This window comes from Lepus europaeus, chromosome 3, assembly GCF_033115175.1.
Source record: "Lepus europaeus isolate LE1 chromosome 3, mLepTim1.pri, whole genome shotgun sequence".
In the NCBI taxonomy this organism is placed as follows: Eukaryota; Metazoa; Chordata; class Mammalia; order Lagomorpha; family Leporidae; genus Lepus; species Lepus europaeus.
Genome location: NC_084829.1, coordinates 74743490 through 75031847, shown reverse-complemented (window position 1 = coordinate 75031847; position 288358 = coordinate 74743490). Strand labels below are relative to the sequence as shown.

Sequence of the window (288358 nt, the reverse complement as noted above, 5' to 3'; positions counted from 1 at the left end):
TTTCATTAGCAACAGGGGGCAATCCATTACAACACTGATGGAAATTTTATAGTAACTTTCATATCTTTAATGTTTATAACCAAAGCAATTAGTTCATTTTGGATCGGTTTGTATGATATCATTTAATTGTTTAAATTAGATGTCCATACTCAAATTCTGCCCACTCTGCACACCCAGAATATTCCTTGATTTGTGACACTCTCTCTTATTTTTCAGAAGCCTTGAGTCAAGAGTATCTTTTCTGTGTTAAGTAAAATAATACCTGCTATTTAAAAAAAAAAACTCCTAAATTTCAGTGTCCTAAGACAATGAATGCTTTGTTTGCACTAATATAAAGGGAATAAAGTCTTACATAGTTGTCCTTGCTTAGTAAGGTATAGATTTCTACTGCATACATTCAAAGACCCATGATGATGGAGGCTGTGCCATGTTGTACACGTCTTTCAAGATCACTTTGGGTTGTTATTCAGGTTACAGGGAAAGAGAACATACAAAAGTTTTTCCCCCTCAAAGCCACTTTGGCTCCAAAGTGACACACATGACTTCTACCCATACTTCATTGATTAGAGTTAATCATTAGTCATTAAGTCTCACTGAGATATAAGAAAGGCTGTCAGATACAGTCCATGACTGAGCAGTTGTTTCTTAAAAATAACTTCATATTAATGGAAGGGGTTGTGAATATTTGGTGGAAAGCTAACTGTCCCTTTCATCTTTCCCCATGCTTAGAAATGACTCTACAAATTACCTTTATAGGATTATCAATATTTTAATAACTCACTTATTTTGTTCTTATGAATATTATGGAAGAACCAGAGAAACATTCTGTAGCTTTGTGTAAACACCGACTACACTACAGGTAAAGCAATATAAATTTATGCAAACTTACACAACATATGATGGAAGTAGTCAGTATAGAGCAAATTGTACAAAATATTGTGGTATTTGATACAATTTTTGTATAAGATCTACCAGATATAAGCATGGTTGGCAGTAAATAAGTTTAATTAAACTCGTTTATATAATATATCCTTCAACCCAGAAATTAGGATGGTCATGATCATGCCATGTATGTCAGAATAAGAAATGAAACTCAAATCTCCCAGTCCTATGATTTTCTGAATCCGGCTAACATCCTAACATGGATAAAGGTTTCTGGCACTGCAAAGGTATAATGCACTAGTTTTTCTTGGTGGCTGTTTCTGTGACTCTGTTTGTAAGCTAGCATGAATTAGAGTGTCAACAGTTGTAAGTCTTAATAGTAATAATGGTTTGCTTTTTGGAAGTATTTTTATTATTTGTATCTTTCCTTGCTATTCACCAGCATCTATCAAAAGCATGAGGTGTGTCAAACTCACAAAACATTTACTTCAGGTGGCCATCAACCATATGCGAGCTAATGCAATAATAATAATACTCTCTATCATTGAAGTTATATACTAGACAGAATAAATAATGCTATCCCACTGGATCTTTAAGTAAACCTTTATGTACTACCCATTTTAGCTTAGATGATAGCTAATAGATAGTAAATAACTAAGTCTACATTCATGTTGAGGAACATTTTATCCCAGACCATTCCGTTTATCCATTTTCATATGTTATTTTGGCAAATTTTAGAAGAGGATTTAGCATATGGTTTATTTAATATGTGGTATTAGTGGCTATTTTACATATATTGGAGCAACAACTGGTTGTTATTTATGTAATTAATTTTGGTCAGAATTCATCATTATTTTATCTGAAGCTCTGAAAAGGCTGGGTCCTAGAATGTATCATTTGATAGTTTATTTATGGTAGGTAACACACATACAAAATAATTTGTATTTATTTTTTAAAGATTTATTTATTTATTTTAAGATTTATTTTATTTATCCGAAAGTCAGAATTACACAGAGGGAGGAGAGGCAAAGAGAGAGAGAGAGAGAGAGAGAGAGAGAGAGAGAGAGAGGTCTTCCATCCGGTCTTCCATCCGCTGGTTCACTCCCCAACTGGCCGCAACAGCCGGAGCTGCGCCAATCCAAAGCCAGGAGCCAGGAGCTTCTTCCGGGTCTCCCACGTGGGTGCAGTGGCCCAAGGACTAGGGCCATCTTGTGCTGCTTTCCCAGGCCATAGCAGAGAGCTGGAATGGAAGTGGAGCAGCAGGGTCTCGAACCAGCGCCCATATGGGATGCCGACACTTCAAGCCAGGATGTTAACCTGCTGCGCCACAGTGCCAGCCCCTAAAGATTTATTTTTAAAGATTGTTGAAAGGCAAAGTTACAGTGACAGAGAGAGTGAGAGTGAGAGTGTGCGTGTGAGTGTGCACGAGGAGAGACAGAGAGAGAGAGAGAGACAGAGAGAGAATCAATCTTCCATCTGCTTGCTCACTCCTAAAATGGCTGCAATGGCCAGGACTGCAATGGACCAAACCAAATCCAGGAGCCAGGAGTTTCTTCTATGCCTCCCACGTGGGTATGGAGGCACAAGCACTTGAGTCATCTTCCACTGCTTTCCCTGGTGCATTAGTAGGGAGTTAGATTGGAAATGGAGCCACAGGTACTCAAACCATCACCCATATGTGATGCTGAAATGACAGGCAACTTTTTTACCCATTATGCCACAACGCTAGCCCCACAAAGAAACTTTTAGAATAAACCTGCTTAAGTTGGGTAAATAAGCTTCGATAAATATGTTCATTGAAGATAAATAAGTTTTTCTATAAGCAAAAAAATCAAAATTGATTTTAGAAAAATATTGAGTCAAACACATAAATATGTGAGAAAATGAATGTAACATAATAGAATTTTAGAGAACAAAGAAACATCACTATGCTCTTGGAAATAACTCCCTTTGGCTAGCATTTATATTTCTAACTGTGCTAGTTGTTGAACTTGCAATTATTTGTCCATTGTCATCTTGCTCAGATAGAATATTAACTCTTTTAGGACATGGCTCAATTCAGTGTCATTTACCACCTCTGTTTCCAGCACAGTTTCTTTTTATAATGTTGTTTCTTAATATTAGCACTTAAATTAATTGGTAGACAAAGCCAGAGAGAGCTCATCAAAATTCTGAATTAATTAATATATGGTAATAGTTATATGTAAGCAACACAAGAAAATTATAGGGCCCAGTATGGCAGTGCAGCATGTTAAAGTACCACTTAGGACATCAGCATCCCAGATCAGAGTGCTGACTTGAGGTACAGCTTCTCTGCTTCAACCCAGATTCCTGCTGATGCAACTGGAAATTCAGTGAAGATGGCCAAGTACCGAGCGCCTGCCACCACCGTGGGAGACAGCATGGAGTTCCAGATTCCTGGCTTTGGTCTGACCCAGAGCAGACTGTTGTGGCCATTCGGGAGAAATCAGATAATGGAAGGACTTCCTCTCCCTCTTCCACCCTCCCGTCCACTCCCCATCTCCCTCCCCCTTTCACTCTCTCTCCTTTTCTCTGTCTACCCATGGTCCTCTCTTGCTCCCTCTGCCTCTCTTTGTCTCCTCTCCCTCTCCTCTCTCTCTTGTTCTCTCAATCCCTCTCTTTCTCCCTCTGATCTTCTCCCTGCCCCTCTCATCTTCTGCTTCTCCCTCTCATCCTCTCTCTGATGTTCTGCCTTTCAAATAAAATAAATAAGTGAATCTGTTAATGAATGGATTTAAAAATATAAACACTTCTTATCAGCCCCCTATCACCCAATTTCTTTCCCCAGAGGAATTATTTTTAATTATTTATTAAATTTGTATGACATTGTATACTTATACAATCAAGTATTCATTTCTTGATGCATTGAGTTATCAAATAAATATATTTTGGAGATATATAGTATCAAATTAATTATTAATGATCCAAATAAAATATATAGAATTGGACTTAATTGTTAGAATTTGTCTAGTCATTAAGAAGTCATATTCAATGTATTCCCTTTTTTTAGAGATTTATTTTATTTATTTGAAAGGGTTACAGCAGGTTACAGAGAGGCACTCCATCTGCTGGTTCTCTCCCCAGATGGCTGCAATGCCATAGCTGTGCTGATCCCAAGCCAGGAGCCAGGAGCTTCCTCCAGGTCCCCCACATGGGTGCAGGGGCCCAAGGACGTGGGCCATCTTCCATTGCTATCCCAGACCACAGCAGAGATCTGGATGGGAAGAGGAGCACCCAGGACTAGAACTGCCGCCCATTTGGGATGCTAGCACCTCAGGCCAGGGTTTTAACCCACTGCGCCACAGCGCCAGCCCCTCAATGTATTCCTAAAAACAAGATCCTTATTTGGATTCATTTATTTGTGACATTTCTTTCTTACAAGGTAGAAATCCAAATGTGGCCTCAATTATGTTTCAACATTAGTTTAACTTTCAGGTTGTTTGGAATCAGAGAAAGTAATAAAGACTTAAGATTTTCACACATGATTTACAACATAGATTCCTGGTTACAGTTCTTTGACAATTTTGGCAGTGACTGAGAAGTTTATTACACCTGGTTGTTTACTCATCTACCTAATGGGTTCATTTAACTAGCAAGCAACCCAGTAGATGCAAACAACCCTGTTAAAGCAACCACAGGAGGTTGTTCTCACACTGCAGAATTTTAGGATCCTTTTATTTCTAATCAAGTCAAAGTCATTTTATATGACCATTTGAATTTTATTGTGTATAAAAATACATTATAACCTATGTTTAAAATAACCAAAAAATGTTATGTCCTGAAAATTTTATTTTATTTTTTTATTCTGTAGTAAGGGACTATTTGAACAGAATTTGAAGTACAAATATAGTATCCATATTATCTAATGACATGCAAAAATACTTATATTCATCACAAGAAAACATATTGGCAGATACAGTAGAACTAATAGTGTAACATAGGATATTTCATATTCTGTACATTTTTTTAATTTAATAAATATAAATTTACAAAGTACAACTTTTGCATTGTTGCAGCTTTTTCCCCCATAACCTTCTTCCTACCCACAATCATCCCATCTCCCACTCCCTCTCCCATCCCATTCTTCATCAAAATTCATTATCAATTATATTTTTATATAGAAGATCAACTTAGTATATACTAAGTAAAGATTTCAACACACTGCACCTGCACAGCCACACAAGATATAGAGTACTGTTCGAGTAGTAATTTTACCGTTAATTCTCATAGTACAACATATTAAGGACAGAGATCCTACATGGGGAGCAGGTGCACGGTGACTCCCTTTGTTGATTTAACAATTGACACTCTTATTTATGACATCAGTAATCACCCGAGGCTCTTGTCATGAGCTGCCAAGGCTATGGAAGCCCATTGAGCTCACCTACTCTGATCTTATTTAGACAAGACCATATGAAAGCGGAAGTTCTCTCCTTCCTTCAGAGAAACGTACCTCCATCTCCACTGAGATCTCATTCACCGAGATCTTTCATTTAGGTCATTTTTTGCCACAGTGTCTTGGGTTTCCATGCCTGCAAAACTCTCATGGGACTTTTAACCAGATCCGCATGCCTTAAGGGCTGATTCTGAGGCCAGGGTACTGTTTAAGGCATTTGCCATTCTATGAGTCTGCTGTGTATACTGCTTTCCCCCATAGGATCATTCTCTCCCTTTTAATTCTATACTTCACTATTTGTAGACACTGGTCTTATTTGTGTAATTTCTTTGACACTTAACCTATCTTTTTGATCAATTATGTACTTAAGCTGAACACCTTAACAAATGAGATGGCATTGGTACATGCCTCCTTGATGGGATGGAATTGGAATCACCTGGCACATATCTAGCTCTACCATTGGAGGTAAGTCCAAGTGAGCATGTGCCAAATTGTATATCTCCTCCCTCTCTTATTCCCACTCTTATATTTAACAGAGGTCACTTCTGAGTTAATTTTAAATGACCAAGAATAATTTTGTATTAATTAAAGAGTTCAACCAATGTATTAAGTAAAACAAAAAATACACTAAAATGAATAAAATAGTAAGTTGTTCCTTGGCAGTCAAGACAAGGGCTGATCTGGTCATTATTTCTCATAGTCTCCATTTCACTTCGACAGGTTTCCTTTTAGGTGCTCAGTTAGATGACAGCAATCAGGGAGAACATATATTATTTTTCCCTTTTGGACTGGCTTATTTCACTCAGCATGATATTTTCCAGATTCTTCCATTTTGTTGCAAATGACTAGATATCATTTTTTTTACTGCTGTATAGTATTCTATAGAGTACATATCCCATAATTTTTTTTATCCAGTCTACTGTTGATGGGCATTTACGTTGATTCCAGGTCTTAGCTATTGTGAATTGAGCTGCAATAAAGATTAAGGTACAGACAGCTCTTTTATTTGCCAATTTAATTTCCTTTGGGTAAATTCCAAGGAGTGGGATGGCTGGGTTGTATGGTAGGGTTATGTTCAGGTTTCTGAGGAATCTCCAGACTGACTTCCATAGTGGCTTAACCAGTTTGCATTCCCAGCAACAGTGGGTTAGTGTCCCTATTTCCCCACATCCTCACCAGCATCTGTTGTTGGTTGGTTTCTGTATGTGAGCCATTCTAACCAGGCTGAGGTGAAACCTCATTGTGGTTTTGATTTGCATTTCCCTGATGGCTAGTGATCCTTAGCATTTTCTCATGTGTTTGTTGGCCATTTGGATTTCCTCTTTTGAAAAATGTCTGTTAAGGTCTTTGGACCATCTTTTTATTGGGTTGCTTTTGTTGTTGTGGAGTTTCTTTATCATTTTACAAATTCTAGTTGTTAATCCTTTATCAGTTGCATAGTTTGCAAATATTTTTTCCCATTCTGTCGGTTGCCTCTTCACTTTCCTGACTGTGTCTTTTGCTGTAAAGAAACTTCTCAATTTGAGGTAATCCCAACTGTTCATTTTAGCTTTGACATCCCATGCCTCTGGGATCTTCTCCAGGAATTCTTTGCCTTTTCCAGTGTTTTGAAAGGTTTCCTCTACGCTCTCAATTAATTTCATGGTGTCATGGCATATCTCTATTTCTTTGATCCATGTTGAGTGGATTTTTGTATATGGTGTAAGATAGGGGTCTTGGTTCATACTTCGACATGTGGACATCCAGTTTTCCCAGCACCATTTGTTGAATAGACTGTCCTTGCTCCAGGAATTGGTTTTAGATCCTTGATCAAATATGAGTTGGTTATAGATGTTTCGATTGATTTCTGGTGTTTCTATTCTGTTCCATTGGTCTATCCATCTGTTTTTGTACCAATACCAGGCTGTTTTGATTGTAACTGCCCTGTAGTATGTCTTGACGTCTGGAATTGTGATGCCTCCAGCTTTGTTTTTATTGTAAAGAATTGCTTTAACTATTTGTGGTCTCCTGTTTCTCCAAATGAATTTCAGCATCATTTTTTCTAGGTCTGTGGAGAATGTCTTTGGTATTTTGATTGGTATCGCATTGAACCTATAAATTGCTTTTGGGAGAATGGACATTTTGATGATATTGATTCTTCCACTCCTTGAACATTGCAGATTTTTCCATTTTTTGTGTCTTCCTCTATTTCTTTCTTTAATGTTTTTTTTTTAATTTTCATCATAGAGATTTTTGATATCCTTGGTTAAATTTATCCCAAGGTACTTGATTGTTTTTGTGGCTATTGTGAATGAGATTGGTCTGAGAAGTTCTTCCTTGGCCATGGCATTTTCAGTGTATACAAAGGCTGCTGATTTCTGAGCATTGACTTTGTATCCTGCTACTTCACCAAACTCTTCTATGAGTTCCAATAGTCTCTTAAAGGAATTTTTTGGATCCCCTATACATAGGATCATGTCATCTGCAAATAGGGATAGTTTGACTTCCTCCTTTCCCATTTGTATCCCTTTAATTCCTTTTTTTATTGCCTGATGGCTCTGGCTAAAACTTCTAGGACTATATTGAATAGCAATTGTGAGAGTGGGCATCCCTGGCTAGTGCCAGTTTTCAGTGGAAATGCCTCCAACTTTTCCCCATTCAATATGATACTGGCCATGGATTTATCATAAATTGCCTTAATTGTATTGAGGAATGTTCCTTCTAACCTCTATCAGTCTGCCTATGTTGGAAGTTTTCTGATATTATTTCATTGAAAATGCCTTCCAATCCATTCTCTCTTTCCACTCCCTTAGGAACTCCTATTATCCAGACATTACAATGTGTGATTGAATCTTGTAGGTCTCCAACCATATTTTTTAATTTTCTAATTTCTTCTTCCTGTGTTTGATCTGACTGTATTATTTTTGGAAGTTTGTTTTCAAGTTCTGATATTTGCTCTTCTATTTCATCTGTTTGATTTCTGAGGGATTCCACAGTGTTTTTTATATGATCTATTTAGTTTTTCATTTCCAGTATTTTATTCTGGCTTCTCTTTAGGATCTCTAATCCTTGGGCATGCTTTTCATTCACATCTTGAATCTGTTTCTCATTACTTCTAAGTAATCTGATTATCAATTTTCTAAATTCTTTTTCTGGCATGACTTCAGATTCTTCTTCCTCAGCCTCTATTATGGATGGTTTAGCCTGCTCCATTGGCAAGTTCAGAGGTTCTTCTATATTCTCATTCAGGATTTTTCCTTAGTTCTTCAGCATTTCTGTTTGGCTTAAATTTCAGGTTGATTTCCCTCTGCTATGGGCTGCTATGAGTCTGTACCAATAGCCAGTGTAAGCAGGCACTCTACCTTCTAGAGTTTGTTTATTTCTGGTAACTTGAGTAGGCTGGTGCCAGGGTTTTGAGGTACTAAGCTCCGCCCCTTGGGGCTGGCCTCCCTGATACTTTGTTAGCCCTAAAGCGCCTGGGCCTCTGTTGTTCAGCCCCCATCACTGTGTCCCCTGTGCAACAACGAGTGGGGAGTCTCTCCAAGCCACTGTGGTCCCCGCCACTGAAGTTCCCGCATTTGGAAGGCAAAAGCAGAGCCGCCCTCTTTCACACCCGAATGTAAACAAGCAAGATGGCTGCTCTCTGCCCACTGCAGCTCTGATGGGGGCGGGGGAGACACCGAGGGATCCTGGAGTGTTCAATCTCTCAGTTCGTCCCCCTGGATTGTGCCCTCTCACATTCTATACTTATTATGGAAATAACATATTCCCTCCATATAAACTCAGATATAAATCATGATTGTCTTTATATATCTCTTCAATATTCCTTTTATTATATGCGGAATTGTGAAAGACTTCTCTTGTTTCATTCAAAATTTTAATTTTTATCAAGGATACGTTTCTTTATAATAAAGGAATTCATCTAAACCACATATGTGGGTGGCTTCATTGCTATAACATGTTTGTCACTTTTGTCTATCCAGTAAGTTTCGCTGAGTAGCAGTGGTTTTCAAAGTATGATTCCCAAAACAACAGGGTGAAGAGCACCTGGGAGAGCGTTGAAGTTCAGAATGTCTGGTTCTATTGCTAACTTAACAAAATTAGTGTATGCATTTTAATAAGCTCCTAAGTTTGGTTCTATATATCTACATATCATTTTGAGAAACACCACTACTATGGCACCACTAGTTAACTCTGACTAGTGAGATATTTTGGGAAGAGTTGGCTCTTGCATCACCAGAGTGACAATACACCCAGGCGTGGGCAATCAGAGCATGCAACCTTAAGAACTTCCTTGACTGGTTCCGAGATAATTGAGTGCCACCAACCATGCCAACCAGCTACAAAACTCAAGCTAAAGCCATAAAAAACAGTGCCCTTTCTGTTAAAGAAGGTTAGCTTTCAAAATTAAGTTCCATATTCCTGATTTTTTTCACTATAATGAGAGCACCTGCTTAAGAAAGAATCCAACACAGAGGAAATTAGAGCCAAGAGGTGGAAGGAGCAATAGATAAAAGAGAAAACCAGGAAAGAAGACGGTTAGAGGAGGAGTGGATGAGAAGAGAGTGGGGGGGGATGATTGCTGGGGGTGGGGTGAGTGAGTGGGAGGGGAGAGGAAAATAAAGAAAACCAAAAGGAAAGAAGGAAGGGGGAAGGCAAGGAAAACGAAGGGAGGGAAGGCATGGGGGAAAAAAAAAAATCACTAAGCTCCCGAAGCCAGCTGTGCGTTAAAACTAGTATCACCTATGGGATTTCTCAGTACACAAGTCATTACATTCTATTTCTCAAATTGAAGTTGGGCTTATGACACTAGCAACTGAAAGTATCCTAATTGTACAGATGATGAAAGTGTTTCTGTGAGGAATTTATTAGTAAACTACCAGTCAGCAGTTTCTTAGTATGCCTTACATTTGGAAACATACTTTAATTATCAGCCTCAGTGTAATTTACTCTCTAATATATTCAACAAAACAAGTTCTTGTCTTACATTTCTGAACTAGAACATGTATTTCTCTTGAATAATTAAAAATGTGGTTGCTAGTGATCTTGTTATAATGGTTGTCTTTGTAAGGGTTGTCAAAAATACAGGGATTAGTATGTTTACTTGGTTACTAAATATATTTGGCTCGAACTTAGTATCTTAATGATTTAAATCTCTTGGGGCCAGTGCTGTGGCTTAGCAGGTAAAATTGTGGCCTGCAGAAGTGGCATCCCAAGTGGGCATCCTTGGAGTCCCAGCTCTTCCACTTCTGATCCAGCACTCTGCTATGGCCTGGGAAATCAGTAGGAAATGGCCCAAGTGCTTGGGCCCCTGCACCTGTGTGGGAGACCCAGAAGCTCCTGGCTCCTGGCTTTGGATTGGCACAGCTCTGGCAGCTGCAGCCAATTGGGGAGTGAACCAGTGGATGGAAGACCTTTCTCTCTCTCTCTTTCTCTCTTTCTGCCTTTCATTCTCTCTGTGTGTAACTCTTTCAAATAAATAAATCTTAAAAAAAAAAACCTCTTAACACTTTTGTGTACCACAAATAAACAGGTTCGCTGCAAATGGAGAAGAAAAAAGCTTATATTTAATTTGAAGATTTATTTATTTATTTGTAAGGCAGAGTTACAGAGAGGCAGGTGCAGAGGCAGAAAGACACACACACACATACACACACAGAGAGAGAGAGAGAGAGAGAGAGAGAGAGAGAGAGACTTTCTTCTGCTGGTCCACTCTCTAGATGGCTGCAGCAGCAAAAGCTGCACTGAACAAAAGCCAGGAGCCAGGAGCTTATCCCACCTTTTCCATGTTGGTGCAGGGGCCGAAGGACTTGGGCCATCCTTTATTGTTTTCCCAGGCCATAGCAAAGAGCTGGATCAGAAGTGGAGCAGCCGGGACTCCAACCAGTGCCCATAGTGCCATCTCATAGGGGATGCCATCATAGGGGATGCCAGCAGAGCAGGCAGTGGCTTTACCTGCTATGTCACAGCTTCCTTTCTTTCTCACCCTTCCTTTTCTAGGATTTTTTCCCCAGTCTGGTTTCCCCTTTCATATTTCTTAACTCCTTACCTCCTCTTTCTTTTGATTTTTATTTCTGAAACAACGAGTATCATCAAATACGAACACTTAGTATTTAATCAACTCTTAATTAAACAATGTCATATTTTTCCTACACTATGAAAATTCTATTACCAAATAATGCAGCAACACTAAATTTAATTTCCATGAGAATTTTCAAATCTTTAAAGCATCACATAGGAGTAATTGAGCTTAACTAAATACATCATTGGGTTAATATATTAATTTGGAATTGATTCTGTTGACTCCTAAACCATAATTTCTGGATAATATCTTCACAAAAATTAAATCTAAACTAGCAAGCTGCAATATGCAGCATTATATATATATATATATATATATATATATATATATATATAACTTTAATTATTCATTTAGAAAAGAAGAGAGAGAGAGCTCTCGTCAGTTCACTCCTCAAATGCCTGCAACAGCTGGGGCTAGGTCATGGCTGGGCCTGAGCTGAAGTCAGAAACTCATTAAGATTTCCCATGTGTGTGGCAAAAACCCAATTACTTAAGCTTTCATATGCTACCTCCTAAGTTGTATATTACCAAGAAGTTGAAACCAGGAGTTAGAACTAGGAATTGTATCTAGGAACTTCTGTAAGGGAGATGGGCTTCTTAGCCACTAAAAAATCTGTTCTGTACATCTAGATCTGTGCTATCTATAATATGTTTGTGTGTACATTTTTTTCTGTGCTGAGCCAGACTTTTGAGTGTTGGGTCAAGCTGACAGTTATGCTTATTCATAAACTTACAAAAAAGCTTCTACTACGTATCTCCTGTAAACTGTTTTCTTCGGATTGGAAAATATTTGGGAGTTTCAAGGTGGCTGAACAATGGGAACTTATGCTGATCTCAGCCACAGAAAGATATCAGAAAACCAAAGGAAGGATCATGTTCTCAAGAGATTAAGAGAAATTTTCAGTGGAGGATGGACAGAACAGAGAATCCATGGGGCAGTGAGGAAAGAGAACAGACACATCAGTACCAGCCGCTTCTACATCTACACAGCCAGCTACTGGATGGGAAGTACCATCTTCTCAGGACAAGGTGAGAGGAAGCTGCCAGGACATTCACAGCCCTCTCCATAGAGGTTCTGACAAAGGGGGAATTCTACAATCTGCACTGGGGAGGGGTTGAGGGTCTGGGTGACTACTTTATTCCAAGAAAGATGACAACTCAGCTTCATACACCTCCCTCCATCAAAGCGTGAGGCTCAATTTGTTGAAGTGTAGTTGCCGCTGAACTTTGCCCTGACTTAGGGAACAGCTTGTGCTAGGAACAGAGCTGCTCACAGGGTGGAGGGTGGACCCTTCACAGCCTGTGACAATGTAAGATGGGCACAGTCCATAGAGCTGAGTGGATTGTGGGCTGTGGCTGAGTTCCCATGCATCCATCAAGCCTGGCTAAGGAAACTCAGACCTCACTGTATATTCATGAAAACCCCTTAGAGGGCTCAGGGGACCCAGTAATGAGTGGGTATATGCAGTGCATATACCTGAGTAGGAAGAATGCTCAGGCACTGTGAACTCTCTAGGCTGTGAATCAGCTGGTTCAACCTGACAGAGAGAAGGGCAGGGACTGTGAACACACCAGCAAGATCCAACATCACATACACCTACTAATGCTAGCAAGAAGTACTCCACCAGGCCCAACTTGGTTATCACTCTGGACTCTTGCTTTACCCATAAATGGGGTCCAGAGCTCCCTGGTCCCACCCAACAGACACCCCCGAAACTCTCTAGTAAGTTTTAGGCATTCCACTGAGACACTCAGGCACGTTTCCAGTAATAAAGGCTTCAATAATAATAAAATACTCCCAGGGGCCTGCCCTGTTGCATATTAAACTGTTGCCTGCCAAATCATTGAGCACCCATTGCAGGCTTAGCAGTAGAGTTGTGTGACAGTACCCAGCAGGTCATGCTGAAAACCCGCCAGCAGCAGATCTTCAAGATCAGCATTGACTCCAAGGAGACAGTGAAAGTACTGAAAGAGAAGATTAAATCTGAAAAGGGGAAAGATGTCTTTCCTGTGCAGGTCAAAACTTAACGTATGCAGGAAAATACTCAGTGATGACATTGCGCTCAAAAATATATACAACTGATGCGAAAAGCAATGACAAGACTAGCACCAGCTGCAACCCAACAATCAAAATCCTGCCATCACTACCACAGTTAGTTCTTCTATAGCAACAGCTATAACACTGGACACAACACTGGATACTGCTTTGGCTCCCACTTCCATGACTGCATCCATTGCTCCAGCATCAACAACATATTTTCAACCTGCACCTGCTGATGGAACTAAGAAATAGAAACCTGCAGAAAACTTAGCAGAGACACCAGTAGCTACTAGTCTAATATCAACTGATAGTACCTCAGGAGGAGAGACATACAGGACAACAAAATTGGAAAGGAAGAAGCCAAAATATCTATGCTTTTAGATGGCATGATGTTGTATATGGAAAACCTATTCACTCCACCAAATAGCTTTTAGGACTTATAAACCAATAAAGTTTCAGGTTACAAAATAAACATACAGAAACATTAGTTTTTCTACACTCTTAATGATGAATTCACCAAAAGAGAATTTAAAACAGAAATTCCATCCAAAATAGCCACAAAGAATAAGCGAAACCAAAGAAGAAAAAGATTTCTGCAATAAAAATTACAAAACATCAATGGGAGAAATCACCAAGGACACAAAAAAATGTAAAGATATTCCTTATACATGGACTGGAATAATTAATATTATTAATATGTCTATACCACCTAAGCAGTCTACATCCTCAATGCAATCTCTATCAAAATAACAATGCATTCTTCAAAGAATTAGAAAAAAAATGTTTAAATTGATATCAAATAACAAAAGACCTAGAATAGCGAAAGTGTTCCCAAGCAAAAAAAGAAGAAAAAAAAAATCAAGCTGAAGGCATCAGAATACCTGACTTCAAAGCATACTACAAAACTATAAAATAGCATAGTGCTGTCATTGAAACCAACAAATAGATCAATTGAACTTAATAGAGTGCCAAGAAATTAACCCATGTACAGATAGCCAATTGGTTTTTGGAGAAAGGATAAACTCTTTAATAAATGCTAGTAGGAAAAAGGGGGGGGGGCAACCTGATGAAGTGAAATGGACACTATGAGAAAAGTGACTTGATCAGCCCTTGTCCTGACTGTTGATGTACAATTTAATACTTTATCCATTTTAGTATTTTTGTTTTGTTTTGTTCTAGTACTACTGGCTGAACTCTGTAATTAACACACATTTATTCTTAGGTGTTTAAATTTTAACTGAAAAGTGATCCCTGTTAAATATAAGAGTACGAATAAGAGAGGGAGGAGATGTACAATTTGGGATATGCTCAATCGGACTTGCCCCAAATGATGGAGTTAGAAATGTACCAGGGGATTCCAATACAATCCCATCAAGGAGGCATGTACCAATGCCATCTCACTAGTCCAAGTGATCAATTTCAGTTCACAATTGATCACTCTGATAGGTCTAAGAGTCAAAGGGATCACACAAACAAGACAAGTGTCTGCTAATACTAACTGATAGAATCAAAAAGGGGGAGAAAGATCAACATAGGAAGCGGGATACATAGCTGACTCATAGAATGGCAGATGTCCTAAACAACACTCTGGCCTCAGAATCAGCCCTTAAGGCACTCAGATCTGGCTGAAGAGCCCATGAGAGTATTTTAGGCATGGAAAGCCAAGACATTCTGGGAAAAAAAAAGCCTAAATGAAAGATCTCTGTGAGTGAGATCCCAGTGGAAAGAACAGGCCATCAAAGAAGGAGGTACCTTTCTCTGAAGGGAGGAGAGAACTTCCACTTTGACTATGACTCTGTTGGAATAAGATCGAAGTCGGTGAACTCAAAAGGCTTCCATAGCCTTGGCAACTCATGACTAGAGCCTAGGGAGATTACTGATGCTATAAACAAGAGTGTCAATTTGTTAAGTCAACAACAGAAGTCACTGTGTACTTACTCCTCATGTAGGATCTGTCCTTAATGTGTTGTCCAATGTGAAGTAATGCTATAACTAGTACTGAAACGGTATTTTACACTTTGTGTTTCTGTGTGGGTGCAAACTGATGCAATATTTACTTAATAAATACTAAATCAATCTTCTGTATATAAAGAGAATTGAAAATACTCTCATGGGCTCTTCAGCCAGATCTGAATGCTTAAGGGCTGGTTCTGAGGCCAAAGTGCTATTTAGGACATCTGCCATTCTATGAGTCTGCTATGTATCCCGCTTCCTATGTTGGATCGTTCTCTCCCTTTTTGATTCTATCAGTTAGTATTAGCAGACACTAGTCTTGTTTGTGTGATCCCTTTGACTCTTAGACCTATCAGAGTGATCAATTGTGAACTGAAATTGATCACTTGGATTAGTGAGATGGCATTGGTACATGCCACCTTGATGGGATTGTATTGGAATCCCCTGGCACGTTTCTAACTCCACCATTTGGGGCAAGTCCGATTGAGTATATCCCAAATTGTACATCTCCTCCCTCTCTTATTCGTACTCTTATATTTAACAGCGATCACTTTCAGTGAAATTTAAACACCTAAGAATAAATGTGTGTTAATTACAGAGTTCACCAATAGTATTAACTAGAACAAAAAAAATACTAAAATGGATAAAGTATTAAATTGTATATCAACAGTCAGGACAAGGGCCAATCAAGTCACTGTTTCTCATAGTGTCCATTTCACTTCAACAGGTTTCCCCTTTGGTGCTCAGTTAGTTGTCGCTAATCAGGGAGAACATATGATATTTGTCCCTTTTGGACTGGCTTAATTCACTCAGCATAATGTTTTCCAGGTTCCTCCATTTTGTTGCAAATGACCAGATTTCATTGTTTTTGACTGCAGTATAGTATAGATTTTTCCATTTTTTTGGTATCCTCTTCTATTTCTTTGTTTAAGATTTTGTAATTCTCATCGTAGAGATCTTTAAAGTCCAAGGTTAAGTTTATATAATAATTAAGGGATCAATTCAACAGGAAGATATAACGATTACCACTGTTTATGCACCTAATTACAGGGCACCGGTTTATTTAAAAGATTTGTTAAGGGACTTAAAGGGAGACTCAGACTCCAATAATTAGGACTGGGGGACTCTAATACTCCACTCTCAGAAATAGACAGATCAAGCAATCTAGGACTTTCTCCCTCATTTCTCTATTCTAAGCCCAACTTGTTCTTTCATTTCTCTATTATCCTCAAAGTAGGAAACTAATTCAATTATGAAGGAATATGTAGGATGCACAATTTAATCTTTAGACCTTATAAAAGAGATGGCTAACATTTTTTCTGTAATAGCATAGCCAAAATAAGAACTTAAATTATAATCTCATAGCTAGATTTACTTTGCCATCAGCGAAGTAAACAGTAAGAAGAAAACATCTCCCTTTCAGACCAAAGGGAAAGAAAGTTTTTAAGTGAGAATATAATTTTCCTCATGGGCATTGTCTACCTTAGAAAAACTACTACAGAACATGCCTGTGACTATAGACTTGTAGTTCAGGCCACCGAAGATTAGAGATGGGACACGGGCACTCCCTTGATTTGCATCCTCTGGTCTGCTTTAACACAAACCAGGAGGAAAAGAAAGCTAGGCATCAGAAGCAATGGGTGGCAGGCCTATTACTGGCTGATCTGTACAGTGATCTGCCCTCAAGGAGACCCAACAGGCCAGTCCACTGCAGTGGCTTTCAATGTGGTAAGCATGGGCTTCAGCAGAAGTCAGCTTGTGAAGAGCCCTGGCAGCTCTGCCAACAGTTGGATCACTGGAAATGGACCTGCCCTGGAGTCGAAGGATGTCCAGGTCAGAGCCACAGATCTTATTGGCTCTAAGCTGAAAAGCCCTTCACTCAGCCCAACTTCCAAAGTGACCACTGCAGCTGAGTGTATGGTCAAGTAGGGTCAGCAACATTGCAGGCAGAACTGTAAATTTCTTGTTAGAGATGCCACCTGCCTTTACCTGGCCAGCTCTCCTCCCAGGCCAGCTAAGTAATGAAAGTCAACAGAGTGCCTTCCCCTAGGAGGTTCACACCTCCCTTAGGATGTACCCCATGTGAAGAGATAGATAAGTCTGGGCCTCTTAACTCACAAGGCCTAAAGCACAACAGATTATTATCAAGCCCCTTCTGTCAGGTTCTATTTGCCTCTCAATCAGAAAACTTAATTGTAGCTTAGACAGCACCTTTCTTAGCTCCTCTAATAATGACTCTGTCCTTTGTTCTAGGCCCTGTCTAGTGCACTTGGGCCTCATTCCTTTGTAATCATAACCTCTACTCTACCTCCAATGGCTCTACTCCCAACCTGCGTGTACTGATGGTCCTCTTCCCCACTTAATGCTGTATAATTGTTCAAACCTGGTAAATGGCACTCTTAGGATCATTGGTTACTATCCTCACCCTGTCTTTTATGATCTTGTCTAAATAGGATCAGAGTTGGCAAACTTGGAAGGCTTCCATAGCCTTGGCAACTCATGACGAGAGCCTTGGGTGGTTACTGGCGCCAAAAACTAGAGTGTCAATTTGTTGGGTCCACAACAGGAGTCACTGTGCACTTGCTCCTCATGTGGGATCTCTGTCCTTAATGTGCTGTACATTGTGATTTAATGCTATAACTAGTACTCAAATAGTATGTTTCACTTTTTGTTTCTATGTGGGTGCAAACTGTTGAAATCTTTACTTAATATATACTAAATTGATCTTCTCTATATAAAGAGAATTGAAAATGAATCTTGATGTGAATGGAAGGGGAGAGGAAATGGGAGATGGGAGGGTTGCAGGTGGGAGGGAAGTTATGGGAGGTGGAAGCCATTGTAATCCATAAGCTGTACATTGGAAATTTATATTCATTAAATAAAAGTTAAAAAAAAATTTAAAAAAGAGTGTTAATTTGTTAAGTCAACAACAGGAGTCACTGTGCACTTACTCCTCATGTAGGATCTCTGTTCTTAATGTGCTCGACATTGTGATTTAATGCTATAACTAGTACTCCAACAGTATTTTTCACTTTGTGTTTCTATGTGGGTGCAAACTGTTGATGTCTTTACTTAATATATACTAAACTGATCTTCTGTATATAAAGAGAATTGAAAATGAATCTTGATGTGAATGGAAGGGGAGAGGGAGCGGGAAAGGGGAGGGTTGAGGGTGCGAGGGAAGTTATGGGGGGGAAGCCATTGTAATCCATAAGCTGTACTTTGGAAATTTATATTCATTAAATAAAAGTTTAAAAAAAAAGAAATAGATCAACAGGACAGAAGATCAACAAGGAGACAGTAGATTTATACGACACTATAGCCCAAATGAATCTAACAGATATCTACAGAACTTTTAATCCTACAAATAAAGCATTTACATTCTTCTCAGCAGTACATTGAACCTTCTCTAGGATTGACCACATACTAGGCCATAAATCAAGTCTCAGCAAATTCAAAAGAACTAGAATCATGCAATGCAGCTTCTCAGACCACAGCGGAATGAAGTTGGAATTAGCAACTCAGGAATCCCTAGAGCATATGCAAACACATGGAGATTGAAGAATATGTTCCTGAATGAACACAGGGTCACAGAAGAAATTAAAAGAGAAATCAAAAACTTTCTGGAAGTACATTAGGATAACAGTACAACATACCAAAACTTATGGGATACAGCAAAATCAGTGTTAAGAGGAAAGTTTTAGCAATAGGTGCCTATATCAAGAATTTGGAAAGGCAGCATATAGATGACCTTTCAATTCATCTCAAGGATCTAGAAAATCTGAAGCAAACCAGACCCAAATCTAGTAGGAGAAGAGAAATAATTAAAAATCAGAGAACAAATCAATAGGATTGAATCCAAAAAAAAATATTACAAAAAATCAGCCAAACGAGGAGCTGGTTTTTTGAAAAAATAAACAAAATTGAATCCTCATTGGCCCAGCTAACTAAAAAAAGAAGAGAAAAGACCCAAATCAATAAAATCAGAGATGAAAAATGAAACATAACAACAGACACCACAGAAATAAAAAGAATCATCAGTAATTACTACAAGGACTTGTATGCCAGCAAACAGGGAAATCTTTCAGAAATGGACAGATTCCTGGACACATGCAACCTACCTAAATTGAGCTAGGAAGACACAAAAAATCTAAACAGACCCATAACTGAGACAGAAACTGAAACAATAATAAAGGCCCTCCCAACAAAGAAAAGCCCAGGACCAGATGGATTCACTGCTGAATTCTACCAGACATTTAAAGAAGAACTAACTCCAACTCTTCTCAAACTATTCAGAACAATCGAAAAAGAGGGAGTCCTCCCAAATTCTTTCTATGAAGCCAGCATCAACTTAATTCCTAAGCCGGGAAAAAGATGCAGCATTGAAACTGAATTACTGACCAATATCCCTGATGAACATAGATGCAAAAATATTCAATAAAATTCTGACCAATAGAATGCAACAACACATCAGAAAGATCATCCACCCAGACCAAGTGGGATTTATCCCTGGTATGCAGCGATGGTTCAACGTTCGCAAAACAATCAATGTAATACACCACATTAACAAACTGCAGAAGAAAAACCATATGATTCTCTCAATAGACACAGAGAAAGCATTTGATAAAATACAACACCCTTTCATGGTGAAAACTCTAAGCAAACTGGGTATAGAAGGAACATTCCTCAATACAATCAAAGCAATTTATGAAAAACCCATGGCCAACATCCTATTGAATGGGGAAAAGTTGGAAGCATTTCCACTGAAATCTGGTACCAGACAGGGATGCCCACTCTCACCACTGCTATTCAACATAGCTCTGGAAGATTTAGCCAGAGCCCTCAGGCAAGAAAAAGAAATTAAAGGGATATAAATTGGGAAGGAAGAACTCAAACTATGCCTCTTTGCAGATGATATGATCCTTTATTTAGGGGATCCAAAGAACTCTACTAAGAGACTATTGGAACTCATAGAAGAGTTTGGCAAAGTAGCAGGATATAAAATCAATGCACAAAAATCAACAGCCTTTGTATACACAGGCAATGCCATGGATGAAAAAGAACTTCTAAGATCAATTCCATTCACAATAGCTACAAAAACAATCTTTCTGACATTTCTAACAAAATGTATGCAACTAGAGATCATCACACTTAGTGAAATAAGCCAGACCCCTGGCCAGTGCAGTTGCTCAGTGTGTTAAAACCCTGGCCTGCAGCACTGGCATCCTATATTGGTGCCAGTTCAAGACCCAGCTGCTCCCCTTCCAATCCAGCTCCCTACTATTGCTCCTGGGAAAGCAACTGAGAATGGCCCAAGTCCTTGGGCCAGTACACCCACATTGGATACCTGGAAGAAGTTCCAGCCCCTGGCTTTGAACTGGTGCAGCTACAGCCATTGTGGCCATTTGGGGAGTGAACCAGTGGATGGAAGACCTCTCTCTTTCTGTATCCACATCTCTGTAATTCTTTCAAATAAATTTAAAAAGTCTAAAGTAAAAGATAAGCCAGACCCAGAAAGAGAACTGCCACTTTTCCTTTTCTTTGGGGTAGGTAACATACAGAAAGTATTACAATTGTATGGATGGAATATCATTTGGTTTATATTTATGAATACTGCTTCATTGAATGATATCAGGTAAATGACAATATACTCTTAGCTCCTGCATTAAAAAAGAAGAAATTGGGGAAGGGAATAGAGAGGACTTTTGGGGTGGTAGTAATGACTTGTTCTTAACTTGGTTTTAGATATGAGTGTGATCAGGTGACAAAAACATTCCCATTTATCTGTACACATATTGCTTTTCTTAGTAGGTATTTTAACAAAATGTTTTTTTGAGAAAATATTTTTAGACTGTAAGAACAATGGACATTTTTCATTTACCCAATCTACAAACACCTAATGAATACCTTCGTATAATGTGTTAGACTCTGTAGTAAGAACTTAAGTATAGAGAAATGGATAAGTCATTACTCTATATTCTAAAGCATGAGATGCAGTATAGGAGCTGTAGAAAGTCTTGGAGGAGGCCTTATAACCCCTGCTGGATTTAGCAAAACACCCAATATCCATATTTTCTTCTCTGTCAAACCTAATCTGCAGTAGATTTAAATTTGAAGTGGTTCACATAAAAATATTTCAGGACTTGGTTCCTTCTAACATATGCCTCATCCTTTTTAAAATCACTTCATGGTGTTTCCAACAAGGAGGTCTGGGAGAGCACAGAGGTGTAATTAGTTCTGCTCTAAATGGAGATGGAGAACTAGAGGAAATTTCTAATAGCTATTCTGATCATTGCTTTTGTATTTGAGTTGGAACTTGAAATACTATGAGGATTAAAAATGAGTAGAAGTGTGGAAGAAACAGCATTTCAGTTTGTGGGAACAGACACATAATGAGCATTAAATGTTATAAGTTTTTATCATGTACTAATCACATTTCTTAGGTCACAGAAAGGAGATAAATGTTAGGGATGACATTTTAAAACTGGCTTCATGGGTAATGGGCGATGGAGCAGAGTGTGACTCCACAGTTTCCCTTCTGAAAAAGAATGTTCTATCTTTCCAGCTGACTTCCATAAAGGCAGGTATTTAAAGAAAAAGATCAGTTTGATTCACCATTGTCACTACTCACAGTGGTTTATATTATATTCTCTACCAATAACATAGTTTTTGTCTAACTATTTTTAATATATTTATGTTGATATTTGCTCTTTCATAGCCCGGTATCTAAATTAAAGCACTTTCTCTGAAATCCACTTTTTTCTATGTATATACATGTATGATTGCATAATATATATATATATAATATATACTGGAATATTATGTACATATACCATGTGCCCATAAATAGATACATAATACCCACAACCTGGACACCAAATTAGCTTGCTGTTTCTACCTGTTGGCAACGTATATATAGGTGCCTAACAGCTTTACTGAAGTTTGAATGAGTGATAACCAATAACATAATTGTTTAGAATAAAAGTTCTGTTCTATTTGTGTTAACAAACTTAGAAAAAAATATATCTAAAAAAGAAAATAGGTGGTTAATTTCTTACAAGAAGCAAATGGCTTGAACATTTCCAAAACACTGTTGGCATTACCATGGCTCTAGACCAGGTTGCTTCTTTTTTTAACTGAACCACTTCCACCTCTTGGGAATCATTGCTTTGGTTGTGCTTTGTCTTCAGGATCACTAGCAAAATGATGTGTCATCTCCTTTTATAATTCTTACAAGAAATGCTTCAAGACCTTAATATCACCTGTTAAAAATTTCCATGGAAAGTTTTGCTCTTGCCTGTAGCTGTCCTGCATGCAACAGTTTTGGCTCCCAATGGGGAAAACCTTTGTTCCACTTTAATTTTTTGGTCAGATTGTGTAAGTTTGACATCCATTCTGTTGGCTATTATTTTTCCTGATTATCTTGGGTCCTATTGCAGGGGTGGGAAATATTTGTCCAGCAGGCCATGAAAGGGTGGCAAAATCATCTGATTTGTCCCTGCCAGGACAACCACAGGCAAGACTCAACATTCAATAATTTATAGCAGGATAAATTTTAAACTGATAATTTGTATGACCTGCAAATGATGTTATAAATATCCAAACAGCCCTTGGCAGAAAGATGTTCTTCATGAAGAAGACTAGAATTTTCCTAGCTTATTGTTGTGAATGGTCTGTAGCTGTAGACTTAATATTGGTTCTCCCCTTACATTTGTCAACAGCTGATCTCCTTGGGGCATTATCCCTATCAACTTTCCATAAACTACCAATGATTTCACCATTACTCCACACAAATTTCACCATAAATTTCATATTTGTTCTTGCTTTAATTTAGCAGAATTCCTGTTCTTCTAATGGGGACTATTTTCAAACAGATGTCTAATCCTCCTTAGTGCATCAAATTGGATCTTTTTTTCCACATGGACACCAAGTTAGTTTAAGTTTGCTTTGTTGCAAAAAACCCCTTTGAAATAAATACATTTTTTCATAATACAGATGTTCCATGTTTCCTTTGAAGTCCCTTTTTAAAATAACTGAATTGCTCCGGCTTCCTCAACACAAACAAATTATGACATGAAGAAACTACACCAATTGTCTGCCTGCAAACTACTGAATGGAAATCAACTCTTCGAGAAATAAAATCATGAAGTTAATCATTTCTGAAAAATTTTAAAGTATAAACTATATAATTAATAAATATAATTGAATGAATATATAATTAAATTAACCTATTTTCTCCTTAGGTCATATTTCCTCCCCAATCCTGATAAAATACTTATTTCAAGGACATCCCTCTATCTTTGATTTTTATTGTCCAATTTCCTAAAATTGCCTGATTCTTCATGGATATTTCTAGACCCTCTGAAACATAAAAGTTGCAGTTTAAATGATGGCAATGAGTAATGAAAGCATTTAGTGAACCAGAAAATTGAAACAAAGTTTCCATGGAAAAAAGTAATAGATGATATGGGCATATTAATTTAAAGGGTAATATGAAGAGGCTCTTTCTCTTCAAAATACAATGAGAGCCTTATATTTATATTTTATTTGTAGAAACACAACTTATAAGAAGCTATCACATTGTTTTTCTCTTTAAACTTGCACATTCTTCAACCACTTGAGGAGCTGGTTTATCTGCTTTGTCACCAAATATTTCATTTCCAGGATTGGACGATAGAAACCGTCCAGTCTGACTTTATCACATTAAACACGGAACCAAGTTTTCAGTTTAAGTCATGCCTAATTGAAAAGGCACAGAAGTAATTACAGATACCTTAATCTTAATTTCTATTTCTAAAATCCTTTTAAGGGATCCAGATGTTTAACTTACTGAAGCACTTATTCATCCATTTCTCTTACATTCCAAATGAGTTCTTGAGTCTCTCTCCTCAACCTTCAAGAAAAGTCCTTTTTCAACCTCTAGTCATCTGGATCATTCCTTCCACACATGGGCACAGGTGACAAATGAGGAAAATGCCTTGGGTTCGCATATTCATTGCTTATTACACTAATTTTATCGTTACCTTGTTGCATTATAGTGGTTGTCTGTCACACTGCCAGCTAATAGACCATTCCAGCTGCTTTCTGTCTCAATCTGTGTAATGAAGACAATTGAGTACTTAACTCGCAGATCATTATAAAGATTAAAATTTTTAATTTTCAAAAATAACACCAGATAATAATGATTAGTCAATGAACCTTAGCTTAAATTACTATCAATATTGTATTATTACAACTGAGTTGGAGGAGACATAGGGTATTACTTAAAGACTAAGTCTTTTTTGAAAAAAAAAAAAACAAAAACAAAAACAAAAACAAAAAACACCTTGAAGAAAGATTGGCCCATAGAAAATAAGTGATGCTCAGTAATGGCAGGTGCCATCCACATGAACTTATATGGAACTGGCATGTTCTGAACTTGTGGCAACTCAGAAGAAATAACTCCTTTTTCTCACAAACAGGACAAGTGAAGGAAAGCAAAAGAAAGTGGAAAGAATATGAAATGTGGCATGGTATAGGCTGCATATGAATTTCTATCTGTTTCTTCTATCATTGCAACTTTGGGAGTTATTTCAACTTCTTGAGTGATAGCCTCATAATTTGGACAATAATATTCACAAGTCGAGGTTGTCTTGAACATTGTAATGATATTGCTTCTCGGCCTTTTGGCTAAGATCAAGTGTTGAACATCATAATAATACACAGACCTATTGTATATAAAGCAGATGACACATAGTATTGATAAAATAAATTACGTCTTCTCTTCCTCTTGTTCCTCCTCTTCCTTCTCCTCCTATTCTGTTTCTTTCTTCTTCTAAAAACTAAAGGGCAGAATTTTCTTATTTGGGGTTTAATCAGAAAGATAAAAGCAAAATAGAAAGAACCATTTGCTATGATTTGAATATGTCCTCTAAAATGTATGTTGAAATTTATTTGCAATTGCAAAGTAAGAGCAGGAATCTTTAAGAGGTGATTAAGTCACACCCTCATGAAAGAATGATGTAATTATTGTGGGAATGGATTAGTCACTAGGGAAATATGTTTCTGTCTAAAAGTATGAAATGGACCCATCTTTTTTTCTGTTTTGTCTCATGTGTGTTTGCTTGCTCTTCCATCATGTTAGGACATGGCATGGAGGCATTTGCCAGATGCCAGTGCCATATTTGTGGGCTTCCCAGACTCCAGAGTCAGGAGTCAAATAAATTTGTATTGTTTATAAATTATCTAGGATGTGGTATTCCTTTATAGCAGCAGAAAGCAGATTGGGTAAATACTCATGGCAAGACCATGCAGTTGCCACATGGAGATTAGAAGGGTGAAAACAGTGAGTTATATACTTGCAACTTGTGGTTATATTAGAGGACTAACTTATAGATGTCCAGGTAGTAGATCAATTGAAACAAGTTTGTCAGATAAGCTGACTATGACAAAAACAAAATTCTGAATTTTGTGTAGGTATTTTAAATGATCTCTTATTATCTTGTAGTTCTTTTGTGAATTCCAGCTCATGTCCAAAGGGAAAAGATACAGGCTTGACCTAACATGCTGGAGGTGGAATTAAGGTAGTGTCCTTTGGAGTAAGAGCTGGATGGTATTGGCATTGTAACAAAAGTGAGATAATGCTAAGGAACAGGACGATGGCTGAATCACAGCTAGTTAGTAACCTAGAGATTCTTCTGTTTCTCTTCATTGTAGATGGCAGTGTTTGGTTTGATAATTAGTAATCCCTTATATCAAGGAGGAAAAACTAATTCAGTTTCATGTCTAAATTCAAAATTACAGCCTTTACTCTTCTAAATCCACAAGTATGGACAAATATGAGATCTTCTCAGAGAGATAGAGACTTAAGAACAAGCATCTTTAGAGAAAGGTAGGCATCCTTTCAATATCCATAAGTTATTTACTCAATTTTTAATATGCTCCAATGAAATATGTTTTAAAGAATCCTGTTGTTTCGTACCAGTCAGTGGTTCTTAGCTTAGGCTGTTTATTAGCAATCCCTTGGGATCTTTAAAAACAATTGTTCTGAGAATTGGTAGATTTTTTGAGGTTCCACCTAAACTAATATTAACTTAGTGCTGTGATTCACTGTCTTACACATTTAAGCATGTGTTTTCATGTTTTAATTGGAATTTTTCGCCCACTGTCTCTAGGTTTGCCCTCTGTGGCAATGAAGGACACTTGGACATTGGCACAGAGAACAGTTCTCCAATTGTCTTTGAAAGTAAATCAACCCCTCGGGCTCTTCTCTGAGCTAAATTAAACTACTGCTTTTTGCTTCAGCTCTTAGAAGCCTTTCTATCCTTTTCATTAATTTTGTAATTCTCATGAAGAATGCTTACAATTTTAAATCTCTCAAAAAGTGAAAGACAAGAGTTTGAATAAAAAGAGACTATATTTTAATTTTGATGGCAAAATGTATTAACAATTTCTTCCTATTATTCCTTTTTCAAAACATTTTTGTATTTTAAATTATGTATTTAATATTTATATTTATTTATTACTATTTTTAAAGCAGTGATTGGCAACTGGTGTTTGGTGTACATTCAAGTATAATTCCATGTTTCCCCAAAACTTATTCTGGAGATTTGTCTAGTTTTTTGAAGTCTTCTATTGAGAAAAGACTACTTCAACTTTTTTATTAAATTTATTGGGATAAGAGAGGGCACTGCTGAACAATACATTTTAAGGAAAGATTTTGTAGAAAGCCCATTTCTAACTTATTACTATAACACTTAGGTATATTGAATTCCTGGTTTAAATTCTGCCTGAAGCTTGTCAAAGGGAAGTAAAGCATGGGGAAAAAGAAGGAAAAAAAAAATACCTTACATTCAAACTACTGAGTGGAGAGTAAAATTTTCCCAAAGCAATGAACCATTTAATTTCTGCTAATGTTATCTGGGGAAAAATATTAATGGGACAGACTAAGGAACTAGAATAAGCACTGTCTTTAGAGAAAAAAAAAATCTGATCCAGGGATATAAGAGTAGAAATATTCCTTTACAAATAGTCTTGAATAATTTTTGCCATTATTTACAAGTAAAACTTAATTTGGCAGAGAATTTTTAAGAATCCAGGGCTCTTTGGGATTTCACAATCTGCTCCACAGTCAACAAAGAGGTATCTAAGTTGGGCAAGATCTTTATGCAGGGATAAAGATGCTGATCCTTCAGTAAAGAGTAAATACTGTTTTGAGATGTCAAATAAATAGCAATTTCTCCTTCCCAGACTTTCCTGTTAGTTTGTAAGTGAGGAAACAAATAAGCGAGCACACATGTGAGCATGCATATATATCCACTTAGAAACAGATTTGACTAAAATCTTTTGGATACTGGACAGATGGTAAGGCAATGAGGATTGAAGAATCACAAGCATCATAATGATGTTCTTACACCTAATCTTAAATTATCTAACCCAAAGAAATACTCTTCTCACATAACAAGGACAAATATTACAATAAGACAAACATTTATTTTTATATGTCTAAGATTTTTCATTTTGATTGTTCTGATAGATTCATGGACTGGAAGAGGACTCTATGTAACATGGGGTCTATGATGTACAGGGGAATGGAGGAAGCATAAAAACTGACAATTTATAAAATTAAGTTGTGAATGTTATTGCGAACAATATTACTAAAAAAGATAACAATTTGAAGCTTATGTAACATTATCAAGTCGATAACTAACCTTCCATTTGAAATCAAGCAAGGCTATTTACCTTAATATTCATAATTAGAGTAAAAATTACATGATGTGAGTGCAATGATCTCCATTGTGTGAAGTCATAACAGGACCTAATGCTAAAATCCTGTTTTTAGACACCCTGGGACAGAGTTTCAGTATACCTTTTTGGAAAAAATCTTTCTTCACCTATAATGGTGGGTCTATGAACACCATAGCACTAGCCCAGCACCCTGGATTTCTGACAATATCTGATAGGCCTGAGGTGGAATTCCATTTCACACTTAGTCATCCATACTTTCCTTTTTGTAAAGTTTATTTATTTATTTGAAAGTCAGAGTTAGAGAGAGAGAGAGAGAGAGAGAGAGAGAGAGAGAGGGAGAATCTTCCATCCACTTTTTCACTCCCTAGATGGCTGCAATGGCTAAGGCTAAGCCAGGCCAACACCAGGAGCCAGGAGCTTCATCCAGGTCTACCACGTGGGTGACAGTGGTCCAAACACTTGAGCCATCGTCTGCTTCTTTTCCCAGGCCATTTGCAAGGAGCTGGATCAGAAGCGGTGCAGCTAGGATTCAAACTGGCGCTGACAGGGGATACTAGCATTGCAGGCAGCAGCTTAAGCTGCCATAACACAATGCCGGCCCCAGTCATAGTTTCCTCCACATGTGTGGACTGAAGGGCAGAGAATTTGGGCCTTGGATGTGAGTAATATTTAATGGCAGAATTCTGATGGAAGACTCAGAAATTGTTGATGCTGAGATTGCCTAGATTTTGTTCCATCCTTTCTCAAGCATTGTTAATTTATTATTTCAATCACTTCTCAGCCTTTTGGCTAAGATCAAGTGTAATTTATTATTTTAGCAATTCTATAAAACATCCAATATCCATGTTAAATTGCCTTTTAGTGCTGCAGGTTTCTTATGTTAGCTGTATTATTGAACAGAGAAGTCCATACTGAAAGGATCCATGACAGTATAGATTAGGAAAATATAATACTTGGTTTAACTCCTTTGTTGCAGATGAAGAAATATGCATTAGCAGAAATTGAGTCAGTCATGTAACACATAGAAAAGACATGTATAGAAGCTTAATTCTTACTTTTGCGGAGCATGCTACTCTAATTCTTGGTGTTTACCTAGGTTACAATAAAAGCTCATGAACATAGATAGGCCTGAAGGTTTAGGAATCTTCCTACTCATTATGTTTCTTCCTATTGATGCTAAATTTCTCACTTTTCTTATTAGTCAATTTATATGAATATGTTCACTTCATGGCTGGAGCAAAAGGGCCCTGGATTGATGCACACATGCTCATCCAACTGAAACCCCAAGTTGAGCTCTTGTGGATTGTTAATTATAAATAAAATGTCATTAGGTAGGAAAAATCCAAAAATTAATAAATGGACTAATGCAGCACATTTATTAAATTCTTAGTGTATGATAGGCACACTTGTAATTGCTGGGGAATGTAGCAGTGAACACAGATAGAAATCACTGCCTTCTTGTTGCTTCTCCTCTAGTGGGGAGAAAGACAATAAAGATGTGAATGTAGGGCCGGCGCCATGGCTCACTTGGCTAATCCTCCGCCTGCGGAGCTGGCACCCCAGGTTCTAGTCCCGGTTGGGGCATCGGATTCTGTCCTGGTTGCTCCTCTTCCAGTCTAGCTCTCTGCTGTGGCCCAGGAGGGCAGTGGAGGATGGCCCAGGTCCTTGGTCCCTGCACCCGCATGGGAGACCAGGAGGAAGCACCTGGCTCCTGGCTTCGGATCGGCGCAGCGCGCTGGCCGCAGCACACTGGCCAAAGCAGCCATTTAGGGGGGGAAACCAACGGAAAAGGAAGACCTTTCTCTCTCACTGTCTAACTGTGCCTATCAAAAAAAATGTGAATGTAAAATACACAGTCTATTTTGTTAGAGTACTACAAAGAAAAATATAGCATGGAAAGGAGAAAACTATGTGCAATGTTTTAGAGTTTTAGAGAGGGTACTTCATTGAGAGCATTTAATTTCAGTAAGTATCTGAAAGAAGTGGTTAGTGCATAATTCTGGAGACAAACACTCCAGAAACCATGAATAGCAAGTGTAAAGGCCCTGAGGCAATAATGTTTCTGATTTGTGCAAAAAGACCAGCATTGCTGGTGCAGAATGAGGTAAAGGAATGAGTCATGGGAAATGAGGTCAGAAAGGTAAGGGGGAGAAAAGACACAGATCTCAGGGTTTTTTTATTGTTGACTTTGTCTTTTACTTTGTGGGAAAGCAATGCAGGAATTTGGGAAGAGGGTAGATGTAGAAGGGCCTGTGATTTAATATTAGCCACTCCTGTGGTTACTTGAGGGAGTTGCAGGGGAGAAACAGGGACATGAAACATTTGCCGTCACCAAGGGAGAAATGAAGACACTGGGGGAAGGTGGGAAGATTTTGGTCTATTTTCAAGGAGGAGCTGTCAGGGATTATTGACATATGAGATATGGAGCCTGTGAAATAAATAGGAATTAAGAAGACCTCTGACGATTTTCATGTGAACGCCTCAAAAAATAGAGTTGTGATTGCCAATGAATAACCTAAGATTAAAACAGATCCTACAGGCTTTGTAAAAATAAAACTGTAATATGAGGTGACAGGAGTTAAGGATATTCCAAGCAGAATGGTCCCTGATTTCTGTCACATGCTCAGATATTTCTGAATGAGCACACTAAGGTTATTCCTGAATTTGGCTCTGGTTTTAGTCCAAACTTCTGAGCAACACTATAGCCATCTGGGATTGCTCCTCAGCATGTCTTCACCATCTTTCTAAGCAAGGTGAATTATATGCATTAATGATTTTTAAATTTTACAATATTGTCAGATGAACCACATAAACTGACACCTAAGTGCTTTTCCTGATTCTCCTATTAAGTCATTGGTTTGTGAGTGAAACTTATTGTTTAAACATTAAATTTTACTGACAGGGCTTGAATTAATGTTGTTCAATGCATTTCCCACACAATTTTGATACAATTGCTTCTTGGATGATTAATCATTTTGTTTAGGATTAAACTTTATTCTTTATTGTTATTTTGCCAAGTATAGCAGAAGAGCATTTGACTAACAGTTAACAGAAAACATAAGGAATCAGAGCAATTGATTCAAATTCAACATGTTCTCATTTCTGTGCCAACTTCAAGTACATCTGTGAAAGAGATAATTTTTCCCCAAAAAACGATTTCAGATGAGAGATTTATTTTGTTTTACTTTGCCCGAATAATAAACCATCTGCTCACTGACTCTGATTTTCTTTAAGCCCAAAAGAACACAGTGCCACCCTTATCTCCGCCTCTGAGAAGACAGAGGTAGCAAAACCCTTTCCTGTTTAAAAGCATTGCCCACTTCCCATATACATAAACCTATCTTTCATCCTGTTTGTGGTAAGCCTTAAGGTTTATTTCTTTTTTAACTTTTATTTAATGAATATAAATTTCCAAAGTACAGCTAATGGATTACAATGGCTTCCCCCCCCCCCATAACTTCCCTCCCACCCTCAACCCTCCCCTTTCCCGCTCCCTCTCCCCTTCCATTCACATCAAGATTCATTTTCAATTCTCTTTATATACAGATCAGTTTAGTATATATTAAGTAAAGATTTCAACAGTTTGCCCCCACATAGCAACACAAAGTGAAAAATATTGTTTGAGTACTAGTTATAGCATTAAATAACAGTGTACAGCACATTAAAGACAGAGATCCTACATGATATTTTTTAAAAACTGATTAATTTTCTATGCAATTTCCAATTTAACACAAGATTTTTTTTTCATTTTCAATTATCTTTATATACAGAAGATCGATTCAATATATACTAAGTAAAGATTTCATCAGTTTGCACCCACACAGAAACACAAAGTGTAAAAATACTGTTTTAGTACTAGTTATAGCATCACTTCACATTAGACAACACATTAAGGACAGAGATCCTACATGAGATGTAAGTACACAGTGACTCCTGTTTTTGACTGAACAATTTGACACTCTTGTTGATGGCATCAGTAATCTCCCTAGGCTCTAGTCATGAGTTGCCAAGGCTATGGAAGTCTTTAGGGTTTGCCGACTTTGATCTTATTCCAACAGAGTCATAGTCAAAGTGGAAGTTCTCTCCTCCCTTCAGAGAAAGGTACCTCCTTCTTTGATGGCCCCATTCTTTTGACTGGGATCTCACACGCAGAGATCTTTCATTTAGGTGTTCTTTTTTTTTTTTTTTTCCCCAGAGTGTCTTGGCTTTCCATGCCTAAAATACTCTCATGGGCTATTCAGCCAGATCCGAATGCCTTAAGGGCTGATTCTGGGGCCAGAGTGCTATTTAGGACATCTGCCATTCTATGAGTCTGCTGTGTATCCTGCTTCCCATGTTGGATCGTTCTCTCCCTTTTTGATTCTATCAGTTAGTATTAGCAGACACTAGTCTTGTTTGTGTGATCCCTTTGACTCTTAGACCTATCAGTGTGATCAATTGTGAACTGAAATTGATCACTTGGACTAGTGAGATGGCATTGGTACATGCCACCTTGATGGGATTGTATTGGAATCCCCTGGCACGTTTCTAACTCCCCCATTTGGGGTAAGTCCAACTGAGCATTTCCCAAATTGTACATCTCCTCCGTCTCTTTTTCCCACTCTTATATTTAACAGGGATCACTTTTCAGTGGTCAGTTTCTGCAGAATGAAGTTTTCTCCATGGATGCACATTTATTTAATTTTGGCACATGAGGAGGCTCTGAAATTTTCATTTTTTAAATGTGAAAACATGTTTGTGTCTTTCACTGAAAATGTAACAACCCTCCACCCTCTTGCTCTCAATATCCCTCACTCTCACTCTCTCACTCTTATTGCTATTTGGGAAGACATAGCCTCCCCATCTGGATGTCTTTTACTAGCTTCAAGAATCTTTAAACCCATTTTTGCTTATTCAAGAATCCTCTCCATTCTGCTCTCCCTTTGATTATTTTTTGTTCATTTCTTCTGTCTTTTCTCCCTTTTATATTTAGAATTTATTGAACAGTATTGAATTATCATGTTAGACATTTGCTAGATGCCAGTAATACAAATGAATAAATCAAGATCTGCTTTAAGCAATTTATAGTAAAACACCATAAATGACAACATAGAAAATAAATGTCATCACCATCTCCAAGAGGACTAATATTATAACGCTCCCAACTTTTCTCCCCATTTCCATTCTAAGCCCCTAGAGTCTATTCACATATCTGCCAGATGGATTGTAAATATAGATTAAATCACAAAATTCTTATGTACACAGACATGGATGGCTTCCTGTCACACTTAAAATAAACCTTCAACTTGAGGCAGTTACTTGCCGCAGTGTGAGTCACCATTTAGGACACCCACATCCCATACAGGGGTTTCTTGCTCAAGTCACTTCTGATATAGCTACCTGCTAATGTGCACTTTGGGAGGTGGAAGTGTTGGCTCAAGTTCATAAATCCTTGCCACCCATGTGAGAAGTCCAAATGGAGTTTCTGTCTCCTGACTTTGGCCTGTCCCAATCTGGGATGTTTTGGTAGGCATTTTGGGAGTGAAACAGCAGATGGAAGATTTTCGTCTATGTGTATGTGTCTCTCTCTCCCTCCTTCCCTCCCTCCCCCTTGCCTCCTTCCCTTTCTAGCTTTCAAATAAAAATGACAATAAACACACTAAAAATTTAAAAATAATGAGTCCTACATTCTTAAAGCCATAACACACAAGATTCCTCATGCCTGACTACTCTCATTGCCAGCACTCTGTTCCCAATGCATTGGCCTTCCAGCTGTTCTTGGCCAATCAGCCTTTTTCCTGCCTCAGTGACTTTGCAAGCGCTTTTCTGCTGCTTCAAAAGATTTTCTACCAGAGTTCTATATGATTCACTCCGCTCACAACTCTGCTCAGATGGCATCACCGCTGAGCTCTCCTCTAGCTTTTCCTTATTTCCTTCTGTACAAATAGGGTGGCTGGAGAAGGATCTGCAGCACTCCATTGCTTTATTTATGTAGAATTTACCACTACTTATTTATTGCACACATCCACTTCTCAGGTTTAATTTTCATGCAGAAAGGGATTTTTTTTTATTCTGTTTTATTTAAATTTGCATTCTTTGCCTCTTGTAGTGGGGTGCCATAGAGGAAGCACTCAACTACTCCTTGTTAAATTATTTCACAAGGTGGGGCTGGCGCTGTAGCATAGCAGCTAAAGCTGCAGCCCACAGTGCCAGCATCCCATATGGGTGCTGGTTCAAGTCCTGGCTGCTCCACTTCCCATCCAGCTCTCTGCTATGGCCTGAGAAAACTGGAGAAGATGGCCCAAGTCTTTGGGCCCCTGTAATGATGTGGGAAACCCAGAAGAAGCTCCTGGCTCCTGGCTTTGGATCAGCACAATTCCCTCCTTTGTGGCCTTCTGAGGAGTACACCAGCAGATGGAAGACTTCTCTGTTTCTCTCTGCCTCTGCCTCTCTTTAACTCTGCTTTCAAATACATTAATAAATCTAAAAAAAATATTTCAGAAGGTATGAAAGCACAGATAGAGAAGCTAGGTGATTGTCAAGCAGGGAAATGCAGGAAATAATTCAATGAAATAATGTGAATATGAAGTTAAAAGATGAGTGTTTATTTGATTAATAAGCAAAGAGAGAAAGGGAATTTCAAGAAACATGCAGGTGTACAAGGTAGATGCCCATTACTGTGATGAATTAAATTAATCTAGGGTTTGGAGAAAATTCATATTGTCTGTTTACCTAAAGAGCAATCCTTGAGGTTAGAAAAGTAAGCTGGGAGAGGGAGTTTCTTTGAGGCTGAGGAAAGAAAAAAGTCAAGAGAGATTATAAAGTAGGAAAACACAACGCTTAAACAATCTGAGGGGTTTGTTTTTCCCCTAAATCTCTTAAAGTTTGCAAGTATCTCCAAAGTATTTGCATTCAATTTTAATGAGTTTATGATAATAAAGTAGATTTAATGGATAAGACTTTTTGTCGTTCCATTGTGAATATGAGCACACAGGTGCACTGCTGACTCCTGAAAACAGATCATTCTCATCTTTCGCAACTCCGAGCACAACCTCTAATACAAGGTTAGAAGTTCAGTGAGACCGGCACCATGGTTCAATAGGCTAATCCTCCGCCTAGCAGCGCCGGCACACTAGGTTCTAGTCCTGGTTGGAGCACCAAATTCTGTCCCGGTTGCCCCTCTTCCAGGCCAGCTCTCTGCTGTGGCCCGGGAGTACAGTGGAGGATGGCCCAAGTGCTTGGGCCCTGCACCCCATGGGAGACCAGGATAAGTACCTGGCTCCTGGCTTCGGATCAGCACGGTGCGCCGGCCGCAGCGCGCCTACCGCGGCGGCCATTGGAGGGTGAACCAACAGCAAAAGGAAGACCTTTCTCTCTGTCTCTCTCTCTCACTATTCACTCTGCCTGTCAAAATAAATAAATAAATAAATAAAGTTCAGTGACTGACAACTAGAACAGGAGCTTTACATTTTAAAAATATCAAATGCAAATTTTTTTTTTTTGACAGAGTTAGACAGTGAGAGAGAGAGATAGAGAGAAAGGTCTTCCTTCCGTTGCTTCACCGTCCAAATGGCTGCTACGGCCATCGCTGTGCTGATCCGAAGCCAGGAGCCAGGTGCTTCTCCTGGTCTCCCATGCGGGTGCAGGGCCCAAGCACTTGGGCCATCCTCCACTGCCCTCCTGGGCCACAGCAGAGAGCTGGACTGGAAGAGGAGCAACCAGGACAGAATTCGGTGCCCCAATCAGGACTAGAACCCCCGGGGTGCCGGCGCCACAGGTGAGGATTAGCCTAGTGAGCCACAGTGCTGGCCAAATGCAAATATTTTAACTAAATCAGGAGAGGTATTTCAATATTCATGCAGAAGTTTTAAACAAAGAGTTATCCTCTTTTATTTTGTCTATCTGAATTTTCAATTGTGAGCGATAAAAATGGGAGGATAGTTGATTGGTCAAAATGCCTGCTCTTCAGATTTGTGGGAGCTACATATCTTTGCCATCCTTCTGTGACCCGAAAGAATACTGCGCTCTGTAGGAGACTGACATTTTTAGTCTGGACCCCTGGAAACCTAAGAGTCATCAGCACCATTATTTTCTTTTAAAATGCTTTCTTTTAAAATGTAAAAGTAACTAAGACATTTATTTAGTCCATCCACCACCTTCCCACATATTTAGAGTCAAAGACAGGTACAGCTATTCATACCTAAGTATATCTCAGGTATCTATAACATGGTCTTTCACTTATTTGATTAAGGCATAGTTCTGGGGCCTTTATAAGTCAGGCACTGCTTAGCGTGTTTAACACAAAGCATAAGATAAAGAACAAAAGGCTGGGACCCTTGCTTTAGTGTCTTATACTATAATGGAAGCAGATAAGAAATAAAACAATAAATAACATGACAAAATAAATAAATAACAAACCGATTTGCTTATTAATATTTCTGAAATTAATAAGCTGTGTGGGCTCTTGCCATGAATTCAGAGAAGAATTCTGAATACCAGCACAAATAGACCAGATGGTATGGTAATTTTTTTAAGCTTTTATTCAGTGAGAGAAATGCATAGGAGAGCGTGAGGGCCCTATCTAGAGGAGAAAGGGAAGTCCAGAAATTAAGTTGGAATCCATACCAGGCAGAGAACAGACCAGGTGCCATGTGCAGCAAGTGTTTGGTTATGAGCAGCTACTAGCAGCTTATGACGGGCAGCGAAGTGAAGGCAGAGAACATGGGCAGCCCAAAGGCCACGTGCCCTGAAGGCATGGGCAACAAAAGGCAACAAATGTCAATAATGGTGAAAGAAGGGCCAGGCCTACCGTGTTCTAGGCCTTTTGTCTACTTCCAAAGCAGAGGTTATGTAGCTTGATTGGCAGGTAGGCATACAGGTGGAATCAGATAGGGGCATGAGATCACACAGCAGGCATGTTGAAGACGTAGTCTCCCAGTTCACAAATCTAATCAATTTTATCCTATCTGCCTGCCTACATCAATGGTACTTCCAGACATCTACAGAAACATGCAATTGAACAAAATTTTGTTTTGAAGCTAAAAATCTTTGAAATCCATGCATGTTTTTTATTAATATGTATTCTTTATGACTTTCTGAAGATATCCACATATGTGATATGTGAGAAATTGACAAGTACTAAGAATAATGAAACAGGGAAGAAAGTCAGTGATATCTGTCCACAGAATTCTTGCAAACTGACATCAGCGGGTCTGAACAGGTCTGAGAGAGATCACAGTGCTTGTGGAAAGACCTGAAGAATGTGAGATTGCTGGGACTGGTGTTGTGACACAGCAAGCCATACCACTGCCTGAGATGCTGGCATCCCATTTGGATGCTGGTTAAGTCCTAGTTGCCCCTCTTCTGACCCAGCTCCCTGCTAATGCACCTGGAAAGCAACAGCACATTGCCTAAGTACTTGGGTCCCATGTGGTGGGAGACTTGATAAAGCTCCTGGCTACTGGCTTCAGCTGGGCCAGCCCTGGCCAGAGTCCATCTGGAGAGTGAATCAGCAGATGGAAGATATTCTCTTTCTCTCTCTCACTCTCTCTCTCTCTTCTTTTCCTTCTGTATGTGTAACTCTGCCTTTGAAAAAGTAATAAATAAATCTTTGGAAAAAAATAATGTGAGATTGCATGATTTTCTCCAGTTTTTTTCAGTTGCCTGGATACTTGTTTAGGACGCTCCAGGTTCAGGAGGTAACATGAGCAGAAGACCTGAGTTAAAGGTATGCCTGGCATATTCTAAAAGGGTCAGAAGTATAGAGTGGCTATAGCAGAGCAAGTGAATGAAAAGACATGGAGTCAGACAATGAAAGAATTGGAGCACTTCGTAGGCAATTTATTCACTGGGCTTTTATTCAAATGTCTGTGATTTCCTGGAGGGTTTTGAACAGAGGTATGGCCTGTCTTGATTTATGGGCTTAACCTGGCTTTTGTGTTGAATGTGGATGTGTTAAACCATTTGGCTTGCTAACAAAATACCTTGGATTAGGTAATCTGTAGACTTTATGGCTCATAGTTTTGGAGGCTGGGAAGATCAAGATCAAGGTATTAGAGAAGATTTGGAGAGCCGACGCTGTGTCTTAAAGGGTAAAGCCACTGCATGCAGTGCCCGCATCCCATATGAGTGCCGGTTTGAGTCCCAGCTGCTCCACTTCTGATCCTGCTCTCTGCTGTGGCCTGGGAAAGCAATAGAAGATGGCCCAAGTCATTGAGAGACCTGGAAGAAGCTCCTGGCTCCTGGCTTTAGATCTGTACAGCTCCAACATTTGGGGCCATCTGGGCAGTGAACCAGTTGATGGAAGATCTCTCTCCCTCTTTCTGCCTCTGTGCTTTGTAATTCTGCTTCTCAAGTAAATAAATAGATCGTTTAAAAAATATTTAGTATCTTGTGAGGGCCTTTTGCTCATAGTTACTGCTTTATAGGTGTGTTAATGCTGCAAAAAAGGCCAAACTGCACTGGGCATCTTTATTAAGTCACTAGTTCCATTTGTGAGAGCAGAGCATTTATGACCTAATCATCTCCTAAATGTCCCACCTCTGAATTGTATCATATTGGGTACTGAGTTTCAGAATGAGAATTTTGAGAGTCCCATACATTCAGAACAAGTAGTGTTTAGGTGGGACCAGAATAAGAAGTGCTGATGCAATGCTAATCAAGTCCAGAGGTAGTCACCAAAGTTTGGAAAAAATGGACACATCAGAGTGGTCTTTGTTACCAGCTGCTTGGTTCCACAGCTATCAGGTTTTGTGTTCTGGGCCCTGAGTTTCCTGTTTGTTTCACACCATCAGAGTTTTCAATTTCTCTTGGGAGCTGAATTGTAACAAGTTATACATCAGATGCAAAGTGTCTGACTGTGCTGGTTTATCCCTTTGAGTGGCGGGAAAGCACATTAGATTAGCAAATCAAAATGTACTTATTGTATGATCTTTTGTACCAGAAGCAGATGGTTGTGTTACAAAAAAAAGAATTATTTTAGAGAAATATCAAATTATGAAATAAGAAACGCTTGAACATAACCTATGCCAAGGTTGGGCCTTATTTAAAATTGGGAAGCTGTCTAATGACTATCTGTGCTCCTGAAGCCTCCCTTCACACACTCATCTCTCCCCTAATTAGTCCCCTGGCTGCTTGTGGCTCACACTAAAGATATTTCCATCTTCATCACACTTTCGTAAAGCTCTTCTCTTTGCCTTGTATTCTTTTAGGTGCTTAAGAGTTGAGATGATTTTATTATAAGATATGGCTAAGTATGAGATAACTATATTACTGTTCTCAGTGTCATCTTTTAATCTATTTAAAATGACTACTGTACAATGACTAGTGTAAATTTGAAAGAGTTGGATGCAGTTCTTTTTTATTTTGGAAGCTTGTCAGTGTCTCAAATCCTGTACCTTCCCACGAAAGGAAATGTATACTGTGATCAAAATAAGAAGCCTTGGTATCCCCAAGAATATTCTGCAACCTGAGACTTTGTGTTAAATGTAGATATTATTATTATTTAGGTATGGCAAGGCCACCAGACCAGGAGACACTTGGTGTAGCAAAGACAGCTTCTTGAACTCACAGATCCTAAGAGGAGAAGGGGCATATCACACCATGGAGCACATGGGGAAGTGCCAGAATCTTTAAGAAGGCAGAGAAAGTGAGGGGAATCATGGGCAATTGTTTTATTTGTGCAATAGGGAATGGTCAGGGAAGACTAAGAAGATAACGATAGGCTTATTAGTAATTTCAGCAGGCCCTGGGATATAGGAATAGTGCACATTACTTGGTTACAGGCCGTGGGTGATTAGGGTAGGTGCGTGGTGGTCCCTTGCAAGAGAGCTTCCTGAGAGCCCAAAAAGAGGATGGGTTTGCATATGAAAGATGTGCCTGCATGCTAGTACTTTACTATTTCTAGAAACTGGCTATTCCTGGGAAGGGAGCTGGTTAGTGGTGAATTCAGCCTGTGATTATAGAGTATATTAAAATCATCTCTGCAATAAGTAATGAAAAGGAAAGAAGGGAAGGAGGGGGTTTGGGAGAGGAAGGGGGAGGGAGGGAAGTGTGGTTATCTTCTTAAACTATACCTATGAAACATATGAACTCTGTTCTCTTTATAGTAATACAATTAAAATAACTTATCTTAAAAAACAGAGTCAAAAATGCACCAGATTTAAACATCAGAGACATAGGGTTAATATACATATTGAAGTTTATGTCCTATCTATAGAAGACTCTCTGTCTCTTGGGCATAAACATATCCAATAACTCTCACCAAAAGAAACAGGATGGATCTTCTCTGGGTGTGAACTATAATAAGCAAAGCAGATGTACTGATGAAGTTTCACATTTATTTTTCAATATAAAAGACTATAAAAGAACTTTCATATTATAATTAGAATACCCTGGGACCTACCAGACTGCAAACTTTCTTCATAGAGGAAAATTCTTAAAATAATCTTTGACCTAGGCATGATGAAAGATAAGTAGTGGTGACCACAATAAAGATCCAAATAATTTCTTACTCATATATTTTCCTCTAAATGTTAGCACCATCTAAAGTTTCTTCATATACCAAAAAAGTCCATTGCAGGTCGCATGTAATTACCACAAAATTGCTTTCTAAAAGCCTGCCAGAAGACCACACTGCAGGTCCTCCTTGCTACTAGTTATAAATGCTTGTGCTTGTTACTGCTCTGAATGAAACCCGGGCAACTTTAGAAGAAAATTTGTTAATGTCCTCCACTTTGCATTTTTATAGCAGTTTTCTGAGTTCTTCAGCACACTGTGCTAGGACACATTGTGACAATTCCCATGCATTCTTCAAACAAACACTGAGATGGAAGATATAAGAGATTTGTAGAGAATCTGGATTCACGTTAAGCACTCAAGCAGAGCAAATGCCAAATCGTCATCCATCACAGACAGGGAGCTCATTAAAAAGCCCCACTGGCTCATGACTTATTGATTAGAAACCAAATATCCTGTAAGACTCATAGATTGCTCCTTGAATGGGGTTTTAACATCCTTGCCTATATTAAGATAATGGATTATGCTTCAGATATATTTGTACCTGAATTAATACATGAATATATTCTCTTGTTTACTAATTAATTGTCTATAAGATTATATATTTAGAATTTTTACATAACTTTTTTAACAAGATATTAACAGTTTACTAAATACTAAAAACAGGTCATTGTGGCATAGCAGGTTAAGCTACCTCCTGTGTTGATGGCATCCCATATGGGTGCCAGTTCAAATCCTGCCTGCTCTACTTCTGATCCAGCTCCCTGCTAATGGCCTGGGAAAACAGAGGAAGATAGCCCAAATGTTTGGGCTCCTGTGTCTACATGGGAGGCCTGGATGGAGCTCCTGGCTCCTATCTTCAGCCTGGCTCTTTCATATGCATTGTGGCTATGTTTGGAGTGAACCAGTGGATGGATGATCTCTCTCTCTCTCTTTCTCTCTCTCTCTCTCTTTTTATCTCCTTCTTTCTTTGTAACTCTGACTTTCAAATAAATCTTAAAAAAAAATAAATACTAGCCCAGGTGCTTGGACCCCTGCAACTGCATGGGAGACCAGGAGCAAGCACCTGGCTCCTGGCTTTGGATCGGCGTAGCGTGCCGGTGGTGGTGGACATTTGGGTGGTGAACCAGCGGAAGGAAGACCTTTCTCTCTGTCTCTATCTCTCACTGTCTACCTTTGCCTGTTAAATAAAAAAAATACTAAAAACAATTTTCAAAAATGTCATTTAAAATCTGAGTAATTTACTAAAATATTTTCTACATGTCTGGGATAGAACATATACACGATTCAATCTGTAGACTTTTTTTCCAAAAATAGAATTTCTTTCAATTTGAGGGAAATCAGAGTTTCAGATTTTATCTTCTCTTTATCAATTTCCCAGATATAGAGTATACTTAGTAGTTTCGAAACTCTTTTGTTTTTGTTTTTTAAAGATATATTTATCATTCAATTAAAAGTCAGAGTTACAGAGACAGGGAGAAAGAAAGAGAGAGAGAGAGAAAGAGAGAGAGAGACTTTTCATATGCTGGTTTACCCCCCAAGTGGCCACAATGGCCAGGACCTTCATTCGAATTTCTCACATGGGTGTCAGGAGCCCAAGACTTGGTTCATTTCCCGTTGCTTTTCCCAGGACATTACCAGAGAGTTGGAGCAGAAGTGAGGCAGCCAAGAGTACAACTGGTTCCCTTGTGGGATGGCAGAATTGAAAGCAGAAGTTTTACCCACTATGCCACAATGCCAGTTCTTCTGCCAATTCTTTTGTTCAAGAAGTGTCAGTACTCTGTACCATCATGAAGTATAAAAAGTAAATGAACTTCTGACTTCCAAACAACCAAGAAAATGGAGAGTAAAATAATTCCATGCAAGCAATAAATGGGATACAAGTACAATAAATGGAACAAAATAAAGAGCAGATGGGCAAATGGCATATTAAGTAAAAACAGGATGCATTTTAAATATACCAATTAAGAAAAAAAAAGATGAACATGGACTTGAGCTGTAGAGCGACTAAAAAATAAAAAAATAAAAAACTGACAGTAGGATTTGATACTTATGGCCATACAGAGTGGAAGGTTGCTGATGACCCAGGCTAGAGGTTGATGAGTAAGGGTGTGTTTCTGGCAGCTCTGGTTCTATGCAGATTTGTTCAGAGATATTACAGGTTACAAGGCTTGAGGGCAGCTTCTGTGACTCCATTTATCCTGGCTTCCCCTCACAACACAAACTTGGCCTAAAGGGAGCTGGAAAGAGTACAGGTGGCCTCTTTTTGCATCCCAAGAATATTCCATGAAGACCTGATCGTATGACTAGTTTCTCTGCCCAGAGAGGGAAAACCATATTTATCGAAGATTTCCAGCACTGGGTCACACTGTTGTAGGTAGCCAGCTCCCCATCACTGGACAGATACCAAGAGAGGCTAACTTCACCTTACTTGAAGTATTATGTGATGTGAATTAATAATTGTCTGTATACTTTAATAAAGGCATATGGGGTGCTCTTTGGAAAACCTGAGGAGTGAATTGTGAATTCTACCTGAGAAAATTGTCCCAAAGACAGAAAGTGGCAAAAGCTGCCACCTGGAGTGCCAGCATCCCATATGGGCACCGGTTTGAGTCCCAGCTGCTCCACTTCTGACCCAGCTCTGTGTTATGGACTGCTAAAGTGGTAGAAGATGGCCCAAGTCCTTGGGACCCTGCACCCGCATGGGAGATCTGGAAGAAGCTCCTGGCTCCTGGCTTTGGACTGGGTCAGCTCCAGCCATTGCGGTCAATTGGGGCGTGAACCAGCAGATGGAAGACCGCTCTCTCTCTGCCTCTCCTTCTCTCTGTGTTAAACTGCCTTTGAAATAAATAAACAAATCTTAAAAACATAAAAGAGATCGCTTTAGGTATGAAATTACTTGTTAGGAGATAAAAGAGATAGAAGTAATTCCATATGAATTTTAGTATTATTTATCTAGGTATGAGAAGTACGTCCTTGGTATTTGATTAGAATCAGATTGTATCTGGAAATTAATTTCAGTAGTATAGATATTTTGATGCTATTGATTCTTCAAATCCATGAACATGCGAGATTTTCCTGATTTTGTGTCCTCTTCTTCTATTTCTTTCTTTCTTTTTTTTTTTTTAAAGAATGATGAGTGCTCCTTATTTATTTGACAGGTAGAGTTATGGACAGTGAGAGAGAGAGAGAGAAAAAGGTCTTCCTTCTGTTGCTTCACTCCCCAAATGGCCACTACGGCCAGCGCTGTGCTGATCCGAAGCAGGAGCCAGGTGCTTCCTCCTGGTCTCCCATGTGGGTGCAGGGCCCAAGCACTTGGGCCATCCTCCACTGCCCTCCTGGGCCACAGCAGAGAGCTGGACTGAAAGAGGAGCAACCGGGACTAGAACCCGGCGCCCTTATGGGATTCCAGCGCCACAGGCAGAGGATTAACCAAGTGAGCCATGGCGCTAGCCCCTTCTTATTCTTCTTTCTTTAATGTTTTGTAGGTTTTTTTGACAGGCAGAGCTAGACAGTGAGAGAGAGAAAGAGAGAGAGAGAGAGAGGTCTTCCTCTTCCTTCCATTGGTTCACCCCCCAAATGGCAGTGCTGATCCAAAGCCAGGAGCCAGGTGCTTCCTCCCATGCGGGTGCAGGACCCAAGCACTTGGGCCATCCTCCACTGCCTTCCTGGGCCACAGCAGAGAGCTGGACTGGAAGAGGAAAACCGGGACAGAATCCAGCACCCCAACCAGGACTAGAACCCCAGGTTCTGGCGCCGTAGGCGGAGGATTTAGCCTAGTGAGCCATGGCACCAGCCAATTAATTTTAAGTATTTTCAAAAGCATTTTCAAATCATTCTGTGATGTCACAATTTTATTTATTTATTTATTTATTGACAGGCAGAGTTAGACAATGAGAGAGAGACAGAGAGAAAAATCTTCCTTTTTCCATTGGTTCACCCCCAAAATGGCCACTATGGCCGGCGTGGTATGCCGATCCGAAGCCAGGAGCCAGGTGCTTCCTCCTGGTCTCCTATGCGGGTGTAGGGCCCAAGCACCTGGGCCATCCTCACTTCCTTCCCTGGCCACAGCAGAGAGCTGGAATGGAAGAGGAGCAACCAGGACAGAACCCGGCGCCCCAACCAGGACTAGAACCTGGGGTACTGGCACCGCAGGCGGAGGATTATCCTGGTGATTCGAGGTGCTGGCCAGTTTTGTAATTTTCATCATAGAAAATCTTTGACCTCTTTGGTTAAATTTATTCCAAGATACTTAAGGTTTTTTTTTTTTTTTTTTTGTAGCTATTGTGACTGGGATTGATCTTAGAAGTTCTTTTTCAGGCATGGCATTGCATGAGTATACAAAGGCCATTGTTCTTTTTTGTGTTAATCTTATATCCTGCCCATTTACCAAATTCTTTCATGTGTTCCAATAGTCTCTAAGTGGAGTCTTATGGATCCCCTATTTTTAGAATTCTGTCATCTGCAAATGGGGATAGTTTGACTTCTTCCTTTCCAATTTATATTTATTCGATTTCTTATTCTTGCCTTATGGTTCTGGCTAAAGCTTCCAGGACTATACTGAATAGTAGTGGTGAGAGTGGGCATTCTTGTCTGGTTCCAGATCTTAATGGGAAAGCTTCTAAGTTTTCCCCATTCAAGAAGATGCTGGCTGTGATTTCCTTGATTGTGTTGAGGAATGTTCCTTCCATATCCAATTTGCTTAAGGTTCTCATCATGAAAGGATGTTGTGTTTTATCAACTGATTTCTCTCATCTATTTAGATAATCATATGTTCTTATTATTCAGTTTGTTAATGTGATGTATCACATTGATTGATTTGCGAATGTTGAACCATGCCTGCACAACAAAGATAAATCCCACTGGGTCTGGACGAATGAACTTTCTCATGTGCATTCAATTGGCTAGTATTTTGTTGAGGGTTTTTACGTCTATGTTCATGAGAGAAATTGGTCTATAGCTGTCTTTCTCTGTTGCTTCTTTCTCTAGTTGAGGGATTAAGGTGACGATGGCTTCATAGAAGATATTTGGGAGGACTCCCTCCCTTTCAATTGTTTTGAATAGCTTGAAAAGAATTGGAATTAGTTCTTTAAATTTCTGGTAGAGTTCAGCAGTTAAGCTGTCCAGTTCAGGGCTTTTCACTAGTAGGCACTTTATTACCGATGCAATGTCTACCTACATCTTCAAGGCTCAATTATGGTAGGCTGTATGTGTCAAGGAATATATCCATTTCTTCTAGGTTTTCAGATTTGTTGGCATGCAGCTCTTTGTAATAATTCCCAATGATTCTTTTTCTTTCTGTGGTATCTTGTTACATTTCCTTTTCCTTCTCTGATTTTATTGACTTGGGTCTTCTTCTTCTTCTTCTTCTTCTTCTTCTTCTTCTTCTTCTTCTTCTTCTTCTTCTTCTTCTTCTTCTTCTTCTTTTTTTTGCTTTGTTCAGCAAATGATCAATTTCTTTTATTTAAAAAAAGCTCATTTCATTGATACTTTTTATAGTTTTTTGGGTTTCAATTTTATTTTTTTCTTCTCTAATTTTAATTAGTTTTTTTCCTACTAATTTGGAGTTTTGTTTACTGTTGTTTTTCTAGGTCACTTATTTGGTGCCTTTCCAATTTCTTTATATAGGCACCAAGTGCTATAAATATCCCTCTTAACACTGCTTTTGCTGTATCCAATAAGTTTTTATATGTTGTATTTCCATCTTCAATCATTTCCAGAAGTTTTTTATTTCACTTTTGATTTTTTTCTATGACCACCTGTTCAACTCAGGAGAATGTTGTTCAGTATCCATATGTTTGCATATATTACAGAGTTGTTCATTTCTGACTTCATTCCATTGTGGTTAGAGAAAAAGTATGGTATGATTTTGATTTTTTTTTTAATTTGCTGAGACTAGCTTTATGGCCTAGCATGAAATCTATCCTAGAGAAATTCCATGCATTGCTGAGAAGAATGTGTATTCAGTCACTGTGGGGTTAAAGTTCTGTATTTATCTGTTAGGTCCACTTGGTCTATAGTGTCAATTAACTCTGTTGTTTCCTTGCTGATTTTCTTTCTGGTTGATCTGTCCTTTGCTGAAAGTGGGGTTTTAAAGTCCCCCATTGCAATTGTATTGTAGTTTATGTTTCCCTTTAGTTCTAATAACATTTATTTAAAATGACCAGGTGCCCTGTAACTGGATGCATATACTTTTATTATAATCACAATTTCCTATTGAATTGATCCTTTAATGGTAAGTTCAACAATGGATCCTTTAATTATCAATTTTAATGGGATAAAACATTTGAAAACTATGCAACAGATAAAGGATTAATATCCAGAATCTATAAAGAGCTCAAGAAATGCAAAAACAATAAAACAGCCCAGTTAAGAAATGGTTAAAGGACTTGAACGGGCATTTTTTAAAAGAGGAAATTCAAATGGCTAACAGATACAGGAAAAATGCTCAGAACAGTAGCCATCAGGGAAATGAAAATAAAAACCACATGAGATTTCATCTTACCAGGGTTAGAATGACTTTCATATAGAAATCAACAAACAACAAATGCTCTCAAGGATGTGGGGGAAAAGGTAACCTAATCCACTGTTGGAGTAATGTAAACTGGTACAACCACTGTGGATGACAGTATGGAGATACCTCAGAAATATGAATATAGACCTACTATATGATCCAGCCACCCCACTCCTGTGAATTTACTCAAATGAAATGAAATCTGCATATGAAAGAATGATCTGTATAACTATGCTTATTGCAGCCCAATTCACACTAGCTAAGATATGGAATCAACCCAGATATCCCTCAGCAGAAGACGGAATATAGAAATCACAGTATATGTACACTACGTAATACTGCACAATGGTTAAAAAATCGAAATCCTGTTATTTGCAACAAAGTTGATGCAACTGGAAACCAATAAGGCAGTGCAAAAACAACAAATATCATATATTCTCCCTAATTTGGGTTAACTAATAGAGTGCCTAAAAGTTAATCTATCAAAGTGAAATTGACATTTTGAGATGCTGTATTTTCACCAGCCCTTGTCTCTGCTAATGAGGAACACTGATTTTTTTTTTTTGTATAAAATTTGTTGAACTCTTTACTTAGTGTAGGGTTAACTTTATCAGCATAAAGTTACCTGGAAATAGATATTTGTAAAACATAAGAATGAAGAGAGGTAGGAGGAATGAAGGGTGAGAGAGTGGGCTGGAGGGAGTGTAGGATGGGAAGAATCACTATGTTCCTAAATTTGTACATATGAAATGGATGAAGTTTGTATATCTTAAATAAAATGTTTTTAGGTAATAAAAACGAGAGAGAAAGTAAAGCTTTTGAATCAAAAATTTTAAAAAAGTAAAAAAGCTGTCTCATTTTTCGCCCTTCATCCTTGGTTAAGGAAATGGTTAACTAGTACACTATTCTCTTCAAACTGGGGCAAGCCATAATGATGCCATTTTGTCAGTTGCCAAGGATTTTTCTAGAAGGAAAATTCTGAGATGGTGTGATGGTATTCCTGGACCACCTGGCAAACGTCTAGAAATATGATGAGTGGCTGCACTTGCTGTGGTGGGATATGGTGTCAGCTGGAAGTCTGGGGACATCAGACTCTCCGAATCCACTGTTGTATCTGATTCCCTTAATTTCATATTAATCTTTGGGAATTAGAAAATGGTCAGTAGATTGTCTCTATATGCAGGTCCTATGAATGTATGGATTTTGTTTTTTTCTCTGATTCCCAGTATCTGTTTGGAAACTCTTGTAGGGTAAGGGAGCATTTTTGGTATGGAAAGTGGGGAAAAAAGAATATTCTTTGGGCACAAGGGAAAATTCATTCTCAGTATTGCATATAGTCCTGATGGGAAGTATCTGGTCAGGGGAGCCATAGCACCATTGATATTCTTGATATGGCAATGAGGAAATTGTGCAAACTGTGGACGGCCATGCTATGTTCATTTGCTCCTTGACATTTTGCAAGGAGTCTCACCTCCTCATCACTGCTTCAGATGATAGATACATCAAGATCTATGACATACAGCATTCCAAACTATCCAGCTTGTTGGGTGGCCATGCCTCCGAATAAGTGAACATAACCTCTTGCCTTGATGATACTCACTTTGTTTCCAGCTTATCTGACAAGAATGCAAAAGTGTGGGATGTTGGAACAAAGACTTGTGCCCATACATTCATTGATCACCAGGATCAGGTCTGAGAAATAAAATACAATGCAAAAATGGCTCAAAAATTGTGTCTGTGGGAGGTGTCCAGAAAAATCTGTCTATGATTGTCCAGTATAAGCCAGACTCTCCTGGTTAAGCTGTAAAGAGAATGCATCATTCCATCATTATATTCCTTTCCTTTTTCAGGCTCACTTTATGTAAATGCAGCATTTATTGCATCAAAGACTTAAGTTTTGTAGGTGCAATATAAACCTTCTTGCTGTATTGGAAATTCTGTTCAGAACTTAATATGAATTAAGCATTCTTAATGCAAAAACAAAACAAAACCTGGAAGTATGTTAAGGATATGAAAGAATCTTTTCAGACTCATAGATCAAGTCATTCATTCATTTATTCAACTTCTAATCTTTATTCAAAAAATCACTGATCACCTATTATGTACTACTATTAAGTAAATCATTCATAGCAATATGGACAAATTATAGAGGAACACAAGTGCAAGATGTTTTAAGTTTTTTTTTTTTTTTTTTTGACTGGCAGAGTGGACAGTGAGAGAGAGACAGAGAGAAAGGTCTTCCTTTTTCTATTGGTTCACCCCCAATGGCCGCTGCGGCCAGCGCACCGTGCTGATCCGTAGCCAGGTGTTTCTCCTGGTCTCCCATGCTTGTGCAGGCCCAAGCACTTGGGCCATCCTCCACTATACTCCCGGGCCATAGCAGAGGGCTAGACTGGAAAAGGAGCAACTGGGACAGAATCCAGCGCTCCGACTGGGACTAGAACCTGGGGTGCCGGCGCCACAGGCGGAGGATTAGCCTATTGAGCCACAGCACTGGCCAGATGTTTTAAGTTTTAAGTCTATAATCACTACTGCTAATAGCTAGTATTGAGTCATATGGTGACACTTAACTAAAAAGGAGGCTAGTATATCTACCTAAGTACACCCAAGACTATATCAAGTAGATGTATTCTTTCTGCGTGCCCAGGAAGAGAAAAGTTATGTTTTGATGATGAACGTGTAGTCCCTGCCACATCAATTTTTTTTTTTTTATGATAGTTTGTGTCTCTGATGAAAGAAGTAAAAACAGAGATTAAGTAAGAATTTTAGGACATATTTTTGTATTTAGCAAACTATCCAGGAGTACTTCACAGGTATATTTGCCTTGTAATATACATTGTAACATTTTCAGTTACTACTCTCAAACTCATATATGATGCTTATGTATGGAACATATCTGTATTGTGCAGAAATAGCAAGGCTTTGATAAAAAAGAAAAATTATATTATTAGGATACTTCTGTACTAAAAGCTTGAATGATTTACTGTCCATATAAATGAGAAATGTTGTAATGCTAATAAACTACAAAAAGGGTAAAGTGTAAAATTTACTATTTTTATTCCAAAAACATGTAAAAGATGCTGTATTTTCGATTAAGTATTCTACAGTTTTTTTAAAAAAGAAATCATGGGAAAGAAGTCATTTTTTTTTTCATCACAAAACTTAATGTCTATTACAGGAAGGCAACTCCTGTATGAGTTCTGACAAGAGGGCAAGAGTGAACACAAACTGTAAACTACTTTGAGAAACTATAACAGATCAGGGTCATCAAGGAATGAATCTTCAATGTGAAGACTAGATAGGTAGTAGAATGGAGAGTAGGTATATGTACCAACATAGAGGTAATGGATGTAGTGGTAAGATTGAAGAAGAGGGCCGGCGCCGTGGCTCAACAGGCTAATCCTCCGCCTTGCGGCGCCGGCACACCGGGTTCTAGTCCCGGTCGGGGCACCGATCCTGTCCCGGTTGCCCCTCTTCCAGGCCAGCTCTCTGCTGTGGCTAGGGAGTGCAGTGGAGGATGGCCCAAGTCCTTGGGCCCTGCACCCCATGGGAGACCAGGATAAGCACCTGGCTCCTGCCATCGGATCAGTGCAGTGCGCTGGCCGCAGCGCGCTACCGCGGCGGCCATTGGAGGGTGAACCAATGGCAAAAGGAAGACTTTTCTCTCTCCCACTGTCCACTCTGCCTGTCAAAAAAAAAAAAAAAAAAAAGATTGAAGAAGAGGCTCTGAGGTGGGAAACAGGATACCATGTCCTAACAACTGAATGCCAATCAACATTTCCAGATTAAAGTGAACACAAAATGCACAAAAGCCTGCATCGTGCAGAACTTGAAAAACTCAATCGGGAATCTCAACTTCCTGATGCAAAATGAAAAACTATCGATGACTTTAATGAAGAGAATTATGTAATTGAATATATATTTAAAAGCAAATGAATGGGTCATGCTGATCTTACTGTGGCTGGTTGAAAAGCAAGAATAAATATTAGGTGATTAGGTATGAAGCTATGTTATTAAATCATGCAAGATCATGGCCTAGGCTATTAGAAGTGGATATGAGGAGCAAAGAAACAGAAAGAAAAAGAATACTACACACTGAAAAAATCGACAGCATACAGGTAACAAAGAAGAGAGAAGAATCAGAAAATATCTGCTGTTTGTTTAGATTAAGTAGTACCCAGAGAGCAACTAATTGTTTGTATTCACTTGATATCGACAGAGGTACATCTTTATTATCTAGTCTCAGAAATGTCTTAATTGTAAAATTCTGTGCTGCAATTATTCCAGAGTGAGTGTGATGTTCTCAGTTTGAGAGAACATCGTTGAAATTCACTATTACTGACAATATTATGAGAAAAGGAATTGGAGAGGAAGCAGTCTAGACTTTTTTATTGTAGCTTACATATTCATGGTAAAGCTAAAACAATAGATTCTATGGAAGTACAGGTTACAGCACAATAATCTGGCTGACCTTGAACTAATCAGTACCTTTCCCCCTTTTCTTGCTAGTAGTTCTCAATAAAAACTAAAATGTGCTAGGAATATAGAATAACCTGAGAGGAAACAATGGATTAGAACAGCCTGAAACTATTCTAGTCTCTCCCCAAAACAGGCTACCTTTCCACATGTTAGCCCAGAATGTCAAAAGACCCTGGGGAATAAAACTCAAGGCAGGATACTCTTTGGGGACCCTCATATGCAGTGCAAGTGAGGCATGTGCATTGGAGATTTCATTTGCACCAGCCAGTTTTTTGAGGTTGAGGTTCAGGGACTGGTATGTGGGGATATATATATATATATATATATATATATATATATATGAAATGATTCCACTTCAGGTACCTTATTGAGTATGGGTATGATCTGGTTTATCAGACTCAGACAACTTAGTGGCAAGTTATTGTTCTTCATACAGGGTCTGCCAGCTTTGAGAGATTTTTGAATACCCTGTAGTGTAGGGCATGGTAGGATATATAATTCAAAGTAGAAAGCAAGTGCTATAATTTAAAATTTAATGAGAAAGAAATATAAAGTTGTTTGGATTTTGAAGAAAAATTTTAGCTGGATACTCTGATTTGCCAGGTGATTTCAAAGGATGAAACTTAACTTTCTAAATTTTACTTTTGTTTATTTGAGAGAGGGAGAGAGAGAGAGAGAGAGAGAGAGAGAGAGAGAGAGAGAGAGAGAAACTCCCATTCATTGGTTTACACCCCAAATAATTCACAATATTTGGAACTGGGCCAGGCTGAAATCAGGAGCTGGACATTCAATCCATGTCTCACATGGATTCAAGGACCCAACTACTTGAGCCATCACTATGGCCTCCCAGTGTGGCATTAGCAGGAAAGAAGAAATTGGAGGAGAGCTGTGACTTGAACCCAAGCACTTCAGTTTCATCTATAGGTGTCACAAGTGGCATCTTAACTTTTATGCCAATCATCCATACCAAGGATGCCATTTTATATGATGCTTTGCCAAAAGAAGGCCTTTCAGACAGAACAGATCTATGAAAACCTTGTAATGAATGGGCTTTGTGATAGTAGCCCAATAATGTCCAAAGTATCTGTGGCAAAAAGGAATGCCTTAATAGGACAATTGGACTGCAGGTGTCTAACAGTTTAGTGCAAAGCTGTCAACTATTGACAAGTCAATATTCCACTTGTAATGAACAGTTTCTGGTTCTCTCACAGAGACAAGGGCCTGATACGTGTTGGATATTTGCTAATGGGACACCAAATGATCTTGGCTTAAGCTCATGAACTTGGTGTTACCAATACTCCAAGCCACCCAAATATTTAGGTTCAGAAATGATTCATCAATTTGAAATAGTATATATAAATACTTGACCACAACTAGGTGGAAATAAATTATAATATCAAATCAGTCAAAGATAAAGCCAGATACTAAAGTATTCATTTTAATCAGTAACAAACTATTTCGATGGGGAAGAAGATCCAGCATAAACTGAATTCAACTGTCATGAAATTTACTGGTCCTGCTATTAGTCATTTCATTGGTGAAAAGTTTCCTTCATTTTTGAGGTGAAGATGTATTTGCTCATGTACAGTTGCATTAGGATAGGTTTGAGCCCATTGTTATTTGAAAAATGGATATGTATTAATGCCAGCTATTTAAGAGATAGACTGCAGTAGAACTTGGTCATTTCTTGTCACCTAATATTTTGGTGTACTCACCTGTGTTCTGTAACTTCCCACCCTATATCTAGTGAAGATAGAATTCACATTCGATAACTTTTTTTCTGTTTGCATAAGGACAGATGTGACTTAAGTATCTACAGTCAAATACAACTTTGAGAGAGTTAGAAATACAAGCAATAAATGTAAGGAACTTACTCTGTGTGAGGTAGCTGTAGTAAATAGTAGAGGGCGCCAGTTCCTATGAGGTAGCACTACCACATTTCTCAGCTTTCTGGTCTGCCTGACTGACTCTTCTCAACGTTTTATAAACTTTTTAATATGTTGTATACTTTTAAAATATTTAATATTATTTAATATTTTATACTTTTAATATTTAAATTTAATATTTTATATCTTTTGTAATATTTAATATTTATACTTTTTAATATTCTGAATAAGATCTTGCTATGTTTTTAAGTTAGCTTGTAAATAGTTGTTTGCAACTGATACTCTAACCCATATGGCAAAATTATGGTCATTGAAACCATGGGAATAAATTATTTCATATAGAGAGTGACTCACAACATGAAGTAGGTGAGTCACCAGGTGGAGTAGGTGAAGCCCACTGTAGAGGAGGAGGTGGTTAACCCTAACTGGGGACTCTTTCATAGAGATGGTATCTCTTAATTGAGTGGGTGTGAGGTCAAAGAGTATGCAGAAGAAAGGCAGAGGCCTATAGAAATATCTTGGGTCTCACAGGCCACTCTATGCTTTCTTAATAATGCTGGCAAATGGCTCATGCATATTTCACATAGACAAGATCAGGTGCATTGAGGGTGGTACGGGACACGTAGAACAATGGGACATAATAGAAACCCCAGAAATAATAACAGGTAATCTTTGACAAATGATGTAAAACCACTCCCTGGATCAAAAAACGATCTCTTCAACAAATAGTGTTGGGGAAATTGGAGTTCAACACGCAGAAGTTTGAAATGACCCCTTTCTTACACTCTATGAAAAAAAATCAACTCAAAATGGATTGAGGATCTAAACTTAAGATGAAATCCAGAACTGGATGTTGGATCCATTTGGGGAGTGGACAGGTGGATGGAAGATTTTTCTCTCATTGTGCCTCTTTGTGTCATGCTGCCTTTCAAATAAATAAAATAGTAAAAAGAACTTAAGGGACAGATATTGTGGTGCAGTGGGTTACGCTGTGTTCTGTGACTTCAGACTCAGATCCCGGAGTGCAGGGTCAAGTCCTGGTATCACCACTTTTGAACCAGCTCCTTGTTAATGTTCTTGGTAAAACAACAAATGATGGACCAACTACTTGGGCCCCTGTAACCCTTACTTGAGAACAGGATGGAGTTTCTGGCCCCTGGCTGAACCTGGCCCATCCTAGTTGTTATTGCCACATGAGGACTGAATCTGTGGATAGAGGATCTCTTTCTCTTTCTATCACTCTGCCTTTCAAATGAATCAACTAAATCTTAAAAAGAAAAGTCAAAAACCAAGCCAAATCAAGCAAACAAACAAACAAAAAAAAAAAAGAGAGAGAAAAACTAGGTTTTTCATTGAGACTTCACTTTTCAAAATGGGCTAATACTGAGCTCCTCAGTATTTAACTTTTTTATTTTTTATTTTTTTAAACTTTTATTTAGTAAATATAAATTTCCAAAGTACAGTTTATGGGTTACAATGCCTTTTTCCTCCCCATGACTTCTCTCCCACATGCAACCCTCCCATCTCCCGCTCTCTCTCCCATTCCATTCACATCAAGATTACTTTCAATTATCTTTATATACAGAAGATCAATTTAGTATATATTAAGTAAAGATTGCATCAGTTTGCACCCACACAGAACATAAAGTGTAAAATACTGTTAGAGTATTAGTCATAGCATTAATTCACATTGGACAACATATTAAGGACAGAGATCCCACATGAGGAGTAAGTACACAGTGACTCCTGTTGTTGATTTAACAATTTGACACTCTTGTTTATGGTGTCAGTAATCTCCCTAGGCTCTTGTCATGAGTTGCCAAGGCTATGGAAGCCTTTTGAGTTCGCCGACTTCGATCTTATTCAGACAAGGTTATAGTCTCCTCCCTTCAGAGAAAGGTACCTCCTTCTTTCTATATCTCTTTTATCTTGATATCTTTCCTCTCAAATATAAAGTTATTGATCATTTGGACTAGTGAGATGGTATTGGTATATACAAAGTTTATGGGATTGTATTGGAATCCCCTGGCACGTTTCTAACTCCACCATTTGGGGCAAATCCGATTGAGCATGTCCCAAATTGTTTATCTCCTCCCTCTCTTATTCCCACTCTTATATTTAACAGGGATCACTTTTCAGTTAAATTTCAACACCTAAGAATAATTGTGTGTTAATTACAGAATTCAACCAATAGTATTAACTAGAACAAAAAAATACTAAAAGGGATAAAGTATTAAATTGTACATCAACAGTCAGGACAAGGGCTGATCAACAGTGATAATATTTCACTTTTATATGATGATTCTGATTATATAAATATGCTATGATAAAGGGTCTATGAAGTCATTAAGACAATACAGGGGGCCGGCGCTCCGGCTCACTAGGCTAATCCTCCGCCTTGTGGCGCCGGCACACCGGGTTCTAATCCTGGTTGGGGCGCCGGATTCTGTCCCGGTTGCCCCTCTTCCAGGCCAGCTCTCTGCTGTGGCCAGGGAGTGCAGTGGAGGATGGCTCAAGTGCTTGGGCCCTGCAACCCATGGGAGACCAGGATAGGCACCTGGCTCCTGCCATCGGATCAGCGCGGTGCGCCGGCCACAGCGCACCAGCCGTGGCGGCCATTGGAGGGTGAACTAACGGCAAAGGAAGACCTTTCTCTCTGTCTCTCTCTCACTGTCTACTCTGCCTGTCAAAAAATAAATTAAAAAAAAAGACAATACAGGGAAAGTAAAATACTCTTCCATGGTTACTAATTTAAATTTACTAAAACAGTCACAGGCTGAGAGCTCATATCTGAGTATTTTCATCTATATTGTTTCTTATGCATCCTATATTTCACACTTTCAAGGAATAATCAGAACAGAGAATGTTTATTATTAGTATTTAAAAAAACACTTGGAGTAACTTAACATAGTTAATGAAATTTAAATATAGAGGTTAAAGGGGTTGTATAAAATATAAATGTGTAAGGTTTTGTTGACTTCCAAATAACTAATTGAATGTTGGACTTGTGTTTTGCCCTCAGGAGAAAGCCGATCTGATTTAAAACAGAAGTTGAAAAGGAATTTGAGTTTGCTTTATGAAACTGCTTCACAAAAAATTTTTCAGTTATTCAATATTAACTGAAAAGTACATGAGTTTATCTTTAATATCTCCCACTTGACATACTGATGAAAGGTACTTATATCTCCTTCTATAGTCAAAGAAACCCTGTCCTCACATGGTCAGGCTAACAGAGTCAGAATGGCAATTGTCACTACATAGTTCAGATAGTTACCCTGAACTGTGGCTCAAGTATCTAAGCTGCCTAATTCTATATCAGTGATTAAATCAGAAATAATCATGCTTAATACAAATCAAGAAAAAATAATGTGCGATTTGCAAAAGATAAAGAATTGAACTCAGTGTATTTAAAAAAAAAAGCTCTATAAATAAAGAAATTTTCTATCTTGGTTCTATAACTGTTGCTTCCATGTGTTTGTTTTTGTTTTGCAAATACAGAATTGGATTAACCATGAATTAAACTCTAATTAGTCCATTTATAGCCTTATTCCCTCCCTTCTCCCCCTCTTCCTTCTTTGCTTCCCTCCATTCTTTATTTCTTTTATGACTTATCTTCTTTATAAGATAATAACCATTCAGGAGTAGGTGTTCAGCCCAGCAATTATGAAAACTTTCAAGACAACTAAGTTACACAACATGGTTCCTAGGTTCAACTGGGCTCTGGGTCCTGCAAACATAGACCTGAGCAGCAGCAGGTAAAGGCTTACATTGTTCAGTCCCTGCTATCCATGTGGTAGACTGATTGTGTTCCTGGCTCCCACCTTTGGCTTAGTCATAGCTTTTGCAGACTTTTAGGAGTGAAGCAGCAAATTAGGTCTTTATCTCTAATCCTATTTCTAGCTCTATTTCTATATCTCTTTTATCTTGATATCTTTCCTCTCAAATATAAAGTTTTTTTTTAAAAAAATGATTCAACGACAAAATAGGAAATCCTAAACAATAACTGGCATCTAAAATTATGATTTATTTTGGCTAACCCCCTTATGCTAACTTGGGGTTAGATCCTTCTGAGTCCTTGACCTAAATATTCCATTTTATAGAATGTATCACATCTAATGCTTCACAAACGGGTATGTTTTTATTTCTGTGTTTGTAATTCTATAAAACGGGTTAAATGAAGTATGTAATCTTTTGGTATTTATTTTTCTCAATTTTTATTTATATTGCCATGTATCACTGTAATTCTTTTAACTGATGAATAGTATACCATCTGATGAAGACAGTTTATTCACTACTCTAATATGTAAGTATTGCATATTTTACTATTATAGTTATGGAAAAATTTTACATTGATAAATGTGCCAAATTTTACATATCAGGGTGTCTCTTTTGAGTAAATTCTTAGGAAGGTAACTACTGATCATAAGTCAATCATTTCTATTTGCTGTACATATTTGTGACCTTTTAGTTGTCATGATTTAAAACTAAACAAAAAGAAAAAAGATAAAAATAAAATGAAGTATTCTTTTTCAACGGAATTAAAAAAATGATCTATTTTGGGCTTGATGGAGTTCAATAGGAAATAATGAATGTCAAAATGTCTACACGGACCCACTTATACCTTAAGAAGCCCATTTTCTCATACTATCCTTTGTTTCCTATTAGCCATGAGAAGTAAACAATTTCAATTGTGAATCAGTGTCATATTGACTGTTATAGCCCAATTTGAGCATGTATATAATGCTACAAGGAGATGAATAAAGGTCAATTGTATCTGGAAATACATTTACTCCATGATAAAGTGCAACTTTTCTTGAAGAAATTCCATATTCACAATTCCATATTTTATCAGCATTTATTTTAACTTTAGATTATTCAACATTTTCTAAAATTTCTTTATTGAATAATATACTCAATGTCTTTGAATTACCTTCATCCACTTCATTGCTTAAGCAATTGCTGAGGCCAGTGATTTTTTTTCAAAATGAAGTTGGATAGTCAAATCACAGTGCTATTTTTGGCAATAGGATGAAATCTAATTCTTGTTATGCAGTTGCCTGTTCAGGAATGTATTCTATTTGGAAAATATTGCCTCTCTATATATGCTTTTTGACATTCTAATGAATTTTCCATATTCCCTCTGAGAAGCCATTTGACTTGATGATAATCCTGTAGACTAAGAATAAATTCTGACATCATTCTGCCATAAATGATCACCTTTAGCACTAAGTTTGCTGTACTCCATTTTGAGGAGAAAATACAGATAAGATATATTCACATATAATCCCTTTGAGTAAACTTTTAACTTTTCTATGAACTAACCTCTGTATGTCAGAAGTATCCATCAGCAGAAAAGGGTTTACCTGTTTTTTGAGTACAAAAATTTCAAAACAGCCATAGTAAATAGTGATCCTAGAAAGAGAAACAAAAGTAAATTAAGCCTTCATTTCTTCCTTTTCACGTTCATATGCTGATGCTTCTTCCCACTTTGGCACTCTCCTTATTCACTGTTTTGAGGTGGCAAGAAATCATGATGGGTCTTAATGTGCAAGAGTTCTGCACAAGGTTCATGGAAAATTAAATTAAGTAATGAGTTTACTTTGTTGGAAATAAAAATTAAATTCATGTGGTTTTTTAATAATAAACATTTTTCATGACCTTGTACAGATTTCTTATAAGTATGAATTTCATTTTTATCACCAATAAACATCTCCAAATTCTATTTTCCATGAACTTGTAAAACATGATTAGAAATATTTTATTTGTACCTATTATTGGAGTACAGTGCAATAATTCAATACAAATATTCAATGAATGGTGATCAAATAAGGTTAGTTAGCTTTTGCATCTATTTAAACATTGTTTTAAATTTCTTGATTAACACTCAACAATTATATCTATAGGACACAGCATGGCACTTAACTAAATATACCCAATGTGTAGCCACCAAATCAAAGCAATGAATATTTCACTGTCTTTGTTCACCCTATTCTTGGAGCCTTTGAGCTAATGTCCTCTATCAATGAATAAAATATGTTAACTTGTTGTGAAATATCACATATTATACTGTGGAAGACCAGAAAAAATTCACTCTAATTGAATTTTGGTACCTGTTATCCAACTTCCTTCTATCTCCATTCTCTATCACTTTTCCCAGTCTCTACCAGTACTATTCTGGTTTAGATTTTTTTTTTTAACCTTCCACATAGAAGAGATAATATATAGTATTTGTCATTCTGAGTCTGATTTATTTCACTTAACATGATGTCCTCCAGGTTCATGAATGTTGCGGCAAATGATAGGCTATCATTCTTTTTGGCTGACTATTATTTCGTTGTGTATATATGTATGTGTATCTCACATTTTCATTTATTTATTTATTTATTTGATAGGTAGAGTTATTGACAGTGAGAGAGAAACAGAGAGAAAGGTATTCCTTCCGTTGGTTCACCCTCCAAATAGCCGCTATGGCCGGCACTGCGCCAATCCAAAGCCAGGAGCCAGGAGCTTCTTCCTGGTCTCCCATGTGGGTGCAGAGGCCCAAGCACTTGGGCCATCCTCCACTGCCCTCCTGGACCACAGCAGAGAGCTGGACTGGAAAAGGAGCAACCGGGACTAGAACCCAGCACTCATATGGGATGCTGGCGCCACAGGTGAAGGATTAACCAAGTGAGCCATGGCACCGGCCCCATGTAGCTTACATTTTCTTCATCTATTTACTTGTTGATGGGTACCTAGGTACCCGTATCTTAGTATGGTAAATAATGCAACAAAACACAGGAGAAGAGTATGGAGATTCCTCAAAATAATCTACAAAATAGATTTACTATAGAATCTAGCCTTCACACTTCTAGAGATACACACACAAACACACACACACAAAGTGAGATTAACATATCAAGTGATAGCTACACATCCATGATTATTCTGTGAACTTTTTGAAGTATGTTTATAGCTGCAAATGGATAACATAATGGAGCAATCAGTAGGAGTCTGTACTGGCTACCAGGTCCTTCCTCTTTCTACTAAATGGGCCTTATTTGAAATATTAAATGAAAGCACACTTTTTATTATTTAATAGTAAATAAAAAATTTGCCCCATATGAAACTCTACCTCCTTCTTTACTGTGTATCTGAGCAAGACACATAACTTCAAGATATTCTTTTTCTCAAAATAGTATGTTTATAGGCACTAAAAGAGGAGACATATGTGAAATTTTGTCCATGATAATTGTCCATTCCCTGATGTAGAACCTGTTCTTTAGTATACTAATTAATAACTGCAACAAGTGATGATCAAGAGTGGGAAAGGTTTGAATTTTCTTTTGGTAGTTTATATATTGCAAATGAGTGGGGGCATGAGAGTTTTACTTGTCAGGAGGAACATTAGAAAATGGAATATATTCTACCACAAAATAATTTTATTTATAGGGATGAAAGTTTTCACCAGGACACAAATTCAGCCAATTTTTGATGACTCTAATGAATGTACCTTGGCACTGACATTCAATTTATAACTGCATAGCTGGTGACATTTCTGTTTCCTAAGGAAAAACATTTCCAAATTTCAGATCATTCTTCACATAGGCAGCAGTATCTAGAAACAAGATAGCTATGTGAGAGAATGCATGTGCCTGCATTTCTAGAAATACAGGTCTGTATTCAGTTATGAACTCTGCCAAAGAGAGAGAGAGGCCTAGACTGCAAGTGGTAGCAATTGTTTCAGACTTACATTCATCCACCTACTTGTCTGCAGATCATTCAGGATTGGGAAACTGATCACTACTGACGTGTGCCAAGCTTTCTAACTCCCAAATATGAGTGATAATGAGGCAATCAATGGTATGCTCACAAATACATTTATTTGAGAGTTTAAGGAGGTAGAGATAGAGAGGGAAAGGAAGAGGAAGAGAGAGAAGGGGGGAGAGGGACAACTTCATCAGCTGCATACCTCCCCAAATGCCTGCAGTGGCCAGGGCTGGGACAGGGCCAAAATCAGGAGACAGGAACTCAGCCCTAGTCTCCCATGTGTGTAGTATGGACCCATTTACTTGAGCCATCACCTGCTGTCTACCAGCATGTGCATTAGCAGGAAGCTGGAGTCAGGAACCAGATCTGTATATCAAATTCAGGTGTTCAGGTACTCTTATGTGAGACTCAAGCATACTAGATAGTGTCTTAACTGTTAGGCCAAATGCTTATTCCTTGCTAATAAAAAGTACAGTAATATAGTCAATGATTGTGGATCAATTACTATCTGCCAGGACTACTGAATTTATTTGTCAGTGTAAAACATCAGTGCCTAAGGTTAGAAAGACATTCTTAACTACTAAAATCATAGTGGTCAATTTCAGGTATGCAAACATTAATTTTTTTTTTAAATAGTGGTTCTATATAAGCCAGTTAACTAAGGGTATGACCTTGGATCAAACTGCTTTTCAGATATTTCATTTCATTCATTCAAAGAAAAAGCTCTGTGGTGAGAACATCCTTCTTAAAATTTTAACATTGAAGACACACAATTTTTATTTATGTGACAGGGATAGAGTGATACTCTCATCTTTTCACTCAAAGTACAATATTCTGGTGACCATGTTAGATATATAAAAAGTATGTCATTGAAAGATCTCCAATAAGATTGTGAGGAAGGTCATAAAACTCCCAGTGAGTATAATAACATTTAATAATAATCACAAGCAGTTGCATTGAATAATTTTAACTGAATCATTTATGCAAGCATTGAAAAGAAACACATTTTCCTAGTGGAAATACAGATACTCTTTGTTCCTTACACTTTAAAACTAAAACAGATGCATTCAATCATAATGAGAAAGTACAGTATTAAATCACTTGTTCTAAAACACAAGGTGACTTAGCCAACGATGGATGGCCCTCTGTCTTCTGTTTGTTCACTCCTTCCTGGACACCCTCCCTACCATCTTTGTATTTGTACTTCCTACAACATGTTCTCTTCTGTGCTTCACTGTTGTTTTAATATAGCAAAAATAGAAGGGCTCATTTCTACATGAAACTGTAACTGTTGTGTAAATTCACAAGGTGAAATGCAAGCAAAAGTCCTCATCTCTCTTTCCTCATATCTTAGGAATATAAATTAAAAGCTGCCTAAATATTTTGTGAACATTTGACTGATGTGTTTTGAAATTAATTTTTATATTTTCCTCTGTTATATAAAGAGTATAATGACATTTTCTTTATATTCTATGATTTAGAAATATCAAATACTTTGTGTTTCTATGTGGGTGCAAACTGTTGAAATCTTTATACTAAATTGATCTTCTGTATATAAAGAGAATTGAAAATGAATCTTGATGCAAATGGAAAGGGAGAGGGAGCGGGAGAGGGGAGGGTTGCGGGTGGGAGGGAAGTTATGGGAGGGGGAAGCCATTGTAATCCATAAGCTGTACACTGGAAATTTATATTCATTAAATAAAAGTTAAAAAAAAAAGAAATATCAAATATTGTCAACAAGATCATACTAATCAATTCTAATCATGAAACAGAGATATTTATTTATTCGAACAAAAAGTATGATCTTGGAGACAAATTAAATAAACTAGATTTAAATATATTATTTATTACCTTGTCTAAGACTTAGGAATTAACTCTAATCCAAGTATGGATGTCTGATCTTGATCCTTGCATTTTGAGTGATTTAACTCTCTTTATCCTCAGAAAGTGTTATTCATACTGGCTTACAAATCAGTCAGATACTAGAGTAGAATTTATATTTATTTAATTTAAGTAAATGCTACTAATTGAAAAACTCTAGTATATTAACTTCACATTTTTATTTTTCCAAATCTAAAGAAATATTTTAATCATCACGTTTTACTTAATAGAGTGTAAATTTCCCACCACTATAATTATCATAAAAACAGCCTGCATATATATAAAAAGAACACTTTAAAGGGGTGAAAACTGGAGTTTCATCTTCAGGATAACTTTATTTTCGACACTGAGTTTTTACTTGTGCAGATCAGCAACAAGGCAGCTGTTGCTAGATGATTGCAAACATCCTGTTGGCTCAGTAGCTGGCTGGCTGCTTGAATTTCGATTCTGATATTTTTTCCTACCCCCTGTGAATTTGGGCAAATCACTTAAATACTCTGTGCTTTTTTCCTCATCTAATTTTGAAAATAATATAGTCTCCACATAAGGTTGCCAGGGATAAGTGAACAAACAAATATAAAGAACTTACAGGAGTGCCTAGCACACACAAAGAACTCAAAATTGCTAGGTTTTACTATGTACCTTCATAACGTGATTTTGCAAAGGTATATGGATTATGGTATAGATATGGAAACAGATTTTATTTAAAAGAAAATCACTACATGAACCAAAAACCAAGATCAAACCAGCCTTGGAAATAAATTTAAAAAGATATTTATTTATTTATTTATTTTATTTGAAAGCCAGAGTTATAGGGAGGCAGATAGGAGGAAGGAGGGAGGAAGAGAGAGAGAGAGAGAGAGAGAGTCTTCCATGTGTTGGTTCACTCCCCGTATGTCCACCATGGTTAGAGCTATGTGGATCCAAAGCCAGGAACCAGGAGCTTCTTCCAGTTCTCCCACAAGGGTGTGGGAGCCCAAGGACGTGGGCCATTTTTTACTGCTTTCCCAGGCCACACAGACAGCTGGATCAGAAGTGGAGCCACCAGGACTTGAACCAGCGCCTATATGGGATGCCGGTACTGCAGGCTGGGGCTTTAACCCGCTGTGCCACAGCACAGGCCCTGAAATCATTAATTTTTAAAGTTTTCACTTGAGAATAGCATTGGCATATTTATTTTGGGTAGACCATATCCAAATCTTTCTATAAAGTTTCTTGTAGCTCTGCTTTTTTCCATTTTATATTTGGATTGGCTCCATTATCTCAACCCAGTTTTTTGTCTTTTCTAGATTTAATCAAGTTGAAAGACAAAATGCCTACTCAGTTGTGGCAAAATCCAATTGTTGGTCATTGACCACACTAGAAGTGGACAAGCCACATATTTTAAAAGTCCTTGGTTACCCCTCTCAAGCTTGTGGTCTGGCTCTGTCATTATCCTGGGAGCAAAACTCATATTTCATGGCAATATCAAGGCCTGTTAAAGTCCTCAGTGTAAGTTGGGGCAAATGAGGAACCAATGGTGTTTCCTTTGTAGCACTTCTTAAAAATAACAAGGTGAAATATATGAAAGGAGAATTTTGTTGAACTTCAAAATTAGTATCAAGAGTTATGGATCTCCTTTATTCAAAAAAAAAAAAAAAGAAAAAAGAATAAACATATATTTTCCCCTAATGGTTGAATGTCTAGTGTTTCTGAAATTGTTAATCCTTCCTGAAAATTTCTCAGTAGGTTAGCTGTTAAAGCTAAGAGCAGTAAGCTCTCTGTTCTCTCATCATATGTCAGGGGTGCTGTCCTTAGATAACTCTGGAGCTCACAGTAACATGGTAAAGACCAAAATGATTAGATTAAATTAAGTGCAACAGCTGAGTTAACTATGTATATCTCATCATGCTCCAGGATTTTAGGCAGTTAAAATTTAATCTTTAGGGTTAATAATCAATTATATAATTATAACTAAGTTATATTTTACATGTATTATATATAATATACATATATAACATACATATATTACATTTATACTACATATATATACAAACAGATGTCTTGGAATGAAAAGAATATTCTGATGTTATCTAGTATACTTAATATCTACACTTAAGTGTAAAGTGACATTATGTTTTCAAGTATCTACAGTTTTATCACTATAAATCAGAGAAAATGCAAAGAGCTGTAATTAATTTATATCTCTTAATCTCTTAAAACAGATTGTTATATTTGGTAATTACCTCCAAAGGACAATAATTATATATTTTGGTAAAGTAACTAAAACATAAATGGAAACATACAAATTTCCAAAGTGCTACTAAGTTGGACTAATCTATTTATAAATTTGTTATTTAATTGAAGTGGATCATGAATAATTTGTTCCCTAAGAAAACCTTCTTGTGGAATGTTAAGGCATATATAAGAAAAGTTTTTTTAAAGATTTCCTATTTCCTAAAGAGTTTGATATTTATTACACCTCCCAGTTCAGTAAAAAATAATGACTTCAGCATTACTGGATATCAGAAACACTTGGACACCTTGTAAAACACTGATTGCAGAGCTGTAACTTCACAGTGCTTTGATGCTGCTGTAGGTCTAGGTGGAGGTTTAGAATTTGTATTTCTTTCAATTTCCCAAGTGATAACTGAGAAAGGCTGACTGGGGACCACATGTGGGAACTGCTTTATATACAGGTCACGTACAACTAAAGCAATGTAATCATCTGCAAATTAGCTGTCCCACTGGACTAGCTATACAGCACTTACACCTGCAGATTGAAATATGACAGAAGTTCTCCAATCATTTAAAGAGCTACAACAAAATTTAGATTAAAATATTAGAAGTAAATATTGCAAATTCAAAAGATACACTTATGAATTTTAAAATGGAATTATTTTTCCTAAATGTTAGACTAATTTTTCACAAGACTTGCTTCCTATTAGTAATAAGTAGTAAAAACTCTTTTAATATTAAATGGAAAAAAGATTTTTGTAAAAGAAAATGAAAAAAGCAGCCAAATTTATTTCTTATGAGTCAATTATGCTCTGTAATATTTAGAAGCTTGTAGAGTAGTCCATTCATTGAGCATATAAATTTAGGATACTGAAATTCTATAAAAAATTTAAAACAATGAATTAACTTTCAATAACACTCCTATATCTTTTTAATATTAGATAAACTTTATCACCATAATTAACTACTACAGCAAATATTGATGTAGATGAGTCTCTATATTGACTGTTTTAAAGAAAAAATTATTTTGTAAACCTGACAAATTATATAAATATGTTTTCATTATTTGTGCAAATAATTATTTTACACCAAATTGGTGCTTAATATTTGCTGAATAAGTAAAATCAGATTATTATAAACTATAGTTATCAATATTTTTCCTATGATGTGACTTTTAGAAAGTCTACATACGGGCATGAAATTTTATAAGTTTTCCCTCCCTATCTAAGAATTTATTGCCCTTAGCTATTTATCTCCGATATCATTGAAAACAAAAATAGTTTGCAAAATAATTACATTTATTTATACACTTTGTAGTTTTTATTTGAAGACTATAACTTGGCTAGAATCTTGAGCAGAATGATGCTACAACCAACAAAAACTCAAAGTTGCTGTTCCTTGAATACAGTACTAAACAGAATTGTTCTGTAATGGCTCAAAAGCTAACAGCTAGTAATTTCAACTGCTATTACATTAGATCTGTAGCTCAAGGTATATTAAGGCTTGAGGACTATAACAAAGAAACTATAGTTATCATGGAGTCCCAGAACAGTTTATACTTAATAAGCAGTGTGGCACAATAGTGATGTGGTCTAGGAAGACAGAATTCCTGAGGTTGAAACCTGACTGCTACCTCCTGGTTGTGTGAACTTGGGCAAGTTGTTTCATTCTTTCGCTGGGAATTCTTGATGTCTAAAATGGAGATAATAACTCTAACTATCTCATAGCTAGATAAGATATCTATATGATTGATAGATATCTATGACAGAGTTAATAGGAGAAATGAATGAATTAACATATGTAAAATGCTTAGATTTGCATCTGGCTTTTTTTTTTTTTTTTTTTTTTTTTTGGACAGGCAGAGTGGATAGTGAGAGAGACAGAGAGAAAGGTCTTCCTTTTGCCATTGGTTCACCCTCCAATGGCCGCCGCGGTTGGCGTGCTGCAGCCGGCGCACCGTGCTGATCCGATGGCAGGAGCCAGGTGCTTATCCTGGTCTCCCATGGGTTGCAGGGCCCAAGCACTTGGGCCATCCTCCACTGCACTCCCTAGCCACAGCAGAGAGCTGGCCTGGAAGAGGGGCAACCGGGACAGAATCCGGTGCCCCGACCGGGACTAGAACCTGGTGTGCCGGCGCCGCTAGGCGGAGGATTAGTCTAGTGAGCCACGGTGCCGGCCTGCATCTGGCTATTTTATAATGAATTATATTTGTTTATATGTGACTTATGGTATGTACATACCTCATATATTTTATGTATACATAATGATATTATCTATTACCACACATATATTTATATCATATACAATAAACACCACCTAAGTGATATCAACTATGATCATTTTTATTATAGCCTCTATTTTTGGGATAATTCTATTTTATGTCCTACCCTCTCCTGTACTTAATTTCAGTGCTATCTAATTTCTACTGTCTGAATTATTCTTATACTCAAAACCTTAATTCTAGAGAAGACATTAACCAAACTGAAATTGATACAACATTTTTAAAAAATTTTGTTATACAAGTTTCATGTATTTCATATATATAGATTTAGAAACGTAGTGATACTTCCCACTCTACCATCCCTCCTGCCCACGTTCCAACTTTTCTTCCTTCTCCCTCTCCCATTCCAATTCTTAATTTTTATTAAGATCTATTTTAAGTTTACTTAATGATGATAGAGTTAATCCTACACTAAGTAAAAAATACAATGGAGTGAAATGGACATTTTGAGATTCAATGATTGTTTTTTCTGTTGAGGAACACTTTTTTTTGTATTGATATAATATTCTTAAATATTGCTATTCTGGTTTAAACATTCATAACTGCTTAACTGCCTTGTTGAAATAACATAAGCACAAATATTCTCATTTTATCTTCTTTTTCACCAGAAGATTTAGTTCTCAAAACAATGCTAAATTTACTTTACAACTAATACTAAGATAGACTGACACACAGGACCATGAATAGTTATGAATTATGTACCTGAATGAAGTGTTTACAAATAAATACAGTACCAAATTTGTATGTTAACAACAATCCCAACATCTTATATCTTCTGCTATAATAAGTTAATTTCCTAGGCCAATTTTTAGAGCTTTAAACTTTGAAAACTACTGGAATTAAAAAATTGTTCTAGTTAAAAAGCTATTTGCTGAACATTGAACTGGTAGGCTACAATGGAAAAAGGGCTGTGTCTGATGCGTATACATTTACCACCCTTTTAAACCCATATGGAAGATGGCGATGCCATGGGAAGTGGATTTCTGTAATGTCATCAACTGAAGTCACTTACAGGAACCTTCAGAGGTGTTCACAGAAATCAAACATTAGAAAAATATGTCAGATACCAAGATCTGTAATATCTTTCTTATGTTCAGTGAGTATTTGTAGTGGAAGAATTTATTGGCTCCAATTTTCTACCCACTTCTGCATCCATTCCCCTTTCCAAGTAATTTTTTTTGCAAGTTCTCTCACTCATATTATAATATACTTCCTTGTTCCTTTTCTTTGGATTGAACCATTTGATGTATTTTCATCAATCCATGTGGCCATTTCCTTTTCATCTTGCTTAACTGTCATTACTATTAAAAGAGATTCTCCTGAGTAGCTCTTACATATGGAGAAAAGACCGAAGCTTAACTTGTAGCAAGGAGACCTGTCTGTCGAAATCTGAAACTGAAACAGAGCTCTTTCCAGCAGTCTATTCCAAATCAGCTGGTCCTCAAGTGACCTGAAGATATGCGAGAAAAAATATTTACTGCTGTATGTCACTGATACTTTGTTATTTGTTACAATCAAAACTTGGTTGACATAAACTAAGTTTTAGCATTAAAAATAGACATTATGCAATAATACTGTTTCAGTACTAGTTATAGCATCACTGCACATTAGACAACACATTAAGGACAGATCCCACATGAGAAGTAAGTACACAGTGACTCCTGTTGCTGACTTAACAATTTGACACTCTTGTTCATGGCGTCAGTAATCTCCCTAGGCTCTAGTCATGAGTTGCCAAGGCTATGGAAGCCTTTAGAGTTCGCTGACTTTGATCTTATCCTGATAGGGTGATAGTCAAAGTGGAAGTTCTCTCCTTCCTTCAGAGAAAGGTACCTCCTTCTTTGATGGCCCCGTTCTTTCCACTGGGATCTCACTCACAGAGATCTTTCATTTAGGTCTTCTTTTTTTTACTTTTCCATGGTATCTTGGCTTTCCATGCCTACAATTCTCTCATGGGCTCTTGAGCCAGATCCGAATGCCTTAAGGGCTGATTCTGAGGCCAAAGTGTTGTTTAGGACATCTGCCATTCTATGAGTCTGCTGTGTATCCCGCTTCCCATGTTGGATCCTTCTCTCCCTTTTTGATTCTATTAGTTAGTATTAGCAGACACTAATCTTGTTTGTGTGATCCCTTTGACTCTTAGACCATCAATTGTGAACTGAAATTGATCATTTGGACTAGTTGTCTAATGTGCAGTGATGCTATAACTAGTACTGAAAGAGTATTATTACACTTTGTGTTTCTGTGTGGGTACAAACTAATGAGATCTTTACTAATTATATACTGAATCGATCTTCTGTATATAAAGATAATTGGAAATAAAAAAAACTGGTGTTAAATTGGAAATGGCATAGAAAATTAATTAATTTTTAAAAATATTATGTAGGATCTCTGTCTTTAATGTGCTGTACACTGTTATTTAATGCTATAACTAGTACTCCAACAGTATTTTTTTCACTTTGTGTTGCTATATGGGGGAAAACTGTTGAAATTTTTACCTAATATATACTAAACTGATCTTCTGTATATAAAGAGAATTGAAAATGAATCTTGATGTGAATGGAAGGGGAGAGGGATCGGGAAAGGGGAGGGTTGCAAGTGGGAGGGAAGTTATGGGAGGGGGGAAGCCATTGTAACCCATACGTTGTACTTTGGAAATTTATATTCATTAAATAAAAGTTTAATAAATGAAAAAAATAGACATTATGCTTTCAAGAAAGCTATAAATAACTCCAAAAAGAGTTGTGGCCAATTATTTAACTTTGTATATATTTTAGGTGGAATTCCATAGGAAATCACACAATGTTTGCTAGGATTTTTGGGGTATTTTTGATACTTTAAATAAAGTTGACGAAGTTGTATAACTGGAAAATTCAACCAATACATTTAATAACTATAAAGTATATTTCTTGGTATATGTAAGAAGTCATAAATTTTCCTAATGGAATAACTATATGTGACAAGTATGTTTTAATACTTTTAAGAATATAACATGTGATCAACAGAATCAAAACAATACTTGTTGAAAACCAAGTAGAATATTTCATACAACTAATTAGTACTTTCAAAAGGACATTACAACCACATTGGTTATATGACATTGAAAGACATGAGGTTTACAAATTTTAAAAATATTTTCCCTTCTATATGAATTATCTCTAACATGACAAACAATGATATATGTGCAATATGTAAGAAAAAAGTCTTAAAAATTGCATTTACAGCCATATATTTTGAACACTTTGTGTTGATAAAGCAACAGAATTTTAATATCTCATTCATTACCATGGTACATGCCTTACATGGAAGCCTTTTATATTTTAAACATCTTTTATGAGACAGACACATTAATGGTCCATTTTAGAGAAAAACAGATGTAGACTGTATTGAATGACATTATAAATACAGTTACATGGCAATAAGGAGGGCACTCTCAAGCTGACATTAATATAGAAATATGACTCATAATACTATGTATACATTTTAAGACAAACAATTAACTTGAATTAATGATTATGTTTAGAGATAAATTTTAAAATCTTATTTTAAATATTCTTGAAATCTTCTATGCGAATGATCTCCATACATTCAATTTTAGTATGCTTCTGTTATTTGGTGAATTTCTAAGAAAGTGCATTATTTTCAACAACTTCAACTTCTGCTGAGTTTAAGAGAATGCCTACTCTCCATAAATACAAGGTAAATAAAGGAAATGCATCAGAGAGTTGGAAAATAATTTCATCATGCTTCTGTAGAAATTTCTTGATTTCTTGTTCATTATGCCCTGTACTTGAGGTGTTCTCTTCAATTTTCTTTTGAAGAAGCTGCTCCAGAACCCAGAATAAGGAGAAAATATTTTCATAGCGTGTCACATCATAACATGCTTGTGCCTATAAATGAACAACAAACTTCTTTTTAAAAAGTTGGGTATAGAATATCTCAGAAAAATGCTTAATAAAGACACTACATTTTCAAACAGAAATAAAGCATTTAAAATATTTTATTTTTGTGTAGTATCTGTCTTTTTGTCCCTTTGATTAGTAGAGTTTGGAAGAACAAAGAACAAAATACCATTTTCAAGAACAATATTTGTAGATGACTTTATTTTCTCAATGATTCACAAACCTCCAAATCATTTATCTATAATCTTGAAATACAAGCTGAGCATTCCCTAACATAAAAATAAAAACAGAAATCCAGAATGATCCAAAATCTAAAATCTATAAGCATTGACAGGTGTGTCACAAGTGGGATATTCCACACTTGATTTCATGTGATTTCACAGTCAAAATGTAGGCACACTAAAAATACTATATAAAATGTCTTCTGATTATTCACATTAAAAGCATAAATTAATTTAGTGTATGGATTTGGGTCATCCTTGAAATATCTCATTATGTATACACAAATATCCCAAAATCTAAAAAAAAAAAAATGATATCCAAAGGACTTCGGGTCTTAAGTATTTTGGACAATGGATATTCAACTGGTAATTCATTACTCAGAGAAATCAGGGATTACTTGGCAGAGTCATACATATGTCAATGTTGAGTGCTGGTGCTGAATTTAACATTTTGCCAAAGATTTCCAATGTATGAAACTCTTGCCAATAATACAAGGATCTTTAGAATAGGATTTTAGAAGCATGCTTAGATGTAAAACAGTCTGAGAGCAAGCAGGGTTGTGATCTGTAAGCAACAAGATGTGATCTCATTCTTAAGTCTATAAGTTACAGAAGAATATTATTAGACTTTCTTGAATCAGATACATGGACATAATAATAAATGCAGACATGCTTGTAGAACTTATTATTTTGGCCTCTATGGTTAGATATGAGGCACATTATACAGTCATGAAAAAGAAAAAAATCTGACAGATGCAGCAAAATGGATGGAACTGCAGGACATAATGTTAAGTTAATGAATTCAACCACTGAAAGACAAATGTTTCATATATGGGAGGTTAAACAAACAAATAAAACCAAACTCAGTCTGAACACACTACACTGACTACTGGAGTAGAGGCTGTGAGGGTGGAAGGAAGGGAGGGGATTGAGATAAAAACTAGGAGAAGCTGGGCATGGCTCATTAATTGTGGCAAATATACTAAAATGTGGGGAGCCTGATGTGTGGCATATGGAAACTTGGTTTACTATAAAATTTGCTTTATAAATTTAAAACTATGCTGAAATAGAAAGTTTTAAAAAGTAAATGACAAACATAACATGAAAGAATACTAGAATTTGTGTAAAAATAGAAATAGGCTTTATCATTTACTGATTAAGAAATGTTTTAGAAGCCTTATGAAGTCAATAGACTACTTATTGCCATTTTATCATCATAGAAACTGAGCCTTGGGAAGCAGTTTCTAGAACATCAAGGTTCCATATTGTGGGTGATCCCATGAGGCTGCCTGCCCTGCACATACAGGAGGTTGAGAGGGCATGGCATGCCATGCCTCCCGGGAGGGACCCAACAGCCTGGCTCCTGGCAGGCACATTTCTCTCCATCCCTGCCTTCAGCCAATCAGGTAAACTGCTCCCAGGTATGGCCCAGACACTCCTGGAAAGCTATCCTAGCCAAGTGACTTTCAAGCTGATTGGAGAGGCACATTGGCATCAGTGTTGGTTCTATCCTATAGAGTTAGTGTTCCCCGGAGTTAGTTATGCCCCTTCTGCCTGCCCTTTAAAAGCGTACATTGTTGTGAATAAAGAGGGACATGTTCACCAAAGCCTGTCTCTGATGCTTCTTGTGGAAGAACATTGTTGCCTCACTCTCCCCGACCATATCCTAACCAGGCCCTTTTTTCTTACACAATTTGCTCAAGTTTATTATAAAATATTACCATTAGGGAAAAGAAAGAAATGTGTTCAAAACATTTATCAAAATCTATTTGTTGTAGTAAGACAAAAATGGAGGAATGTTCTTATATAAGCAGAGGAATTTATTCTTCAACAAGTTGGCACAGTAAACAGAGTCAAGTATATAAACAGATATCTGAAATACATAAATACTTTCCTTCAAGGCTTGTAATAAGAACTACCTCTCTGAGACATGTCTTAATGTCCCTCTACTCCTCTCCTGAGAGGCAGCCACTAACGTGCTGCTTCAGGAACTGAGTCACAACCTTTCACAACTCCATGTTTGCTCCAACCTCTCAAATTGTTGTCACTAATGAGTATTCAAACTCTGGATGTGGATTCTATGGCTGCACTATACCAATCCACAAATAGACACTGGAAATATCGCTATTCAAAGACAGTTTTCCCTGGAGACGTGGTCTTTCTAATCATGCCTGTACTCTGGAAACCAACTGGCCTGTCACAGCGAGTAAGGGTCTATCTTGGCCGGCGCCGCGGCTCAATAGGCTAATCCTCTGCCTGCAGTGCCAGCACACCAGGTTCTACTCCTGGTCGGGGCACCAAATTCTGTCCCGGTTGCCCCTCTTCCAGGCCAGCTCTCTGCTGTGGCTAGGGAGTGCAGTGGAGGATGGCCCAAGTGCTTGGGCCCTGCAACCCATGGGAGACCAGGAGAAGCACCTGGCTCCTGCCTTCGGATCAGCGTGGTGCGCCGGCCGCAGCGCGCCTACCGCAGCGGCCATTGGAGGGTGAACCAATGGCAAAAGGAAGACCTTTCTCTCTGTCTCTCGCTCTCTCACTGTCCACTCTGACTGTCAAAAAAAAAAAAAAAGTGTCTATCTTGATCCTGGAGCTACTATAACTCTAAGCACATCTGTCTCAACTTACCCACTGTTTCACAAGAACTAGAGCTCTGCAAACTATTAGTAACACAGTACTAGGTATACCCAGGCACCAGCGCCTTTACTACCATTACTACTCTGTATACCACAGCCATAGTGCCCCCATACGTTCCTGTGCTTCAGGCCTCCACGCTACGGTTGCTTCCCTTATCAGATAATGGTACCGCAGCCACCACAAAGGCCCCAAAGACCAAACTGAATGTCAAAGGTATTGCCTCTGCCATAACTTCCTTGGTGGGATAAGAAGACATTAGAACCCTAGCATTTACAAACCTAACAATTCTAAGCACAACAGCGTACTGTGGTTTCGGCTGCTGAGGATCTTTACATTTTTCATCAACATTAATATCAGCTGACAGATTCACACAGGTTCTACAGAGCTACACCTCACTGATGACAGAAATTCTGCAAGCTACCCAGCAGGCATCCTTGTACATATCTGCCACTTCAAAGAGGTAAGTCTCTGCATACCAAAAGCAGCCTATGAAGTCTGGAAGAGGCTCACTCAAATGCACAAACATCCATGTAAATAAGAGAAGACACGAAAAACCACAGAGGTATGAAATTCTAAAAAAAAAAAAAATCATGATAATATCTCAATAGCTGACTCCATAGAAATGAAGGTGTATAAACTTCTTGACAATTATTTAAAAAGCAATTTTTTAAGAGTTCAGTGGACCTAAAAAATACAGAAAAAACAATTCAACAAAATCAGTTAAATAATAATAAATTATTTTTAAAAGGCAAAGAGAATTCTGGATATGAAAATATAATGAATGAAATGATAAATGCAGCTGATATTATCAACAGAATTCTTCTAATGAGAATACAGGTTAAATGAAAACATACAGATACATTTTAAAAAGGAAAAATGAATGAAAAAGAATGAAAAAGCATATAATATTCATGGGATAGCATCAAAGGAGCAAGTATTCTAACTGGATTTAAAGAACAAAGAGAGAGCAAGCAACATGGGATCAGGAATCTTATTTAAACAAATAGTTGAAATTTTCTCTAAGCCAAGTAAAGGCAATTCAAAGGTCTCCAGTTATTTTCAATCCAGATAAGGTGGTACCAAGACATATTATAAGTGAATGGCCAAAAATCAAATAAAAAAAAAGGAATATACTGAAAGCAGCAGACAAAAGGTTATCACATACTAAGGAGTTCCAAGAACAGTGGGTTTCTCATTAGAATTCTTATAGGTTAGGAAACAGAAGGGTGATATATATATATATATATATATATATATATATATATATATATAATGAATGTTAAAAAAAACCTTCTAATTAAGAATATTTTATCTGAAAAAGCTATCTTTTAAAAATGAAAAGAGACAAGGATTTTCTTAGATAAACAGAATCTGACAGAGTTCATCATCACCAGAATTTTCTTACAGTAACTATTAAAGGGAATTTTTTGAGTTGAAAGGAAATAATGTTATTTAGGGGGCTGGCACTGTGGTGCAGCAGGTTAATGCCCTGGCCTGAAGTGCCTGCATTCCATATGGGTGCTGGTTCAAGACCCAGCTTCTCCACTTCCAATCCAGATTTCCGCTATGGCCTGGGAAAGCAGTAGAAGATGGCCCAAGTACTTGGGTCCCTGCAGCCGCATGGGAGACCTGGAAGAATCTCCTGGCTCTTGTCTTTGGATCAGCACAGCTCTAGCTGTTGCGGCCAATTTGGGAGTGAACCAGTGGATGGTTCATACCTCTCTGTCTTTCTCTGCCTCTGCCTCTCTGTAGCTCTGCTTTTCAAATAAAATAAATCTCTAAAAAAATCAGAATATTCAAATACTGTAAATATGGCCCATAAAGCACTTCTATCTTTAATATGAATATTAAAAGGTAAATAGTCAAATAATAACATTTATAATAACTTGGTAAGGGATATATCATGAAAAAAGATGTAAACTGTGACATGAAACATAAAATGTGGGGATGTCGTAAAATGTGCAATTTTTTATATGACCAAGTTTACAGTTATCTGAAAATAGGAGCATAATTATAAGAGGCTTTATGTAAACTTAATTTTGGTAGCCATAAAGCAAAAACTGTAGGAGATATACAATAGATAAGAAATCAAAGCACATCACTGGAGAAAACATCTAACCACAAAGGGAGATAGCAATAGAGAAACAAAAGAACAAAGCATCTATAAACAACAGAGACTGTGTTAAGTCCTTACCTATCAATATCACAGTGTTAAATCCTTACTTGTTAATAATACCTTAAATGTAAATTGTTTAAATTATCCATCCACAAGATACAGTATGACAGAATATATATGTATATATATATACACACATATATATATACTGTATATATAGTTATAGTCTCCAACAGACATCAACTTTAAGCACATTTATATACTGTAACTAAAGTAATGGAGAGAGATACTCCATGAAAACCATAACCAAAGGACAGAAAGACTAGCTATATTTAATTCAAACAAAATAGACTTCAAGTCAATGACTATAAGAGAGAAAAGACTATTAAATAATGAAAAAGGGTGTCAATTAACAAAAGGATATAACAATTATAAAAATATATGCATGCAACTTTGGAGGGCCTAAATATATACATAAAATATTAGTAGAACTGAAGAGATACGCTAATATGAAAGGACATCAAATAGTCTGCAGAAAATGGAATTAAAAGATAAAAATTAAAAATATAAACTTTATATCTCAACACATGTTTTACCAGGTTAGAGACACTTGTGTTAGAAATAGCCAAAATTTTTAGGCTATCCCTAAGAACTGAGGATTCTGATAATTTAATCAATTCAAAATATTTTTTTTTTGCGTTATTAACTGAAGAAAAATGTATGTCCTTTGAAGAAAATTTAAAATTAAGGAAAAATAAAAGAAGTTGGAACAAAACCAAAACTGTTAGGTGGATGCCTAACGTAATTTCCCATTGGAATTCTTACAAGAATTCCCCATGTTTGACAAGGGCAATGAGTAGGAACACAATCATGGTGGAGAAGTAGTCACTGGTGAATCTTTCCCTGGGCACTTTTTTGGTAAAGCTTTGGCTAACTTTCTCAAAGTATTCTCGTAATAAGCATGTGTGTCATTCTTTGTCCTTCCATAGAGTCAACAAGCAAAATGCCTTGATCTTTCCAAGGATTTGTTGCCATGATATTTGGTCTTTAATGGTTCACTTTTGCTTTGACAGGACCACTTCCACCTCTTGGCAGCCATGTCTTTCTGTTTTGTCTTCAGGATCATACTGGCAAAGTTATCTCCTGTTATAATTGTTCTGAGAAATGATTTAGGAATTGATCACACTTGTTGAAAATTTCCATTGAAAGCTCTACTCTTCCCTACAGCCTATGTGGAGTAGAAATTTGTTCCACTTCATTTTTCAGTCAGAATATTGTAAGTTGAACTAACTGATATGTTCATGCTATTGTCTACTGTTTCAATTATTAATCACTTTTCCTCTTCAATTAGACTCGTGAGTAGAAAAATCCTTTATAAAAATTGTATGAAACTGCAAAAGACCTTGAATGGCCAAAGTAATGTTGAACAAAAGAACAAAATGGATGCATCCTTTACTACCTGATTTCACAATCTTCTATGAAGGTATAAATAATAGACAAAACAGCAATGTATTAGTATCAAAACACACATCAACCAGTGGAAAGGGATAGAGGGCAAAGAAATAAACACAAGCATCTAGGTTTAACTGAGTGCCACAAATATGCAAACAACACGCAATGTAAATAATATATAATGTTTTCAATAAATGATCTTTGGAAAACTACATATCCACATGTAGAATGAAATTAAACCCAACATCACACACCATTTTTAAAATCAATACAAAGTGGATTAAAGACTTAAATATAAGATAGGAAAGCACAAAACTACTAGAAGAAAATATAGGGCAAAAGCTCTTCGACAGCAGTTTGTACAATGATTTTTTTAAAGCACAGACCAGAAAAGAACAACTAGTCAGACGGCTTTAAATATAACTAAAATGCTTCTGCAAAAACATGTTAAAATTCACTAGTGAAGAGATATTTTCTAGAATGAGAAAATATTTTCAAGCCACAGGCCTGATAAGGTATTAACAATTAAAATATAAAGAAACAAACATGCATCAATAGGAAGAAAATAAATACTTCAAATTGAAAATGCAAAAAGGACCTAAGTATTCATTTGTCAATAAAAGATATAAAAATGGACAATAGGTTTAAGAAAAATGTTCACCATCAACAAGCATCACAGCAATGCCATCAAAAATTGTGATGAGACATTACCTGGCATCTGACAAGCTGGTTCTTGTGGAAAAACAGGAGAGCAGTGTTGGCTAGTGTGTGGAGAAAAAGGTACCCTTGTACACACTTGTTGGGAATATACATTAGTTCTGCCACTATGAAAAACCATCTGAAGTTCTTCAAAATATTAAATATTAAGTGTAAACTAGGACATCAATCAGCAGACCCATACTACTCAATATATATCCAGAGGAAATTAAACCTGTATGTAACAGAGATACCTACGTTCATTTCAGTATTATTCACTATAGCTGAGAGAAGTAACCTGTATGTCTATCAATGGATGAAAATATTTAAATAGTGTGGTATCTATAAATAATGGGATACTTTCCAGTCTTAAACAACAAAGAAAATCTATCATTTGCAGCAACATGGATGAACCTGGAGGATATTAAATTAAGTGAAATAACTCAGGCACAGAAAGACTAATACCATAGATTTCACTTAAACAGTGAGAACACTTGTTGCTAGAGGCTATGGGCTGGGAGAATTGGAGAGATGTTGTGAGCGGACACAGAATTTCAGCTGGAAAAGAGGAGTAAGTACAGACATCTATTGTACACTCTGGTATCTATAGTTAATAACATTATGTTGTATAGTTTAAAATTCTTAACATAATAGATCATATGTTCTCAAAATAAGAAAATGACAAGTATGAAATGTGACACACATGTTAATTCGCTTCCACAATGAATACTTTCATCAAAACCTTATGTAGTACACCATAAATATACACATTTTTTTTTCAATTCAAAAAAGATAAAGGAATGATGGAAGTTGGGATAATATAGAATCAGCTCTCCTTTTGTATCTATATTAAATCTCTTTAATTATGTGATTAAGGCTCCAAATGGTAAAATAGGGAGGAAGCTCACTGATAGTCCAGGAAAATATAGTTTAATAAAAGTGGAGATACTGAAGTCTCAGGGAAGAGTTAGGGAAAAAAAACTGCAGAGGGAATTCTTCCGGAATTAGAGGGACACGGTGGATCTACGTGGAGGACATGGGTGCACACGGCACGGGAGCCCAGCTGCCAGGCATCTCCTCCTCCACACCAGCACTGGAAACAGAGGTGAGGTGAAACAGCAGTACCCCAGACAGTGGTGGAAAAGTGGCAGGAAGAGCCCAGAGGTAGCGAGGCTTGAAGCACTGTGGAGGAAAGTACACCAGCCTAACTAGAGGAGAGACAAAAACAAAAGGGATGATTTGGACACAATTCTCTCTCTCCACACACCTTACAAAGGAGTGTGAGACAATAGAGCAGACACCATTTTGGACATACATAACAGCTGCACCAGCTTGGGGTTGTGCCCGCCCTCAACCAAACAGAAAAACTTGACTCTGGTTGGGAATAATTAACAAGAGGTTAAGACCTAGTGAATGTGTGGAGCTTATGAACCATGACTGTGATTAAAAAAAAAAAATTAAGGGTGTGTGGGAGAACTCATGGTGTAGCTGAGACATGAGTAGTAGTCTCAGTGGAAGACGCCACAAACTCAGTAACCTTGGTTACCTGGTGAGAGACATCACAGGGGAATCTGAGCTTACACTGAGGACTGCATAGATCCTTTGTGTGGTCCTTGGGACAGAGAAGACTTATATTATACCCACTGGGACTAGTGCTTAGGTACTGAATGCCATCAAGTAGAAGAGCTCAGCTGAGTGGAATTACTTGCCTTCTAAATAAAAAAAAAAAAAGAGGAAGAAAAGATTTACAATGCCAAACCTGCGTGTGTCACCTTTGGCACACCCTTAACCCTGAAGAACTGAACAGAGCTCTCTGGCCACAAATACCACATGAGTCATAGTATAACGAGTAAAGCCACCACAGCAAGAAAAAAAAAAAAAGAAGAAGAACAAACCAAAGGATATCTCCACAATGCCACACAACAAACACAGAAACTGAGGAACCAAGAACAAGGAAGACACCATGATGCTCCCAAATGAACATGACACTCTAATACAAGATTATGAAATTGATCAGACAGAAGAAATGCAAGATACAGAATTCAAAAAATTTATGATAAGAACATCTAGAAGTTATCAAAAACAAATGCATGAAGTACAGAAATCCATATAGGACAGGACAGAAAATCTCTCTCGTGGAAATGAAATATTAAGGAGGAAACTAAATGAAATGAGGAACTTAGTAGAACATGAAATTGAAATACTGAAGAGAAAACAAACTGAAATGAATAATTCAATAGAACAAATGACAAATGAATTTGAGAGCCTTAGAAACAGAATCAGTGAGATAGAAGACAGAATATCAGACTTAGAAGACAGAGAACAGGAAAGCATATAGTCAAACCAAAGAAAAGAAGAGGAAATTAAAAATTAAAAAAAAATATTGTTGGGAATCTACAGGATACTATTAAAAAAACCAACATTCTGGTTTGAGGAGTTCCTCAAGGCATGGAGAGAGATAAAGGATCAGAAGGCCTTTTTAGTGAGATACTAGCAGAAAACTTCCTGGGTCTGGAGAATTACAGAGACATCCAAGTACAGGAAGCACATAGAACCCCCAATAAACATGACGAAAAGAGATCCTCACCACGACACATTGTAATGAAACTCACCACAGTGAAACATAAGGAAAAGATTCTAAAATTTGCAAAAGAGAAATGTCAAATTATTCTCAGAGGATCTCCAATTAGACTCACAGCAGACTTCTCATTAGAAAGCCTACAGGCCAGGAGGGAATGGCCCAAGTATTAAGAGAAAAAAAAAAAATACCATCCCAGAATATTATATCCTGGAAAGCTCTCATTTGTGAATGAAGGTGAAACAAAGACCTTTCATACCAAACAGAAATTGAAAGATTTGTCACCACTCGTCCAGCCCTGTAAAGATGCTTAAAGATGTGTTACACACATAAACACGGCCATCAATATGAAAGAAGGTAAAGGAAGAAAACTTCCCATAAAAGATCACAGGAAGTTCAAAGCATATATTAGAAATATCTTTGGGAAAATGGCAGGGCAAAGTCACAATTTCTCAATAGTCACATTGAATGTTAATGGCCTCAACTCTCCAGTTAAAAGGAACAGACTGGCTGAATGGATTAAAAAACAGAACCCATCTATTTTCTGCTTACGAGAAACACATCTTTCCAACAAAGATGCATGCAGACTGAAAGTGAAAGGTAGGAAAAAGATATTCCATGCCAACAGAAATGAAAAAAGAGCTGGCATAGCCATCTTAATATCAGAAAAAATAAACTTAAACACAAAAACTGTTAAGAGAAACAAAGAGGGGCACTATATAATGATTAAGGGATCAATTCAAAAGGAAGATGTAACTATTAGAAACGTATATGCACCTAATTACAAGGCACTGAGTTATTTAAAAGATATGTTAAGGAATTTAAAGGGAGACTTAGACTTCAATACGATAGTATTGGGGGACTTCAATACTCCGCTTTCAGCAATAGACAGATCAACCAGACTGAAGACCAACAAGGAAACAGCAGATTTAATCGACACTAGAGCCCAAATGGATCTAACAGATATGTACAGAACTTTCCATTCTACACTTAAAAAATTTACATTCTTCTCAGCAGTACATGGAACTTACTCTAGGACTGACCACGTACTAGGCCATAAAGCAAGTCTCAGCAAATTGAAAAGTACTGAAAACATACCATGTATCTTCTCAGACCACAGTGGAATGAAGCTGGATATTAGCAACTCTGGAATCACTAAAGCATATGCAAACACGTGGAGACTGAACAACATGCTCTTGAATGATCATTGGGTCATAGAAGAAATCAAAAGAGAAATCAAACACTTTCTTGAAGTAAATGAGGATAACAACCCAACATATCAAAACTTATGGGATACACCAAAAGCAGTGTTACGAGGAAAGATTATAGCAATAGGTGCCTATATCAAGAAATTGGAAAGGCACCAAACAAATGAGCTATCAATGCATCTCAAGGGCCTAGAAAAACTGCAGCAAACCAGGCCCAAAATAGTAGAAGAAAAATAATTAAAATTAGAGAAGAAATCACCAGAATTAGTCCAAAAACATTACAAAAGAACAGCAAAACGAAGACCTGTTTTTTTGAAAAAATAAACAAAATTGACACACCATTGGCCCAACTGACTAAAAAAAGAAAAGACCCAAATCTATAAAATCAGAGATGAGAAAGAAAATGTAACAACAGACACCACAGAAATAAAAAGAGTCATCAGAAATTACTACAAAGAGTTGTATGCCAGCAAACAGGGATATCGATCAGAAATGGATAGATTCCTGGACACATACAACCTAATGAAATTGAACCATGAAGACATGGAAAACCTAAACAGACACATAACGCAGACATAAATTGAATCAGTAATAAAGGCCCTCCCATCAAAGAAAAGCCAAGGACTGGATGGATACACTGCTGAATTCTTCCAGACATTCAAAGAAGAACTAACTCCAATTATTCTTAAACTGTTCAGAACAATTGAAAAAGAGGCACTCCTACAAAATTCTTTCTATGAAGGAAGCATCACCTTAATTCCTAAACCTGAAAAAAGATGCAGCATTGAAAGATAATTAAGGCTGATTCTGAGGTAGAGTGCTATCCAGGACATCTGCCATTCTATGAGTCTGCTGTGTATCCCGCTTCCCATGTTGGATCATTCTCTCCCAGCACTCTGGCTTCAGAATCAGCCCTTAAGGCATTCAGATAGGGCTGAAGAGCCCATGAGAGTATTTTAGGCATGGAAAACCAAGACATTCTGGCAAAAAAAAAAAAAAGACCTAAATGAAAGATCTCTGCGAGTGAAATCCCAGTGGAAAGAATGGGGACATCAAAGAAGGAGGTACCTTTCTCTGAAGGGAGGAGAGAACTTCCACTTTGACTATGACCCTGTCGGAATAAGATTGAAGTCGGCGAACTCAAAAGGCTTCCACAGCCTTGGCAACTCATGACTAGAGCCTAGGGAGATTACTGACGCCATAAACAAGAGTGTCAATTTGTTAAGTCAACGACAGGAGTCACTGTGTACTTATGTCTCATGTGGGATCTGTCCTTAATGTGTTGTCCAATGTGAAGTAATGCTATAACTAGTACTGAAACAGTATTTTACACTTTGTGTTTCTGTGTGGGTGCAAACTGATGCAATATTTACTTAATATATACTAAATTGATCTTCTGTATATAAAGATAATTGAAAATGAATCTTGATGTTAATGGAATGGGAAAGGGAGGGGGAAATGGGAGGAGTGCGAGTGGAAGGGAAATTATGGGGAGGGGGAAGCCATTCTAATCCATAAAACAACAACAACAACAACAAAATCTAAATGAAAGATTTCCACGAGTGAGATCCCAGTAGAAAGAACAGGTCATCAAAGAAGGAGGTACCTTTCTCTGAATGGAGGAGAGAACTTCCACTTTGACTACAGCCTTGTCTAAATAATATCAGAGTCGGCAAACTCAAGAGGCTTCCATAGCCTTGGCAGCTCATGACAAGAGCCTCGGGTGATTACTGACATCATATATAATAATGTCGATTGTTAAATCAACAACAGGAGTCATTTTGCACTTACTCCCCATGTAGGATCTCTGTCCTGAATGTGTTGTACTATGTGAATTAATGTATAACTAGTACTCAAACACTACTTTATACTTTGTGTTTTTTTATGGGTGCAAACTGTTGAAACTTTACTTAGTATATACTAAAATGATCTTCTGTATATAAAGATAATTGAAAATGAATCTTGATGAAGAATGGGATAGGAAGAGGGAGTGGGAGATGGGATGGTTGTGGGTGGGATGGTGGTTATGGGGGAAAAAAGCTGCTATAATCCAAAAGTTGTACTTTGGAAATTTATATTTATTAAATAAAAGTTAAAAAATTATGCGATTAAACAGAGATAAAATGATAAAAATGTTAGGCAAAATGGAAAAAAAAAAACTGAGCTACTTCTCCAGCTGCATTGTTCTCACACTGCAACCAAATTTGGCTATTCATTTTTACGTGATGTGTCTTAGATAACTATACCTAATTGCTATATGCTGATTCTCTTAATTTAGAATGGCTTTATCATCAGTCTCTAATAACTGACACCATGATAAGCCTTCAGTGCTCATTATTAATGGCTAGTAGCCACTGAGTTTGTCTCAATCCCCTCCTTTTTAACAATTTGATCTATTATGGTTTCATCCAATTGCATATTGCCTATTTAGAGTCTAACCATGTTGTGGGAAGGACACTGTTTCTGTCACTACAATTTCTAAGCAGCTTATAACAAGTTTTGTTTGTTTGTTTGTTTGTTTTGCTTATAGTAGATCCTCAATATCCATTTCTTACTTTGAATTGAACAAGCATTACAAAAATATAAAGGGCACTACTATAAACATATATTGGTTACTATCTGAAGGAGAATCTCAGTGACATTTTTCAAAACTAAAATTACTTTTGAAACACTTTCCTTATACAAATCAAATAAAAAGAATTTGCAGTATGTGTTTATCATTCACATATGACAATAGTTAAATAAACCTTTTAGGACTACTTATCAAGAAGAACATGATTGGTCCAAACTCTTTCATCATTCATTAGATAATTCTTTAGAAGACTTCAGATTATTGCTATCATTATAGCTCCAGATACCAATTATAATTTACATAAATTGGGTGTCATGTACTTAGACACAAATCTTGTAGTAAAATGGTAAAGCAGCTTCATTTGCTTTGAAGCTCTGCAAGTGGCATGCAGGGCTGTGTAGCAGTTATCTAAGTAGGACTGGTGCAAATAGTTTAAAGTTTCAGCTATATCTATAATATTAATTATATATTCTGATATTTATCCTGTTGGGTTCTTTGTGAACTAAATGATTTTGCTTTTCAAAGTTATTTAGATTAATTTCTGTTTAACTGTAAACGCCAGGTATAACTTATCTTGATAAAGGTTTTAATACATTCCAAATTTTCTAGATGTTTCTTTGATACTGCCTAAAGAAAGTATAAATAGCATTCTTTATGATTATTTGTGCTTTTATTGGCATTTTCTATATTTTTGTAACTGCTTTTACATGTCATTCCACTGTATCTTATTGTGAGCTGCTTTTGGGTCAAGACTTTGTCTCTCTCTCTCTCACTGTTTTGTAATGTTTTGTAACTCCAGTGACTGTTGTTTATAGAATTTGAAAGATGTTTAATAACTAATAAGGATAAATTGAGACTAAAGAAACAAAACAAAAACTCAGTAAATAACCCCTAAATGTTGTCTAACACAGAATAAGGTAATGTTTTCCTTCCTTATAAAGGCTACAGCATCCCAGCCCATTTAAGGTTAAGATATTTTTTAGAAACTTAATTAACTTTAAAAGAGGCAGAAGAATGATACATCTTTTGTGAGCACTTAGACATCATTACAAATTATAAGACATAAGAACATCCTTCACTTAATATATTAAAAGAAAGTAAGTCTTTGAGAACAAGTTTTATCATTAGTTATAGAAGCACCTGAGAAAACAAGCAATGGAGTTGGACACTTTGGCATAACTAAAATTTATGAGACATAAGAATATCCTCCACATAATACACTAAAACAAAATAAATCTTTGAGAACAAGTTTTATAGTTAGCCCTCATAATACAACTCTTAGGGGATAGAGGCCCTGCTTGAGAAGTTAGTGCACAGTGAATCCTGTTGTTAATTCAATAATTAACACTCTTATGTCTGATGTCAATGATCACCCAAGGCTCTAGACATGAGCTGTCTAGTCTATGGAAGCCTTTTGAATCCACAAACTCCCTCAGTATTTAGACAATGCCACAGAGAAAGTAGAAGTTCTCTCCTCCCTCAGACAAAAGTACATCCTTCTTTGATGATCACTTTTTCCACGGGGGTCTCACCCACTGAGTTTCTTCATGTAGTACATTTTCTGTTGCCACAGTGTCTTGGCTTTCCATGCCTGAAATGCACTAGTGGACTTTTCAGCCAGACCAGAATGCTTAAGGGCTGATTCTGAGGTAAGAGTGCTACTTAAAGCAATTGTCATTCAATGAGTCTGCTGCATGGACTGCTACCCACGTTGGAGCAAGGATAAGGTTTTAAAGAAGATAGAGTGTGTCGACACCTTCCTGGCATCCTCAATGTAGTATCCAATTTCTCTAATGGTTTTGACTTTGCCTTTTTGGTTTACCAGAATTTCTGTGTCTTAGATTCTACCTCTGTTCTAAAATGTCTTTTCTCAAAGTAACTGGATAAACACTTTCATCTTATAGAATACTCTTTTAAATTTGATGAACTTTTAATTATTGTACACATTTTGGGGTGCAATGAGATATTTCAGCACATGTATTCAGGTCGTACTCCTCATATAAATGTTATTAGCATTTCCTTATCATTAACCACTACTTTATGTTTAGAGCCATTGAGCTATTCTAGGTCTTCAATATATAGAAAATATAATATTGTGAACTATAGTAAGCTCACCATGATGTGACACACCAGATACTATTTCTTCTGTTTTTCGGTACCCATTATCCAACTTCCATCTATCCCCCCTCGTCCCATCCTTCCCAGTCTCTGTTAAGCATCATTCTATGTTCATAATCAAAGACACACACACATAAATGAGAGGGTGGGAAGGATGGAGAAAGGAGAGAAAAAAAGAGAGAGAAAGAGAGGGAGAGAGAGAGGGAGAGAGAGAGAGAAAACATGTCTTCCTCCTGTTGGTTCACTTCAATTCCCAAATGGCTAACAACAACTGGGGCCAGGCCAGGCTGAAGCCAGAGGACAAGAATTTCACCTGAATCTCCCATACGGGTGCAAGGACCCATGTAATTTGGGCATCTTCTGCTGCTTTCCCATGCACATTAGCAGGGAGCTGGACTGGAGGAAGAACAGATGGGACTTAAATCAGTGCTCCTGTATGGAAAGCCAGCAGTGAAGCAGCAGCCAAACTGTCACAATGCTGGCCCCAGATTGAATTTAGCTCTCAGAATAGTAATCTGAAAGTAATTCCATTCCTCCAGGACAGTATGTGGTTAACTACATGCCTTGGCAGTCCTCCCTCTCAACATGACCAAAATGGCACATCTGTGGGGAAGGCCTTTTCCCTAATGTCATCATGCAGACAGCTGTATGATCTGCTTAATCATAAGTTCACATTTTCAAAACTAGTGGGTGGCATAAGCTGAACAAATACTAAAATGACAATAGGATGACAGCTTACTCTCTTCCACCTAATTTTGGTATAATTCTATAACCTCGGTGTCAAAATAGATTTATCCACATCAGTGTTGGAAGACAGTCAACACAAGTGGAACATAAACACCCAGAAAATACCCAGGTGCTTTGCCTGAGCATCCTGTTAAGAAACTGAAAGCACGGCAGCTATGGATGTATGACATAATGCTATCAGTTTCAATTTAGGTTCTTTGGTTTGAAGGAATCTTCAGAGGAAGCTGCTATAGTACCGTGACTATTTCTCATCACTTAATCCCATTTCATATAATGAGTAACTTTCAAAAGGGAATATATTTTCCTATTGGAAAAACATCAGATATTTTTGTAGAATAGTCTGATAACAACATTTATATTTATCTTTCTACTCTTGAGATGGGATTGAGAAAGTTAAAGGACAACTACATGGTTTTAAATATGAAGAACACTAACATTTCTTTACATTCTGCTAAATTATATTTCAAAACTTAGCTTCTGGACTTCAACCTATAAACACATAGAATCAGTTTCCCAATACTGTTCTAGTTAGAATCTAGTATGCTTTTCTTGTCATCTTGTGAAGATTATCTTTGAAGGATACACTGTTAATTGCTTAAGTCTATCCATTTCTCCTCCCTTTCTTGTCAACAGAATCCCAGTTGTATTCAAGGTTAAAATGAATCAGCTAAAATTTACATTCTCCAGTGTATTTTAAGCTAATCATTGTAAGAGATGTAAGTATATGTAACTGGGTGGGACTTCTGGGAAAGCTGACTGATGACATTCAAAACATGTTGAAAGAGACCTTTTGCTTTTCCCCACTCATGAATATTTTTGCTTTTAAATATAGAGACTAAGCTCTGAAGTAGAATAGCCATTCTGTGAGCCAGAGGCTGTGGGCACTCCTGGATGTACAGAATGGATGAGTTCCATGAGGCCCCTGTGCAGCCCAGTGTACTCATGTAGGGTGATTTAGGATTCTGCAGTATACTGGGGCTCTTTTCTTCCATTTTGTTCTTTTAAACATGCAGCACTGAGATTTACTCTAGGTTGGGAAATAACTTTTTAAGGTTCCTTAACCTTGAAAAGGTGATGCCTTATGTTATTTCTGACACAGAAAACACAGATACCTAAAGGGACAAAATGTCATATTCCTTGCAGAAGTGTGATGAAATATATGGTAATTTGAAGATTAGCTGGTAGTTTGGATGTTTATATTTAATGCTGTAAAATAAGAAAATCAGATTATTAAATTCAACAATTTAATCTTCTCTACATGCTAGCCAAGGGCACACATAGGCATTATCTGACACATTCTGAAATAAGTATGCTTTTGGGGATGGATAAAAACACAACACGTTTTTCTGTTACAAACACAGGAGGGGAAGGGAAAATATGGAACATTTTACAGCAGAAAGTTAAGTCAAGGAGTATTGTCACTACACTCTCTATCATAATGATTGTACTAGTGCACATTCCCACCAACTGTATATTAGAGCACCTTTTCCCCTATCCTCACCATCATTTATTCCTTTTTGATTTCTGGATGATAGTCATTCTAATTGGTGTGAGGTGAAACCTCACTGTGGTTTTTAATTGTGTTTCCCTGCTGGCCTGTGTTCCTGTGCTTATGTGATATGAACTGTTGAAAAAAAAAGTTAATTCAGTCCAGTACCTTACTCTAGTACCCTAATATGACATGATATTTTGTAACTAGCTTGATTTCCTGCTTTTTTAACATTATATTCTTTGATTGTCTGTCTAAGGTAAGATGGGATGATTTCTTCACATTTACACTAGGAGTGAGTTGGTAAGAATATGCTTCTACTACATATGTCATGTGCCCTTTTGGTGCCCAATCTACTAACAACATAGACAAAAACTCATGCATTTAAATATTTTATATTTGCACATTTCTTGGGGGGATATCCTGTGTTTTGATACTCATTTTTCACTTTCTTGATTATTTGATGAAGCAGATTGTTGTATGTATGATGAAACGGATACCACACTGGTTTCAACACTCAAGTTTCTTCCAAAGAATAGAGTTCCTAATACATGGGATGTTGCATTTGTTTGTTCTCATAGATCTCCTGAATCAATTTTAAATAGCTTAACTCTGCATTATCACTGCTTTTCAAGTACCTATATCCTTAACTATAGGGTCATCAATCCTATTCACAGGCACTTTTCTCTATTAATTTATACTACAATATTTCAAAAGTACAGAAACTGAAATCTCTTTCAATTGTGTTTAACAAGAAAATGGAATATTTTCAAGTATATCTGATCTTGTATCATGGCAGTTCTTGACAAAATAATAGAAAGCAGATGATTTGCTTATTATTCTAAAAGTCTATTAGGTGAAAGAGCAGGGCTCAGGGACTGGAATAAAAGATACTAACACTATGCAAGATAACTCTGCTGGGGATAATTAGCAACTTTGTGGGAGAGAATGGTTGGAAAGCTGCTTGAGATGGCTGTATCCATAAAATGAGTTCTGGCCTTTAGACTTTCGGATCTAGGTTCTTGCTAATGCACACCCTAGAAGACAGTGGTTTATGGATCATGTACTTGGGTGTCTACCAATCATGTGAAAGAACAGAATTGAGTTCTGGGTTTCTGGCTTTGGCCTGGTCTAATGCTGATTGTGGCAATCATTTGAAAGAGTGAACCAAAGAATGGAAGATTTTTCTTGGTTTTCTGCCTTCCAAGTAGATAAAATAAATAAATACATACTATACAAATAAATAAATAAGAGGTGGGTGTGTGGTGCAATAGTTGAACCACGGCTTGGGATGCATGTATCTCATGTTGGAGTGTCTAGTTTGTGTACTGAATCCTCTGCTTCTACTTTGGCTTCCTGATAAAGCACATCCTGCAAGACCCCAGATAACAACTTAAGTACTTGGGTCCACTCACCACATGAGAGGTTTGGATTGGATTCTTGACTTCTGGCTTTGGCATTGTTGTTGTTGTGAGCATTTGGGGAGTGATGAAAGATAGATGGAATCTCTAGATGTCTTTCTTTGTTGCTCTGCCTTTCAAATAAAATAAAAATAATTTCTTAAATTTCATGGAAAATGGAGTTTAAAATAAGTTTATTTTGGTTCAAAAATATTTTACATCCATGCATACTTATTTCATACTGCATGTTTTCCATGAAAATTTTGAAGACCCTAACATCTATGCCTGCCTACCTTGCTTTTCTCCCTCTCCCTTTTCTGTTCTATCACAAATATTTATTGGGTGTCTTCATGTGCCTATGCTTATGGTAGGTACTGGCGATACAGAGATGACTAACTAGTACAGGATCCCTACCTATAAAAGCTGCTAGTGTATATATAGGGAGACAAAGATATAAACAATGGCAATTTATAGCACATGCGGTTAAGAGTTAAAAAAGACTCAAAAGGAAATAGATTCATATGGTGGGAAAAGATGCTAACACAAAGGAAGTGAGTTTAGCTGTCAATGATAATCTTGATTCTTCCTGAATAGCATGACAGGATACTTTAAAAATTGAGAGCATGGGTAAAACATCTGTTTGACTATCAACACAAGAGGATTTGACTCTGCCTGAAGAGTATGCATTGAGGCAGGCAGACACAGAGAACATACAGGGAATAGGGAGAGGTGCCACTCACCTCTGGCACAATTCACTCAGCATAATCCTTAGTCCTCAGCCTTCTCTAGACAAGGGAACTAGACTAGACTTGTGGGTGCAATCAAGGTCTGAATTAGTTATATGTGCTGAAAAAGTCTCATAGTGTTTATTTCATGAGGACTATAGTCACTTAAATTTTTGATGCTGATCTCTCTGAAGCAAGGCTCAGACAGAGACCACAAAAAAAGCATTCTTAGGAAGGAAAGAATGCACTGTTTCTCTAAGTTAAGCCATTCTCACCATGAAATTCACATAGAACCCGAGAAAAAGAAACCAAAGCTGGTGAAATGTGTGTTACATATTAGACACAGAGGTCCATATGGTCATTATTGATGGAAAATAAATATCTAACTAGGCAATGGAAATAAAATCAACACGAAACATTCTTCTTAAGGACTCTAAATAAAGGCTATCAAGACAGTTTCAAAACCTGGCCAACCAGGCAAAAGGCAGGAGATAGATTTTTTTGGAGTAGCAAAAATGACTGCCCAGCCAGGCAAAAGTCACAGGCTAAAATAATTTAGCTAAGAGGCTGTTTAGCTGAGTTTTGAAAAAATGTGCCAAAGTGAGCAAGAGATGTATAAATTTTAAAGAGCACTGGATTAATCCAAAGACTTTTATTAGTGGCAATAAGGCAGTTGGCCTATAAGTGATTGGATCCTTTCCCACAATATTTGGAAAATGAAAACAAAATTTGATTGGCCTCAGCTAATACATGGTCAAGTTAAGAAATAAAAAGCCAGCATAGTTGTCCCTTTTTCTTCTTATTTCAATATGTATCACCACTAACTCAATGAAATCAGTTTACCAGAATTTGACATATAAGGTTAAATGAAATAGTATAACACATGGAAAGTTTGAGAAACAAAAAAACAGAAAATAGTAGAATGTGTTCTTATGACCATTTATGTATCTTTATACAACTGAATAAAACACTATCCCCCCTTTTGTTTGTTGTTGTTGTTAAGTCAGGTTTTTGAGTATAGTTAATATGTAGTAAAATTCACCCTTTTTAGGTATTCAGTTACACTAGCATATCTTGAAGTTGAGTCAAATTATGTAAAGGCATGCACAGAACCTTTGCAAGACTTAAGGAAGTCTGAAGAATATAAAATAAATTGCACAAGAATATCCTGTTATTTCACAGCTTCAGAGCCTTAAATATTACTATTTAGTTTTGTCTCACTGCTTAAAACACTTTCAGTTCTTCTTGCTTAAAATATCCCATTTAGAATAGGAGATGACCTAGGCATTCTAAAAAGTAGTTACTTTAACAATGATATGAGGCATGGAGATACATAATCAGTGTATCAGATCCCATACCTAAGCAGCTAGACTCCTGCTTTGCCTATTAAAACAGGTGTAAAAGCAGTGGCAATTACTTTCCCATGTAAAGAAATTCCCCTAGCTGTGTATCTTTATTCAGAGTTTTCTATAAATCTGATCTAGGCAGTCATTCAAAATATCCAACGAGTGAGAAGGCATTAGAGAGAAACTTCCCTTGGAGCTGGCAATGTGGCATAGCGGGTAAAGATGTCACTTACAATGCTTGCATCTCATATGGGTGTCAGTTTGAGACCCAGCTGCTTGACTTCTGATCCAGCTCTCTGCTAATGTGCTTGGGAAAGTTAGCAGAAGATGATCAAGTGCTTGGGCCCCTGCATCCACATGGGAGACCAAGAGGGAGTACCTGGCTCCTAGCTTGGCACAATCCTGGCTGTTGCAGCCATTTGGGGAATAAACCAGCAGATGGAAGACCTCTACCTCTCTCTCTGTACTCTGACTTTCAAATAAATAAATAAATAGAGAGAGAGAGAGATAGAGCGAGAGAGAGAGAGCATACCTCTGTCTAAAATTATACTATGAATTCAGCTATTGATTATGGTCTTAATTTGCCTCTTACCATTGCTGTGGGAAAAAGAAAAGAAAACTTTAAAAAAAATGAACTTTTTGACTTATTTCTTTTAAATTTTTTTTATAAGATTTGTTTGAAAGCAACTGCTTGCGCTGGGGCAGACTAAAGCGAGGAGCCTAGATGGAAATCCATCGAAGTCTCCCACATGATTGGCAGGAACCCAAGCACTTGGGCCATCTTCTGCTGCTTTTCTCAGGCCATAGCAGAGAGCTGGATTGGAAGAGGAGCAGCTGGGACATGAACCGGAACCCATATGGGATGCTTACTATGTCACAGCACTGGTCCCCCTGGAATGCATTTTTAATTGCAATTAAAAGCCCTATCAACAAGTCTGATTATTTAGATGGAGGATCTGAATGTTTTAGACCAGTTGAAAGACTACACTTCACTAAGGTGAACAAACCACAAAGGAAAATTTCTTTCCATTTTCCGGGAACTGTTTTGTTGAAGAGAAATCCATTAGTAAGTTCTCAAGCATTCTCCTGTGTTTCACAGAGACATTGGCATTTCTCCATAGGCAGTTTGTTTCTGAAGTGTGCAGTGGGAGGATGGGTAATGTTTTCTTTAGTCACAGTGTCACTCAGCAGGTTAAGAACACTTTGCTATGCTAAGTTCTTAGTAGTTTCTCACAGAGTAAGCAAAAAAGTAGCTTTTTGTTCTTTCTCTTGATACTTTGATTTTTAATAGAAGTCTTTGGAAAGATGAAATATTTCCTTATTAATTTTCCCCAAAATTATAATTAAGAAAACATATTCTTTATGCAAAAATAATAAAGTCATATAAGTGATATTTAAAATACCTGAAATAATACCACCTAGAGAGACAAATACAATCCTTGCTAAAATAGGGGTTACAGTTTAGCAATACAGATATCACGTGAGTTTTGTGCAAACCATTTATCATTCCAATTGTGGTGTGTGTTATGTTGTGAAAATGCAGAGTACCCTAAGAGAGCACCATTTACTCTCACAGCTATTTCTCTCCGCTTGTTACATCATTTTTGCATGACTTTTTTTTTTTTTTTGTCTTCCATCAATAATCTATTTCATTCTACAGCACGGCTGTCCAAGCAAAAGAGCTTATTTAGAGAAAGATTACTTAAGTGTATCTAACAGTCTATTCCCTTTGTTCTGGGTTTCCCCCAGACACCTAGGGGAGCAAATATGGATTCTTAAGCTAGAATGTGAAGCCCCAGATCCTCAGGGAAACATTCTTCAAAGCAGATGCTGTAAGGTTGCTGGTCACAGGTACACTGACAGGTCACCCCTAGTGCAATGTGTTCTCATTGAACAGATATCATCTCAGACAACTTCTAATGCAGCAGCAGAAATCTATACTACAGATGGCAACAAAGGTCACAATACCAGGGGCATTTCTTCTCTTAACTACTAATGGGCCATGCAGTAGAAAAAGAAGAGAGATTTTTCAGGCTTCATATTGAGAAAATTGTGCTGCTTGCCATACCACAGTCATGAAATTGAAGATGTAGGCAAGAAGACCTGCAGTTCCAAGTTCAGCCTTTTGCACAGTTGCAGACTATCTAAAAAACTGATTTGAAGGGGAAGATAAACCATTTATAATTAATTTCAAATTTGGTTAAATTTAAGATCTATAGTTTGCTATTAAATGTGGTTGATGTGCGTTGTGTTTTTGTCTATATTTAATATCAGAGAATTCCAAAATGTACTTTTCATGTCATAATTATAAAGGTTTGACTGAAGTTAGAAACTAAAACCCATGCAGTTGATATTCAAACTTTAATCATGCTCATGCCATATAAACAGAAAAAAAGCTGTTATAATTTGTTTAATATATTTAAATACTGAATGTGAGAAAACTATTTACAAACTTCTAATGTTATTTTTGAATGTTTCTCATATATTTTATTTTATTTTTATTCATTTGACGCATAGAGTGAGAGTGAGAGCAAGAGTGAGAGCAAGAGTGAGAGGGAAAGAAAGTTCTCCTTGTTGCCCTGTGCCTTTCGGCGTGGCCTTCTAGCCACCTTGCTGACTGTGCTTTGCTGCCCATACTAAGCTACTTGTGGCTGCTCATAATCACGCGCTTGCTCCAAGTGGCTCCTGGCCTGTTCTCTGCCAGGTATGGACCCAACTTAGCTTCCAGACGTCTCTTTCTCCCCTAACCAAAGACCTCCCTTTCCTGTACATTTCTCTCATTGAATAAAATGCTTAAAAACTTTAAAAAAAAGTTTCCATCCACTTGCCCATTCCCTGAATGCCTACAACAACCACGGGCTGGAGGGACACTGAAGCTGGCAGTCAGGAACCCAATTCAGGTCTCCTGTGTGAATGCCAGGACCCAACTACTTGAGTCATCCCTGCTGTCTTTCAGGGTCTACATTAGCAAGAGGAAGGAGTCAGGACAGGAGCGAGTACTGAGCCCAGACACTCCTATACGGCCCATGGTTGTCTCAGGCAGGGACTTAACCACTAAGCCAAACTCCCACCAACACACCCTCCTTATTTTACATTTGAAGGAAACAAATTAGATTTTTGTTACTTTGTTTTCTCATGTTACCTTGTGTTCAGAGAGAGAAAGCCAAAGGAATATCTGATCTCTTTAACAATTTTATCCCTAGGTATCTTTGAATGAATTTGGAACAGCAACTTAAGAGCAGGTATGTAGGTCACTGATTACACAATGTCCATGAGGTTGCAAAAGCTTTACAGTTTTGCTCAGTGTCTTACCATATCATACATACGCTCACACAGAAACCTAAAGTTCTTTATTTATTATTATTTCTTTTATAAATGTTTAATTTCCATCTACTTCAAAGGAGGCAGGGAGAGTGAGAGAAAGAGAGTATGTGAGAGAGACAGACAATAGGACACACACACACACACACACAGAGTGAGAGAGAGAGAGGTCTTCCACATACTGGTTCATTCCCCAAATGCCCGCAGAAGCCAGGGCTGAGCCAGGCCACAATCAGCAGTCTGGGCTTTGATACAGAGCTCCCATATGGTTAGCAGGGCCCCAAGCATTTGAATCATCATCTGCTGCCTCCTAGAAAGCATTTACAGGAAGCAGGATAGAAAGTGAAGTATCTAGGACTCAAACTGGCACTCTGCTCTATGATACAGGCATCCCAAAACCACAGCTTAACCCTTTGAACCACAAGGCCTGTCCCTAAACTTCAATTTACCCAGTCCTTGTTATATTACATTAATTCATATCGGATATTCTGATTTCACTGTTTTGAATCATAAGTACAGTAATTTCATAAGGTTCAATTCAATGCTAGTATATCTGGATACCAGTAAATATAATTCACTTTTTAAGTGATTCATTTGATTAAAAACAAAATGTAACATAACAAATTGTACAACAAACTTCTAAACAAATACCTTTAGATCATCTGAAATTTAAAGATCCATTACAAAATAGTCATTTGTGATTTATGATTTTAACATTCATTGAACTTAGATTGCAGATGGACAACTCAATTTCATGAAATGAACTTTTTAAATATTTTTATTATAACCCTACCATACAACCCATCATCTCACTCCTTGGAATTTACCCAAAGGAAATTAAATTGGTAAATAAAAGAGTTGTCTGCACCTCAATGTTTGTTGCAACTCAATTCGCAATATATAAGACATGGAATCAACCTAAATGCCCATCAACAGAAAACTCGATAAAGAATTTATGGGATATGTACTCTACAGAATACTATACAGCAGTAAAAAAAATGAAATCCGGTCATTTGCAACAAAATGGAGGGATCTGGAAAACATCATGCTGAGTGAATTAAGCCAGTCCCAAAGGGACAAATATCATATGTTCTCCCTGATCGGTGACAACTAACTATGCACCTAAAAGGAAACCTGTGGAAGTGAAATGGGCACTATGAGAAACAATGCCTTGATCAGCCCTTGTCCTGACTGCCGAGGAATGACTTTATTCCTTTTAGTATTTTTTTTGTTCTACTTAATACCATTGGTTGAACTCTTTAATTAACACACAATTATTCTTAGGCGTTTAAATTTAACTGAAAAGTGATCCCCACTAAAAATAAGAGTGGGAATAAGAGAAGGAGGAGATGTACAATTTAGGACATGCTCAATCGGACTTACCCCCTAAAGGTTGAGTTAGAAACGTGCCAGGGGATTCCAATACAATCCCATCAAGGTGTCATGTACCAATGCCATCTCACTAGTCAAACTGATCAGTTTCAGTTCATAATTGATCATAATGATAGGATTAAGTGTCAAAGGGATCACATAAACAAGAATAGTGTCTGCTAATACTAACTGATAGAATTAAAAAGGAGGGAACGATCCAACACAGGAAGCAGGATACACAGCAGACTCATAGAATGGCAGATGTCCTAAACAGCACTCTGGACTCAGAATTAGCCCTTAAGGCATTCACATCTGCCTAAAAAGCCCATGAAAGTATTTCAAGCTTGGAAAGCCAAGACACTGTGGGAAAAAAAAATGACCTAAATGAAAGATCTCTGTGAGTGAGATCCCAGTGGAAAGAACGGGCCATCAAAGGAGGTACCTTTCTCTGAAGGGAGGAGAGAACTTCCACTTTGACTATAGCCTTGTCTAAATAAGATCAGAGTGGGCGAACTCAAGAGGCTTCCATAGCCTTGGCAGCTCATGACAAGAGCCTCGGGTGATTACTGACATCATATATAATAATGTTGATTGTTAAATCAACAACAGGAGTCATTGTGCACTTACTCCCCATGTAGAATCTCTGTCTTTAATGTGTTGTGCTATTTTAATTAACGGTGTAACTAGTACTCAAACAGAACTTTATACTTTGTGTTTCTGTGTGGGTGCAAACTGTTGAAATCTTTACTGAGTATATACTAAGTTGATCTTCTATATATAAACATAATTGAAAATGAATCTTTATGAAGAATGGTATGGGAGAGGGAGTGGGATATGGGATGGTTGCTCGCTGAAGGGTGGTTATGGGGGAAAATGCCGCTATAATCTAAAAGCTGTACTTTGGGAAATTTATATTTGTTAAATAAAAGTTTAAAAAAAGAAATATATGATAAATAAGTCCTAAAATATTTTTAATTTTATTTAAGTTATTCAAGTTTTTTGTATTTCATATATACAGATTTATGAACATAGTGATACTTCTACCCATATCTTCCCTCCTGCCCACATACCAACCTTTCTTCTTCCTCCCTCTCCTATCCCCTCTTTCAAATTTACAAAGATCTATTTTCAGTTTACTTAATAATTATAACATTAACTCAACACTAAGCAAAGAGTTCAACAAATAGTATGATGAAGAAAATATTGTTCCTCAACAGAACAGATTAGGGTTGCTAAGTGATCATTGGATCTCAAAATGTCCATTTCACTATAATACATTATATTTTAGGTACTTTATTAGTTATTATAGACCAGGGAAAACATATGATACCTGTTTTTTGGGGATTGGTTTATTTGACTAAGTATAATGGTTTCTAGTTGCATCTATTTTGTTGCCAAAGATAGGATTTCAGCTTTTTCACAGCTGAGTATACTCCATATTGTATTTATAGCATCATTTCTTTATCCAGTCATCAGTTGATGATATCTGGGTTGATTCCATATCTTAGCTGTTGTGAATTGAGCAGCAATAAACATGGGAGTACAGATAATGCTTTTACATGCTGATTTCTTTTGGTCTGGGTAAGTTCCCAGGAGTGGGATGGCTGGATCATTTGATAAGTATATATACAAATTTCTGAGGTATATCCATACTGTCATTCACAGTGGCTGGACTAGTTTACATTCCCAGCAACAGTGGATTATTGGATCTTTTCCCCACATCCTTGCCATCATTTGTTGCTTATTGATTTCTGTCTGAGAGCCATTGTTACTGGGGTTAGGGGAAACTTTGTGGTTTTGATTTGCATTTTCCTAATGGCTAGTGATCCTGAGCATTTTTTTCATGTGTCCATTGGCCACTTGAATTTCCTCTTTTTAAGAATGCTTTTTCAAGTCATTTATTCATTTCTTAACTGGAATATTTGTTCTGTTGTCGTTGAGTTTCTTGCACAATTTATAGATTCCAGATATTAACTCTTTAGTAGTTGCATAGTTTGCAAAGTGCAAATATTATCTCCCATTCTCTCTGTTACCTCTTCACTTTGCTGAGTGTTTCTTTTAAAGTGCAGAATCTTCTCAGCTTGATGTAACCCCATTTGGTTTCTCATCATAATTTTTATATTCCTATGCTTAATTTCTCTGAACACTTATAAATTCATCTTTTATCTATTAATAATCATTTATGGCATTCATCAGGAAAAGTCCTATAATTTATTTATTAACTCCATGTTTGGAGTTTAACCATTACTATATAATTTACTAACTCATTTTTATTTTCTGGCTAAATGTGTTCAGGTCTCAGGGTCAGAAGGCTATTTATCTACTTATAATACATTTTTTTTCTGATCAAACTAACAACATGTATAGAAAAGTTTAAGGGAATCAGCTCTTCCCCAATTGGATAATAATATCCCTAATGTTTGAAACAAATCAATGTTTAAAAACTGGTCACTGCAAATGAACAGTTTGATATATTTTACTATCAATTTGCTATATTACATTTTAAAGACTATATTGCATATTAAATACATTTAAATAGTATAAGTTATATTTATATTACATGTTAAAGACTGAGCATAATTAAATACTCTTAATTTCTTTCTATTAGGCTTAACCTCTTTTTTAAAGATTTATTTTATTTATTTGAGAGACAGAGTTACAAAGAGAGGTAGAGACACAGAGAGAGAGAGGTCTTCCATCTGATAGCTCACTCCCTAGATGACTGCAATGGCCGGAGCTGCGCCAATCTGAAGCCAGGAACCAGAAGCTTCTTCCAGGTCTCCCACGTGGGTGCAGGGGCCCAAGCACTTGGGCCATCTTCCACCTCTATCCCAGACCACACCAGAGAGCTGGATTGGAAGAGGAGCACCCAGGTCTAGAACTGGCGCCCATATCGGATGAGGGAGCTTCAGGCCAGGGCATTAACCCTCTGCGCCACAGCGCTGGCCCCTAGGTTTAACCTCTTATGACTTGGTCACCTCTGTGAATATTGCATGATGAAAATTGGTAATTCAGTATTCAGAATAGACATTCCATGCGTTATTTTTTCCATAATTTTGTATTAACAAATCATTTTTCCTTTATGTAAGTCTCAAGAAGAATAAAATATTTTGAGGGGAGAAAGAGTCAGTCTGATATCTTCCAATGTATTTGCTAGGTCAGATCTCCTAGTGGAAACTAGGATCTTAGAAAATATGTGACTTTTCAAAAAAGATGCATGGCCGGCGCCGTGGCTTAACAGGCTAATCCTCCGCCTTGCGGCGCCGGCACACCGGGTTCTAGTCCCGGTCGGGGCACCGATCCTGTCCCGGTTGCCCCTCTTCCAGGCCAGCTCTCTGCTGTGGCCAGTGAGTGCAATGGAGGATGGCCCAAGTGCTTGGGCCCTGCACCCCATGGGAGACCAGGAGAAGCACCTGGCTCCTGCCATCGGATCAGCATTGTGCGCTGGCCGCAGCGCGCCTACCGCGGCAGCCATTGGAGGGTGAACCAATGGCAAAAAGGAAGACCTTTCTCTCTGTCTCCCTCTACTGTCCACTCTGCCTGTCCAAAAAAAAAAAAAAAGATGCATGGTTGGTTTGGGTAGCACAGTAGTTTTACCCTTTCCAATATAAAACCACTATGGGCAAAGAGTACATCAATGTGTCCACTAACCACAGCAATTGGTAGTTTCAAATATTTGGCCATGGAAATCTGAGCTGTGCTATGTGTTAATGGGTTTTGAAAAACACACTGTGAAAGGACGCCAAAGATTAAGAAGGAAAATGAAAAAATGCACACATATATGTAGCAGGTTTATGGTAACACTATGAGTTAAGTGTGGTTACATTTATTTGCTTTGTAAATTTGCAACCAATAGATTACATATAAATGCACATATATAATGTATACATATGAAAATAAGATTAAATAGACACATACTCATTTAGAAATAAATAGGTAGTTAAATTCAAAATGAGTATATCTAGGACTTCTACCAGTATATATTTTAAAACCCCATTGAATGTGTCCAGGAATCTACCCATTTCTGATAGATTTCTCTGTTTGCTGGCATACAAGTCTTTAAAGTAATTTCTGATGAATCTTTTTATTTCTGTGGTGTCTGTTGTTACAGAATTAATGGTAAAACTGCTACTCAAACAGTACTGTATATTTGTGTGTCTGTGTGGGTGCAGTCTGTTGAAATCTTTACTTAGTATATACTAAGATGATCTTCTGTATATAAAGATAATTAAAAATGAGTCTTGATGAAGAATGGGATGGGAGAGGGAGTGGAAGATGGCGTGGTTGCAGGTGGGAGGGAGGTTATGGGGGGAAAAGCTGCCAGAATTCAAAAGTTGTACTTTGGAAATTTATATTTATTGAATAAAAGTTGAAAAAAAACTCCATTGAAACATTTTTTCCATATTATGTTTTTCTTTTAAATTGGTGGCTACAACATAAGGAGTATCTACTCTACAAGAGATTAAGAGAAACCTTATACTAATGGATATGACCCTAACAATTCAAATCTTTTCTCTCTATTTCCCCTTTTCTTTTCTTTCTTTTCCTCCTTCTCTTTCACATCTTTACTGTTTTCCTAGTTCAAAAGATAGTGCCAGACAAATTTTGCCATCAGATCTGTTATGGTATTTTGCTTCCTATTTTTCTAAGTCATGATGATTTATATTTTTAATGGTTTTAACCAATCAATCAACAGGTTGTGTTCACAGCAACATAATGAGGTATCTATTATCGAACTTTGTATCAGGAAAGGTGACATTTAAGGTAAGGTAGAGCAAACTAATATTTAATGAATGTCAATTATGGTAAAGCACTGTGATAATTATATACACAAATTCTGATTTAAATCAGGATAAAGAAGAATAAATATCACTATCTTACAGATAAAGAAACAATGATGCAGATTTGTGTCATGAGAGAGTGGCGATTCTCACTAGTTTTCATGGCTTTTTCTTATGTTGAAGTCCACTATCTTGTGGTGGGACCTTGGGGAAGTCAGTTATGCATTGATTTTTATCATCACCATCCAGAAAAAGATTTTGAAATAGATGAATCATGTTATCTCTGTGGATTGCAGTTTCTTTGTCTACAAATGAGTTCAATTTAATAACTCCTTGAAAACTGTGGTTTGATAAATTATAGATGGTATTCTGTGCTTTCAAAGTGCTTGTGTTAAGTGGAATAGGCATCTGTCATAGTATATGATATGCAGTTTACCATGAAATATGCATTTCAATGAAGATCCTAATTCTTTCCACAACTTCAAGATCTGTTAAAATTTATTTTCATAGAACTATATTATTTAGTTGGTATAAAACAATATGCAGCAGTATTCAGTGCTTGCTGCTAAATATTAAAAATCCCTTCCCAGATTCTGAATTTGTGATCTTTTGAAGACTCACACATCATGGACAGTAGTCAAAATTACTCTCTGTGTAGCCTCTTTTGAGGATTGTTCCACAACATCAAGAGACTTAAAACGTGTCTAAAATGGCCCTACTGCTTCTCAAGCACAGCAAAAGTTAGAGCTTTTATTTAACCACATTTTGATCACAAACGATTCTCTCCCAAGTATCACACAGTTGTTTATCCATGTAGCCTTCCTAATGGCGTACTATTTCACAATAAACCATAGGACTCCTATAATAGTGAACCTTAAAGTTGTAAACTGGGCCTTATAGGATTTTACAACCAGTAAAGAAAATCGGGAATAAACAGCTATACACACACAAACACAGGCACACACACATAGAGAGAAGAGTCCTATGAAGAAATTGAAAGGAAGGCTGAGGTAGACCAAAACAAGCAATGGGGATCTACCCAGGGTGGGGCTATCAGAGGAGATGAGGATCTAAGGAAACATCTTCTGAAGGGAGGCAGGCAGAGCTCTTCAGATTAACATGAGGTAGGGGATAACAGAGTTCTTGTACACATTCAGAAAAGTTAAAGCCCTTTCATCTAGGACTATTTAGCTTTAAATGTAAGTGAAGTGAAAAGGGGCAAGACCTGCTCACTGTGCAGATACTTTATGGCTCATAAAAGAAAATTCTGCCTTCCTACATAAACATTTCTCCAGAAAACAATTTTATGGTAAGTTATGACATCTGTACTTAGGTCTACAAAATGAAACTTAACTGAAATGAATTTATTCTACACCATGACTATAATTTCTTGAGTATCTTTTTTAAATAGATTATTTTTTAAGATAAAAAAAGGGAAAGGAGAAAGGGCATGAGGAATGAAAAGATTTTAATCTCATCCCTGATTTTCAATCACTCCACACCCCTAAAAAAAGACCTGGCTTTCTCTTGTGTTCTGTCTCTTTCTTTGTAAAAACAAGGATTTGCTGTGAGATGCTTCAGTATCTAAAGGACCTCCATGGGGCTGGTGTTGTGGTATAGTAGGCTAAGCCTCCACCTGCAGCACTGGCACAGGTTCCTGTCCTGGCTACTCCTCTTCCAAGACAACTCTTTGCTGTGCCTTGGGAAAGCAGTAGAAGATGGTCCCAGTGCATCGGCCTCTGCATCCATGTGGAAGACTTGGAAAGAGATGCTGGCTCTTGGCTTTGTATTGGATCAGTTATGGCTGTTGCAGCCGTTTGGGGAGTGAACGAGAAGATGGGAGACCTTTCTCTCTGTCTCACCCCCTCTCTGTAACTCTACCTCTCAAATAAATATATAAAATCTTTAAAAAGAAAGACCTCCAGCTATAAAATTATATGATGACCAAAACCAAGGTGAAGCATTGTATGAATGTTAAGGAATTCTAAGGAATTCAATTAATGGTGTGAAGTAAATAAATATGAAAAATGATATTATATTTATTATTGTAAACATGTTCTATAAAACAGAATTCATAATCATTTTACCCAAAAATGGAAATCAACTGATGAAATCCTCAGTCCAAAACTATAGTAGTGTTAATCTAAAAAACTGTATCACTATAGATATTTTGAAAGAAAAGCATGTAGAAAACCACTGTTCCCCAGGAGTATAGAAAAGGGCAATGTTACTTGTTGAATTATTTATTTAATGGAGAGTTAGCTTGTGATTAGAAAGTAAATTGAAAGCATGTCCTTGTAAAAATTAAAATAAAAATAATAAAGGAAGAAGGAGGGAGAGCAGGAGTGAGAGAGAGAAAGAGTGTAGGGAGATTATCATTATATTATTAAACTGTATATATGAACTGCATAAAATTTGTTTCCTTTATATAAATAAAAAATTTAAAAAAGAAAGTAGCTTCAAGAATTTACTATAAGATAGCAATATGCTGAGAAGGTATTCATTGCAAATTCAAGACACAGAGTCTTTTTGGAAACTACAATCCTTTGCAATAAACAAAACAAAACTTTTAATAATGCAACTACCTGACAAAATCAAGCATAGCACAGCTTCACTGAGAATGTAATTATATTTTTGCTAGCTCTATAACACTCATGTTTGTAAACAGTTTGAAAGACATACAATTATCTCTTCTCTTCCGATACTGTCCCTGGTCCTCTCTGTTAAATGCCTTTAAAAAATCAAACTGGGTTCTAGTCCCGGTTGGGGCACCGGATTCTGTCCTGGTTGCCCCTCTTCCAGGCCAGCTCTCTGCTGTGGCCAGGGAGTGCAGTGGAAGATGGCCCAAGTGCTTGGGCCTTGCACCCCATGGGAGACCAGGATAAGCACCTAGCTCCTGCCATCGGATCAGCGCGGTGCGCCGGCCGCAGCGTGCCAGCCGCGGCGGCCATTGGAGGGTGATCCAACGGCAAAAAGGAAGACCTTTCTCTCTGTCTCTCTCTCTCACTGTCCACTCTGCCTGTCAAAAAATAAAAAAAATAAATTAAAAAAAAATCATTCTAGATTTTAAAAAGTCAAGCCAAAGATATATCCACTTTAACTTTGTAGTCTGGACCTACTGCTTGCCCATTTGAACTGACATTCAGTTGTTCTGGATAACTTAATATAAATGTAAGTGATGGTTATTCATTCTTCTTGGTATTCTAGATGTGGACCTAAACATTATCATTAAAATGTTTACATATGACCAGTTTAGGACAAGTTTATCCATATCTTTTCTGTCTCTCCTCATCCCATCCACTCTTCCTCTGCTTCTTAGGAACACAGTATAGTATTTGTCTATGCCTAGCATTCTTCAGGGTTCCTGTAAGAAGGGATGGTCATGAGCAGTAAGGAGTTAGTGGACATTCTGTTCATGCTCATATCGCCCCATTCACCAGGTGCATATTGAGTACCAACTCATCCCCACACAATTAGTCTCTCTTATATTCATCAAAAATTTGTCCCCAAACTCTACACTCTCAAGATTTCTGTGCTTGCTCTCCCTTCTTGGTTTTCATTTCACCAAATATCCACAGTCCATTCCCTCATGTCAAGCAGGCTAGTGTTCAAATGTGACCTCAGCAAAAAGGTCTACCCTGACAGTATTATTGGGACTTCCATAAACAAAACACCCCTGCCTGGGTAGCTTCAACAACAGATACTTTCCCACAGTACTAAAGAATAGGAAGTCTAAGATGAAGGTGCCAGCACTGCTGGCTTCCTAAGGGTTCTATCCTTGGCTTGCAGATGGCTGCCCTTACAGATGGCTGCCCTTGGCTTGAAGAAGCTTTTTCTTCGTATGGTAATTCCTCTGTATGTGTAACCCTGGTGTCTATTCTTGTGCTCAAAGTTCCTGTTATAAAGATACTCTCAGTATGGATTAGGGCTCACCCTAATAGACTCATTCAAACTTAATTAACTGAATATTTACAGGCACTATCTCCACATATAATAACAGTCTAAGTAGTGGGGGTAGGGGTTTCAACATACGAATTTTGGAGGAACACAATTCTTCCCATAGTTCACCTTCTGACCTAATAACACAGTTCATAATGTTCTGTCTTTTCACTATTAACTTGTTTTTCTTTTTAGTAATTATATCTGGCATGATTTATATGTAACCACTTTTTCTCTCTAGCTTGCTCCACTGGAATGTAAGGTCCAGGAAGCTTTCTGTTTTGCTCACTGAAACATTCCCACCATGTAAACCAGTCCCCAGCATAGAGTTAATATTTAGTACAAAAATAATAAAGGAGTGAGTGATTTTCTCAGGACTTTCTCTCCATAAGGGAACTGGCCAGGTCAAACAGGAGATGCATCCAAGAGCAAAACATGTTCCAACAGCAAGGGAGTAGACTACACAGTGGCAAGCCACATGAACCATGGGTACGGTTCTCACAGTTGACAATCCTATCTTTTCCACCCTAGTGGTCATGCTGTGCTTCACTCAGGTATTGTGGTTGGGAGAAAATCACAGGATCAAGGATAAAAGTGAATGAATACCTTTTCTATATGTAGATTACATTATTCATTCCTACATTCATTCTATGGAGAACTTTGCTCAATAACTTTGTATTAAAGTCTTAGAGACCATGGACAACAACTATTAGAAGTGGGTTCTTGGGTCAAATATTTGGCCTAGTGGTTAAGACAGCAGCATTTCATTTGAGAGTGTCTGGGTTTGAACTAGTTGCACTCCTTATTCTAGCTTCCTGCAAATTTGAATCTCAGGGGGCAGCAGGTGATGGCTTGAGTAGTGAGGTTCTTTTTATCCATGTGAGAGACCTGGACTGTGTTCCTAGCTCCCATCTTTGACCTGGCCAGACCCCAGGGGCCATCAAAGAAGGAGGTACCTTTCTCTGAAGGGAGGAGAGAACTTCCACTTTGACTATGGCCTTGTCTGAATAAGATCAAAGTCGGCAAACTCAAAAGGCTTCCATAGCCTTGGCAACTCATGACTAGAGCCTAGGGTGTTTACTGACGCCATAAACAAGAGTGTCAAATTGTTAAGTCAACAACAGGAGTCACTGTGTACTTACTCCTCATGTGGGATCTCTGTCCTTAATGTGTTGTCCAATGTGATTTAATGCTATAACTAGTACTGAAACAGTATTTTACACTTTATGTTCTGTGTGGGTGCAAACTGATGCAATCTTTACTTAATATATACTAAATCGATCTTCTGTGTATAAAGATAATTGAAAATGAATCTTGATGAGTAATGGAATGGGAGAGGGAGCGGGAGATGGGAGGGGTGTGAGTGGGAGGGAAGTTATGGGGGGCAGAAAAGCCATTGTAATCCATAAACTGTACTTTGGAAATTTATATTTACTAAATAAAAGTTTAAAAAAAAACACTAAGATTTAAAATTTTTAAAATAAAAGTACAAATAAAATAAAAAAAATTCAGATGGGGTTTTATTTTCCTTTCTCTTTACTTTTCCTCAACAAGTAAAATTTTTCAACTCTGAAAACACAAAAATTGTATAACACTTCATTTGGAAAAAATGAGAAATGAGGGGAGACTTTGTTACATAGTACTGTAGATTTTTCAGTTTTTAGGAATTTGTTAAAATCTGTTAAATTAAATTTCTTAATAAATTAATTAAATTTATGCATTAATTAAATTTAATTTTAAATTTAAAAACAAGGAGATTTGGCTGGCGCCATGGCTCACTTGGCTAATCCTCCACCTGTGGCGCCGGCATCCCATGTGGACTCTGGGTTCTAGTCCTGGTTGCTCCTCTTCCAGTCCAGTAACCCTATTTGTTAAATTTGGCTTTGATTGCTTGTGCCTCTGGGGTCTTTTCCAAGAACTCTTTGCCTGTGCCAATGTCTTCGGGGTTTCACCAATGTTCTCTAAAATTTTGATGGTGGTGGGTCGTAGATTTAGGTCTTCAATCCATTTTGAGTGGAATTTTGTGTAAGGTGTAAGGTAGCAAACTGTTGAAATTTTTACTTGGTATAGAGTTAGTCTTCTACGTATAAAGTTAATTGAAAATGCATCTTAATGGAAAATGGGACTGGGAATGGAAAAGGTTTAAAGAGGAGGGGTGATAGTGTGGATAGGAAAGCTGGTATGGTGGGAAGAATCACTATATTCCTGAAGTTGGTCTTATGAAATTTGTATTCCTTAAATAAAAGGTTTCTTTGGGGAAAAATAAATAAAGTGTTGCTCAAAACCAAAAATAAATGCAAACAATATTAGATGTCTGACATCTAATACAGAGGGAAATGCACATTATGATAATAATGGGAGATAATGAGAAGTGACTTTTTTATTGTATTCTGGAGACATTGATATTTTATATACATATATGCCTAATATATATCTACAAATCACACATCACTTAACAATAGGTATATGTTTTGAAAATGTGTTATTAAGTAATATAAGTTTTTTTTCAAATATGATAGAGTAAACTTACATAAACCTATACAGTACATGTCAATCATTCAACATGGCCTCTTCATGCAATCAAGAGGCATGGTACATAGGAGATATATGAGGCTGTTGCCTGCATATTACAACAGAGTGTTTTATAGTATTTTATTTTTTGTACCTAGGAAGAGGTAACTCTTGTGATAAAAATATAGTAAGATATAAACTAGTAACATAGCTTCTATTGTCATTAGCAAGTGTGATATACTGCACATAATTATATGAGCTACTTTTTTACACAACTGGAGGCACAGGTTTGTTTACAGCAGTTTCACTATATACAAGTGAGTAGTGCTTGTGCTGTTACTGTGGATACTATGTCATGAGGCACTAAGAATTTTTCAGCTCCATTATAATCTTATGAACAAGTATCATATATGTGGTCCACTGCTGACTGAGAAGTCATTATGCAGTGCATGACCATACATCTATTTTACTGTTAAGAGGGTCGGGGAGATACAATTAAATAAAAAATAAAACTCTCATTTTGTAAGTGGCTTTTTATATGGCTCTGAAATCTAATAAAGGCATTATCAGAAACACTGAGTTTGGGGTAAGAGATGCGGTTTATTAATGACAAGATGCTTCTAAATGAAATAAAATCATTTTATAGCATTTCAATCAATCTTTATAACCCCTGTTCAAATTTATCTCAGCGTGAACAGAAGGTTTTTCTAATAAAAGTATGCTGACAAGAATGCTTGCTGAATCTTTCTAAACTACATTATGGTTCCATTTTCCACTGGAATCATAAACCAGCTAAATAACTGACTTAGGTACACACAGCAGATATTATAAATGCTCCCCTCTGAATTCAATTCACAGAGTTTTCAGAATCACTTTTAGAAAAGCATTATTTATAGTAGAGAGAGGAGTGAAACAGGGCAAAAAAAAATCAGATCCATGTCCTGCTGTTAATTGATACGGGATACTGAGTTTCAGTTTATGCATTGCAAAACGAGAATTCCCAATGTTTTTGTGTATGTGGTAGAATTACTGTGAGAAGCAAATTAGGTGATAGGAAAAGAATTTTGGAAACTGTAGGATTTATGATGGTTATTATGTAGTAATTCAAGTTCTTTAAATTATATGATTTTAATAAATCTCTGAAATCAAATGGAGCCAAAAGGCAATAGAGTCAGTCCAGAATAGGACTGCATTTGACTTCTCATCCACAGCAGGTTTATGATTTAATGTTCAACATGTGTCCAAAGAGCACAGTTAACGTTATTTGCCTTTCTGTGCCTGCATTATTTTATTTAGCATAGTGATCTTCAGTTCTATCCATTTTGTTGCAAATTTCAGGATTTCATTCTTTTTATGGCTGTGTAATATTCCATTGTGTTATGAGTTCTAGGACATGTTGGTTAATTCTGTTTGTTTTGTGAATTGAGCTGTTATAAATATAGGAGTGCAAAGATACCTGTTTCATAAGCTGATTCCACTTCCTTTGGATATATTCCCAGAAGGGAATAGCTAAAGCATACAGTACATCCATTTTTGGTTTTCAAGGAATATGGAAACTGTTTTCCATAAATGGTCATCCAAACACAGGAAACACATAGAACCCCAAATATGCATGATCTCCATGGCATATAACATTCAAACTTTGAAAAGTAAATATAGGCCCAACATTGTGATGCAGATGGTTAAGCCATCACTTGTAATGCTAGCATCCCACATTGTAGTGCTGGCTCAAGTACTACCTGTTCTGTTTCTGATGCAGCTCTATGTGAATGCCCCTTAGAAAGCTGTAGATGGAGGCCCAAGTACTTGGGCCCCTGTCATCCATGGGGAAACCCAGATAGAATTCTGGGCTCCTGGATTCAGCCTGAATCAGGCCTGGCTATTGCAACCATTTAAGAAGTAAATCAGAAGATGGACGATCTTTCAGTATGTCTCTGTCTTTTCCTCTTTCTCTGCATTTTAAATAAATAAATAAACAAAAAACAAATAAATAAATCTTTTAAAAAAGGAATAGTACATAAAGAGGGTATCCTAAAATTTCTAGCAGAAAAGAAACAGGCCACTTTTAACTGACAGCAGATTTCTTAACAGAATGCCAAGAGAGAATGGAGAAATGCAGTCCAAGTTCTGAAAGAAAAAATAAACTGCCAACAAAATACTTTCCCAAGCAAAGCTCTCATTCACCAACTGTTGTATTTCTCAATTATTTTGGAAGGTAATATCATTTAGCAAAACTGATTCTACTTTTAAGAATAACTTGATGCAATTCCAGCTAATATATTTTGCAGCTGGCATGGATAATGTGGTAAAAGTGGTTCTTTTTTTTTGACAGAGTGGACAGTGAGAGAGAGAGACAGAGAGAAAGATCTTCCTTTGCCATTGGTTCACCCTCCAATGGCCACCTCGGCTGGTGTGCTGTGGCTGGCGCACTGCGCTGATCTGATGGCAGGAGCGAGGTGCTTCTCCTGGTCTCCTATGGGGTGCAGGGCCCAAGCACTTGGGCTACCCTCCACTGCACTCCCGGGCCACAGCAGAGAGCTGGCCTGGAAGATGGGCAACCAGGATAGAATCCAGCGCCCCGACCGGAACTAGAACCCGGTGTGCCGGCGCCGCAAGGCAGAGGATTAGCCTATTGAGCCGCGGCGCCGGCTAAAAGTGGTTCTAATGAATAAAACTGATGAGGTCTGAGAGGCAAGATTGACAAATACAAGTAGGTAGCTCTGTGGAGGGGTGTATTCTATAACTCATATACTGTGGCTCTGCTTCAATGGAGAGGAGAATAAAAATGGGTGATAAACTACAGCATGGAAACACTGGAATTACCACTTCCAGAAAATCATCAGGAAAACTTTTAAACTACTGCCTGTGACATTGAAGAATTTATATAAAAGCAACAGATATCATTCATTATGATAAAGCCAATGTCCTGTTCCTTTGAATACACCTTATCCAGTCATTTCATCTCATTCCTTCTAATTATTAGCTTCAGAGTAAACAAAATTATATTAACTGCATATTTTTAAAAATTTCTTCCTCTGTAGAATTTATTCCTCCAAAGAAATTACAAATTACTGAAAGAGAAATTTTGTCCTGGAAATCCTATGACTCAAAGAATGCAGCTTTTGAGGATATGCTAAATATACAATCAAAATTGCCATCACATAAGCTGAAATTTTCACTCTAAAACTTGCCCTGAGAGAATTATTGAAAGGCATTTTCCAGAAAATTAAAAAAAATGCTAGAAAGAAAATTTGATGATATAAAAATGGAATAAATACTTTATAAACATACAAAGACACTAAATTGAAGACTTTCATTTACAAACAAAAGAGACTAATAAAGTGCAAAGTTTAGTCCAAATAATGTTTGGACTAAATAATATAGAAAGTAGTAATATCGGGGCCAGTTCTGTGGCTTAGTAGGCTAAGCCTCCATCTGTGGTGTAGGCATCTCATGTGGGCACTGTTTGGGGTCCCAGTTGCTCCTCTTCTGATCCAGATCTCTGCTTATGGCCTGCAGAAGCAGTATAAGATAGCCCAAGTGCATGGGCCCTTGAACCCATTTGGGAGACCTGGAGCAGGCTCCTGGCTTTTGGCTTTGGATTGGCTCAGTTCTGGTTGTTGCAACCATTTGGGAACTAAACCAGTGGATAGAAACTCTTTCTCTTTGTCTTTCCTTCTCTATCTGTAACTCTAGCTAAAATGAATGAATAAAATCTTTTTTTAAAAAAAAGTGGTAATATTTAGCTAAAATATAGGGTGATGTGCATCACTCAGGGTATAGACTTGGGGCAAATAATAGAACACATTAATACAGACTAACAGATGGGAAAGACACTATCTATAAATGAGAAAGTAAAGAAAAATGCAAATAGTAAGTTATAAAGGTAAACCAAAAATAAATTATGGCAGGTCTTAAGTATTAAATGTAAGACAAGAAAACAAAACACATCACTAATCACCTTATTTAAGTTATTAACTTGATCCATTCACAAGGCTTATGAAAATTTGCAGTTATTTTATTCTACGTGTTCAGGATCTACCCCACTAGAATATGAGCAATCAAAAGGAAAGAGATCGTCACATTCATATTCACTACTGTAATTTTAATGATTTGCATGAGCTATATATTGTTTGCCTTGGACACATATAAAGTAAGAAATAATAGTATAAACAAATGGATAGATAACAAATAGGATAGGCACTCTTGTAGGCACTGATCAAAACATCTTATGTGTTCCCTTTTACTCTGCTTCACATTCTATCAATAAAGGCATGCAATCAAAATGAATGATTACTATGCTCTGCAAATAAACCATGATTAGACCTTCTCAATGAAAACTTCTTAGTTATATTCCATAGTCACTAGAGTTCACCCTGAGGGACCTGAGTAAAGACTGGATTGCATCCTGCTGCTCTACGCCTGTGAATGTTTTATAAGTCCTGGGATCACCTGTGGATCTGCGGAGGCCTCTATCTGCAGCGACTTATCCAGGCTTATAACCGCTAGTGCACAATCCCCATCATAGTCTATTATTAACTGGTGGAATGTGGGTAGGGCACCATCTAAGTTCTCCAGTTCTAGGACTGTGACTTTTGGAGTTTTATTCCACAAAATCACCTACATTCATCTCAAGGGACCTGGGTAAGGATTTCACTGCATCCTGCAATTCTGGGCCTTTGCTAGTTTGTTCAATCAATCCCAATGATGACTGTATTCACTCATGAGACTAGGAAAGGTCCCATATTTATCTCCCCGATCTAGGCAAACACAAGCTATTGAACTTTCCCAAGCATAAACTGTGGTCAGTCTGTGGAATGTGGGTTAAAAAAAACCCCATGCAGTCTTTTAGGTCCCAGAGTGAGACTGATGGTGGGATAGTTCCACAGTATCACCTAAGTTCCCTGCATAGGATGTGAGAAGAAGCCTATTTGTATCCCAGTGTCCAAGACTCATGCCTTGTGTAGGAGTACACAATTGGCACTATAACATGCATGTGAAACATGAAATATAGTTAAGGTCTGCACTGTATTCTGTAGATCTGGTTCTGTAACTGCTATCTCTGTAAGTCCACAGAACTCCTATGATTATTTTTTGAGACCAGAGAAGAATTTATGTATTCTACTACTCCAAGCCCATGGTTTCCAGTGCAGTATCCTTAGTATAACCTACACTTTTCCTGAAGGAAATAAGCAAAGTACCATTTCTTCTCAGAAGCTCTAGGATTGTGAGTATATTCCTTAGATCACTGGAACTCACCTTGGGGGGCATGGGAAGAAACCTACTAGCATTCTACTCACTCAAGCTCACAATTAACAGTGCACAATCCCCAGCATAATCCCCAGTATTCAGTCTGTGGGACCAAGGAAAGGATTTGCTCATATCCCCCTGTGTTAGGACAAGGATTTTCAGTGCTATATGACCTATAATCACCCACACCCACCCTGCAGGAACTGAAGAATTTCCATGTGTGTCATAAATTCCAGGACCATAATTATTGGTGCCCAAAGCCCAGAATCACTAAGGCTATCCAGCTGGGATAAAGAAAATCCCTGTGTGTCTCACAGTACCAGAAAAGTGGCTACTACACTGAAAAATCCTAGAATGATAGACATCAAGCTTTCTAGAGTCTGAAGACATACAGCTTTGGAAATCTTCATCCACTTCAAATGTACACTACGAATTCCACTAACTGTTGTAGACTAGATAACTGTGGTACACATAGACTTTGCTGACATTGAGAACAGATGAAGAAATCACACAGAGGATACACTTTTGGACCCACCTAGAACCAAAACAACTATCCAACTGACACTCTGAATCCCATCTAAACAAAAATGTCCTTTCCAATTAAAAGTTCTCTATAAAGGAGAAGGACATATTATACTGGATGCACAGATGTCAATGTATTGACAAAGGGAACAAGAAACAGCAAAGAATAAAAAGCACACACAAGTCCTCCAGAAATAGATCTGTAATTAAAGAAAATCTATGAAACTCCTGGAAAGAATTTAAAATATTGATCCTATAGAGACTGAACAATATGCAATTCAATTCAAAACACCGAAGAAAGCAATGCACACTATCAATGAGAAATTCAACTAAGATACAGAAACTGGTAGAATTAATCAGAAATTTTGGAGCTAAACATTTCAATTAATAAAAAAGAAATATAATTGAAAGCTTCAACAATGGAATAGAACAAGTGTCTCATTTTAAAGATAAGACATTTGAAGTAACTCAGGAAAAAAAATTAAATGGAAATAAAAAGAATAAAGAAACCATAAAAGACATGGAATACCATTAAGCAACTAAACACTCATACTCAGAGATACCGGAATGAGAATAGAAATAAAAAAGCATTAAGTATCTAATTCATGAAATAAGAGCTGGAAACTTTCCAAATCTTGAAAGAAATATGGACATCCAGATACATTAAGCTAAAAAAGCACAACCAGACTCAAACAAAAAAAGAACTTGTCCAAGTAGATCATAATCAAACACTCAAAAGTTAAGAGAAGGAAGAATCCTAAAATGTCAAGTTACTTATTAAGGAAAAACCATTAAACTAAAAGCAGCAGACCTCTTGGTATAAATCCTACAGGTCTGAAGAGAGTGGGGCACTATATTTAAGGTCATGAAAGAAGTTCCCAATCAGGAATACTATACTCAGAGAAATTAATTGTTATGTTAGTCGAAACAAAATTTTCTAGATAAGCAAAAACAGAATCCATCACCATCATTTAAATCACATCAGCCTTAAATGAATTCCTGAAGGAAGCCAACACTAGAACTAACCATCATGAAAACACACAGCCCTATGAAATTACCAATAAAAAAGATATAATAATCAGTAACCAATCAACAAAATGACAAGTGTTAGCTGTTATCTATCAATATTAACCTTGAATATAAATGGATTAAATTTCACAGGTAAGAAATATATAGGTTGGAGAAATGAATTAAAAAATAAGATCCAATTACATACATGCTGCCTGTCCAACGAAACTCATTTCACAGATAACAATACCAGGTATGACTGAAAGTGAACATATGGAAAAAGATATACCAAGAAGATGAAAAACAAAAACTAGCTGGAGTACGATATTCATATCAGAAAAAATATACTTTAAATCAAAAGCTGTAAAGAGAGACAAAGTAAGATATTATATATTGATTAGAGAATAAATCCATGAATAATATATAACAATTAAAAATACAGATTCACCCAACATAAGCCTATCAAAATATTAAAGCAACTATTATTAAACTAAAAACAGAGATAGACTCCGAGATAATAATAGTGGGGACTATCATCACTGTCTCCTGTCATCAATGTACAGATTGTCCAGACATGAAATCAACAAAATACATCACAATTTAACCATAATTTAAAGTAAGTGAACATAAAGGATATTTATAAACATTTCATCAAACAGCTGCAAAGTATATATTCTTCTCACTAGCACTTAGAATGTTTTCTAGAATAGACCAAATATTAATCCACAAATCTAGTCTCAGTAAATTTATATAACTGAAATCATGTGTACCCTCTCCGACTACAAAGGAATAAAGCTAGAATCAATAACATGAGCAACAGAAAATTTATAAATACATGGAAAATAAACAGGCTCTTGAGTGTACCAGTAGATCATTGAAGAAATTAAAAAGGAAATAAAAAAATTCTTGAAAGAAATGAAAATGAAAACACATACATGAGATACAGCAAAAACAGCATTTAGAGTGAAGTTTATAGTAGCAAGTAACACATTAAGAAGCAGAAATATTTCAAATAAACAATCTAACAAGAAATCTCAATGATTTAGCAAAGTAATAACAAAACAAACCACAAATTAGCAAGAAGCAAAAATAATTATCACCATAGAAATAAATGAAATAGAAACTAAAACATACATACACACACAAATTTGACAAAAAATGTAGGTGTTTTGAAAAGATAAGCAAAATGTACAAAGCTTTAGCTAGACTAAGAAAGAGACAACAAAGTTCAATCAATGAAATTATAGATGAAAAAGAGGATTACAACTAATAACACAAAAATACAAATGATCAAAAGAAACTACTATGGACAACTAGGTGCTAACAAACAGGAAAACTCAAAGTAACAGATAAATCCCTGAGTACATACAATGCAACGAGATTAAATAAAGATGATGTAAAAATCATTAAAAGTAATGAGACTGAAGCACTAATTAGAAGTTTTTTTTATTAAATAAAAGCTCAGTATATGATGACTTTACAATGAAATCTGTAAAACACTTAAAGGGGAACTAACAACAATTCCTCTCCAACTATTCCAAAATATTGAAAAGCATGGAACTTTGCCAAATGCTTTAGGAGGCCTGCATTAATCTGATACCAAAACCAAAGACAAAGCACATGGAAAACTATAGAACAATATCCTTCATGAACATAGATACAAAATTTCTCAACAAAATATTAACAAACCAAATCCAACACTATCACTATATCAATAAGATTAGATAAGATGATCAAGTGGCATTTATTCCTGGGACGCCAGGATGGTTCAATATTTGTAAATTAAGAAACATCATAAATCACATCAACAGAATGAAGGCAAAGAAAAAATCCTTCTTATAATCTGAATAGATGGAGAAGAATCTTATGATAAGATTCAGCATCTCTTCATGCTAAAATCTTTCAACAAATTAGTTATAGAGGGAATATGCCTTGAAATTATAAAGTCTGTATATGACAACCACACAGCCAACATTATACTGAATGAAAAAAAGCTGCAAACATTTCCCATCAGATACAGAACAAGATAAGTATGTCCACTTTTACTAGTATTATTTAATATAGTATTGGAAGTATTTGCAAGAGCAAGTGGAGAAGAAAAGGTATAGGACTGGAAGTATTAGAAGGTGCAATTAAAGAAGAGAAAGAAATTGGAAATTGGAAAAGAAGAAATCAAAATACCCAAGTTTACATTTGACATTATTTGGTACATGGAAAAACCTAAACACTCCACTGAAAAGCTGTTAGAATTGATAAATCAATACAGTAAGTTGCAGGATGCAAAATAGACATATAAAAAGCATTTTAATACATCAGTAATGATCTTGTTAAAAGGGAAATTTAAAAAAAAAACAAAAAAAACAATGCCATTCACAATAGCCACAAAAAATCAAATACTCAGGAATAAATTTAACCAAAGATGTGCACAATTTCCACAATGAAAATTACAAAACACTGAGGAAAGTAATTACTTCACACATAAAATAATGGAAGATATTCATTGCCCATGTTGGAAGAAGTAACATTGTTTAAACAAAAGTGTTAATAGTACCAAAACAAACTGCAGATTCAATGCAATTCCTACCAAAACAATAATGACATTCTTTACAGAATTATAGAAAACATTCTTAAATTTCATAGAACAAATAGGGCACATTTGCTATCCTCAGTACAGTCAAAGAAAAAGGCATATAAACAATACTGGATTATAATTGTTTCTAATAAATTGTGTTAGTGTATAATGCAAACAGAAGCAGAAGCAGCTGGGTATTTGTGCCTATGGTGATTAGAGAAGTCTTCATAGAAATAATTAAATTTTAATTGCATCAGAAAGTTATTCAGAACAAATATAATTTTATTTGCCACACGTAATAACAGAAAAATAATGAGAAAAGGTAAATTATTGAAACACACTTGGATTTTTCTCATGACACCAAAGTTACACTGATGATTTCTTTTCAGTCACTGATAAACCTCATAGTGACAGTCATTAAAACTGCAGCAACACACTTTCATGCACATGAAAAAAGGAATTAATCATGCTTAATTGACATTTTATTGCTAGCATAGCTAAATACAGAGGAAAAACCTCACTTTATTTTCTGTACTTAAAGTTTCTTTTGGATTAATTATAATTTAAGGAAGATAATTATTCTGACAGTGACTGAACACTTGCTTCTTCCACAATTATTTGTTCTGTGTATAAAGACTCTAGGAGCTATTTCAGAACTTTTAGACAAAGCACCACTGATTCTTTTATTTAACCACATTTTCCATTTTTCATTAACATATCTAAATAAATAAATAAATAGGGTAATATTCCTGCATTCCTTTTAACCCTAGTAAAACCACATAACTCTTCTTAAAAAACCATTTTTAAATTTTACACTAACACGTAATATGTATATTTTTAAGGCATAGAACTCTCAAAAGTGTTAGGGATTCTTGGTGGAAATGGTTTGTGCAACACAGAAACCTCCAGTTTCTCATTAAAGAATCTATAAGGGGAAAAAAGAAACTGTAAGCAAGGGACTGACAGTGCTGGAAGGAGAAACATGAGTAGACTGAAGGACTCTAATACTTTGTATACTTCAAGAGGTAGCAAAGGACATAGACTTGTCAGTTTTTAGTATTCTAAGCTTACTGTAGCCCCTAACATCACCAAAGTTTTCTGACCCAGGACACAATAACATGCCGAGTCAACTGAAAAGTGCTAAACGCAAGTGCCACCTCCACTCTCCAGTACAGGAATGGAGAGGGAGTATTACTGCCACCAAAGTACACAATGGCCAGTGACAGGAACAATTCATATGGGCATCTGTGATTCCCAGTCAATCCCAATGATAATGTTCTCAGAGTATAAGAGAAAATGTAACACTCATTAAACAGCAATAACAAAATACAGATAATATAGAAACAATAAGACACAAGAAAAATAATACTAGTTTAAATATAAGGAAGAATAGCAAAACTAAAACTATCTTAGTAAAGATACATTAAAAACAGAAGAGAGTTTGACATTTTCAGTGGCAAAAAGATAAACATATGGCAAGACAATGAGAAAAAAGGTTTAGAGGGCATTTCTGAATTTGCCTTTCTCACCATGGGCCCAGAGTCAAATGGACAGAATTGTTTTATGGAATCCTCAGGATGTTCTCTGTGGCCTTGCCCAAGACCAGCTCAGCATTGATTTCCTTGAGTTCGTCTAGCAAAAGTACGCTATGGCTACAGGCATGATTCAAGCAGCACCAGGTGTAGCCCATGTTGGCAGCAGACATTGGTGACATCCATAAAATGCTAGTTTTCCGAGAGTGCAGAATGCAAGTTAGAGTCATGGTGGCTTCCACCCAGATTTCAAAGGAAAGCAGAGTTGTGCAGAACTCGAACTCATGTGAGAAGCCCCTACTGGGGTAACACTTAGTGAAGGTGTGAGAGTGGAACTGCAGAGGAGGCCCTGAGAAAGTAGTGCAGCGTCCTACACCATCTTTGGAAACCTTCACATAACTATCTATAGACCCAGAGAGCAGTTATGTGGGCTGTGGCCAGTAATTCATAGAAGTGAGGTAGCCCAAGTCCTTGGCAACCCATCCCTGCCACCATGTGCACATGGATGCTGGATGTGGAGATTTCCAATTTAGTGTTTGCACTGATGGATTCTGATCTTATCTTGTGCTGATTATACTTATTCCCCTCTTTTGGAATGAGAATGTGTATCTTGTGTTTATCTTACCACTGTAACTTGGTTTTTTATGGGTGCAACGTCAGAGTTTGCTTTCCAGATGGCAAGTAAATAAACCTCTTTCCCTCACAATTGGTTTTAGAGGTTCAAAGTCCCAGTGGCAAAACATATTTAGGCTTTGGTTCTGATAAAGTTATCCATCGTGGATGACACAACACATACAAAGAAGGACCACATGGCAAACTAGGAAGGGAAGAAAGAGAGAGAGAGCAAGAGCGAGAGAGAGACAAGGCCCAAATTCAGGCTTTTATCAGAACACTCTTAAGAAAACTACTTTCTGATGGCTTACCCGCAATGAGTAAAAGAGTTGTCACTAGGTCCCACCTCCTAAAGGTTGCACCACCTCCAACAGTACCACCCTGGGAATAAGCCTTTAACATGTAGGCCTTTGGGGGACACCCAAACTAATATTCAAACTTCAAACCACAACAGTGGCAGTGTAAAGACTGATAGGCAAAAAGATTAAAAAGCACTGTATATGTGGAAAACTGAATACACACACACACACACACATATCTCAAAAGAAAAGAGTAAACATAAAACTGGGAAGTTGATTTTTTTCCACTTAAGGGTCTCACTTCTCTCCACACACCAATATACTTTGCAAACATATTAAATGACTAAATGTAGGAAACTGAAACATACAATGACATGCATTTCTACTAATAACATAAACCAGGTTATCAAATTGATTCTCCCACCAGAAGTACCTAACAGCATTAAATAAACACACTCTCCATTACAGATTAATGCAGATATAAAGATCCAAGTTTTTGACAGAGAGAACTGCATGAACTGTGGGAATTAAGGACTGTCATTGGGAGAAGGACTGAATCCAAAACTATGATCATTCAGACAGTACAAAAAGCCGTCTCACCAGAGAAATTTGCCAATCCCCGCTCATTAACATCTTGGGTTTTATCTGGCTTACTGTATACAGGGTAGAAGACAAAGGCTATGGCCTATACAAGGTAAGATTTTGGAGCTGCAGCACCCACATAAAGCTGAAGTCATCAAAGGGAATCACCAGGAGGGAAACAAGAAACAAAACAATGCCAGCCCAGAACGCAGGAGAGTGAAGCTTTGCATGCCTTCATTTAGTTTCTAGTGGATAAACAGAGAAGAAATCTCTGGTAAGTCATTAATCTACCCTCACACAGATTGGAAACATAGTTTATATTTTATTCAAAATTCACACAGATCGTCTTACTCATAGAAGGAAAATAGTCGAAGTTCCTGAAGCCATCTGTACTTGATATTTTTTTCTGGGAACTGAGGGGAGGGATGTGGAGATCTTGGACTCCCTTTTCATTCTAATATTATCAATATAATCATTGCTTTAACTTCTTTCCTCAACATATGATAATGATTAGAAGATGTATTCAAGCATGACTGTTGTTACAATAAAAGTACAATAAATGCATTGATATGTTTACTGCATAATTTAAATTTTAGAATACCATTTGCCAAATTACTGAGTTATATATATCTAGTGTCTTATATTAATTCCATCTTTCTTTAACAGACTTCAATTTGTAAAACAAACTTCTCAATTGATAATAGAAATTTCAAGTGCTGAGAAATTTTAATCAATTTATTGAGGCATGATTACTCTAGATTTTCAAAAGATAACTGGAATTAGCCAGAATGTAGGCATGCATTGCTTGCAGGCTTATGTTATGTTTTTAAGGCTTTGTCAGGTAGATGCTTTCCTATAACCCTTCACTATAGATGGACAGTTTTTGTTTGAAGCTATAAAAATACCCGGCGCCATGGCTTAACTGGCTAATCCTCTGCCTTGCGGCGCCGACACACCGGGTTCTAGTCCCGGTTGGGGCGCCAGATTCTATCCCAGTTGCCCGTCTTCCAGGCCAACTCTCTGCTATGGCCCGGGAAGGCAGTGGAGGATGGCCCAAGTCCTTGGGCCCTGCACCCGCATGGGAGACCAGGAGAAGCACCTGGCTCCTGGCTTCGGATCAGTGAAATGCGCTGGCCACAGCGGCCATTGGAGGGTGAACCAATGGCAAAAAGGAAGACCTTTCTCTCTGTCTCTCTCTCTATCCACTCTGCCTGTAAAAAAAAAATAAAAAATAAATAAATAAAAAAAAATAAAAAAAATCAGAAATTCCAAACCTAAATTTTAGGCCATGTTTTGTGATGATGAAAATCTATTCTTAAAGAATCATTAGTATCACAATTCATAAAGCTATATGTAGTGACTGTGTCAAAAGAAATACAAGTTGGGGCTGGTGCTGTAGTGCAGTGGGTTAATGCCCTGGCCTGAAGCGCTGCATCCCATATGGGCAGCAGTTCGAGATCCGGTTGCTCCATTTCCAATCCAGCTCTCTGCTATGGCCTGAGATAGCAGTAGAAGATGGAGCAAGTCCTTGGGCCCCTGCACTGTGAGAGATCTGGAGGAAGCTCCTGGCTCCTGCCTTAGGATAGGTGCAGCTCCTGCCATTGTGGCCATCTGGGGAGTGAACCATTGGATGAAAGACCTCTCTCTCTGCCTCTCTTTCTCTCTCTGTGTAACTCTGACTTTCTAATGAATAAATCTTAAAAAAAAATAAAAGAAACACAAGCACAGATTCATGAGACCTTCTAATAAGCATCAATATGTCACTATACTTGTAGTGGTTTCTGCTCCATATAAACCTTGAGGCACTCTCCAAACTGACTTGGTAAAATGATCATGATGCACTCTGTTTGAGAAGTACCCCTAAACTCATGTTAGATTGAGCCACTTTAAAACCTTTGATCCATATTTCTGAAGATAAAAATATCTTTACTTAGTCACTAAATAACAACTGCATTTGATATTGTTTTGGGTTCAGATCAGTAAATTTTCTTTTTTTTAACTTTAATTTAATGAATATAAATTTCCAGTGTACAGCTTATGGATTACAATGCCCCCCCCCCAACTTCCCTCCCACCTGCAACCCTCCCCTCTCCCGCTCCCTCTCCCCTTCCATTCACATCAAGATTCATTTTCAATTCTCTTTATATACAGAAAATCAGTTTAGTATATATTAAGTAGCGATTTCAACAGTTTGCACGCACACAGAAACACAAATTGAAACATACTGTTGGAGTACTAGTTATAGCATTAAATCACCATGTATAGCACATTAAGGACAGAGATCCCACATGAGGAGCAAGTGCACAGTGACTCCTGTTGTTGACCCAACAAATTGACACTCTAGTTTATGGCGCCAGTAACTGCCCTAGGCTCCCATCATGAGTTGCCAAGGCTATGGAAGCCTTCCAAGTTCGCTGACTCTGAATTAGCTCTAAAGACAGATCATCATCCCTCTACCCCTCCTGGACTTTTGGGACAAATGTAATCCCATACAACTCCTGCTTTATAAAAAACAAAAGGGGGGGAATGTTAGGAAACTGGGGCAGTTTTAGCCAGGTGGCCACATGGCCCAGCTACCTGAGCCAGGCTCAACCCCCATCCTAATGTGATTCACTGCTCCTGCTTCCCTGCCCGCCCTCAGGCAAAGTTTTAAAAGGGCCTGTTCCTGAACACATGCTCTCTCAGCTCTTCCCTCCTGCTCTCTTGGTTCTTCTCTCTTGGCCCTTCTCTCCTGAGCTCTAATGGCCTCTCTTGGCTCCTCTTGTCTCTCTTCTCTCTCCTCTCTGCTCTCTCCTCTCTCTTAGCTCCTCTCCTCTCTGTTTCTCTCTTATACTTTCTCTCTCTTTCCCTTCGCCGCCCCTTCACTTTGGTCTGTTGGGTGTTCCCCAATAAACCCTTTCCCTTAAAAAAAAAAAAAAAAAAAGAGGGAGGTGCCTTTCTCTGAAGGGAGGAGAGAACTTCCACATTGACTATGATCTTGTCTAAATATGATCAGAACAGTAAATTTTCTAAAGCCACTAAGCAAATTAGCGCATTGTGACAACGAGAACTGGCACTCTTTTCTCTTTCCACATATTTTACTAATTCTATTTTATATCTATCACGATCCATGATTAAATAATGATTTTAAATTGCTAATTATAACTTTAAAATACCAGGGCATTATTTTTAAGAAAGAACAACTAACTTATTTTCATATCTTGAATTGCATTATCACAGACTCTTTGGAAATGGCTTCTGAAATTAGAAAATGAGTTGAGGCCATTACATGTACATCCTGGGAGGCGCCACAGAATGGCACAGGTACTTGGATCCCTGATACTGATATGGGAGACCTGGATGGAATTCCAGCTGCTGACTTTGGCCTGGTCCAGCCTTGCTATTGTAGCATTTGGGAGTGAACCAGGAAGTGGTAGATATCTCTATCTCTTCTCTTCTCCTGTTCTGTCTTTCAAATAAAAAAATGGATATGAAAAAATACAGGTTCAATCTTCCTCTAGGTCTCCCTCCTCTTCTCATTATAATGCCATTTATTTATTGAAGAAAATGAGTTGTTTTTGTGTACAAACTAGGCCCTACCAATTGTATCTTCCTGGTTAATTTAACATGTTTCTCTGTTTCTGTGTTGCCTATAAGTCTGCAATTCATTCCAGGGCCTTCAAGATTGATTTGTCAACAAAGCTACCTCACAGATCACATATCCTTTTAAAAAGATATCTGATTGCAAAGCTCACGCTCTTTGCCAGAAGATTCAGTTTACTTTTGGAAATATCTTTTTAAAAGGATCTAGCCTTCACATGGTAAATACCCTAGCCTTTATGTTTTTGCCAGTTGACTTTACAGATGAGTATTTCTGAAGAAGTAACAGTTACAAAAAGGTATTCAATGATGCAGAATTTTTAAAAATTTAATTGAGAGATGATAGAGACAGACATATGGAGAGACAACATCCATCTGCTGCTTCACTTTCCAAATACCTACAACAGTTAGGCTGGGCCAGGCTGATGTCAGAGAAGGGAACTCAATACTGGTCTCCCAATTGGGTGGCAGGAAACAAATTTCTTGAACCATCATTTGTGGTGGAATGAGGTGAAAGGTCATATCAAGATGGCTGCTGAGGTGAAAAGGTCATGCCAAGATGGCCACTGAGGTGAAAAGGTCATGCCAAGATGGCCGCTGACAACAGAAACTGCCTGGCAACAGGTCATAATTGGATGGCTTCGGAAACCACATGACAACAGAGGAAACCACATGACAACAGAGCCTGACTGATGGCAGGCCATGATTGGATGGTTTCAGAAACTGCCTGGCAACAAGAGCCTGACTGGCAACAGTCTGTGATTGGATGGCTTTGGAAACTGCCTGGCAACAGGCTCTGATTGGTTGGGGCATAGACCGCCCCTTGACCGGATTGGCTAGTCTTGGCTATTTACACTGTTGTACTAACTCAAACAAACGAGCCTGCAGGCTGCTCGCCTCAGGCCTGCTTTCACCTGACTTCCGGGGTCTGTGTGGTGACTGCACCTCTTGCCCCACCATGCGCCTCCTCTCAGAAATGAATCCACTGCAACATTGTTGAGAAATCAACTGCAACAATCATTGATGCCTTTAGGATCTGAATTAGCAGGAAGCTGGAGTCTGGAGTCTGACCTGTTTTCAAATCCAGGCACTCAGAGAGGGGATACAGTTGCTCTAACCAGCATCTAAACCACTGGATCAAAGAATTGTCACAGTGATGCAAAAAATTTTAAGTTATTTTTTTCTTTATTTTGGGAAGAATTTAAGCCTTGTTTCCACCATACCTAATAATCATTTATATCAAACACACTGGCAAGAGGGAAAACTATGCATAAACTCTCTCTCTCTCTCTTTATATATATATATGTATATATATACATAATATATATAATATATAATATAATATATTATTATTATATATTATTATATATTATATTATATTATATATTATATTATATATATATCTATCTATACATACATATATATACATACATATATATAATATATCTGACAAAACAGGTCTCAGTGCTATGAATTTCTCCTTAGTTTTGGTTAATCAAAATAAGAAAAGTAAAAGTCCATTCCAGGGTCCCCTAATCTCTATTTTGTCCATGTGAGCACAGTTTGATGCAATTTCTTACTGATGGGGTGATGGCTAATTGATGCAAGCTTCTTAGATAAAATAAAAAATAGGCATAATTTCAGAGAAGAATATGGTTTGCCTCTCAACTGAAATAGATCAGCTTCATTGTTGAGAGCTATGATTATTTTTCTCTTAATCTTATTAAAAATGCTTACTTTATTGCTATATTTTGCCCTAATATTAAAAATTAGCTTCATTCAGAGAAGACTAAGTATATATAAACTTGCTCCAGATTCACAATAATTAATATGTGTATTCTATTTTTATTAATGAATTGCTTAGCTTTCATTTTATTTAATGAGGAAAACATGTATGTGGAAAGTAAAAATGCTTTCTGATGCTGACAGCAGAATTTTTTGCTTTCTCCTGCTAATATGCTTTTGTTCCAATTTAAAAAATCTACTTTCATATTAAAATTTCATCTACTTTGTAAACATTGGGTCTGTGAAGTATTTAATATGTGTGCATATAATGCTATAAATTCAGATTTCAATCATCCCTATTGAAATTCAAAAAGCAGCACACATTTTTAATAGCTTGGCTACTGTGCCCAAAAACAGACTGATTAAAGTATGAACTGCAACTAAGGTAAAAAAAAAAAATCTGTGAAGCAGAAATTAAAATTGAGGTATCATTTTAAAAGATAGGCTTCTTATACCCAAAGAGACTGTCTTTTAATAAGAGTGAGTCATAATGCAAAATGTATGGATCTTGGGCCTGTAGTTGTGGCACAGTGGATCAAGACGCCACCTGCAGTGTTGGCACTCCATATGGGTACTGGTTCAAATCCTAGATGCTCCACATATGATCCAGCTCTCTGCAATGGCCTGGGAATGCAGTAGAACATGGCCCACATATTTGGACCCCTGCACCTGCATGGGAGATCGAAAGAAGCTCCTGGCTCCTGGTTTTGGATCAGCACAGCTTTGGCCATTGCAGCCAATCGAGTAGTGAACCAGTGGATAGAAGAAATTAAACTGGCAAATAAAAGAGCTGTCTGAACCTCAATGTTTATTGCAGCTCAATTCACAGTAGCTAATACATGGAATCCACCTAAATGCCCATCAACATAACACTGGATAAGGTAATTATGGGATATGTACTCTATAGAATAATATAAAGCAGTTAAAAAATGAAATCTGGTCATTTGCAACAAAATGGAGGAATCTGGAAAATATGCTGAGTGAAATAAGCCAGTCCAAAAGTGTCAAATACCATATTTCTCCCTGATTGGTGACAACTAATGGAGCACCAAAAAGGAAACCTTTTGAAGTGAAATGGACATGGACACTATGAGAAACAATGACTTCATCAGCCCTTGTCCTGATTATCGATGAACAACTTAATATTTTATCCCTTTTAGTATTTTTTTTGTTCTACTAAATACTATTGGTTGAACTCTTTATTAACACACAATTATTATTAGATGTTTAAATTTAACTGAAAAGTGATCCCTGTTAAATATAAGATAAAAAATAAGAGAAGGAGATGTACATTTCAGCACATGCTCAATCAGACTTGCCCAAAACAGTAGAGTTAGAAACATGCCAGGGGATTCCAACAAAAACAAAGCCCTAAATGAAAGATCTCTGGGAGTGAGAAAGAAGAACGGGCCATCAAAGAAGGAGGTACCTTTCTCTGAAGGGAGGAGAAAACTTCCACTTTGACTATGACCTTGTCTAAATAAGATTGGAGTTGGTGAATTCCAAAGGCTTCCCTAGCCTTGGCAACTCATGACAAGAGCCTAGGGAGATTACTGACGCCATAAACAAGAGTGTCAATTGTTAAATCAACAACAGCAATCATTGTGCACTTTCTCCCCATGTAGGATATCTGTCCTCAATGTGTTGTTCAATGTGAATTAATGCTATAACTAGTACTCACACAGTACTTTACACTTTGTATTTCTGTGTGGGTTCAAACTGTTGAAATCTTTACTTAGTATATACTAAGTTGATCTTCTGTATATAAAGATAACAGAAAATGAATCTTGATGTGAATGGAATGGGTGAGAGGGAGTTTGTGTGTGGAATAAGCCACTGTAATCCAAAAGCTGTACTTTGGGAATTTATATATATTAAATAAAAGTTAAAAAAAGCCTTTTATAGTTTTGGTTGCTCATGTCAAGATCCTTGAGTGGTCACTGCCATAAAATTAATTGTTAATTGTTAAAATAACAGCAGGAGTCACTCTGCACTTACTCCCTATGTTGGACCCTTGTCCTTAGTAAGGTGTACTATGAGAATTAATGGTAAAAGTTGTCTTCAAACTATACTTTATACTTTGTGTGTCTGTGTGGGTGCCAACAGTTGAATTTTCTACTTAGTATAATGTTGGTCTTCTGATAAAAGTCAATTAAAAATGAAACTTAATGAAGAATCGAATGGGCGAGGGAATAGGAAGTGGGATGGGAGTGGGAGTGGGTTGGTGGGAATGGGGGAGAAGAACCCCTATATTCCTAAAAGCTGTACATATGAAATTTGTATTTATTAAATAAAAACCTTCTAAAAATAAAAAAAATCAAATTAAAAATGATAGAGTCTTAATGTATTCAATTGAAATCCATGCTAGAAATGCATGCTGGTCAAGATTTTCAAAAACTGTTATTCTTAGTAGCATATAAACAATTTCTTTAGGATTCCACTGCACTCATGAACACAGCTAAAGAAAAGGAAGTCAGGATCAGGGGAAACACACAAAGCTTTCCAAAAATCTATTTCAAGGTAATGGTAGAGTAGTACGAAAGATATGGTAAAACTGACACAGTTATATACTATCTACTTTAATTTCAGTGTTAGACAGCAACTGAGAATGTACATATTCATTGCAGAAGACAAACTAATATATGATAGTTTCAGTGAAATGCAAAGAACCATGATGATTAGTCAGCAGTAGACAATAATTCATAATTTATCTTACAGACTCTGGAGTCATACTTCCTGGGTTCATGACCTGGTATTGTGATTTGTAGGGATACAGGCAGGCCATTTCAATGCTCTAATCCCAATAGCACTGTTTTTTATAATGGGAGTATATACATCAATAGTGTTGCTGGAAGAAGTAAATGACTAATATAAAGTAAAAATTAAAATAAGTAGCTTATCTAGCTTGAAAGTGTATGAAATATTTGGAATAGTGTTTGACACATAGGATGCTCAATAAATACTTTATGAGACTAACATTGATTTTTTTCATGAATCATTGTTAAAGATCTCTTCTCTGCCTAATGTACAAATACATTAAAATTAAATCAGATTCATATGCGGTACACTATGATGTATAACATATTTTGAATTATTAATTTAGTGACTTTAGAAAAATTTACATCATTAAAAACTAAACCAGTTCTTCAGATAGTTATTAGTAACATCTTAGTATGCATTTTATAAACAAAAACTAAATACTTAAAGTGAGACAAAAACAGTATAAAAGCAATTAGAAAAGTTGTCTTTTAAGTTCAAACATATAATAGCTTTCAAAACTAATTAAATTCAGATATAATCTACATACAGATTTTAAGCACACATTTTGATTTATTTTGACAACCACATGTACTCATGTACCATATCTCAATCTCTCTTTCCTCTCTTCTTCCCCAAGTTAAGAACTATTAGGTCTTTTACCATTATTAGTTTTGCATGTCTGAGGGTCTCATAGAAACGGAATCAATCATACAATATATGGTGTTTTAGTTTTGGCTTATTTTGTTCAGCACAGTTTGTTAAGATTCATCTTTGATGTTTTATTACTGGTTCAATACTTCCAATGGATTAATATCCCAATGTGTATATTTATGATAACTTGTTTATTGATTCTTCTGCCAGAGGAAATATGGGCTCTTTTAATACAAATATTTTTAAAATTAAAGATTAATATTCATATATAATATTTTACATCAGCATAATTGTTGAACTGATTGGCCAAAAGATACCTGTATAGTTAACTTTCAGAGAAATTGCTTACCATATTCACATTCCCACCAGCAATTTATCAGATTAGATTCATCAACAACCCTACCAAAATTTGGTATTGTTAGTCCTCTTAATTTTAGACATTCTGGTAATTATATACAATGCTTTCTCCATATTTTCCCTGTGTGTTATTAATGGCCTTACTGGACATTCATAGATCTTTTCTGAAAGGTCTGTTCAAATATTTTGTGCATTTTATATTAAGCATTTGATACATCTTTTCCAATTGAATTACTTTAAAACTTTTCTAAAATCATTTGGCCACAGGTCTTGGATCTGTATTTCAGGACTGTCTATTTGACAGCTTTTTGGTAAGCTCTCTAGGATTTTCTGTTCCTGATCATATTGTCCCTAAACAAAGATATTTTTACTTCTGTCTTTCCAAAAGTACAGCAGCCATGATGACAGAGGATATCCCTTCTTTGGTTCTGCATCTTAAGGGAAATTCATTCAGTTTCAGTACTGGGTAAATATCTACAGGTATTTCTTAAAACAAAAAGAAAAGATTTACTTGTTTGTTAATTCATTTGAAGGACAGAATGAGAGACAGAGAGCAAGAGTGAGAGAGGTTTTCTATTTGCTAGTTTACTTCCTAACTGGCCACAACAGCTGAGACTAAGAGCCAGGGAGAATCCAGGGTGAATCCAGGATCCAGGAACTCCATCCATGTGGATGACAGAGACTCAAGTACTTGAGCCATCATCAACTGCTTCCCAGTCACATCAGCAGGGAGCTGGATCAGAAGTGGAGGAGTCAGGACTTGAATTAGCACCCCAATATAGGATGTGGGTGTCTCAAGGAGTGGATTAACCCACTGCACCACAACACCAGCCCCTACATGTTTTTTTTTTTTTTTAAGATTTATTTATTTATTTGAAAGGCAGCAAAGAGATAATGAGAAAGACACAGAAAAAGAGATGTCTTCCACCTGCTGATTCACATCCCAGATGCCTCTGACAGCCTGGACAGTGCCAGGTGAAAACCAGGAACTCCATCCAGGTCCCTTACTTCAGTAGCAGGCACCCACAAACTTGAATCAGCATCCACTGCTTGCCCCGGCTCATTAGCAGGGAACTGAATGAGAAGCAGACCAGCTGGGACATGAACCAGTGCTCAGATATGGGACGCTGGCATTGTGGGCAGCGGTTTAAACCTCTGAGCCACAATGCTCTATACATTTTTCTTAGATATCCTTCACTATTTTGAGAAAATTTTCTTCTTTCCTATTTTTGGCATATATATATTTTAAAACTCATGAACAAGTAGTAAATTATGCCCCTCTGCATATTCTAACATTTGGGTTTTGGTTATAAATCTGTTAACACGCTAAACCATAGTGATCATTTTATGAATGTGAAAACAGTGTTGCATCACTTGGATAAATCCCACTTGATAATCATGCATAATTCTTTAAATTGTCAAGTTCCATTTCCTAAAGTTTAACAAAGATTCTCACTTAATGTTCAAGAGAAGTACTGATCTGAGATATTTTTTAATTTTTTTTTTTTTTTTTACTAACTGATAGAATAAAAAAGGGAGAGAAAGATCCAACATGGGAAGTGGGATACACAGCAGACTCATAGAATGGCAGATGTCCTAAACAGCACTCTGGGCTCAGAATCAGCCCTTAAGGCACTCGGATCAGGCTGAAGAGCCCATGAGAGTATTATAGGAATGGAAAACCAAGACACTCTGGCAAAACAAACAAACAAACAAAAAAAAACCAAAACAACAACAACAACAACAAAATCTAAATGAAAGATTTCCACGAGTGAGATCCCAATAGAAAGAATGGGACATCAAAGAAGGAGGTACCTTTCTCTGAAGGGAGAAGAGAACTTCCACTTTGACTATGACCTTGTCTAAATAAGATCAGAGTTGGCAAACTCAAAAGGCTTCCCTAGCCTTGGCAACTCATGACAAGAGCCTAGGGAGATTACTGACACCATAAACAAGAGTGTCAAATTGTTAAGTCAACAACAGGAGTCACTGTGTACTTACGCCTCATGTGGGATCTCTGTCCTTAATGTGTTGTCCAATGTGAATTAATGCTATGACTAGTAGTCAAACAGTATTTTACACTTTATGTTCTGTGTGGGTGCAAATTGATGAAATCTTTACTTAATATATACTAAATCGATCTTCTGTATATAAAGATAATTGAAAATGAATCTTGATGTGAATGCAATGGGAGAGGGAGCGGGAGATGGGAGGGGTGCAGGTGGGAGGGAAGTTATGGGGGGGAAGCCACTGTAATCCATAAACTGTACTTTGGAAAATTATATTTTCTAAATAAATGTTTAAAAAATAGAAATTTTTTGTTTCATTATAATTTATTTGGTTTTGATGCTGGGTTAATATTGGTCTCATAAAATGAGTGAGGAAACACTCCCTACTCATATAACTTCTAAAGACTTTGTGTAAGAGTAGTAGCATTTCTTCTTTAAATGTATGAGATAATGTATTTGGTCTTGAAATTTTCTTTATGAAATAGTTTGGAAACATACATACAATTTATTTAATCAACATAATGGAATTTAGGTTTACTATTTTTTCAATTTTATTTAATAAATATAAATTTCCAAAGTACAGCTTATGGATAACAACGGCTTTTTCCTCCCCATAACTTCCCTCCCATTCACACCGCTCCCATCTCCCACTCCCTCTCCTATCCCATTCTTCATCAAGATTCATTTTCAATTATCTTTATAGAAGATCAATTTAGTATATACTAAGTGAGAATTTCAACAGTTTTCACCCACACAGAAACATAAAGTGTAAAATACTGTTTGAGTACTAGTCATAGCATTAATTCACATTGGAAAATACATTAAGGACAGAGATCCCACATAAGGAGTAAGTACACAGTGACTCCTGTTGTTGACTTAACAATTTGACACCCTTGTTTATGGCGTCAGTAATCTCCCTAGGCTCTTGTCATGAGTTGCCAAGGCTAGGGAAGCCTTTTGAGTTCACCGACTTCGATCTTATTCCAACAGAGTCATAGTCAAAGTGGAAGTTCTCTTCTCCCTTCAGAGAAAGGTACCTCCTTCTTTGATGGCCCATTCTTTCCACTGAAATCTCACTCAGAGATCATTCAGTTAGGTGTGTGTGTGTGTGTTTTTTTTTTTTTTTTTTTTTGCCAGAGTGTCTTGGCTTTCCATTCCTATAATAGTCTCATGGGCTCTTCAGACAGATCCAAATGCCTTAAGGGCTGATTCTGCAGCCAGAGTGCTATTTAGGGCATCTGCCATTCTATGAGTCTGCTGTATATCCTGCTTCCCATGTTGGATCGTGCTCTCCCTTTTTAATTTTATCAATTAGTATTAGCAGACACTAGTCTCATTTGTGTGATCCCTTTGACTCTTAGACCTATCATTATGATCAATTATAAACTGAAACTGATCACTTGGACAAGCGAGATAGCACTGGTACATGCCACCTTGATGGGATTGAATTGGTATCACCAGGCGTTTTTCTAACTTCACCATTTGGGGGAAGTCAGCTTTAGCTTGTCCCAAATTGTACATATTATCCCTCTTTTATTCCCACTCTTATATTTAACAGAGATCACTTTCCAGTTAAATTTAAACACCTAAGAATAATTGTGTGTTAATTACAGAGTTCAACCAATAGTATTTAGTAGAACAAAAAAATACTAAAAGGGATAAAGTATTAAGTTGTACATCAACAATCAGAACAAGGCTGATCAAGTCATTGTTTCTCATAGTGTCCATTTCACTTCAACATGTTTCCTTTTAGGTTCACAATTAGTTGTCAACAATTAGGGAGAACATATGATATTTGTTCCTTTGGAACTGGCTTATTTCACTCAGCATGATGTTTTCCAGATTCCTCTATTTTGTTGCAAATAACCGTATTTCATTGTTTTTGACTGCTGTATAGTATTCTATAGAGTACACGTCCCATAATTTCTTTATCCAGTCTACTGTTGATGGGCATTTGGGTTGATTCCAGGTCTTAGCTATGGTGAATTGAGTTGCAGTTAACGTGGAGGTGCAGACAGCTTTTTTTTGCTTCCCAATTTAATTTCCTTTGGGTAAATTCCAAGGAGTAGGATGGCTGGGTTGTATGGCAGGGTTATATTCAGGTTTCTGAGGAATCTCCAGACTGACTTCCATACTGGCTTTACCAGTTTGCATTCCCAGCAACAGTGGGTTAGTGTTCCTTTTTCCCCACATCCTCACCAGGATCTGTTGTTGGTGGATTTCTGAATGTGAGCCATTCTAACCAGGCTAAGGTGAAACCTCATTGTGGTTTTGATTTGCATTTCCCTGATTGCTAGTGATCTTGAACATTTTTTCATGTGTCTGTTGGCCATTTGGATATCCTCTTTTGAAAAATGTCTATTGAGGTCCTTGGCCCATCTCTTAAGTGGGTTGTTTGTTTTGTTGTTGTGGAGTTTCTTGATCTCTTTGTAGATTCTGGTTATTAATCATTTTCAGTTGCATAGTGTACAAATATTTTTTCCATTCTGTTGTTGCCTTTTCACTTTCCTGTTTCTTTTGCCGTACAGAAACTTCTCAATTTGATATAATCTCAACTGTTAATTTTAGCTTTGATTGCCTGTGCTTCTGGAATCTTTTCCAAGAAGTCTTTGCCAGTGCCTATATCTTACAGGGTTTTCCAATGTTATCTAATAATTTGATGGTGTCGGGTCGTAAATTTAGGTCTTTAATCCATGTTGAGTGGATTTTTTGGTAAATAGAAAGGTAGGGGTCTTGCTTCATGCTTCTACACGTGGAAATCGACTTTTCCCAGCACCATTTGTTGAATAGACTGTCCTTGCTCCAGGAATTGGTTTTAGATCCTTGTTCCAATATAAGTTGGCTGTAGATGTTTGGGTTGATTTCTGGTGTTTCTATTCTGTTCCATTGGTCTATCCATCTCTTTCTGTACCTACCATGCTATTTTGATTACAACTGCCCTGTAGTATGTCCTGAAATCTGGTATTGTGATTCTTCTGGTTTTGTTTTTGTGGTACAAAATTGCTTTAGCTATTCGAGGTCTCCTGTGTCTCCATATGAATTTCAGCATCATTTTTTCCAGATCTGAGAAGAATGTCTTTGGTATTTTGATTGGTATCTCATTGAATCTACAAATTGCTTTTGGGAGAATAGACATTTTGATGATGTTGATTCTTCCAATCCATGAGCATGCACGATTTTTCCATTTTTTGGTATCCTCTTCTATTTCTTTCTGTAAGGTTTTGTAATTCTAATCAGTAGAGTTCTTTAACATCCTTGGTTAAGTTTATTCCAAGGTATTTGATTGCTTTTGTGGCTATTGTGAATGGGATTGATCTTAGAAGTTCTTTCTCAGCTGTGGCATTGCTTGTATATACAAAGGCTGTTGATCTTTGTGCATTGATTTTATATCCTGCTACTTTGCCAAATTCTTCTATGAGTTCCAATAGTCTCTTAGTAGAGTTCTTTGGATTTCCTAAATAAAGAATCATATCATCTGCAAAGAGGGATAGTTTGACTTCTTCCTTCCCAATTTGTTTCCCTTTAATTTCTTTTTATTGCCTAATGACTCTGGCTAAAACTTCCAGAACTATATTGAATGGCAGTGGTGAGAGTGGGCATCCCTATCTGGTACCATATCTCAGTGGAAATGCTTCCAAATTTTCCCCATTCAATAGGATGCTGGTAAGAACCATGATGAAAGGAATGTAGATCTTGAATGTGATACCACACTAAAGTCTGCCCTCAACACATCTCAGGATATTGATGGTCCTGTTTTATTAGTTCTCAACAGTGATGAATGCCAGGTTTTGTATTTCTATAGGATAATTTAGGTTTTTTCTTTGTCATTCTTGATAACTGACCATCTTTCAAGGAATGTGCATATTTAATCTAAATTATGTTGTTTATTAGCAAAGATTTATATCTACTTAAGTTTATCACAGTTTTATTGATATATTTCATTTCTCTGTTGAAATCTCCTATTTTAATTTTATTATTCCTGCTTTCTTTTGAATCTTTTAACTTATTTATGATAACTGTTCAGATGCTTGCCTAATAATTTTGTTATTCTGCCATTTCTGATTCTCTTTCTCCAAATTTTTTCTCAAGTTTATGTTTTATACATTCTTGCTTATTCCCCAACCTAATAATTTCTGCTCACATGCTAGAGTTTAATTATATGATGTTCATGGGTTTCTGTATTATTTTTTCTAGCATATAGTAAATAAAGTTATGTATCAGCAATATTCTTTCAAGGATTGCTTTATAATTCCATCTGCCAACAACTATATTATTGAAAAAATTCCTCGGTTTCAATATATCCATATAAAAATTATTTCTGTTTACAAGCAAGCATTCTCTCATTAAACTAATTATTTACAGCAATCCAGTCTACTATGGTTTAAATTTGTTCCCCAAAGTTCATGTGTCAGAAACTTAGTGCCCAATGTAAGGTTGTTGAGAGGTGGGATGAAGGCTCTGCCTCAATTCAGGTTAATGACTGAGTTATTCAGAGAATGTGTTTCTGATAAAGGCTGAGTTCAGCCCCCTTCTCTGTTTCTTTTGATTATGTGATGGAATCCACCACAGTATTATGCAACAGGAAGGTTGTCACCAGACCTCAAGTCTTAGACTTTTGGTTTCTAGAAATGTGATACAAGTAAGTTTCTGTTCACTATAAATCACCCAGTCTGTTGTACTTTGTTAACACTGCACAAAAAAAGTAAAAGCCATCTCTTAGCTTTACAGCATTATTTGTTCATTCTCATTTGTTTCATATTAAAATTTTCCTTGAATCCTTTTGATGATATCTCTTTGTTACAGTGGTAACCTCTACTCCTGAGGGTGGGGGCTTACTCATTGAGGGTCCCAAATAATGTTAACGTCTTACACCATGTGCTTTGCTCTATTGTAGTCTCACCTATCTGGGCTCATCTCTTACTGGTATGCTACTGAGTATCTGGGCCTCAGATGTGACAGACATCCTAGATTAATCATACCCATAGTTATTCTCCTCCTCTTAGAATTAAAACAAAAATCTGAAAATGTGTAGAACTATACTTCTATATATTTTCTATACTTCTGTGCTTGTAGAGTCTGAATATATTGTTGGTTCAGCTAAAAAATGAACTCAGAAACACTTTTTTATTTGAAACTAAGTCACATAGTGAATCAAGTACAGTACAGGCATACATTTAGCAATTGTGATATGGGAAAACTCAAGGAGACAGATAGTTCATGAGTTAGTGACCACACCTCCCACCCCCACGGACCAGATGACCCCTCCCCAGCATGCACCTCCTGTTACCTGGGATGCGGAGGAGGGTGGTACTATGTAACCACTCCCTTTTTGAAGCTCATAAGAAGCTTGGTGAAAGGGAGGAAAGCAGAGTATGGAAGTTCCTCTTTACCGTTCCTGGCCCACTCTTCCTAAATAAAGCCCTCCTGTTCCTATGTGCTCTTCTCACTCCATAAATAAACCTTATCACACTGCATGTCCTGTTTATGCCCATACTTAGAATTCTTCTCTAAGTAAAAGGCACTGTGGCATAGCAAGTAAAGCTGAGGCCTGCAGTGCCAGCATTCCATATGGGTGCCAGGTCGAGTCTTGGCTGCTCCACTTCTGATTCAGCTCTCTGCTATGGTCTGGGAAAGCAGTAGATGATGGCCCAAGTCCTTGGGCCCCTGCACCCTCATTGGAGACCTAGAAAAAGTTTCTGGCTCTTGGCTTCAGATTGGCTCAGTCCAGCCATTGCAGCCATATGGGTAGTTAACCAGCAATGGAAGGCCTCTCACTTTCTCTTTGCCTCTGCCTCTCTTTAACTCTGCCTTTCAAATAAATAAATCTTAAAAAGAAAAAAGCAAGAGGCTGAAATAGGAGTTTGGGCCTAACCTAGCCTACAACAGTTATACATCCTGACAAGACTGTTTTTCTGAACCCTGAGACTATAGTAGCAGCTTCTTGATTCAGCAGGTAGTTTCCTAGCCTTGATGGCAAAGACAGCAACTCCATTCATAGACTAATTCTGCCATATGACTATGGGAGACATTCAGAAAAGCACAGCCTGGAGTTTCATTCTTCAACCCTCCCAAAGCTATCTAGGAATGCATTTCTGCTTAAATTGGTTACAGTGGATTCTATTGTCTACTATTAGCTTTTTTTGTCTCTAAATAGCACTAATTCTTAAAGTTATTAAAAGAATTGATTGAGACAATTCAAACAAAGCACTTAACACATATGGATGTCAAAAACTAGTGATGTTAATGTTGTCATTATTCTTATTTTTCTTAGTATTTAATGGTAATAACAGTCAAAACATCTAGGTTTAAAATATGGGATGAGTATATGTTCTTTATGCAATCTTGGTCATGCTGCTCAATCATTCTAAGATCTTATTTCAATATTTATAAACTAGGTAAAAAGCATAACTACTTTGTAGAGTTATTTTGAAAACTGAATGATAAGATATAAACAAAATTTGCTTTTCTGTACTTACTCTCAAAAAAATAATACAATTCAATCAAACTCATTTCCCAAATCACTTTCTGTTGTTAAATGTCAAGACTTCACATTGTTTCCTCAAAATCATTGGTACAACTCTTGTTACACATCATGCAATCCCTCTACATTCTGTAATCTTAATGCTGGTTCAATTCAAATCCAATTTTCAAGTTGTTCCTTTTCCACTAAGTCTTTTCAGGAATATGCAACCTACCATAATCAGTTTCTTATCTTGGGTCTCCTACAAGCAGCACCACAAATTTTAATACTTTGTTCTTTTTCAATTAGTCAGTGTGCTTATATTTATCTCATAAGATTAGTGACAACAACTTTAAATAAATATGTGTGTGTGTGTCTCAAATTTCTTAAGGGAGATTAGCATTCAGTAATCACTTGAATATTCAATGACTAGATGATATATAAGGGATCTCCAAGTTCATGGAAAATACATATTATGAGGAAATTATGCATAGATTTAAATTTTTTGCTCTAAAATAAATATATCTTTTAATTCCATTTTCTAAGAACTTTTTGAAGGACCCTACTGAATTCAATTTATACTATACAGTATTTTTAGAATATGTCATTAAATGTAAAAAACTTACATGTAAGTATCCAATTAAAAGATATGTAAAATTACAAACATATATATGTACATATATGCATATATATATGTATATATATATATATTGCTGTTACCTTTCTTTCTCTTTACTAAGACGCTTCTACCTACCTGTCTCTGATTTCCTTTAAAGGTGTTTTTAATTATATCATAGAGTTGGTTAGACTATTAAATGAAAACTAAGGAAACACATGTAATGAGCCAATGTCAACATTAAAACATGGGAGGGTCTTATAATCCCTCTGTACAGGTTTCAGCACTGATAAGCTCATGTAAGAAATTGCATAGCAGGACTGAAAACATTGGTTTTCAACCTTGGTTGCATACTGGAATCCCATGGAAGTTTTTAACAATACCAGTGCCTGCATTGCAAACCCAGAGACCTCACTATTTGATTAGGATATGGCTTGCTCATTAGCAATTGCAGACAAAGTCCACTGGTTAGAGGCTATTTTCCATTTAGTATCCTCTCTAGTTCATTCTTCTCTCGCTTCTTTGCTTTGGGAACATGCTGCCTTCCTAAAGAGATTTAAGATCATTTATCTAAACACTCCTTTGCTGTCACCAATGGCACATATATAGAAGTAAGGATGATAAAATGGTTTTATTTTAAAAACTATTTCCTGAAACTATCTTCTCTATATTCTCAGTAGTAGGTAATAACAATATTCACATACATTAGAAATAAGGTAATAAGTAAAATACCAGCCTGGTAAGAAGAAGGGAAAGAGAAAGACAAAGGAAAGGAAAGAAAAACCTATAGCTATATTATCTATAAATGAGAGTCAGTTTCAGCTTTATGTACCTGATTAATGGCTCCAAGGTCATCAGCAAAGTTGTTTACTTCTGATAGAAGCAGAGATATAATAGATTTTCTCAACACACTGCATCTTCCTAGGGTTACCAGACTCTGTGAGACATAATGCTGCATCTGAAACTAAAGATAACAACCAGTAAGTCTCTACTTTGTATCAAGTCAAGCCATAATATATTTAATGGGCATAGTCTAAGACTTTACTATGGAGCTAAATGCCGTGAGGAATAGGAAAAATGTTGACATAACTCTGGGCCAGTTTCAAGCAAAATTGTGACGTAGACAACTTATAATAGATGCAGTATGATCTTATACAGCACTTAAACTTTGAAGTGTCTGGGGAGATACAACAATAGAAGCTTTATCTGCAGTATCGAAATATAACACTTTGGATAAAAGGAGTGGATATATGGCCTAGTGGTTTAGCTGCTGCTAAACCTGATCCTGATTCCATGCACCCTGGTAGGCAACGGTACTAGCATCCCTGCCATTCACATGTTAGACCCAGATTGAGTCCTGGGATCCTGGGTTAGGCCTGGCCTAACTACAGTTGTTTCAGTCATTTTGGGACTGAACCAGCACATGGGGATTCTGTCTCTCTTTCTCACCCTCCATTGACTTTCTTATAAGTATTATATATTTTTCATGCTAAATTAAGAATGAACAAATTAGATAACAAAACACAATAAGCACTTAACAGATAAATAGACAGACAGATGATAGGATAAAAATAAATAAAAGATTGAGGATTAGTTTGAAGATGATTTTGAGGGGAGTTGTTGGTACTCTCTGAATACTACTACCACCACAATGGAGATAGACAGGTGGGAGGATTTTTTTCTTTGCCACAAGCTATGAGAGAGGAGCATTAGAGTAATGACAAAAAAAAAAAAAAAGTGTGATACTGTGAATTTTCATGAGGGGGCAACAGATATCTTCACTGTTAAATAAATTTAAAAGGAGACTGAAACACAATGGACCATATCCCACAGTTACTAAGAGAGTAACCATTTGATTATTACTCACATTCAGAAGTTTATAACTCAGCTGAAATTTCCTGACTTTACCCTCTAACGTACATAGTACAATCGAAGTTTCAAGGGGGATCTCAAAACACAGAAGTAGTCATATACTTTGTCATTGCTCTATATTTGCTTAAAATCATACTGAGGAAGCATTGCTTTCAATAATAAATAAATAATGCCATGTGAAACTGAGAAATGCCAGAACTGTCCTTCAGGATGAACACTTACATGTAGATAATCTTAAATTCATATTTTAATCATAAAAATTTATTTAAAAGTTAATGATACCGACAGTTCAAGAGAAATGTCTCATAAATTTGGACATGCAGAAAAATTCTAATAGCATTCTAAATAAATGTGTCAGCATAATGGTAATGCATCAAATGTCATGGATATGTATTTATCATTATTTCTTAATAATGTTACTGGCTGGGATGCACATCCTTCATAACTCTCCTATACCACTTAGCAGATTTCAGATTTTTACAATACTTTTATGTTTATAAATGGTAAGAAAGTGCTTTCCTTTTTTAAAAAAAGATTTTATTTATTTTATTTGAGAGTTAGAGTTACAGATAGTGAGAGGGAGAGACAGAGATAAAGTTCTTTCTTCTGTTGGTTCACTCTTCAAATGGGCGCAATGGCCAGAGCTGCGCTGATCTGAAGCCAGGAGCTAGATGCTTCTTCCTGGTCTCCCACGTGGGTGCAGAGGCCCAAGGATTTGGCCCATCTACTACTGCTTTCCCAGGCCACATAAGAGAGCTGGACTGGAAGTGGACCAGCCGGGACTCGAACCAGCGCCCATATGGGATGCCAGCGCCACAGGCGGAGGATTAACCTACTGTGCCAGAGTGCCGGCCCCAGAGAGTGCTTTCTTACCTAAGCTCAAGGTTGGGTGTCTTACTGATGCCTTAACTGTGTACTTACCCAATTTCTCAATATTTAATTCCTCAGGAGAGAACTTGGAATAAAGAAAAAGCTCACAGCAAAATAAAAAGACTTTAGAAAATGGGAATAAAACGATGATAGTAATGATGGGGTTAGATTTGCAGAGCCCAACATTCTCTGAGTCAAATCTCAACTCCCGTACTTATTTGTTTAATCAGCAACTTAACCTTTTAAATCTCAGCTTCCGTATCTGCACAATAGTAATCTGATAGTACCTGCTTCATGGAGTGGTTATACATGCTAAGTTAGACAGCTAAAAATGCTTAACAGCACCAGACACCTAGTAAGTGCTCAATAAGTGAAACGTTATCATAATTTGGGGAGACAACATAACAAACACTGAGGTTATATGATATAAATTTAATATCATGACCCTAAAAAAGATAAATACCATAAATAAAATCTATTTTTCTAGAGTTGCTAAAATTCTATTAGAGAACACTGCTGAGAAGAGAAGAAAATTTCATCAGTAAGAGCTTTTCCATAGTGTTAAAAATTATAACCATCTCCCCAACATACAAAGCAAAGGCCAGAGGATCATTAACGTAGTTTGAAATTCTATGAATATTATCATAAAAATTTCTTCTATGCTTTCTAACATTTTAATTGACACTTGTCCTTTTGTAAATACAATGGAGATTTTTAGAATAGCTTGTGGAGTAAAGGACTAACTAACAATATTATATATAACTGAATGACTTGCCATCACTCCTATTAGTCATATTTCCCTGTAAGACTTTACAGGTTCTAGAAATAACCTTTCCCAGATTCCTCTGCAGTTGGGATTTTGAATATAAGTTGGGTTCTCTGCCAATCAGAAGTACTTATTTGAGCCCTTGATTTTTACTTATTTATTTATTCATCCATTCATTTGAAAGGCAAAATGACAAAGAGAAGGAGAAAGAGAGCAAGAGAGAGATTCCAGCTGCTCGTTTACCCCTCCAAATTCCTCCAAAAGCAAATCAGGGCCTGGTTAGGCTGAAACTATGAGAAAGGAACTCCTTACATCTGTTCCCCTTCCACACATGGGTGGTAGGAAGCCAAGTACTTGGGTCATCAACAGCTGCCTCCCATGCACATTGGCAGGAAGCTGGATTGGAAGCTGAGCCAGATACAACAATGATCCCAGGCACTCAGATACGGAATGCGCTGAGTCCAAATGTTACTTGAACCCACCATCATAATACCTACACTTAAGCCCTTGATTTAGAAGTGAATTACACAGAAAAAGAAGCAAGCACATGGTATGCATTTTGTTGGTACATATTGTGGTGTGGCATGATTCTTGATTATCTTGAAGCTGGTCAGAGTGTATCTAATTAAGCAGGTTCTTAATCATGGCAGAAGTGGCAGTTACCATGGTGGACCAGCTGTTTAGGGAGTACTCCTATAAACAGCCTTCTCAAAGGTGCTTTGATCAGAATCACCTGCAGTATCCTTAAAGTTCAATGCTACATTAAAGTATTGAAATATGCAAGAGCCTCCAATTAATTTGCCTGTATGAACCATGCAGGAGTTACAATGACCCTGGGGAATGGCAATGAATTATCATAAATTTAATCAGGTGGTGTTTCCAATAACACAGTACTGTTGTTCCAGATGTAACTCATTCCCTGGAAGGCTCAACACTTCCCTGACACTTGTTAGGCTGTTTTGATCTGGGAGATTTTTTTTTTTACTATCCCAATAAGGAGACAAAATGAAAGTTCACATTTATCTAGCAGAGAACAGTGCACTTTTTCTGTCCTGTTTAAGGCTATGTCAACCTGCTGGCTCTGTGCCATTATTTAGTTTGCCAGGATTCTCATCATCAGAACATTCTATAGAACATCATGCTAGTGTGCTATACTGATACTATCATGATGCTATAGCATATACTTGGTAAGACACATGCATGCCAAAGAATAGGAGATAAGTATAAGAATTCGATGTCCTGATGTACTTGGAAATTTTCTGGTTCTGGAGGCATATTTGATTGCTCTCTCCAATGTGAAAAAATGTTTTAGCATGTATTTCCTATCAATGAAGAAATAGATACATGATCAGATACAAGATCAGTGGTCCTTGGGCTATTTGAGGCAACATATATCCAATGATTCTATCATTTGGATGCATATATCATGTAAATACTAAGGTTATAAACTTTGAGAAGGACACAGAGTAGCATATAAAGGTCTCCAGCTGCTTTAAGCAGGGGAAAAAGAAGCTCTGCCACTTAGATCTCATAAGCAGTGAAATCCAAAGTGTTTGGAGATGATCAGTACACTACTGGAATTTATAGCAGATACTAATAAGAAAATCTGAAGGGAGGGAATTCTGGGTTTGGAATAAAGTCATTTATGCCTTAGAACTTAACTATTACTCTTTTTAGCAAACAATGAAAAGTTTTGATGATGTTATATGGTCCTAAGAGTGTCTACCTCATTACAGGGCACTAAATAACTATATACCCAGAGATGCTCTTTTGAATGGAGTATAATCTAAAGTCAAATAACACCAAATAATCAAGTAGGCATACTGTAGATGAAAATGAGATTGAACAATAACTAAAAACAATAATAAGTATTTTTTTTTCCATTTCAACTATACCTCTCCTTCCTCTTTATAAGGTTGAGGAACTGTTCAACAGTAGGAAACAGATGCTACAAACAAGTGGCTCATATATGACATTTTTTTTTCCTCCCACATGATTTTCAGATGGATGAGGAACTGCACCTAAAGAGTACAGACTGTAACTATAGGGGCATCTTTAAGAGCATATGGCAGCATTTAGCCCAATGTCATTTTTTTTTCAAAAAAGACCAGTGACTTACACATGCAATTTTAGACTATTCAATGTCTAAGATGGCTGAATAGGGAGAAGATGACTTACCTTAGCCACAATAAGATGTCAGAGAAACAAAGGAAGGACATTTTCCTAACCAGAAGGACAAAAGAAGGACCATGTCCCCAGGGAACTGATTGTGAGAAATCTGTAGTAGAGAACAGAACAGAGACTCCACAGAGCAGCAAGGAGAGCGTACAGATATGCAGCAGCTAGCTGCATCATACCAGTGACTCCCATGGCTAGTGATCAGCAGGGGAAATGCCATCTTCTCAGGGCAAGGTGGGAGAGGGCTGCCATGGCCCATGCCACTGGAAGTTTTGACTGAGGGAGAACTCCAAAGTCCCCACAGATGGAGTCCAGCATGGGGAGCTGGCAGGGGTCAGTTTGGCCACTTAGCTCCATGAAGAGAGGCCAGGCTGTCTCCCTTCCATTCTCCCATCAAAGTGCTAGACTCAGTTTGCTGAGGCAGAGCAGAGCTCCCACCAACATCTGTGCTGATCAGCAATGGTGGGCAGCTCGCTGTAGGAATAGGCAGTTTGTAGGTGGACAGCAGATTCACTGTACACTCTGACTGTAGGAATCCTGCACCTATTAATATAGTTCAAGAAGTTTTAGCCAGAGTCAGTAGGCAAGAAAACAGAAATTAAAAGGAAGAAAATTAGAAAGGAAGAAATCAAATTACTCCTGTGTGTAGATGATATGCTCCTATACACAGGGAAACCAAACCAAACCAAAACAAAACAAAAACAAACAAACAAACAAAAACACACACACACAAAAAGACTTTTGGAACTTATAAGCTAATTTGGCAAAAGTGCAAGAAACATAGCATACAAAAATCAACATCATTTTTTTAAAAAATTATTTATTTATTTGAGAGGCAGAGTTACAGACAGACAGAGGGAGAGACAGAGAGGTCATCCATTCTCTGGTTAACTCCCCAAATGGCAGCAACGGCCAGAGCTGGGCCAATCTGAAGCCAGGAACTACTTCCAGGTTCCCCACATGGATGCAGGGGCACAAGCACTTGGGCCATCTTCTACTGCTTTTCCAGGTCATAGCAGGGACCTGGATTGGAAGAGGAGCAGCTGGGACAGGAACTGGCGCCCGTTTGGGACGCTGGTGATGCAGGTGGATGGAAGATATATCTCATTGTCTTTCCTCCTTCCCATCCCCTCCCTTGTAACACTGCTTTCAAATAAATAAATATTTTTCAAAAATTAAATGTCAAGCAGAATATGAAAAATGTTTTTAAAAACGATTGAAAAGGGCCGGCATTGTGGCACAGCAGATGAAACTGCTGTTTGCAATGTTGGCTTCCCAATTCAGAGCTCTGGTTCAAGATCCAGCTGCTTTGCTTCCAATCCAACTCCAAGCCAATGTGCCTGGAAAAGCAGCTAAAATGGCTCAAGTACCAGGGCTCCTGCCATCAATTTGGGAGACTCGAATGGAGGTCCCAGTTCCTGGCTTTGGCCTGGCCCAGCTCTGATGTTGTGGCTATTTGGAGAACGAACCAAGTGATAGAAGATCTCTTGTCTCTCCCTCTCTCTCCAACATACTACCTTTCAAATAAATAAAATAAATCCTCAAAAGAAAACAATTGTAAACAAAGAATAAAATATTATAGTTTAAAATTCAGCAATCAGTGCCTGAGCACTAGCCCCAATGGGTATAGTATCCAACATGGGAAGCGGGATACACAGCAGACTCATAGAATGGCAGATGTCCTAAACAGCACTCTGGCCTCAGAATCAGCCCTTAAGGCATTCAGATCTGGCTAAAAAGCCCATGAGAGTATTTCAGGCATGGAAAGCAAAGAAACTCTGGGAAAAAAAAATGACCTAAATGAAAGATCTCTGTGAGTGAGATCCCAGTGGAAACAATGGGCCATCAAAGAAGGAGGTACCTGTCTCTGAAGGGGGAGAGAAAACTTCCACTTTGACTATGACCTTGTCTAAATAAGATCGAAGTTGGCGAACTCAAGAGGCCTCCATAGCCTTGGCATCTCATAACTAGAGCTTAGAGAGATTACTGCTGTCATAAATAAGCGTGTCAATTGTTAAATCAACAAGAGGAGTCATTGTACACTTATTCACCATGTAGGATCTCTGTCCTTAATGTGTTGTACTATGTGAATTAATGGCATAAATAGTACACACACAGTACTTTCACTTTGTGTTTCTGTGTGGGTGCAACCTGTTGAAATCTTCACTTAGTATATACTAAATTGATCTTCTGTATATAAAGATAATTGAAAATGAATCTTGATGAAGAATGGGATGGGAGGGGGAGTGGGAGATGGGATGGTTGCGGGTGGAAGGCTGGTTATGGGGGAAAAAAGCCACTATAATCCAAAAGTTGTACTTTTGAAAATCTATATTTATTAAATAAAAGTTATAAAAAAGAAAATGAGTCATCCTTGTTAAAGGGACAACAGAAATCAGTGTTCACCTACTCCCCATGTAGGACATCTGTCTTTTATGAGTTTTACTATGAGAATCGATTGCAAATCTTGTTGTCAAACTGTACTCTATATGTTTTGTGGGGGGGTACAAACTATTGAAATCTGTGCTTAACATGGAGTTGGTCCTCTGCATGTAGAATTAAACTAAAAACAAATCATAATGAAGAAGGTGATGGGAGAGAGAAAGGGAGGTGGGATGGGAATCAGGGTGGGAGGGTGGGGATGTGAGAAATAACCACTATTTTCCTAAAGTTGTACCTATGAAAAAATGCATTCATTAAACAAAAACTTAAAAAAAAAATAACTCAGCAAATGACAGGTCAATAACAGATTAATTAAAGGTAAAGAGAAAGGCAGTAAACTAGAAATCATCCAGAATACAGAAAAGAAAAAGGATGTGTAGTACAGAGAAAGACGTTAAGATTCACAGAAAATAAATTGATGATGTATAATATGTTTAAATAGCATTTTACAAAAGAAAGAAAAAGGGAAAAGAGAGACAAAAGAGGAAACGATGTAGGAACAGATGAAGGAAGGATTCCCAGGCATAGGAAACAACAACTCATGGATATAAGAAGTCTGATGTATATAATTCAAAAAAAGAAAAATTAGACTGTTAACATAATTATTGAATAGAATGATAAACACAAAGAGTCTTTGGCCTATTATCTTCAAAATGCTGTGACAAACTTTGTATTAATCTATAATCTTTTACCCCCAGATAACTATTCTTCAAGAACAAAGAGAAAATAAGACATATTTCATGTATAAAATATGAATCAGTTTAACACTGACAGAACTATACTGAAGAGGCTTATAAGCAATCCCAGGAGTCTCTTTCTTTCTGGTTTTGTGAACAAAACAGCTTTCCTTATGTCTAAAGTTTCTTTACACCTACTTTTACATTTCATTTTTGTCTGCATGAAAAGCATTGCATGATATTGACATTCCTTGGATGTGTCAGTAAAATTACATAGTATACAATGAGAAAGGGAAAACCATAAAAATAAAAGTATGAAAGATTTAGGCTCCTAGGACTCTCACAATAAATATCAAACTCAATCAATTCATGGAAGAAATAAAGTAAAAGAAAATAAAAGGAGTAGGTACACATAAAAGTTATACATTATAAAATTCAAAAGTTCCTGAAGAAGAAAATAGAATACATGGATCAGAGTCAATCCTTCAATCTCTAAGGAAAGATCTGACAGATACAGAGAATGGAAGAATTTCAGGGTCCAGAGAAATTTGATAAACTGAAGCAAACACCAAAATACATCTAGGAACTGCTCAATTCAAATAAAAATAAATATACTATACTTCCCTACATTTGCTAAGGTATTTGCTGCTGGGTTCCTTTAACATCACATGGTCATCACTGAGCTCAAGGATGGCACCTACATTTAAGGAACTTACTGTCCCTATCCTCAGAACAGAATCTTTCATAAGGATGAAGGCTCCTGTCCCGAAGGATGCTATATAGAGTTTCAACTTTTCAGTTGCTTCTGTGTACCTAACCTGAAAAAAACAAAAATGTTTCCTTTATTGCCTGTATTCTTTTATTTTTGTTAGTACCACAGTTACACCAAGGATCACATATGGGTAAGAGTTCAGGGGGGAGTGTTTGGTACAGCTATTTTGATGATGATTGGAAACCCACATCCTGTGTTGGAGTGTCTGAGCTCCAGTCTTGGCTCTTCTCCCCTTTTCACAGTCTTGCTAAGGTTCACCTGGGAGGCAGTAGGTGATGATGGCTCAACAGGTAGGGTCTCTGCCATCAACGTTGAAGGCCTCAGTTGAGTTCCCAGTTCCAAGGAATTTGGCGAGCTAATTAGCAGACTTCAGCTAAGGCTCTCACTCTCTCCTCTCTTCTCTTCTCTCCCAGGAAGGTCTAGAGAGGGAGATGTAGTAGGAAGCTAGGTGGAACATCCAGGCTTCTAGAATATTCAACAATAACATTTTCCTGTAAAGATATACCGTTGTAATTGGCAGAACAAAAGTGACAATCCCATCTAGGAGAATCAAGAGGGAACCATATAGAAAAGACACATACAGCAGACAGGAACAGATTTGAAGATCAGAGGCACATTCTTTTAGATACTTCTAATAAATTTCACATTGGATTTGAACCTAGAATTTTGGCAGGCATCATGTTATTTTGCTTAGACACTGTGATACCTCTTTCCCACCAATGGAGAAAGGCAGCAAGTCTAGCTATTTTCAAGAGTTTTAATCAGCACTCTTGTATGTGGATGTTGTACAACAAATAAAAGAAAAAGAAAAAAATATAAAAAAGAAAAATGGTAGTGATTCTAGGAAGAGAGAGTGATGTTTGCTTGTCTAAAGTGTCAATCACATCTTTCACGTATTGAGGATGCAGTAAAGTCAGAGTCTGGAGTCGGGCTTTCACGATGGGCAGAAGAATGGCCTGGGGACACTGTGCTGAAGATCAGCTGAAAATGCCTAAAGATGAGTTCCTCTGAATCCTAGGGCTTTATTTGATTTTGTTTCACCTCAACTGGGTCTTCACTTTACCTTGGTCTGTGGGTTGATTTCTATTGAGCTGAGACAGATTTATTGTCCACCAGAGGTCAAAACTAATTTCAAGATGTGTCCTCACTATATACAGCACTGGCACAGGGCCCTTTAGGGCATCTCCATAATACCTTCTGTGTCACTTTCGTTGAACACCTGAAGTATGGAGCTAATATTTTATGACCAAGACATTTTTATTAACACAAAAGGGTTACTGCTTCTTTTCTTATTGACATTCTAAACTAAATAGCACTTTCTTCTCTGTAATTGCAAAATATTGTTTTGTTTTGCCTTGGATTTCTACATAAATTGGTGTAAAGACTAACCGCTTTCTGCCTTCATTCTTAAAATTTCCGCATGCAATGTTTCCATCCTCATCTAAATAGCTTTAGTTTTATTATTTTTCCTCTTCACTTTCAAATAGCAATGTGTATTATTATTACCTTCTATTGGCCCATATAAAATCTAAGCAGCTGATGTAAGCTAAAATACTATCTTAGCTTTAACCCATAGTCAACCAAAACCAACTTTGGATTCTTCTTCATTATTTTGGGAACACATATTTTAAATTATTATTAGTAGGGGGATGGCGCTGTGGTGCAGCAGGTTAACACCCTGGCCTGAAGCGCCCACATCCCATATGGGTGCCGGTTCTAGTCCCGGTAGCTCCACTTCCGATCTAGCTCTCTGCTATGGCCTGGGAAAGCAGTAGATGATGCCCCAAGTCTTTCGGCTCCTGTCCCTGCATGGGCAACCCGGAAGAAGCTCCTGGCTCCTGGCTTCAGATCGGCGCAGTTCCGGCTATTGCAGCCAATTGGGGGGTGAACCAATGGATGGAAGAACTCTCTCTCTCTCTCTCTCTCTCTCTCTCTGCCTCTCCTCTCTCTGTGTAACTCTGACATTCAAGTAAAAAAATAGTAGTAGCAGTAACAGATGCTAAAACCATTATTGACAAATTATGAACTTAAAATTGACCATTTCAGTATTTTAGGTCCAAAGGCAATATACTGCATTATAGTTTGATTCTGTTACCAAGAACACTAAGCCAATGTTACAGAAAAATTGCAACATAAGAATCAGAGATGGATTCCCTATATAAGTAACCTAGCTTGATGTGAAACAAATCTTTAAACAATTTACTTCCTAAATGACTCGAGCTGTAAACTCACTGAAGTTGTAAATACTACTGTTTGGAAAACCTACTGTGTGATGTATAATTCTAAATGCTCATGAAATACTTGCTGTTTTCTGAATGTGTTTATCCCTTCAGGCTATATTTCATATCATAATCCTCTTTCACACAAATTCAAAGACTCCAGTTGTTATCTACCTAGATACTATAGGGATAAAAAGTAACATTAACTATGCTATTCAATCTAAGCCCAAGGACACTATCCTTATTCTGTGATTATATGAATACAAACAATGTAATAGCAATTATGCCTTTGGAGTATTTTGGCTCATTAAGGCTTAAGTTTTTTTTAGAAAAAAAAAGAGATATGATTAGCTCTGTGACAATCTGCCTGCCTGCCCACCAAATCCTTTTCCTTTCCCTGCAAGCAGAGCTCTACCACATTTGTCAGTTCCCTTATAGTAGACAATGGCATAGGATTGAGTGGTGGTTAAAGCATGAGGATGTTATGTGCACCACATCCAGTCCTGGTCCATTAAACAATTTCACATGATTCTACAAATTCTCTCTACACCTTTCTTCCAAACTGGATGTAGAGAATTTGGCAGAGGACTCAAATAACAGGAATTATGAAGACACAAAAGAGAAGGCCAGATACCTGAAGTCCCACTTGTATAGCAACTCACAAACAACTGCTTAGAATGTAGACTACTAGGAATAATCTTGCATTTCATTAAACCACTGAGATCTGGGGACTGATTGTTCTAACAGTCAACCTATTCTGACTAATATGAAGCACATCATATTTCCCCATTCTGTTTGGAAGAACTGTTCCTGGAGCCTTATGTATTTTTACTGGTTTAACCTGCCAAAAATTATACTCTAATTTTATTTTCCTCAACTTTATTACTATATCACTGACAAAAAAAAACAATTGCATATATTCAAAATATACAATATATTTTAATATATGTACAGACCATGAAACAATTTCCACAATGAACATATTCATTATCATAGAGACTTAAAATTTTTATGTGTGTAGTGAGAATACCTAATACATTATAATTCACTTAATGACTATGTATTGATGGATTTATGAACTAACTCAGTCTTGGTTTCCTAGGACCTTCCATTTGAAACATAGATCCTGGGCCATCTGAATAGTAGGACTCCTGAAAATGCTTAATATATAATCAGTGACAAGAATCTGTCTAAAATTAGAAGATTAGGTGGCTCTTGCATCTTAAAACTTAACCAATGTTTTGACTAGTACTAGCTTTTTCTATAAATCAGTAGATACAATTCATCGAATACTTATAGACTTACGTACATCTGCCAGAACAATATACAAGACCTATAGTAACTACTACTCAAAATAATTTTTTCAGCAAAAACTAACTATACAAGAATTTTTAGTATCCATTTTCTAAAAAGAATATAAAACAATGTTAACCAACTTTACTATCCTAAATAAAGAGTTAAAATACGTGAGACGATAATGGAGAGAATACTAAAAAGGCTTCCAGTGACTGTTGTGCTGAATTCCTTTCTTGTTTGTTTTGTTTTATACATCTGTCATTGGGAACATTCTAAGTATGAGTTATTCCCAACTCTCAAGTATTTCATCCATGTAATCATTATACTCTATGCCATTCCAAACTTCTCTTAATAGTCACTGCAGAGAGTAGTGGTAGCTTATGCAGTACTGGTACCCAAATTTCATGACATTCTGTGCACTACAGGAAAAGTCTATGTCCTTTCCTCTTGAAACTGTGTGGGTTAGGACCAGTAAGCCATTAAAGAACAGTGGGAGTGATGTTATGTGAATCCTAAGGATAGGTCACATAAGGCCATGCAGTTTCTGACTTGCTTAATAGAATGCTTTCTATTAATTTTCACCTACCACATAGAACAGTGCGACTATGCTGGGGTCACAATGCTGTGCAAAAGGCAAACTAGGGAACAAGTAGAATGCATATGGAGAGACCCAGGACAGCATGAAGAAAGGGGCCTCAAGGTTAAAGCAAGATCCAACACTCAGCTGTTCTAGCTCCTGTTGTTCAGATCCACATCACTGTAAGGCTATTACTTTACAGAACTCAAAACATCTATTTGAATCCTTCTCAAATGTTTCATCCACAGAAGCCACGAGAGCTACCAAAATGATAGTTGTTAATTTAAGCCAGAATCACCAGTCAGAGTGACTGGCTAGGCAGTAATATTAACAAGAAAATGAATGTATAGTCATTAAGGAGAATAACCATGTATCTCTACAGACTATTATCAGCCTGTTGCTAATTGCTTCAATTTTGATATCAACTTTTTGACACATTAGCTTTAGAATCTCAACATAATAGTTTTATAGGAATCAACTAATTTTAAATATAACTGCTCTACTAATGATCACTCAGCAGAGTTTTAGCTTATCATGAAAATAGCTAAAACAAGGCATACATCTTCCAAATACCCAATTATTTATCATCTCCCTTGACTCTACATGCAGGGGGTATGCAAGGATCAAGATAATGACATGATTTACAACAGTCAAATAATCCAGGAGATCACTATAATACTAAAATAAGTAATTAATTAAGTAAATTTTCCAAATTTATAGAAACTAAGCTAAAAATTTAAATTTAAAACAAGATTAAGTTCTGGTCCCTTTTCTAATTTATAATGATAAACTTGGTCATCTTTTTAGCAGAATTGGATAGGACCCATCATCTATAGATTATATGAAGATCCTGATATTTACTGATGACACATCTAGACAACTATGTAGCTTTTAAAACGCAATGAAAAATGGCAGGTAGTTTGTTGCAGTTGTTAGAATTCCACTTGGGACACCTGCATTCCATATCAGAATGCCTGATTTGTGTATTGGCTCCTCTGCTTCTGATCCAGCTTCCATGAATGTGTACCTTAGGAGGCATCAGATGGTAGCTCAAGTATTTGGGTCCCTGTCATTTATGTGGGAGACCTGGACTGAGTTTTTGGCTCCTGACTTTGGCCTGGCCCAGTCCTGGATGTTGCAGGTACTGGATCCCAGCTGACTAGCAGATGCAATATTTCTCTAGTAAACAATATATCTGACCTATATTAGTTACTTTGCCTTCAAAAATGCCTCCACTGAGTTATGATTTAATGCTATGTCCTCGACTGACCAGGATCCAGTAGAATGATCAACAGTTGAACATTATTAATGTTAACAATTCATCATAGTATCTATCATTCTATTGTAAGAGACAAATATGGAATATTGGTTACAAAGTGTCTAGGTTTGTTACTCTTCCCTTCCAGCTCATCATAATAATTAATAATACAACTCTAGGAATTAAAAAAAAAAAGTCTGTGTGATTACCTTGGCTGCAGGTTGAGACAGTAATTCTGGAAACAGTATGCTCTACTCAGCAGCCTCTCTTTGAGGGGTTAAACGATATCCTAGAAAACTGTTAAAAAGTAAAATAACACAAAGAGGCCACTCAGGCCTAAGCAGCAATCATGGGAATAGAAAGAAATGCACTCCCAGTAGTCAGTACAGTGACACAGTATGCAATCCACATAATATATGTAGAATAGGAAGCATTACTCTTTGAAAATGTGAAAATAAACCAAGGAGCCAATCAGAGTAGTTGCTACTAACAAAATACAAGCAATTTTCTAACAGGATATAATCGGGCTGTAGCATAGCTGCAAAAATGACTAAGAAGCCCCCTTTCTCATGATTGCTGTTTTCTTAACAATGAATTTTTGACCCCACTCTGTTTTTCTTAACTCCTACACTGATTACTTAGAAATTCATTTGCTAACCTGCCTCTATATATTAACAGTAACCAAACCTAGAGCACACTCCAATCCTTATCTCTTCTTAAAGTCAGGCAACATAAACTCAAATCCTATCTGAAAAGCTCCTCGCAACTCCCCTCTACTGAAATGCTTCTAAAACTCCCATGGTTTGACCTCCAACAAGCTAAATAGATTGAACTTCCAATCTAGATTCAGGTGGTTTAGGGGTAGCAGGTTTAAACAACTTAAATTGATGGTCTCACGACAAATCATCCCAGATTTTAAAATCCCCAAATGAAGAAACGCTCAAGTTCAGTACTTTACTCATAAATATTATTTTCAAAACAAAAATCACATTAGGTGCTAGCATTGAGGCACAGTAGGTTAAACTGGCATAGACCCATATTAGCACCAGTTTAAGTCAGAGATAGTCCATTTCCCATCCCACTCCTGGCTAACGTGCCTGGGAAAATAGTGGAAGAGGGTCTTCAGCACCCTTTGGAAAAAACCCAGAAGGAATTCCAGGAACCTGGCTTCATCCTGGCCTAGGCCCTGCTTTGTGGCAATTTGGTGTGTGAACCAGCAGACAGAAGACCTCTGTTTCTCTCCATCTCTCCTTTGTTTATGTAGCTCTGTCTTTCAAATAAATAACTCTTTTAAAAATGATCATTTTGATGCATTTTAAAAATGAGATACATAAATGAATCCAATGGCATTTTAAGAATAGACAAATGCAAATAGAAATAGGCTTTTCTTCTCTGAGAATGAGTGGAAAAATCCAGGAAATTAATAAAGGAAATAAAAAGCTTTCTTGAAATAAATGAAAATGAAAACACAAAATTTCAAAACCTGTGGGATACAGCAAAGTTTACAGCATTAAGTACTTACACTAAAAAATGAAATGTCTCAAATTAAAGATATAATGATGTATCTTGAAGACTCAGAAAAACAAGACAAACCAAACCCCAAATCAGCAGGAGGCAAGAAATAATAAGGACCAGAGAGAAATAAATGAGATTGAAACTAACAAAAATACAAAAGATCAACAAAACAAAAAGATAGTTTTTTGAGAAGATAATAGATAAACCTTTGGCCAGACACAGATAAAAAAATCAGCTATGAAAAAAGAGACATTACATCTGACACTACTGAAATACAAAGGATCATAAGAAACTACTATGACAAAGTGTATGGTGAATAAACTGGAAAACCTTGAAGAAATGGATAAAGCCCTGGATTCATATAACCTACCAAGATTAAATCAAGAAGATACAGACAGCCTAAACAGACCCATAACAAGCAATGAGATTTAAGCAGTAACCAGAAGTCTTCCATCAAGGAAAAGTACAGGACCAAGTGACATTATTATTGAATTCTAGAAAACATTCAAAGAGGAAGTAACCCCAATATTCTTCAAAGTATTCTGAAATATTTAACAAGATGCAATGCTGCCAAACTCTTTTTATATGGGGCCAGCAATACTATGATACCAAAGCCAAATAAGGACATAACATGAAAACTACAGACCTATATATTTAATGAACATAGATGCAAAGATTCTCAACAAAATACTAACAAATCAAATCCAAAACCAATTGAAAAGATAATACAGCATGATCAAGTGGGATTTATCATGCAAGGGTGGTTCAACATTCACAAAACAGCAAATGTCATAACTGCATCAATAGAATGAAAAACTAAAATCAGATGGTCATCTCAACACACGCAGAGAAGCATTCGATAAGATTCAACATTCATTCATGATACAAAAAAAAAAACTCTCTAGAAAATTGGTACAAAAGGAATATTCCTCAAAATCATAAAGGCTATATATTGCAAACCAATAGACAATATCGTAATGAATGGGGAAAAACTGAAAGCATTTCTGGAAAAAGAGAAGGATATCTACTTTCACCATTCTTATTCAATACAGTATTGGAAGTTTTAGAAAGAGCAATTAGGGAGTAGAAATAAATAAAGGGTATCAAAATTGGGGGCAGAGAGGGTGTTGTGACATACCTGGTAAAGATGGTGGCTGTAACAATGGCATCCCATATAGGCACAGGTTCATGTCCCAGATGCTCTACTTCCAATCCAGCTACCTGTTAATGTGGCTGAGAAAGTAGTGGAAAATGGCCCAAGTGCTTAGGTCCCTTTAACCATGTGGGAGACCCGGAAGAAACTCCTGGCTCCTGGTTTCAGTCTGACCCAGCCCTGGCCATTGTGTCCACTTAGGGAGTGAACCAGCAGGTAGAAGATTTCTTTATCTCTCTCTATGCTTCTCTCTAACTATTTCAAATGAATAGAATAAACCTTTAAAAATACATCAAAATCCAGTTAAAAATTGGAAAAGAAGTCAAATTACACATGCTTGCAGATGACATGATACTGTACATGAAGAAACCTAAACAAGCTACCAAAAAGCTGTTAGAATTGATAAGTCAATTCAGAAAAATTGCAAGTTACAACATAAACACAAAATACACTATATTTTTGTATGCTAACAATGAACTCACAGAAAGAGAAATCAAGAAAGAAATCTCATTCACAATAACCACAAAAAAATCAAATATCTAGCAATAGATTTATCCAAAGAAGTGAAAGATATCTACAATCAAAATTATCAAATATTGATGAAAGAAATCAAGAACACAAAACTGGAAAAATATCCCTTACTCATGGATTGGAAGAATCAATATTATTAAAAAAAATTCTATACTACCTAAAGCGATCTACAGATTCAATGCAATTCCTATCAAAATGTCAATGGCATACTTTATGAAAGTACAAAAAGCAATCGTAAAATTCATATGGAATCACAATAGCACCTCATACCTTTAGATTGGCTAATATAATCTTTTAATGTAGTTTTGATCAGATAAGTATTATCAAATGATTTGGAAAGCTCAAGAGCAAATAACGTTAGGAAAAGTCCCAGGAAGGAGTACTCAGGAAAAAAAAGTCACATGATCAACAAGGTATCTGCATATTATGAAATGATATTATAAAGACATGATGATAGAATCGAAACTGAAGGGCAAATGTAGCTTCAGAGTCTGTAACTTTCCAAGAATGTCCTCAAGAGGCATTAGTCTAGAATCTGGAGAAAGACAACAGACAGAAGAAAGGAAGACAAAGATATGGTTGATTTTTGTTTGTCCTGGGGGTGGGTTTGAATACAATGCTAATCTAAGCTTGCATATTAGAGAACTTCTGAGGTGTTGCAGAGCTGATGCCTCTTCAATTGACACTGGTAAGACAACTGGAAGAAACTCATTCAGCTGTGGACACTGAGAACTGAAACTAGGAATTAGGCAAAACTGGGACCAGATATATTTTACTAACCCTATGTTAAACAATATTGGTACAAATATTTCTTTTCTGGCTCTGTAGTAAAAGAAAATGGAATACTAGGCATTAAAACACTTGGCTGCTTACACCAGGGTACGTATCTGCTTCTAGGAAATACAAATTGAACATCAAAACTTGTATCAGGATCCTTATGAAGCAAATCCCATAAATCTAAAAGTGTTACATCAAAAACTTTTCCCAGTCATAACTATGTCCCTACTTGGTAAGACCCATATGAAAATTATTTTTCTCAGACTTAACACTCAGGAAATGCTATTCTCTAGTTTTTCTTTTTAAAACTGTTTTTAATTAATATAAAGAGAATAGATTTTATGCATTCCATAGGTATAGTACTAAGAAGACAATCATACTTCCCTCCTACCCCTGCTCTTCCCTATTTTCCCTCCATTTTTTCCCTCTCTTCATCTGTTTTTGCAGGGACATAATTTTAATCCACTCTATATTCACAGGCTTATTTTGCCACAAATCATTATATCCAACAAGTAAAAAGTAGGAAGAACACAGTTCCACAAGAGTATAAACATGAGCCAAAAATGATAATCATATACCAAAATGACCATTTCATTTCTGTACATTTTTTAGGGTTACTCCTAAAATCCTGTCAAGAGAATATTCTGTAAGTTAAGCCTTGCATAATCACTAGGTTTTTTTTCCCCTTTGGTCTTTGTGGAGTTTGACAACCAACATGCACATGTAGTTACCTCATGGAAATGTTTATGAACTGGGAAATATAAAGCTTCATTTATTTGGTGTCCTAGGGAAATCACAAAAGGTCTGATCACTCTAAGTATCTTGATGTTTACTTTGCTTCATAATCCTCCACCCTCAGGGAGTCCAAGTTTGATTTCCTTCCTCAATGATGGGACTATTTCCTCCTCTTCTGACTAGAGGTGAGATCAAGGACATGGATCCCTACAGAAAAACCTATACCAAATGTTCATTCTTTTTATTTTACCTTTTAAAATTTTTACCCACTTAATCTTTTTCCTCACTCCAAATAAAAATTTAATCATCTCTGAGCAGCATGAGTTATATAATCACAATATATATTTAAAATTTGAATGTCAAAACTTTGATAATTAGGAATATCAGAAGTGTTTCTTTGTGCACTCTCCAAGGAATACTTATTGATGTAAGTTCATAACAACTGTTAGTATACACTCTAATGTTGGACTTTTCATTTGCATTCACAAATAATAATCCCAAACTAAAGAACAAATGCTTGGGAAACAAACAAAAGCAAAAGAAAATCTACAAGCACGTTTGAGCTATAAAACTCACAGAAAATGATTGCTTAGTATCATAATTTGAATACCTCTATTGAACAGGAATAATATTTCCTCAGATATCTTTCAGGATTCTAAAATAAAAGATTTCCTATATTATAAGAAATTATTAATTACCTGAAAAAAGGCATTAGAAATCAGGCACCCACATCAGATACAGTGACTATGAACATCCAAAATTGGCCAACAACAATAGTAAAACACAAAACAGCTAATTGCAGCCTAGCTTTAACTACCTGCTTACAAACACTATTTTAGAAATTCTACATTGTGATTTTTGCCAAATATAACTTGCTATTTTCTATTAAAATGTTAAAAGTTATTAATATTTAAAGTGGCTTACTTCCATTGTTTGTATGAAATATTGCAAAATTATCTGATCCTCTATAGAAGCTATAAACATTACCACTTGAATGAATAATAACCAAAATATACTTTATGGAGTTCACTATGCTAAACAGCATCCTAAGTATTTTCTCTGGGGTAAAGTTTTTAATTTGCAGAAGCACTTTATGAACTAGTTATGATTACTCTCCCTGTCTTATAAGATTAGAGAACTGAAGTTCAGTGAGGTAAAGGACTTTCTCAAAGCTACATAGCATGTAAATGGTGAGTCCGGGACTCAGACCATTTGACAATCTGATACCAGAGTCTGTGCTATTCCCCTTGACAAACTACTAACCATATGTTTACCTTTAAAAAGTCTGTTTTCCAGTGTTGAAGATGCAACTATAGGCCGGCACCACGGCTCGATAGGCTAATCCTTCGCCTTGCGGCGCTGGCACACAGGGTTCTAGTCCCGGTCAGGGCACCAGATTCTGTCCCGGTTGCCCCTCTTCCAGGCCTGCTCTCTGCTGTGGCCCGGGAAGGCAGTGGAGGATGGCCCAAGTGCTTGGGCCCTGCACCCCATGGGAGACCAGGATAAACACCTGGCTCCTGACTTCAGATAGGCACAGTGCGCCGGCTGCAGCGCGCCGGCAGCGGCGACCATTGGAGGGTGAACTAACAGCAAAGGAAGACCTTTCTCTCTGTCTCTCTCACTGTCCACTCTGCCTGTCAAAAAAAAAAAAAAAAAAGAAAAGAAAAGAAAAAGAAAAAAAGAAAATGCAACTACAAAAAATGGGATGTTACCTCCCTTGTCTATTTACACTGCTTTAATCAATTTTAAAAGAAAATTAGAATACAACTGGGTTTTAATTAAATACTCCAATAACAAACTATGCATTCATTTTCATGATACACAATTCTAAGTAGATAGACATTTTTCCCTTCTCACAGCAAGGGATCTAATAAAATTGATATATTCAAATGAATTAATCTGTAGACAGACCATGGAGCCTCACAATATAAAAAGGAAACATTTACAGCATACAAAATACAAACATGGATAGATACTGCTACTTGCCTGCCTACCTGAAAACATGTATTTTTTTTATGGATACTTCCTTCCCACACTTTCTTCTGTATTTCATGAGTGATTTATGTATTCATCTTAGGTTTTTAAGAATTCAGGAGTCTATGACATATATTTTCCCTTTAATAGAAAGGGTACTCTAATACTAAAAAGGTCCTCAAAGCTTTAATTACCTTTTAAGTTATAAAAATAATAGCCTAGGGGGTTATTGTAAATTTAAGATTAACACTGATGTTCAAACAAATGCCTATGAAAATAACGACTAAATTGTCTTTCTCTTTTATTCTCTGGCATGTGGCAGGTGCCTTTTTCAGCCTCTGTGAAGCCATAAACAGTTTCACTCCTATGATAATATCTTCAAGTTACCTTCTCTGAACAACAGGTGGCCAAGAGATCAGAGACTACTCATGGGAAAATAGGACAAACTGTTCCTTTTCCTTTGTTTCCAGAACATTTACCATCTTGAGAACACAGCCAAATACAGTATCCAACAGGTGGCTTTGAGAAGATTTGGAGATCCATTCAAGTCTTAACTACAGATTTTTGCTGTTTGGCAAGAGAAAATGCTGGACCATCTGCAAGGTACACCTCTACACTCATTAAAACTACCTTGTCATGTATCGCCTCACCTGGGTGGACACTAATGAGATTCCACATCTGATGCTGGGCAACACATACAAGCAAGGCCCATACAGCATGCATTAATTTAGCTCACTCTAACTTGCATTCATTTAGTCATGCCTATCAACATAAGCCTTATATTTGGCAGGTCTTATATTTCTAGTGTCACCAATTGCACAGGATATTGAGGTTTTTTTGTTTTTTCAATTCACTTTATTTTTCAACACAGAATGTAAAGGAAACTGGAGATGTCACTGAACCATACAACTAGAGCTGTAAGATACCACAAATTAAAATACAGAAAAGCCAACTAATTTGAATTTCAGATATACATTGAAGAGTTTTTTCTAGTATCAACAAGTGTAGATACTGTATTTCATTTGATAAATCTACATGCAACAATAGATTATTTGAATTTTATAAAAGATATTTAAATATTCCTTGATATTAACCAGTTAGTAAGTCAATTTCACTTGATGGAAACACTTATGGAGGAAATGTCAAAAGGTGAGGTTCAATTTCACTCCACCTTCTGCCAGACTTTGTGACTCTAGGTTATTATATCCCCTAATCCCTACAAACCCCAGGATCATTGCTGGTAAAATGGGGATAATTATACTTTTCCTGTCAAACATAGAGCAAGAATCAGCTAAGTGAACAGAGTGAAATAATTTTAAAAAGTGAATATAAAAACACTATTGAGCTGGTGTTGTGGGCACAGCTGCTAAAGCCGCAGCTTGTGACACAGCCAGCCCATTTCTGAGTGCCAGTTTGAGTGGAGCTCTTGTCTTTCCTATCCATTTTCAAGCTAGTGCACCTGGGAAGCCAGCAAAAGAGGGTCCAAGTACTTGGGGCCCTGCCACCTATGTGGGACACAGGGATGGTTATCCAGACTCCTGGCATCAGTCTGACCCAGACCTAGCTGTTTTGGTCATTGAGCAGTGAACCAGTGAATGGAAGATCTCTCTGTCACCCTGCCTTTAAAAACAAAACAAAACAAAAGGAAACAAAATGCTATCTAGGAGCCATTTCTAGTCAGGAGGTTTTTAATAAAGGAAATTCACATATTATCTTTTCACATAGAAAAAAATCGCAAACCATCTGTTTGAAAATAAAACTACTATATCAGTCTTTATCTTTCCATACAAATGAGAAGACTTCAATAAATTCATGGAAAATTTTTGATGCAAAAATTCAAATCCATTCATATGTGCATTTTAAATGAATTTTTTGAAGACCCCTCATGTCTGAATTTCCTGTAAAACCCTATGCTCTGGAAGCTTCTCTATATTTTTTACACTGTCATGGCCTTTCATTCAGCAACAATACACAGAATAAATATCACTTACTAGATAAAGCTTCCCTAATATTCTATACCAAATCTGAATTTTAATAGTTACCACCAAAAAAGACCTAAGTGAATGATCTCTGTGAGTGAGATCCCAGTGGAAAGAACGGGGCCATCAAAGAAGGAGGTACCCTTCTCCGAAGGGAGGAGAGAACATCCACTTTGACTATGACCCTATCGGAATAAGATCAAAGTCAGCGAACCCTAAAGGCTTCCATAGCCCTTGCAACTCATGACTAGAGCCCAGGGAGATTACTGACGCCATGAACAGGAGTGTCAAATTGTTAAGTCAGCAACAGGAGTCACTGTGTACTTACACCCCATGCGGGATCTGTCCCCAATGTGTCGTCTAAAGCCAAGTGATGCTACGACTGGTACTGAAACAGTATTTTTATACTTTGCGTTTCTGTGTGGGCGCAGACTGATGAGGTCTTTGCTAATTATATACTGAAGTGATCTTCTGTATATAAAGAGAATTGGAAATGAAAAAAAAAAAAAAAACAACCTGGTGTTAAAATGGAAATGGCATAGAAAATTAATTATTTTGAAAAAAAATTATGTAGGATCTCTGTCTTTAATGTGCTGTACATTGCTATTTTATGCTATAATTAGTAATCCAATGGTAGTTTTTTCACTTGATGTTGCTATATGGGCAAAATGTTGAAATCTTTACCTAATATATACTAAACTGATCTTCTGTATACAAAAAGAATTGAAAATGAATCTTTACACGAATGGAGGGGGAAAGGGAGCGGGAGGGGGGAGGGTTGCGGGCGGGAGGGAGGTTATGGGACGGGGGAAGCCATTGTAACCCACAAGCTATACTTTGGAAATTTATATTCATTAAATAAAAGTTTAATTAAAAAAAAATAGTTACCACCAACCCAAATAAATATATGGAACATGTTATGAAGGTTCTTACTACTTACTACAGTTTCTCTAAATTCTATATCCTCAACATCACTGCCTCTGTAAACCTGTAATCAAAGAATCTTTCAAGGGCATTTGCAGCTGTTATTGAACACCATTAATGAAGTATCAATGGCACTGATACATCTTCAGAGAAAAAACTACTGTACTGTGTAAACAAAGCTGAATCCTATTTGTTTTTGTTAAAGTCCAAAGGAAGGAGTATGCAAATTTAAGGCCTCTCCAAAATTAACAGCATGCTTCATATGCATTTTATGTACACACTTTAATCTCTCTCTCTTTTTTTTTTTTTTCTTGCCAAGACAGTAATAAGGCTTGGGCCATATTTTCTCCTACCACAGCAACCTGAAACAGATAAAAGTGACAGTGAGAGGTCTGGTTATTTTAAACCTTCTCTTGGAAGAAACATTAATACCCCAAGAACAGGAGAAATTATTCCATATTTAGGGACCGAGAGAGAGAGAGAGAGAGAGAGAGAGAGAGAGACATTACACAATCTCCTCTATTAATCTGTTCAAATGCTTAACAGCTTTTGCTATCCAAAAATAGTTTCATATAAATCCCTTATACTATAGAATAAAATGTTTCCTTTCTTGTCCTGTTCTCAGGAGCATGGAAAAAAGAAACAATACCTGTGTGAGAGACCTACATATGTTTAAAAATTTTATGAAATTATCACCAGTCTAACAGTCCTCATCCTTTTAGGATTTCCTTCTTTATTTTTAAAGATGCCATTTATTTATTTGAGAGGCAGTTACAGACAGAGGGAGGGTGAGGCAGAGAGAAAGGTCTTCTATCTGCAGGTTCACTCCTGAAATGGCCATAACAGCTAGACCTTGGTTGATCTGAAGCCAGAAGCCAGGAGTTTCTTACAGGTCTCCCAGGTGGGTGCTGGGACCCAAGCACTTAGATCATCTTCCATTACTTTCCCAGGCCATTTGCAGAGAGCTGAATCAGAAGAGGAGCAGCTGGGACACCAACTCACACCCATATGGGATGCCAATGCCACAAGCAGAGGCTTAGCCTACTACACCACAATGCCAGCCCCTAAGGAAAATCCTTCCTTGAAGCAATAATTCTGGTTTACAAACAGCAAAATATGTGAAAATTAATTCCAAATATTTATTTTTCTGGTATCACTAATATTAAATAAATGCTTGTAATAGCTTTCTTACCTCAGTTCTCATCAAAACCTAAAGTTCTAGTTATTATTCAAATGGATATAAAAGGAACTTGAAATTTAATTCAAGTCATTTTGCTTAGCTCCTGAGCAGTAATGTTTCCCCCAACAAAGTTCTTTTTAATTTGATCTTACATAGAAGATTCTTCAAATATACATTTTCATGTAATACAATAGTATCTAATTGAAAATAAATGAATACAATATTTATCTAAAGTGTGAGGCTGGAAAATTCATGAAATTTTAATGAGTCACCTTGAATAAGAAAAAAATATATATAGCAGGGACTAGTGATAGCTCCCAGAATACTATTTCATTCACATTCAGAACACCATGGTAAAATTTATTCAGAAGACTGAAGGGATGACTTGGAGTGAAGTAATACTTTGTGTTTAGGTTTCATTATACTTCACTTATCTTTACCCTTCCAACTAAAGGTATCTTCTGTTCAATCAACAATCTTATCTTTTTCATCTGTGATTAAAATCGTCTATCATTTTATTGCATGTTGTTGTATGTTATCATTTTGATATTAGTTTGACCATCTGCCACAGAAACATGAGTTAGGAGCTTGGTCCCCAAAGTCTTACATTAGTGACTTAATCTAATTGTGGTGTCTGAAGGTGGGGTCTTTAGACAGCATTAAGTTGCTAGGATGGAGACTCCACTTTATATGAATAGACCAGGAAACAAAGATGAGCATGTTCCTTGCTTCTCTCTGCTACCTAGCTCACCAAATGATCCTACTTCTGTATGTGTTCTGCAATCTACCACCCTCATCAGATGTCCAACAGATGGAATATGCACATCTAAAACCAAAAGCCAAAACAAACATCCTTCCTTATAAGTATAGGAATGAAAAGCCAATTAATACAATATATAATGAAATGAAATAGAAGCAACACAGTATTCAATATAAATTCAATGGTTTAAATGGCATGTGCCAAACTATGACGTTGAAGAAACAGATAAAACCTGCTGACCAAAAACCAATACCCCATAAAATATGTTAGATTGGCATACCATGCCAAATCATGATAGTCATCAGCATACATGTGACTAAAATCATACTAAGTAAAACTGAGATATGATACTTGCTTAGAAGTATAGATAACTACTTTGTATAGATCAGTGCTTCTCAGATTTGGAAATCCTCAGAATCGCCTGCAAAGCTTTTAAAATGGCATTGATACATGAAACCCACGACCAAGTAATGTTTTAATTTTTCTAGGAAGGATCTTGGAAATGGGTATGCTTAAAAGCTGACCAAATAATTCTAACACATAGTGGAGGATGGCCTAAGTCCTTGGGCCCCTGCACCCATGTAGGAGACCTGGAGGAAGCTCTTGGCTCCTGGCTTCAGATCGTCACAGCTCCAACTGTTACAGCCAATTGGAGAGTGAACCAGCAGATAGAAGACCTTTTTCTCTCTCTCTGCCTTTCCTTCTCTCTGTGTGCAAGTCTGACTTTCAAGTAAATAAGTAAATCTTTTAAAAAAAAAAGTTATTTAAAATGTACTCAATAAGGGCTGGCGAGTGGCATAGTAGGTAAAGCCACTGCCTGCACAGCCGGTATCCAATGTAGGGACCAATTCATGTCCTAAATCCTCCTCTTCAGATCCAGCTCCCTGCTAATGGCCTGGAAAAAGCAGCAGCAGATGGTCCAAGTACTTGGGTCCCTGCTACTCACGTGGCTCCTGGCTTTGGCCTAGTCCATGCCTGGCCTTTGTGGCTATTTGCAGAGTGAACCAGCAGAAGGAAGATCTCTCTCGCGCACGCTCTCTCTACCTCTCCTTCTTTCTGCATCTCTATCTCTTTTGCTTTCTTTCTCTCTCTTACTGTAATTCTTTCTAATAAATAAGATAAATGTACGTAATACACATTACTTTGTATATTACCCATTTAAAGTTACGATGTTTTTAATCTCTGACTGTTCATAAGTAATAATTTCTGACATCATTCAATGTCAGCTGTCATCAAAATTTGGTAAACTTACATGGGAGGCAGTCTACACAGCAGACTCATAGAATGAGAATCACTTTAACACTCTGACCTGAGAATCAGCCCTTAATGCCCACGACAACATTTCAGGCATGGAAAGCCAACACACTTGGCAAAAAATGTTCTACATGAAGGAACTCTGTGAATGAGACCCCAGTGGAAAGAAGTGGTCATAAAAGAAGGATGTATTTTCCTCTAAAGGGAGGAAAGAACTTCCACTTTGCTTATGGCATTGTCCAAATATTGAAGGAGTTTGTGGACTCAAAAGGCTTCCATAGCCTAGGCAGCTCACATCAAGAACCTTGGGTGGTCACTGACGCCATACATAACAGTGTTAATTGTTAAACTAACAAGAGGAGTCACTGTGCACTAACTCCTTATGTAGGACGTCTGTTCTCAATGAGTTGCATTGAGAGTTAACTGTAAAATTAGTTCTTAAACAGTTTGTGTATATGTGTGCATGTGTGTGTGTGTGCAAATTGTTGACATCTTTACTTAGTATAGAGTTGGTGTTCAAAGTTAAATGAAAATGAATCCTAGTGGAGAATGGGACTGGCAAGGGGAGACAGAGGTGGAGGAGGGGTGGGAGTGTGGGTGTGAGGGAAGATATGGGGGGAAGAATGACTACTTTCCTAAAGTTGTAATTATGAAATTTGTATTCCTAAAAATATATTTTTAAAAATTTGGTTAATGTATATACTTCTAGTAAAAACTCTGAATTTTGCTAATTTTCCCCTTAGTGAATTTTCTCTCATAGTTCTAATTTTAAAAAAATAAAGAAATAATTGACCAAATAATTCCCACACTATACTTTTTTCATTCTTTCTACTTTTAAGCAGAGACAGGATATGTGAAGAGATATTTAGGTATGTTAACTTACAATCCATCAAGGGCAATAACAATATTAAACATGGATGTATTTCAGATGTTTCTGTGAGATTTGGTCAAAACTAAATATGCCACAAATGCCATCCAAGACTGTGACGTTTTAAATAGCAGGAATTGTCTGGATAATTCTAATATCCATTAACACCCAAATACATAAGGGAGAATAACAACTCCCTGCTCCATTTTCTGCTTTCTAGCTGCTTCTCTTGGCACTTTTTCCTAATCCCATTCCTACGGGCTCTATTCATTAGATTAGTCTTGTCCTGAGGTCAAAGTCTTCTTAACATAGAAAAGCTAATGGAAAGCTCCACTGATCTCCTCTCCCCACACAGAGCAATGATAGTAATTTGTCCCACAAATAGAAACTAATAAATTCCCAGTGATACATGCATAAATTATCTCCTACATGGATTTGCTTTTCCGTTCTAGAGAAGTATACTAAAATATAACAAATGTCTAGACTGTGTCCTACTGTTTGTCTTCTCTCAATATTATCTTTCTTAGTCTTCCTCCATTCCCAAGAATGTATTGCAAATATAGAAAATGCGATGTTTCTAAGTACCAAAATGCTTGTTATCCTTGAACAGTAATGTCTAATTGGAAATTACTTATAAACAAATCTTCACAAGGACTTCAATGATAAATACAGGTCTGTAACATCTGTCACTCTACAGACAGCTGTATTTAACAATAAAATAATAGTATGTACATAAAGGCTCACAACATTAGAAAGTTCTTCCACAAGCATTTTATTCCCCTCTAATCCATTTTCAAATAATAAAATGCAGACTCAGAGATGCTTTGTGATTTTGTTATGTGCAAAACTCTCATTTCTTAATCCAAATATCTTACAGTTTCCTGAATACTATACTGTCTTAGCCAAATGTTCTTATGATGGAAGAATTATAGCACAAGTGTGTTGAATCATAAAGGTAAGTGGGATGGGTGAAAGGACAGGTTCTAATAAGCCTCATTTTTTGAGTATGCGATCTGTTCTGCAACTAACTTCTTGGAAACTCTGAATAAGCTGTTCTTTAGCACACAAGAGGGAGAAATAGAAAGATTAATAAGGGTTGCCTAAGTCGCAAATGGACAGGACCCACATGGTCGATTATATCTTTTCTTCCTTTTATCATGGGGCAGGAAAGAAGAAATTTTCCTGGCATATATCACATTCTAAAAAATCAACCAAGGGCAATTCAATTTAATTTGACATTTACATTTAACAATGCTCAGCATTCAGTCATTTGCTGTAACTCACCAGACTGCAAATTTTAAAAGGGCTTTTTAATAACGCCTGTGATTGAATTGTTGTTCTGCCAGCTTTAATTGACACTCTTGCACCTAAGAATGTACAGTATTTCTTTAGTATTAATTCCCTTGGTATTTAATTAATTCCCTTGGTATTTAATTAATTCATGGAGAATGAAACAGCATGTTCACAGATTTGAAATGCATCAAAGAGATACATGAATCTATTTTTAAATAGCATTTTTCCATGAACATAAAGTCTTTCCTGGCTGCTGAGTCAGGTTATGTCAACCCAATAGTTGCCAAAACAGTTAGTATATGATGGCTGCTTAGTTCAGTGTCTCTCTAGTAATAGCTTAAAGGGGAGGACACACAAGTATTGCACTGGGATATTGGTGCTTATACCAAACCTGGAAACCTCAGTGGTGCTCAGATCAGACCAACTTTAAACAAAACAAAACTTTCACTTCTAGTTACTTTTCTGGGGTGTGTGTGTGTGTGTGCATTTTCAAATATACTACCTCTGTAGCACAGTAGTTTTCAATCAGCACTGAATTTCAGAATCTTTTGTGAAATTTTCAGAAACCTCGGAGATGCAATGTGTATGGCAGGGATTTATATAAAAACAAAAGATGGGCTAAGTTCCACTGGTAATTTCACGTCAGTTAGCAGAAATAATTTGAAAAATAATTCTACATGAAAGTTCCATATAGATTTGTCTACTTTATTTTTTCTTAATTCATTTTTAATATTTCTTTCGTATAAAGAGAAGTTATAATATTATTCTCTATAAAATACATCTCCTGGCCTAAGATGAAAACTAAACATTAATAAATTTATAAGTAAGCATACAAAAACCTTGGTTTAAATGTCTCATGTATAACTGACTGAATTTTATTATTTCAGTATTTTTATTCTGAAATAATAAAAATATCAGACTAGTGACATTTAATTCCTACTATTTTGTTCAATATGCTATTGTTTCTCATGAAAAAAATGCTTATCATAAAATAACAAATATTTGGGAAAATTGGGAGACTCTCGATTTGAATGTCAATCATGAATAAGAATAGCTCACTGCTACAAAACAGAGTAAAACTCTTGTTGAAGGAATTGGAATTCTGGCTTTAATTATTAAAATATGGAGAATGGAACACATAGTATTGTTATATCTTACGGTCCCTAGTATCCAAAAGAATTGTAATAAAGTAGAAAGATCAGCTTCATAAGGCTTTTCATGGTTTTTGTAGGAGGGAAGTTATGGGGGGAAAAAGCCATTGTAACCCATAAACTGTACTTTGGAAATTTATATTTATTAAATAAAAGTTAAAAAATTAGATACATGGGGCATAATTCAACATTTCAAAAAGTTGTTTATCAAGAAGGAAGGTGCATTTTTTAGTGAATTTGTCATTTGTCCCATTTATATCCTGAGATACATGCCCATCATCAAATAATCATTTATTACTAGATATGCAATTATGTGCATCTAATTCAAATAACTTCCTTTTCATAGATAAGCCTAAATTCACTGGATTTTGTGCCTTCTAGGAATGCTGAGGAGAAAAGTTGTGATTTTACAAATAGTGAATACTGGAATATGCAGGACAAGATCTTTTTTTTTTTTTAATTTCCCAAATATTCATCATGGTTTCTCATGGAGTACAGGTTTAACTAAGCAGTTGTTGACTACAAACATAAATAGTAGGGGAAAATAGCAATAGATTTATAAAGAAATATAATGACCCCATCTGAATTTCAAGTAAAAGCTCGCTCTAAGAAGAAATAAACTCAATTTAAACAGTAGTCTAATAATATATGTGCTATATACTCTCATCTACATATTGCTATAAATTTGAAGTTGTTGAGCCTTTAATTAAAAGTAGTAAGCAGAAGGCCACATAGAGAGGTACAGCAAGACAGTGGGTAAGATGCTGCAGAAATCATCTCTCACAGAAACACCCATTTGAACAGATATTCACAAGCACAAGTTACTTCACAAGAGCTAAGGAAGCCAGATTATAGACTATACTGCCTGGTTTTAGTGTAAAAAGAAATGACACACTGAAGAAAGCAGGAAGGAAAGAGCTGTCCATGTCATTCTGCTCCCAGCTCCAAACTATGGAGAGACATCAGACCTCTGACCTGTGGGAGGGGGATGGAATTAAGTCCTAACTTTATGATTTAAACTTAGCACTATGCTCATCATTATAAAGGAAAATGACATATATGGTCTCATAACAATTGCCCTTAAGCCAATATGTGCATATTGAAACTTTCACCCTCCTAAGACGACCAAGTGTCAATCTCTACCACTCCTCACTCAACCTCCAGTAAAAAGTATAACAAGAATCCAGCAGCTGGGGAGAAGGACAGAAAAGGGAACTTACTAATGTGCCTTGAAGTTCAGAGCCAGGACTAGTATGGTAAGACTCAGCATGTGATATAGCCCAAAGAGCATTTTCACCAAGGCCAGTGCTCACTGGCTCACAAAACAAGCTGCTATACCTACTTCATCATCATATAGATACTTTATCCTAGTAGGACAAACTTTTTTTATTTCTCTGTATCAGTACCAAAACACGTGTGAGCCTTTTATATACCCCTGAGATTCTTCATTGCCTGATTGCTGTTGAGATCTGCATGTCATCCACTTAGGGTAGCCTGGATGGCCCAGGGACTGCCTCTATCACCATTCTCCAAACATTTGGCAGACATCTGGTAGTGTTCCTCCCCAGGCTGGGGCCTGAAGATACAGCCTCTGAATCTGTTGTGGGGAAAACTGGAGTTCCATTCACCAAGTTGAACTGACATACATCCTTGCCAGCATCACTGGTGAAAGGCTACAGTGACCTCAGCCTGTAAATCCATTTAAATGGTCAACAGTCCATAGAAGTAGGAGCTTTAATCTTACTCTCATGTTATGTTACTCCAGGTAAGCTGTAAGCTACAGGTATAAACCAGCATTGCAAAACTGGAGGCTACAGAATGTTCATACATTCTATGTATTCTATCAGTTTCAACTTTCTGAATTCTTAGAATCTTCTGACTTATTTCAATCCAAAGTGGTTGCTCCCTAGACCCCATGCACAGGTGTTATCATAACTCTTTTCAATATTATCTCCCATTTTCATGTGTTTTTTCTTCAGTTTTCACAATCTCACACCTTTTTCTTGGTTAACTATCTCATTTAATTGTAGGAAATCATTCAGTAGCATCCTGAGAAAGGGTGCCTGGGAGGTATATGTTGAGATATAATTTGCCTGAAAACAGAATCAAATACATCCTTTCACTTCACTAACAGTCTGACCAGGTACAACACTGAGTTGGAAATAAATTTCTTGAAAACCTTTGGGATGGTTCACTGTCCCCAATTCTTTGACATTTTGTTTGAGAGCTATAATTTTCCTTACTCAATGGAAGATACAGGATCCTTTTGCTGCCCAAGTATTCTGAAATTTTACAGTGACGGCATTAGTATAAGTCTATTTTCACCCAAATCCTGGATACTTGGTAAGTATCAATCTAGAAATTCAAGTTTTTCATTTTTAGGAACTTTTGTAAATTGGACCTTCAATGATTTCCTTGTTTTCCTGTTCCTTCTTTCTGGAACTCCTATTATTCAAATGTTGTACTCTATAATTGGACCTCTAATTTTCTTTATTTTTACTATTTTGTTTTCTATTTTTTTTCTAATTTCTGGAATATTTTTCTTCCTTAACTTTCTAAATTTTTATATAACATACATTAACTATCATTTAATTTTAAAGACTTTTTATTCTCTAAACATTTTAAAGTGCGATTTCTTTATGTTCTATTACCTGGCCTCCATTCTCTCTTGCAGCTAATTGCTGACTGACAGATTTTATTGTGTAAGTTATTTAATAGCTTTCTCAAATTCTCCTTGCTTATTCTGTGAAGGCATTTACCAACTACCCCCAAGTCCTTTCTAGCTTCTAATATGTTGTTGTTCTTGTCCTGTCTCTCATTTTTTCCATGTATTTTCGCCTTTAAAAAAAGTCATGTACTGTTGTTTCAATCAGGGTCGGAATAAAAATGTGTGTCCTTAAGCTACCAATTTTGATGATAAATCTGCTATCATGTATTTCCTCCACAATTTATATTTTATATATGTTCAGCTACCTTTATTTCTATCTACCACCACCCAGGTAACCTATTATCTCTCTCATCTGGACTATTGCATAGCTTAAATTATTTCACTATTTCCACTTTTAACTCTCTCTAAGAACTTATCCTCATGATAACTAAAGTGAGGTTACAAAATCTAACATAATCAATGACTTTTTAGTATATATTAAATTAAACCTAAAATTATTGCTAATTATTCTTCAGTTAAAATGTTTTGTGCTACAAATTGGGAAAAAAAAAAAAAGAAAACTAAAACAACCTTTGGAAATCCAGAAATTAAATAGGCTTCAAGGTTGACTTCACCTGGCTCTACCTTGGATTTACTGTGATACTCTAGGTTTTCTCCTTTTTATGTGGCTGCTTTAACCCCTCAAATGGTAACAAGTGCAAGAATTGCAGCTTTATATCTTCATAACACAGTATCCAAAGTAATGGTTCCCCCAAAATGAGCAGAAACTTTCCAAGAAGCCTAGACAAAGTCTTTCCTGGAGTCTCATGGGTCTGAAATGTACCTCCTTTCTATTTCTAGCAAGGGAGAAGAGACCAGGGACATTCTTAGGCCAAGGAGCTTTGGGATAAGTTCATGGCCTATGTGGAAAAAGATGCAGGGGAAGATTCTCCCCCTCAAAACTCCAGGTAGAGTGTGGCCTGTTTACTGTGTATTTCAGAATTCTGACATCAGAACTACCAGAGAATACATTTCTGCTCTTTCAAGCTAATGAATTTGTGGTGATTTGTTAGAGGAGCCATGGAAACTAACACTGCCTCTCAACATGAGTGCACTGACTCCTTTCAAGTACTAAAAATACATCCTGTCTCAGGGGTGCATGCTATGACCACTGTCTTGAAGGTTCTTTTCCCAGCTTCTTACCTTAACTTCTTCCCTCTCATCTTATTTAAAATCCACTTCAGGTATTAGGCCTTCCATGTCACAACAATCAAAATTAAGCCTCCATTTATTGAACACTGTTCATTTCTGTTTTTGTACTGGCTAATTTCACATTTATTTATTCAGTGGACCTAGATTATCAGTTTCCTTTTGCAGGGCCTCTTAGTCATTAATCTACCACAGTCTAAATAGTGTCTGTTAGTATCTAGCACATGAAAGGAGACTGATGCTTCATGCTGGAGACCAGAAAACCATCCTAGGAAAAACAAATGAGTTAACTGTTAATTGCTACATGATTAAAGTTAAATGCTCTACATCATAACCATTATTGCCTACAAATAAATCAGAAACAGTTTTACATTCACAGAAATATTTGATTTTTCAAAGTGTAAAATGCACATTTGATAGTTGTGATTTGTTTCCTAAAATTTATAAATATGATGGGCTGCAGAGAGAACTTTAAGAAGATTCTGAATTCAATGTAAAAAAGTGAACAAAAATTGATAGCCTCAAAAATCTCCTCTATAAACTTCTAAAAAGTACAAAATACATTTTTAAGAACTTTTTAAATCAGAGAGAAAGACATTTTTACTTTTATGTACAAAAGCAAAACCATATGATTTATATTCAATTAGAAATGAGGGTTACAAGGCCATACATACAATTATAAAGTTTCCAACAGACTATTTATAGTCAATAAAGAAGACAAGGTGATCCTATATTGTAACACAGAGTAGATATTTTTCTTTTTTATTCTATTTATAAACAAAATATGTTTCTCCACGTCTGATCCAGCTCCCTGCTAATGCTCCAGAGAAGGCAGGGAGGATGGCTCAAGACGTTGGCCCATGCCACCAGCATGGGAGACCTGGAAGCAGCTCCTGGCTCCCGGACGAAGCTCCAAGCCCAGGCTGTTACAGCCATTTGGAGAGTGTACAAGCAGATGAAAGATCTCCTTGTCTCTCATTTATTCCCTTTCTCTGTATCTCTGACTTCCAAATAAAACACATAAATCTTTGCACAGAAAACACAGCAATTTACTCCAGCAAATTACAAATATTCCCCTTCCAAATTTGAGAGAAATATTACTAATATATTTGACTTCCAATGAATATTTTTACTCATAAACTGAAGATAGGTTCTTTTGCATACAAGAAAATATGTAGATCACTTTTGAAATTAATGATGGAGGGGGCAGCGCTGTAGTGCAGTGAGCTAAGCCACCACCTGCAATGCCGGCATCCCATATGGGCACCGATTCAAGACTCGGCTGCTCCACTTCCCATCCAGCTCTGTGCCGTGGTCTGGGAAAGCAGTGGAAGATAGGCCAGGGGCTTGGCCCCGGCAAACACATGGGAGACCCAGAGGAAGCTCCTGGTTCCTGGCTTTGGATTGGCCCAGTTCCAGCTGTTGCTGCCATTTGGGGAATGAAACAGCGGATGGAAGACCTCTCTCTCTCTCTGCCTCTGCCTCTCTGTTACTCTGCCTTTCAAATAAATAAATTAAAAAATCTAAAAAAAATTTAATGATGGAAATATAATATGGTAGTAAGGGAAGGCATTTATGGTCATATACATAGGTGTGACACAGGTCTGGCATTACAGGTTAATCAAGTATTTTCTTTTTTTTTTTTAAAGATTTATTTATTTTACTTTGAAAGTCAGAGTTACACAGAGAGAAAGCAGCATTTAACTTTCCGTGTTTTTGCAGTGGAAAAAGGAATAGACAGAACAGAATTTTGTTCAATTGTCTCTCAAAATATACCACTGTACTTTTCAATATCACTTTCTAAAATAATTAATAGCTGGTTCTGGTACTGTTAAGCTGCGGCCTGCATCACTGGCATTCCACATGAGAGAGGAGAGGCAGAGAGAGGGATAGAAGTCTTCCATTTGATGGTTCACTCTCCAAATGGCCACAATGTCCAGAACTGCGTCGATCCAACGCCAGAAGTCAGAAGCTTCTTCTGGGTCTCCCATGTGGGTGCAGGGGCCCAAGGTCTTGTGCCATCTCCTACTGCTATCCCAGGCCACAGCAGAGAGTTGGATTGGAAGTTGAGCAGCCGGGAATAGAACCGACATCCATATGGGATGCTGGTGCTTCAGGCCAGGGCATTAAACTGCTGCGCCACAGCATAGGCCCCTAATTAAGTATTTTTAGTGAGTTCTTTAACCAGCCTACATTCAAATTGAAGATAGTAATAACAACCACAACACAGACACAATTTTTCACAATAGTGAACTCTATGAAAAAGTCCTTTTAAATTATTTGTAGGTAGATTTCTATTAATTATTTTATTTCATTTTTAAAAGATTTATTTATTTATTTGAAAGCTGGAGTTACAGTGAGGGAGAGGCAGAGGCAGAGAGAGAAGCCCTCCATCTGCTGGTTCACTCTCCAAATGGCTACGATGGCCGGGGTTGGCCCAGGTCAAAGCCAAGAGCCAGGGGCTTTATCAGGATCTCCCAGGTGGGTTCAAGGGCCCAAGCAACTGGGCCATCTTCTGCTGCTTTCCCAGGCACATTAGAAGTGAGCTTGATTGGAAATGGAGCAACGGGGACTTGAACCAGCCCTCATGTGGAATGCCAGTGATGCAGGCCACAGCCATTAATTATTTTAGAAAGTGATATTGAAAAGTATAGTGGTATATTTTGAGAGACAATTGAACAAAATTCTGTTCTGTCTATTCCTTTTTCCACTGCAAAAACACGGAAAGTTAAACGCTGCTTTCAAAATCCAAGAACTGTTTGATTTATATACTGATACAGTGACTAAAAGGAGTATTAAGATTTTAGTTTAGGACACAACTTTTTCAGCAAATGTTTAACAAATTGCAGTAAAACTATAAAAGTATTATCCCAGATTTTCCTTTTTTAAAATATGACTCTGTACAAAGTGAAAATGAGACATGGAGACTTAACCTCAGACTCCATTTATATTTCCGCAGGAATATTCTAAAACAAAAGTAGTCTTATATAGTCTTTTTTTGTTGTTGTTTTAGTCTTATATATTCTTGAAGTTAGGGCCAGCATTGTAGCATAGCAGGTTAAGCCATCACCTGAAATGCCAGCATCCTATATGAGTGCCAGTTTGTGTCCCAACTGTTCCACTTCTGACCTTTCACCCTGCTAACGCTCCATGGGAAGCAGCAGACCATGACCCAAGTGCTTGGGCCCCTGCACTCACGTGGGAGGCCCGGATGAAGCAGCTGTGGATTCCTGGCTCTTGCAGCCATTTGTGTGTATGTATATATGTATGTATATATATATATATATATATAGATAGATAGATATATTTATATCTATCTATCTTCCTCCATCCCTCCCTCCCCCATCTTTGTAACTCTGCCTTTCAAAGAAATACATATTTTTTTAAATCATTGAAGCAAACTTTAAGAAACCAATAGGAATCTATTACAAAAACAAAAATCATTGCAGACAAAGTTTTTTTGGAAAGTCAGCAGAGGAATAAAAGCCTGTGTTATTACTTACATGATGTCTTAACTCACATCAAAGAAATCTATAACAAATACTGCCACATAGAATTAAATTTAAAAGTCAATACATTTTCCTGGTCAATACGATTATGGCATCAAAGAGTTTAAGGTACAACAAAGGGATAAAATTGATTATAAAAGCCATTTAATATCATAAATAATAACTTCAGACTTATTCATAAACGGTTTGAATCATTGTGATCCAAGCAAAACTGACCATCTAGGAGGTAATCACCAACTACAAAATCCTAGATTAGCAATGCAATGTCACAAAGCTCTATAGGTAGGGATTAGTGTAGAGCAGTAGAAACTATGACACTCAAATAGTCAACTTACAGTGGACAATTCTGAATTTTAAAAGAAACTTTTAAAACTCTATGATGCCTAAGCTCAATGGACACTGGGAATTGTCACTGTGGAGGAATAGTTAGTGATATGAAGAAATGATGTCCTGATATATGGAGACACTTCAATAAATATGATAATACTTTGAATAACAGCTCTGCTGCTGCTAAGGAAGTTAAGGGTTGTTAAGTGTATGGGGTACAGGAAATAGAATCTATCACTTTGATTCCTTTGTCTTATTTTCAACTAATAAACACAATTTGCTACTATTATGAACTTTGCATTGTGCCAGGTATAGTGGAGAAAAAAGGATATGATCACTTTCTGAAGGAGAAAAATAACAAGAAACATATTTTAACTACTTTTCTGATGGCAGATATTAAGCTAAGCACTTCATTTGCATTTTCTCATGGAAACCTCCAACAGCCTGTTGAGAGAGCCTCTTTTATTATCTACATTTTAGAGACATGGAATTTTAGATGAGTAACTTCTCTATGATCATCAATAATAAATAACAGCTTTAGGATTATAACGTAAACTATTGAATTCTGTGTTTAAAACACCTGAAAAGCTGTTTGCTTGATAGTTCTCTTTTTTTAATGTAGCAACATGTCCCTACAAACTTCCTTTAGGTTTTGGCAAATTCTGTTTTCATTTTCACTTGTTTTGAGATATTTTTGAAAATTCTTTCTGATTTTCTCTATGTACATTAGTGTGTTGTTGTGAGTTCACATCTTTTTGAATTTTCTAATTTTATTTATTGTTATTGAATACTAGTTTAATTACACTGTGGTTAGAAAATATATTTTGAGTAATATTAAACTTCTAAAACTATTAAGACTTGTTTTGTGAACTAAAACGCAACCTCTCCTGAAGAATAGTCTGTATATACTTGAGAAGAAAGTCTATCTGTCTTCTGCTAAGTACAAAACTCTGTATATGTCAGATAAATTCATTTGATCTACAGTGTTGTTCAAGTCAGCTGTTTCCTTATTGATTTTCTGTCTTGATTTTCCATCCATTATTGTAAATGAATATTGAAGTACACTGAAATGAACAAACTAAACCCCAGATAGGCAGAAAGCAAGATATAATAAAGATAATCACAGAAATAAAGGAATAGAGAACCAAGAAACAATAGGAAAAAAATCAATAAATATGTTGCTGTTTAGAACATATTTTTAATGTTCTATTTTTTAAAATAACAAATTTTACCTAGAACAAGAAAAAGAGAAAGAATACTCAAATAAATAACATTTAATAATGGATGGTTTAGGCATAAAATAAATATAAGGGACTATTATGTACAATCATGTCAACAGTTACTTAGAAGACATGGATAAATTCCTAGAAAAATACATTATAAGCTATCATACCTGAATCAGGAAGAAATAGAAAGCATGAACAGACCCATTAACAAGAAAGAAAATTGAATAAGTAATCAAAAATCACTCAATAAAGAACTTGATTGCTTCATGTGTGAGTTCTACTGAACATTCATAAAAGAATCAATGGGGGTTGGGCAGCATTGTGGCAGGGCAGCTTAACACCCTCTGCTGAGTCTCCAACATCTCATATGGGCGCTGGTTGGAGAACTGGCTGCTCCACTTCTGATCCAGCTCTCTGCTATGGCTTGGGAAAGCAGTAGAAGATGGCCCAAGTCCTTGGGATCCTGCATCCACATGGGAGACCTGGAAAAAGCTCCTGGCTCTGAATCGGGGAATGAACCACGTATGGAAGATCTCTCTCTCTCTCTCTCTCTCTCTCTCTCTCTCTCTCTCTCTCTGCATCTCCTCTCTCTGTGTAATGCTTTCAAATAAATAAATAGATCTTAAAAAAAAAAAAAAGAATCAATACAGGGGCCGGCGCTGTGGCACAGTGGGTAAAACCACTGCCTGCAGTGCCAGCATCCCATGTGAGTGGTGGTTCGAATCCTGGCTGCTCTGCTTCTGGTCAAGCTCTCTGCTATCACCTGGGAAAGCAATAGAAGATGGCCAAAGTCCTTGGGCCCCTGTACCAATGTGGGAGACCTAGAAGAAGCTCCTGGCTCCTGGCTTCAGGTTGGCACAGCTCCGGCCATTAAAGCCAATTGGGGAGTGAACCAGAGAATGGAAGATCGATCTCTCTCTCTCTCTCTCTCTCTCTCTCCCTCTCCCTCTGCCTCCCCTTCTCTCTCAAAATAAATTTAAAAAAAGAATCAATAAATACCATTACTTCTTAAACTATGTCTGAAAACAGGAGAAGGAACATGCCCAAACACATTTCATGAGGCCAGCTTCATCCTGACATCAAAGCCATCTCTATTTGCAGAGGTTATAACACTATATGTAGAAAATCCTTGGGGACAGCAGTGTGGTGAAGTGGGTAAAGCCCCCACCTGCAACACTGGCTTCCCATATGAGAGCCAGTTTGAGTCCTGTCTACTCCTCTTTTGATTCAGCTCCCAGATAATGAGCCTTGGAAAGCAGTAGAGAGGGCCCAAAAGCTTGGGTACATGCACACAGGTGGGAGACCTGAAAGAAACTCCTGGCTCCTGGCTCTTGGCTTCAGCCTGGACCAACCCTGGCCATTATGACCATTTGGTAAGTAAACTAGCGGATGGAATATTGATCTCTCTGTCTCTCCCTCTCCGTAACTCTGCCTTTTAAATAAAATAAAATAAATTCTTAAAGAAAATCCTAAAGATTCAACAATGAAATCGTTAAGACTAATAAATGAATTCAGTGAAATTTCAGAATATAAAATCAACATACAAAAATCAATCATGTTTCTATACACAATCACAAATTTTCTGAAAACAAAGTTAAGGCAATTATCTGATTTAAAACAGAAACAAAAATAATAAAATATCAAGGTATAAGCTTTAGAAAATAGGTGGAAGATTTTATACACTGAAACACTGATAAATTTTTAAAAGAGATAAAAGATATTCCATGTTCATTGATGAGAAGCATTAATATTTTTAAATATCCCTATAATTCAGTCATCTATAGATTCAACACAATTCCCATCAAAATTCCAATGGCAGACTTTACATAAATGAAAAAAAAATGCCAAAACCCACACGTAACCACAAAGCACCCCAAAATACAAAGGAAGAATAAAGCTGGAAGCATAATAATGCATGCTGATTTAAAAATGTGTTACAGCACAATGATAACAATTGATTTTCATATTTATAATAACATATCCATATCATCCCTTAAAAACAAATAAAAGCTTTTAAATAAAATATTCTCATAAGTCTAAATATAATCATAGCCCTTCTGGTGTTTTCTCTTCCAGTATCATACAATATCATAGAAACGTATGATGGCCTATAAAGAAATGAGCAGCAGTACAGTTCTAAGATTAGCTCATATTTCTTCTAGTGGAAAAAACACATATTATGTCTGGAATTATAGGGAAGGTCAGTATTTCAGTCAAAAAAAGGGCACTAGAGAACTAAAATATAAATTCTGACACCAAGCAACTACATAGGTTGTTGTTGAAGGTGCCATACTGGGAGTGCTTTTGGAGTGCTTTGGAGTACTGAATCTCACGTTAAGTCAAGATTTTTCTCTAGCTCCTCAGAATAGTCCCCATACCTTATATATCTTCATTATCCTTTTTAAAAAAGATTTATTTATTTATTTATTTGAAAGTCAGAGTTACAGAGAGAGAGAGAGAGAGAGAGAGAGGTCTTCCATCTGCTGGTTCACTCCCCAGATGGCCACAATGGCTGGAGCTGCACTGATCCAAAGCCAGGAGCCAGGAGCTTCCTCTGGTCTCCCACGTGGGTACAGGGGCCCAAGGACTTGGGCCATTCTCTGCTGCTTTCCCAGGCCATAGCAGAGAGCTTGATTGGAAGTGGAGCAGCTGGGTCTCCAACCAGCGCCCATGTGGGATGCAGTACTTCAGGTCAGGGCGGTAACCTGCTGCACCACAGCGCTGGCCTTCATTATCCTTAAGGTATATTATTGTAGATTATACCTTCCAGGCCCAAATTAGTGGTAATATTCTAAAAATATGAAACACAAGATTGAGATAATTGTTTCCTATTTTAAAAATGTAAGGGTCTTAAAATTGCATAACAATAGTTTATTCAAATCTGATGGCACAAGTCATATATTTTCTTCTAAATTTATTATAATTCCAACCAAGCTAATATCAAAGAATTATTCAAAACAATTCCCAGAGCATCTCATTTCAATCTCCTTTCAATGCATACAGCCATGATAACTTATATTTCTAACATAATTTCAAAATTTTGAAAGATAACTTCTTATTGATCATCAAAGAAAAACTAAGTTATAGTAAGATTTATTTTACTATGGAACCTATTGATAACAAATATGTTAGTTGAGGTTTTATTGTGTTTATAACCTGGATATACAAAAATTATAAACACGTGAAATCCCACTGGTAGAACATTGAAGTATTAATATCATACCTTTCCCTATCATACTGTTAAACATAAGTTTATTTTCATGAAAACAATAGGAACTCTCAAGTTTTTAGCAAAACAATCTAAACACCTCCAATTTACTAAAGAACACTTTTCATTGAAGTAATTTTTCTTCTGAACTTTGGTCTTTCCTTTTATTCCATCAAGTACAGTATCAATAAGTATACAGTAATAGTAGTTATACTGTATTTCATGTCAGAATCTCTTTTCTCTTTAACTCAAGGAGAGCCTGAAAAAGAAAGCATTTCTAAAGAGTGGATATTGGTCAATTTTTCCAATATAGACTCGAGTTTTATGAACATATCTGGATAAAGATGATGAAGGGAACAACAACGAAAATTTACACGATTTACACAAAAATGATATTGTTGTGGAGAAGAAAAAGATCCTGAGAGAGAATGCCATCAATATTTACTTATGAATCATCATCCTGATTGTGAGTATCATGAATAATGTTATAACTCTACTTTCTCTGAATGCAGCAATTACTTCTACAGGAAAATCCTTCATTCATCTGATGTTTCCCTGCTGACCAACTATTCAGCAATGATTGCCACAACATTAAATGATATTGAAAATACACACTTCAAAATTGTCTGAACTAAATAATCTTCTTTATACGTCCTCATACTTCCATAACTTTAAGTCATAGCAATACCCAAACCTTAAGTTAGGGAAAGACTAGAGTGAAAAACTATGTGCACCATCTGGTAACCGTGAATATAAAGCACAGTATCTGCATGGCTTTAAGTCTCATATAATCTTTTAAAGATAGCTTTAAAAGAATAACGTAGGGGCTGACACAGTGGCACAGATGGTTAATGCCCCTCCCTGCAGGGCCAGCATCTCATATGGGCACTGGTTTGATTCCTAGCTGCTCCACTTCCTATCCAGTTCCCTGCTGATGCACCTGGGAAAGCAGTGGAGGATGACCCAAGTCCTTGGGCCCTTGAACCCGAGTGGGAGACCCAGAAAAAGCTCCTGACCCCTGGCTTTTGATCAGCTCAGCTCCAGCCATTGTGGCCATTTGGGGAGTGAACCAGAAGATGGAAGACCTCTCTCTCTCTGTCTCTACCTCTCCCTTTAACTCTGTCTTTCAAACAAAATAAAATAAACCTTAAAAAACAAGAATAATGCAAAAATATGCAATGATTAAGGCATATTAATTATTTCAGATATGAATTGATGGTTAAGAAACAGATTATATATGTGCTCTGATTTGGATATGCCACCCTAAAAGTTCATGTGTTGAAAACCCAATCTCCTAATTAATGTGTAGTAGTTTTGGAGGCATTGTCTTTGTGAAGCAATTAGGACTAGATGAAGTCTTAAGGGTACAGCTCCCAGGATGGTATTAGCAGATTTTAAAGAATTCTATTAATATAAAGAAAACGGATTTCATAGTTACAATTCTAAGACAATAAACATATTTCCCTGCCTCCCTCCTTCAACCTCCTTCTTACTTCCTTTCTTTTTTATTGCTTCAATTTTTGCAATGACATAAACTTAGGTTACTTTACAATCATAGTCTTAATGTACCACTAACAAGCAAAAAGTAGAAAGATCACAGGAGTATAGACAAAATTATACACAATTATCAAATCATAAGATATCAGTTTTACTCTTTTACTTTTTTTTTTTTTTGTATTCTATATTAGATACAACATACCAGAGAAAACATGATACTTGTCTGTTGGGGATTGGCTTACTTCACTATACATAATGGTCTCTCATTGCATTAATTTTGTCATTTTGTTGCAAAAGACATGATAAGAATGAAATTCCTGTCACTAAGTAGCATTTTAAAGAAAATGACATAACCTACACTAGCACTCTTCCTTGGTCTTGCCATGTGATGCCCTTTGCCAGGTTATGATCCACCAAGAACATCCTCCACAGATGTCCAGGACAGATGCCAGTGCCATACTCACTAGGTACTCATCCTCCAGTATTGTGAGCCAAAATAAATTTCTTTAAAATTGTCCATTCTGTATTATTTATTATAGCAACAGGAAAGATGATAAGATAATATCTCAGGTATGACTATAAAAAAAATCTGATATTTAATTCCTGACTGACTGTGTCCAGCAGAAAACATTCAGTCTCCCAGACAAAAAAGTCAATATTTTCACAAATGCCACAAGTATAATAAAAAAAGAAACTTTCTAAATATTGATCAAATCACACCTTAATAGAGAAGGACAGAACAGATGTATGTACAACAAATTACTTTATCACTTCAAATTTTATAAGAGTTTTGAAAATTGAGATAAAGCCTCCACTGTACAAAAACTGAATGTTAGCTCATAGCATTGTGGACGAACCTTTAACACGGATCTATCCAAGGAAACCAAGTATAACTTTTTTCCTACTGTAAACTATAGTGAGTAAGTTAGATCTTTGGCCTTCTCTGATATTTTTAGCAGTCCATTAAAAAGGATTAAAATGTGAAGGCACTTAAAGTTTTCCAAAGGATCAGAGATAGTAAAGATGATAGAAATCAATATAAAAATCAAACTCCTTATGTGTCTTAAGAGTCAAACAACAAAACAATTTCAGGTTACCGCAATGTCACTTGTTAAAGAAGAATCCCTGATCAACCTTTCTAAGCCATGTTATATAAATAAAGAATGAAGTTTCTGGGCTGTCGCTGTGGCCTAGTAGGTTAAGCCAGTGCTTGAGGCACCCGCATCCCATAAGGGCACCAGTTTGAATCCTGGCTGCTCCTCTTCCTATTTAGCTCTCTGCTTATGGCCTAGGAAAGCAGCGGAAGATGACTCAAGTGCTTGGGCCCCTGAACCCATGTGGGAGACCCAGAAATCCAGAGAGGCTCCTGGTTTCTAACTTCAGATCAACTCAGCTCTGGCCATTGCAGTTACTTGGAGAGTGAACCAGTGGATGGAAGACCTCTCTCTCTAATTCTGCCCATCAAATACATAAATAAATATTAAAAAAAAAAGAATTAAGTCTCACATTATGTGTTACTCAGCCAACTTATTGAACGAACCCACATCTAACAAGGGTCATGGTCATATTTACAAGGGAAGGTCCAAAGAAGGAGAAATAAATATTCTTTGGTTCTCAGCATTTAGCTAGTCAATGACAGGAAAAGAAAACAGTCAATGCAGTATGGGCAATCAATGCAGAACTTACACACAGAAGTTATAATTTGAAAAATTAGAGTTAGTGATTTTCTAAAGAACATTGAGACTATTTCAGTAATAGAAATAAACAAAAGCAGGTAAAAATATAAAGAATAAAAGAATGCAAGGATGCTGATTAAAAAAAAAAGAAAACAGGAAGAAATAGGGGTCAGTGTTGTGTGGCAAAGTGGGATAAACTGCTGCCTGCGATATTGGCATCCCATATGAGTACAGGTTTGAGTCTCAGCTACTCTACTTCCAATCCAGCTCCATGCTATTGACCTGAGAAAGCAGTGGGAAATGCCCCAAGAACTTGGACATTTGCTACCCATAAGGGATACCTGGATGGAGTTCCTGGCTCCTGGTTTCAGCCTGTACCAGCTCTGGCTGTTGAGTCCATTTCAGTAGTAACCCAGTAGAAAGAAGGTCTCGGCCGGCGCCGCGGCTCACTAGGCTAATCCTCTGCCTTGCGGTGCTGGCACACCGGGTTCTAGTCCCGGTCGGGGCACCAATCCTGTCCCTGTTGCCCCTCTTCCAGGCCAGCTCTCTGCTGTGGCCAGGGAGTGCAGTGGAGGATGGCCCAAGTGCTTGGGTCCTGCACCCCATGGGAGACCAGGAGAAGCACCTGGCTCCTGCCATCGGATCAGCATGGTGCGCCGGCCGCAGCGCGCTACCGCGGCGGCCATTGGAGGGTGAACCAACGGCAAAGGGAAGACCTTTCTCTCTGTCTCTCTCTCTCTCTGTCCACTCTGCCTGTCAAAAATTAAAAAAAAAATAAATAAATAAATAAAAAGAAGGTCTCTTCTTTCCTTTCTCTCTCCACCTCTCTCTCTCTCTCTCTCTCTCTCTCTCTCTGTAACTCTATCTTACAAATAAATAAATAAATCTTTAAAAAAAAAAAAAGGGAAAAGTAATTCAGAGTAGAGAACCACAAGCTTGAAGCATAGGCATCCATGCAGAGAACTACACAACAGCAGTGGGAGGCCCGAGGTGAAGACTGACAAGGGATAAGAACTGCGGAGAGCTAGATAAGACTCTGGACCACAAGGCTAAAGAAAACAATAGACATTATCCACAGTGAATGTTCACTAACATTACTGACATCTTCTTTCATAAAAAGAGAGATGTGTTACTTACCCGATTTAAATGGTTGTTTCCTAAAATAACTTGTAGTAGAGTTTTCTCAAATTCTTCCAACTTCTTGGAACACTTTTTAAGAATATGACTAGATAAGTTATTATCACTGATCAGGCTAGCTAAAGTACCAACAGCTTCTGTACAAAAGCTTGAAAAGGGAAGTTTGGGATTATGATAGAAAGTGATCAGGCCATCCAGCAACTGAAAAACAGAATCAGAGACTGTGGAAGAGTCTTTCTCAAAATGGGTTAAGTCTGTTTTCAGACTACCTGATTCTGTCAAATTCTTTAATTTAAGTAGATGTTGCAAGAACTGCATGTGAGAAGACAGAGGATTTCCTGGGGTAGCACTAGGTCTTTTCAAAAGTGGAAGTGGTAGAAAAGGTGTGGGTGTGCAGCTTTCCACAAAATTCTGGGACAGCTCTGAAACTTCAATTCTCTGCTCATTTGATAAATCACATCCAGAATCTTCCATCAGAGATAATGTATTCTCAGAAATGGGTTCCTGAGCCTGTAACTGGGAAGATAGGTTTCCTGAAAAAGAAAGGAATAAAAGAGTTAATCTTCCTGTAGCTAAAATTTCTTAACATAAAAACTAGATATTGATTTTTCTAGACTTAAAATATTAAATGAAGCATTACATACATACATATTAAATAATTCACAAGTAGTAGCATAAAAACTACATGGGGGAAAACTGAAATAAATTATTTAATATTTAATTATGTAAATACATTACGTAATATGACTGTTTAATATGACTATCTTCACAGCTAGAAATCAAAAGTGATTCACCCATGTATTTTCCAGTTCCTGTGTCTCAGTCAACTGCATGCCATACCTGAGAGATACAGAGAACGCCACATGGCCCAAAAGTGATCATAGGTTGGTATAGGTTCTAAGAGGTGACAACCAAGCAATAAAGAATATCCAGAGATGGATACTTCCTTGGGCAGTAAGAAAATAGGAGGACCATTAAACAGTCCATTGTGTCTGGGCAGGTTAATGTATCTAGGAAAATGTCATGCTGGAGCTACTCAGAAAGTAAAGAAAGAATTCAAAGTTAAAGTTGGGGAAATGGAAAAAGTCAAGAGAATTACATATATCAAATAGATTGATGCTGTTTTCACAGCAAGAGATTAAGATAGGTAAATATGTAGGCTAGATCATAAAAGATCTTATAAGATGTGTTAAGAACCTTGGAATTCATCCTATGGTTTATAGAATCAAATTCCAACTTGAAAAATGTAAGATCCCTTTGGAAAAATTACACACACATACAAACAGGTACCAAATATGTAAATACAAATACAGACAATATTTTCATCTTTTGTGTACATGTATGTGATATAAATACCACTACAAATATAGATTTAGGCTACTGAAACCATGCCTATAACCTCTCCAACCTTCTGATTCTGACTGAGAAATGCTGTATTTAAAGCCCAAAACTAGTAACTTCAGGTCATTCTTTGACAGATCTGTCATTATAAACACAAACAAGGAGGTGGATTCTTTTTTAAAAAATGATTATGAGTGAAATATATGAGCTAAATATAAAAGTTCCCAATGAACATTTAATCTATCTATCTATATCTATATCTATATCTATATAGTAGGAGGAATTTGGCTATTGGTAATGGGAACAGGAATTAGGTGTGAAAAGTAGTAGTACAGGAAAATGAAATGCTATTTTAATTTGAAAAAGCATTGCATTGGGTGTCTACAGGAAATGGAAATTCAAGGAAAATATAATGTAATATTGAGAGAACAATTAATCAATATCAGGGAATGAAAGAAATGAATGAAGCAGCTATTGTAGAAGGGCAAGAAAATGCTTTACTGGGAAACACATACAAAATATCAAAATATAACTTTAAAACCAGATTACTGACTGCATTTGGGTAATGAAGTAGAAGGAAGAATAAATGCATCTCATGGTTCTGACTCAGGTGACTGGATAAATGACAGAGCTACCAATTAAAATGCCGAAAATACAAAGAACTGACTTAGGAGAGACAGTGACAAGTTCAGGGCTGATCATGTAAATGTTCAAGCAGCCAGATAAAATCCACACAGCACAGTTCATATAGAAATTGGGTTAAATGAAAAATACATTTTTGGAGTCAACAGTGTGTAGGGGATATCTCAGACTTTGAAAATGGCTTCAATCACTCAAGAAGAGGATGGCCAGCAAGTAAAACAAAGGATCAAAGTATGATCCTGAAGGGCATCAATAGTTGAGAGCTAGGTGGAGAAAGAACCATTACTAAGGAGAAAGAAAAGTAAGATCAAAGTGGTACAGGAATGATAAAAATGTGTCAAGGAGACAGCTTCAAGGAGAACTGCATGCAGTGAATAAGTGTTATAAAACAGAGGACAGAAAAAAAAAAAAAAGATCTATTGGACTTGCCAATTAGAAAATCACCAGGAACAAATCCATACCAGCTTTATCCACAGAAGCTTTGGTCAATCAGGGTGACAGAGGACTGGATACAATGGTCTAAATGAATAAACAGGAAGAAAGTAAGCAAACAGTGGCCAACTCTTCTGAGGACTTTGATCTGGAAAGTATAAAATGGATAATAACTATAGACAAATATGGTGTGACAAATCGAAATTGGAAGACATTTGAACCAATTCAGACAAAAAAAGAAAAATGAGAGAGATGCAGAGATCAGAGTTGTAAGAGGAAATAAGAGTGGCAGGTGTGGGGCCAGCATTGTAGGACAGCTAGCTAAATCATCACTTGAAATGCAGGCATTCCTTATAGGAGTGCTGGTCTAGTCCTGGCTGCTCTGCTTCTGATCAAGATTTCTGCTGATTGCCTAGGAAAGCAGCAGAAGATAGTTCAAATACTTAGGCCCCTGCCACCCATAAGAGAGACCAAGATGGAATTCCTGGCTCCTGGCTTTGATCTGGCCCAGACTCAGCTGTTATAGCAATTTCAGAAGTAAACCAGTGGATAGATTTCTCTCATTGTCTCTCCCTCCCTCTCTGTCACTCTGCCATGCAAATAAATAAATAAATGATTTTTTTAAAAATAATGGTAGGTGTGACACATGGCCCTGGAGAAGGTAGGAGACTGAATTAATTAGCTCAGTGGATGGTGGCTTAGTATGTGGAAATAAAATTTTTCATGTGAGACTAGAGGAAGCAAGAGAATAATGTACAGTATGTACAAAACTATGAGTCATTCAAGAGCTTAAACAGGTCTAACCCAACACTGATAGTTCCTTACAGTTGGAGTTAGGGAGATAGAGCATAAGAACAGTGAAACTGACATTTGTTATGCTGTCCACCATATATTTGTAAACCTATATAATTTGTTGCTCTTTTGTACTTTAGTAAAATCAGAAGCTGAAGAAGTAGAATCAGAGGATACAGTTTTAATTTAGAATTCACACATTTAACAAGTGCCTATTATAGCCACTGCAAATGTGCAGATATATACTTGCTAATCATCAGTAAAGCATCTGAACTCCAAGCTTAGGGAGATAACACAAAAAGTTTTAAAATGTTCTTGTCTACCATCAAGGAATTTAACTGCAGGTAGCTTTCTCTATATAAAATATCCAGATAGCCTGATCATCTTAAGCAGTCCTACTTTTCATGAGCAAGAACAGACATTTGAAATGACTCCTTCTCAACATATCCACTTTTACCTTCATAAATAATAGTAAATATTCAGGTAAATTTATACTTTTATTTCATGGAAGTCAAAACTGGTCTCTACAAAGTAAACACTTTTGTAACCCCAAGGAAATTTCCATCCAGGTAAGCTGAACTTCATGACGAAGATTTCAAGGAATTTTTAAGATGAATTCTACCAACTAATAAACAGGACAGCAAAAGCTGATTTCTGGTTTCAATTTCCAACTCTACTCCATAAGTGTGCCTTTTGGCAAATCATGACTACCAGCATACCTTCATATGCAACAGGAACAATCTAGAAGTGAGTAGTTTTACCTGGATGTTTCGCTGGACAAGAATATATACAATTGATCATCATTCTTCATGACTACTTTATTTTTTACATCTTCAAAAAAGTGTAATGAGGGTTATGTGTTGGAAATGCCAATATGGAAAACATGCAGAGAAGAGCTTCCCCAGTGCTCTCTTGGAGTGTATCAACTTCACGAAAGAAGACCAGGCTGACATTTTATACAATATGGCTATCAGTATTAAAGTCAAACTATTGAATAAAAGAATATGATACTCATATTTTGCCTTACGAAGTAGTTTCATCAAATAATTCAACTGATGTTCATAACAAACAAGGAAGATATGTCATTATAATTTCTAATTTATTGGTACATATAGGCTGAACTTGTTTCAGAGAATTAAGACACATCATCAGCAAGTGAAACCAATTCTTCAGTTTCAAGTTCAATCACGTCAGAGCAACAGAAGCCCCTGTACTCCCCTACCAACGACTGTATATTTCTATTTTATTATCCATCGATTTCTATGTGCTATTCACTTGTTTAGGAGCTCCTTGAGGGGATGTCTCCTTTCATCTTTGTGGTTCTTTCAATGGACCACAGTATCACTTACAGAAGACACCTTATCATGAAAAGAACTTAACGTTGCAATTTGCTGCCAACAGTGACAGATCATCTCTCATCTTTAATGTTTATAATGAACTAGGGTCAACTTCATGGCAACTTACATTAAACTGCAATAAGTATTGATATAGATGGTTAGGTAGATAGATAAACAGAAAGAGTACAGTTATTGCAATAGTTATTTTAAATATTAAAAAAAAAAAACTAGCTGGGGGCCAGTGCAGAGGTGTTGTTTAAGCCACTGCATTTGACACAGGCAGAGTAGTGGTTTGAGTCCCAGCTGCTCTGCTTCTGAACCACTTTCCTGCTAATGCACCATGAAAGGCAGCAGATAGTAGCCCAAGTATCTTTGCTCCTGCCACTTCATGAGGAATAACCAGATGGAGCTCCTGGCTCTTGGTTTCAGCTTTGCTCAGCCTCTGACTGTTGTGTCCATTTAGAAAGTAAACCAGCAGGTGGAAGATATCTCTCTGTTTCTCTCTGCCTTTCTTTCTTTCTGTGACTCTGCCTTCCAAATAGTAAAAGGAAAAAAAAATTAAAAATCTAATAATATGGTTTTCCATAGAATCTAGTCTCTTTTGCAATCAATAGCCAATTTATTTTTTCCCCTTTTCATCCTGAATACTGAATGCTCTGATGACTACAAATGCATTTACACTAGAAATATGGAAACCAATGCTTCCATAATGAAACCACTCACTATCTAACAGAGTAAATACTACTTGAGCAAATGTGACTAACGTATATGTTCTTTTAAGATGAAAAAGAGATGACTGAACATTTTCAATGAGACGAGCAGTGGCTTGAGATCTCCGACATATCCTAAATAAGATATTCAATCACAAAGATAAGATTTTAAAATATACCTCCAGTTGTTAGGTTAATAGCTAGTAGGGTGAAAGGCTTTAATATACCCCTGGGACTTTTTTAAAAGAGTCTTCCAATACTATGATCAAATTCTACTCATTTGCTTAGATGATTGTTTTCAACACAGATATTAAAGCATAGTTAACAAAGCATCCTACCCAAAGGACAGAAAAGGAAAGGAAGCCATGCTATGATAACTCTCTATAACTCCTCATTTTCCAGGAGGGATTAAGGTGTCACAGAAGTCAAATGAAGCTCCCCTCTTCATTGTTCATTGGGCTGATGGCCTTGAGGGCTGCAGGGTCTCTCTAACTTATGGACGTGACCTAATTAACATATTTGCCATTGGACTTAATAGAAATAAAATGCACACTCATATACATATATACAAAGATCAAGCATAGTCTGATACAGTCAGCACTCAGTAAATATCACATATTATTATTAAATAATTACAGATGACAGAAATCTAAAGTATACTGAAATGTGAAATCAAACACAAATATATATAATATATCAATTAAAAGTTTTATCAAATAAAACCTACAGATTCTAACTGCAATATTCTATTTCTTTCTCACATTTTGGATCCCACACACTGTCTACTCCATTTTTCTGAGTCTATAGCCCTTCTACTTTATTTCAGTTTTGAAGATCCATTTTGAACCCACTACAATTTCAGAGTAGATCTTAAGTATCCACAACAAAATATAATTGGTATCCTCTTTTTACACATCTTGCTCTAGAAATGCCACCCATGAATCAACAGTAAATTTACTTTCTGTTGTCCTCAAAAGCATCCATATCAATAGGACTTCCTGATGTCTTTTCTCACTTATTTCTGCTGGCCTTACCTCTTTCATAAAATTAAATCTGGAGACCCAAAGACCTAAAAGGCACCTTTTTCTGTACTCCTTCTGAGACCTTTGAAGTTTGTGTTTATAAAACTGAATAAGTCATCTTCATTCATAAGAAATACACAGCTTATGCTTGTCCCATATTGTCTTGTCAGCCAGCATCACTGCTATCCTTCCCATAACTTGGCCCATGGTTCCTTCTATGTTTTCCCCTCAACATACTGCGAAACAAGATGTTAGACTGAATCTACCTTCTACAGATGCATTAGTTAGTGTTCTCCAAAGAAACAAAATCAAAGGGAGATATATATATTATGTATACAAACAAGGGTACTCTAAAAAAGTTCATGAAAACTATGATTTAAAAGTTTATTTGGGTGCAAAAAAAAACCTTGAAATCCATTTGTATTTGTACACTCACACACATATACACAGAGCATATTTGAAAATGTTTGTAGAAATCAAATTGTCTGTTTATTTTGCTGTAAAAATGAAATCCATGCACAGTTTTGATGAATTTTCTATGAAGTTTTTGAAAATCCCTAGTGTTTGTGTGCATTTATATAAAGATTTACTATAAGGAAATGACATGGGAAATTATGGAGATTGAGAAGTCCTGATATCTGCGATAGGCAAGCGGGAGGCAGAAAAGCCAATGGTGTAAGTTACAGTTCAGAAACCATTACACTCAAGACCCAAGAAATTCTCAGGTTTCAGTGCAAATATGAAGGTGGAAAAAGACCCACATCCCAGCTATAGGTCAGTCAGGCGGGAGTTCCTCCTTAGCTGAGGCAGGATTATTCTTTTCGGCCTGGTCAGATCTCTAACAGGTAAGTCCAAGCCACATTAGCGAGGACAATCAGTTTTATTCTACCAGTTCAAACAGTCTTCACCAAAAACACAGTTACAGACATACAGAACGATGTTTGATCAGACATCTGGGCACTTATTACCCCATCAAGCTGACATAAAACAAGCCATCACAACACATGTCTCAATCTGTCCTGCCCTAGTCCCTTCCACAACTTTTAGTTCACACCATTAATATCTCTTGTACTAATTAATGCGATAACTCACCTAGCTGATCTACCTGTCTCTACTTCTGTACTATTTCAAACCACATTCAGGATTTGTCTGAGAAATCACAGGACTTTTGTCCTTAAAATCTTCCAGAGGCTTCCCTTATCTTACAGAATACAGTCTTCCCAGTTTCTCAACTCAGCCCACAAAATTCTTCATTGTTTTGGTCTCTACCCAATTTTGCAACCTTACCTCTACCCTTAACCTTATTTACATGCAAGAAATATTGAACTACTTACAGTTCACTGAAACATGCCCCAGTAATTCACGCAACTGTGCATTTGCATAAGGTGTTCACCCTGTCTGTTGTGATCTTATGCTATAACACAGAGATGTACTGATTCATCCTCTGTGAAACCTTCCCATCTCTCAACAGGCCAAGAAAATTATTCCATGCCTGTGCTACCTGGAATTACTATACTCAGTAACTAATTATGAATGTACTAGTGATTCCATATTGGAAGGGAGAGTCTTGAGGGCAGACACAGAGTTTACTTATGTGAGTATTTCTGGTGCTAGATGCCTGTCCTTCTACACAGCTACCACCTGTGATTTCCTAGCATTAATAATCATTTGTTCCTCTGCACAACTTGAAAGTAATGTTTTTGCCACCTGGTGGTCAAACAAGGCATGGTATTTTGCAACAGGACAACTCATCTGATATGACAATGTTTCACTTGAAAGCAATTTTTGGGCTTTTGCCTCTCAAATGATATATCTTAGTATTCTGAAAGCCATTTTGAAAAAAATTTGATAAACAAAAGGCTTCAATTGCATTACTACTACACTACAAGTCTGCATCACTATTCTAATTTTTTAATACACCAAAAGAGCCAGCAGTATCAAATACATGAAATGATAAGCCAATGGCCTGATTTTTGCCTTAGTGAAATTATCTACACTGCATGAGGCCATCTTCTACTGCTTTCCCAGGCCACAGCAGAGAGCAAGAAAAGAAGTGGAGCAGCAAGGACTCGAACCAGTGCCCATATGGGATGCTGGCACTGCAGGCTGCAGCTTTACCTGCTATGCCACAGCGCTAGCCACAGGTTGTCTGTTTCTTTCCTTTTGACATAATTCTTCCTCACTGTTGTGCCTTTGACTTTCTTTCCCTATTCCAGTTTCCTGAATACCTCCATCTTTACCACACTTCAAAGAATCTGCTGAAGCAGATTCAAATCTGTACCTCCAATCCCAATCTTTCCCAAACTCAAGTGATTAAGTTTCCTGGCCTACTACAATAACAACATGATTTGACCTCAACACTTGTAATCTCACACATTCAAAACGAATCTTCACTTATACTTGGAAGAATCTGCTAACAGTGCCCCAACTCTCAGTTCTCCGGGATTTGAACACTAAGGATCAATTTTGATTTCCTTGACCCCATATACAATATTGATCCTGTCTCACCAACCTGTTCCTTGGTATCACTAAGGCTATATAGATTTTATGGCTTTCATATTAAACAACATTCTACCTGGATCCTCTGCCCACCTCCCAGTTTTCTCAACATTGGTTTGCAATGTAATTCAAGTATCTCTTTAAACATCTCTTCAGATAGGTCTTCTTTGCCCACCCAATCAAGAGAAACCACAAAATCAGTTTCATTCATATCATCCTATTGAGTTCCCTAAATTTTGCTAATCATTGGTCATTTCCTACTGGTATATTCTAATCCTACCCATAGGAATGTATACTCAATGAAGATCTGTACTTTCTATCTTACTGCCATATCCCAGAGCCTGTAATGTTCAATTGGAGCTCAACAAATATTCACTCAACAAATCAAAACTGGTATTTTTAAAATGTCATTTCCTCTTTTATTTCCAGGCAAAAATAATTACATGTAAGGCCTGAGATATGACAATGATATTCCTTTTTTCAATCTCCTCCCTTTCTCGGACAATAATAAACTGCTCTCCAAATAATCTGTCTAAATAATCTTATCCTTCAGAGCACATAAAGGGATAAGGTATGGAAAACATACTGCCTGGGATTTGGACATCCAATAAATGTTAAGTTTCTGTTCTACTTTCCTGACAGGAAGTGTAGAAAAGATCCTTGCTAAATGCAGAATAAAGCATAAAGCACACTTCCCACTGGCTGTCACACTTCTTACTAGGCTCCAACCTAGTTTATCATCTTATTTTCCAGAACACTTCTTCATACTCTATATGCCACAGTCATATTAAACCATTTTCCATTAGATTAATGAATCTAGGCTTTACACTGTTCCCTCTTGTCTGAAATACCTTAGAACCACAGTCCACTAATCCTACCCATCCTTCAAGGTAAACAAGGTACAATTCTAGGAACATAATGATATGCCCTTCCTCCTACCCTCTTTCCATCTCCCTTTCTATCCATCTCAGAAAGACTTTCTCTTAAAATTTGTTTATTTATTTGGAAGACAGAGCAACAGAGAAAGAGCAAGAGACACCAAGCAACAGATCTTCTGTCTGCTGTTACACTCCCCAAATGAAGACACCTAGGTAGCAAGAAATCAAGTACTTGAGCTATAATTTGCTGCCTGCCCAGGAACATAAGCAGAAAGCTAGACTGGTATCAGGAAGCAGGGTAGCTGTTATTCAAATCCTTTGCCATTGATTCACCTCCCAATGGCCGCTCTGGCCGGCACGCTGCGGCAGGCACACCACGCCGATCCGAAGCCAGGAGCCAGGTGCTTCTCCTGGTTTCTCATGTGGGTGTAGGGCCCAAGGACCTGGGCCATCCTCCACAGCACTCCCGGGTCACAGCAGAGAGCTGGACTAGAAGAGGAGCAACCAGGACATAATTCGATGCCCCAACCAAGAATAGAACCTGGGGTGCCGGCGCTGCAGGCGGAGGATTAGCCTATTGAGCAGCGGCACCAGCCTGGGAATTGTATTTTAAATAAACATGTCAGGGGATGCAGCTGCTGGGGTTTTGCTGCTTAAAAGCTAGTGCTACTCCTAAAAATCTCCAATATGGCTATAGGCTCTGCATAACCACACCCAATCATGTGCTTGAGCCTCACTCCCTTCATGCATCAGATACCATACACTTCAGAGAATTCTAGAAAGGGTACACAGAAATCAGCAGTACTCTAGTCTGATCCCACAATCTACCATATTTGATTATCCAATTAAGCATTGTCCCAGGTGCCACCCCATCCTATAAAGGGAAGACCTCAAACTTTGCTAACTGCAATTCTCCCTCATGAGGTTGCCCACACTTCTGAGTGTGTACTATCCCTTTAATAAACCTTGCTATTCTGCTCACTGCTATCAATATCTCTTCCGTGAATTCTTCTCTCTTATGGAGCCAAGAACTTTGACCAGCTCAGATGGAGGGTCTGCCCCATAACAATTCCAGGGCGAGAACCACTACCTTATACTAACTTGCATTATTCTGCTACTCATTGGATAGAAGAAAAATTGGTTGTAACCTTGTTATGCCATTCCCCATGCTCATCTTCTTAGATTCCAGAATATCTTCCTACTTCCTCTCCATACAGTGATGTCAATTCCTATTTCATCTTATACAATGTATAATTAGAGCTCTGCTCCTATGTAGGCTCACTGCGATCCATGCATTTTCTGCTTTGCAAGAGGAGAGTCTCACGTATTCCACCTTTCCTGCCCCACTTTATCTTAAGCTATTATCACTTCCTTACCGGCCAAAGCTTCAGATATCTACTCAGTATGCCTGTTTCCATTCCCACTAATATTTCATTTTCCACAGCAACCACAGCAAGAAGCATAAACCTCCTGGTTAGTATTCACCAAAAGATTTCTGTTAGATGGAAAGTCTTATCCACTGAAACAAGCCCTACGTAACCCTGTGCCCCTGCCTCCTCTTGGCCTCATCCTCCAACTACTAGTCCTTACTTACTATGCTCCACAACCACACTGGCCTGTTTACTGACCTTGCATGACTGTGCTCTTCAAAGATCAGCTCCTTCTGAATAACTTTTTACTTACTACCCAATTGAAGCTAGCAGCCTTTTCCTAGCCCCAGGCACTCCACCATTACTTCAGTCTAGTTTTTTGTTGTTGTTGTTGTTTTTCTTTTTCACAGCTTCTTGCACTTTCAGAACTTTTCTTGCTTATTGGTTAACATGCTAATATCTATCTCCTCCATAGGAATATAAATTATATTACTTCTGCCTTGTTCACTACTGGAGAGTTCTTTTAAAATAAAAAAAAGTGAATCAAATAATCAATGAATGGATGAACCTGAATAGAATCCAAGAAAAACTTATAAGCATCATGTGTACTATCTTTACATGTGACAATTTCAGGAGATCTTGACATTTTCTTCATTTCCAACTTAAAGAGTCAAGCGCAGTACTCAATAAGCATCACATATTCAAGTACTTGTTGACTATTTGGATATTTTAGAAGATCCTTATTATTGTACTAGAAAATATAAGTACCTTTCAGTTACTCAGATTCCTTCAACACATAAACATTCACCTAAATTACATGCTACTAAATCACATCTGAACAAGTAGTCTCCAATTTTAATTAATCTTCCAATTCTTTCACTTTCAGTTCCACTAGTTTACCCCCATCTTATTACATACTATGCAACTTGTAAATCCACAATAGCAGGCTTTATCTGTGTGTGGACACTGAGTTGCCTGATGTGGAGCCAAGTGCATTTGTGTCTAATTTATATACATCTCTTGATCAAGCAGACAGAGATCTCAATCAGGAAACTCCTGGGGGATATCCCCCTATGTCTGAGCTGCATCTCTAGAGAAAATCCTGACTCTAATTTTTTAAAGTCTGCTATATATAGGTTCATGGATTATGGATTCTGGTTTCAAGATTTTTTTTTTCACACCTGACATAAGAAAACCAGCCCATTAGACATACACTTTGTTATAAGGCTTTAAAAAAGTTCATTCTGCAAAATTAGAATCATTTTTTCTATTTTCTGTTTATCCATAAATAGTCCTATTGTTTAATTTGGATTTTTTTTATACTTTTACTGGGAGATTTTTCTGCCTTCACATTCTTTTGTAATGATGGCCTTTTGTGTTTCTGTGTGTATTACATCCTTAGTATTTTTTGTAAGGCTGGACAAGTGGTGACAAGTCTTTCAATTTCTGTTTGTCATGGAAATTTTTTATTTTACCTTCATTAAAAATGAGAGTTTTGCAGGCTACAGTATTCTGGTTTGACAGTTTTTTTTTTTCTCTTAAGACTTGGACTATGTCAAGCATTCTCTCTTAGTCTGTGGTGCTTCTGAAGAGAAGTCAGCTGTGAGTATAACTGGACATCCCCTGAATGTAATCTGGCATTACTCTTGTGCATATTTTAGAATCTTTCTTTATGTTTTACTGTGGAAAGTTTGACTACAATGTGTCATGATGAAGATCTTTACTGGTCATGTCTATCTGGAATTCTCTGTGCTTCCTATACTTGAATCTCTCTCTCTTTCTATCAACTGGGGAAGTTTTCTGTAATTATTTCACTAAATAGGTCTTCTAGTCCATTCTCTTCATGCATTCAGGAACCTCTAAAGCTTGTATGTTGGATCATCTGATAATTTCTAATAAATTGTCAACACTGTTTTTAAGTTTTCTAATTATTTCTTCTCCTTCTTTCTTCTCCGTCTTCCTCTCCCTCCTTCCCTTCCTTCTCCTCCTCCACCTCTTCCACCTCCTCTTCTTCCCTTCCCCTCCTCCTCTTTCTCTTCCTCCTCCTTCTTCTTTTTCTTCTTTTTTTTTAGGCTAACTGAAAGATTTCTAAAGATTTGTCTTCTAGCTCAGCTATTCTTTCTTCTGCCTTACCAAGTCTGTTGTTAAGGCTTTCCACCACATTTTTATTTGATCTATTGAATTTCTAATATTCCATCCTACTTTTTCTTTAAAATCTAAATTTCATAGGAAAATTTTCATTCATGTATTGTGTGGTTTCCTTCAGTTTGGGGATTTGTTCCTAATTGCTTTTGAATAATCTTATGATTAATTTTTGAATTCCATTTAAGGCATTTTACCAATGTCTTCATCTTCACATTCTAATATTAAAATGCTGTGTGTCTTGGTGGTACAGTGGTGAGCACAGCTGCCTTCTAATACTGAAATGTTGTGTTCCTTTGGGGTGGCCATGGTATCTTCCTTATTCTTGTTTCTTAAATTTCTGTGTTTATTTTTAGGCATTTGTGGAGTTATTTGTTCGTTTTTCCCTCTGATGTCTTTTATCTTTAAACTATGCCTCTGTGGCTTAGTGGAATGTCTATACTTTCAGTGAGTGCCAAGAGGTGTATGCTGGGTGTGGCCAGGGAGCTCTGCTCAGTGCTCCAGGGTGGGGTAAGTATCGTGGGTAACATCCAAGTTGAGCGTGGTAGAGGTCCTCTTGTTAACAGAAGGGGGGGGGGGGATAGTCACCTCTGTTGGTTTGATCACCCCTCACATCCTCTTCTCCAAACTGAGCAATGCTCAGGTGATAGCTCCCAGTTGATTCAATACTCATACATGCTACCATATGAACAGCTACCATATGAACTTCACAAATGATCTGAGCAATCTTCATTGTTAGCACAGTTCCCCCTGCAATGACCCTCCCCAAGCAACCAGGAGCTCCAAGCATGTGGAGCTGTACCCAATAATTGCCCAGAGACCCATACTGCATCCTCTCAGGTACCCACTGAGTCCTCACTATCTCAGACATACAAGGCTCCCACAGTTGCTGGGTGCAGAGGTTTCACTCTGCCCTGCCAGCCTGCCCCAGTCAACAGAGAAGCAGATGTTGCCTGGGCCAGCTCCATCTAGGCAGATTGAGCCCAGAGCCTGTGGTGTATGTGAGGCTTAGGGTGCCTCACAGTCTATGCCTAACCACCTGTCAATCCTCCCAGCCAGGCTCAAAATCATTGAGGACTACAGATTCTTCCCTCTGCTGAAATCTCTGGATCACACGTAAATCACACACCCATAAATGTCGCCAATTCTGCTGAGAAGATAGTGTCCTGTCTCAGCCAGTTGCTGTGTGCATGCAAACAAAGGTTTCCACAGCTGCTGCCCAAACCCAAAATGGCATCCACCCTTTCTCAGGAGGGCAGCAGGCTCTGTTTTAGGGAGGTTGGGGTAAGAGGAACGTGCCCCTTTTACTTCTACTGGGTCCACTGGTAAGCACTAGTAACTGCTAGCCCCTAGGGATCCAGTCCAGTCTCATGCCATGCTGAGTTGCAGCAGTCTGGTCTCACCTCCGTCTCGAAGCTGCCGCCTGCTCTGGCTCTCAGCTGCTGTAGTTGTGTATTGTGTCCATGTTCAGGCTGCATGTCTGCATCTTCCACACAGGTCCACAGCACTCCTCATCCTTTTATAGAATTGCCAGTGCAGTTTTCTATATAATTCTCCCCTAATAGTGTACTTTCTACTCTATCTATCTATCTATCTATCTATCTTTTTCCTTTGCATAGTGCAGTACATCATTTCCTATTTTGCCATCTTGGAATCTTCAGTACTGAATTTTCTTTCAGCTCTTCATATTATCCTGATGTGCAGGCAAGGTTGAAGACAACTCCTCTACCCATTTTAAGTTAATACCTAATGCATTATTTCTTTTATCTAGGATATTATCACATCACTTCAAAATTCAACTTTTCTTTTTTTTCTTTACTTTTCTTTGCATATATTTTCTAAATACAACTTTAGGAACATAATTCTTCCTACCATATCTGCCCTCCCACCCATACTCCTACCCCTCTTCTTCTTCCTTCTCCTGTTCCCAGTCTTGTTTTTTATTAATATCTATTTTCATTTAACTTTATACACAGAAGATTAACTCTATTCTAGGTAAAGAGTATACCACTTTGTATGAAGGAGAAAAAGAAAAAGAAAGAGAGAAAGAAAATAAATCAAAACAAGCAAACCAAAAACAACTGAAAAGAAAAACAAGAACAAACAAACAAAAAAACATTAAAAAAAAAAAAACAAGAACAAAAGCTGTTCCTCAGTAGTCCAGACAAGGGTTGTTCAAAGTCACTGTATCTTGATGGTAATTTTCCTTTTATTGGGGGGAAACTTAATTATCTTTAAAGAGGAACCCAAGAATGATACATGTTTTGCGAGCACTTAGACATCACTATAATTTGTATGACATAAGAATATTCTCCATTTTATATACTAAAACAAAGTAATTCTTTGAGAAAAAATTTTACTATTAAGTCCCATAATACAGCTCTTTGAGGTCAGAGATGCTGCATAGGCAGTTAGCGCAAGTGACTCCTGTTGTTTATTTAACAATTACCACTCTTATGTATCATGTCAGTGATTACCTGAGGCTCTTGACAAGAGTTGCCTAGGCTATGGAAGCCTTTTGGATCCACAAACTCCTTCAATATTTCAACAGGCTATAGGCAAAATGGAAGCTCTCTCCTCCATTCAGAGGAAGGGACATCCTTCTTTGTTGGCCGCTTCTTTCCACTAGGGTCTTGCCCACAGAGATCCTTCATGTAGAATATTTTTTGCCAGAGTGTCTTGGCTTTCCATGCCTGAAATGCTCCCCTAGGCTTTTCAGCCAAACCAGAATGCTTTAAGGGTTGATTCTGAGGTGACAGTACTACTTAAGAGGACTGTTATTCTATGAGTCTGCTACATAGATTGCTTCCCACGTTGGAACATTCACTCCCTTTTTAATTATATGTATTATTATCACCAAACACTTTTCTATTACTCAATTTTCAGATTTAACTCTAAATGCTTCTCCTTAAGAAGGCCTTCTTGTGGTACAGTAGGTAAAGATACCACCTGCAATATCTGCATCCTATATGGGTGCCAGGTTCCAGTCCTGGCTGCTCCACTTCCAATCCAGTGCACTGCTAATGCACCCAGGAAACAGATGATAGCCCAAGTCCCTGGGCCCCTGAACCTATGTGGCTCCTGGGGTTGGCCTGGCCTAATCCATTTGGTGGCAGTCATTTGGAGAGTGAACCAAATGATGGAAGATCTCACTCACTCTTTCTCTCCCTCTCTCCCCTTTTCTCTCCCTCTTTCCCTGTAACGCTGACTCTCAATTAATAAAAAACTCTTAAAAAAAAAAAAAAAAGAAGGCCAGGGGCTAGCACTGTGGCATGTGGCATGGCAGAAAAGCTACAGCCTGCAGTGCCAGCATCCCACATGGGAAACAGTTGAAGTCCCAGGAACTTCATTTCTGATCCAGGTCCCTGCTAAGGTGCCTAGGAAAGCAGCAGAAGATAGCTCAAGTGCTAGGGCCCCTACACCTATGTGGAAGACCCAGAAGAAGGGGAGTGAACCTGCTGATTGAAGATTCTCTCTCTCTCTCTCTGTATATCTCTTTCAAATAAATAAATAAAATTTTGTTTTCTTTTAAAAAAGAAGGCCTTCTTTGACCTTCTAGATCAGATAAGGTTTCTCTGCCATGGGCTCCAACAGAACCTGATGTTCTACATTAACCATCTGCCTCTTCCTTTTATTGCAAAAGAAAACACACCATATCTATCATACTGGTAATATCCCAAGCACTTAGCATAGTACCAGCTACAAGGTAGGTGCTCTGCAATTTGTGCTAAATGAGTGTTATAAATATATTAACATAAAGTATTATTAAAGCTCAGAGACAAAAGGATTATTTCATTGTGGAATTATATATTTAACTATTTTCTTTAAAATCTCATAAGACTATTTGAAAATATTGGTAACTCTTTTGACTAGAAATCAAAAGTGTTGTATGGAATTGGCTAATTTTTCAATCTAGGAAATAGATAATTTTTATTTCACCCTAGAATAAAATATTTGAAGGATGTCATAACTCTTCATATGCCATAAATATATAAACCAATTAGTTATAGGCTTCCTAAGAAGACCAAAATCATTCATCCTATATTCAGTATATTGATACTATATTCATACTCTAGTCAGGAGACATGCATTTCCATGGCTAACATTCTTTGTAAGTGTAGTCTACATACCAATAAAGCCAAAAATGATAATTCTGTAATAATATTAGGGGTAAAGCCAAAAGTCCCATGAATAATTCTGATGTCTTCTCTAATGTAAGAGAAGGAGAAAAAATATGATTAATTCCAAAAAACAAAATAAAAATATTCTTAATTCTGAAAAAATTCTAGTAGTCAATCATTACACAATATTACATTACACTATATTACATTACACTATATTACATTACAATTAAAATATATTCTTGTGAGTGTTAAAAAGGAAAGCTTATAGTCAACTTCTGCAGACACCTTCTTGCTAAACAAATAGAATTCATTTCCACTGATTTGCTATTATGCTAATCCTGAAAATACAGCCGATTCTTAGAGGTTCTGGTTTTCATAACTTGCAAGGATGAGTTTAAAACTAGTGCGGCTTAGCTGAGGTATTATGGTTCATTCATCTATCACTCATTGTAAAAATCAGAAGTCTGGGAAATTAAATAAACTTGACCAAAGAGCAGCATAATCTCTTACCATTGAGAATGAAATTAATATACATTTTTTTCAGGGAGAAAATAAACCAAACTAAATACATTCTGTGTCACTAGAAAAGATGATTTCACATTGCTTACATGGTTTTCAATTTAATTTATCAAATCCGTGTTAGGTGTTACAATGTAAAAGCACTGGGATAAGGGATAAAAGGACTAAATTTTATATATATATATATATATATATATATATATATATATATATAAATTACATGTCCTTCTACTCTAAAGAAACTCAGGAAAAAAAAAAAAACAGGTGAACAACAACCTCTACTAAAAAGCAAAAAGGTGTTTGTGTTAAACACAGGTAAAATGCTTCAGGTGCATAGAATTAATTCAAACTAAGGAAAAGCTAGAAAGATTTTATATTCTATATGAATGTTGTATGATCACTGAACTTTCTGTAGGCAAGTCTTTCACACCAGGAAGAAGCACAAACAAGGGCAAAGGCAAGAAGGTAAAGCTAAAACACAAGAAATACAGAGGGAGGAATGCATTTTCAGAAAAAGATTGTGGGTTCACAGTAGAGAGGAACTTCAGTGGAATCTGCCCTAAGACAATGGAAAGGTATCCACTGTTTAACAGCTGATATTAAACTGTGTCTTGAGAAAAACTGCAGAAGCAAAAGAAAGTGGCAAAAGACCTATTATAGGGGACCCTGAAACAGGCCAAGGAGACATGATGTTTAACAGATGAGAGAAATCAATGTTCACTGTAGAAGGGAAAGAACACTGAAAATTATGTATGAACAGAGGAATAAAAATTGGATTAAAACTTTTTATAACAATATACAAATAGAACGAAAAATGAAAATCAAGTATCATTCATGTAACTGCTCAAATAATTGAACAGGAGAATATTATGGTAGACAAGTGACTTTTCTAAAATAATTTAATATTGGTAGAGCTAAGATGCAACTCAAATTCATCTAGTTCCAAACCCCCCACTCTTTCCAATAAGCCCTACGCTTCCAGAGTATATATTCAGGAACAACTCTTCTTTACCATCAATAAAACTTCCTTCTCCTTTTATTGGTTCTTTCTTCAATCAGTTATGCATGATCATCCATAAACTAATCAGTGACCACCTGCTCAGTGCTAAAGCTTGATTATGATCTTTCATGACTGTACCAAGTGTTATATATTAAGCAGGATATCCTAGACTTTGCCCTTTTCCTTATTCAAAGTTGCTGACTAGATACTAGAATTACATCACTTCTATTTTCTTGCAGAATTCTTTCTAGTAAACATATATACTTGTGACATTGATGCCACATAAATCATCTAGTGCCTTCCAGTAAATGTTAGAAATGTTTATTAGTTTGGAAAAAAAAACATACCACATAACTATATGAGAGAATATCCTCAAGCAGACATTATAGGGCAATGTTTAAGCTGCCTCTGGGGATTCTACATCTGATACTGGAGTGCTGATTCCAGTCCCAGCTACTTTGCTTCTGATCCAGCTCCCTGCTGAAGCACCTGAAGCAGTAGATGATAGCCCAAGTACTTGAATCTCTGTTACCCGCACTGGAGACCAGATGAAGTTCCCCCACAGCTCTGTGCTTTGGTCTGTACCAGCCACAGCTGTAGTGGCTACTTGGGGAGTCACCCAAGGGATGAAGATCTCTCTCTCTCTCTCTCTCTCTCTCTCTCTCTCTCTCTCTCTCTCTCTCCCTCCTGCTCCCTCCTGTTACCTTGTTGTTCAAAAATAAATGTATGAATCTTTTTAAAAAATCAAAGACAATATCCTAAGTATTACTTAAGTAAATTTAACAGATGGGAGATCTTAGCAAAGTGGTTTGTTAAAAGTATCAAGATCAGATATTGTGAATTAAGACAATGCTGGCACAAAATTTTAGCATAGTTTTAATTAAAGACTATATAGTCCTCTGTGGATGTGCGTGTGTGTGTGTGTTATATGTATGTACACGTCTGTGTGTGTGGATAAAGTCAGTATCCCCTTAACTAAATATTTACACATATAACACTTCTGCATCAACTGATGGAAGAATTCTTAGGAATTTTCCAATGTATTGCCAATAAGATTTCATAGCCATATTTTACAGATCACCTGTAATATCAATCAGTAGAAAGAATGATACTTTCCCCTTTCTAAAGTTGCAAAACCTCATTATTTCCTGCTGTTATCACTATTAACAAAAAGAATCTCAAAACGATATAAATCATGGCAATAATACTGGGAGTTCCATTTTTAAAATATACCACAAATTCTTAATAAGCTATATACTATAAGAAACAATGCTAAAGGAAAATCATAAATACAAAAGCATTGCCTAATTTGAAAAAAAAAATTGTGCCTTATAATATTGCTTCTAAGGATGAAGGAAATGTCTACCATGATTCACTTCCAGAAGAGTAAAATGAGTTGGGATATTTCTAGCTCTCATTTTATATTTTATCATGACTTATATAAGGGAATGTGAAATCCCACCAAGAGCCTGACTCCTGATCCAGCCATGCTAGCACTATGTCCAAATGCACACACAGACAACTCAAACCACCACAGACCCATTATTCTCTCCCATCAGTGTCACCTGTGCTGATAAATTGCACAGAGTTCATTAATATAGAAAACCCTAGTCAGATATGTCCCTCAAAAAGGTCTGTGTCAGTAGTTTCTGTCCATTCAGTCAGTTAGGATATAACTGACAAATAAAAATTACATCTACAACATGTTGTTTTGATATATGCATACATTGTGAAATTATTAAATTGAGCTAATTAACATCCATTACCTCACACACTTATTATTGCTTTGGTGAGAACGTTTAAAGTCTTCTCTCATGTATATCCTATCTAACTGAAATGTTGTGCCCTTTAATCAGCATCTCCTCATTTTCCCCTTATCTAGAGTCCCTGAAAGAAAAACACTGAGTCATTTCACGTACAGATGGAATCTAAAAATATTGAACTCTTAGAAGTACATGAGTAGAATCGTAGTTCCATTCTTTATTTATTTATTTTTTTTAATTTATATGAGAGGTAGAGAGAGACAGATACAGAAAAAAAGAGGGAGCGCGCGAGAGAGACAGAGATAGCAAGAGACAGACACAAGCAAAAAGAGAGTTGTCATTTGCAGCTTCACTCCCCAAAAAGCCCCTAAGACAGGCTGAGAATGAGCCAGGGCTGGAACCAGGAGGTGGGAATGCAACTCAGGTCTTCCACGTGTGTGACAGAGACACAATTGCTTGAGTCAGCACTGCTGCCTCCCACTTCCTGGCATTTGCAGGAAGCTGTAGTCAGAATCCGGAGCTGGGAAGCCAATCTAGGTACTCCAACATGAGACGTGGGAATCTTAACAACTAAATGCCTATTCCCTATTCTTTCTAATAAAAGACTGAACAATTCTTCAAATAGTACTCCAGTAAAATGAAAGGATTAAAATTAGGTGGTAATGGGGGAATGGAGAAGTGGGTGTTGTGGCATAGCAAATTAAGCTGCTGCCTAGGGTAGCCACATCCCATATTGGAATGCTAGTTTGAGTCCCACTTGATCCAGTGCTCTGCTTCTGATCCAGCTACTTGCTAATCTGCCCAGAAAGCAACAGATAATGAATCCCTGCCACCCACATAATGTGTGGATATAGTTCCTTGTTCCTAGCTTTGGCTGGCCCAGCCCTAGGTATATGAGGAATGAACCAGCAGATGGAAAATCAATCTCTCTCTATTTCTCTCTCTCTCTCTCTCTCTCTCTCACACACACACACACTCACACACACACACTTCCTCTCTTTCTCCTTTCTCTGTCACTCTACCTTTCAAATTAAAATAAGTCCCTAAAATCTTTTTAAAAATCAATAGAATTAGGTGGGATTGATGTGAATATTACACAATGCAAACATGTGCTGAAATATCAAATTGGTGTCCCATAAATATATACAACTGATGCATTAGTTAAAACAATTTAGGTGAGATTAACAATGAAAACTGGCAACAGAGCATCTGGGCTGCATATTGAAAATAAAAGCTTTTTTTTTTTTAATTTTTGACAGGCAGAGTGGACAGTGAGAGAGAGAGACAGAGAGAAAGGTCTTCCTTTACCATTGGTTCACACTCCAATGGCCACTGCAGCAGGCGCGCTGTGGCCTGCGCACCGCACTGATCCGAAGCCCGCAGTCAGGTGCTTCTCCTAGTCTCCCATGTGGACGCAGGGCCCAAGCACCTAGGCCATCCTCCACTGCACTCCTGGGCCACAGCAGAGAGCTAGACTGGAAGAGGAGCAACCGGGACAGAATCCGGTGCCCCGACCGGGACTAGAACCTAGTGTGCTGGCACCGCAAGGTGGAAGATCAGCCCATTGAGCCGCTCCAATACAACCCCATCAAGGTGGCATGTACCAATACCATCTCACTAGTCCAAGTGATCAATTTCAGTTCACAGTTGATCACTCTGATAGGTCTAAGAGTCAAAGGGATCACATAAACAAGACTAGTGTCTGCTAGTACTAACTGATAGATTCAAAAAGGGAGAGAAAGATCCAACATGGGAAGCGGGAGACACAGCAGACTTATAGAATGGCAGATGTCCTAAGTAGCACTCTGGCCTCAGAATCAGCCCTTAAAGCATTCAGATATGGCTGAAGAGCCCATGAGAGTATTTTAGGCATGGAAGCCAAGACACTCTGGGGAAAAAAAAAAAAAGTAAATGAAAGATCTCTGCAAGTGAGATCCCAGAACAAAGAACGGGCCATCACCGGCGCTGCGGCTCACTAGGCTAATCCTCCACCTTGCGGCGCCGGCACACTGGGTTCTAGTCCTGGTCGGGACGCCGGATTCTGTCCCGGTTGCCCCTCTTCCAGGCCAGCTCTCTGATGTGGCCAGGGAGTGCAGTGGAAGATGGTCCAAGTGCTTGGGCCCTGCACCCCATGGGAGACCAGGAGAAGCACCTGGCTCCTGCCTTCAGATCAGCGCGGTGCGCCGGCCGCGGCGGCCATTGGAAGGTGAACCAACGACAAATGGAAGACCTTTCTCTCTGTCTCTCTCTCTCTCTCACTGTCCACTCTGCCTGTCAAAAAAAAAAAAAAAATGGGCCATCAAAGAAGGAGGTACCTTTCTCTGAAGGGAGGAGAGAACTTTCACTTTGACTATGACCCTATCGGAATAAGATCGAAGTTGGTGAACCCTAAAGGCTTCCATAGCCTTGGCAACTCATGACTAGAGCCTAGGGAGATTACTGACACCATAAACAAGAGTGTCAAATTGTTAAGTCAACAACAGTAGTCATTGTGTACTTACTTCTCATGTGGGATCTGTCCTTAATGTGTTGCCCAATGTGAAGTAATGCTATAACTAGTACTGAAACAGTATTTTACACTTTGTGTTTCTGTGTGGGTGCAAACTGATGAAATCTTTACATAATATATACTAAATCGATCTTCTGTATATAAAGATAATTGAAAATGAATCTTGATGTGAATGGAATGGGAGAGGGAGCAGGAGATTGGAGGGGCACGAGTGGGAGGGAAATTATGGGGGGGGAAGCCATTGTAATTCATAAACTGTACTTTGGAAATTTACATTTACTAAATAAAAAAAAAGAAAAAAGAAAATAAAAGCTCAGCTTAAAACCAGTGGATCACAATTTTGGCTGTATTTTGAAATAACCTACAGATCTTAAAAGAATACAACTGGAGACCATTAGGCTTAGTGAAATAACCCAGGCCCAAAATGGTGACAAATATCATGTTTTCTATGATTTGTGGGAGTTAATATGTACAGTACAAAAATCTTAATGTACATGAACAAAATGGACATCTTGTGATTGTCTATTGTTTACAACTCTCATCTATATTCATGTGCAACAATGGTATTTCTGCCTTTTACTTGTAGAGCTCTTTGCTTCAAGGAGCACTGAACCTGTGATTATGAATTGTATATTATCACAAAATAATTTTAAAAAAAGGGAAAAAGGAGTAAGGAAGTAGGAAAGTATTATATTCTTGGAATTGTATCTATGAAATACATGAAATTTGTTCTCTATATATTAATAAAAATGTAACTTAAAACAGAAATACTTATACCTTAGTTCAAATCCCAGAGATTCTGACATTATTAGCCTGGGAGCAACATGAGTATCTGGCCTTTTAATAGCTCACCAGGTAATTTTAATGTACAGGCTATGTAGAGGGTCACTGCTTATAACCCTAGCCTTATGTCTACACTAAGGAAGAAAAAAGTCATTCAGAAAATTTATTTTAAATACATTTTAAAAATTAAAAGTGCAAGTCTTATTAATTGTGCTTCCTCCTGTCCTCCCATACTTATGGGAACCCCTCAACACCAACACAGATCTGCAGACTTAAAAGACCTGGATTCATAGAGCATGTACAGTTGAAAAGGTAAAGAGTACCTAAGTCTGTCAACACTGTATTCACCAGCATAGCTGACTGTCTGGGGCCAAAGGACTTCTCTTTAAAGGGAAGTGTCAGAGGGACTGGAAAAGGGCAGACCACACGCACACAGTGCTCCAGATCCAGTTCCCACTGTATCTCTCAGGCTGTCAGACATCAGAGAGACGCACAGCTACACACCTCAGCCTACCAGCATGCAACTTGCCTACTCTAGACTTACTCCTGCTTGGAAATTACAGATATGATGGAACACCGTGTGGTTCACAGAATAGAAAACAGTCAGATGAGGACATATACTTCATAAAAAATACAGATCGAAATAGCCTCACTGTTATTAAAATCATAATTTTAAACAAAATTAGGTATTAAAATATGTAAAATCTGTTTCATATGAACTGGGTTAAAGAATATGGTCATTCTGTCAAAAATGTTATTTTACAGAAAGAAATGTATAAATTATACTAAATTACTAGGAGTAAAAGTGTTATTAGAATAACAATGGGCAAGAGGATATTAGAGAACTCCAAATACTGTGGAAAGTAGGTAGAAAGATGAGAGCATTACTGACATTTTTACCAATTACTTTCCACCAACTGATATTTTTCAAATTGATGTAAAGTGTTAACACTGTGTATGTATTACAATTTACCTAGGAAAACTTCCCACATCTCCTGAAAATAATTTCTGTTGCTTTATATTTACAAGTGTAATAAAAGATGATAATTTAAATTGAAGCCCAGAAACATCTTTGAGAAACTACTGTGTACCAGAGCTCACATGTATCACAGAAGGACATAAAGCAATTTAGTCTTTCTTCTTCATGCAATTTATTAATTAAAAAAAAAAACTAATGAGGGATTTTTAGAGCCAGGCTTTTGAGAAACAGCTTACTTTGGATGAACTCTTTTTCTTGTGGATTTTAAAGCACAAAAATTGGCAGACATAGTCTGAATCTATTAAAGATACATAAGCAGCATTTCTCTCCAACTGCAAAAAAATTCAAGAGACTGAACACAAGAGAAATTATCACACATTTGCTACAAAATAATTCATGATATGAAACAATGGACCTGCTCAATAGCTGACAGCAGCTCACACAGCACAATGTTCCCTTCACAGCAAGTACATTCCATATCCTACAGCAGCAGTTCTCTCTCATGTATTCAATTAGCATGCTAATGCTAAGAAATGTTCACAACCAATGAAAATGGAAAAATTCACAGGGCCAGCCTGTGGCTGCCTGGGTTAAGCCACCCCCTGTGACACCAGCATCTCATAGCAGAATGAAAGTTAGAGCCCAGGCTGCTCTGCTTCCTCTTTCTATCCATTTCCCCGCTGACGCACCAGGAAGAGGAGAGGAAAATGGCAAAAGTACTGGAGCCTCTGCCAGCCAAATGAGAGACCCAGTGGAGTTCCTGGCTTGAGGCTTTTGCCTGGCCCAGATCTGGCTGTTGTGGGCATTTGGGAAGTGAACCAGGGAATGGAAGATCGAAGTCTCTGTCTCTCTCTCTCTCTGTGTGTGTGTGTGTGCGTCTGCCATTTTGCCTTTCACATAATTTTTTTTTTAATTTTTCACATAAACATTGTTTCCAAAACATCATTACTTACACCTGCTGTATATGAAAAGGATAGTGGTTCCCTCCCTTTATATGCACTACCACACAAATCAAGGAAAGGTAACATGGGGCTCACTCTATGGAGATGCATTCCCGAGTACTATATTCTCTGCTGACTTTGTACCACTGTACTAATATGAAATACACTGTATTGACATAATGTACTAATGCAAAACCTCTGTCTGCATGTTCTATTTAAGAATTCACTCAAGGGGCTGACATAGTGACGTAGCAGGCTAGGCCTCCACCTGCAGTGCAAGCATCCCATATGGGTATTGGTTGGAGACCTGGCTGCTCCACTTCCAGTCTTGTTCAATACTGGTATGCCTGGAAGGGTGGTGGATAATGGTCCAAGTACTTGGGCTCCCACACTCATGTGGGAGACACAGAGCAAGCTCTGGGCTCCTAGCTTCAGCCTGGCATGCCCCCAGCCATGTGGCCATTTGGGGAGTGGGCCAGCAGATGGAAGATTTCTCTCTCTGTCTCACTCTCTCTCTCACTCTCTGACTCCTGTCTCTTCTCTCTGTAACTCTGCCTTTAAAAATAATAAAATAAATCTTTAATAAAATCACTCAAATTCATATTACATCAAGGTTAGCTATATGAGCTTTTAGCAGGACCAGAATATGAGTGTTTATAGTTCCACATGTGAGATATAAAACTATTTACAAGTAACATTTACTTTATTCCTTGCAACATGCTAGCAATCATTTATAGCCAAACAATTCTTTTTTAGCTATGCTACTTGGTATACTTTTAAGAACTGGTATAATAATATAAATTATTATAAAAATGTATAATAATGTAAATTAAATAACTTAATCAGAATTTAAGGTTTTGTGCTGCTTTCCAGTATATAGTATATTGAATTTCCATTCTAAAAAGCTCCTTCTATAAGATGTCTTTAAAATTACTTGAAATTGATGTAAGAAAATAAATATGTTCTGGCAAACAGAAAAAGAAAGAGAACTTGAATAATGAATGGATTGGTAATATACCACACAATTTCTCAACCTAAAGTGAAACTCAGATCCATCTACCTGGAATTTACTCATTGCATCTTAGATTGATTAAAAAAACAAACAAACAAACAAACAAAGTCTGCAATGCCTAAAACCTAAATATTAAATCCAAAATCTTAATGTCATATTCAGATTCCTAACAGAATCTTCAAATTCCAAACCAGATAGATAGCAAGGCATTTGAAAACCACAGACAAAGCCTGGTAAAAATTAAGTATAATCCTAAATATAAAGAGTAGATAAAAATTTGCGTTAGGTTAAGCTATTTTAAAAAAACTACATTAAGCAGAGACCTAGAAATGAAATAGTATATATTTTTTAAGATTCATTTATTTATTTGAAAGGCAGAGTTACAGAAAGGCAGAGGCAGAAAAAGAGAAATTGATCTTCCATGCACTGCTTTACTCGCTAAATGGCTGCAATGGCTGGAGCTGTGCTGATCCGAAGCCAGGATCCAGGAGCTTCCTCTGGGTCTACCACGTTGAGTGCAGGGGCCCAAGGACTTGGGCCATCTTCTACTGCTTTCCCAGGCCACAGCAGAGAGCTGGAACAGCTGGGACTTGAACTGGCACCCATGTGGGATGCTGTCACTGCAGTGGGCGGCTCTACCCACTACACCACAGCGTGGGCCCCTGCAATAGTACCTTGAATAGTTTCAATGTTTGCTGCACAGATGGGAACCTGTCATCCATGATTTATTCTCTTTTAATTAAACTACTGTATGCATACTTTATAGGTAGGAGCCTTGAGAGTCACCTGCCTTCGAGGCTTTCCTTCCCTAGGATGCTGTATCTTGCTTTCTGTATCCTACATTGCTGCGAGGATTTGACAGGTCTCCAGAAACTACAGATTAGCAAGGCCATTTTGTCCCCAAGTATTAATACTTTTTAGACCATGTCTAAAGTTATTTATTCACCAAATATTCACCAAATATTGTTTGATTGGCACTGTACTAAAAGCTAAGAATCCAACAGTGATAAAAATACATACAATCCTTGTAAGCACTGAATTTAGGCCCTACAGGGAAAACAAACTGCTTAAATAATTGTAATTTGACTCACATATGCTGTGAAAAGTAAACAATATTATGAGGAATCACAGGTAGAAAACCTGATCTTATCTAAGGAAGAAGTCAGTGGAGGCAGAAGGGATATTTAACTATATCAGGCAAAAACTACAGTAAACAAACAGACTCAAAGGAGAGGGAGAACATATTCTACAAGAAAAACACTACATGCAAAATCCTTGAGTTGAGAGTAAGCACAAAGTAGTGTGAATATCTAAAGGAAGTTTGGTGCACATGGCAAGAAGGTGAAGGACATGGTGGTAAAAGGTTGGGCGGAAGAGATAAGAGAACACCAAGTTTTGGAGTAGCTTGTAGTTTGTTTAAGTCTTTCAATTTTATCCTAAACTACATGCTAAGAGTTCAGACTCAGCTATAATGTAGATTAGAAGTAACAAAGCTATAACTATAGATGTGCATTCAGATATGGATCAAATTAGGAAAGACCGAGAAAGTGGCATTTGGAATGGAAAAAAAGAGGAGAGATCCCAGAGATCCATGGAAAGTAGAATCCACCTAATTAGGGAGATTACCTGAACTTCCAACACACTGTCCAGGATCCTACATTAGGCAAAGAAAATCATTACATCATGTGGTGAAAGGGAAAGCCATGTAAGAGAAAGAGATTTGGGAGGGATGGTAATGTCTGTTAGGAAAACTGTATTGTGTAGTGTCTAAAACTAAATCCAGTCTGTTATGCTTCATTGCTTCTTTCTTTGTTTTTTTGTTTTTGTTTTTTAATTTTTATTTATTTGAGAGTTAGAGTTACAGACAATGAGAGGGAGAGACAGAGAAAAGTCTTCCATCTGCTGGTTCACTCCCTAAATGGCCCCAACTGCCAGAGCTGTGCCAATCCGAAGCCAGGAGTCAGGAGCATCTTCCAGGTCTCCCATGTGGGTGTAGGGGGGCTCAAGGACTTGGGCCATCTTCTACTGCTTTCCCAGGCCACAGCAGAGAGCTGGATCAGAAGAGAAGCAGCTGGGACCAGAAACAGTGCCCATATGGGATTCCAGCACCGCAGAAGTAGTATTAACACTGCGCCACAGCGCTGGCCCCTTACTGCTTCTTTCACTCCCAGCACCTTGTGCCAGTGCCTGGTTAGCCCTTTGGACTTCTTACCCGGACAACCATTATTACCATAGACAGCTCCTGTTATGATAATTAAGGTGTTTTCATTTATTAGTTATTACATTGTAACTATTAGAAACATTTGATATTCTAAGCTTTAACCTTAACTTTAATTTATGTAATGGAATCCAAAATTAATCAGAAGATTAATTCAATTTTATGTAATAAGTAAATATGTATGTAGTATAATTACAAATTTATTTTGAATCGTTGTAGGAGCTTTCATTAAAATCTCTCCTGAGTATACATTCTCCAATAGTCATGTATATTATGCATGTGTGTTTTAATTCAACAAAAAGTTTAAGCAAATTTCCATCAGTATTATATTTGACAATTTATATCATGAGCACTTACAGGAAAACTGAGAGGGAAATGCTTATGCATTTGCTTTCCATACCTTTAAAAGCATATATAAAATAATGAATACCATAACTTTTAAATGCTGAGATGCACAGTTGTGTCTGTAAAGCAATTAGTTGCAATATTTCCTCAGTACATTTCCAAAACAGGGTGAGAAAAAAAAGAGGTGGGGTTGAGGCTGAATAGACTGGAACCAGGAAAAATGGTAATCAAGAGACTCCCCCACCATCCAAATTTTAACTTTTACTCTGTTCATTAACATTCTATGCTGACGAGAGTCAAGATGGCAGAATAAGGAAAGGACATATTGCTTTAGGCTCAGGGAAAATAGCAGCAAAAATGTGGAGGAAGTGTATTCCCAGGGGAGAGATGGAGAGAAATCTACGATGGAAATTCTATGAAAGGAAGAGGGGAGCCGTGGATCAGTGTGGAATGTGCATACACAGCAACAAGAACAGACAAAACACATGTCCCTTGTTGCTGGGAGCTGGAGGAAACACCAGCTTTGCAGAGCAAGGTAAGACCACACTTCAGCAGCTTGTGCCACTGGCAATATAGTCAGAGGGAGAAAATAGTGTCTTTGTGTCCAGCCTGAAGCCCTAAGGGAGACAGGTACCAGCCTAGCCCAGGGCAAAAAGAAAATATTTATCAATCCGCATACCCCATAACAGGCTGAGAAAGGGCACCATTTTTATATCAGTAGCATCTGAATCGGATCTTGTGCACACATCCCTCAACTGACAGGGACAAGGTACCATCCGACAACAGCAGTGGCTGTGGCAGCTGAGATGCACACACCCAGGAATGGGCAGGGAGGAGGCACCATTCTGAAATCACTAGTGGCTACAACATCTCTGTAGTTTGTCTTGACATCTGGTATTGTGATGTCTCCGGCTTTGTTTTTGTTGTATGAGATTGCTTCAGTTGTTCAGGGTCTCCTCTGTTTCCATATGAATTTCAGCATCACTTTTTCTAAAGCTGAGAAGAATGTCCTTGGCATTTTGATTGGAATCACATTGAATCTATAAATCAAAACAGCCTGGCACTGGTAAAACAACAGATGGGTAGATCAATGGAAAAGAATAGAAACTCCAGAAATCAATCCACACATTGACAACCAAGTTATCTTTGACAGAGAAGCTAAAATCAATCTCTGGAGAAGGGACAGTCTCTTCAACAAACGGTGCTGGGAAAACTGGATCTCCACATGCAGAACTATGAAGCAAGACCCCTACCTTAAACCTTACACAAAAATCCATTTAAAATGGATCAAACACCTAAATCTACAAGCCAATACCATCAAATTATTAGAGAATATTGAGGAAACTCTGAAAGATATCGGCAAAGGCCAAGACTTCTTGGAAAAGACTCAGAAGCCAAAATAGACAAATGGAATTACATTAAACCGAGAAGCTTTTGCACTGCAAAAGAAACACTCAGCAAAGTAAAGAGGCAACCTGGACAGAACAGGAGAAAATATTTGCAAACTATGTGATTGACAAAGGATTAATATCCAGAATCTATAAAGAGCTCAAGAGAATCAACAATAAAACAAACAATTCAGTTAAGAAATGGGCAAAGGACTTGAACAGGCATTTTTCAAAAGAGGAAATCCAGCCAGTGCCATGGCACACTAGGTTAATCCTCTGCCTGTAGCACCGACATCCCATATGAGCACCAGTTTTAGTCCTGGTTGCTCCTCTTCCAGTCCAGCTCTCTGCTGTGGCCTGAGAAGACAGTGGAGGATGGCCCAAGTGCTTGGGCCCCAGCACCCACATGAGAGACCAGGAGGAGGCGCCTGGCTCCTGGCTTTGGATCAGCATCTGGCCCAAGTGCTTTGGAGACCTGGGAGATTCTTCTGGCTCCTGGCTTCAGATTTGCGCAGCTCCAGCCATTGTGCCCATTTAGGGAGTGAACCAACGGAAGGAAAACCTTTCTCTCTGTCTCTCTCTCACTGTCTGTAACTCTACCTGCCAAATAAATAAAATCTTTAAAACAAAACCAAACAAAAGAGGAAATCCAAATGGCCAACAAACTCATGAAAAAAAGCTCAGGATCACTAGCCATCAGGGAAATGAAAATCAAAACCACAGTGAGGTTTCACCTTACCCCAGTTAGAACAGTTTTTATATAGAAATAAAAAAACAATAAATGCTGGTGAGGATGCAGAGACCAAGGTACCCTGATTCACCATTGGTGGGAATATAATCTAGTACAGCCACTGTGGAGAACAATATGGAGATACCTCAGAAAGCTAAAACAGAACTATCATATGAACTAGCAATCCTACTCCTGGGAATTTACCCAAGGGAAATGAAATCAACATATGAAAGTATTATCTGTACCTGCATGTTTATTGTAGCTAAATTCACAATACCTAAGAAATGGAATCAACCCATATGTCCCTCAACCTATGACTGGATAAAGAAATTATGATAAATATACAATATGGAATACTACTCAGTGATTAAAACAATTGAAATGCTGTCATTTGCAACAAAATGGATGCAACTGGAAACATTATATTTAGTGAAATAAGCCAGTCACCAAAAGACAAATACCATATATTATCTCCGATCTGTGGCAACTAATAGAGTACCAAAAGTGTTATGTATAGGAGTGAAATTGAGATTTTGAGGTTTGATGATTGTTACAGCCCTGAACAGTGTTTTTTGTTTTTTTTTCTTCTTAATATTTGTCGAACTCTTTATTTAGTGTAGGGTTAATTTTATGAATATAAAATAGACTGAATATAGATCATCGTAAAAATTAAAAGAAGGATTAGGAGAGGAAGGAGGAAGAGGTATGGGAGTGTGGCCAGGAGGGAAGGTAATGTGGGAAGTATTATTATTTTCATAAATCTGTATACATGAAATATGTGAAATTTGTAAACCTTAAATAACATATAAAAATAAAATATACAGGAAAAAGCTTTAAAACACAAGGGAGAAAGATTACAAAGGGGCATGAAGAAATGTCTGGTGTTTATAGGTATGTTCATTAACTTGATTACACTGATAGCTTCACAGTTGTATACATATGTCAAAATTTACCAACTGCACTTTAAGTATGTTTTTTTTAAAGAAATATATAAATAATATGTTTTCTAATTTGGCACAAAAAAGATTAACTTGTTATTGTTATTTTATGACAATGACTTTTTTCAGAGACAAGACCTATGTTCTCCCATGTGGGAGATATGGATTGAGTTCTAGACACATGAATTCGGCCTGGCACAGTCTTAGCTGTTGTGGGCAGTTAGGGATTAGACCAGGAAGTTCAAGATCTTTCTGTCTATCTCTGCCTTTCAAACAAACATGAAAGTCAATTTTCTTTTCTTTTTTTCTTTAAAGATTTTCATTTATTTATTTGACAGGTCAAGTTGCAGTGAGAGAGAGAGACAGAGAGAAAATTCTTCCATGTGCTGGTTCACTCCCCAAATGGCCCCAACGGCTGGAGCTGCGCCGATCCAAAGCCAGGAACCAGGTGCTTCCTCCTGGTCTCCCATGCAGGTGCAGGGGCCCAAGCACTTGGGCCATCCTCCACTGCCTTCCCAGGCCACAGCAGAGAGCTGGACTGGATGAAGAGCAACCGGGACTAGAACCCAGTGCCCATATGTGATGCTGGCACAGCAGGCGGAGGATTAACCTAATGTGCCATGGCACTGGCCCCCTAAAATCGATTTTCGAAAGAAACAATATACAGTAACAATGACTTAAACCACTGTTTAACTTTTTTAAAGTCCTAATAAAGTAGTATTGGAATAGCTCTGGGTACTTAGCAATGTCATCAAGGACCAAAGCTCTTCTCTTCTTCCTAAAGTACCATTTTTGCATGACAGAATTAATTTTTTCAATATTGCTTCATTGTTGCAAAATGGTTACCACTGCCCTAAGCATCAATCTTCACGTAGAAGTGCCTTGCTACACAAAACAAATGACAGAGGTAAAATATTTTTAAAATTACTCTCTTCCACCAGCCTTAGTCTCTTTATCCAAACAGGCAATCTTGATCAAAATCGACCAAAATTGTTTTTTACCAGTTGTTGACCAGAATTAGGACTCTACTAAACCTTCATCAATTCTAGCAAAACAGAGGGTTTTTTTTATTATTAACCCCCCAAGGAATGAGAAATTTCTGCTTCCACCGATGGGGTGGGGGGACTGGAGTGCTTGTATACTAAGGAAAGGGGTTGCCTATTGAGTAGATCATCAACTATGCTGTCACACATCTCCAAAATGATTTTCAGAAATGCAAACTTGATACCTGGGCTTCCTACCTCCCTATTTCCCTCTCTCTCTCTTCCTCTTTTCCTCCCTTCCTCCACTAATGAGCAATTAAGCCTAATAAGAATATAGTGTAAAACTAAAATAGAATTTTATTTTTCTTTTTTCCATACCTATCAGTCTTGTGATAAATACAATAGAGGCTTATTCCTCTTTAAGAAGCTATACAAAAATACATCAGGATAAAGAAGTAGCTGAGTTCCTAAAATGCTATATAAACCATATCATACTTCCTTATTTATTTACTTTGCCATGTTCTGCTTCACTTAATTCTAGGTTTCTTGGTTGCTTCAATGCATAGCTGATGCTGTAAATTAAGCTCCCCAGCCTCTCAATCTGTCAAGATGCATTCAATTTAACATTTATTGCGGTCCTGCTGTTTCTGAACACTCAAGAATAGCTATACATGTAAAGCAACTATGAAAATCCCAATAGGAAATATTTAATAATATAAATATATCTATAATATAGTTTTGATTGCTCAAGTATGGAGGTCCTTATAGCAAGATTTGTGAATTTTTCAAATTACATCTCTTTAAATTACTGCTTTGTCCTTCTTCGTTTTTCCCATCAATCTAATAACCCCTGCTTTCATTTTTCTCTCCCCTTTAACAGTTATTCCATGTATCTGAGTCTATCGATTTATTCCTCACCTTTTGAAGCTGAAGCTAACAGATGGAGAAGCAGATTACCTCCAAACATCTGTGCCAAAATGCTTTACCTGCAACTCTGGCCATGAGTAAAATTTATTTTAATTATAGGATTTTTGAAAATTTCTCTCACAGGAACTGTAAGTGAAATATTCCGTATAAAAGCAGGTTATCACCCATGCTCTTACTATTAAGCACTCTCACATTGCTAACAAATAATATGCATACTATATCAGTATCATAAATAGTCCCCTGATGGCAAACAACAGTTTTGAAATAATATGCATACTATATCAGTATCATAAATAGTCCCCTGATGGCAAACAACAGTTTTGACAACATGGTGTTTATGAAGGTCATAGTTTAAGACCACTGTAAATTTTTATATTTGCACTATTACATTAATTATGTAACTACAGAAGGAAAAAAATGAAAGAGGCTGATCATATTTTTCTGTTCATTCACTGAGTAAACTAAAGAGACCATTACCAAGAACCCCTAAAGACTGAAAACAGGCTGCAAATTATGTAACACTACTTTTGCTCAGGCAAAAATGAGATTTCTGTATCTGGGTATTCAGTTATTGTTTTTCTTCCTGATAATTCTCAAAACTAAAGTGAGCGAGTCCCCTATTAAATACAGCATGCCTGTGTGTACTATATTTAGACACTCTAATGTGATAATGTCTCCACTGTCTCTGCCCACCTTTGGAATTTTGGAATGTACAAGCCTCTAATCTACACCTTGACAGCTCAATTCTGGCTGTCAGTTTAATCTGCAGTTATAACTTCAGCTATTACTTAGGTGCCAACAAATCCAAAATCCATGAGACTATAGTTCCATCCTGCTCATTGCTTTGAGTTTTAGGATCATACTTTCCCCTTAATTCTAGTTAATTCCTATATATTCTAGAGGTTAGCCTACAATCAGGAAATCTGGACTCAATCTTTTACCATAAAAGCTAATTTCACTGGATTCAAAGTATAGTGATTCATTTAGTAAACTAGTCTGGGAATCTCAATCATCCCAAATAGTTATTTCTCACAATCACTCCCTGAAATAATTCACAAGTGTCTAAAGTGTCTCTCTAAAATCATTCAAAATTGTCTCTCATTTCAGTTCTATCATAGATTTAGCTCAACAAATAATTCTTCACTAGGCATTGAAATTAACTTTTTAAAAAAGATTTATTTATTTATTTGAAAGTCAGAGTTACATAGAGGAGGTGAGGCAGAGAGAGAGAGAGAGAGAGAGAGAGAGAGAGAGAGAGAGGTCTTCCTTCCGCTGGTTCACTCTGCAATTGTCCGTAAGTGCCAAAACTGCACCAATCTGAAGCCAGGAGCCAGGAGCCTCTTTCAGGTCTCCCATGTGTGCAGGGGCCCAAGCACTTGGGCCATCTTCTACTGCTTCCCCAGGCCATAAAACAGAGCTGGATCAGAAGTGGAGCAGCTGGGACTCAAACCAGCACCCACTGCAGGAGGCGGCTTTACCCACTACGCCACAGTGCTGGCCCCTGAAATTAACTTTTAAAACTATCTAACCATTGCTACAGCCCAAATACCCTCTCATAACACTTCCATTTGACAAAATATTTTGGACAACTTTTATATGTCAGGCTTAAAGGTCAAATTTGAGTAAAAAACTACTTATTATAAAAATCTCTCCTCTGTCAATGTCTAGTTCAAGAGACACTACAGCAACAAAAGCAATAAATAAAAACAAAAACCAATCGATTATAAGTGTTTCTGTGAGGAATAACTAGTGGGAGATGAAATGTGTGTAGGTTGGTCAGGGAAGAACTCACTGAGGATATCTCATTTAGAATAAGACTTATTGAAGGAAGGAGGCCAGCAACAATAACAGCAACAAAAATCAGAGAGAAGAGCACAATAGAGATCCATGGCAAGAAAGAGCCTTCATGGGCTGGAGGGAAGGCCGTGGTGGTCACAGTCTTGCTGGGGAAAGAAATGCAGAATAGAGGTGACATCAGCCACAGCATTGCGGGCTACTTTAAGAAGTTGTATGTATCTACAAATCATACTGAATCTGTTCAAAATTAATTAAAATTAAATTAAAAAAGAAATCTGAATCTAATATAAAGTATAATTACAAGTCGGGGAAAGAGTTTTATGCAAAGGAGTAACATAATCTGAGTTTTGCAAAACTTCCAGAATCATGTTTCCAAATCAAAATGTGCAGCAATCTTCTCCCTCAAAAAAAGTCTTGAAAGAAAAAGGTGAAGAACAAGGTAATCGCATGTTTCAGTGTGCTTAAGTGAATCCTGGACTGCCCCTGTTGTTCTAGTGTAACTACACAGAAACCTCTCAAGCATCTTGGTGGAGACCAAAAATTATAAATAAAGTCAACTTATAGATACAGAAAAATGTTTTTAGATAGGCAATCAAGGCCCTTTTGTAGCTGATCCTAAATTACCTATCTTCCTTTCTCCTCACCCACTTCAAAATGTAATGCTGACAGTGTTCCAAATGGGATGTGTAGTCTCCACTCCTGTGCCGTTGTTCATACTCCTTCCTCTTGATGAACGCTCTGTAACATTTCCATAATAAGTGGACAGCCCCTTGAAGGCCAAAGCTGAGGAATCTCTCTAATATAACGTCTGTCACAACAGTAACTAATGGCAACAACAGCACCTCATCTTAAGTCTTTTTGGATTCTCACCTCCCACTAAATGCCTTGCCCATAGCTTGTACATGATAGCTAGATATAAGAGCAAAATAAAAATCATAGTAAAATGATAAAATTGGACAATGACATTTTTACATGAATTACTCCAATAAGCTTAAACACTATCATATTCATATCTAGTCTACTTTAATTCTCTCACCTCAGCTCAAAGTCTATAGATAGGTCTTCCTATTTTTTATTTGTTAAATATTGTGGTCAGTGGTAAGTTCAATCTGGGATAATAGAGGGGATTGAAATTATGTCTTTGCAAAAACTGAAGAAAAAGAAAGGGAGAAAGGAGAAGAATTGAGAGTGGAAGAAAGGAGGAAGGAAAGTATAGTTGTCACCTTAGAACTATACCTACAACAAAAATAGAATCTGTTCTCCTGATATTAATAATTTTTAAAAAGGAAAGTAACAATAATCATTGAATGAAAGAATTTTAAAGAGCAAGAAGTCTAATTTCAAACAAATTTAAACAATTTCACATTCTGACAATAAATTTCTAGACAACTGTGTAACTAAAAACAACAACAAAAAGGTTGATCTATATCAATTTCACATACTCACCACTATTAAATGATCCTGAACAAATCTTGCTTAGAAGAAGTTTTTGACGTAATTCCAGAACTTCAGCTTCCAAAACTTCAATTTTTGATTTCCATTTCGACTCTTTCTCGGATACCAACATTGCAAGATGCTCTGTGTATTCTCTGCTGGTTTTGTCTGCTGGTTTTGAACGGATGATTGCCAAGGCCAGAGCCAGTTTTGAGGTTCTCAAATACCATGCCTGCACATCCATCGTGGTTTTTGTACCTATCATTTAATAAGAAAAGAAGTTTTAGAAATCTCTTTAAACCTTCACAGTATATTTTATTTGCTCAAAATTGGTTTTGCAGAGTAACACTAATCAGTAAGTTTATAATACAATTTGGAACCAAATAACAAAAAAAGAATTCTAAGGAACTGAAAACAGTATGAAAAACTAAACAGAAGAAAAATGTATATACATTCATATTAAGCATTTTAAGATTCAAAATAGTAGGCCTAGGCAACTTGGCAACTTCTCTAGGTGGGAAAAAACATACATTAATTCACTTAGTAGTTTCTAATCAGACACACACATCAGAATCTCTGAGGAAACTTCTTACATAGGCATTCATATAGATTTCAAAAATGTTTTTCATCCAAATAAATATATCTTTTCCTTCTATTCCCCACTAACTTTTGAAATACCCTCATACACATACAGGGTTCCATTCTTGCCAAATTCTGATTTATCATATCTGTTTTTTATGTTTTTAAAGAGTCCATGAGGTAGTCAGAACCAGAAAATCAAATCACTCATTTAAATCCAAGTCCTTCCTCTTGTCCAACTCATTCTACTAAGTCTTAAAAGTTTTACCTCCCATTCCTACTTCTGTGTCCCCTTCCAATCTACAGAGTGATAAAATTTAAAATATTGGTATCAACTAAGTTGTGACTCTGTTAAGATTCTGTACTTTTAATGACTTCCAACTGCCACTGTGAGAATACTTTTCCAACTGCAGTCTCACAAAATGAATGTAATTATATGGACAACATGACAGACCACTGCATTCACTGGTTTAATATCATCCCTACAGATGTATAGGCCCTTGCAGCTTCCACTGTACTTTGCTGGATTATCATGGGGCTTTACACATAAATTGCATTAAATAAAAAAAAAATCAATGGACAGCTTAAAGCACAAAGTCCCAGAAAATTCAGGATATTTGGTTGCCACACCCACTAACATCATATATTTCAAACTTCATTTTCTTCAATTTCTCAAAACTGTCCCTCCATATGATCAAATAACACTCAGATACACACAGCTCAAGTTTGTTCACATTCATATCTCAGCTCATGAATTTCCCCCAGTTGCAATGCCCTGACTCTATCATAGTTTCAAGGCTCTGTTTGTATACCCTTCAAAGAATAACACATCACTATATAAAATATTTTCAGATTGATTCCCATCCACAACAACGTGCACCTATCTGATATCCTCTACTCGAACACTGAAAATATATAACCTAACTGGTTATATTATAACCAATGATGAACACAAAAATCTGTGTATAGTATGTTCATCACAGTGTTATTTACAATAATGAAAATTCAGCAAATAACAATATGGCTACACAAATGAAAATTACTTAGTCATCAAAAATTATATTCTCAAGGACTTTGTAAGCATGATAAAATGTTAGTGGTATGCTGAATAAACACATGAGAATATGAAATTGCTTGAAAAGCATGAGAGAGAGAGAGAGAGAGAGAGAAAGAGAGAGAGAGAGAGAGAATCTTCTACCCATTTAGTCCCCAAATGCCCCCACAGCCAGGGCTGGGTCAGGCCAAAGTCAGGAACCGTGAACTCCATCTGGGTCTCCCACAGGGGTTGCAGGGACCCAAGTGCTTGGGAAATCACCTACTTCCTCCCAGGGTGGATAACAGCAGGAAGCTGGATCAAAGCAGTAGCCTAATCTACTGCATTACAACACCCTTTCTCTGGATTTCATTTTTGGTTTTTTTGACACCAAAATAAATTTATCATTTAATTCAGTTTTTGATGAACCTTTTCAAGTATACTCGTGTATACAGCAGTAGGACACTGGTTATATAAAAATAAGAAAGATAAAAGCATAAACAGGATTAGTCTACAAAGGTAGAATTATTGGTGATTTTAGCTGTTTATTTTCATTTCTCTATATTTTATGATTTCCTGCAGTGAATGTATATCAAATCATCATTTTAAAAATGTATAAAGAAAATGGATTTCTAAAAATCAAAGTATGATTGCTACATTTTTAACCTTTTACAGCTGTTGCAAACACTAAGGACTAGATATTATTAAGATGGACAAACTAATTAGAATTGCAGCTCGATTTATTTGGCTTTCATAGCAACCATGAACTTGCTGGTTCATCCACCATCTGTCGTGTTACCAACGGGAGCAGTAGACTCTGACACTGGTTACTCTCAGAAAGTAGCCTGTGTGTAGAGCTCAAATACAAGGATGACCCTCCCTGAAAAAGTAGGCCCAGTAGCATGTATAACAGATCTACAGAAAAAAGGAAAGAGAAAGTAAATTATTTAAAGATGTTCCAGTTAGAAAAGAATCTCACATTCAACTATGAAGAGTGAGAATCTGGGCTAAAAGGGAAAACTAGAAAAACAGTTTATGAGCTCAAGAGGACAAAGTTCTCTGGATAACAAAAACATGGCAAATTCCATGTCATCTGAAGAAATAGTTAATGAACTGATTTAAGCAAACTGAGTAAAAGTTCTGGTTTAGAAGTCATTGTATGTTATTGTTAATAGTCTTAAAAATCATGCTGCAAATCATCCATCAGAGAAAAGATCAAAGTATAAAATTGTCCTGGATTGTAAGTATTTCAGAAATGATTGTTAATAACAATTGTTAATAGAGATATATGGCACAGTCCTACTGAGTATAAATTACAGTCAAAACACACACAGATCTACAACCTTTAACCAAACAGACCATGATTTTTAAATTGATCAAACCATAATTGGAAGTATAGAACTTTAAGTCTCAATCCTCTACCTTGGGCAAGGAAGAGGGATTGGAGATTGAGTTAATAATGGAGATAAAATTTCTAAATAAATCTCCAAATGGAGCTCAGAGCACTTCCAGGTTGGTGACATCCAGGAATGAGGAGGAAGCTCTGTGCACTTCCCCACAAACGGCCTTATGCACCTCTTCCACTTATCTCTTCCTGAATTGTCTCCTGCATAGTAAAGCAATAATAAGTAGAGCACTTTCCTAAATTCTATGAGTAATTCTAGCAAATGATCAAACATGAGGAGCGAAACCTCTGACTTTGTAGCCAAGTCACAGCACAGGTAGCCTGAAGACCCACACTTGCATCTGCCATCAGAAGTGAGGACAATCTAGCGGAAGTAAGCCCTTAAATCTGTGGAGTCTGATGCTTCCTCCAGGTAGCTAGTGTCAGAAGTGAACTGACAATAGCAGCAATTGGAAAACTGCTATTGGAAAACACTCAGCTTCCTAGACATAACTTTCTGTTTAATTAAGGAAAGATCAGTAATAATTTTTGGAAAGCTTTTCTAAATTCAACTTATGCTCAACTAATTACAGTAAATAATTAAAGTATGTGTTTAATGTTCCCTAAGAAGGTATTTAGTATCTTTGAAATGTTAATTGCCTAAAATATAAAATTTTAACAGTCTTTTTTAGAAAAGAATAGCAGTTCAAATGCACTTTCCTTTTGTTTGCATTTGGGAGCCATTTTTACCATAGCAAAATCTCCCACAGAGCTACAGAAAAAAAAAAAATTCTAATGACATCCCCATGATCTTTGTCTCCTTCACGCAATGCATACATAAACAGTTAGACCGCAAACACCACTTTGGAAATATGGCACTGCCCTATTTCTCCAGCCATCCTTTCTCCAACTGAACTTTAATTTGCAATCAACTAGGCAATACTCTAAACTGTCAAAAAGATTTTGAATTATGATCTCAAATTCTAAAGTTAGTTCATGTCAAAGATGGACACTTTGTGCTGAAAAAGAGCCCCAGATCATTCCTATACCAGACTTGTGAAAGTTTAAATCAAATAACCATTCATAAGAATATTTTGTTGAAATGAATTAAACATCCTCAAAATATTTATTTCCCTTTGCCCTTAAATACAAATTCTAAGATTTTATCTTAAAGAATGATCAACAACAGGAGTCACTGTGTACTTACGTCTCATGTGGGATCTGTCCATAATGTGTTGTCCAATCTGAAGTAATGCTATAACTAGTACTAAAACAGTATTTTTACACTTTATGTTTCTGTGTGGGTGCAAACTGATGAAATCTTTACTTAGTATATACTGAATCGATCTTCAGTATATAAAGATAATTGAAAATGAAAAAAAAAAACCCTTGGTTTTAAATTGGACATTGCAGAGAAAATTAATCAATTTTTTTTAAATATCATGCAGGATCTCTGTCTTTAATGTACTGTACATTGTGAGTTAATGCTATAGCTAGTACTCCAACAGTATTTTTCACTTTGTGTTTCTATGTGGGTGCAAACTGTTGAAATCTTTACTTAATATACACTAAACTGATCTTCTGTATATAAAGAGAATTGAAAATGAATCTTGATGTGAATGGAAGGGGAGAGTGGGTGGGAAAGGGGAGGGTTGCGGGTGGGAGGGAAGTTATAACGGGGAAAGCCATTGTAATCCATAAGCTGTACTTTGGAAATTTATACTCATTAAATAAAAGTTCAAAAAAAAAAAGAATGATCACAAGTACATGCAATATTTTATGCTCATTAGTGCTTTATGGAATTGCTTATAACTACAAAAAAACTGTCACCAGACTGAATATATAATAATAAAGATTAAATTGTGGTATCACAGAATTTAATTGAAAACATAAGGCAGTCAATCTAATAAAATGAAAAATTTGAAAAACTCTGTAGATATACAGATATTATATAGTGAGAAATTTACAAGTAAAAGAGAAGAGGAAAGGAGAGGAGGAGAACAAGAAGGACTAGGAGGGAAGGGGAAAGGTGGAGAAAAGATAGACTAACCAAAATAAAGAAAACTATTGAATAAGAATCAAGGAATGAATCATATTAGTTTATTCCTTACACATTTCTGTAGTTCCCACATTTTTACAATAAACATTATAAAATATATGAAACAAAGCATTCTTAGTATTTATCCTATAGTAGTATTCCCTTTTCTATATTTTTAAAGTAGAAATTATAGGATATACAGAAGAATGAAACTGAACCCTTATCTTACCCCACATTAAAAATCAGCCCAAAATGGATTAAAGGCTTAAATGTAATCTCTAAAACTGTACAAGCATTGCAAGATAACATTGGGGGATAGCCTCTTGACATTGGTCTTGGCACAAATGATTTGCCCATAGTCCAAAAAGCACCAGCAACAAAAGTAAAAGCAGAAAAACAGTATTATGTCAAACTTTCAACACTTCTGTAAAGCAAAGAAAACATTCAACAAAGTGAATAGAAAACTTACAAACAGGATAAAATAGTTTCAAATCATACATCTGATAGTGGACTGATATCCAAAATATATAAAAAACTCAAAAAATTTAATAACAAGTAAACAACCCAATTAAAATGGGCAAAAATTTGGCTGCAATTGTGGTTTGTCAGGTTAAGCTACCAAATGTGATAACAGCATCCCATGTCGGAGCACCAGTTCAAGCCCTAGCTGCTCTGCTTCTGATCCAGCTTCTTACTAATGTGCCTTGAAAGGCATCTGGACCACTACCACCCACATGGGAGACCTAAATGGACTTCTGGGCTCCTGACTTTGTCCTGGCCCAGCCTTGGTCAAACTAGGAAGTGAACCAGCAGAAGGAAGACCTCTCTCTTTGTCTCTGTCTGTCTCCTCTCTCTGTCATTCTGCCTTTCAAATAACTAATTTTTTTTTTCAAATGGGCAAAATATTTGAATGCTCATTTCTCAAAAAAAATGCACAAATATCAAACAGGTATATGAACGTGCTCAACATTACTAATAATCAGGGAAAAGCAAATTAAAACTATAGTGAACTATTACCTCATACCTGTTATAAAGTCTATTATCAGAAAGACCAACAAGTGTCTGGCATCTAGCCTAGAGATTAAGTTGCCCACATCACTTAATTGGGGTAGGGGATGCTGGAGTTTGATATTCAGCTCTACTCCTGACTTGAGCTTCCTCTTAATGTGAATCCTTGGAGAAAAATAAAGGCTCAAGTGATTGGGTTCTTGCTATCCATCTGGAAGACTTGGATGCCTCTTGGCTTAGGCCCCAGACAGGGATCATTGCCTGCAGTGGAGTAGTTAACCAACTGTTGGGAGATTTCTCTTGGTCTGTCTCTCTGCCTCTCAAATATTAAAAAAAAAAAAAGACAAAAGATAAGTGTTGGCAAGGATATGTTGAAAAAGAATCTTTTAGACCACAGGGAACGAAGCTGGAAACTGATAATTTATGAATCTCTAGAAAATGTGCAAACACATGGAGACTGAACAACACACTCCTGAATGAAGAGTGCATCATAGAAGAAATCAAAAAGGAAATCAAAAAAATTAACAATGGCATTACTATATATCAAAATTTATGGAACAAAACAATAGTAGTTTTAAGAGGGAAGTTTTGTTTTTTTTTTTGTTTTGTTTGTTTGTTTTAATTTTTGACAGGCAGAGTGGACAGTGAGAGAGAGAGAGACAGAGAGAAAGGTCTTCTTTTGCCTTTGGTTCACCCTCCAATGGCCACCGCGGCTGGCGCGCTGCAGCCAGCGCACCACGCTGTTCCAAAGCCAGGAGCCAGGTGCTTATCCTGGTCTCCCATGGGGTGCAGGGCCCAAGCACTTGGGTCATCCTCAACTACACTCCCGGGCCACAGCAGAGAGCTGGTCTGGAAGAGGGGCAACCGGGACAGAATCTGGCGCCCCGACTGGGACTAGAACCCGGTGTGCCGGCGCTACTAGGTGGAGGATTAGCCAGTTGAGCCACGGCGCCAGCCAAGAGGGAAGTTTATAGCTGGGGCTGGTGCCATGGCTCACTTGGCTAATCCTCCACCTGCGGCGCTGGCATTCCATATGGACGCTGGGTTCTAGTCCCGGCTGCTCCTCTTCCAGTTCAGCTCTCTGCTGTGGCCCGGGAGGGCAGTGGAGGATGGCCCAGGTGATTGGGCCCCTGCACCCACGTGGGAGACCAGGAGGAAGCACCTGACTCCTGGCTTCAGATCAGCGCAGCACTGGCTGTAGCAGCCATCTGGGGGGTGAACCAGCGGAAGGAAGACCTTTCTCTCTGTCTCTCTCTCCTACTGTCTAACTCTACCTGTCAAATAAGTAAAAAAAAAAAAAAAAAAAAAATTAAATTAAAAATAAAAAGAGGGAAGTTTATAGCAACCAGTGCCTACATCAAGAAATTAGAAATGCATCAAATAATTGATCTATCAATGCATCTCAAGGACTTAGAAAAACAAGCCAAACCAAAAATTAGCAGGAGGAAAGAAAGAATTAACATTAGAGAAGAAATAAACAAAACTGAAACAAAAGATCAATGAAAAGCCAGTTATTTGAAAAAATAAACAAAATAGATATACCACTATTGGACCAACTAGCCAAAAAACAGAAAAAGAGGGGGAATCCCCAACTCAATAAAATCAGAGATGAAAAAAGGAGATGTAACAACAAATACCACAGAAACAAAGAGAATCATCTGGGATTACTGCAAACAGCTATATGCCAAAAATATTGGCAAATCTAGAAAAATGGACAGATTCCTGGACACATACGATCTACCAAAATTGAGTCAAGGAAACACAGAACACCTAAACAGAGCAAAAACCAAAACACAGACTGAAACAGTAATAAAGACTCTCCCAAAAAATAAAAGGCCAAGACTGGATGGCTTCACTGCTGAATTCTACCAGACTTTTAAAGGACTGATTTCAATTCTTCTCAAACTTTATAAAACAACTGAAAGGGAAGGAATCCTCCCAAACTCCTTCTATGAGGCCAGCATCACTTTAATTCCAAAACCAGAAAAAGATACAACAAAGACAACTATATACAAATATCCCTGATGAACATGGATGCAAAAATATTCAACAAAATACTAGGTAATTGATTCCAACACACATCAGAAAGATCATTTACCTGGTCCACATGGGATTTATTCCTGGTATGATGGTATAGTTCAACATACACAAATCAACAGGTGCAATATATCATATTAAAAATTGAATAATAAAAACCATATGATTATCTCAATAGATGCAGAGAAAGCATTTGATAAAATGCAACAACATTTCTTGATAAAAACCTTAAGCAAAATGTGTATAGATGGAAGATTCCTAACTGCACACATGGCAATATACAATACACACACACTCAGTATCATATTGAATGAGAAAAATCCTCTAAGTTCCATAACTACACAAAGATGCCCAGGGTCATCATTGCTATTGATATAGTTCCAGAACTTTTAGCCAGAGCCATTAGGCAGGAGGAGGAAATCAAAGGGATACAATGTGGAAAGGAGGATGTCAAATTATCCCTGTTTAAAAGACGATATCATATCTTTTCCTGATCTGTGGTAACTAATAGAGTGCCTAAAATATAATGTATTGGGATGAAACTGACATTTTGATATTCAATGATTGTTTACAGCTCTTGATTACTCTTGAGGAACAATGTTTTTTTCTTCATACTATTTGTTGAACCCTTTACTTAGTGAGTATAAAGTAAACTGAAAATAGATCTTTGTAAAAAATTAGAGGTGGGAATAGGAGAAGGAGGAGGAAGAAGGGTGAGAGCGTGGGCTGGAGGGATGGAGGGTAAGGTGGGGAATATCACTATGTTAATAAATTTGGATATGAAATACATGATATTTACATAACTTAAATATTTTTTTAAAAAATTGTTTTTGCTATATGCCATATGAAATCAACCCAGATGTCCATCAGCTGATGACTGGATAAAGAAATCAAGGTCTATGGCACTGGATAAATATATAAATAAATATATATATATATATATATATATATACATACCACATATAAATATATTTATATATTTATCCAGCCATCAGTTGATGACATCTGGGTTGATTCAATATGTTAGGTAATGTGAATTGAGGTACAACAAACATGGAGATAACTGTTTCATATGCTATATATATATACACATAGTATTGAATACTACTCAGTGTAAATATGCATAAATATATAGTATTGAATACTGCTCAGTGTAAAAAAATGAAAACTTGTAACAAAATGGTGCAACTAAAAACCATTATACTTAGTGAAAAAGCCAGTCACCAAAAGAGAAATACTTAAGTTTTCCCTGATGTGTGGTAACTAATACAACACCAAAAATGAAATATATATGAGCAAAATTGACATTTGGAGATTTGATTATTGTTTACAGTCCTTATTGCTTACAGTCTACTACTGAAGAACAATGTTTCTTTTTTTTCTTCATAGTATTTGTTGAACTTTTTCCTTAATGTATGGTTATTCTTTAGAGTATAAAATAAACAAGGCATATCATTGTAAAAATTAAACAATAAAAGAGGAAGGTGGGGCAGGGAAGAAGAGAGGGTGGGAGAGAGGGTAGGGTGAAAAATACCACTTTGTTCCTAAATCTGTATGTATGAAATGTGAGAAATTTGTTCAACTTAAAAATTAATTTAAAAAATTTTAGAAAGATACAAAGTTTCACTTAGACACAATTGAAATCCTTTTGGAAAACAATGGTGTGACATGAGGACTATGGTTACTAATACTTCATATATTTGAAAATTGATAACAGAGTAGACTTTAAGTGTTCTCCCTACAGAAAGAAATCCATATATAGGGTGACAGATGCTAATTATCTTGCATTAATCACTTCAAAACATATTTATATATTAAAAAACATATACATAAGCATATATCAAGAAACTGAATACAATAAATATATTCAATTTTGTTTCTCAATCATAATAAATTCATGAAGAAAGCCTCAGAGGTCTACAACAATCATTTTTTGGCTGTGATGAGAAGCCTAGGCTACAAGGCTCACATCCTCAATACTGAGATAGTTTTAACTGCAAAATAAACCATTAACAAAATTCAACAGGAGCTTAAAAGGGGAGGGATGGAATATTAATAAAAGAATAGTACATTAAATATATTCAGAAATTTTAAACTATCAAAATGCTTTCAGAATTAAGGAAATACAAGTCCCTGGTATAAGAATATTGCTGCTGATTTTCAGTAATTTACCCTCCTAATTCACTTGTCCCAAATGCCACTAAACTTGTTGACTTCAGACATTTACATGGTCCACAAATGATACACATATTCCTTTATCCACATGTGTTTAGTGTTTCTTACACTAATTCAAAGGAAAAAATGGCTTTTGCAGGATACACAGCAGACTCGTAGAATCGCAGATGTCCAAAATAGCAGTCTGGCCTCGGAATCAGCCCTTAAGGCATTTGGATATGGCTGAAGAGCCCATGAGAGCATTGTAGGCATGGAAAGCCAAGACCTAAATGAAAGATCTCTGTGAGTGAGATCCCCGTGCAAAGAACAGGCCATCAAAGAAGGAGGTACCTTTCTCTGAAGGGAGGAGAGAACTTCCACTTTGACTATGACCCTGTCGGAATAAGATCGAAGTTGGCGAACCCTAAAGGCTTCCATAGCTTTGGCAACTCATGACTAGAGCCTAGGGAGATTACTGACACCATAAACAAGAGTGTCAAATTGTTAAGTCAACAACAGGAGTCACTGTGTACTTACTTCTCATGTGGGATCTGTCCTTAATGTGTTGTCCAATGTGAAGTAATGGTATAACTAGTACTGAAACAGTATTTTACACTTTGTGTTTCCGTGTAGGTGCAAACTGATGAAATCTTTACTTAATATATACTAAATCAATCTTCTGCATATAAAGATAATTGCAAATGAATCTTGATGTGAATGGAATGGGAGAGGGAGCGGGAGATGGGAGGGGTGTGCGAGTGGGAGGGAAATTATGGGAGGAAAAGCCATTGTAATTCATAAACTGTACTTTGGAAATTTATATTTACTAAATAAAAAAAAAACTGGCTTTTAGAGGTCTAGCAGAAAAAAAAGAAAAAAAGCCACAATGACCAAGCAGCAAATTACTAACCATTGTATTTTCAATGTCATGCTACTGAATACATGAATGAATGAATGAATGAATGAATATATACATTTAGTCAATACAATCAAAGTGCTCCTTGGCCAGCTCTGAACCCTGGCTCACATCGGTAAGCCTCTGTTAATTATCTACTAGGAAGGATGGCATGGGAGGCAAAACCTGGTAACCTGAAGACCTTCTTTCTTCATTCGGGAGGCATCCTTTCTTGATCATTTTCAGTGAGCCTATATCCTCCAAACATACCATTCTGTAATATACCCTTCAACTTTCATCAAAAGAACTTCTGAGTAAAATTCAAGATAGATGAAATCTACCTCACACAATTTTAAGTAAAAAGGTAAGGTACAAGAAAGAAAATCAAATTTTATCTCTTATGAGGCCTACAATAAATACTTGCCTTTCCAGTAAAGCAAGAAACTGAAGGACATTGAAAAACACTCCTTAAATCACTGAGATGACAATGATAAAACAAAGTATCAGTGCTGGAAGAAGTCTCCATGCATTAATCAAATATCAGTTGGGTACAGCAGAGCACTGGAAATACCAGAACATAAAGATATTACAAGACTTTGGGGATAATTAGTTTCAGTAAAGTGTGGACAAGGTCTAACATGTAATTTTTGGATTAGATCCAGCTGACAAATTCTCTAATTATTGTTATAGTTTTAGTACATACTGTACTGTGAAGTGTTCAGCAGACTAACTCAAATGAAATTTTACATGAAAGAATCAGGAATTACTAAGATTTCAAATCTCTCTACTTTAATTATTAAGAGGCCTTTAAAAGGCTTTCTAGAAAAGAATCTGTGCATGACAGGAGGCTTGGAAAGATAAAAGAACACCAGCCTTTTTTACATTCTGTCTCATTCTCATCAAAACAAGCCAACTATCATTTTCTTCTTATTGAAACAAGTTGAATAATCATAGGTTTTAACTATCCACAGAGATTGTTTTATTTATGTCTCTACTCCTAACTTCTTATTTCTGATAATTTCTTTGGTCATAGGAAAAATTTCTTTCTGGATTATGGCAAAATTTTATGTGGGAAAAATCCATCATACACATTTGATAGTTAGTAAAACTATACTAATTCAAACATGCAGCATCATCTACACATAGCATAATCAGAAATCATCTTCTACTATACAAATCCATAAAAGGAAAGATACGTTACCTTTATCCATAAAAGCACAGATACCAGTAACACATATTTAAAGAAAAAATGTTTTGGAAGAATTGTTAAGTGTGGCCCAGTAAAACCATGATTTCTTTTTTTTTTTCTTTTTCTTTTTTGACTTTTATTTAATGAATATAAATTTCCAAAGTACAGCTTATGGATTACAATGGCTTTCCCCGCTATAACTTCCCTCTCACCCGCAACCCTCCCCTTTCCCGCTCCCTCTCCCCTTCCATTCACATCAAGATTCATTTTCAATTCTCTTTATATACAGAAGATCAGTTTAGTATATATTAAGTAAAGATTTCAACAGTTTGCACCCACATAGAAACACAAAGTAAAAAATACTGTTTGAGTACTAGTTATAGCATTAAATCACAATGCACAGCACATTTAGGACAGAGATCCTTCAAGAGGAGTAAGTGCACACTGACTCCTGTTATTGACTTAACAAACTGACACTCTTGCTTATGGATCAGTAATCACCCTAGGCTCTTGTCATGAGTTGCCAAAGCTATGGAAGCCTTCTGAGTTCAATGACTGTTATCATATTTAGATAAGGTCATAGTCAAAGTGGAAGTTCTCTCCTCCCTTCAGAGAAAGGTTCCTCATACTTTGATGACCTGTTCTTTAAACTGGGATCTCACTCACAGAGATCTTTCATTTAGGTTTTTTTTTTTTTTTTTTTCAGAGTGTCTTGGCTTTCCATGCCTACAATGCTCTCATGGGTTCTTCAGCCATATCCGAATGCCTTAAGGGCTGATTCTGAGGCCAGACTGCTGTTTAGGACGTCTGCCATTCTATGAGTCTGCTGTGTATCCTGCTTCCAATGTTGGCTCGTTCTCTCCCTTTTTTTTCTATCAGTTAGTTTTTTCATACACTAGTCTTGTTTATGTGATCCCTTTGATTCTTAGGCCTATCATTATGATCAATTGTGAACATAAATTGATCAAATGGACTATTGAGAGGGCATTGGTACATGCAACCTTGATGGGATTGAATTGGAATCCCCTGGTATGTTTCTAACTCTACCGTTTGGGGCAAATCAGCTTGAGCATGTCCCAAATTGTACATATTATCACTTTTCAGTAAAGTTTCAACACTTAAGAATAAATGTGTATTAATTACAGAATTAAACCAATAGTATTAAGTAGAACAGACAAAAAAATACAAAGAGGGATAATGTATTAAGTTGTTCATCAACAGTCAGGGCAAGGGCTGATCAAGTCACTGTTTCTCATAGTGTCCATTTCACTTTAACAGGTGACAACTAACGAGCACCAAAAAGGAAACCTATCAGGGAAAACATATGATATTTGTCCCTTTGGGACTGGCTTATTTCACTCAGCATGATGTTTTCCAGATTCCTCCATTTTGTTGCAAATGATCGGATTTCATTGTTTTTGACTGCTGTATAGTATTCTATAGCGTACATATCCCATAATTTCTTTATCCAGTTTACTGTTTATGGGCATTTAGGCTGATTCCAGGTCTTAGCTATGGTGAATTGAGTTGCAATTAACATGGAGGTGCAGACAGCTTTTTTTTTTGCTTCCTAATTTAATTTCCTCTGGGTAAATTCCAAGGAGTAGGATGGCTGGGTTGAATGGTAGGGTTATATTCAGGTTTCTGAGGAATCTCCAGACTGAATTCCACAGTGGCTTAACCACTTTGCATTCCCACCAACAGTGGGTTAGTGTCCCTTTTCCCCCACATCCTCACTAGCATCTGTTCTTGTTGGATTTCTGAATGTGAGCCATTCTCACCGGGATGAGGTGAAACCTCATTGTGGTTTTGATTTCCATTTCCCTGATTGCTAGTGATCTTGAACATTTTTTCATGTGCCTGTTGGCCATTTGGATTTCCTCTTTTGAAAAATGTCTATTGAGGTCCTTGGCCCATCTCTTCAGTGGATTGTTTGTTTTGTTGTTGTGGAGTTTCTTGATCTCTTTGTAGATTCTGGTTATTAATCCTTTATCAGTTGCATAGTTTACAAATATTTTTTCCGATTCTGTCCGTTGCCTCTTCACTCTCCTGACTGTTTCTTTTGCAGTACAGAAACTTCTCAATTTGATGCAATCCCAATAGTTAATTTTGGCTTTGACTGCCTGTGCCTCCAGGGACTTTTCCAGGAAGTCTTTGCCAGTGCCAATATCTTCCAGGGTTTCTCCAATGTTCTCTAATACTTTGATGGTGTCGGGTCGTAGATTTAGGTCTTTAATCCATGTTGAGTGGATTTTTTTGTAAGGTGTATGTTAGGGGTCTTGCTTCATACTTCTCCACGTGGAAATCTAGTTTTCCCAGCATCATTTATTGAATAGACTGTCCTTGTTCCAGGAATTGGTTTTAGATCCTTGATCAAATATAAGTTGACTGTAGATGTTTGGGTTGATTTCTGGTGTTTCTATTCTATTCCATTGGTCTATCCATCTGTTTTTGTACCAGTACCATGCTGTTTTGATTACAACTGCCCTGTAGTATGTCCTGAAATCTGGTATTGTGATGCCTCCGGCTTTGTTTTTTTTTTTTTTTTTGTACAAAGTTGCTTTAGCTATTCAAGGTCTCTTGCATCTCCATGTGAATTTCAGCATCATATTTTCCAGATCTGAGAAGAATGTCTTTGGTATCTTGATTGATATCGCATTGAATGTATAAATTGCTTTTGGGAGAATGGACATTTTGATGATGTTGATTCTTCCAATCCATGAGCATGGAAGAGTTTTTCCATTTTTTGGTATCCTCTTCTATTTCTTTCTTTAAGATTTTGTCATTCTCATCGCAGAGATCTTTAATATCCTTGGTTAAGTTTATTCCAAGGTATTTGATTGTTTTGTAGCCATTGTGAATGGGATTGATCTTAGAAGTTCTTTCTCAACCATAGCATTGCCTCTGTATACAAAGGCTGTTGATTTTTGTGCATTGATTTTATATCCTGCTACTTTGCCAAACTCTTCTATGAGTTCCAATAATCTCTTAGTAGAGTTCTTTGGATCCCCTAAATAAAAAATCATGTTGTCTGCAAAGAGGGATAGTTTGAGTTCTTCTTTCTCAATTGGTATCCCTTTAATTTCTTTTTCTTGCCTGAGGGCTCTGGCTAAATCTTCCAGAGCTATGTTGAATAGCAGTGGTGAGAGTGGGCATCCCTGTCTGGTACCAGATCTCAGTGGAAATGCTTCCAACTATTCCCCATTCAATAGGATGCTGGCCATGGGTTTTTCATAAATTGCTTTGATTATATTGAGGAATGTTCCTTTCATACCCAGTTTGCTTAGAGTTTTCATCATGAAAGGGTGTTGAATTTTATCGAATGCTTTCTCTGCATCTATTGAGAGAATCATATGGTTTTTCTTCTGCAGTTTGTTAATGTGGTGTATCACATTGATTGATTTGTGAACATTGAACCAACCCTGCATACCAGGGATAAATCCCACTTGGTCTGGGTAGATGGTCTTTCTGATGTGTTGTTGTATTCTATGGGTGAGAATTTTATTGAGGACTTTTGCATCTATATTCATCAGGGATATTGGTCTGTAATTTTCTTTCAATGCTGCATCTTTTTCCGGCTTAGGAATTAAGGTGATGCTGTCTTCATAGAAAGAATTGGGGAGGATTCCATCTTTTTTGATTGTTCTGAATAGTTTGAGAAGAAATGGAGTTAGTTCTTTAAATTTCAGGTAGATTTCAGCAGTGAATCCATCTTGTCCTGTTTTTTTTTTTTTTTTTTTTTGCTGGGAGGGCCTTTATTACTGTTTCAATTTCTGACTCCATCGTGGTGCCATTTACAATGACATCATCCCACATAAGACTGTCAGTCTGAGTTGTGGATGCTGATCTAGCCTCCTCCTAACATGCCTGGGAAGGCAGTGGAGGATGTCCCAAGTGCTTGGGCTGCTGACTCCTATTTGGGAGACCAAGATGGAGTTCCTGGCTCCTGGCTTCAACCTGGGCCAGACCTGCCTATTACAGTAATTAGGTTAATGAGGTTGAAAGATCTCCTGCTTTCTGTAATGCTGTCTTTCAAATAAAAATATAAGTAAATATTAAAAATAATAAGCACAACAATAAAACTAGAAGAAATCACAGGAGAATGTCTTCAAAATATTAGGGGATAGTAAAGATTTCCAGAAAGATCATTAAAACAGTTATTTTAGGGAAACATTGATAAAATTCATTTAATCAAGTTATTGTTTCTCATAGTGTACATTTCACTTCAACAGGTTTCCTTTTATGTGCACAGTTAGTTGTCACCGATCAGGGAGGACATATGATATTTGTCCTTTTGGGATGGGCTTATTTCACTCAGCATGATGTTTTCCAGATTCCTCCATTTTGTTGCAAATGACGGATTTCATTTTTTACTGTTGTATAGTATTCTATAGAGTACGTATCTCGTAATTTCAATGACTTGATCAGCCCTTGTCCTGACTGCCGAGGAACAACTTAATACTTTATTCCTTTTAGCATTTTTTCTGTTCTACTTAATACCATTGGTAGAACTCTTTAATTAACACACAGTTATTTAAATTTAACTGAAAAGTGATCCCTGTTAAATATAAGAGTGGGAATAAGAGAGGGAGCAGATGTACACTTCGGCACATGCTCAATCAGATTTACACCTAATGGTAGAGTTAGAAACGTGCCAGGGGATTCCAATTCAATCACATCAAGGTGGCATGTACCAATGCCTTCTCACTAGTCAAAGGGATCACTTTCAGTTCATTATTGATCACAATGATAGGATTAAGTGTCAAAGGGATCAATAAACAAGATTAGTGTCTGAAAATACTAACTGATAGAATTAAAAAGGACAGAACAATCCAACACGAGAAGCGGGATACACAGCAGACTCATGGAATGGCAGATGTCCTAAACAGCACTCTGGCCTCAAAATCAGCCCTTAAGGCATTCAAATCTGGCTAAAAAGCCCATGAGAGTATTTCAAGCATGGAAAGCAAAGAGACTCTGGGAAAAAAAATGACATAAATGAAAGATCTCTATGAGTGAGATCCCAGTGGAAACAATGTGCTATCAAAGAAGGAGGTACCTTTCTCTGAAGGGAGGAGAGAACCTCCACTTTGACTATGGCCTTGTCTAAATAAGATTGGAGTTGGTGAACTCAAGAGGCTTCCATAGCCTTGGTAGCTCATGACAAGAGCCTCGGGTGATTACGGACATCATAAATAAGAGTGTTAATTGTTAAATCAACAACAGGAGTCACTGTGCACTTACTCCCCATGTAGGATCTCTGTCCTTAATGTGTTGTACTATGTGAATTAACGATAAAACTACTACTCAAACAGTACTCTATACTTTGTGTGAATTAACGGCATAACCAATACTCAAACACTACTTTATACTTTGTGTTTCTGTGTGGGTGCAAACTGTTGAAATCTTTACTTAGTATATACTAAGTTGATCTTCTGTATGTAAAGATAATTGAAAATGAATATTGATTTGAATGGAATGGGAGAGGGAGCAGGAGATGGGATGGTTGTGGGTGGAAGGGTGGTTATGGGGGGAAAAGCTGCTATAATCCAAAATTTGTACTTTGGAAATTTATATTTATTAAATAAAAGTTTAAAAAATTACAAAGAAAGAGATAATGAGGAATATTTTCCAGGAAAGGAAAGGAAATAAAGTGTCAAAAGTTATACCACTGTTTATGGTGAAAAGCCATAATACAGAGAAGGCAGGTTTATGATCTAAGCCCTGTTTTAGTATTATGAAAATTAGCCAAATCTGAGATGCTGATAGAAATAGTAGGTTGGCAATTGGCACTTTTTGTGTGCTTAAAAGCTCCATCAGAAAGAGAATGAACGTACTGTACTAGCTATATTCCTTTGATTGAAATCCTGAATCTCCAAAATAATGTAGAGTAGTTGGTTCTTTATCTAAACTATAATCATACTCTTGTCTTCTTGAGACCAATCTTGATTAGACTTCTTGATCTTCTTGAGACCAATCTTGAAGCCAGCAGAAAGGTGTTAAAACCAAAAGAAATAGGCTGATAGGTGGCACTGAATTCGGTAGCACAAGTCTTCATCCCAATGTGCTTTGTCTAAGGTGTGTGGGAAGCTATGATTCCATACTTGCTTTGCTATGTGTGATGTTTACTGCCTGTTTTTAGATTATAATTGTAATTTGTATAGTTCAAGCCATTTTACATTTTTAAGATATTTTAACTAATAAACTTTGTTTCACAAATCAAAAAAAAATTCATTTAATGATAATGAAGCATGCTTCTAATTGAAAAACATCATTAAGAAAAAAGAAAATGAGGAAGTACAAGCTAAGAGGAGACAGTCACTAGATGCAGAGACAAAGAGAAGTTCTACATATTTTCAGCATCTAAGATATCCATCAGTATTAAAAAGGGACTTAGATGCAGAATATATGAAAAATTTCTAAAAATCATTAAGGAAAAATACAAGGAACCCAACTAAAAAATGGGAAAGACACTAATACATATCTGACTTAATCTGTTTTTTACTGCTGCAACAAATACCTGAAATCAAGTAACTTATAAACAAGAGAATGTATGTCTCATATTTCTGGGGTCTAGAACATCCAAGATCAAAGTGTCAGTATGTTCTCTGGTGAGTACTCTTCTTTGCTTCCAGGATAGAAACTTACTGCCGAATATTCCAGCTGTGACAAATGTTGCATGGTCATATGGTAAAAGTGACAGAAGTGGTAAATCTACTCACTCAAGCCTTCTAGAAGGGCCCTAATCACCTCCATGAGCTCTGCCATCATCACTTGTAAAGGCCTAATCTCTACAATATCACAATGTCCATTTGGTTTCCACATATGAATTTGAGGGCATACATTCATACCATAGCAATGTCAAAAAAGAAGATACAGAAATGATCAATAATCTCAGTGATATGGATTAATAATATTAGTTGTCAGAGAAACACAAGTTAAAACCACAGAGAGACACTTATTCATAACTCAAGAAGAGATAACTTTACGAAGCATGTGAAGCAATTGGAACCCCCACACAAAGCTGGTGGAAGTGTAACATGGCGTGACCATTTTTAGAAAAAACTTCAGACTCTCTGGCCTCAGAATCAGTCCTTAAGGCATTCAGATCTGGCTGAAGAGCCCATGAGAGAATTTTAGGCATGGAAAGCCAAGACACTCTGGGGGAAAAAAAAAAAAGACCTATCTGAAAGATCTCTGTGAGTGAGATCCCAGTGGAAAGAACGGGGCCATCAAAGTAGGAGGTGCCTTTCTCCGAAGGGAGGAGAGAACTTCCACTTTGACTATGACCCTATCGGAATAAGATCAAAGTCGGCGAACCCTAAAGCTTCCATAGCCTTGGCAACTCATGACTAGAACCTAGGGAGATTACTGACACCATAAACAAGAGTGTCAAATTGTTAAGTCAACAACAGGAGTCACTGTGTACTTACATCTCATGTGGGATCTGCCCTTAATGTGTTGTCCAATGTGAAGTAATGCTATAACTAGTACTGAAACAGTATTTTTATACTTTGTGTTTCTGTGTGGGTGCAAACTGATGAAATCTTTACTTAGTATATACTAAATCGATCTTCCATATATAAAGATAATTGAAAATGAAAAAAAAACTTGGTTTTAAATTGGACATTGCAGAGAAAATTAATCAATTTTTTAAAAATATCATGTAGGATCTCTGTCCTTAATGTGCTGTACATTGTGATTTAATGCTATAACTAGTACTGAAACAGCATTTTTCACTTTATGTTGCTATGTGGGTGCAAGCTGTTGAATTCTTTACTTAATATATACTAAACTGATCTTCTGTATATAAAGAGAATTGAAAATGAATCTTGATGTGAATGGAAGGGGAGAGGGAGTGGGAAAGGGGAGGGTTGCGGGTGGGAGGGAAGTTATGGCGGTGGGGAAAGCCATTGTAATCCATAAGCTGTACTTTGGAAATTTATATTCATTAAATAAAAGTTTTAAAAAAAAACTTCAGTTTCTATTAAACATATACTTCCCCATTATCCAGCAAATCCACTTCTATTTATCCAAGAGATACATTATATGTCATAAAACACTTATACAATACTGTTTATAGAAAGTGCATTAATTATATACAAAAACTGGAAATACCACTAGGTATTGAGTATGTGCAATGAGCAGAAAAAAATGTGGTTTATCCATAAAATTAAATTTTACTCAGTGATGAAATGAAATGAAGCACTAATATATTCAACATTGTGCCTGAATCTCCAGACATACTGAGTAATAAAGATACACAAGTGTTAGAGACAAGAGACAGTTAAGATTTAACCCTAGGTGGATAGCTAGGGACATGGGCCCAAGTAACTCAAGCCTGACATGCAGAGGGAGATCCAAGCCTCATGTACTGAGGGAGACTCAAATCTGACATACAGAGGAAAACACAGGCCCTGCATACTTCTGTAACAAAATGCCTCATTATTCAAAACAGAGATAGAGATAGTGAAAATAAAAAGAATGCATTGTAGCTGGGCCCGTCCAGCTCTAGATTCCAAAACACCAGCAACAAGAAGGCCATCGGTGACTAGCTGGCATATTTGCAAAACTCTGTATAAACTTCCTCACAGCCCAGAGGGTATAAGTCCCTACACAACTTCCACTCAATGGGATTCCTGCTCAAGAACCCCTCCTACTATGGTAGCTTTCCTTTGCTTCAATAAAACTTTGCTTTCTCTTTTTGATTAATAAACCTTCCATCCTTCTTACCCTACATTGTCCATTCTCCTCATTGTTCACCAGACAGGAACCTGAATGGCTAGAACTATAGATTACTGTATCTTCTCTTGGGGGCTCATCCTAAATGGCCTAAAGTTGAGTAAAGATGGACTGCTTCTGCTTCTCTTTTTTTCAGAGATATTTGCTCTCCACCATAGTTCTCTATCAAATGAAAACAATGGGTCTCTCGCCCAGACAGTTAGCGCAGCTGCTGATCTTAAAGACTCAGAGGTTAGGCTTGCTGAGAGTTGGGTGCAGGTTTGATCAATCGCCCCTTATCTTCTTGGCACTGGGAATGTTGGTCAGTTTTCTTTTGGGAAGGTTTATCCAACATGTGAGACTGTTGAATAAACTACTGGTTTCTGGCCAGAGCAAGATTCTGGCATTACTTAAAGGATCCTTTGACAGGACCTGGACCCTGACAGTCCATCAGGGTGTCAAAACAGAGATCTGCTTCTTTTCTTTCTTTCTGCTTCTTGTCCAGCTATAACTTCTGGCTGTTCCTTTTGCCCTGCAAGCTCCCCACTTTTCCTCATCAGATACTCTAGATCTAGTTCCCTCCCTTCTTAATCAGCCTTTCCTTGGGCACCTCACTAATCTCTTCTAGACTCCTAGGTAACTTCTAAAAGCTGAAGTGACCATTCCCATCTCATTGTCTCCTTAGACACCAGTCAGTCACCTGCCTGCCCGAGCTGTGGTGGGTCATGTTTGCCTATGCTCTCTATTTTCAGCTGCTGGGTAGCAATTGACCAGAGATCTCTTATTTTTGGATTCACTTCTGAAAGTTTCTCCTTATGACCCATCTCTTAGAGATGGCCTACTGGAGCAAGTTTTTCTCCTCCTACCAAGTTGCTCTCTCCACTAATGCCCTTGCGAAATTGCCTTGGCACTGAAAAAACACACTTTCCTTACAGATCCTTGTTTTTAGAGTTCCAGCTGAGGGGCTTTTTCAGAGGCATATTTTCAGATTCTACCCCTCCAGTGATGGCAAATATAAGGCAACTTAAGGAGGATGTTCACATCCCAGAGAAGTAAGGGCAGAGGTAGAGGCACAGGTAAGAGTGTTCACACTTGTTCTACAATCTCTCATCGCTGTGGGCTCCATGATGGCATACTGCCACAGCCCAGGAACTTGAGGGACATCTCAAGGGGCAGAGGCAGAAACTTAGGGATGCCTTGTTTCTTGTCCTCTCATTTCAGATGAGCAATAGGCCATCTTCAGCATGCATCCCTTTGGAGTGCATCATAGACAGTGGGATTCTTTTGACCATCACACCTTGAAGAAAAAACATCTGGATTTTTCTAGCACCAAGAGTGTGGCCAGAATACAAGATGGATGACAGAGATTTGGCCCCCAGAGGTTAAGTGTTAACTATAACACCATCCTTCCATGAAACCTCCTCTGTTGCAAGGCAGGAAAATGGTTTAGGATCCCTTATGTACAGGATTATTAGCCCTGAGAGATAAACCAGAAGTTTACCAACTCTGTAAAGCAGATCCAGTGCTTTCAGCAGTAGTTACTAGCAAGATCCCAAATACTTCCCAGCCTCTGTCCACCATGTTGCCTGCTGCACAGCCTACACCAATCCTGCCTACTGCTCCTGTTCCCTCATGCCCTTCCATCCCAGACTAACTGTTAACAAACAGCACAAGAGATCGTCAACTTCTTTTTTACCCAACCAGGAGGTTCCAGAAGGCCCAGTCGACCCATACACATCCAGGTTCTCTTTTTTTCTGCAGGACCTTAGACAGATAAATTAAGATTCGGGAAGATTTTCAGAAGACCCTTATAAGTACACAGAGGCTTTCCAGACTTTAATGGATGTCTATGTACTCTTCTGGAAAAATTTAACATTACTCCTAAATCAGACCCAAACAGGGACTGAGAAACAGGCTGATTTCCAAGCTGAAAAGACTTTTGGTGATAAACTTTATATGCTTTTACTTCCTCACTTGATGAAGATGGCCAAGGGTCACCATATCCCATAGGAAAGCAGGCTGTCCCTCAAGAGGGTCCTTACCATAAATGGAAACCAGATGATCCTATAGATGACTGGAAGTGAAACAACTCCACTGCTTTTCTCTTAGTGGGGCTGAGAAAGACCAAGATCAAGGTCTTAAATTACTTCAAGCTATGCATTATTGACCAAGGCCCAGAAGAAAATCCCTTGCCCTTCTTAAAGAGACTGAAAGAGGATTGAGTCAAACATACCTCCCTATTTTCCCAACTCAGTGAAAGAACAAGCAATCTTAAATGACCTAGTCAACATCAGATATCAAAAGAAAGCTTCAAAAACAGTCTACTGCACCTGAGAGCACATGAAAAATCCTCCTAAAAGTCACCACTTCAGTCTCTTATAATCAGGACCAGGAGGAGATTCACCAACAAGAAAAAAAAAAAAAAAGAATTAAAAATGGTCACGGCTCTAGTAGCAGCCTTATGACCACACCAACCTTAGGATCCCCAGGGGTCTCCAAAGTGCCATAGCTATGGTCAGATGGAACACTTTAAAAAGAAATTTCTACATCCCCATCACCAGAGAAAACCCCCAAGGCCCTGTCTTCTTTGTAATGGGGATCACCGAAGGTCTGACTGCTCCAAGAGAACAAGGCCCCTAGGGTTGGGGCCCCCTACTCCTATGACCCCAGAACTAAAGGGACCCTGGACTTCTCCTAGAGGCTTCTACCATCCAGACCATCAGCACTCAGGAACTCTGGGTGGACCTAGCTGTTTAAAAGAAAGATGTCTGTTTCCTCCTAGATATTAAATCTGCTTTGTCTGTTCCTCTCGCAAGCCTGGGTTTCTCCTCTTACCTTAATTTGACTGTGAGAGGCATTTTAGTAACGCCCCTGCTTAAATATTTCACCCAGCCCCTAAACTGTAATTCTGATATCAAAACAAAACAAAAGAAGAAAATTGCTTTTAAAGTGACTATGGTTTAAAATACTGTAAATGATACTTCTCTCTTAATTCAGAGGTGTCAGAAGACTGTTTCAGGAGATCAATTAAAGGAACCAGGAGATTTTTTAAAAGTTGTGGAAAAAGCTATAAGCATGAGAATGAAAAGGGTACCAAAAATTTTTAGGAAAATGGACATCTTGTGAATTGCTTGTTGTTTTTAGGATGTGTTTATACTACAGTGGAACTGTGGCCTTTCTGCTTTTTACTTGTCAAATATTATGGTTAGTGGTGCATTAATCTTGCATTATAGGGTAGATGAAAATTATGCTTTTGCAAAAGTTAAAGAAAAAATGAAAGAAAGGAAGGAAACAAATTGAGGGAGGAAGAGAGACGGAGGAATGTATGGTTATCATCTTAGAATTTTACCTATAAAATACATGAAATCTGTTATCTTTATATTAACAAAAAATTTAAAATTCATGAAATGACCAAAAAGCATGTTATGGAAAGTTTGTGGAGTTTAAATATTGTGGGAAATTGTGAAATAGGTATAAGCATGAGAATGTTTTCTTGAGTATAAAAAAAGAATTTTTTGATAAAGGATTTTTTGATAGAAAAGGGAACTGAAGGACTAAGTATTTTGTAGAAGGCTTATGGAAGTTAAATGCTGTGGGAGAAAAAGTTGTAGAGTTCTTGATTAGAAAGAAAATCCATGAAATAAGGAAAATTATATTATAAAAGTTTTATGGAAGTTAAATGCTGTGGGAGATTAGGATGGATGTCAGTGAAAGAACATTATTTTACAGCTGGCATCTGTATCTGAAAAGTCCAGAAAACAAGACTGCCTGATGCTCTCTCTGCTTTATGATGTATTTAACTGTGCTAAGTAACCTATCAGCCTATGCTGATGTCACATGCTAAATGAGTCATAAAGGAGTAAGTATCATCTGCCTATTTGAAAATGTTTGAATGATCATCTTAATTCTAAGCAGAGATGGCTTTGCAACTTTGTGAAAAATTCTTGGATAAATTATTACTTTTGACCAAAAGGCTTAAATCTCTGCAAATGAAATGATGCCAAATTTATGAAAGGTCTGATGTTTAATGTTGGAGGTCACTTTGAATAGGACATAGATTCAGAGTTCACCCATCCCCCATGGTTTCACACATGACCTTGCAGCCACAGTCTGCTACAATAAATAAATAAATAATAAATAAAGATATGTTTTTGTCCTGCCCAAGCTGCCCTCTGCTTAAAAGTCACTAAAATGCACCACCCCTCAAACACTCAGGAGACAGCTGAACCAAACAACCTAGGAGCTGTTTGCTTTCTCTCACTTAGATAATTCTCAGATGGGAAGAGATCATATTTATCTACCCTGAATTTCTCTCCTGCACATAAAAAACACCCTTCTAAATGTTAATTAGTAGAACCATTATGGAAGACAGTATGAGGACACCTCAAAAATCTGAAAATAGATCTACCATATGACCCAGCCATCCCACTCCTAGGAATCTACCCAAAAGAAATGAAACCAGCATATGAAAGAGTTATTTGTATTTCATGTTTATTGCAGCTCAATTCAAGCTCAATTGTACTATGATATGGAATAAACCTTGATGTCTATCAACTGATGACTAGGTAAAGAAAATTTGGAATATATACACTATATAATACTACTCAGCCACAAAAAAGAAAAAAAAAAAAAATGAATGAAATCCTGTCCTTTGTAACAAAATGCAACTGGAAACCATTATGCTTAATAAAATAAGCCTGTTCCACAAAAGATAAATATGTTTTCACTTATACGTGACAGTTAATAAAAAATAAAAAAGGATGGCCAGCGCCGTGGCTTAACAGGCTAATCCTCCGCCTTGCGGCGCCGGCACACCAGGTTCTAGTCCCGGTTGGGGCGCCGGATTCTATCCCGGTTGCCCCTCTTCCAGGCCAGCTCTCTGCTATGGCCCGGGAAGGCAGTGGAGGATGGCCCAAGTCCTTGGGCCCTGCACCCACATGGGAGACCAGGAGAAGCACCTGGCTCCTGGCTTCGGATCAGTGAGATGCGTCGGCTGCAGCGGCCATTGGAGGGTGAACCAACGGCAAAAAGGAAGACCTTTCTCTCTGTTTCTCTCTCTCACTATCCACTCTGCCTGTCAAAAAATAAAAATAAAAAAATAAAAATAAAAAGTAAAATAAAAAATAAATAAATAAAAAAGGAGCCGGCGCCGCGGCCCAATAGGCTAATCCTCCGCCTGGCGACGCCGGCACACCGGGTTCTAGTCCTGGTCGGGGCACCGGATTCTGTCCCGGTTGCCCCTCTTCCAGGCCAGCTCTCTGCTGTGGCCAGGGAGTGCAGTGGAGGATGGCCCAAGTGCTTGGGCCCTGCACCCCATGGGAGACCAGGAGAAGCACCTGGCTCCTGCCATCGGATTAGCGCGGTGCGCTGGCTGCAGCGCGCCTACCGCGGCGGCCATTGGAGGGTGAAACAACGGCAAAAATGAAGACCTTTCTCTCTGTCTCTCTCTCTCACTGTCCACTCTGCCTGTCAAAAATAAAAAAAAATAAAAATAAAAATAAAAAATAAAAAAGGAATGAATTGAACATATTGTGATATGATTATTGCTTTTAGCCCTTATTTATACTCTTGTACAACTCTGGTCTTCCTACTTTTTAGTTGTTGACTATTATGGTTAGTAGTGAATTAAGCCACTGATTATAGACTGCATTGAAAGTAAGTCATTGCAAAATTAAAGAAAAATTTAAGGAAACAGCTAGAGCATTCATCACCCGCTCTGTAATGGTAGTTAGAGTTTCCTCTTCAGAGGGGGAATCAACAGAGACAGGAGACAGCTATGATGTAATCTAAGTAAATAGCCAGTAGCAAAGGGCCCAAATTACTCAAGCCTGCCATGCAGAGGGATACCCAAGCCTCACATAATGAAGGAGACTGAAGTCTAACATACAGAGGAAAATAAAAGCATAACATATAAAAGGACATGCCTGGAACAAACTGCCTAACTATTTATAAATAAGATAGATAAAGTGAGAATAAAATAGGAAGCATTACAGCTGGACCTTCCAGGTCTACTTGCTAACACTCCAGAAACAAGAAGGTCATTGGTGACCAACTGACATGTTTGCAAAACCGGGTACAAACTTTCTCACAGTCCAGAATTTATAAACCTGTAGACAATTTCCCCTCAATGAGATTCATGCTCAGGAACCACTCCCATTGTGGGAATAAATCTTCCTTCCTTATCACCATTCTTTTTCCATGTTCCTCATTCTTCTTGGTCACAGAACATGAACCTAAATGGCTAGAACGATAAATCCCTGCATCACAAGTATACTTCAAAAAGTTAATGGAAAATGAAATTAAAACATGCGTTTATTTTGGTCGAAAATATATTTAATCCATGTATATACAGAATCCTAAAAAGTACATGTGAAACATATTATGAAAAACTATGCATTAGTTTAGAAAATTTAGTACCAAAACATCATTCAATTCTATTTTCCCTGAACTTTTTGAAGTACCCTCACATACAATAGTGCATGTATCTAAATTTCTATTTAAATAAAGTTCAAAAATAGACAAACTAATCAATGGAGATATTTTCTCTAGGATATGTAAGTAAGCGATATGACTGGAAACAAGAACGAAGAGATATTCTTGAGTGACAGTGAGTTTTATGTCTTGGTGTGGGGTTGGGATATACAGCTGTATGCATTTGTGTGAGGCATCAATGGTACACTTAGTATTTTCCATTTCACTCTAGATAAATTTTACCTCAATAGTGCAAGAAGCTCTTTAAGTAAAACAGAGTTTGAAGGGATCAGATTTATACTCTTACTTGAAACAACTAAAAATCGAAACAAAACAAAATATGTAACAGTTTTCAGACCTTGGTGAGAAAGCAATGCCACACTACAGTTCCTGGAAGAAGGGAAATAGGGTGAGCCCCACAATTACCCCAGCGTTATGCCTGAAGGCAGTTTCCAGGCCTTCAGAGAGGTGGAACTCAAAGACTTAGTACATCTTAGTAAGGTAAAACACAGCATCTGGAATTCAGACGAAATGGGAGACACAAGCCTTTGAAAGCATAGGTTGCCGCAGAAGAGGCAACTGAATGGCCTCTGGAATACGCAGAGCAATTCTGTCAAAACTATGGCTACAGATCTGTGTATGCATCAGAGCAAAGGATCCCAAGCCCAGTGGAACAAAAGTGTTCCATCAAAGAGTATGTTAACAAAGGTAAATCTTTTAAAGGATATACATAACAAAGGTTAGACCAAAAAGTAAAAAAAAAAAAAAAAAAAAAAAAAAAAAACACAAGAAGAGCTTATATTAACTGCATGTGGCTGCCACTGTGCACAAAATATCTGATAAAAGAAGGCCAAGAAAAGGCAATGTATAGAAAGGCAAACCATGGAAATGTGGCACTCCACAAATGAAGGGATCACAAAGTTCTCCAAAACAACAACAGAATCAGCATTTCCTCCCATTTTATCCTCCAGTAGTTCTCACACTTGAGCTCGCCTTGGAATCATCAGGATGGCTCATTAAACACAGATTCTTATGGGAATCTGCCTTGGCTGTTGATACACACCCACCTGGAGCCAGTACTCAATACTCTACTGTGCAAAAAATTTCCAATTCTACTTTAACTATTTGAAGACTTGTTAACTACTGAGAATAGAAAGACAGGTTCTTTTACATCCTACAAAGCACAGCTTTGTAAAAATTTCTTTGAGCAGCAATTCCCTTTTCCTAGCTAAAGGACTATAGCAGTGAACATTTTTAAAAATATTTTTTATTTATATAAGGTGAACAATTTCATATATTTCATATATACAGATGTAGGTGCACAGTGATACTTCCCAGCTTACCCTCCCTCCCACCTTTCTTCTTCTGTCTTTTAATTTTTACAAAAACATGCTTTCAGTTGATTTTATAATCATAAGCTTAACATTCCAATAAGACCAATAAGTAAAGAATTCAACAAATAGTAAGAAGAGGAAGAAAAAAAAAAAAAACACTGTTCCTCAATAGTAGAGAAAAGGGATATAAATAATAACAAATTGCAAAACATCAACTTTACTCATATCATTACTTTTTTGTACTTTATTAATTGCCACAAATCAGGTAAAAATAGGATATTTATCTTTTTGGAACGGGCTTATTTCACTGAGTATAATGGTTTCCAGATGGATCTATTTTGTTACAAAAGGCAGGATTTTATTCTTTTTTACAGCTGAGTAATATTCCAAAGTATATATTTACCCATGAACATTTGTCTAGTGTTTTTGATGTCTAACTCACTCATTCTCTACATTAACTCACTCTGTCATTTAACATCATTACCTGAAATAGGTAACATTATTATTCCTTCCAAATGTTAAGGAAAGAAGTTTAAAAAGTTAAATCTGCCCTCCAGCTACAAATGTAAATAGAGCAAAGTCTAAATTCAGACAGTCTTACTAGAGAGCCTAAGCTCTCAATCTTCACATTAAACTGCCAAGTGATTTTCATGTTGCCACATTCTTCAATTCTATCTGCACAGATCTGCCCTACATCCCTTCCTGCCAACCACACTTTCTCACCCTCTTGCCTTCAACATGGCAAATCCCTCTTGGATAATTCAGCACTCCTTCTCAGTTGGGATTGCCACTGATATAAAAACAAAGACCAGGGGCAGGCAGTGTGGCACAGCAGGTTAAGCCATGGCCTGTAGTACCAGCATCCTCTACAGGTGCCAGTTTGAGTGCCGCCTGCTCCAATTCCAATCCAGCTCACTGCTAATGCACCTGAGAAAGTAGCAGGAGATGGCCCAAGTTCTTGGACCCCTATACCCACACAGGAGACCTGAAAGAAGTTTCTGGCCTGGCTTTGGCCTGGACAAGCCCTGGTTATTACAGCCATTTGGGGAGTAAACTAGCAGATGGAAGACCTCTTCCTCTTTTCTCCCCTCCCTCTCCCTAACCCTGCCCATAGATAGATCTTGAAAAAAAAAAAAATACCAAACAACAACAAAAAAAAATGTCAGTTGTTAAGCTCTGCCCTTCTGTAGTTAAGAGCATCTTGCGGGCAATCTGGATGGAAAATGGCGGATTGGGGAGTGGCACTCTTCACAGGGCTGGGAAGAAACATCGAAGAGAAGCGTAGGAGTTATATACTTGACAGAGATTAGGAGAGAAAATCCTCTGGGAAGCCCCACAAGAGGAGGAGAACCAGCTTGAACTGGTGTAGTGAGTGCTGGCATGCATTCAGAGAACTCAGAAAACCAGAGTCACGGACGGATAGCAGCAATCCTTGGGTATAGACCTGGTGAGAGTTTAGCACAGGTACAGTGGAGAACCTGGGGAGCCAGAAGTTGTTTTGGCGATCACCTGAGGTCCAAGTGGAAGTGGAGAGAGGTGGCTGATTCAAACCAATCTCTTCAAAATAAAACCACAATCCGGCTGAGAATGGGTGGATGCAATTTTAAATCAGGACTACAACCAGGGAAGCCTGCAGGCATGTACATAACAGCCCACTGAGACAGGGCACCTGACACAGTACTGGCAGCAGTAGTGGGCAGACATTAAGCCAGTGACTGTAGAGTGTGATCCAGATCTAGAAACAAAGTGAATGGCCTGCAGCCCCTACTGTCTCAGAGATCTACCGGGAAGTGGCTGGGCAACTACCAGAAACAGCGGGGCCCGCACCAGCAACGTTTCGGGTAACTTTACATGCTGAGACCTCGGGGCCTTGTGGCTACATGAAATTGCAGAGTAGCTGGGAATCATTACCCTGGAAACTCGTCCTTCCTAGAGCCCACGGGTCACCACACACATCCTGCTGGTCACTGAAAGGATAAACATTCCAGGAAGCCACAGAAGCATAGCTCCCCCCCCAAAAAAAAAAAAATCAACAGAAGAAAAAATTAAAATTCAACTCCAAAAATGCCGAACAATAAAAACTGAAATTCAAATAACAAGAATAAGGAAGTCACCATGAACCCCTCAGAAGAACACAACATTTCAGTATTAGAATGCAAAGATGAAGAGATCAAGGAAATGCCAGAAACAGAATTTAGAATTTTAATCATAGGATTATTTAAAAAATCAGAAGCATATCCACAAATTAAAGAAAATTATACAAGACATCACAAATATTTTCCCAGGAAATGGAGAGTATAAAGAGAAATCAAAGTGAAGAATGCAAGGGATCAAATAAAAAATGGCACTTACTCCCAATGTAGGACGTCTGTCCTAAACGAGTTGTACTATGAGAAGAACTGTAAAACTTGTTCTCAAGCAGTACTTTATAAGTCGTATGTGTGTGTGTGTGTGTGGGTACAAACTGTTGAAATCTTTACTTAGTATAGAATTGGTCTTCTGTATATAAAGTTAAAGTAAAAATGAACCTTAATGAAGAAGGGGATGAGAAAGAGAGTAGGAGGAAAAAAAGAAAAAAAAAAAAAAAGAAAGGGAGTAGGAGGTGGATGGGAGTAGGGGCAGGAGGGCAGGTATGGGGGAAAGAACCACAACATCCCTAAAGTTGTATCTATGAAATTTGCATTCATTAAATAAAATCTTTTGAAAAAAGAATATCCCCACAACTAATGAAAGTATGTTTAGATCCTTGCACCCACATGGGAGACTAATGTGAGTTCCCAGCTTGGGATTTGGTCTGGTCCAGCCTCAGCTGTTGTGCAGATTTGGAGCTCTATATCTGCTCCTTCTCCAATAAAACAAACACAAACATACATTTAATTTCTTTTTTAATTTAAAACATTAAGTAAGTAAAACAATGAGAAAGATGTAAAATCAAGTGACCAAGTGAAGCAGAAAAGGAGAGATGAGGGCCTGGCACTGTGGTGTAGTGGGATATGCCCTGGGAAAGCAATAGAAGATGGCCCAAGTTCTTGGGCCCCTGCACTCATGTGAGGAGTGAACCAACTGATTGAACACCTCTCTATCCCTCCGTCCCTCCGTCCCTCCCTTTCTCCCTCCCTCCCTCCCTCCCTCCCTCCCTCCCTCCCTCTCTGTAAATCTATTTTTCAGATAAATAAACCTTTAAAAAAATGCTGTTATCTGGGGCCGGAACTGTTGCTTAGCAGGTAAAGCTGCCGCCTGCAGTGCCAGCATCCCATATGGGCACTGGTTCAAGTCCCAGCTCCACTTCTGATCTAGCTCTCTGCTATGGCCTGGGAAAGCAGTAGAAGCTGTCCCAAGTCCTTGGGCCCCTGAACCCATGTGGGAGACCTGGAAGAAGCTCCCAGCTCCTGCCTTCGGATCGCCTCAGCTCTGGCTATTGCGGCCATCTGGGGAATGGTCCAGCAGATAGAAGACTTTCTCTCTCCCTCTCTCTCTCTGCCTCTGCCTCTCTGTAACTCTACCTTCCAATAAATAAACAAATATTTTTTAAAAATGCTGTTATCACATCAAGAAAATGAACAGTAGTTAACATTTTCAAATATCACTTAATGTTGTCTTATAAATACAATTTTTCTCCATTTCTTGTATGTTTATCAAATTTGGATTCAAATAGGGTTCTTAAATTGTATGATTTTATTGAAACTCTTTTAATTTGTAGATTTCTCCTTTACCTGTTTATTTTATAGCTTTTTGTTTAGTTATTTAAGACATTAAGTTTCCATAAATCTAGAATGCTACTTTCCATGATATTTAACATGTTCCTCTATCTTCTACACTGACTGAAAATTCAGGCTTGCTTGTGTAGAACAAACTAGAAGGATATATAATGTCTACTTTTTCATTTTGTGATACTATCATTTATTGATAATGCCATCAGTCCTACATCAGTGTCTCTCTCAGTAGTTTTCTGTCTGTGACTTGTTGTCTAATAGATTCCGGCAGAAGAGCTTAGGAAACAATATAGCCTGATGACAATAGCCTCTTGGTGATTTTCTACCTGAAAATGATTTTGACTGGATATAAAATTATTATTTACATGTTCTTTTCTTTGATATCTTAAATACTTTTCCATTGTTTTGGAAATAAAGCATTACTATAAAAATAAAAAAAAAGAGATATGACACCCTCCCAAAAGAAAGAAAAAAAACTATCAACTCAGAATACTGTATTGCTCAAAGCTTGCATTTATGAATGAAGCTGAAATAAATACCTTCCATAACAAACAGAAATTAAAAGAATTTGTCAACACTCATCCAGCCCTACAGAAGATGCTTAGGGATGTGCTACACACAGAAACACAGAAAGATATTCACCAATATGAAAGAATGAGAAGGCAGAAAAACCACTGGTAGAAGTACAAAAGAAATCCAAAGTAAACCATAGGAATAATTATAGAGAAATTGCAGGACCAATTTATTACTTATGCATAGTCACCTTGAATGTAAATGGCCTCAATTCTTCAGTTAAAAGATACAGATTGGCTGAATGTATTAAAAACAAGACCCATCTATTTGCTGCTTACCAGAAACACATCTAAGCAACAAAGATATACGCAGACTGAAAGCAAAAGGTTGGAAAAAGATAGTCCAAAATTAGTGAGTGGTCATCAAGATGGCAGACTAGCAACAGGACAATCCAAGTCACACAGGGCAAAATAGATAGTTAAAAGTGAGAGATGTTACACAGCAGATACAGAGCCATGGGAAATTTATGACAGGAAACCCAGGGGCCAGCACATACTGGGCAGGTGCACGCTGAAAGACCAAATAAGAAAGAGAAACAGAGGAGATGCAGGAGGCATGGATTGTAGGGGCAGAGGGTGCCAGCCCCCATCAAACCAGGTTAGATGGGGATTGAGGGTCCACAGAGCTGCGAATAGTAGTAGGAGAGGGAGATAGGCGAACTGCTTTTGAAGTTTTTCGTGGGAAAAAAAGAGAGAAGGTATAGAAAAGCAGAGAGATTGAGAAATTCCCAGGTCAGTGTCCCCGCCCCCTATCTGGACCTGCAGTCAGCCAAGAGAAGCCATCTTGAATGTTTACATTCTCAAATGTAAGCCTTAGCCTTCAGAGCACACACCCATCAACTGTGGGAGCCATTCCAACACACCTCCAACCCAGGAGCAAGGTCCAAGCATCTCAGAGGAATCTTTTTACCACCATGCAAGCCGTGCAACAAGGACACTCGAGCCCATCTCATCAATCATTGAGAAATAAGCTGGGTCTCAAGAGGCTGGGTTAAGCGCACCAAAGCTCATACTTGCCCTCACCACAATTGATAAGCAAGTGGGGCTCCAGTAGATGGTGCTCTATGCTTCCACTTGAAATTCATAAACCAATAGCAGCTCATAACAGAGAAATCTCACATGAGACATTCTCCAGACAAATATATATATATATATATATATATATGTATACATATATATATATATATATATATGTATATATATATGCACACACACACATACACACACACGCCAAAAAAAAAAAAAAGCAAAAACCCAAAATAAGAATAAGGAAGACAATATGAATCCCCCAAAGGAACACTACAATTCTTCAATAATAGAAGCTAGAGATGAAGAGAACAAGGATATGCCAGAAACAGATTCAGAAAATTAATGATAAGATTACTTAAAAGCAAACAGAAGCGGGCCAGCACCATGGCTCACTAGGCTAATCCTCCGCCTGTGGCACCAGCACACCAGGTTCTAGTCCCGGTTGGGGCACCGGATTCTGTACCAGTTGCTCCTCTTCCAGTCCAGCTCTCTGCTGTGGCCCGGGAAGGCAGTGAAGGATGGCCCAAGTCCTTGGGCTTTGCACCAGCATGGGAAACCAGGAGGAAAAACTTGGCTCCTGGCTTCAGATCGGTGCAGTGCACCAACTGTAGCGGCCATTTGGGAGGTGAACTAATGGAAAGAAGACCTTTCTCTCTGTCTCTCTCTCTCTCACTGTCTAACTCTGCCTGTCAAAAAAAAAGCAAACAGAAGCAAATTCATAATCTAAATGAAAAGTGCTCCCAAGCAATTGAAATATGAAAGAAAAGTCAGAATGAAATACTGAAAATGAAGAATTAAGTAGCTTAAACAAAAAATACAGTGGAAAGCCTTAACAGCAGAGTGAGACAGAAGAAGGGATTATCAGAACTAGAAGACAAATTTCTGGAAATATTACAGTCAGACCATGTAACAGAAGAAATCAAGAAACTTAAAAACATAGTTGAAGATTTACAAGATACTATCAAGTGACCCAACATAGGAATCCAAGAGTTCCAGAAGGCATGGAAAAAGAGAAAGGATGAGAAGGCCTTCTTAATGAAATAGTAACAGAAAACTTCCTCAATCTGGAGAAAGAAAGAGACATCTAAGTGCAGGAGCTACACAGAATTCCTAATAGACACGACCAGAAAAGATATTTACCAGGACACATTGTGGTCAAACTCTCCATAGTAAAACATAAAGAGAAGATCTTAAAATGTGCACAAGAGAATTGCCAAACCAAATTCAGGAGAAATTCAATTAGACTCACTCCAGACTTCTCATAAACCTTATAGGCAAGAAGAGAATGGCAAGATATATTTCAAGTCTTAAGAGAAAAAAAACTGTCAATCCAGAATACTGTACCATGCAATGCTCTCATTTGTGAATGAAGGAGAAATAAAGATCTTGCACAACAAACAGAACTTAAAGAATTCGTAACAATTCCCCATCCCTACAAAACGTGTTCAAGGATGTGCTACACACAGAAACAGGAACATCACTATGAAAGAAGATGAATACAGAAAATGACCCAGTAATAACACAAAAGAAATTCAAAGAGCGAAATTATGATTATCCATGGAAATATGATAGCACGAAGTCGGTACTTAACAAGAGTAACCCAAATGTAAATGGTATCCACTCTACAGTTAAAAGACGCAGACTGACTGAATATATTAAAAAAGAAAACCTATCTATCTGCTGCCTTGAAGAAACACATCCTACCAACAAAGATGCCCACAGACTGAAAGTGAAAGGATGGAAAAAGATAATCCATGCCAACAGAAACTAAAAAAGAGCTGGTGTAGCCATCTTAATAACAGACAAAATAGACATTAATACAAAAACTACTAAGAGACAAAGAAGGGCACTATATAATGATTAAAGGATCAATTCAACAGGATGATGTGACTATTATAAATGTATATGCACTAAATACAGGGCACTTGCTATCTAAAAGAAATGTTAATGGATTTAAAGAGAGAGAGAGACTCAAATACAATAGTAATGGGGAACTTCAATACCCCATTATCAACATTAGACATATCAACCATACAGAAAATCAACAGGCAAACAACAGAGTTAATCAACACTGTAGACCAAATAGACCTAGCAGATATCTACAGAGCCTTCCACCCAACAACCATAGAATTCATATTTTTTATCCTCCGTACATGGAACTTTCACTAGTATCAACACATCCTAGGCCATAAAACAAGTCTCAGCAAATTCAAAACAATCAAAATAATACCATGTATCTTCATGGGCCACAGTGCATAGAAACTGGAAACCAGGAACTCAGGAACCTTTAGAACATACGCAAACACTTAGAGACTGAAAAACATGTTTTTGAATGAACAGTGCACATAGAAGAAATCAAAAGAGTGGCTGGCACCACGGCTCAATGGGCTAATCCTCCACCTTGCGGCGCCAGCACACCGGGTTCTAGTCCCGGTCGGGGTACCAGATTCTGTCCCAGTTGCCCCTCTTCCAGGCCATCTCTCTGCTATGGCCCGGGAGTGCAGTAGAGGATGGCCCAAGTGCTTGGGCCCTACACCTGCAAGGGAGACCAGGAGAAGCACCTGGCTCCTGGCTTCGGATCAGCGCGATGCGCTGGCCGCAGCATGCCGGCCGCAGCAGCCATTGGAGTGTGAACCAATGGCAAAAGGAAGACCTTTCTCTCTGTCTCTCTCTCTCTCACTGTCCACTCTGCCTGGCAAAAAAAAAAAAAACAAAATAAAGAAGAAGAAATCAAAAGAGAAATCAAAAAATTTCTGGAAACAAATAAAGATGACAACACAACATACCAAAATTTATGGGATACAGCAAAAGCAGTGTTAAGAAGAAAGTTTATCGCAATTGGTGCCTACATCAATAAATGGAAAGGCACCAAATAAATGAGCTATCAATGCACCTCAAGGATCTAGAAAAACAACAAATTGAACCCAAAACTTGTAGAATAAAAGAAATAATTAAAATTAGAGAATAAATCAACAAAATTGAAACAAAAAAATACAAATTATCAGCAAAACAAAGAGCTGTTTTTTTTGAAAAAACAAACAAAACTGACACACCATTGGCCAAATGAACCAAAAAAGGATAGCGAAGACCCAAATTAAAAAAAAAAAAAACTGGAGATTAAAAAGAAAATAAAACAACAGACAACCCAGAAATAAAAAGAATCAACAGAAATTACAACAATGATCTGTATGCCAATAAATTGGGAAACCTAAAAAAAGTGGATAGATTCCTGGACATATAAAACTTATCTAAATTAAGCCATGAAGACATAGAAAACCTAAAGAGACCCATTACCAAGACACAAATCAGACAGTAATAAAGACACCCCCAACAAAGAAAAGCCCAGGACCAGATGGCTTGACCACTGAATTCTACCAGAAAGTCGAAGAAGAATTAACTCTACTTCATATGAAGTTATTCAAAACAATCAAAAGAGAAGTAATCCTCTCAAATTCTTTCTATGAAGCCACCATAACCTTAATTCCTAAACCTGGACAAGATGTAACAAAGAATAGAGACCAATTTCTTTGATAAACATAGACACAAAAATTGTCAACAATATTCTGGCCAATAGAATCCAACAACACATCAGAAAGATCATTCAAATGGACCAAGAAACTATTAGAACCCACAGAAGAGTTTGGCAAACTAACAGGATATAAAATCCATACACAAAAAACAAAAGCCTTTGTATACACAGACAGACAATGCCATGGCTGAGAAAGAACTTCTAAGATCAATCCCATTTACAATAGCTAAAAAATAAAATCAAATACCTAGGAATAAACTTTACAAAGGAAGTCAAAGATTTCTACAATGAGAATTACAAAACACTAAAGAAAGAAACAGAAGAAGACACAAAAAAAATGGAAAGAACTTCCATATTCAAGGATTGGAAAAATCAACATCAATGTCAATCCTTCCCAAGAACAATTTACAGATTCAATGCACTATCAATTAAAATATCAATCATTCTTCTCAGATCTAGAAAAAATGATGCTGAAATTCATTTGGAAACACAGGAGACATCAAATAGCTAAAACAATCTTATACCCCGAAAACAAAGCTGGAGGCATTATAATACCAGATATATTACAAGGCAGTTATAATCAAAACAGCCTGGTACTGGTACAAAAACAAATGGATAGACCAATGGAACAGAATAGAAACACCAGAAATCAATCCACACATCTACAGCCAACTTATATTGAACCAAGGAGCTAAAACCAATCCCAGGAGCAAGGACAGTCTCTTCAACAAATGGTGCTGGGAAAACTGGATTTCCACATTTAGAAGTATGAAGCAGGACCCCTACCTTACACCTTACACAAAAATCCATTCAACATGGATTAGACCTAAACCTACAACCTGATACCATCAAAAGAGAAACCCTGCAAGATACAGGCACAGGCAAAGACTTTTTGGGAAAACACCAGAGACAGAAGCAATCAAAGTCAAAATTCACAAATAGTATTACATCAAATTGAGAAGCTTCTGTACTGCAAAAGAAACAGTCAAGAAAGTGAAGAAGAAACCGAAAGAATGGGAGAAACTATTTGCAAACTATGCAATGGATAAAAGATTAATAACCAGAATACACAATGAGATCAAGAAACTCCACAACAATAAAACAAATAACTTGGTTAAGAAATGGGCAAAGGTCTTAAACAGAAATTTTTCAAAAGAGGAAATCCAATTGGCCAACAGACACATGAAAAAAATGCTCAGAATCACTAGCCCTCAGGGAAATGCAAATCAAAACAACAATGAGATTTCATTCCCCCCACCCCACCCCGTTAAAATGGCTTTCATACTGAAATCAACAAACAACAAATGCTGTCAAGGATGTGGGGAAAAAGGCACCCTAATCCACTGTTGGTGGGAATGTAAACCAGTAAAGCCGCTATGGAAGACAGTATGAGATTCCTCTTAAATCTGTTTATAGACCTACAATATGACCCAACCATATTACTGCTGGAAATTTACTCAAGGGAAATGAAATCAACATATGAATGAATTATCTGTACTCCCATATTTATTGTAGCTCAATTCACAATAGTTAAGTCATGAAATCAACCCAAATGCCTGGCAACTGAAGGCTGGATAACGAAATGACAGGATAAGTACAAAATGGAATATTACACAGTGATAAAAAAAAAAAAACACAACAAAATCCAGTCATTTGCAACAAAATGGATGAAACTGGAAAACATCATACTTAATGAAATAAGCCAGTCCCAAAGGGACAAATACCATATGTTCTCCCTGACTTCTGATAACTAATAGAGCACCTAACAGGAAATCTGTACAAATTAAATTGACACTTTGAGAAGCAATGACTTTGAACAGCCCCTGTGTTGACTATTGAGGAACAGTTCTTTTTTCCATACTATTTGTTGAACTCTTTACTTAACACAGGGTTAATTATATGTGTGTAAATTTAATTTAAAATAGATTTTAGTAAAAAAATAAGAGTAGGAATAAGAGGGCACTGGGAGTGTGGGTGGGAGGGCGGGCATGGGGGGAAGAATCACCATGTTCCTAGAGTTGTAATTAAGAAATGTATGAAGCTTGTATCTGTAAAGCTGTATAGTTCTGCAAATATTCTTACAGAGTTACTTCTAAGGCTACAGTTTAAAATCCTTCCATGGGACCCCAAATCCCCATAAGTGGGGTAGTGAAAAAAGTATTTTAAGTGTTAAAGTGATCATAGGGATAGTATCAAGTGTTAAGGTGATCATATAGACAGGATTAAGTGTTAAAGCGATCATACAAATAGGATTAAGTGTTGATAATAATAATAGATAGAATTAAAAAGGAGTGAATGCTCCAACATGGGAAGCAGTCCATACAGCAGACTAATGGGAAGACAATTGCTAAAAGTAGCACTGTGACTTCAGAATCAGCCCTTAAGGCACTCTTAACTGGATGAAAACTCTACAAGAGCATTTCAGGCATGGAAATCCAAGACACTGTGGAAAAAGTGTCCTACATGAAGGACCTTTGCAGGTGAGACCCCGCTGGAAAGAAGTGGTCATCAAAGAAGTCTGTACTTTTCTCTGAAGGGAGGAGGGAATTTCCACGATGCTTATGACCTTGTCTGAATACTGATACTGATGGAGTTTGTAGATTCAAAAGGCTTACACAGCCTAGGCATCACATGTCAAGAGACTCCAGTGATCACTGATCATGCATAATGAGAATGTCAAATGTTAAATTAACAACAGGAGTCACTGTACACTAACTTGCCATGAAGGACCTCTGTCCTCAAAGAGTTGTATTATGAGAGTTAATAGTAAAACATGCTCTTAAAGATTTATTTTATTTTAGTGTATTAAGTAGAAGATATTCTTATTTCTTATAAGTTTTAGTTAAGTCCAAGTGCCCAACTCCATTGTTTGTTGTTTCCTTAAGTGCTTCTTCAATTAATAATAAAACTTGTTCTCAAAGAATAAATGTATATTATTGCAAAAATCAAAGGAAAAATAATAAAGGAAGTAGGAGGAAGGGTGGGAGTGAGGGAGGGAGGGAGGATGAGGTAGGAAGTGTCATTATGTTGTTAAAATTGTATGAGATACATGAAATTTGTTCCAATTATATAAATAAAAATTTAAATTAAAAAAGAGCATCTTTCTTTGTGTATTGGCTTAGCAAAACTTAGTGCTACTCTAGTGTGTCAATCCTTTCACCAAAAGGAATTCACCTAAATATTATCATAGCAAAATATATTATTCCTATATAATAATAAGTACCACTATCCCCTCATCTCTCTCTCTCTCTCTCTCTCTCTCTCTCTCTCTCTCTCACACACACAGACACACACACACACACACAGGGCTCAGATCTGGACTTTTCAAAAATAACATACTGAGGCCATGTGAAGAGTTAAATAGGCCAAGCAACTTACAACATCAAATGTATACACATATTTGAAATATTTTTTTAGAAAGTGCCCAAAAAAGAATCTTTTTAAACATAAACAAGTCACCCAGCCAGGGTACCATTCATAAATTTCATATTAGAATTCAAACATTTTATAGCAAAACACTCAGTACATAAGGCATAAAACAAAGTTCATCTCTTCCATGAAGCCTTATGTCTCCATCCAAAGTGATTTCCTTTCTCTAAGCTCTAGCTAGAGTACTCACCTATCAATTCTCATTCTATCAATAGAGTACTCATTCTATCAATCACCATTCTATCTTTTCTTTCTAGTAGGACTAAGTTCCTTGAGGGTCATACCCTCTTCTCCTTTACTCCTCCAACTAAAGTGTCATGATCTTCTGAATAAACAGGTGTGTTCTCAATTGAATTGGGTAGCAGGGATCTAAGCCCCTGAATTTAGAACAGAGCACCTTGCAGGGTGCACCCGGTTGTGGCTTTGCCCGCTGATTGACAGAGCAATCTCTGTGTTTTACTTCTTGCAAGACACTAAAAACGTATTAGAAACAACCTCAAAGGATAGTTATAAAGACTAAAGTACATCATGGCTAAAAGGTACATAACAGTATCTGGAAAGTGGTAAGGATTTAAGAATTATTAATTATCAGGGCTGGAGCTGTGGCATAGCAAGGTAAGCCTCCACCTGCAGTACCTGCATCCCATTTGGGCATTGGTTTGATTCCCAGATGCTCCATTTCTTTTTTTTTTTTTTTTTTTTTTGACAGGCAGAGTGGACAGTGAGAGAGAGAGAGAGACAGAGAGAAAGGTCTTCCTTTGCCGTTGGTTCACCCTCTAATGGCCGCCGCGGTAGCGCGCTGCGGCCAGCGCACCGCGCTGTTCCGATGGCAGGAGCCAGGTGCTTCTCCTGGTCTCCCATGGGGTGCAGAGCCCAAACACTTGGGCCATCCTCCACTGCACTCCCTGGCCACAGCAGAGAGCTGGCCTGGAAGAGGGGCAACCGGGACAGGATCGGTGCCCCGACCGGGACTAGAACCCGGTGTGCCGGCGCCGCAAGGCGGAGGATTAGCCTGTTGAGCCACGGCGCCTGGCAGATGCTCCATTTCTGATCCAGCTCCCTGCGAAAGCACCTGGGAAAGCAGCAAATGATCCAAATGGTTGGGCCCCTGCACCCATGTGGGAGACCCCAAAGAAGCTTCTGGCTTCAGCTTCAGTCTGGCCTAGCTACAGTCATTATGGTCATTTGGGGAGTGAAACAGCGGATGGAAGATTTCTCTCTCTCTGTCTCTCCCACTCTCTCTGTAATTCTGCCTTTCAAATAAATAAATATTTAAAAACATTGTTACTTATTATCGTCACTACTAATTCTACTAATATAGCTATTCTACTATAGTACTACGTATTTGGGGAGGAGGTAGGAGAAATGAGTCTCAGAATTTCCTTTGATCACATAATTCCTCATTCTGAACTCTCTGTCCCTTTATTAGTTCAATCATTACATTGACTGATGTATTCCTTGACAGCAAATCAGTATACTTGAATCTAAAATGCAGCTCTTGCATAACTGAAAATGATTAGTCAATTCTGTACTCAAATGTTCACTATTCTAGCAATGGTAATTATTTATTTAACAAAAACTAATATTATGATTGTTGCTAAGTGCAGTTTGAACCAACCCTGTGTCCCTGATATCCCTAGTGAAGTAATTTAGTTCAATTCAAATATATTTTGTAAAGTCATAATGATATTTCATACATCCAGCACAAATACAGATTTTTTAAAATCCATATCCCTACTCCCTACCCATTTGAAACAGAATATAAATGAAGAATTCATTAATTGGTCACTATTCTACCACACAAAATATTTTTGCAAGGCTTCAGAATTTTGCTATAATACATTTATAGCATTCTAGAGAAAACAACCATGTGATTAAAATACATTTTACATCAAATTAAAAATAAGTTTGAATAAGCAGCTTTGGGATTTTTCAGGCAATCTGACCAAACATGATTCTGCAGATTTAAATTCAGAACAGTTTGACATAGCACTAACTGCTGACAGCATTATTTGATCTGGGTAGACATGCAAACATTTAACCAAAAAAAGGCATGTGTCAATAATTCATAGGACTAGAGTCAACCCACTAGGGTAAGGAAAGTATATCTTTTTATTTTTCTTTTCTATATCCCAAGATGCATTTTTGCTGTGAGGAAATTCTTCTCTCTGCAGCCTGCCAATAGATCACCTGTGACAATCAGATGGTCTGCTGACTTAAGTTGTTTTCTTCCATTAAGACAAGGCAGCATGCTAGCTCAACATTCCCATCATTAAACCACAAGACAGAAATCAGTCTGGAAACTCAGAACTCCCTATACCACCATTACTCTTGGTCCCACAACCCCCTTTAAGTAGGTGAATAAGATTTCTTTGGGAACTATCATCCTAGCAGAAAGCCTGTTTTCTAGACTGCTCAGGCTGGGAGGCAAAATAAGTTCTTACTATCCCCTTGGGCCTTACCTAATCTCCTATTTGTAGATGCTAAACATCCTGAATTCTGCTTCCCTTGTCCTGCTCACTGCCCTTCATTTACCCACTCCAAGGATTATATCAACATGAAAACAACCAACTTGTCAGGGTTGTGACTGCTTTCAGACAAACATTTTGTAGCTGTAAGATACATTGTCAATCAGAAATCAAGATGATGTAAAGAAAAGGTGATATATATATATATATATATATATGTATATATATCAATATACACATACACATAATGGAATATTATATAGCTATAAAAAGAATGATATCTACCATTTAATTCAAAATGGATGCAACTGGAGGATGTTATGCTAAGTGAAAAAAAACAGACACACAAATACCACATATTCTCCCTTATATGACAAAGCAAAAATTAAAAGGAAAAAGAAATCAAAAAATAAACCAAAAAAATAGAAATGACTGTGTGTATCACTATTGCTGCCAATATAGTTTTGTACAACTTTGTTTTATAACACTGTCAAGCCAATGGTTAAGAATGTTATACTAGTATAGTTTTAATGGTCTGTGATTACTTTAAAATTTGCTGTATATTGCCAAAATGGTCACTATTCTATTCAATTATTGTTTATATATATTCCCACTAAACCAGGGTATTTTTGCTTTGTACTTATTAAACATCTTATGTGCTGAAGTATTAAGCCTTCTTATTGTAATGTAAATTTAAAATATGTTATCTCAAAAACTAAAAAAGAAAAAAAAAGGGAGAGGGAATAAAGGTGGGAGGGAGAAGGAACGAAGGTGAGGCAGGAAGGGAATATAATTATATTCTTAGAATTTCATCTATGAACTATATTGAATCCGGTAAAAACTAATTAAAAATCTTAAAAAAAAACTGAAAGAAATCAAGATAATTAAGGGCTAAAATGAGATCATAAACAGGAAATTCAATGACTTGTTACTTTAAACTTTAAAGTTGTACACATTTACCCACTCAATTGTGACCTTGCATTCCTAGAAAATGAAACCAGGGATAAGCTACATTTTTTCTTTCAGTTTAAGTAACATCTTGAATTTCAGAATAACACTATTTCTCTCTAGGAAGTCCAGCTCAGATAAATATTTTGTCAGAAAATACCTTTGGGACACAAGGAAATTAATGGACCAATACATACATGATACTGAAATATTAAGAAACAATTACACATTTAACAGTTCTATTTTTTCTTCTGTTAAAAATAGGAAACACTTTATTTTGATTGATGGTCAGACCACATTGAAACATAAATATGATGGTATTTCATTCATTTCTTTAACAAGTATTTGTTGTGAACACCTGCATTGTCCTAAGACTCTCTCAGCAATGAAATTAAATAAATTACTGAACCCATGTTGTTATAATTTTAGAGGGAATAATCACAAAATAAACAAGCAAAATATGTGTATTTCACATGGATAAAAATTATTTAGAAAATAAATTCTGGTAAGAAGATAAATCATTGTTTGCAATTTTAAATAAAGTCAAGAAATACTTCAATTAGCAAGTGATTTGTGAGTAAAGATGTTGAAAAGAGACACAAGTGGAAAACTAAGCTGATGTGGAAAATCATAAAAAAGTGAGCCAAGGAGAAGCTGAAAGCTCTGAGGTAGGTTTGTGATGTGCAGAACACCTTCCCAAGCACCATCTTATGTGACCCCACAAGAAAGCTGCATATTAGGGTAGCTATTAGGAACCTGGTTTTTTAAATATTTATTTATTTACTTGAAAGTCAAAGTTACACAGAGAGAGAAGGAAAGGCAAAGAGAGAGAGGTCTTCCATCCGCTGGTCACTCCGCAGATGGCTGCGCCAATCTGAAGCCAGGATCCAGGAGCTTCTTCTGGGTCTCCACGTGGGTGCAGGGGCCCAAGGACTTGGACCATCTTCTACTGCTTTCCCAGGCCACAGCAGAGAGCTGGATTGGAAGAGGAGCAGCCAGGACTTGAACCAGCACCCATATGGGATGCCAGCACTGCAGGCAGCATCTTTATCTGCAATGCCACAGCGCCAGCCCCAGGATCCTGTTTTAGATGAGGGTCTGAGGTTTAGCTATTTTGCAACTTGCCTGTCATAAGGCAAGCAGTGGTGCTGAGATCTTACATTAGGTGTTATAGCTTGTGCTAGAGGTTTTTCTCTGACACTAACTGCTTCACTGCTGTGTTCAATTCTATATATTGTAGATTATCGGAAACAACCAAAAAACTAGTCTGTTAGAAAAGGTGATGGTAATGGTGAGGGGTCTGCAATCCACACACAGGACTGCCAAAAAAGAAGAGATTCAGAGGAACACAACATCTGAAAGGCTACCAGGTAGAAGAGTAAAGAGAGCTGCTCAGGAAAGCAGAAGTGGAACCAATATGTGCAAATTACACGGAGACAAATTTCCAATAAACAGATGAATAAAACACCTAATTATAGAAGCTGTCCAACAATGGAATGAGTTGTCCTAGAAAGTTATGAAATTCCAATTAGTGGAGTTACTCAAGCAGAGGCGGAATGGCCATCTATCTGAGATGAGAACAGATTTGAGCCGTTATGTGAAGGCTACATAGATTGACCAATGTCTTTTCCAATTCTGAGGCTATGATTACACAGGCAGACAGGCAGAATTCTGTGGCAGTTCCAGCTGTGAAGTCAGGAAGCTGGGTTAATACCCAGGATCCATGACTCATAAACTTTGTTTACTTACCCTCTAGAAGCCTCAGTCTGCTTATCTAAAATATGAGGCATATTTTAGGCAGAAATGATCTCTTAGGATTGCTGTGAGGATTAAAATGAGATAATCCATATAAAAGGCACAAGACACTGCTTGGCACACATTAAGAGCTTGCAAGACTATTATGAAACAGATACATGTATTTAGGAACACTGTAAAAAGTACGTATGTGTGTGAATAACATGTGCAAATTTGTTTTTTCTCTGTTTTTACTTTTACTCAGCAGCAAGACTTCAATGTCCAAAGCTAAGTCAATGACAGGATGATTATGTTAACAGTAATAGTAGTAACAAACATTTTAAACAGTCAGTTGTTTAGCCTGATCATTTAATTTTATGTCTCTATTGTAAGAGAAAACACAGAAGACTTCATCTTTTAAACATTTAAGATACTGCTTTAAAACTTATGAATAGAAAGTCAACATTTTTTAATGAACAGATATTTGAAATTCAGGGTCTTTTAGCATGAGAAAGAATACCTAACAGTCTTGCACCTGTGCATTTGATAAGTATATTTCTGTATGAGTGTGCAAGTACTGAAGTATAAGTGTATTGCAGCCATTTGGGGAGTGAACTAGAAGATGAAAGATCTCTCTCTCTGCAATTCTGGCTTTCAATAAATACATAAACCTTAAAAAGTAATGTGTAAGAAAAAGGGGAAAGTATGATATATTGATACATAAAAAAGGAAGATTTTCTTTTTATGTGCTTGTTTCTTTATCTAATATTCTAGAAAAGGTTTGTTTTGTAAATAGATGAAGATAAATAAAAAATGCAATTTATATGATCAAAATTGACATTTTGAGATTTAATTATTGTTTACAGCATTTGTATCAACTGTTGAGAAACAGTGTTTTTCTCTTCTTACTATTTGTTGAATTCTTTATTGAGTGGCAAGTTAAGCTTATGATAATAAAATAAACTGAAAGCCGGCGCCTCGGCTCAATAGGCTAATCCTCCGCTTATGGCGCCAGCACACCTGGTTCCAGTCCCGGTCGGGGCACCGGATTCTGTCCTGGTTGCCCCTCTTCCAGTCCCGCTCTCTGCTATGGCCTGAGAGTGCAGTGAAGGATGGCCCAAGTGCTTGGGCCCTGCACCCGCTTGGGAGACCAGGAGAAGTACCTGGCTCCTGCCTTTGGATCAGCGCGATGCGCTGGCCGCAGCGTGCCAGCCACGGCAGCCATTGGAGGGTGAACCAATGGCAAAAAGGAAGACCTTTCTCTCTGTCTCTCTCTCTCTCACTATCCACTCTACCTGTTAAAAAAACAAGCAAAAAAATAAAATAAAACAAAATAAACTGAAAGTATGTCAAGTTAAAAGAAAGAATAAGAAGGGAAGGAAGAGGGGGAGTGGAAGCAGGGGCAGGAGGGAGGGTAGAGTGGGAAGTATCACTATGTTCCAAAATCTGTATTTATGAAATACATGATAAAATTTGCTAACCTTTCAGTTTAAGTTCATAATTGATCATAATGATAGGATTAAGTGTCAAAGGGATCACATAAACAAGACTAGTGTCTGAAAATACTAACTGATAGAATTAAAAAGGACAGAACAATCCAACACGAGAAGTGGGATACACAGCAGACTCAAGGAATGGCAGATGTCCTAAACAGCACTCTGGCCTCAAAATCAGCCCTTAAGGCATTCAGATCTGTCTGAAGAGCCCATGAGAGTATTTCAGGCATGGAAAGCAAAGAGACTCTGGGGGAAAAAAAAAAAAAAACTAAATGAAAGATCTCTGTGAGTGAGATCCCAGTGGAAAGAACGGGCCATCAAAGAAGGAGGTACCTTTCTCTGAAGAGAGAAGAGAACTTCCACTTTGACTATGGCCTTGTCTAAATAAAATTGGAGTTGGTGAACTCAAGAGGCTTCCATAGCCTTGGTAGCTCATGACAAGAGCCTCGGGTGATTACGGACGTCATAAATAAGAGTGTCAATTGTTAAATCAACAACAGGAGTTACTGTGCACTTACTCCCCATGTAGGATCTCTGTCCTTAATGTGTTGTACTAGGCAAATTAACGGTAAAACTACTACTCAAGCAGTACTCTATACTTTGTGTATCTGTTTGGGTGCAGTCTGTTAAAATCTTTACTTAGTATATACTAAGTTGATCTTCTGTATATAAAGATAATTAAAAATGAATGTTGATGAACAATGGGATGGGAGAGGGAATAGGAGATAGGATGGTTGTGGGTGAGAGGGAGGTTATGGGGGGGAAAGCCACTATAATCCAAAAGTTGTATTTTTAAAATTTATATTTATTAAATAAAAGTTGAAAAAAAGAAATGTGTTCATTTTATATGAATTAAAAAATGTGTATACATACATACAGACATACCCATATGATGTTTTCTCTTTTAAAATAAAGGAGCTAAACTGAAAGCCCATGGCTACATTTAAAGCAGTTCTATGCATGCAAAATAATTCCACCTATTTCTTATCAGGGACAAGCACTGTATGTGTATGTATGTGTGTTTTTGTGTGTACATATTAACAGAAAATGAAGGAGAAATATAGAAAAAAGATGTTTCTATATACTGAAGTCTGGAAATCCTTCTAGATGGTAGGTGTGAGTTAACAATTTAAGATTAATTTGTCATTATTCTTATCATTCTGGACCAACTGACATTTATTATTCACAGAGAAAACATCTAGAAATTGACCTGAAGGAAGTCCGCACTTTAGGGTACTATGGAAGATATCATTGTGTTTTATTTGCAGCAGAGTGCCCAATGCTTTGGAAAGTCATAGTGTGGTAGATTAAAGAAAGGAAAGAAATTACTTTTAAAAATAGTATTTGTGTGACACAATAGTGTATGTAGGAATTTATATCCACAACATACTGATCTTTCCAAAAACCCTGTGAGATAATTTTATATGCTTTATCAATAAGCAAATAGATGGTCAAGTAGTAACATGGACAAAGTCACATAGGTTGACACAAAGATATACTTTCACAGGGTCAGCACCGTGGTGTACCTGTTAAAGCCGCTGCCTGTAGCACTGGCATCCCATATGGGTGCCGATTTGAGTCTTGGCTACTCCACTTCTGATTCAGCTCCCTTCTAATGTGCCTGGGAAAGCAGTAGAAGATGGTCAAAGTCCTTAGACCCTGTACCCACGTGGGAGATCCAGAGGAAGCTCCTGGCTCCTAGCTTCAGATCAGCTCAGTTTTGGCTATTGTGGCCATTTGAGGAGTGAACCAGTGAATGAAAGACCTCTCTCTCTCTGCCTCTGCCTCTCTGTAACTCTGCCTTTCAAATAAATAAATAAAACTTAAAAAAAGATATACTTTCACTCATTCTATGTTTCTTGCCATGTGAACACAGTAAATTAGCATATTCGAGACACATTATCTATTTTAATACATTTCAAATATAAAAATTATTTAGCAGCAAATCCATATTGAATATATTATATGGATTCTCAAGAATTTATGTCAGAAGGGATGATCCAATCTGTCATTCAAAGAATCAGGGATCCAGCTCGATGGATATGAACAATACTGAAAATCTGATTGTGTAATGATTAACTCTTAGAAAATCCTTCCAGACCTGCCACACCTTCTGCTTATTAATCCCAGGACCACCTCTGACAAAAAAGAGCACAAAGTCACCTTTCCCCAATCCTCATGCAAGGATCTCAGGAGAACACTCATTCTCTCCTTTGAGAGAATCCTCAAGGTCAATTCTCATAACATTCTCACATAGTAGTATTAAGGCTCCTTTTCATGCTTGCAGCCTATTCTGATGAGTGTCTCATTTGTCAAAATCACTCTCCAATGTCACTTGCTGCTAAACTTCCAATTCTGTCACAAACATAACCAGTTACTACCTTTGAATATTTGTCTTAATTCTACCCAGGATGATACTAAGTTGTTGAACAGTCAGAACTCACTAACAGTTCAGACTAATGGAGAAACACCTATAATCATTTTTTTTTCCAAAAATTTCTTGTAAGCTAAATCTGTACTAATACACCTGATTCTGTTGAAGACCAAAAATACTGCCACATTCCCAACTTCACTTCTCTCTGCTGCCCACGGAACACAAAACTAAAAGGAGTCTCAATGCTTCTGTAAAAAACCAGTGGCTCTCATGGTTGTGAGTCTTTGTCCATAATGTCCACTCTGACTGATACACCCTGCCCCCATTTCTCTTGTTTTTAAAACAAATATGTCTTTATTTATTTGAAAGGTAGAGTTACAGAGAGAGATGGGGGGGAGAAGGAGGGAAGGGGAGAGAGAGAGAGAGAGAGAGAGAGAGAGAGAGAGATCCTCCATCTGCTGATTCACTCCTCAAATGGCCCCAGTGGCCAGGACTGGGCCAGGCCAAAGCCAGGAGTCAGGAGCTTTTTCAAGGTCTCCTCAGTGGGTGCAGAGGCCCAACCACTTAAGCCATCTTCTGCTACTTTCCCAGGTGCATTAGCAGGGAGGTAGATCAGAAGTAGATCAACCAGGTCTTGAACCGGCACTCATAGGATGTCAGTGTTGCAGGTGGCAGTTTAACCCACTCAGCCACCACTCCAGCCCCATCAAGACTTTCTACTCACCCTTCAAGGTCTAGGTCAGCTGCCTTTTTTCTGAAGATCTCAAGATTTACCCTTCACTTTGGGCTCCATTAACTGCTCCCATATCTGCATTTTCACAGCACTCTGTTACCATCTTACCACAAGGTAGTATCAATACATATTTGGGGGTCTCTCTCCCATTGACAGGAAGATAGCTCATCAGAGGCATGCACGTGTGCTCCATTATAGATGAATGATGACAATAAGCATTGTAAAATGGATCCCCCCCCCAAAGGTTTATATGCTAAAACTTTGGTCTTCAGTGAAGCAAAAGTGAGATGGTAGAGTCTCTTAAAGTAGAAGGCAATTAGATGTTGGAGGAGCCCATCTCAGAAAGGGTTTAATGCTATGGCACAGGACTGCAGCAGGTCTCTAGTGGTTGGTCTAGTTCCTGGAAGAGCAGGTTGGTAAAAGCCTTGCACCTACCCTAAATCTCTTTACCTTACACACTGCCTGCTACTGTCATACACATTCCTGCCACTGTGATCCTGTCCACCATGAGGCCCTCACCAGAGGACAGCAGATGCTGCCTGCTGTGATTTGTATGTGGTTTGTCCTTCAAGGGTTCATGTGTTGCAGACTTAGTCCTCCATCTGACAGTGCAGAAATGATGTGAAACCTTTACAGGTAGGGCATAGTGGAAATAACTGTATCATTAAGGGCACCGCCCTTGGGAGGAATTGATGCAGTTTTTACAGGATCCTCTTAGTTTTTCATAAGAGGGTTATTATAAAAGACCAAGCTGGACTCCTGAATTACTGTCTAGCTCCCTGTCTCACCAGGTTAGCTCTCCCTCTTGCACATAATGGAAATGAGCCAGGCATGTGAAAATTTAAAAAGTTAGCAACTGACCATATGGTTTGATTCAGTACCCTTCTCAATGATCTTAAGCAGTAGCCATCTTTTTAGAAAAGCTAAGATACTAAGAATTTTTCTAATGTTTAATACTAATACTAAAGATATTTACACCAACAATATAGTACAAGCTATACTGACAGCATCCTTGAATTAAAATGCTTGTTTCATTTACTGTCTGCAAAAATACTATAGTTGCTTGCTCTTATGTAGCATTTAATTTTTACTCATTTTATTTATTTGAAAGGCAAGAGAGACAGAGTTCATCCATCCTGATTTACACCCCAAATGCCTGCAAGGGCCAGGGCTGGACTTTGTCAAAAACTAGGGGCCAGCAACTCAATCCATGTCTTCCACATGGGCGGCAGGAACTCACGTACTTCAGCCAAAACCTGCTGCCTCTAAGTGTGCCCATTAGCAGAAAGCTAGACTATAGAGCAGAGCCAGGACTCAAACTGAGAATCCTATATTCTGTCAGCAAACATTCAGCACCACTTACTGGTTGTGCCAGGCACTGGAGATAAGCATGCCCCTCTACTAGGGGAAGCAGGAAAATAATAAACAAAGCAAAACTAGTGCATGAATAACAGAACTTTAGATAAAATACAAACAGCTCAGAAGAGGAAAAAAAAAACAAAAAACAAAAAAACTAGCTTTCCCTACCATTGTCCTTAGAGATAAAAAGAAATAGATCATAAATGATCCACTACTGTAAAACTCATTTTGGAAAATCTTAAAAGAATCATAAACATGTTTTGTTTTGTTCTTTTTTTAATCATCCAAGGGACAGCTATTCATGAAAACAGAAGGCAGATGTAGGAAAAGGCGCAATCAATAGCAGCCTCTGAAATACATTTTCTAACAATTATATTAAAGATTAAGAAAGTCACATCTTTCTCGCCAACAATCAAAATTCCTTTCTAATGGGTTGTTTTTAGTCTTCAATTCATCCAGATTAAACTAAAGCACACATTAAATACAAGAGGACTTATTTTCTTGAGTTCTGCCTGGTAAAAGAAATCTAATCACAAATGAATGAGGAATGAGCTCACTGAATAAATCAGAAAGAAGAATTAAAGAAGCTGAGAGGTATTTTATAGGCCTGTTAAAAAATAAATTGGACTTTCAATATAAAAATTGGCTTAAATAAATGGTACTCTTAAGAATTTGCTTTAGAATATTTCCTTAAAGTCAGTTGGATTACCAACCAAACATTATTGCATTTCCGTATATTTTATTTCTAAACTACAAGGGACATAATAATGGACATAAGCACAGAGTAAATGTCCAGAATAAATTTAAAAAGAAAAGATTTTAAACCTGAGTCAGTCTACATAAAAAGTTCAGTAGAACACTTTTATACTGTCCCCTAAAGTAATAAAAGTATTATTAGTGCACTTTCGATAATTTGAAAAATAAGCAGAATAAAATAGGATACCAGACTTTACCCTCTAAAGATATGCAATCTGTAAACTATTGTATCTCCTTGTGATAAAAAAAAAAACCTTTAAAGATATGTAAATGAAACAATAGAAGGAAAAAAAATTAAATGATCATCAAAGACAATTATTGCCATCATGGGTGATGTTTTAAAAGCAAAGGTGGGGAGTAAAGAGCAGAGTAGGAACATATCCCCCCTTACACTTGCAATTAAGGGAAGAGAAGACATTCTTCCTTCTCATGTTCATCAGGTGCAGTAAGCAGTACTGTGCAATTATCTCCTCACTGGCAAGTGCTGAGCTAGATGCAGGGATCCACTGGCCAACAAGACAATTCGATCTCCTCCTTTACAGAGCTCTGAGCTGACTATCAGTCATCTCACTCTAACACTCCCTGTATGCAGAAAGGACTCTCAGAGGTGTTGAAAATCACAGCTTGGCAAAGTATGGCCCACAGGCTAGATCTGGATTGCCTGTTTCTACAAACCATGCTCTACTGAAACAGCCGTGTCCATTTCTTTCTGTATCACTTCCTTAGCATTGTAACTTCAGAGCTGAGTAATTGCAACTGAAACACTGCAGTATTGTCTGCAAAGCCTGAAATATTTACTCTCTGGCACTGTACAGAAAACGTCGACCCTTGCTCTAAATAAGATTTAATGCTTTAAGGACTCCATGCTAAAAGACACATGCTGTTGTTCATAAAGCATCCCTACTTACAAATAATCATGAGGGCAGTTGGCTTTTTCAGAGCTGTATTTATACCTTCATAAGTTTTTATTATGCTTTATTTTCTTTCATTGTTAAAGTAATTAAAAGGATCAGGTGTCTAATATCTTCTAACATCTTATTCTCTCCAGATAATATTATATTATTTTACTCTTTTGATTGATCAGAGTACTTCCATGCCACAGAAGGCCCACTTAGAAGAAGAAATAATCTTCTTCTCTAAATCACACCAAACAAAATTCCAGAGGTGATTTTAGGCTATCGTTTAAACCAAACAATAAAATTGATTGTAAAGAAAGCACTTAGCAGACACTCAAGTGCTATATAAATGCAAAATCCTAGCAGCAATAGCACCTTTGCTACCCTGCACATACAGGAGTAGATGCTTATTCCCCAATCACTTGACCTAGAGAGCATTAAAATTTAAATGAAAGAAAAGAAAGGATTAGCTTTCATTGGTGGTTATCAAAACCCCTAATAAGAAGTGACAGGCTGTGTGTTGCCTGTGGTTACTCCAAAGGAGTTAAGAGGCTAAATCTGTGGTATTGTGGCTGACCATCAATTTACCATTCCCAAAACCCCCTTTTTCCTCTAATGGGAATCAATGTGGCATGAATAAAATTAATTGGCCACTTAGTTCACATTTAGTCACCTTAACACAGCATATAGTTTTTGAGAAGATCCCTGAATAGCCTTGGTTCCTGAAAATTTTCCCACTCCATCAACCTGCTTGCAAAACATATTTCAAGTCCCCAAAATGGGAGACTGAGCTCAGAAGTGAACAGAAAAACCAGGAGTAAATGACAGCAGCGTATGAGACAGCTGCATAGGGGAGGCATGGCTGACTTACTATGAAGTGTGATCTTTTGAAAATTTTTTGAAAAGATTTATTTTATTTATTTGAAATAGTTACAGAGACAGAGAGAAAGGTCTTCCATCTGCTGTTTCACTTCCCAATGGCTGCAATGCCTGGAGCTGGGCTGATATGATCTGAAGCCAGGAATCAGGAGCCTCCTCCTGGTCTTCTACATGGGTGCCAGGGCCCAAGGACTTGGGCCATCCTCCACTACCTTCCCAGGCACATTAGCAGGGAACTGGATTGGAAGCAGAGAGGTCAGAATGCGAAACAGCACCCATCCATATGGGGTGCTGGCTCTGCAGGCCAGGGCTTTAACCTGCTGAATAGCACCAGCCCTGAAGGGTGGTCTTCTTAAGATACCAATACCCTGGGGCTGATGCTGTGGTGTATTGGGTAAAGCTGCCTCCTGCAGTGCCAGCATCCAATATGGGCGCCGGTTCGAGATCCGGCTGCTCCCCTTCCGATACAGCTCTCTTCTATAGTCTGGGAAAGCAGTGGAGGATGGCCCAAGTCCTAGGGCCCCTGCACCCACATGGGAGACCTGGAGGAAGCTCCTGGCTTCGGATCAGCACAACTCCGGCCATTGCAGTCAATTGGGGAGTGAATCAGCGGATGGAAGACCTCTTTCTCTCTGCCTCTCCTCTCTCTGTGCAACCCCGACTTTCAAACAAAATAAATAAATCTTTAAAAACAAAAAGATACCAATACCCTAAAGCCATGTGAGTTCCTTCCAATACAGGAGATCCTACACTCTTCTTTTGTATTAGTTATCACAGCTGCAGTGAATAATTCCTTATATTATTAGTTTGCCTCAGTGGCTAGTTTCATCAAGCCCATCACCTGTCTGTTCAGCGTAGATATCCCTGTGACTAACACATGATGAGCACTGAAAAAATACTGATTGACCTAATTAATGAATAGACTGATAAGCAAACTAAATCTAAGTAACTCTACTGATGCATTAGAAAGTTATAGTTAGTCTGTGATAGGCTCATGAGAAATAACAAATAGGATATTCTTGTCCACACGCATCATAAGCAATATTCTAATATGCACTGATGACATACCAACTCTTAGATCTTCACCAACCATCTGCTTTTAACCTCTTCCTCTAGCTTAACTTCTAATTTCAATATAAAATAATGCTCTGTTGCTCCCAGATTTAGAAAGAAAAAAAAAAAAATAACTCTCCAATCACTCCCACCTGACCAATCTGTTCCTATCTAGGGTTGCAAATGATGCCAATCCCCTTTCCACTCTGTGCAGTATCTGTTCCTGTTGTCCTCAGCAGCACTATTTCCCTGATTATTCCTCTATAAGTAAAAATGTGTCTACTTTTTCAAGTTATTAATATCTCATATTTATGACAGCATCAGCCGCCTTCTAACTGATCTCTCAGTTCCCTCCACTCAATAACCTACAATGCATGTTTACCTCAATAAAGCTTCAAAGTGACATGGTCTGATGGCTCCATTACACACATCCTATTCAAGAGCTCAAATATTTTATGATCTTCACAATATCCATTGGATTTCTAACATGCTTACATACACAAAAGCACAATACGAGGTAAGATTCTCTAAGTTTTAACAAGGCCTCCCAAACATTGTCATTCATGTAATACAACAGCTGTTATTCATTTTAAAAAAATTTAAAAGCTCAGAGATGGCCGGCGCCATGGCTCAATAGGCTAATCCTCCGCCTAGTGGCGCCAGCACACTGGGTTCTAGTTCCGGTCAGGGTGCCGGATTCTGTCCCGGTTGCCCCTCTCCAGGCCAGCTCTCTGCTGTGGCCAGGGAGTACAGTGGAGGATGGCCCAAGTGCTTGGGCCCTGCACCCCATGGGAGACCAGGAGAAGCACCTGGCTCCTGCCTTCGGATCAGCGTGGTGCGCCGGCCACGGTGCGCCAGCCACGGTGCGCCGGCCACGGCGGCCATTGGAGGGTGAACCAACGGCAAAAGGAAGACCTTTCTCTCTGTCTCTCTCTCCCACCGTCCACTCTGCCTGTCCAAAAAAAAAAAAAAAAAAAAAAGCTCAGAGATACAATGAATGCTCCTGAGCTCCAATGCTCCTGACCTCCATTCTCAAATTTTATATCTGTATTAAGTCATTCGTGGTCCATTGCCCGGCCCGGGAAAATCATCCACATGAAAGTCATCCAAACTGTTCATGTTTTTTATACCATGCCATCTAAAACCTATCCAAAGCAGTAACTTCTCAAATAAAAATAAGCAGAATGGCGTATAGCAATTTGGAAATCTGTGCCAAATGCGTGAGTCTCATATTAGCCACACGAGACACTGCAAATCTCTGTTTCAAAAAGAAAAGCCAACTGAAACAGGCCCAGGAAAGTGATCAGTGAGTGTAATTAATTTGATATTCATAGTGCTATTAAAAAATACACCTTATTCAGGCAAGTCCATGTCACTCAGTTTTTTTCTACATGAGGTGCATTTTATGAATATTAAACTGTACATTCCGTTATTATCTATGGTTCCTGATGGAATTCAGATTCAAAATGGCTCTCTGCAATGCCAGACTATGAAGCCAGCCCAAGCCTTCCTTGTTTCAGCCCCAGCTGCAGCTGCTTCCCCAGGCATATTTTTCTGCCATTTCAGACACTCCCAGCACACTCCAACACTGTATTCCCATGCATGCCTCGCTTTGACTAACCCAGCCATCCGCAGTGTACTCCCCTCTCCTGCCCCTATTTTCCAACCACCCGCTACTTACAGCATCTTAAAGAGCCACCTACTGTATCCCAAACCCCTTTATGGGACCCATTCTAACCCCTGAATGTTTCCCACACATAAGCCTGTGCGATCCGTACGACAGGAGACTACGTCTGTCCCACCTTTGACACCTACAACACTTTACACAGGGTCTCCAATATTGTGGACGCTCAAAAAAACATCGTTCAACGAGCAGGTTTGCTAGCACCACCACAGGCTTCAAATCGCAAGCCTCTGCTTCTCCAGGAAGCCCTGAGTATTATTTAAGTGGTCAAATCAAGCTTGCACATGTTCAGAGGCCTGGAACATACCAGAGAAATCCATACACTCGCGGCTGATGCAGGGCAGGTGCAATCTGGTTAATCAGGTAACTATGAACCTCCAACAGTGCGCGGGCTCACACGGTGAACGGCGAAGGGTGGGTTCGGGTGCCAATCCGGAACACCAGAAAGAGACGTGGGTCCACCAGGGCCAGGAGTGTGGCCGCCAGCCTGGAGAGAGGGCAGGCGAGACGAGGCGCTCTGGACAGCTGAGCGAGTGACGTCCCAACCACCAGCCAAGCAGAGGCGCCCTCACGCGGCATGGAAGTGCCAAGGCAGGCGCCCATTCCCCACGGCGGAAGTTAAGAGTTGGCGTGCTGCCCTGCAGGTGGGCACTAGCACTGCAGAATGGGACTCGGGCCAGCGCCCACTACCGGCGGCCCTGGGAGAAGCGGGGACGGAAGTAGCCGCAAGACCACGAGCCCCATAAGGCCCCGCGCGGACTCAGCGGGCTGGGGGAGATTTAACTTCCGCACTGGGAGGAAAAGGGGGAAAGCGGGACTCCTTCCTAAGCAGTGCTTGCTTTCTGCTGGGCCGGCCCGAAAGTGAAATTGAGGCCTTGAAGAAAATGGTAAAAAAATTTTTAAAAAAATTCTTGAGGAGAGTTAGCGTTGATTCTAACTGAGGGAGCCGGACGTGGGCAGGGGGACTTTCAGAACCGCTGAACACAGGAATTATCAACGTTTGGATTTTCTAAAAGTGAATTGTTTTTGAAAGAAATCACTGTTTCTAATTTTTCTACCTTGCATGATGTATTTTAAAAATATATATTGTTAATCTTTTTTCTTCCCTACATCATTCTAAATTTTTTATATATTAGAATTCCAACTAGAGTCTAAGCCTTCTGAAGACAGATTCTCTGTGGTCTTTGATAGTATACCCAGGACTTGGTTGCTTTTGGGTAGACGTCTCAACACGTTTGTAGAATTAAATATCAATCATTGTGAAATACAAGTCTGATCGATTTAGTTTACTAAGTTGGTGAAACTTTATTAAGACATCTTTTTGCATTAACTGATTATTGTAAATTTCTTTAAAATGCTAAGCAGCACTCTCTAACCATCTACCCATTAAAGCAAGTTAATGATTTTAAGTCAACTGTAATTTGTTTAATGTACCGTTCTGTGTTATTCATGCGGAGGTGAATTTCAGGTAAACCAAGATTGAATTATCTTGGACTCCAACTTAATGAACACTAATTAATGGTTTACTCTCTTTTCTGTTCTTATTTGAGAAATGTAAAATCCAATCATCATTGTTCATCTCTCACAGATAATCAAGAGTCAAGTAGAGGAAATGTAGCAAGGTTGCACTGCATTGTGTATGTGAAATCACAATTCATTAATTAAGTAAATTAGATTGAACTCCTATTATGTGCCAGGTGTCAGGTACAGGGTGAGGCATAATCATTGCCCTATAAAAGTGCACATTCTGGTAATTACAAGAAATGGGTAAACAAGCTATAAAACTACAAGGTAATCATTAAAATCTTATGGGAAAACTGCAGACCCGGTTTAAATAAAATTTTATTATTTTTACCAAGTCTTATGCGGGTATCTGTCAAGTAACATTTACAGTTTTCTTTGGGCTTCTGACAATAGAGTGGTTGTGGATTTTACAAAAGTGTAAAGTGGAAAGTAAGTCATAAAAATTGTATAAGTTTTGAACTAGTTTTTGGCTCACTCCCCCAGTGGAATATATAACAAACGATCTAATACCTTAAAGTATTCAATTCTGTGCCTTTTAGAAACTACTTTTTTTAAAAAAGCCATGGTCCAGCTGTGCATGCATGATTCAGACCACTTTTCTAAAGGAGTTGATTAAGAACAGAGGGAGGTGAAAATGTGCAAAAGTGCACCTAAGGTCTTTTGCTCTTCCTGTTATTCATGACATTTCAATGCAAAGGATTTGAGCTGGACTCAAGTACATAAGCAAAATGAAATGTCTTAGGAAATCATGCTTCTCTCATGTTACAGCTTCAAGGGAGAAAATTCATGGAGTGCCAATCTATATGAGTAGTGGAAATTATTAATGGTAATAATGTATAAATTGTTAGGGTCCAAATAAAAACAACAAGGAAAATGTTTTACCTTTGTGCAAAATATAAAACTTTAGATGAAAAAAAAACCACTGTATTATTATTTATATTAAAGCCAGTTTAATATAAACTAAAAATAAATGAAATAGATAAAATGAGTGTAAAAATATAATCAGAAGCAATGTTAATTCTGAGATGCCTAGGTGAATCATAAAGGTCAGAGGATCTGATAAAATGTCAAATGTATATATGAATTTTTAAAAAAAAAACTGATGTAAGAAGTGTTACTTATTTAAAAACTAAACCAATTTTCATTATTTCCTAATGTAAAGTTATGAAACAATTCCTAGGACAATGGGAGAGAAAATTAGTAGCTCTGTGTTCAATTCAGCACTTCCAGAAACTTCATTATGCTAGGAGCTCAGCATATAGAAGAAAGGCCTGTTCTCAATAATCCTGTACCTTAATAAGGAAGCCAAATTTTGCCCATCAAGTATCATAAATAATAACTAGCAAGTACTGAATACACTCACTGTGTCAGGTAATCACAGACTGCAGGAATTAATTAATCCTCACAAAATCTTTATGGGTCATGTGCCTATGTTTTCTAATTCTTCAGTGAGAAACAAGACCTCAGTTGATTAATTCATTCAAGGACATTCAACTTGTGCATGGTAGAGCTAGGAAGTTACCTCAAACTGTCCTCCAAACTGCACAAACTCAACCCTTTCACTTTAGCACAATCAGGAAGCAAGCTAAGTCTCTGCTTAGCTACTGCTCTTTAATTCCAGTCTTATGAGTGGTCTTTGAAAATTTAATAGAAAATGAACTCTGCATGGACTTACTTAAAAATTTTTTTGCAAGGAAATAACATTTTAATTCCATTTCTCCATGAACATGTTTGAAGTGTCCTAATGTGATCTCCCTTGTCAGAATTTTCTGTCCACTAGTGTCTTTAAATCTGAAGCACCTGGCTTTGCAGCTTTTTTTGTGTGTCAGTCTATTGGTTAAGCTGCTACCTGATGGTTTTCGATTCTGCTTTTGTGTCATATTCATACTGATTACCAGCTATTATTCCAATGAAAATATCTTCTTCAAATTGTTCTGTTAGCCCAACATAATATCAACAGATTATGAATCTATGATCATCATTCAACAGAATCATATATATATATATATAATTATTCCTAACACAAAATTAGTAATTTACACTGTCATTTGTCTAATTACTGACACTCTGCATGCCATGATGCAAGTTGTTTTCCAACTTTTTTTTTTAAAGATTTATTTTATTTATTTGAAAGAGTTACAGAGAGAGGTAGAGACAGAGAGAGACGTCTTACATCCGCTGTTTTTTCACTCCCCAGATTGCTGCAACAGCCGGAGCTGTGCCAATCTGGAGCTGTGCCAATCTGAAGCCAGGAGCTAGGAGCTTCTTCGGGGTCTCCCACGTGGGTGCAGGAGCCCAAGGACTTGGGCCATCTTCCACTGCTTTGCCAGGCCATAGCAGAGAGCTGGATCGGAAGAGGGGCAGCTAGGACTAGAACCAGAGTCCATATGGGATGCCGGCACTTCAGGCCAGGGCTTTAACTCACTGTGCCACAGCGCCAGCCCCCTACTTTTGACAATTTCAAAAGAGCAAAATCCATGAAAATTTACAGATGTTTATGAAATGTGTGAAAGAAACAAGAAGTGCATATTTTAAAAGTATTCGATTTTGAAGTTTACAACTTAGAATTGTAAAAAGAGGAAATATTAAGAATATGGTTAAATAACAGCAATTTTTACATATATAAATTATATCATTTTAACCTATTTAAAAATGCACACTATAAAAATGATCACTACCGATTTAAAGTATGTTACTTTACTTAAATACTTATTTTTTTTCATTTATTAAACTTTTATTTAATGAATATAAATTTCCAAAGTACAGCTTATGGGTTACAATGGCTTCCCCCCCCCCCATAACTTCCCTCCCGCCCGCAACCCTCCCCATTCCCGCTCACTCTCCCCTTCCATTCACATCAAGATTCATTTATTTGTGACTTTTTAAAAGCATTTTGTTGGAAATTTATATTTTGAATGCACAAAGAAATGTTAGGCTTTAAAAGAAACATCAAAAAGTAAAATCTGTAAAGTGGACAATTCTTTGTCATGTGAATATCTGTTGCTAATTTATGTGTCAGTTAACTCAGTTTTCAGGTCTTTTTGGGGGAACAAAACATTAGTGGGTTTTGTGTTGTGGATGAATAGTTTCACAGTTTTATTGAATTGATGAAAAGATATTCAAAACAAATTAGACTAAATCACTAAATTTATAAACACCACAGAAGTTATTTTCAGTTCATTAAGAAAGAAGAAATAAATCTTAATAGATTTATTAAGATATCAAGGGGCCGCCACTCGGACATAGTGGGTAAAGCTACTGCCTGCAACACTTGCATCCCCCATGGGTGTAGGTTCAAGTCCTGGTGGCTCCACTTCCATTCTAGATCTCTAATTATGTGCCTGGAAAGCAGTGAAAGATGGCCCAAGTCCTTGGGCCCTTGCACCCATGTGTGAGATAAGGAAGAAGCTTCCGGATCCTGGTTCGATCTGGCCCAGCCCTGACTGAGGAATGAATCAGCAGCTAGAAGATTTTCTTTTCTCTCTATCTCTCTCTCTGCAACTGTGCCTTTCAAATAAATAAATCTTAAAAAAAAAAAAAAAGTATCAACTAACTGTAAACTTGGGCTAATGCTGGAAATCACTGAGGCAAGTCAGCAATTCAGAAAAGAGGTTTTAGAGGCACATGGAAGAAATTCTGTGAAGACTAAGAGGCTTGTAGCAGACTGCTCAGTTGTACCTTTCTGAAAGACCAGATAACAAATGCTGATGAAGAAAGGCAAAGCCAAAGAGGTGCTAGGAAAATGATGTACCTTTAAAGTATTCAATGTAAATGAAAGGAATACAGGAATTAGAAATGGCCAAGAAATATTCAGAACAAAATGCTAGCAAGATCAGCATTAAGGAAAATGCGAGGTTTAAAGGACAGGGAAATTTAATAAATGACACTATTTTGGTACTATTTAGTAATGGAAGTTCTGATCTGTACAAAACATTAAGATGAAATGTTAGAGCAGGAGTTATGAGCAGATGCCAACATTTCATTTCAGAGTGCCTGGTTCCAGTCCCAACAACTCTTCTACTGATTCAGCTTCCTGCTAACGCGTCTTAGGAGGCAGTAGATGATGGCTTGGGTACTAGAGCCCCTGCCAACCACATGAGAGACCTGGATGGAATTCTAGGCTGCTTGCTTCAGCCTGACCCAGCTCTGGCTATTACAGACATTTGGGAAGGGAATCAGAAAATGGAAGTTATCTCTCATTTCTTGTCTGTCTGTTTGTCTCTCTCTCTCTCTCTTTCACTTTGCCTTTCAAATACATAGAATACAAAATTTATATGTTTGTAATATCTTAGGAAATAACTTAGTAAAGTCATTTTCATGGAAAAAAACAGCAGAATAGTAGCAAATCATTCTCTGTCATTTTATCTAGCACTAAATTTATTTATTCCTCAGTAAAGAAGAATTTGTCATTCTTATTACATTGATAAAAGAATATAGTGTAGTAATTATAAGAATAAACTAATTAAGTTTCTAGTTTTGCCTCTAATTAGCCAACTAAAGTCTTCATTTTTATAATCTAAATTTCCTGTCCTGTAAAATGGAGATGATAATAGTTGTACTTATGTTATTATGACATAATTTGCTCACAGCACATCAGACTGTGTCTGGGGCACACTAAGTTCTAAATAAGTATTAGCTATTGTTACAGCCTGAGTTCCTACCTCTTGAATAGTGACTTTTTTTAACAACTCAAAATATAAAAATGAATAGATTACTACAGGGCATGTTACTGTGTTTTCTTTGCCCATCAGCAGGAGAGCATGGGTGGACAACTATTTTCCATAACAAAACACTCAACTCCATTTACCTTCAGTAACAAAAAGTCTTAGGTGAACAGAGGTGTTCCAAAGTGGTGCAATTTCCCCACTAAACCTTTCCCAGCCCTTTTCTTATGCATTGCATACAAAAAAAAATCACAGAAAATCATTGCTTTTGAACACAATGTTTTCCAAATAGCATGTATTGTAGAAAGGTGTGTTACATAAGGAAGAGATACCACAAGCACACAAAATAATCTCCTTACTCCAT

General features: G+C 37.3%; 1 protein-coding gene and 1 pseudogene across 1 annotated transcript; one reads left to right on the top strand and one right to left on the bottom strand.

Annotated features, from left to right (window-relative positions):
* The first annotated feature begins 45741 nt into the window (after positions 1 to 45741).
* LOC133756578 (superkiller complex protein 8-like) lies at positions 45742 to 48869 on the top strand (annotated as a pseudogene).
* A 22335-nt stretch (positions 48870 to 71204) lies between these two features.
* MEI4 (meiotic double-stranded break formation protein 4) lies at positions 71205 to 224555 on the bottom strand. The gene is made up of 4 exons (XM_062187226.1): positions 224324 to 224555; positions 186757 to 187289; positions 140132 to 140263; positions 71205 to 71471 (listed from the first exon to the last, which is right to left on the bottom strand). The coding sequence occupies exons 1-4, from the start codon at positions 224553 to 224555 to the stop codon at positions 71205 to 71207; spliced, it is 1164 nt and encodes a 387-aa protein (XP_062043210.1).
* Positions 224556 to 288358: the final 63803 nt, after the last annotated feature.

Coding starts and splice junctions, on each gene's coding strand:
- MEI4 (XM_062187226.1), bottom strand. CDS start 224,555: ATGGATGTGCAGGCATGGTATTTGAGAACCTCAAAACTGGCTCTGGCC. Junction 187,290..224,323: donor TTCAGGATCATTTAATAGTG/GTGAGTATGTGA, acceptor TTTCTTTTTCAG/GAAACCTATCTTCCCAGTTA. Junction 140,264..186,756: donor GAAACAACCATTTAAATCGG/GTAAGTAACACA, acceptor TGTTATCTTTAG/TTTCAGATGCAGCATTATGT.